Raw genomic sequence first — 288358 nt, forward strand, 5'->3', positions numbered from 1 at the left:
TTTTAAGGCAACAGTCAAATATTTAAAGATCATCTTATATGGATATTTCAGCCACTGTCATTGGGAGGAAAAGCCGCCCTTGCCACCTGCAGTCAGGGTACCAATGTATCACGCGGTGTCATTGGCTAATTGATCTCTTTTAAAAGTAAATGTTTCCCATATTTACTTCCCTGTCTGCTTACTGAAGAAAGTATAGTTCACAAATTTAAGTTGTGATTTAAATAGACAGCAAGCACATTCGCCAGCCTGGAGCCAGGGGCTGTGGAGTCAAGGTGTTCAGAGAAGCTAAGAGCAGGAACGGTTGATTCTTTTTTTGTTGTTGTTAAGTTTATAATAGTTTACATTAATGTGAAATTTCGGTTGTACATTCTTTCTTGACCATCACCATATAATTGCTCCCTTCACCCCCTGTGCCCACCCTCCACCCCCTTCCCCTGGTAACCACTGAACTGTTTTCTTTGTCCATGTGTTTGTTCATATTCCACATGACTGAAGTCATCTGGTGATTGTCTTTCTCAGTCTGGCTGATTTCACTTAGCATAATTCCCTCCAGGTCCTTCCATGTTGTCACAAACGGGACGAATTTGTCTTTTTCTCTGGCTAAGTAGTATTCCATTTTGTATGTATACCACATCTTCTTTATCCAATCATCAGTTGATGGGCACTTGGGTTGCTTCCATGTCTTGGCTATTGTGAATATTGCTGCAGTGAACGTAGGGGTGCATATGTTACTTTGGATTGTTGATTTCAAACTGTTTGGGTAGATACCCAGTAGTGGGATAGCTGGGTCATATGGTAGTTCTATTTTTAGTTTTTTGAGGAACCTCCATACTGTTTTCCACAGTGGATGAGGGTCCCTTTTTCTCCACACCCTCTCCAACATTTGCTATTTTTAATCTTAGTGATTATAGCCATTTTAACAGGCATAAGGTGGTATCTTAGTGTAGTTTTGATGTGCATTTTCCTGATACTAGTGATGTTGAGCATCTTTTCATGTGTTTATTGGCCATCTGTGTATCTTCTTTGGAAAAATGTCTGTTCATGTCCTCTGCCCATTTTTTGATCGGGTTGTTTTTTTGTTATTCAGTTGTGTGAGTTCCTCGTATATTATTGAGATGAACCCCTTGTCAGATGTATGATTTGCAAATATTTTCTCCCAATCGGTGGATTATCTCTTTGTTTTGATCCTAGTTTCTTTTGCCTTGCAGAAGATCTTTAGTCTGATGAAGTCCCACTTGTTTATTTTTTCTATTGTTTCCCTTGTCTGAGAAGACATGGTGTCCAAAAAGATCCTTTTTAGTTCAACGTCAAAGAGTGTACTGCCTATATTATCTTCCAGGAGTTTTATGGTTTCAGGACTTATCTTCAAGTCTTTGATCCATTTTGAGTTTATTTTAGTGTATGGCATGATACAACGGTCTACTTTCATTCTTTTGCGTGTGGCTGTCCAGTTCTCCCAACACCATTTAATGAAGAGCCTATCTTTGCTCCATTGTATGTTCTTGGCAGCTTTGTTGAAGATTAGCTGTCTATAAACATGCAGTTTTATTTCTGGGCTTTCAGTTCTGTCCATTGATCTGTGTGCCTGTTTTTGTACCAGTACCGTGCTGTTTTGATCACAATGGCTTTGTAGTATATTTTGAAGTCAGGGATTGTGACGCCTCCAGCTTTGTTCTTTTTTCTCAGGATTGCTTTTGCAATTCGGGGTCTTTGGTTGCCCCATATGAGTTTCAGGATCCTTTGTTCTATTTCCATGAAGAATCTCATTGGGATTCTGATTGGGATTGCATTGAATCTGTAGATTGCTTTGGGTCTTATGGAAATTTTAACTATGTTTATTCTTCCAATCCATGTGCATGGAACCTCTTTCCATCTCTTTATGTCCTTATCTATTTCTTTCAGTAATGTCTTATAGTTTTCATTGTATAAGTCCTTCACCTCCTTGGTTAAATTTATTCCTAGTACTTTATTCTTTTAGTTGCGATTGTAAATGGAATTGTATTCTCGAGTTCTCTTTCTGTAAGCTCGTTATTAGAATATAGAAATGCAACTGATTTTTGTAAGTTGATTTTGTACACCACAACTTTACTGTAGTTGTTAATTATTTCTAATAGTTTTCTGATGGATTCCTTAGGGTTTTCTATATATGAGATCATGTCGTCTGCAAACAGTGAGAGTTTCACTTCTTCCCTCCTTGTATTTGGATTCCTTTTATTCCTTTCTCTTGCCTATTGCTCTGGCCAAAACCTCCAGCACTATGTTGAATAAGAGTGGTGATAGTGGGAATCCTTGTCTTCTTCCTGTTCTCAGAGGGATGGCATTAAGTTTTTACCCATTGAGTATGATGTTGGCAGTGGGTTTGTCATATATGGCCTTTATTATGTTGAGGTACTTTCCTTCTATCCCCATTTTGTTAAGAGATTTTTTTTATCATAAATGGCTGTTGGATCTTGTTAAATGCTTTCTCTGCATCTATTGAGATGATCATGTGGTTTTTATTCCTCCATTTGTTGATGTGGTATATCACGTTGATTGATTTGCAGATGTTGAACCCTCCCTGTGTCCCTGATATAAATCCCACTTGACCATGACGTATGATTCTTTTGATGTCTTGCTGTATTTGGGTTGCCAAAATTTTGTTGGGGATTTTTGCATCTATGTTCATGAGTGATATTGGCCTTAGTTTTCCTTTTTTTGTGCTGTCCTTGTCAGGCTTTGGTATCAGAGTGATGTTGGTCTATTAAATATATTAGGAAGTGTTCCATCTTCTCTAATTTTGTGGAATAGCTTGAGACAGATAGGTATTAAATCCTCTCTGAAATTTCGGTAGAATTCCCCAGGGAAACCATCTGGTCCTGGGGTTTTATTCTATGGGATGCTTTTGATTGCTGTTTCAGTCTCTTTCCTTATGATTGGTCTGTTCAGATTGTCTGTTTCTTCTTGATTCAGCTTTGGGAGGTTATAAGTGTCTAAGAATTTATCCATTTCCTCTAGATTATCCATTTTGTTGGCAGATAGTTTTTCATAGTATTCTCTCATAATCGTTGTATTTCTGTGATATGCGTTGTTATTTCTCCTTTTTCATTTCGAATTTTGTCTGTCTGAACTTTCTCTCGTTTTTGATTTTGTATCCCACGACTTGACAGTATTCCTCTATTGTTTATAAAAGTTCTTTAGTGGACTCTTTAGGGTTTTCTAGATATAAAATCATGTCAGCTGCAAAAAGTGACAGTTTTACTTCTTCTTTTCCAATGTGGATCCCTTTTATTTCTTTTTCTTGCCTGATTGCTCTGGCTAGGACTTCCAATACTATGTTAAATAAGAGTAGTGACAGTGGGCATCTTTGTCTGGTTCCTGTTCTTAGATGGACAGCTTTCAGTTTTTCTCCATTGAGAATGATATTTGCTGTGGGTTTGTCATATATGGTCTTTCTTATGTTGAGGTATTTTCCTTCTATACCCAATTTATTTAGAGTTTTTATCATAAATGGATGCTGTATCTTGTCAAATGCTTTCTCTGCATCTATTGAGATGATCAGCTGATTTTTATTCTTCATTTTGTTAATGTGGTGTATCATGTTGATAGATTTGCGGATGTTGAACCATCCCTGCATCCCCGGAATGAAACCCACTTGATCATGATGTATGATCTTTTTAATGTATTGTTGTGTTCGATTTGCTAGTATTTTGTTGAGGATTTTTGCATCGATGTTCATCAGTGATATTGGCCTGTAATTTTCTTTTTTTGTGTTGTCCTTGTCTGGTTTTGGTATCAGGATAATGTTTGCTTCGTAGAAGGAGTTAGGAAGCCTCCCCTCGTCTTCAATTTTTTGGAAGAGCTTGAGAAGGATAGGTATTAAGTCTTCTTTGAACGTTTGGTAGAATTCACCAGGGAAGCCATCTGGTCCTGGACTTTTATTTTTTGGGAGGTTTTTAATTGCTGTTTCAGTCTCCTTACTGGTGATCGGTCTATTCAAATTTTCTACATCTTCTTGGTCCAGTTTTGGAAGGTTGTATGTTTTTAAGAATTTATCCATTTCTTCTAGATTATCCAATTTGTTGGCGTATAGCTTTTCATAGTATTCTCTTATTATCTTTTGTATTTCTGAGGTGTCCATTGTAATCTCTCCTCTTTCATTTCTGATTTTATTTGAGCCTTCTCTCTTTTTTTCTTGGCGAGTCTAGCTAAGGGTTTGTCAATTTTGTTTATCTGTTCGAAGAACCAGCTCTTGGTTTCATTAATTTTTTCTATTTTCTTTTTAGTCTCTATTTTGTTTATTTCTGCTCTGATTTTTATTATTTCCTTCCTTCTGCTGATTTTGGGCTTTGTTTGTTGTTCTTTTTCCAGTACCTTTAGGTGCACTTTTAGATCGCCTATTTGGGATTTTTCTTCTTTGTTGAGGTAGGCCTGAACTGCTATAAACTTCCCTCGTAGAACTGCTTTTGCTGTATCCCACAGATTTTGGCATGTCGTGTTTTCATTTTCATTTGTCTCCAGGAATTTTTTAATTTCTTCTTTGATTTCTTCATTGACCCAATCATTGTTCAGTAGCATTTTGTTCAATCTCCACATTTTTGTGGCTTTTCTGGTTTTCTTTCTGTAGTTGATTTCCAGTTTCATACCTTTGTGGTCAGAAAAGATGCACGGTATTATTTCAATCTTCTTAAATTTATTGAGACTTGTTTTGTGGCCTAATATGTGATCAGTCCTGGAGAATGTTCCATAGGCATTTGAAAAGAAAGTGTATTCTGTGGTTTTTGGATGGAATGTTCTGTATATATCTACTAAGTCCATCTGGTCTAATGCGTCCTTTAAGGCGAGTGTTTCCTTATTGATCTTCTGTTTGGATGATCTACCCATTGGTGTAAGTGGAGTGTTAAAGTCCCCTACTATTATTGTGTTACTGTCTATTTCTCCTCTTACGTCTGTTAATAATTGCTTTATATATTTAGGTGCTCCTGTGTTGGGTGCATAGATATTTACAAGTGTTATATTTTCTTCTTGGATTGTTCCCTTCATCATTATGTAGTGCCCGTCTTTGTCTCTTATTACAGTTTTTGATTTAAAGTCTATTTTGTCTGATATAAGTATTGCTATCCCCGCTTTCTTTTCTTTGCTATTTGCGTGGAATATCTTTTTCCATCCTTTCACTTTCAGTTTGTGAGTGTCTGTAGGTCTGAAATGTGTCTTTTGTATGCAGCATATACATGGATCTTGTTTTTTTATCCAGTTGGCCACCCTATGGCATTTGATTGGAGCATTTAATCCATTGGCATTTAAAGTAGCTATTGATAAATATGTATTTATTGCCATTTTGTCACTTTTTCTTTTTTTGGGGTGTTTTAGTAGTTCTTCTCAGTTCCTTTCTTTTTCTCTTGCTCTCTTCCCTTGTGGTTTGATGGCTATCTTTAGTAATATGTTTGACTTCTTTTGTCTTACTTTTTTTCCTGCTTGTTATAGTTTCTGGTTTGTGGTTACCATGAGGATCCTATTTAATATACTAAGCATATAACAGTCTGTATTGAGTAGATAGACTCTTTAGCTTGACCTCTTTCTAAAAGCTCTACTTTTTCACTCCCCTCCTCCCACATTATATGTTTTTCACATCATATATAGTCTTTGTTTAGTGCGTGTGTATCCATTACCCTCTTATCATTGAAATAGGTGATTTTAGTACCTTTGTCTTTTAACCTTCATATTACCCTCACAGGTAGTTGATCTGCTGCCTTTACTATACTTTTACCTTACAAGTGATTTTATTGCCTGTTTTTTCTTGTTGTTGTTTGGGTTTTTTTTGATAATTTTTTTTCTTTTATCTCTATTCGTGGTCATTACTTTCCCACTTAAATAAGTCCCTTCAGCATTTCTTGTAGAACTGGTTTCTTCATGATAAACTCCTTTAATTTTTGCTTGTCTGGGAAGCTCTTTATCTCTCCTTCCATTCTGAATGACAGCCTTGATGGATAGAGTATTCTTGGTTGTAGGTTTTTTCCTTTTAGCACTTCAAATATGTCGTGCCATTCTCTTCTCGCCTGTAGGGTCTCGGCTGAGAAGTCTGCTGACAGCCTGATGGGCTTCCCTTTATATGTCACTTGTGGCCTTTCTCTTGCTGCTTTTAGGATTCTCTCTTCGTCTTTAATTTTAGACATTTTGTTTATAATATGTCTTGGCGAGGGCCTCTTTGGGCGTCTCTTGTTTGGAGCTCTCTGTGCTTCCTGAACTTGGATGTCTGTTTCTTTCCTCAGGTTAGGAAAATTTTCCTCTATTATTTTGACAAATACATTTTCTGCCCCTTTGTCGCTCTCTTCTCCTTCTGGGACCCCTATAATCCGAATGTTAGCACACTTGATATTGTCCCAGAGTTCCCTTACACTGTTCTCATTCTGTCTAATTCTTTTTTCTCTTTTCTGTTCTGCTTGGGTGATTTCCTCTAATCTTTCATCTAGCTCGCTGATCCGTTCTTCTGCTTCCTCTACTCTGCTGTTGAGTCCCTCTAGTGAATTTCTCATTTCAGGTATTGTATTCTTCATTTCTGATTGGTTCTTTTTTATATCTTCCAATTCTTTGCTGATGTGCTCACTGTGTTCATCCATTCTTCTCCACATATCTGTGAGCATCCTCATTATATTTTGTTTGAATTCTTTGTCGAGGAGGTCGCTAGCTTCTGTTTCACTTAGTTCTTTTTCTGGTGTTTTGTAGTGTTCCCTTGCTTGGAAAGTATTCCTTTGCCTCCTCATTATGCCTCTTTCTCTGTGCTATTTTCTTTGTACTAGGTGAGTCGGCTATGTCTCCTGATCTTGGAGAAGTGGCCTTATGTATGAGATGCCTTATGAGGCCCAGCAGTGTGCTTCCCTCTCATCACCAGACCGTAAGAACCAGGAGTGACCCCTTTGTGGGCTACTTGTGTTCTTCTGCTGTGGCAGGGTTGCTCCCACTGCAGGTACCCGGGAAGTCTGATCTTTCCTTCCCTGGCCAGCTGTTTGTAAATCCGGTTTCAGGGGGCCTCAGCACTGTTGGCTACAAAGTCTATCAGCACACTCTTATTGCAAGTGTCCTCTTAATTGGGTTGGTACCCAGTGTAGCTGGTTGCTAGGCTCAGGGGCATACAGTTGTGATAGGCCTGAGGCCAACAAGGCTGATGTCAGTTCTCTTAGGAGTGCAGCTGAGTGGGGCTAGCCCTTGGCATGGAGGCACTCAGTTGTTTCAGGCTTTGGAAGGTGGGGCTGATCCTTTTTATGGCTATTTGTGAAGCACAAGTCTTCTGCTGCTGATAAGCCTCACCCGCCCTCTGGACCACATACACTGTCAGCACAGTCCTGGTCTGTGCACACTTCTCAACCCCCTGAAGCATACCCCACCACCACACTGCAGAGGCCCCCACCTCTGCCCCAATTCCCCCCACAGTTCACCTGGTCCTCACACAAGCCCTGCCTCACAGAGGCAGACACCCTTGCCTGCCTGTAGAGGATCAAGGCACTCAGTCAATGCAGGCTGAAAAGTAGCCTGAGGGCTTGCTGTTAGGTGGGGCCAGTCCCTAGGGCGGGTTGCCTGCCCTGGCTGAACTGGATTAAGTCTGTGCTCTAGTGGATGTGGCAGACCCCTGGACTAACAGCCCATTGGACGCACCTCAATGGCCCCCACCGGTGTCCGTATCAGCACGCCTGGACCAGCTCAGAACAACCGCCCCCACCAATGTCTCAGTCTGCAGAGAGGATCCTCCTCTCACCAAGATGCCCCCAGAGCCCACCAGGCGAGTCTCGTTTCACCAAAGGACAGTCAGCCTTCTCTCTGGTGATTTTAGGTTGCTGCAATGAGTGAGTTTGTGCATGGGCCCTTTAAGACCCGGATCTTTTCTGCTTTCGGCCGATAGCTTTTCTGGGGTGTCCTCGCTGCAGTTATTAGCCTGCAATGCCAGACAGTAAGACTCCCGTCTCAGCTGGGCTGAGTCCGAAGGATGGTTAGAGCAGTATTGCCCCCGCTCCGGACCTCACTCCTCCAGGGAGGGCTGCGTACCTTAGGGTGGCTCCCGCCTGGCCAGCTGAGAAGCTCCACTGCTCCCAAAGGTGGCTTTTTCCTCTCCGGCCGGAGTTACTGCCTCTTCTGCTTTCATCAGGACTGTCCCTTGTCGTGGGGGTTCTTTTTATCCAGTTTTCAGTTTTCAATCCAGGGTGATTCTTCCCAAAATTGTTGTAACCTGGTTGTGTTCGTGGGAGGAGGCGAGTTCAACGTGTGCTCACAGCGCCATCTTGATGAGAACTCTCCAATCCTGGAACATTTATAAAGGGTTTCAGAAGTGCTCGCCCATACCCCTGTGAAAAAATTAAATGTCCCAACTGGAGTACAGTATTTGTACAGAATCCTTCTTGTCTTTAGCTGAGTAAGGAGTACGTGCTGCTTTCCAAAGCCACTTGGCTTAGCTCCTTTCTTCCACTCCCCTCTGGTGTACTTCCGTTATTAATTTGTTGTACAGTTGGGTTCGTGTTTATTATTCGTGTTCCTTTGGGGATGTCCTCACATCCTGGTTGATTTGAACTTTTTAAATTTATTTGGGGAAGTGTTAAACATACCTAAGAGTCACAGCTGTATATTAAAGAATATGCTCGAGAAGCGTCGCGCCCCCATCCCTGATGCTCCTTTCCTGCTGCCCTTTCTTTCCATCCTGCTCCATCCACCCCTCTCATCAGCTCATTCCATTAGTGTCTAGTTTTGCCTTTCTGTAGCTCTGCTGGACGGGATGAGCAGACACCTATATATTTTCTTGTATTTCCCTCTTTCTTCCGTGAAGAGTAACATGCTATAAATACCCTTTACACTTAACGTGTTTTCATTCAACAGCATATCCCAGAAATGACTCCAACTCTTTTTTTCACAGTTACACAGCACTCCATTGAGCGAATGCGCCGTGGTTTACCCAACCACTCTCCTACATGTGAGCATTTAAGTTCTGTCTAATACTTTGCAATTGCAATCAACGCTGAAATGAATAACCCTGTGTACATGTATTCACATATGTTAGACATATGTCTTCAAGATAGATTCCTAGCAGTGAAATTGCTGGGTCAAAAAGTATGTAGATTTGTTAGGCATTGCCAAGTTATCCTCAAGAACGGTGGCATTCCCATCAGCAGGGTATAAGAAAGCTCGTTTCTCCATAGTCTTGTCAAAGAATGAATATCTGCTGGTTAATTTTCAGCAATCTAATAGATGAGAAAAGGAATGTAAGTTGAGTGTTGGTTTAATTTGCATTTCTTTAAAAATGGAGCATTTGAACAATTTTTTGTACGTTTAAGGACCATTTTCTGTCTTTTTTGTGAATTGTCTATTCATGTCTTTTTTTCATTTTTTTATCATACTTTGGTCCTTTATCCCTCAATATTTTTTTTGTTTATTTTTTTGGTGAGGAAGAGTGGCCCTGAGATAACATCTATGCCTATCTTCTTCTATTTAATATGTGGGATGTCTACCACAGCATGGCTTGACAAGTGGTGTGTAGGTCCACACCTGGCATCCTAACCCGAGAACCCTGGGCCGCCGAAGTGAAGCAGAGCGCACGAACTTACCCACTATGCCACTGGGCAGGCCCCATGCCTCAATTTTTTAAGACTTCTTTGTGTTCTTAAATGGATTAGTCTTTTGGGGCATATGTTGCTACTTTTTTTTTCCCAGTTGTGGGTTATTTTTTGACCTTTATAAAAAGTGTTTCTTGCCCTGCAAAATGTTTAAATTTTATGTAGTCAAATTTATCAATCTTTACGTTTTGCCTCTAAACTTTAGTACTGTATATATTTTTAAACATCTGCCTGCCCCATACCTGAACGACTTAGGCACTGCTTCAGCGTGAAGGAAAGTAAGAACTTCCCCTGGGATATCTGAACCCGAGAGAGAGCCGGGAAGTGGAAAACGCCAGGCTCTGTAGGCAGGTGGATTCTGACCCTGCCTGGTTCACATCACCTTTTTAGCTGTGAGACTGTTGGCAAAGTAACCTCCCGGAGCCTGGATTTCTCATCTGTAAAATGGGACAGCACAACCCACGTGTGCTGCTATGCGGACTTGAAATGCTTATTCCACTGCTTGGCACTGAGGATACATTATTATTATCATATTCATAATACATCTAATTCTAAGCGATAATTTATGAAAACCTCAAAGATGTTTCTGATGTTTTGTTCTCAATATTATTTCATCAAGATTCCACCACTTCTACAAGAGCGAAGCATCTAAGAGATTTCACCCATTCACCAGTATGTGCATCAAAGTTGCACCCTCTTTGCCTTCTGAAATGCTTTATTTTCTGAAATGCTGTCACGGCTCTCTTCTACAACGAGATCAGAGGAACGTCATGAGGACGAAGGGGTTAACGTCTGTAAGGCACGAGGAGCTGGCAGATAGAAGCATCAAAATGAGTTCCAGAAAGGACTTTAATTAACCCAATTTATTATTACCTTATCTCTCCAAAGCCCTTTCTTGCCCCCAGCCCCAAGTTCAAAGTTTTGTGGTCATTCCTGAAGGACGCACATTCGTAGAGCCAGGAATCTCCACCTGACGCTGGTTCTCGTCAGCCCCACAAAGGTCCTGGAATTCCTGTTGTCAAATGCACTCCTCTCTTAACAGGCAATTCCCTCTCAGTTTTCCTGTGAAACGAAGCAGATGCCCATGGGGAAGTCTCACGTCGCTTTTGTTTTCAATACCTTTCAAAGCAAACACAACCAAGACTATTCCCCTAATCCTTTGGCAGCTGCCTGTAAATTATTTGAACATGATGAAGTTCCCATCTACCAATAAGTTAATTAGGTGGATGTGTGTCCTTACAGAGTGTAGATGTCTCACAGAGCAAAAGAACGTCTAAGGGCCCCGTGGACAGGAATGGGTTCTCTTTTAGTTACCTGTTTATTTTTCTCGCTGCTGCATCCCCCACGGGGTGATTGGGACGTGGTTGTCCTCCGGCCCTTCGCAACTCCTCAGTGCCTCAGGGCACACGCAACTATGGGACAGGGACAGCAGACGGAAGTGACAAATGGAAGTCACCTCCCTGGGACTGTCCCTCTAATGTGGGCACTGCACCAGCCACTTAGAGATAGATTATTTCAGTGGTTCTTAATCAAGGGGATGCACCCCTACGTGCATTTGGAAAACCTGTGCAGCCACTTTTTGTTGTCATAATAATTGAAGAGCACTAGCAACATTTATGGGGCGGGGTGGTATAATAAAAAATAAAGATTTGTTCTTTGTCCGAGTTTCCAGGCACAGAGCACCTGAGACCCCTGGAATCTCCTGAGTGACAGGAGTGTCCTTTGTTCTCAAGAGGTCACTCCTAGGCAGGGAGTCAGGGAGGAAATGGGGGTGTGGAGACCCCAGATAGCTTCAGGAGGCGGGTGGTCTCTAGAAAGACTGGCGACGATTAGACGGTTGGAACTTTCAGCCCCAACCCCACCCCACCCCCACCTCTGGGGAGGGCGGAGGGGCTGGAGATTGAGGTCAGTCACCAATGGCCAATGATTAAATTAACGTAAGGGAACCTCCATCAAAACCACTCAGCGATGGGGTTTGGAGAGCTTCGGCATGGGTGAACACATCTCCAGCCTAGAGGGTGGCATACCCGGAGAGGGCATGGGGACTCTGTGCCTCCCGGACCCCAGACCTTGTCCCATGCATCTCCTCCATTTGGCTGCTCCTAAGTTGCATCCTTTATAAGAAATCTATAGTAGTAAGTATAGCACTTTCCAGAGTTCTGGGAGTCATTCTAGTAAATTATGGAACCGGAGGTGGGGAGATGGTGGCAACTCCCAAATCTGTAGTCCAGTAGGGCAGAAGCGTAGATGGTTCGGGCACTCCATGTGCGACTGTCATCTGAAGAGGGGGCAGTCTCATGGGACTGAGCGCTTAACCTGCGGGATCTGCGCTAACCCTGGATAGTTAGTGTCAGAATGGAACTGAATTGTTGGACACCCCGTTGGTGCTGGAGAATTGGTTGTTGGGTGCTGGAAAAAACAACACAGGTGGGGACAAGATGCATTGAGCTAGACGTCCTGCAATGCATGGGACAGTCCTGCAGAAGGAAGAATTGTCCTGCATGCCACACGACTTTCAGAGAGTTCGCTAGTGAAAGCCTGCTCATCATTAGCTGAGCCTAGGACCTGACTTCATTTTATTGACGACATATGTTCTGTGTAGTTCTTAGATGCACACAACTTTCCAGAAAGGCAGTGGTTATGTACACTGAGGGAAGAGTGCACTTTATTTTGTGCTCTGTGGTACCCGAGTTGCTAACACAACATGCCTGTATGGTCTCCATTTGTACCTGTCACATACATGGGGAAAAATGTAGGCACAAACATCGGACCACTTCATGATGATGTCTGACGTCACTCTGCCATTTGCAGCATTTGTCCTAGGAGGATTGAGACCCACTCTAGTATTTCACCAACTCCTTGAAAGGATTTTGAGAGGATCTCTTATTAGCTCCATCTTATAGATGCAGGAATTGGAGACCAGAGTGGCTAAGTCTCTTGACCAAAGTCGCACAGCCAGGATTCAAATTGTTTCTGTCTGGTTCCGAAGCCCAGGATTTATTGGAAATCAGAGGACAGAGGTCAGAAGGCTAGATTAAGAAAGAAGGATAGAGAAAGCAAAAAAGAGAAAACAAAAAGTATGGAGGAGAAAAAAGATGCAAATCAATTTTCATTTCAATTGTCAAACTCTGTTGAGTAAATATATGTCAGAGGTTCTCATTGATAAATATTGCTTGATGTCTGCTATCCATAATGTATATGAAAAAACGCTGAGAATACAAAAGGAATTCTTTAAGTGTGTGACACAACTCTGTCCCTGGGAAGCTTATAGTTGAGAAGATAGAATGTGTTCATGTGGAATAAGCCAGCAAACGGCACAGTCCAGCGTCTGGCAGGTGCCTAAGAGAGACAGCAGCGTCCACTCCTGTCAGTGAGGGCCTGGCTCTCGGCAGCCTCTCCGTTCTCAGGCCACCCAAGGAACCCGAGGCTGGGGGTGGGTGCTGGGTGAAAAGGTCAAGCAAATATTCCTCGTAAAGAAAGCTGACTCGGATCTCAGCATGATCCTGGCTCACCGTTCCTCCAGTTTTCCCTTCTCATAGCTCACACCTTAGGGCTATGCGGATTTCTACTGGAAGAAAACAGCACAGCCCCAAAAGCGAAGATCAGTGGGGTTGCCCGTAACTGCTTCAAGCTTTGTCCCACGTCCAGAAGCCCCAGCCACGACAGGGTGGATGATGGCCCACCTCCTGATCCTGTCTGACGCTCTGGTTTTCGGCCGTCCCACTCCCCCCTGGGCCCTGGGACCCATCTTATGGGAAGCATTGTGTCCCAGCCGCGTCCTTTCCCTCTGAGGACTCACAGGCAGAGGCAGACTTCTGTGAGGCTCGTGAAACTTAAGACTGAGGCCCTGACTTGCACAGGCCCCTCCTATGACCTCGGGCGGGCCAACAATATGTTCACATGGTTATGAATTTTAGGAACATTAGCAAAAGCAAGATGCTGTAACTGCAGTTGGTCGAGGCTGCCGTGTCTTCCCTTTGGCGCTCCCCTCCCTCCAGGCCCCTGCGGGTCAGGGGCATTGGCCAGGCTGCAGGTATTTCCAGCTCCAGCTCAGGAGAACTCGGGATGGGGACACATTTAGTTTGGGTTTGGTGGGATATATTTCTGTGGTTCACACTCACTTTTGCACGCAGTTAATTACGACAAGCTGTCCTGAGATAAATACTCCTTTCCTGGACCGTGTGGGCTCACTCATCATCGAGCATGTCATGAAGATGCAGGGCAGGGGCTGGGTGGCACTATCAAGTTGTCACACAGTGCCTGGCATAGATGTTTATAGGTATGGAGAGAAGCAAGGTGTGAAATGTTTACAGCCAGCAGTTGGTCTGTGGAAAATTGCTCCAAATCTTAGACCTCAGATATAAAAGAAACTTATGGAGGCTTTCCCCAATTTGACCATAATTCTAAAACTTTATTGATGTTACTCGTCACAACTGGTGTAGCTAAAGAAAACTTTTCTAATCTATCAAAAATAAATGACAAATTTTGATGATAAAGGAAAGATTGAATTTATCTTTCTCCTCTTCCCTCAGAACATATTACAAAATCCTTGTCAAATAAAGAGTTATTCAGAATACTGACCAAAAAAAAAGTGTAAGAAATGAGAAAGTATTAGAGAGATGTGTTGGGCAATCAACTAATAAAGCTATGTTCTTTTTCTGGGTTTTGTGACGTTTGGATCATTGTCAGCTTTTTAAAAATGTGAAATTTGTTGTGATTCATTTTCTTATTCAAAATAAATATTTACTTGTGTACCTACCTCTGTATTAGCAACATTGTATCATTTTCCTCTAAGACGGCCTCTCACTGGAGAATCCAGGTCTCACGGACTCCGACTCCTCTGGCGGCCGGGTCAGCTGTGCTCAAAGTGCTGTTCTGCAGAGATGGTTTGTGTCACACGGTGCACAGGCTGGAGCCGGAATTAATGGTGGCAGTGATGGGAGGGCACATGTCAGGTCAATTTAAGAAAAATATTTTAACATTCAGAGCCTTCCAAAGATGGAGAGGGAAGCTAGGAGGAGCAGTGAGTTGCACGGCACTGGAGCTATTTAAGTAAAACCTGCCTGGCCTCTGTCGTGGGCCCACGCCTGGAGGGCTGGTTGGGCGTCATAGGTCAGATACACGTTGACGCCAGGAGCCTCTGCTTCTCCTGTCTGTGGTGCCCTCAGACCCCTCCTTGGGTCCCCGACGCTGCTCTCACGGAAGAATCTCAGGAGGGGCTGAGCCAGGCCGGAGGAGCGAGGGCAGAAGTGAGGAACACGGCCGGCTGCTAGGAAGAGGGACTGAGGGTTCAGAGGCGAGATTCACGGCGTGGCACGTTTGGGAGCCGAGAGGGAATCTGCAGCAGCACTTTCTAGAAACACCTTCTACCAGCTTCCAAAGACCTCAGCAGTCCTAAGGGAAAGGCCCAGCTTCTCGGGAACCTGGAGGCAGCTGCTTCTCCATTAACCTTTTCAAGGGTCCCTTCCGCACCCCAGCCCAGCACACCACCCGGAACGTCAGCTTGCATTTCCTCTCGCTTAACTGTCTCAAACGTCTTGAACTGCATTTCTCCGCCAGGCTTAATTTTATGGATTGTGGACCACATTTACTGCTCAGCACTTCTCACCAAGCCCCGGACAACGGCAGACCTGCCGAGTCGTTCACCCACATGGTCAGCGCTCGTGTCTGAGACTAGTTATACCAAACCACCGTGGCGGAGCGCCCTTAACCCCCGGCCCGGGAGCATCCGTGAAATCAGCGCTTCGGCTGTTCTCTTCACCCAGCAAAAGCCCGGGGCGAAGGCCCCGTGATGACTCGGCTTAACTGCGCTTGTCTCCCAAAGGGTTTGAATTCCTACCCCAGTCTTATGAGCTGTCTTATCTTGGAAAAGTGCGTTTGAAAGCTGTGGCATGGCTGCTTTTCCCCTCTCCCAGGCGAGTTACAGAACGCCAGAGGAAAGCTGTGCCTTCTTCACGGTCACACACAAGTCATGAGGCTGTCCCCGCTCCATCTTTTTCTCCACTAGCCCAAGTCACTTGGTTAGGAGAAACCCAAAAAGTTGCTGTGGAAGCTACAAAAAGCTTTAAAATCATAGAATCTTAACATTGAAAGGGACTTATAAAGTGTTTTGTTATTTGCACCCACGCCTCAAACGTCTTCTCAAAGAAACGTGGCGAGAAGCTGCCGTGTGTCTGACCCCGGGCTGAAGCTGCCTTCTCTGCTGACCAGGATGAAAGCGCCATCGCTGTGGGAGGAGTGACCCCAGGAGGGTGAAGCCTGTGAGTGTGACTGGTCTCCCAGGGGCCCTCGAGATCATTCCTGAAGGGTTCCCAGTTCAGTGCTGGTGACTCGGTCCTCGTTCCGGGTCCTTTCTCACCTGTCAGCCCCATCGGTGCGGACTGTTGTGTGGCAGGCTGACACGCGGCGGGGGCTCGGGTGAAGAGCGTCAGCAGTTCTGTTGTGGCGGCTGGTGGGAGTGGGGGAAATGCTCAAAAGGCCCCTCCACCGCCCCTCCCACCGCTCCCGTGGAAGGGAAGTTGACAAATTCCCGACATCAAAACCAGCTGTCAGAACAACACAGGGTAATAGCTGTCCTTGTCAAACGCACCGATTAATTCACCTGACTGTCGATGCCTGGATAATTGATAGACTCCGCAATCCGGCTGAGTAATGAGAGTCGAAGCCATCTCCAAGTCCATTTCACCTCCTAACGGGTCTGGTCATGGAAGTGGGGCTGTCAGAGCTGGACAATGTCAATACACCTCTGCAGAAATTAAAGCTTGATCTTTAAAAGTATGTGTGTAGGCGGGCGGCAGGGCGAGGCTCCCGAATCAACTGTCACTGTTGCTGTGTGACCAGTTCCCAAGAAAAGTACAAGAAAATGCTCAAAGAGCATGTCGGAGTAGTGACATGCTACTGGTGCACGCTGAGGTTCACTTGCATGTAGACACCTCACTGCCTGGCGATGCCACAGAAGATGGCGGCAGCCTGGACCTTTCTGCACGGCTTACTCCCTCGGCCAGAAGCAGAAAGTAGAGATCTGGAACAACAGAAGGCTGGCCAAAAGATCTGGGAGGAAATCTTCCTTATTCCCATGACAGGATAATCCAGTGACGACCACACACTGAGAACCCCCTCGTGGCCACGATGATGTAAGGGAAACGCCGTGGAGTTCTAGGTGACAGGCACAATCAGATAGCTCTGGCAGGGGAGCCAGGGAGTTAAAGGTCTGGCAGACTCCCTAGGAAAACAAACGGTCGTTTCTGGGGAGGTCCGCTAAGAACAAGCAGGTCCAGGCGGGCGAGATGCTGGATATTGAGGTCATATATCCGGAACAAGGTTGAACTCTGGTCTGGGCATTCTAACTTCGCTACGTGTTTCTGACACTAATTTATACCATTTGTGGGACTTGTACCATCCTCAGCCCAAAGATGACAGTAATAACAATGATGCAACTTATTGAGCACTCACTGTGTCCAGACACTTTGCTTAGATTTTATATACATTATCTCATTTAATCCTCACAACAGCCTCATGAGGTAGAGCTGAGAAAGCAGCCGTTTTTAATGCTCACAGACTTCTAGCCCAACAGAAAGACACCTGCGATCTCCATCTCAATTTCCCCCGAATCCGCCCTCCCACAGAGGAAGGATTCTGCCTTGCTGGTAGAGGGCTCCCCACTGATCTGATTAATAAGATCTAACTAACAGGGGGGGTGGGGGGGCGAGCGCCTTGTTGATGGTGACGGGGTGGGGTTCCGTTTACAGGAGTGTTGGAGGGGAGAGGCTTGGCGCAGCTGCAGGGAGTAAATTCAGTGGCTGGGAGAGGATGAAGATGCAATCGATATTGCTGTGAACCAGGTATTTCAATCCTCCATGACGTCCTTTGAGTGAGGCCAGCAAAACCCGGAATATCTGTCCACCTATTTTTGGGCTGTTGAAATTAGTGCTTATTACACGTGACATTACTCAGAGTTAGAAGTACGTGATCTCTGAGTTCACGAGGATTAGGATGGAAATATCACCCATCGAAAGACAAGGATACTGGAACTCAGAGAAATTACAGAATTCATCCCAAGCTGTCAGTACTTTTGAGAAACTGTGATTTAGCGGCACAGATGGAACTCCTCATCTTTGCAAGCCTACCTACATCGTGTGGAACAGTCCCATGTTCAAGGACTCTCCTTGGCCAATTACAACAACTTCCCTCAAAGCCTCAACTCAGAATTTACTGCTTTTCTCTCAGTAGTATAAAACTTTCAAACGTGGAGTGCTTACTGCGTGACGGGCTATACCAAACACTCGGCATGCCTCTCTCGGCTTGTCGCCCCATAGTCCCCGGAGTCAGGCAGCATAGGCTCCAGCACACAGGAAACTGAGGCTTCAGAAGAGAACTTGAAAACACAAAGGCATAAAGATACCTGCACCCCTATGCTCATTGCAACATTATTCACAATAGCCAAGACTTGGAAGCAACCTAGGTGCCCATCAAGGCACGAATGGATAAAGATGTGGTATTTATACACGATGGACTACTACTCAGCCATAAGAAATGATGGAATCCGGCCATTTGTGACAACATGGATGGACCTTGAGGGTATTACGCTGAGTGAAATAAGTCAGAGGGAGAAAGTCAAATACCGTATGATCTCACTCATATGTAGAAGATAAAAATGACGACAAACACATAGCAACGGCGATTGGATCGGTGGTTACCATGGGGGAAGGCGGGGGCAAAAGGGGTGATTAGGCTCACGTGTGAGGGGATGGACTATAATTAGTTTTCGGGTGGTGAACATGATGTAATCTACACAGAATTCAAAATATATTACGATGTACATCTGAAAGCTATATAATGTTATAATCCAATGTTACTGCAATGAAAAAAAAGAAAACGGAGGCTTCAGAGAGGAAGCAGCAGGGCAAGGCTGCACAGCGACCATCTAGCTGAGTCCGAAGCTGCACCCAGCTGAGCCCAACCACAAACCCCTGCCCGCTCTGTTTCTTCAGGACCCCTCGACGCTCCAGGTGAAAGCAGATTGTTACCACTGGCAGCTGGAGGGTCTTGGGTATTGCTCAGAAACACTCAGGCATCCTTCTCACCTTGGCCTGTCTTCTGTATGTTTGGGCTGCCTGTTGGTTGAAAAGGGCCACACCACGTGAAGAACCTGTGTGCTCAGAGGAGAGAGATGTCAGGCGAGTGAGTGGTGCAGCCGGCAGCCCAGGGTGCGGGGGACGCCCAGGGTTGGCCTCCTAGGAGCAGCCTGATCGATTAGCGGGGATTTGTCCAGGCAGGCGGGCTTCAATTTGGATTTGCCAGGATTAGGAGATTCGTTTTCTTCTGTAGTAGCGTGAGGCTGGGGTGAGTCCAGAGAAATGTTTGCTCCCCTTGACTATGATCTTTAGAATCACGACTGTGTTCCCCAAGCCACCCACCTAAGTAAACACGGGCATAGGTTTGTGTAGTATCTTCCAAGGGAAGGAGTTTCTCTTGAAAAGTAAAACATGTTCCTTCCTTTCTATACTTCATCCTGAGTGAAGATATTTAATGAAAAAAAAAAATTACAAAGAAAAGAAGAAAAGGAAGAAAAAGGAAGGTTGGTCATGTCCTGATTTTTGCCCCAAGGATCATGGTATGAGCTCTCCTAACTGGACCACGGTCCTGTGTCAGTGAAAATAGCATTTGGTGCCCAGGAAAGTCACCCCTCCTCTTCTCCCCCGTCACCCTAATTCGGGAGACTTTCCTTTCCTTTCATTTTTACGTCGGCCAACTGAAGCTGTCATGTTCAGGCCGCAGTGTGCTGTCCTGCGTGGGCATCGCATCCATCAACGGCCGTTTCTGCCTTCTGTGCTGAAGGAATTATCTCTGAGTTCATCGTGGTGAACTTTCCTCTCCACCTCATCACCCAGCAAGAGACAACAGAGACTTTTCACGCGACCATCTCACACGTCTGGTTCTCATGAATGCACACATGCCTATTTATAGAGGCCCGTGAACATCCCATTGACTATTTCTGCCTTAAAAACACTTGAATTACAACAGCCATACAAGTCCCTTATAAAATAAAGTCAAACATTATAGAAGTGTTTTTTAAAAAGAGAAAGCCCTTGAGTAGAATTTCTTTTCAATGCACAATCGAGTCAAATCACACTCTATGTATACATTACTGAGATTTGATCTTTTCACTTTTTTCCCAATCTGAATACATCATAAGATGGGCACTAAACCTGACGGTTTTCTTTATACCTTTATTACTAATAAAATTCTCACATGTTTAGAGCGCATTTAACTTTTATAGCACATTTACCTTTAATTCTTTAATTGCTCCTCAGATGGACCCATGACGTTTTATTAGGAGAGACCCTCAGTCGCTGAGATTCCTGGGGCAAATTCCTTATTTATTTCTCTGTTTATTTGCTTGTGTTCTGGCTTTTTGGGTGGGATTAAGACTTCCTGAGGGCGAGGGGCCTGTCTATTTATGTCATCCAGTTTCTCCCAGTATACAGCAGGTAGTCCATAAATATTTGTGTACAAATAAACAATAACTTATTCCAAATAGTTCTATTTTTTGGGTAATTGACAGTTTGGAGTTTTAAAAATCTAAGCAAATTTATTGCTGAGATGTATAAAAGCGTCCTTGCTTTTTAAAATAAAGAACATTGCCCATAATCTAGCTATTTTCTTGGGGTTGTGAGGTCATCCTTGAGTCATCGCCAATGACTTTGTTGTGTACTTGACCACCATGATTTTAGGGCTCCAGGTATATCAGGCTCTTTGCCTCTGCCCCAACTGACTGAGACATTTATTTAATTCTGTTTGAATCCTCGAGCTGACTTAAAAAAAAAAATCAGTGACAACTGATAGCATCAATTTTATTGCAGCAAGTGTCCAGATTGAATGCGTATTATATGCTAGATTTCATGATTATGAAGAATAAAGATACACTCCTAATGCTCAGAGACCATATCTCCCTGATGTCAGTGCCCAGGAATCCTTCTCATTCTGGATCCGATTCTCGTCTGTATGATATTTACATAGTGAGTTTAGGAATCAAGAACCAAGTGTGTTAACCATGTGCATAAAGTATGAGAAAGCAGGTACAGCAAAAAAGATGTCTCCTGTTTGTACTGTTAGGAAATTTTATATGTGGTTTGGATAATATCTAGCCTGGTGTTTATGGAAGATTTTTAAAAAATTGCTTCTGATTCTCAGCCATGTTTGGGAGACCCAAGTCCTTTTCAGAGGAGGTATTTCTCGAGACCCCTCTGATAGAAATGAAACTGAGACCTGAAAGAATAAAGACCTGGTCTCAGTTTGTATTGCTGTCAGAGGCAGAGCTGGAACCAAGTGTCACCCTTCTTGATTGCTGAGTCTGTGTGCTTCCTACCAGACCACAGACTCACAGGGATTTGTCAGGGACTGACAAGGCACGCAGGTCAGCCTCGGCTCACCTATGCAATGCTTCCAGTATTTTTCCGAAATAGGAGATGAGAGCCACCTACCTTTTTCCCTAGTAAGCTGGTATCTTGTGTGAATCTGTTCATACCAAATCATATAAGAGTAAAGAGGTGAGGCAAAGTTTTGCAATGTGTGTGTAAAGGACGGGGACTTAGGGAAAACAGCAACAGACATGGCAGCCATTTCAAAAGACAGTCAGATACTACTCTCACATCTTCAGTTTTCACAGTTGCCCGGCTCTTGGTTTAGGGGGAGCAAGAGGGCCGAACCGGAGAGAAGGCAACGTCGACACAGCGTCCCCTCGTGAACTTGTCCTCCACGCACGCTTTTCCTGGGCTGTTTATGTCAGCCTCCAGCCTGGGTCTTTTGTGGCTCAGGCCTCCCATTGTCCGGGCTTTCTGGATTTTCGAGACAGGTGGTGGCATCTGTGTTGACTGACGCTGTGCTGGCTCTTCCCGCAGGCGCACTGTTACTGAACACGCAGCGGGAGGACCGCCCCCACACAGAAATCAGATCACGTCCCTCGACTATGTAAAGCCTCCCACCGTCTTCCTATGGCAATTAGAAGGAAATTCTAAATGGAAATTTGCTGAGAGCAGAACTTAAGTGTGCTCACCAGTATAGACAGACAGAAATATGTGAGGTGACGGATGTGTTTATCAACTAGACGGTGGGAAACTTTCGCAGTGTAAACGTGTATCAAATCATCACAACATATGCTTTAAATATCTTACAATTTTATTCATCAATTACACCTCAATAAAGCTGGGAAAAAAAAAGAAAGGACATCCCAACTCTTACCAGGGCCTGAAGGGACCCTGGTGACTTGGCACCCGCCCCCCTCCTCCGCTGTCCTCACGCACAGTGCTCTGTCTGGCCACACAGGCCTTGCTTTCTGCTCTCTCTTCGCTGGTTCTGCGCTTGCTGTGTCCTCTGCCTGAACGCCTCCCTCCCACATCCTTGTCCTCATTACTTAGGTCTTCACGCACATGTTTTCTCACCATCAGGCACCTCTTCTCTTCTGACTGAGGGCTAGATTTTGAGTCGGGCATTCTGCCCACACTCAGGCCAGCAGGATCATTACAGGGGCCGCACTAACAGAGGGGTTTACAGCTCACGCACGATGACAGCAAGGGCAATAATAATACAAACAACAACACTGAGCGAGCACGTGCTGGACGTGGGACGCTCCCCTCCTCTCACGTGTGTTTCTAACCCTCCGCACTTCTGCAGGGTAAGTGATGGAGTCCACGTCTGCAGAGTGGGAGGACAAGGCCACACGCTCACCACGTCTCAAACATATCCGCAGACTCCCGTATTCCTCTCCGCATGCTTATCAGTGCTTATTAATAAACGCCTACTCGGAGCAGATTTTCTGCCAGGGACTGAGGACAAAAGAGGCTCTCAGAGAGGGACAGGAAATGAGGGTGGCCTCAGTGCTGCTGACCACACGGGGCTGGAGAGACAGTCCCCAGGCTCTGCTCCAGCCAGCAAAGGGACTGAACAATGGGACGGGGGCGGGGGTGGGAACGACCCCAAGACAACCAAGGGTTAACTAACTTCCTGTTTGGGGAAAACACCCAGGAGCTTGCTGAGCACTTAGCTTCTTTGGGAATCTGGGGGCACAGTCCTCTCCCCTTTCCTGTGGATAGTGAGCCGCTCAGCTGACCCCATGTGCAACAGAAATTTCCACGGTGCCCCTGCCATTCTCGACAGCCCTCCACGCCACTGCACCTCACCCCGTGGCAGCGACAGTGACGGCCCTAATAGCAAGTAAACACCCAGAACCGGCCCTTTCAGAGTTCAGAGGTGGGGACCAAGGTGGGGAGGGCGGCCCAGTGGGTCCTTGGCAGATGCAGACATGGAAGGGGAGGGCTGTGTGGGAGGAAGGTGGGAGCTGGGGTGTGCCCAGCTGGAAGCCGCCGCAATTTAACACTCGCAGATGGGGACGGAGGGTGATACGATAGCCCCAGCTGTCTGCCGCTGCGCCTCCGAGGCCCCCCTCGGCTGCCTGGGACTCGGGATGCCTTGGGAAGGGCCCCGTGCGGGTGGGGGCGGCCTCGTGAAGCAGCTGGTCTATTAGGAGATAAGCTTTGTGGAGAATCACACAATCGTTCCGAATCCCCTAATCCCAAACTTTATTGCCCTAGATAATAAGCTTTGGTGGCGACGCTCCATTGAAATATGGAATTGTCTGCAGGCTGGAGGCACCTGCTGTGTCACTCAGCTCTCGGCCAGCAACTGCCGCGCACGATTCAGAGGCAGGTGCACCGCGCCGCCTCGGCTCCCGGAGGGAAGGGGGAGCCGAGGGGCCGGCCCTGCTCCCACGGACGCCTCCACATGCTCTGTGCCCTGGGGGCCCAGCTTAGGCCTGAGAATGTTCTCCCTGTGGCCTGTGCAGTAAGCTGTTGTGGGGACTTGGGGAAGAAGGAGCAGGAGGGAGCATTTGTCTGTTGGGGACGTGAGGCTTAGAGAACGGACCAGCTCTGCCTGCCGACCTCGGTGGTCAGCAGCCGATCGGTCTCTCCCTTCTGCCTGCAACTCCTCCTTACAGCTGCCCAGGCCCCCTTGGCACAGGCGGCTTCTTCTTCCGGCAGAGTCCTCCCCTGCTCCTTACCTGCATGTCTGCCTGGGGGCTTCCCGATCCCCTCTTCCAGGACGCCTTCTGTGCCCCCACCAAGCAGATTTGTGTGTCTTTCTAGTTCCTGGTTCATGTCAGGATGGCAGCCCCCACAACATGAATCAATCAAGTCACCAATCCATTGCTGCTACGCCTGGCCCTCCCCCCCCCCCCCACCACTAGACTCGCAAGTCTTTGAGGACACACCTGAGTCATCTTTTTGTCCGCGGTATCTCGGAGATGCTCAAAAGATTTACCAAAAAAACAGAGACTAGAAGCAGCCTGAACGCACATAAAATGGAATCCACGTGGCAGATCGACACAGCCTCACAAGGACTGAGGGCCAAGCACGCTGTTGAGTGAAAACGACGCGAGATGCCAAACTGTCAAGACTGTCGTCTCATGTTAAAAAAACGGACAGCGCCGGTCACGGCTGGAAAGGGTCCTGAGGGGGGAAGGGAGGCTTGGTCCACACTGTAAAGCCCTTTAGAACTGAAATCCTTAGCATGTGTGAACACTACCTTCTGAGAAGGTGGAGACTATGAGAAAGAGCTCTGTCGATGCAGGAATAAACACGGCGCATGCTCAGGTTGGCGCTGCTGTTCTTATTCACGGCCCACACATGATCTGGAACAACGGAGGTGTCCGCCCGGAGGTCTCTGCAGCAGATGAAGGGGGGATGTTTTGGGCTGGAACGGGGAATCCTCAGTCGCCGTCAGTGACAGACGCTGTGGGTGGAAGCTTGGAAGGTGCAGTGTAGGATCAGCCCGGCCCCGGAGTCTTTGGGAAGGCTTGAAGCTGCCTGCTCCAGAAGGCACAACCGGGGGGAAGAAACCAAAGCAGCGTTTAATGAGCCTCTGTGTGAGGAATAAGAAATCTGGCCAGAAAAGTCTTTAAAGAAAAATGTTGGCTTTTCCTCATTGTTCTGATTAGTACAAACAGGTTCAAATCCCCCTTGTTAGCATATTCTTTCTCCCTTCCTCCTCCCTCCCTCCACCACATTATAGACGCCCTTTCTAGAAGCTCTGCCCTCGCGCAGATGAACGTGACCTAAGTTATTGGGCGCCCTCCCTAATGGCGTATCGATTACCTCCCCACTCCCATAAACAACCCCTCGCGCCTCTCCAGGGCACGGGCTGCACTCGATTAAATTAAGAGAGATCTTGGCTTGTAACAGGGCCCCTCCACCAGGCAGTGGCCTTGCAGGAGGCACTCATGGGTTTGGTTTATGGTCCTCTCGGCCTGCAGGAGGCTGACCCCTTCCTCCAACACAGCCTTTTCGCTTCAGAGACTGGATTTGAGGAAGCTTGGTTATGATTGGGTTTATTCCCCAGTACCGGAGACAGAGCAAGACAAGGACAGACGGTGCGGGGTCGACCACAGAACCACTGAGTGACCCCCTCAGGCTGAATGGCTCATCCTCGCCCTTGACAACGGCATCCTAAGTCTATTCTCTGGGGTGAATGTGGCAATGAGAGTGCTCTGCGGCCCCTGCTAAGTGCTCCACCAACTTTTGCTTCTATGTTTTCACGAAATGAGGGCTGTGGTCATGACTCAACAGGCAGAAATGCGGGCACTCCCTGCTTCCTCTCCTCGGATGGGATGTAGGTTTAACTCAGTCCTCAGTTAGATAAGAATTCCATAACCCTTAACGGCTTTATTCATGTACCCCGTCCAGCATTGTGCCCCCACAGCCCTGTTTCTCTAGAAAACACCCCATCGCCATTCAGGGGCCTCTGCTGACTTGAGTCGCCGTGACCTGCCTCGAGCAGCCGCGGGAAGGCTGAGGCAGAGGTGCCTTTTCAGTGCCTGAGCTGGTCGATGGGAACTCACAGCTAGTGTCCGGTGAACACTGCTTCAGTTAGTCTGTGCTGGGGAACAAACCACCCCAAGATGTGGCTTCAAACGATGACTTATGATTCCATGGATGGGCCCCAACTCCTCTGCCAGTTCTGCTGGGTCCACTCAGGCAGCTGCCTTCAGCGGGAAGGCCGGCTGGGCTCAAAGGTCTAGATGGTGGCCCTTCGAGTGTGGGGTAGTGGGTGCTGGCTGCTGGCTGGGGTGCCCCGCTCTGTCCTACCTGGCCTCTCACCTCCTGGAGGCTGCTCCGCTTCTTGTACGGTGCCTCAGGGCAGCACTCCAAGAGGGTGGAAGTGGACTGGTCAGAGCAAGTCATGGCACCAGTCCAGATGCAAGGGGGTGGAGAAGCAGACTCTGCCCATGGTGGGGAGGGCGCAAAGCTACAGTGCCCCGGGCCCTGGAAGGGAAGGAATCCAACATCACACCATTACAGCACACCCCAGCCACGCCACAGGCGGACTGCAGGTCCCAGAGGCAAGGGAGAGGGACCATCTAGAACCTTCTGAGAAGCTGGGGCACTGGGTGTAAAGGCACGCCTGTGGCTTCGGGCCCCACCCCCTTTCTAAGGCGGCTTTCCTTCAGAGGGCAGCTGAGCAGGAGAGACAACGGCTGAAGAGGCACGTGCCTCCCACGTGGTCGCTGCGTCCTTCTCGGGCACCGCTCGTCCCCTCTGTAGTGCGGCTGCAGGTTAGCCCCTGGCCTCCTGGCCGGGGAATCTGGGGCACTGCTCAGCTTTCTCCGTCAAGGAGGAAAGAAAAGTCACAGGTGGGGAACGAAACAGCAGCGAGAGCAGGCTCTCGAATAGTACACCTGGCTCTGAATCCAGCTGTGCCACACGCTGGCTGCCACATGCGAACTGGAGACACAGACTCTCTGAGCCCCAACTTGCAACTCTGTTAAATGGGGCGATTACCGTGTGTTCTCAAATGTCTCGTCTGTGTGTGTGTGTTGTGTACGGATTCGATGAGATAATGTCATTTTGCTCCAATATCTGGCATTGTTAGGTCTTAAATATTAGTTCTCGTTATTTTCCAAAGACACAGAAGTCAAACTGAAAAGAGTCGTCTGAGATGAATATCGTAATACAGATTTATAGAATCTACTAGCAACGTCAGGAGAATAAAGAAAAACGCAACCTCACAGTTACCCTGACATTTGAAGCCGCATGGTATGCTTCCCCGTGGGCTGGGCAGTCGGGTGACGAGTCCGCCTTTGTGGTCAAACCGACCTGTGTTCTAATCCCGGCTCTGCCAGGTACTGACTGTGGAACCCAGAGCAAGATACGGGCTTTTGAGTTTCCGTTTCCTCATCTGCGAAGTACAGGTGGTAACAGCCCACAGACACGGGCAAGGAGTCAATGTGGGAACGGAGGTCACTCGTGTGAAACACCTGGCGCACAGTAGGTATTAAAACATACTACTCTCTGCCCTCTGCTTCTTGAATTTCTAATTTCCTACTTGGGTTCAAATAACAAATCTATCGATATCCTTTGAGCACTGGGGAGAAGATGAGAACTCACTCGATCTAATAGTTTTCGGTTTGTTTGATTTGGGGCCAGAAGCCACAAAAATAGACCTCCCCCTCCTGAAATGTAAAGGATGTGTTTTGTCCCCCTTGACTGCTCCCATTGTTCTGTCTCTTTAAGGAAAAGACCCTGACCAGGCTGCTCCCCCCATTAATGCTAAAGGCTTCAAGTTCTTCAGCTCTGCTGAACTCTGCATGACCCTGCAGACAATAATTGCTTTAACATAGGGTTAGGCAACAGCCACGAGCTTGTCTGAAAGTAAGCCAGGGCTTAAAATACAACTTAACCTGGGAGATTTAAGCAGGTAAAGAAGATGGCTTCTCTCCGGAATTGCTTCTTGATTAATCACCCCATCTGAGGCCGCTGGAAAAATGACAGTTTTCAAACAGGGCTTTAAACGTCTTCTGCTTGCCTTTTCCTCCCTGGCAGGAAGCCAGTTGCTGCAGCCCCTGGCTCTTAAAGGGGACGGGTTCCCCGGGAGTCTCCTGAGCTGCCCTCGGAAGGGTGGGGGACAGCAACAGGCGCACTGATGGGAGGGAGTTTTCACGCCCCGCACTCAAGGTTTGCCCATCTTCAAGACAAACTCAGGGAGCAGCCACTGAGTCTGGAGACAAGAGGCAGGATCTGGGGAAAAGTGTGCGTTTCCAGCTCTGCTCAGGGCTTCGGGCAAACAGGCTTCAACATGTCCACTAGCTTCTTTCCGGGCAGGCTGTCCAACACCTTGCCATCGACCCGTGGGTCTCAGCATTTTATTGACTTGGCCTCAGTCTGCCGTCTGTCCTTCCTGCTGGCCTCTGTCAACCCTCGGGTTCTTCTCTGAACGCCCGTGCCCTGCGTGTGGGAACTTTCCATTTGTGAGCGACCTGGACACCACCTCCCGTTTACAGTTGCTTCTCCTTCTCAAATCAATGATCAGCAGTCTGGGCTCGAGGCTTGCCTTGCTGCTGCCCTGCTGGGCACCCACAGCATCACCCAGGATACCAGCGGCCAGTCTCCTCCCCTGGGCGTCCCTGCCAATGGACAAGCTGATTTCTGCTCTCCCCACATCCTTGGTCTCTGGTCTTCAGGTCCTAGGCCTAAAGCATGCCTCCAACGGATGGGATTTTTAGACGAGAATTCCATCCTGGCCTTGGGTAAGAGATTTTTCTTACCCAAGAGAGGTTTTTTTCTTGACCTCAGACCAAGCAAGTTCTGTACGAGATGGGTTGGCTTAGCGGTTTTCACATCGTGTTCCTCATCCAAACCCTAGGCTTCTGAAAGGGTTCTCTGGGGATCTTCCATGTGGTCTCAATGAGGGTGGTCCCCTCCGACCAGTCTTGCGTCCTGTAGTGGAGTTCCATCGAAGCTCACGCCTTCTGTCCGCAGCATCCATCCCCAAGATATGTGCTCAGTGTGCTCCTTCCCTTCCTTTGTGTCTGTTTCAGCTGTTCTCCACAACCACCCTACACAAAACGACAACACTACTCCCCCAGTCCCTAGTTGCCCTACCATAGTATTTACTCCACCCGATGCGCTAAGTTATCATTCATGGTGAGCCAAGCTTCCAGAGGTTTTCTCATGCTTAGTACTTCAGCCCCTACACCCAAGCAACGTGGACACACAGGAAGTACTCAATAAACACTGTGCAACAGATGAGCAAATGGTACTTACAGAAAGAGTCCTAGAGTTCCAGGGTGTTATATCTTGTTTATCTTAAGTCAGAATGATTCTTGGTGGAATCGTTTTCTTTTTATTTTATTCTATTTAAAAAATTAACATACAATTTGACTTTTTTTGGCATGTGGTTCTGTGAGTTCTAACACGTGTATGGATTTCTGTAACCACCACCACCACAGTCAGGGCACAAAACAGTCCCGTCATCCCCCAAAAATCTCCCCCATGCTGCCCCTTTGGAGTCACATATTCCCCCAACCCCTAAACCCTGGCAATCACTGGTCACTGTCATGCTGTCTTTTGGAGAATGTCAGACAAATGGAATCAAACTGAATGTGACCATTGAGACTATCTTCTTTCACTCAGCATAATTCCCTGGAGATCCATCCAAGCTTTGTGTGTATTAACGGTTTGTTCCTTTTTATTGCCAAGTAGTATTCCATTGTATGGATGTACCACAGTGAGGTTATCCATTCCCTTGCTGAAGGATATTTGACTTGTTTCCAGTTTTTGGTGATTATGAAAAGAGATGCTATAAACATTTGTGTATGGGTTTTCGTGTAACTGGTTATCACTGGTCTAGGGTAAATCCAAGGACCGGGATTGCTGGGCATATGGTAAACATATGTTTAAGTTCCCAAGAAACAACCTGTTTTCCAGGTGGCTGTACCATTTTGCATTCCTATCAGTAACGCAAAAGAGTTCTAGTTGCTCTGCATCCTTGTCAGCACTTGGTATTGTCGGATTTTTTTTTTTTTGGCTTTTGTTTTGGTTTTTAGCCATTCTAATAGCCATGTGTGGTATCTCATTGTGGTTTTAACTTGCTGCATTTCCCTAGGGGCTAATGATGTTGAACATCTTTTCTCGTGGTTATTAGTATCCATATATCCTCTCTGGTAAAGTCTCTATTCAAATCTTTTACTCATTTTTAATTTGACTGAATTTTAAGACTTTTAAAAAATATATTCTAGCTATAAGACACAATATGACTTAAATATCTTCTCCTAGTTTGTACCTTGTCTTTTCACTTTCCAAATAGTGTCTTTGCCAGAGCCAAAGTTTTTAATTTCAATCAAGTCCAACTTACCAATTTTTTCTTTCATAGGTTGTGCTTTTGGTGTCATATCTAAGAACTCTTTCCCTATTTCCAGGTTATAAATATTTTCATTTGAAAGTTTTATAGATTTATGTTTAACATTTAGATCAATGATCCGTTTTGAATTCACTTTTGTGTAAGGTATGAGGTCTAGGTCAAAGTTTATTTCTGTTTTTGCATTTGAAGTCTAATTGTTCCAACACCACTGGGTGAAAAGACTGGCCCATTTTCACTGAATCACTGCTGGACCTTTTAAAAAAATCAATTGGTCATACTTGTGTGCATCTATTTCTGGACATTCCATTTGAGTCCCCTGAAGTATGTATCTATCTCTTCACCAATACCACCCTCTTGAGTACTGTACCTTTATACTAATTGTTAAAATCAAATAGTGTGAGTCCTCCAGCTTTGTCCTGGAATAATTTTTTAACCGTTGTCATCCTGTGCTATAAAAGGAGAAAGTAAAGAGAAAAAACTTTATTGAGCACCATCTATGTGGTAGGCAGTAGACCATGGGAATTCATAGTATTGTTTTTTTTTTTTTGGTGAGGAAGATAGGCCCTAAGCTAACATCTGTTGCCAATCTTCCTCTTTTTGCTTGAGAAAGAATGTTGCTAACATGTGTGCCAGTCTTCCTCTATTTTGTATGTGGGATGCTGCTACAGCACAGCTGAGGAGTGGTGTAGGTCTGTGCCTGGGATCCAAACCCGCAAACCCTGGGCTGCTGAAGTGTAGCATGCAAACTTAACCCCTATGCAACTGGGCTGGCCCCCAGTATTGTTTAATTTTTAAAACAAATGCATTCCATATGGGTATTATTTTCCCATTTCTGAAGATAAGAGAACGGAACCTCCGAGAATTTTAGTAACAGACCCAAGGCCATACAGTTAATAGGAGGCAGAGTGGGGACTTAACCCCAGGTCAGACTGCCCCTCAAGCTCATGCCCTTTCTACCGCACAATAGTTCACGTCACCTCCTCGGGATTCTGGAGGCACGGAACATGCCTGAGAACATCTTGGATGCTCTGCTGGATTTAACTTTTTAAAAATCATTTATGATGACAAAAGAAAAACCCTCTCTGGTTTCCCAAAAGTTATTTTGTTCCTACAGGTGAGATGCAAACGGTCCTATTTGTACAGTCTGAACAGAAGGTTTCGTTTGGCCTCTTGAACAACAGTGCCAGGTTAATAATCTAAGAGTAGATTGCCACACTGTCTACAGGAAGATAAGTAATCAGGGATTATAAGTCTTTAATTTAATATAACTTATTCCCATTAATTAAATGCCAATTACCTGCATGTCTTTCCTGGGAACTGGCCTTTGCAATCAATCTTTTCAGAAACGTTGTGCACACATGCTCACAGAGGTATTAATATCACTCTCAAGATTTACAGGCACTGGGCTCTCTGGCTTAAACCATCCTCAAACACTCCACGCTGTAACCGCAGATAATCGCCGTAAATTTCCTGATCTTTGCCCTAACTGGTTCTTAAATTTCCATCCCCTAACGGGCTTGAGGAGTTGGTATTTATCATATGGAGACGCTTACTTCTGAGGATCAACACATCCCAGGAAGGCTCTAGGTTTCACATCTACGACCCATCTTCCTGCTTCGGGTTTTTGCTATCGCAACAGATGAGAATCCTTGGGGACAAAGACAGTACTCTGTCCTCTGGCTCCCCTGTGCAGAGCATTCATTCACGGACAACATAACCCTGCGAAGTACCTGGAGCAACCTGACCCCTTGGAAACCTTTTGAACACCCCACCTGCACCGATTTAAGCATCAATGGCAGGGCTCATCCACTGCTGAAAATATTCCCATTCCAGCCCTTAGCAGCTGGCTGTGTGGATCTGCAATTTTTATTAAATTTCTTATCTTCTAGACTGCTTATTCCTTATGCTTGTATATAACTATATGTTTTATGGGTGCTATAAATTTAAATCTTGCAAGTGCCTGGTGGTTTGCTTTGCAGAACTGGTCTGGACTATGTGCCTTCTAATTTTGTATTTCAGCTCAACAAAACAAGGAGACAGAGGAGGAAAACAAATTTATTGAAGGAATCCCCAGGTTTACTTGCAAGCTTGGAGTCACAGCTTCCTACATCTGACCGGTTTCCACTCTTTGTTAACATTTTGACTTGAATGCCCAGAATAGAATGATCTCCATCTCAATCATTAGTTGAATGTTCTTTTTTGTCTGCTTATTTATAAACTTAAAATAGTTATGCATGCACATGCAAAGTAGAACTGAAAGAGTGCAGAAAAGTACAAAAGAGGTAAGTCATAAAACCATCGCTTGCATGTATAAAAGGTCTATATCAATGGTTTGATAATGGGGGCGCACATGTGCCAGGCACCATGCGAAGCTCTCTGCATCCACTTTCTCCCTGACTTCTCTCAACCGTCCAACGGGATCAGAACTGTTATTGCTCTCAATTTAATGATGAGGGAACTGAGGCTCAAAGACATTAAGGAATTGGGTCAAAATCTCACAGCTAGCAAGTGGCAGAAGCCTGTCCTGAACCAAGTCTGTCTGACTCCAAATCCCATATTCCAAACATGACACTAAGAATGTGAGCTATTCACCAGCATTATCATCTCAGATCCACCTTTTCAACCATACACCTTGTGACCTAACTTAACCATGTAACCCCAAGTCAGTCTATTATGGGTCTTTAACGTGGGCAGGACCAAACATCTCACAAGAGATGCTTCATAGCTTAGCTTGACCAATTCATTCTTTGAGTTTGACCAATTCATTTCTCCAATTTGTAGGAAACAAAGAGAAGTGGGCTGGGGATGTCTTAACGGGTCATTATCCTTGCAGGTAAGCATGGTGCTACTGATTCCTATCGGTACACCAGGGGTGATGATTACTGCTGCTTTTTCCCCGTAGTAGCAGAGACAGATTTGCCTCAATTCTCCAACCAATTTCCAGGGTCACACACACAGCATGAGTTATTAGTATGGGGTAGGGTTGAAACTGTCTAGGGCCTTGGACAAGAACAATGAGTAATACTTGTCCTAAACACATTGTTCTGACCTAAACTCGTCCTGTTCTATTCATTCCCAAAGCGCGTAGCTCTATGTCGTACTTGACCTTGGTTACTGCTGATCAGATCAGGAGTGGACACAGGACCTAGGGTACCACATCACTGACTAGGAAGCAGCTGATCATATGATATTCCTGCGCATCAGCTAGAAGATCCACGAATGACTACTCCTGAGGAGCCTGGAATTCTTGGTTCCTTGCCTCCCGAGGTTTGCTGGTTTCTTGCTATTTATTAAGTCTGTATCCTATACCAAACCTGTTTTTTTGGAGAGAACTGGAATGGCTTCCGGTTCCTTGCAACCAAACATCACCTGGATAAGAAAGATGTTTCACACTTTCTTTAATATCAGAAAGAACTCTTTGGAAGTACAAATGGGTGAAGGTCCATGGGCTGAAGAGCATGAAACGGTACGTGTCAGACTCGAAAGAGTTCACTTGCCCACGAAGAACTCAGGGGTGACTTCCTTCTCTTCAGTTGGGCCCAGATTAATTTTGGTTGGTTTTAAACGGTGTTTTTATTTAGGGGGCATGGGACATATGTGATAAACGTGAGGACTATCATATGTCTTATAAAGGGCTAATTGTTTGTGAAAGACGCTCTGCTAGTGACACACACAAGTCTGATGCACAGATGCACACTGGCTACTGGCTCTTCTAGAACAATTTCATTAAACCATCAGCCCTTAAACCAGAACATAATGTGACAAAGCAGAGATTGTCTCCTTTGACCTTGGCAGGATCTGGAAACATTAAAAAAAGATCAAATACTCTTTTTTTAATAAACAACTTTATGACCTCATCAGCCTGCACAGTCAGTTCACGCAAAGGACTTACAAGCCAACCACCTTCTCATTAACACTGCTGTTAATTTTTCATGCTCTATCCAATTTTCTCCATGTCTCAGACTAACCACTTACTCTAATTTATTAGCTTAAGGATTGCTGAATTACAATGGTAAGAAAAAATTTTGTTTCGCCTTTCCTCCAGCATTAGACTCGCATCCCAAGGAACTGGAATTCTTCACTCGAGGAATCAGTTCTTCCCACCCTTTACACTGGTATTTCATCAAATCTCTGGCCTCTGGACCGTCGGCAGGCATTATCCAGAGTAGAACGTAATGTACTGTTTCGCGTCTTTGTAAAAGTCACTTTGCATTTATCTTCAGAATTATTTTATCATTTTACGAACAGTTTAACATATTTACTCATGTGTAAATGGACAAAAGGTGAAGATTCGACAGGCTTCATTTGCAGGGAAGATCTCAACAGAGTCTCGAAAAAAACGATTGAACTTCCAGCTAAAGATTGTAAATAGTGGATACCAAATTATGGCCATTATCTCTAAACTTTAAGACATTGCTTTTAAACTGAATAGACAGAAAACTTCTGAAAAAAATGAATATATATATATTAAACAGGTATCTATATATTAACCAGATTTTTGAGATGTCATATCTATCTACCTATATCTATATCTACATCCATATCTCAACTTGACAAATAGAGTTATGAAACTCAGTAGCGTACTGGAGAAATATTTAAAGACTTTGTAGCTAACGCTTTAACTGTAATTAGAGAGACATTTTTGTGGAGAGAAGCTTTTTGACTGACTGACATAGTTGGAAGAAAAGGGAGATGCCCTAAAACTGTAGGAAAGTTCAAGAGCTGCCCAAAAGCTGTAAGAGTCAAGGCACGGGCCCAGGGGAGCTATATTTCACCCTTCATTATTTGGGTGTCCATTTCAAGATCACTTTGCCGAGTCAATGTTAATATTAGCCAGAGAAGTTCTAACTCCTTCAAGAATCGAGAGTGCTCTCATTAGCCTCTTTTAAGACATATCATCCAAACAACGAAAGTTTAAAAGGCCTAAAACTTTAATTTCTGAGATTTAACATTAGCCAGACCTCTCTGGCTTATAGTCATGTACTCCCAGCTACACAGTCCAAAGGTCAATTACTTTGTATTCATCTCTTTTTCCAAGAAAACATATTTATCATCAAACATTCTTAAATAAACTTATTGATACCTTTTCCTGTTTATACATATCATGGTCAAAAAATAAGTTATGAAATAGAAACCGTGGTTGGCAAAAGTCACTTTGAAGATGGCACCTGTGTGTTACAGGACAGCAGGTGGGGCATATGGAGTAGCATCACTGACGCCACACACTCGCTTGGAGGAAAACAGGCTCATTTGCTCCGATGCAGTTGGGCTGCTGTGTTAAGACTTTGGCTGCAGCCTCTCTTTGGCTCGCTCTGGACTGAATCTCATGCTAAATCAAGCGCCTGATGCGGAGTGGCCACACAATAAACATTGCTTACCTGGTGCATGGCTGTAGGGTACAGCTTTGCACCCCTGACCTCAATCTAACATCCCCCAGGGACGTGTTTCTAGCCACCAAAAACACCTGAAAAGCTATCTGTTGGGTGTGCCATCCCACTTCCAAACCTCGTTCCTAGAATGAGACTCAAACAGAATCTCTATGACTTCAGGTGAGGAGGAGAAACATTTTCTAACAAACTAAAAGAACCATACATAGATTCAACTGAAGAATGACAATTATAATTTTACAAAACCTTCAGATGAAAGAGAACTACAAAAGAGAAAAAAAATGGCCAATATACAGCTCCCTCCAGAATGCCCATAGGTCAGCAATAATTACTTAGGGGGCTATGAAAGGACAATGCCTCTATTGAATTGCTTTTAACTTTGGTCCAAAGTGGTGGTGATGAAGGGGTGCTTTAAACAGCTTTGAGAATGCTGAGCTTTAAAAACAGTAGGTGACGTCCTCAGCATCCCAGCCAAGCTATTCACTGCAAATACCACCCTAACCGCAGCACTCCTGGCATGGCTATGAACGTTCCCATCAATAACTGGGATACTGCTGAATCCACAAGAGTAGCTGGAATAGCCCGCCTATTGTCACTTCACTGGAGATCCGTAATTTACTTCTTGGGAAAAGTCTTCTCTACGAGTGACATCCTCGCGAAACAGTCCCCCATGTGCATTGACTGTGCTGGAAAAACACATCACATAGATTGTGATGAGGGGTCCAGCTCTCCTGCTCCCCCATAAAAGCCAGCAGATAGCAAAGGAAGGAAACAACTGGGCTACTCACTTGCCCCCTTTGTTCAGGGGTGTCTGGCCCTTAGAGAAGATAAATCCATCAATTCACAGTTTAGAGAAAGAAAGTGACGAAAAGATACACACAAGCGACACCTATTGGCCTGGGAAATCAAAAGTTCATTCAGTTTTGGGCCTGACCTCTTGCTTTCTCTTCTTCCTAGTCACCCCCACCCCCAACTCACCTTTGTGTTGAGTCAATAAATTTCTCTGCATAAACTCTAAACTCAAATATATTTTATTGCTCTTCCTGGATGCTGTACCCACAGACCTCACCCTTCTTTGGGAAGATGATCTGTTAAGTACAAATGCCAGAGAAATGCAGTGCCCATCTACCATAGCTTCTGAATCTTCTCACAACAGATTCATAAGACGTAAAGCAACACACTGCTCCCAATGCCACTAGTGGTCTTACGGTGAGCTCCAGATTTTTTATTTTGGGTATTCAGCCCTTTAGAAAACAATGCAAGGAAAGTTCTTATCCTTCTGTACACTTTATTTCAATTCCATTGATACCCAGGAACATAGCCAGTCAAGGAAAAGAGTTAATTTGTTATATTCTGGACTAGTATTGTGGAAGCAGATACACACACACACACACACACACACACTCTCACCAGAAACACTTTAATGCTGAAACAAAGTGTGATGAATATCATTATTTTCCTTATCTCTATAAAATTGATTTCATCAAATTTTCTTGAGTGAAACCCTCCAAGTTGTGTTTTTCAACTTTCCGGGATAAGAACCAAGAAGGTGAACATGGTACTTCAAATCTGGCCACAATCCGTTAATGCTACAGACAGGAGCAAGGTGCTTACACCCCAGGATCTCTGTACTATCTGATGCTTCACACCATTCGTCTCTACTCACCACCATCATCTAATAAGATAAGAACTTCGTGGAGCGGCCCCTTCTGGCGTCTGAGTTAGCATCAGACCTTCCTTAGAGAACTCCATGTTCTACCTTCTCTCAAGGAGCCTTCAACAGACAAGAATTTATCTCAATGTTCCTATTGATCTTCCATTTTTCATCTCCTGATCTATGCAAAACCTCAGAGGGGGCAGGGGCCGGACATCCTCAGCATGGGGAGATGGGGTTCAAGGAAGGAGAGAAATTGAACAAAGGAAGGGAACTGTGCTCATGGCGAGTGTGAGCCCAAGAGCTCATGGGGGAATCTCCATGCTTGTTCAAATGCCCACACACAGCAGTGAAGGCCATAGCCCTGACTTCCACACCCCGTAATCCAAGCCTCATGGTCAGACCCACAGGAATACAAGCTCTTTTATCTGAGGGTTACAGACCACAGTGGAGACCTGGACCAGATCCCCAGGAATCACTGGTCAGGAGCTATGGGTGCAGCCCAGGCCAAAGTCACCCTTCAATACAAGTTCAGAGCAGCACAAAGAAACAGGTCTCAGGGCAGTATTTCTCCAGAGAGCGATTTCAGGTTCCACATAAGAGTAAGTGGTGGCCTTGGATAAATCATTCCTCTCATTTATGTGCTGAGTGGAGAAAACAAGTCAACAACTGATGCATGCAAAAGCATTTGGAGGTGAAGGATGGAGACATTATGGTGCATTTCGTCAATGGCAAGCCATTAGAGAAAACCATTTCACAGAGTAAATTAAGAAAACAAACCGGCTACGTGACCCACTTGGAATTGCCACTGGCCAGACCGGTTTTTCTGCTCCAGCAATGAAGCTGCTTGGGATGGACGTTATCATTAGCCCTTGGAAGGAGGAGGGTAGCTGCCTATGCTTGTCTGAGACTCACACCCCCAGCTCGCACTTCTGCAGCATCGCAGACCCCGATTTTGCTGCTGTCTTGAACTATTCTTTAAATCTCCTATTGCTATTTAGCGTCATGTGTCTATATCTCGTTTTCCTCACCAAGTTGTAAGGCCCTTCCTTTCTGGGCAAGAACTGAGTCTCACAAATGAGGCTTCCTAGGGCAGCGTGGGGCTGAGGGTGTTCAGTAAACATCTGTTGATTTCACCTGTGATTACTCTCGCCCCTGTTCCTCACACACCTGGCCCTTGTCTGCCAAGCACTGATTAATTCATTAAGCAAGCATTTCTTCAGACTTGGAAGCTGAGAAAGCAGAGATGGAAGACCTGGTGGCTGACCCTGGGAGCTCCTGGGCAGACAAGCAACAATCAGACCGTGGTGCAGGCAGAGGCCGGTGTGGTAGCACCATGCGAGGGTGTTCTGGGTACAGGTATGGGGTTCAGGGCAGGCGAACAGGACGTATGACTCCCTCAGAGGATGAAGCAGCCGTCACCTGAGCTTACAGCCGGAGTGTAAGGGCGTGCAGCACAGTCCAGGCAGGGAGCATTTGGGTTCCAAGTCATTTGCTATTTCAGGAGCTTCTACTGAAGAGCTCAACCTAATCTCAAGGTCATCCACTAAGGTCGGGGCAGAAGCGGGCTAGGAAGCCACAGGCCCTCTTCCTTGGTGAGCAGGCTGAGAGCCTGCGGATGCGCCTCGTGCTAACTGTGGCTTCATAAAATTCAGAGCTGACTGACGGGGGCCGGCTCCACCTCCAAGCGCTCAGTCTGCCGTGCTTTCAGTACCTCTGTGGGTCCGCGGGCTAACTGAAACGCTCTTCTCCTCTCCCATTAGTTACCCAGACACAGACGCTGGGGCCTTTCACCTCAAGGCCATTGTCTTGTGATGCATCCCTAATTCAGGAAGGAAATGAGGAGTCCGAGGAACCCACCACAAAGGCCTTGTCAGGCAGTTCGCAGAGACAGGAGCTTAACGAGCTCCATTTAGTACAGTCTGGGCTTGTGGCTCCAACACCCTGACTCGGTCCAGCTCAAGGAATTCACCTCCTCTCGCGAAGGGCTCTGATTAACACAGAAAAATAAGCTCAATGTTGCTTTTTTGTTTTTTGGTTTTTTTGCTTTAAGAAATTATGATTGACAGCCTAATAAAACCTTCCGTATTATAACAGCTCACTGGGCCCAGGCCCCTACTGATGTCCTCACGTCAACTCTGACAAATGCACGGTGAGGGAGGGCTTGTCCCCACTATACACGCGTGGGGTCCGAGGCCGACAGAAGTGACGCAGGAGGTCGGAGGCTCCCAGATGGTAAATGGCGTGGCTGAGACGTGAGAACAAGCGTGTCTGATTCCACGGGCGGTGGCTCTTACGGACACCAGATGTCTCCCAGACCAACACACACACGTGTGTCAAAACGCACGACAAAGAGGTCAAAGTTCAGAGGGAGATAAGGCAGAAGCTGCGCCCTCATCTCTCAGAGGAGGAGGAAGTGGGTGCTCACCAGAGTTGTGGGTGGCCGGTCGCTGAAGGGAAAGAAAGTGAACCCTCAGGGGCACACTAGCAGGGCAGGTTCTGAGGTTTCTTTCCATAATCAGGTTTAACAATAACAAGCCAGATAAGCAGCTCGTTCTATGCTACAAAACCACAGTATGTCTGCCCAAACTGATCTACCCATCTTCGATTATTCCTGAATGTCAAGCTGAAAAAGCAGTTCGTGTTCAAAATTAAGAGTCCAGATGCCAAAGTGAGGCTATCTCTCACTGCTGTGTGACCACAGGCGTGCCACTCACCCTCTCTGAACTTCTCAGGAGCAGCACGGGCTGACTTTACATGGGCAGCAGGGACGACAGAGGCTTCTCAGAGAAGATTCTGAATCACTGTGGTTTTCTCTTCCAGGCAAAGGCAGGACAGGAGCAGCAAGGTGGGAATGACATCTTGAAAAGGCAGCTCTGAACTTCTGGGAGGCCACGCTGGAGAGCGGGCTGCCCACGGCAATCCTGCGGCTTCATCGAGAAGTGGCACTGAGAAGCCACCTCCGGAAGGGGGCCTGGAGCCTTAGGTGAGGCCACCTGTCAAGCCTGCCCAGTCCTGGACCGCCACATCCTCCTGCCCTGCGCCCAGCACGGTTTCCAGATGCCCCAGCTCACAGCCAAATTCTCAAAACAAAGCAGACCTTAATTCACTTCGGTTTAATAATTAAACAGAAAACACCTTAAAACTTTTAGGGAAGTGGGAACAGGGCATGAACAGATACCGGGAAACCAAAATAATGCATGCATGTCGACCCTGCCATAGGAGCAAGCCCTTGCTGGGTGAGGACTGGGGCAGGGGTGTTGCTCTGGGCGCAGCAGGTGCTTCATCTGCAGTCGACAAACCCCAAACCCAGCTCCTGCTTCTCCCGACTTGAGACCTGGGTCACGGGGTTTATTCACTTAAGTGATGGAGATGAAGGCAGGCTTAAGGCTGGCCACCCGTCCAAGTAACAGTGACCTGCCTCTGAAGGAGATTTCAGCAACTCCCAACATCTTTACGAGACCAAAGGGGATTGGGAGGAAATGCAGAGAAAACAATCCACTAGCTGAGCCTGAAGAGACAGTGAGATGGACTGCAAAGACTCCAAGGGGAGAGAGATGCTGAGATCCTCGGGCACCCTTTGAAGCAGCCTGGAAGAGTGCAGACCCTTCCTATTCTGAGGTTAGAAGGGACTTCACAAAATATGACACCCAGCCTGAAAAGTCAGGCCCCTTATCTGCCTCTTGCGAATACCCTCGGGGTTCTTCACATTCTTATGAACAGAGGTTCCTTATGTTTCCAAGCAATGAAAACAAACACACTTTCCTGGAAATAAAGCCACTGGTGCTCTGAGCCCACAGACAGGTCCTGCCTGGAGCGTCTCGGGCAGCAGGGGAATCTCAGTCAACAAACACCGTGCGCCACTGACTGGGCGCGAGGCCGTGATCTCTGCATCACATGACACATCACATAACAACCACGACACCTTCCCCATCATCACGGCCCCATCTCACAGCGACTGTGAGCGCCCAGACAGAGGCACCTGTGCCGGTCGGTGCGACCGGGATGTGGGCAGGCCGCTGGCTCCAGGCTCTGTGCTCTCATCCACCCCTCCATGTGCGGGGCCTCAGGCAGAGGGGAGGGGTCCAACTTGATGCTGTCGTAAGGCCACGCCGCAGGGCCTCCAGCGGGGGGACAGGAGACGCCCCAGGCGGGCATGGTGTCTTATCAGCCCCTGACCATCAGCATTTCTCATCCAGAGGCGGCGCGATGGACAGGGCTGTGGCATCAGACCTGGCTTTGAACCTTCCGTCTTCCTGGGGAAGTTATTTAACTTTGGGAGCCCTGGTCTCTGATCTATCAAGTGGGGCTTACGTGACGTCCCCGAGGGTTTGGTGAGGATGAGAAACAAAACCTGAGACCTGCTAGCAATAGCCAGAGATGGAGGGGAGATGCGCCCCACCTGTGAGCGCTGTCTCAGATGCTTCCCTGCCCCTTGTCCTCCGCTGGGCAAAGCTGCAGGCCTCCAGACAGTCATCGGCCTCCAGGGGCAGTTCCTGCACACGCAACGGAGAACAGGACCTGCGAAGGAAGCTCTGTGCATGAGCCAGCCCACCCTGCGGAGTCTGCAGGCTGCGCCCTCTTGCCTCCGCACGTGGAGCCATGCTGGTAAGCGCTTGGCTTGATTAGTTTGCGTCCAGATGTGCTCTCGAGGGCCGCGCACACCCACCTGTCAGCAGGAGGATCCACCCGTCTCTGGAAAGCCTGCTTTTCCGGAAGTCTGAGTCTAGCTCCTTGCAGAGTAACCAGAGGAAATTTCCAATCAGCCCTCCTCTCCCTAGGAAAGACTCTGGGGCCAACACCCGCTTCTACCACGCAGCAGCCCAGAGGAGGGCTATTAAGCTCTCACCGTACCTCCTCTGGCCTGTCTTAGCTGCTGGGCTCACGGACCACCTCTGGCACGGAAGCTCGAGCATCTGCTCTGTGAGCTCAGACCAAAGTGGCCACTGCAGGCTCAGGGCGGCAGCAGAGACCCTCAATGACTATCAGCAACTATGATGGCCCAAGATGATCACACGTGAGTCTGAGCTGGAATTCTTGCCTAGAATATTCTCTCTACTCTGCTGGTACGAAATCAAGAATTCTTTTTAGGAATTACACCAAAGAATCCACAATGGGTAGGAAGGAAGGGAGACGTGTCAGAATACAGTCCAGTGGGCACTGGGATGCACACCCGGGATACACCGCAGATTCACGACCATGCTGCTTTTCCTCGCCAGCTCTTCCACAGGAAAGAGGACACAGCTTCCCCATCCTACCGCCTGCTGCCGCATTGCAGCGCTGGACATCGTGGGAACAGCAGTGAGGGGAGACAGCAACTGCTCCTGGGGACAACTGAGAGTGTGTGGGTGGTACTCCATCCCCATGGGCCCACCCTTTCACGTCCAAACACGTCCACACGCATGTGCACACCAGCGTCTCCAGCCCCACTGCACGCTTGCTCTGTTCCTGTGGAAACTACAAGGGCCAAAGACAAAGTCTCCCCCTCTGAAATCTACGGCAGGTTAGATGACACTGTGTGGACAGAAGGGAACGTACACCCAGTGCCTCCTCAATCTACCTGCTGGCCCCTGAAGGGTGGGCGATAAAAATTTATTGAAAATTAGAAAAAAAAAAGTCACTTATTCTGATTCTTCTGAAGGGGAGCCTGACATTGCGTAGGAATAAATGCCTCCTCCCCAGGACCGAGCCACCAGCCTCCCACTAGCCACCCCCCAAAGAGCACAGGTTTAAAAATCTTGCAAGTTTATTTGCATATAAAGGCCGCTAGATATAGAATATCACAATAAATTTAAAGAAACGACTGCTTTCCTAAATTTCATTAGCAAGATAACATAAAATAGAATAAAGCTCAACAGCATTTACAACGGGAGAACAGAAATGACTATTAGCGACAATATGTTGTGCTAGCGAAGATTGCATCGACACACAGTGCAAAATGGGGGGGAGGAAGCAAGAAGACAATCCGGGGTATTTAAATATAGAGGACAACTAAGCCTTACTTTCCTTCGCTTCCGCTGAGTCCATTCACGTCTGTACACGCCTGTACTGTACCTAGATTTGACTCAAGCTCTTTAAGACCTTGAGATCTGAGGAAACGTCAGCTCCTTGGGACTTCCGATGCCCCGCTACACAGCGTCCCTTACAGTTGTACTGTCCTTGGCAATATTCAACTCCTAACTTAGTCATAATACACAAAAAATATTTATATATATAAACCCCTATTGAAAAGGAGTCTGCACGCTCATTTTTTTTTCTTACTGCGTAAAATATCTGCTCTTGACAGATTCCATTTCCATATTTTTAAAGCTAAAATAATTTAAAAGAAACAAACAAACAATGAAGCTAACGACAGCGTGGATCTCACTAGTTAAGCATCCTTTCAGCGAGGGCCATTTCCTCCCTTGACACAGCCTTCCTTACAGGGAGTGTGGAGACGGCTCTCCCACGTCTACTTTTGTTGCAAAGATTGCTATGAATCCGGGCCACGTCTGCAAAAAAGAAGCATTACCAAGAAAACAACAACAAAACATCAAAACATAAAATACTTCAAACAACACTCTCTAACAGCTGTGCAAATCTGGGTGGTTTTTAAAACACTGCCTACCTGTTTCTTCTTTTCATTTTCTTCCAGCTTAAAGCGTATTAAAATTAGACTTTTGTCACCTTTTAAAAAGAAAGCTTGGCTGTCCTTTGGCGAACACTAACAATTTACAACGGCATGGCCTTTGAGAAAACAGAAGTCACTTTACAAATTCACAACGCTCCTTTGATTTCAAATGGATGCCCCATTTTAAAAAAAAAAACAAGGAAGAAGCACAACCTCTAGCATCATTTGTGTTCCAGCAATTTACAAAAAGAACTCACAGGATTTGGAAATAAACGAGTAAGAGAACGTAAGTTTATAATTAGAAAAACGGCAGTTTGTAGATCTTCCCTCACATTCCAATGGGGCACGTCGAGCTTCAGGAACCCTGCGGGTTTGGAAGGTCAAATATAATTGGAGGGTTGGTCGGCTGGAAGCTGACTGTACACGTGGAGGCATTGATGTACGTGGTGTACCCGTCGGTCATGATGCCGTAACCTGGGGAGAGACAGAGCCGCACTTACTGTCACGTATACCCATGGCGGTGACTCAGTGCAGGGCCGCCGGGCAAGGAAAACCAAGAAACCCCTGCTGGGGGGGGGGGGGGGGGGCGGATGAAACGACGCAGAGGAGCTTCCCCAGATATACCAGATATAACAGCTTCCAGATGCTGCCTCCCCATTTTATTCTATGTTCTTTAAAGAGAGAACCCTTTCCTTCAAATAAAAGGGATTCTTTTTTCCTTATTTAAATACTAGATTTGTCAGGGAAAGGCTGCGATTTTTTCCTAGTGAGAATACAAAAGAAACTTTTTTCCCTTTTGTTAAAATCTGATTTTCATTTCAGAGCCCTGTGTTAACCATTGAGTTCCAGGCAACAAAAGAGGGGTGACAGAAGACATTCCCCCAGGGCACGCCATCCGAGCCCCACGTGGGCTTCTGACAGGAGGGGCAGACGCCCTGCCCTGGGAGGAGGGAGAGGCCTGTGCAGCCTCCTTAGCTACAGAATGATCACCAAACTGCCTGGATGAGGGTTAACAACCGAGGATCTGATCTGAAGAATTGTGTGCCTTCCATGCTGAGACCATGTCATTCAAGAGCCAAGTCTTCACAGGTCCTGGCGAGGTGGAGAAACATCACCAGAGGACGCTGCCTCCTAAGCTACCTGGACTCTAGACCAAGCAAAAATGCCCCCCATGTGCCACGCAAATCTCTGTGACCTATTGGAAAAAAGCTACGAACGTTTCCCCGGGTCTCTGGGATGTATGTTCCTTTCATAATTTTTAATTTGTTGAAATTTTCAGCATGTTTGCAAATCTGCACAACATCTCTCTGGACATCTTATATTTGCCTTATAGTCTCAGCAATTAAGTCGGTCATTCTACATGGTTATCTTGCTCTTACGGCATAGAGAAATACGTCTGTGAAAAAACAAAATCACCAGGACTTACAGAAACAACTGATGAGGGCCGGGTTTTTTTCCATTTGCTAAAATTTCTCTGAGTAAGCCTGTGGAAAGCTTAATGAGGGTCAATGGAAAAATCTCTTAAGAAAAGAAAAGAGACATTTAAAACGTGCACTGTTTAGTTCTGGGGTCATAAAGTCTTGTTATCTCTCTCCATCAAGAGGCTGGTATTTGCCCTCTCTCTGCCCTCTTCAGCTGTCTGAAGCGAATAAAAGCGAGACAAGTTTATTTGAATTTGATCTCCTCCCTTTTAAGCAAGTTTATTATTTTGGGACTTCAGTGGAATTCCCCAATTGTCTGGCTAGTTTAAAGCTAATTAATGATTGGAAAAAAAAAGGAAGAAATGCAAACTGAGAGGCATGTTGCAGGAACCCACCCTGAGACCTGCCCCAGAAATGCCGTGTGGATGTGAGCTCTGATCCCCAGGGGGCATCATGCCTTAGAGACGAACCCTCCTTGTCAGGGGGTACAGCTCAAGTCAGGGCAGGACGACACCCCTGTTGGGGGCTGCACCCGGCTCCCACCCCCTCAGCGTGCCTGCCCTGGGAGCGAGCTGAGTCTTCTCTGGCCTAGGGGAGATTTCAGTGAGCTTTTCATTCTACACCTGAGTAGGAGGCCAGTGGGGGTGCAGGCTTTGAAAAGCAAATTTTGTTTTTTGCTCCATCAGGCACAGAGGCCCACACCCCTCACCTGCAGATTCACGGGAGTGACTCCAGAGAGGGGGGAAGTCAGCCCACTGTGCCCAGGCCTGTGCTGTGGGCGGAGCAGGTCCTGGTCACCCCCGGTCTGAAGGAGGATGGCCATGAAACCCAGCGCCCCAGGGCTCCTGCGAGGCTCCCGGCCCTGGCACTCGACGCCAGCTTAGCCCGAAAGGCAGTCACAGTGCAGATTAGTCACTTTCCCCCTCAGTGCGGCCAACAGGCCGGTGGCCTCTGAGAAGCCGCAGGTTTCCCAAGGTCGGTAAGGACGGCCCACCGGCAGATGTGCAGGCTCCCGCCAGTTCTCCTCTCGGCCTTTCCCCGCGTGCAAGTTATTTCGCAGATGATGTCCTGTCTGCCTTCTGGGGCCTGAGTGCATCCTGCACAAGGCAGCGTCTACAGGCGGGAGGAGGCCGCAGAAGCTATTCAGTCCACTCTCCAGGCCACCTCTCTTAACGCCCTTAAAGGGACAATCTGCCAGCCCTACCTCAGGGCTGCTCTGTGAGGCGGTTACCAAGACCCCTCCTCAGAGTCTGAGCTTCCAGAGCTGCCCGGGGGCCTGCGGGGCTCCCCCGCAATGTGGGCCCCACCTGGCTCCCGCTCGGCCGCTCAGCAGAGAGCAGCGGCCACACCACGCATGGGATGCTCCTCCCAAGTCACCCTGTGCGGGGGCCGCCGGCAAAGCAGTCGGAGCGCCATGCTCCCTTGTTCCCAGCTCGGCCAAGGCCCCTGGGGGAGACCATAGGCAGGCCCACGCCGCGGGCGCCCCCCTTCTGGTCTTACCTTCGTGGATGCCGCCGAACACGTGGAGCTTGGGCCGGACGCGCCGCTGCACGGTGTTCAAGAGCTCCACGCAGCCCACCCTCTGCAGCTCCTTTGGCACCCAGTCTCGAAAACCTAAGGGCAATGCAATCGATACTCTTAATTCCCCTCTTCAGGTAAGCCTTCACTGAGACTTTCCGGAAGCCGTAACTCACACGAGGTTTATTACGTTATCTGTAATCCCAGCCTCGCCATTAAAGCTCACGATGGCTTTTAAGGGACTTTTCACGTGTCACTTTGTCTTCTTCGGGTTCTTGAAATTTTTTTTTTTGGTTTCCATTTTTTTCTTCCTGTTAATTAACATTTTTTTTTTTTCTTTTTTCTGTAAGGGATTTGATTTATTCAGCCATGGGTTTCAAATCTTCTTCATGGGCCCAATGACATTTATTCCCAGCAGTTTCCTAATATCTCTTTCTCTCTCAACTCAGTCACTTTCTCTTTTTTAATTATATCTTTCTTATAGCAGTTTCCTTGCAAGGTGGTTCAAAGAAGAAGGGTGCGGAGGGGCTGCCCGTAAACCGGCCACAGGATCCCTCGCTCTCCTGAGGTGCATCAGCCCTCACTGGGGTGGTTTGTGAGGACCACAGCAGGGGAACACCAGGTTCCTGCCCCAGGCTGCTCCCTAGCGACGTGCAACAATGTGACCTCGTGGTGGCATCCAGCAAGCCGGGACTAACTGACTACCTTTAAAGTAAAAGCCACTTAGTTCTACGCTTAATGCAGAAAATCCATAAAAACTGACATGAATTATAGCAAAATTCAGCTATCTGGATGATTATGGTCCGAAATGGAATCCCTACGCCTCCCAGGATGGGATGGAAAGAGGCAGGTGAGACGAAAGGCTAAACCGTGGTCAGTGGGAATCCGTCCCATGGCTCCGTCTGATGATTCTGCTATTTAGGAACGAGATCGGGCAGAAAGGGACAGACAAGCTTCTTTCACTCTCTCTGCGAAACTGGAGAAATGAAGATTTAGCATCTCTGTAAAGACATGTTAGCTGGGGTGTGGGGAGTGGCCAGAAAGTCTGGAAGAACAGCAGAGGAAAGAGAGGGCCCTATAAAAAATCCAACCAGTGGCTTTAAAACTCTGTTAATTAGAGGAAAAAATGGTTAATCCACGGGTGACTGGCATATTCTCTCATGAACGTGTTTTCCTGGAAGGGGGAAATATTTCACATACAATCACCTAAGAAAGCATCTCCCTCATACCATCACAGCAAAGTCCCACGTGGGGGAGGCTTCCCTTCCCAGTAGGAGAGACTCCCCACGCCCCCAACCCCCACCCCTCCCCCCAGCACTGTTAGAAGAATCCCAACATCTGCGCAGACTAAGGTCCAGCTGGGCCTTGGGAACACGGTGCCTGCCCTCGCTCTGGAACTCCACGATGTGGTCCTTGCTCTGCCTTGTGCACAGCCATTCTCTGGGCTGCCCCATCTCTCCCATGCAGCCTCCCTATTAAGAGCCCCTGGAATGTCTGATTTCTTTGGAGGCTAGAATTCAGACTTCCTATTACTGCCACTTGCCTCTGTACCAAAATTAATGACTTGACAAGTCTGTGCATCAACTGTTCTGTTCAAAGTTACATCCAAGCAACGCTTGAGTCCTGTCAATGCTTCCGTGCTGGGGACGTCCAGGTCCCACAGTGAGCAGCCTCAGGGGACTCACGCGTGCACCTGTGAGGCTGCGCAGGGAGGACCAAGCTGGCCAGGATGCTGTCTGCAGGGTCCTGCTGATCAGAATGTTCAGCTAGCAATTAATGACTCAGTTAGTCTCTAATGATTATGAAACAGGGAAATTAACTAATTGTGACCTGATAAAGGTTGTTGATAAGTATAGTCTTTTGAAACATGGGATGGGGTGGGATGGAGTTGGGGAAAAAAGCTGGAGATGCTGACTTCGAAGTGTTGGAAAAACCAGGAAGTGCTGATCTTGTGCAAATGTGTACAATTTCCGTGTCTGCAACAGAACTGGTCCCCCTTCTCCTGCTTCCTCCATCACTAAAATGTGCCACCGCAGCTCAGCCCCGGCTCTCCCCTCCGCTGTTTCCATGAGCACACAGAGCACGCCACTCACTGGGGATGGAGAGCAGCCCTGAGTGGCTTGGAGGGAAAATATCTACAAAGACTACATTCATATTAGGGATGCAAGCTAGATTTTGCATTTTTCAGGCTGACAGAGGAGGGAAGTGACAAGGATAACAACCCCAACCCAGGAAAACACCACGACAATCATTTATTTTTGTATTAAGCATCTCCTCTCTCTCCAAACTAAGAGGCTCCAAACTCTTTGCTAGTGCTGTACATTCAAAATTTTGTTAAGAGTAGATTTCGGGTTGTGTGCTTTTTCCTGCATTAAAAAAAAGAGAAAACTCTCCTGCTAAGAGTGAGGCGTCTGAATTTCCTGTGTGCACCTTCGCTGGACAGGAAGGGCTGCGGCACCAGGAATTCCGAGGGGACGGGCGTCCAGGCGCAGTCCTGCTGAAAAACGTTCCGTGGCCAAGCCAGACAGACAGCAAGCCCGCGGACAATCAGGAGATAATCACGTAAGTCAAACAGTCACCATGGGGCAGCCCGGCAGTGCACGGGCCATCTAACCCCGCACGCAGGCCCAGCGCGTCTGTGGGATGAGTGTCTGTGACTTTATGTCCTTACCTAATGCTTTAGCTTAAAAAAAAGAAAAAGGGTTTCTTCACCTTTAATCAGCTCAAACGTTAAACTTTAAAGATCTCCCAGGTCTCACCACTATATAGGCAGGAAAATGAGCTCCTTTGAACAAGAGTTTCCATCGTCTCATTGCCATTCGAAAGCCCCGGGCCTGGGGGGGTCCACGCGTCCCTCCCATTCCCCACCCCCACCCCACGCCCAAGTGAACACCGTTCTTAATATAAATTATCAAGCTCAAAAGACTGGGGCGCTCCACACTCATTTGATTTTCCCTGACTTAACTAAATCAAAAAATTTAATTTCAAGAACACCTGTAAGCCCAGCAGAACTGCTGAGTTTAATTATCATACTGGTTTCTTTAAAGACATTGACTTCTCTTTTTGTATTCGCTTTTTTTTTGGAGGGAAATGATGATGTCCCTGAAGCATTACTCATTATCTCATTAAGCTTCGGAGGAAAGGGTTCTCTGTGACCTAGGACCCCTCTGCTCACTTACCTAGCGGAGGCCCGTGCGTCATGAGGATGTCGACGCCCTCGGGGATGAGGTTCCACTTGTCCAGCAGAGACTGCCCTCTGGGGAGGTTGAAGCCCCATCCATTGAACCACGGGGTCCTTCAGGGGAGACAAGGCACACGGGGTCAGGCCCGCAGAGCCACACGTCCGCTCTGCAATATCTCTCTCGCGCGCGTTCCCCCCCAGTTTGCGATGCTCTCTCTTCCCTTTGTGACAGTTGGCCCTGGCAGCAGGATGCTTTTTTATTGACTGCTTCAAAACCAAAGCGTCTGAAAGCAAGCGTGCAGCCTGCAAACTGTTCAGCTAGAAAGGGGCAGGAGAGCCTGGACGGCGGAGGCCTCCCCAGCAGAGCTCTGTCAAATCCTAACAATGCTTTCTCTTCCCCCAAATCGCAGTGCTTCCTAAGATGCCCAGCCCAGATCCAGGCCATCTCCACCCTTCCTGCAGTGCCTCAGGGCTAAGAAACCCCTCAGCCTCCTTCCTTCCCTCTGTCACCGGGGAACCGCTTGCCCAGGGGGAGTCTCACTCAAGTCCTTGGAGAGAAGGACGAGGGCTCCGCAGGCAGAAACCTCTGCCCTTGGGGATGCTCTGAGACCCTGGACTGAGAAGGCCGCAAAAATCCAGGGGCTCCGAGAGAGGTGGAGGAGCACAGGGAACAGAGAGCAAATGCGGGCTTCTCCTCCCGTCACCAAAGGGACGACCAGGGGATGGCCCTGGTCACTCTGGAGCCTACTCTCCTGACACTGAACCTGAGCATTCCTCTCTCACTGCAGCTTCTACTCCAGGAAGGGGTTCTGAGCTCCGTGCAGCATGTAGAAGGAATGGGGTCTTCGTCCAAGCAACAATTAGAGCGTTTCTAATTGGAGCTGAAAATGTCCCTACTATTTATGATAAGGGGAGAACGATCAATTTTTCTCTGCAAATACCACAGGGTAAGTCATATCAGAACAAAGCAGTTCCCAGAGCCGTCCTACTCCCAAACATCTAGATACAACCATTATTTTTTTGCGACTGACTCTCTTCTGTTCTGTAGAAAAATTCCAATTTGCTGGGCACACAGGTCAAGGACAAGGTGGTCAACTCCCCCTTGAACTGCAGCTGCCCCTCCCCGAGCCCGCTGACCAAGGTCGCTGACGGGCGCAGCTAACGAGCGGGTGTGCTGTCACTTACAGCCCAGCTCTCAAGTCTCTGGCCTCAGGAACAGCGACCCCATGTTCCCTTGGGGGTGGACACGTATGTCGAGGCCAGAGGTGAGAGGATGTCCACTGAAAACCCCATGAAAAATCCACCTTACAGGTGAGAACCTCAGGTCCCACTGAGGTGGCTGAGAGAGAACGTTCCAGAGATAAGAGACAGCGTGGCCCCAGCTAGAAAAAGACACAAATGAAAGTACTGACTGGATCCCAACCACCTTCCAGGTCCCTGAGCCAGCCTCTGGGGCTTCCTTAGCGACACCAACCATCGTCAAAGCGATCAGGCAGTGAGTGCTCAGTCGGCATCGAGGACCATCCTACACTTTATTTGTATCAACACAACAAACACACGAGGTGGGGACTGCTGCCAACCCCATTTTACAGAGGAGGAAACTGAGGCACAGAGAGGTCAAGTAAACACCACCAACAACCTGGATATGACTCGAGCAGTCTGGTTCACACACCCATGCTCCCGACCACCACGCAGCCCCTCTTCTCAGAGACAGGCTTCCTGAGTTGTCTGACCACCTGCTCTGGCTGAGCCTCTCCTGTTCTCTTTCAAGTCTGAGTGTCTCGTTGCCTGAAGCCAAATGAGCTCTGAACAGGGTAACGTATCAGCTGCATGGTTCTGAAATCCAGCAACAAGAGGGTGGGGTGGACCCCAGGGGTTTGGCCGGCCTGGCTCCTCCCCCTTCTGAATTTCCTCTGGAGAGCCTCTCCCTCCCCACTCGGTGCACAGGGCTCTGCAAAGGCGACTCCTCCTGTTCTAGTATCTCCCTGAACAGGGACTGGTCCAGGGATGTGCGTGCGACCCAAGCAATGCTCAGGATTTTGCTGGTGCTCTCCAAAAAGACGTCATGGATCCCTCTCTGGGATCCTGGGTTTGGAGGACTCTGTAAGCGTCGAGTGCCTGGGAGCTGTCCCAGCCACCGTGCAGACAGCCGGTGCCTGGGAACCAAACCAGCACAAAGAAAGCTGAGCAGAGAAATGGAGGGCCCTGATGACCTTGTTGGACACCTGGATCCAGCTCTGCCTGAAGCCAAACGCACTTTTCTTTCCAAGTATATAAGCCAATAAAATCCTTTTCTTTTTATTAGCTTGAGTTAGACCCTGTTTCTGCAACTGAGTCAAAATTATTTAGTGTGAAAATGACCTCTGTATTTATGATAGGCAATAATGTGTCCCCTCCCCCAAAGATGTCCATGTCCTAATCCTGGAACATATATTATCTTATGTGGCAAAGGGGAACCAAGGATGCACAGAGCTCAGGAGGTAAGCAGCTGACCTTAAAACAGGGAGATTATCCTGGATTATCCAGGTGGGCCCAACATAATCACATGGGTCCCCAGGAGGGGAGGGGGGGCAGAAGAGGAGATGGCCGTGATGCCATGTGGGAAGGACTCAATCTGCTGTAGCCGGCTTTGAAAGTGAAGGAAGAGGAGCACGAGCCAAGGAATGCGGGCTGCCTTGAGCAGCTGGAAAAGGGAAGGAGAGAAAGTGAAATCTCTCATGGACCCTCCAGAAAGGAATGCGGCCCTGCCAACACCTGGATCTTAGCCGGGTGAGACCAAGTTGGGCTTCTGACCAACACGTTGTAAGGTAATAAAGATGTGTTGTTTTAAGCCACTAAATTTGTGGTGTTCGGTTACAGCAGCAATAGAAATTAATTCAGCAGCTAAGACGTCTGTGCTGGCTATAATACTCAGGGCCTGTGAGTGGCCTGGGCCTTGCTTGGTACACGGCACCCATGCCATCGACACAGCCCTTCCACGGCCACACAGCTGGCTTCTCAGCAGCCTGTGGGGGGCACCAGGCATGGCAGGCCTGGGAAAACGCCAGGCAGACTCCCGCAGACTCCTTCGTCCCTCCCCCTCATTCCTGCCCACTCCAGGACTCCCTGCCTTCAGGTTCTTAGACATTTTCATTCGAGTCTAAAATAGGGCTTTCCTAGTCTGGGATGCCTGTCCTGCCCCCTCATTTTACAATGACTATTTTTCCAAGACTTGTCTTAAAAGTAAAAAGAAAAAAAAAAAATTGGCTCAGAACCCATGAAAAGTCAGTGAGCTTTCTGGCGTGAGGGAGAGAAAAATAAGCAAAAACATCTGTTTTCCTAGATTTTGAAAACAAGCTTCTGGGCCTATGGTTTCTGTCTGAACATCAAATAAAGGACGGTTTGAGAGTCGGAGCACACCCAGGGAGCCGGGACAATGAGGGGTCTGACTGCACTGCCAGAGTCTGTCCGGGCCGTCGTCTCCCAAGGCCCAGGACATCCCAGGGGCTTCCAGAGTCAAAGCCACAGGACTTAATTCTTTCAGCCTGTCCAGTTCCCCTCACAGAGTTTTCTCTGGGAACCCACAGTCCTATTCCCCCAGGAAATGCTCAGTTTTATAAGTGCTCTGCGAAAGATTAAGACAGGCCCATGGTCTACAGGCACCACAAATTTAATTTGGTTAATGTTAAGCTTGTGACGAAATCCAGAAGTTTGCAAGCTATGGGTAAACTTTAAAAATGTTTGGTTTCTTATTTTGACTCAAACCTGCATGTGTATGAGAGCAAGAGAGAGGTTGAGTTATAGGAAAAGGGACCTTTGTCAAGTCCTTGATAAGCTTTACATAGGGTTCTACACAGACTATAACACTTAATTCCTCAAGACAGTCTTGCGTTAGATACCATCAGCTCTATTTTCAGATAAAAAGCCTGAAGTCAGCGCTATGGACCAGCTTGTTCATGCTCCCAGGACTGGTAAGTGGTGGAACCAAGATCTGAACCCAGATCGGCCGGCTTCAAAGCCTGTGTTCTTCCTCTGCATGACGCTGAACTAAAGCCTCTGGCCCAGTTTTGGTTTTGGCTTTCATACACCTAAGTGGAAACCAGGGCTACAGTCTCTCAGGCTGTGCACTGCACAGCTTCAGAGGGGGCTGCGGCATTGCGTAATCAAGCTGGCCCTTGGTAAAAACGGAGAGTGACCTCGACAATGCTGTTAGGGCTTTTCTGGGATGCTTTCTGCCCCTCTCGATCCTCCAGGTAAATCCTTTTCCATGAGACAGTGGCCAGGCAAGGGGAAAGGCAGCCCACTGATGGGTTCCAGAATCATCCCAGCATGTGTAATAAATGGGGCACAGGGAAGTGGGGAGACCCGTGTGCTAACTCACCCTGGCATCAACTCACTGACTCACATGGACCTTAGATAAGAGAAGGACCCTCAGTGGGGCAGTTTCTTCACCCGATAAACGAATGAGGGGATGGACTCCATCACTGGATTTCCAGATTGCTTTTGGGGTCACAGAAATCTCACGCAGAGGCTCCATGCCCAAAGCAGGAGCACGCAGGGGCGCTCTCACCCGGGGACGGGGAGGAGGGCTCGGAACCAGCTTGCTCGCTCAGCTGCTCCTCCTTTCTGACCCACACTTCTGAGCACAGCTGGCAAAATCTGGCCCTTGATGATGTCTCTGTGATCTGGAAATCCTAGCATTCTGCAATTCCGCACAGACTATCAATGTGCTGAGTAAATGCTGTGAATTGCTCTCGATGAATTACCTAAATGGCCTGTAAGGGACCCGGTCCAGCATGGGAGAGGGAAGTGCACAGAGCAGAGACCAAGCATGTCAGCATCAATGAATAACGCTTTATCCAGTTGAGTTTCAGCCCGAAACACAAAACCCCAGCACTGAGCCCATCAGGGGTTCCCTGGAAAATTTGTGTTCAGCCAACCCCCAGCGCCCACAATGGGTTCTGTTCTGTAGCCGTGGGGGGTGAGGGGAAGAAGGAAGGCAGGATCCAGGGAAACAATGTCTGCTGCCGCCACCAAGGACTTAATAATTAGCTGTGACCAACAAACACCACATGGGAACCAACTTGGCAGAAACTGTTCCGCAAAGCACCCTATCACACACAGTGGGCTGGTTGGGGCCGTGACCCACCCCTCATCAGGGGAGTAGAGACCCAGGAAGGTGGGGGGACTTGAGCCGCCTGGAGCCACAGCTGGGTGGAAGCGGGGCTGCTTTCAAGAGCCTGCCCGTGGTCTCGGGATGACAGGCCCTCGGCCTCTCTGGGCAGAAGGTCCAGGGGCAGGCGCTCTGGGAGCCAACACAGGCAGGATGTGTTCCAGACAGTTGGTGCAAACAGGTTGTCTCCGTGGAAGCAGGCTGAGACGGAATGGCTGCAAAGGTCACCTGTGTTTGCAGCACACGGCACCGGGCACAGGCAGAAGGGAGCTGCCGGCCGTGAATTGAGGGCTGGGCAGGGCAAGGCTGTGCTCCTGCCGACCACAGCGGGGGCTGGGCATGCCCCAGGGAGGCGGGATCTGAAAAGCGAAGTTGGCACTTGTTCTCTTCCGGTGGCTCCTCAGGTCCATGGCCTGGCGCTGGTCAGGGTCCACACTCTCCTGGGACACACGGTCCCGGGCAGGCCGCACGGTGAAGACTCAGGATTCTTATGGATGGTCTTCTGGGCACCTCCTGCGAAGAGGAAGGCTGGGAAGCAAGTGGGCTCCCCCGGGATTCCGCACGGGCGCTGAGAAGGGGCTGGGCGAAGGGCTCAGAGCCGGGGTGGCCACTAGGCCACTCAGAGCAGTGAGACCCTGGGGCTGTGTGTGTAAATGCTGGCCGGTCTTGTTCTGGAGGCAGTCTTGCGCCAGCATGGGTGAGAGAGTCAAACAGACCCATGTTGGTTCCAGCCCCAGGTCTGCTACTCACTCACAAGCTTCTCTGACCCTCAGTTTCCTCATCTCTCAAGCAGAAACAGAGTATCTGCCTGTGTGGATACAGCGCGATCATTGATGTAAAACTTCGGCAGAGTACTGGTACAGTGGTAACGTGTAGCTTTTTCTTTTTTTTGAGGAAGATCAGCCCTGAGCTAACATCTGTGCCCATCTTCCTCTACTTTATATGTGGGATGCCTGCCACAGCATGGCTTGCCAAGCGGTGCCATGTCCGCTCCTGGGATCCAAACCGGCGAACCCCGGGCTGCCAAAGTGGAATGTGCGCACTTAAGCACTGCACCACCACGCAGGCCCCAACGTGTAGCTTTTAAATGATATATCTTAGCATATACACATGTATATATCATAGACGCTCCTGCTCCAGACCCTGGAAAAGTCTCCAGAGAACAGGCAGCATCAAGAGATGGCTAGGTGGAGCCTGACGTCCTCGGCTGATCACTGATCAAACGGCACCTCCCCCACTCACTCCTGAGTGGAAGTTTTTCAGGAAGGACTGTGTGTGCCAACTCCGGGAAGGAGGGACACAGGGCCTCACGGGAGTCAGGGCCACTCAGCAGCCAGCACAGGTGCTTGGACTCAGACAGGCTCTTTACTGGAAGGAGGTCAACGGAGGAGGGTACTTTGGGTCCTGGGAATATTGATAATACAGGGCTCAGAGAGGCTCACGGGAGGGATGGACAAGCTGCTAATCAACGCCATCCCACCCGCGGGTACCTTCATTAAACAAAACTCAGAAACTGGGCCCCTTCCACAGGCGCTGTCTCTTCTCAGTGGTGATGCATCAGAAGGGCACCCTTGCTCCCAGCCGCCAAGGCCCTCACCTCTCCGCCCACGTCACCCTGGGTCCACGAGGAGCTAACTTACCCACGGCTGGGGAAAGCCACCCACCCTTCACAGCGTGTCCCTGTGCCATGAAGCTGCCACGATGCCTGCTTCTCAGCTCCCGATAGCTCGGCCCTCCCCTTACCGCACCAGCTCCCCTGCAGCAGCCTTGTCATCCTCAGCACCCAGACGGAAGGCAGACACCTGCCCGCTCCCCTCCTCACCTCTCCGCCTCTTCTTAGCTCTGGAGTTTGCTGAAGATGCCTTCTGCCCCAGGACCCTCCCCCGGTCAGCCTGGAAGTCACTCCTGCGCACAATTAAAAGACGTCTTGCGTTAGCCCACGGAGGAACATCACAGCTCGGGCAGCGAAGTGACACTCACACCAACTGACCTCATGAGGAGAGGGAGGGACAGTTTAACTTCAGGGCAGCATGTGCCTGGTGCAGCCGTGGGGGAGCCGCCCGGCGAGCCAGCCCCGCTGCCCGGAAGGGCGAGCCGGCTGCTCGGCGCAGCTGCCCAAGCCCGACTCTCACCGTGACTCTGGTCTGGGTCTCCTGTGACGAGGTCCTCGGGGTGAAGAGAGACCCTGTTCCGATGAAGGGCACGTCTGGGTGAATCATGTGGTCTGGGTGCAGTGGACAGGACACGAACCAGTCAGACCGAGGTGGTCACCCGAGGCCAGGAGCTGTGAACGGGGCTGCGTGCGAGGGCAGCAGACCCTGCCGTCTGTACAAACTCACCAACCGTGGCCCTTTTTGCCACTACTTAGGAAGGAGCGTCAGAACGAAGCCTCTCCTACCCATTTTCCTTTCCCCTGATAGAAAGGATGTGGTGGAAGCGGAGTCTGCTTTACGGACTGAGGGAAAAAATCACTACGCCCTGTTTTTGAGCTTTATGTGCCCTGTATTATTACAAATAAGTGTCTGCCTGGCCCTCCCAAGCACACCTGCCTTTAATCTCAACAACTTCACAGCAGGAGGAGGGCGAGCTCCACCCCGTTCCCTTCCCGTGGGGGCTGTGAGGGGGATGATGCCCATCCATCACGCGGGCAGCATGACGGGCGGAGGAAAGACCGTGGCGGGACTTCTGCCTTGTAAGGCAGGTGACGCACCTTTGGGACATGCCCTGGTGCTCCCGAAGCCGCCCTTTGTAAATTTGTGGCCGAGGAAATCAGAGGACTGGGTAGCAGGGAGCCCTGACCAGAGTACGAGGCCTGCACTGACGTGAACCCCAGCAGGGAGAACTCCTCAGGGAGGGGCACCACAGCACCTCGTCCGGGGGGACAGGAACAGGAGGCCCAGTGGGCAGAGAGAAGCAGAAAAGAAAAGCAGCGTCCATCCTTTTGTCCTTGGCGGTATTTTTTATTGTGGTAAACGATCTCGTTGTTAGCGCAGTTGAGTGGGTTCCGACTACTAGCGCCCCGTGCACAGCACAGGAACCCTGCCCGGTCCCTCTGCTCCATCCTCTTGCCTCCCGGAGCTTTATCAGACAACGCTCCGCTGCTATTCATACGGTTTTTGTGGCCGATTTTTCCAAAGTTGGGCCAGGTCCTTCTTCCTAGTCTGTCTTAGTCTGGAAGCTCTGCTGAAACCTGTCCACCATGAGTGGGAAACCATACACAACATGAAATTTACCATTTTAGCCATTTCTAAAGGGTATAATTCAGTGGCATTAAGTACAGTCACAATGTCGTGCAAACATCACCACTTTCCAGCCCCAGAACTTGTTCATCAGCCCAAACAGAAGCTCTGCACCCACTAAACAACAGCTCCCACCCCCCGCCCCCCGTCACCACCATTCTACCGTCTATTTCTATGGCCGTGACTGCTCCAGGCGACTCGCTAAGTGGACTCACGCCGTACGCGTCGTTTTCGGGCTGGCTTATTTCATTTAGCATAATGTATTCAAGGTTCATGCGTACTGTACATGTGTCAGAAATCCATTCCTTTTTATGGCTGAATAATAGTCCATCGTATGGGTGTACAGCACTCATCTTTTCATCAAGGTTTCTGAAAGTCTAGGATGTGCCAAGAACTAAGCCTGGCCACAGGGAGACGTGGATGATAAGTCTGAGCACAGTTACTGGCTTGAGAGCCCCGTGCGGACAGGCTCGGTGTGTACTTCTGGGCATTTACTCATTCAACAGACGACCTGGATGCCTGTTATGAGCCAGGTTCTGGCAAGGCAGGTGCTGGGAAAGCAAGCCTGAACACAGTTTCCAGGGTGAACCCACAGCTCACCATTTCATAGGGAAAACTTAAACTCTGGCCTCTAACTAACCTAATTCTGAGGAACTTGGGGAACATCAGGATGATCTGAGAATTAATCCAGCAATTCCAGGGGAAGCCCGACCCTCAGGCCAGGAGGTGAGCTGGGGTGTTCCTGGCAGGACTTTTAGGGGGAGGTGTCCTTCTATTTCCTCCTGCATGCTCCTTAATAGGGCTCTGCAGCTAAAACCAGGCACGCAAAACACAAAACCACATCCTCCCAGAGATGGAGCCTGCGACGGCCGCGTGCGTCACACGCCTGGCTGGCTCGAGCACAGGACCAACAGAACGGGGTGGGGGTGGGGCAGGAAGGGTGCCAAGTTGTCAGGCAGCCCCACAGAGCACCTGCATGGCCCTCGCCCCCTCCTGCCCTGCAGACATGGCACAGAAACTCAGCACTGGAGAGTGTCTTTCCAACTCGGATTTCCCAAAGGTGCAGGAAAAAGGGGGAAAGTGGGCGCAGAATCAGCTAGATTTTGTTTTGTTACATAGTGAACTCTTAAGAATTGATGTTAGACAGGGATGGACCGACGAAATCTCCACCCCCAAAGAGAGGATAATCCAATATTTTATTATGTTTAGTTTGGAATGCGTCCGTGTGAGTGTCCTATTGCACATTTACATTGCTAATGTTGGTTTCCTTTTATACTATTTCATGTTCTAGGGCATGAGAGGGACAGAACTGGGGGGACGGGGCTGGTCAAAGAGGTGCCACCCGAAAAATTGACCCAAAGTGGACAAGAAAATACCCCGCAGCCATTCGCGAAACATAGCAAGGAAGAGTGGGAGCTCGATGACCTCAGGCTCGTTCACCACTGTGTCCGCAGTGCCTGGCACAGAGCAGACGCTTAAGTATTTGTCAACTGAGTCAAGAATGAGTCTGTAACTTCATGAGAAAATGTGTATTCCCTGATGGTCAGTGGAAGGCAAAGTATTAGTTTGCAGATCAGTATGAATTCAAGCAGGTAAAACATGCTGAGGAAAAAGAGACAGACCAAGACGCTGAGTGGTTATCTCGGGGGGTGGGGGGGAAGAAGATTGGGGATGATTTTTTTCCTTCTTTCTATTTGTCTATTATTTTCTACTTTTTCTATACTGCCTGTATATCATTTGGGAAGAAAAAGTTCTCCAGTGTAAACACCTCCATACAGCCACATGCCAGCTGAGGGCGGATGGAGAGAGGCGGGAATCCGGGATCTGCTGACACTGCTGTGTGCCTGTAGGGCAGCTCCTGCCAGGGGCTGCAGACCCCGGTTCTGCGGCACTTGGGCTCAGGAAGCTGATGGAGCGCTTGCCTTCTCTCTCTCCTCTCCCATCACCATTCGTGCGGATGGAAAGGCGTCTTCAGCAGCAGGAGTCTTTAATCAGTGGAGGAACACGACATTCACTGTGCCTTCCACACGCGTTCGCTGAGGCATCTGCTGTGTGCCGGGCACGAGCGCCGTGGTGGCGGCTCAGCTTCCGTTTCATGGGATAATTTCAGTTTGTGTAGATAATGTTATCTAACTGCGGAGTACTCTCCTTATTACAGATCATTCTCATGTTTATTCGTTCATAATACCCTGAGTAGGGGGCAAGGTACTAATTTTAGAGAAAACGCTGTACAGAAATAGGAATTTTAATAACTTCCCCAAAGTCCCACAGCTGATGGGGCATGGACCCAACTTCCTAGTACACAGGGTTAATACTCAGGTTTGGGTTCAAATTCCCACTGCTCTCCATTTAGCAATGGGACCTTGGGCGAGTCCATCTTCTGATCTCAGTTTTCTCATCTATAAATTGCAGACAACGACACCAACCACCCAGGTTTGCTGTGAGGACCAAAGGGGAGCAGGAGAGCGTCTGCCTTGTATTAAGAAGTTATTAAGAATTAGACGTCACTCTTGTCATCGCCATCATGGATGTTAATATCATTTTAAATATCAACATCACCAACCCATTGGTTTTTGTTCCCTAATTTATCTTCTTTGCATCCCCACAAAGTGCACTTCTCTCCGTTTCTCAGATTTAGAAGGTAGATACAAAGAACAGAGCAGATCTCTCTTGAAGCAATGAGCAATGGCTTAAGATCCAGGTGGACCAGCTTCGGAAACAGGAAGGCCTGACTCGGAGTCAGAAGACCCAACGCCCACTGACATGCTACATAACCTGGGCAAGTAAGCTCTCAGCTCTCCTGCTCCCTTAGCTGTGCAGCCGGGACGGCAACGCCCTTGAAGCTCAAAGGCTGCCAACCAGATGCCCGTCTGAGTGAGTGGAAACCAAAGGGAAGCGCCCTCTGACCAAGTGTCTTCTCATCCCCATGTCACCGGCCTGCTGGTGCTGTTTGAAAAGCTCAGAGGAACTGGAATAAGTGAGGAGTAGGTCAGATCTAAGTTAAAGTGTTGGTCCCCGTTTATCTACCATTTTGGCTCTACACGGCTAGTTTCTGTCCAGACCGATTTACTAAAGAGAGAAAACTGAGACTTCACACTGGCAGTGCACACAATCCAAGGAAGGAGGGAACACTTAAGCTGCCCCTTCCACGCAGAGGCTGGAGCGAGCACAGATCCTGGGGTCTCCCTCACTGTGGGCCAGCCAACCACATGTTAGCGACTGGGATCCAGGGCAAGGCCCACCAGCCCGCCCGCCGTCTGCCTGGGACAACGAGACGGTCACAGGCAAACTGTTCTCTCCTCTCTCTCTGCCCACTAAAAGTGCTCTGGGCTCTGAAGGCTCAACCCACATATTCCCCAAGAAGCCGCCCCCATCCCCTGAGCACGCCATTTAACTGTCACTTGTGGCATTTCCCACACTCTGCACTGTCACTGGATTCTATGTGTTTTTACTTATTTCCCACCTCATCCCAACAAGCATGTGAGTCAAACCTGTGTTATGGGAATGTCTGTTTCCCCCAGCTGACTGTGAGCCACGTCCTATTTATACTGGGGTCCCCAAGATCTAGCACAGTGCCTGATACATAACAGATGTCAAGAAAACATTCTTAACAATGAAAACAGCGGGAGAGTCTAGAGTGAGTGCCCCGGGGAGCGATCCAGGTGGTGCGTGAGCCTAGGGGTTAGAGCGGCCCAGACAGGCCAAGGTGTGGGTTTTTACACAGCAAAGCCACTTAAAACATTGGACTGTGTGCCTCACAGGCCTGTGCTGCCAAATAGGAATCACTGCGTGGTCTGGAGCACCCGACACCTGGCTGCCTGCGCTGAGACGCATCATCAACCTGGAACACACACCGTATTTTGGACACTTCCTACAAAAAAAGAACGTAAAAATATCTTCATTTTTATATTGATTACATGTTTGAATGATAGTGTTTTGGACGTATTGGGTTAAATAAAATATATTATTAAAATGAATTTTAAGTTTTTTCACCTTTTAATGAGGCACACTTAAAATCACAATGCGGTTCACGTTACACTCAGATGGACGACACTGTCGCAGGCAGACAAGTGTTTGGCCCGTATTCAGAAATCCCTCTGTAGGGATTCTGTCCTAATGAAATAATCCACAAGTAAGTAAAAATGCCACCCACAAAGTTGTTCACTCCAGTGTTATTTATAAGAGCAACATATTGGAAACAAGTATCTCCTGAACTCTGCATAAAAATAAGAATGGTTAAGAAAATCACCATTATTGGAATATCCAATCAAATGTGCATCATGCAAGTACTACTTATCAAGACTAGGCAGCAACACACAAAATCCTTAAGACACAACATTGCCTGAAAGAGTCGGCTCACAGCGCACAGAGTCTGAGCGGGGGCATTCTCTCCTCCACTCATTACACTCCTGCTGAAAGACTATACACAGCAGGGTCTGTATTACAGGGAGATCAGAACTGGAAATGAAAAGAGATGGAGAGACAGCCAGCTGTGTGTGCAAATGGAAATCTACGCCAGGTGAGAGGGCCATCTGACGGAGGTCACACCTAAGCTTTTCTGGGATGAGCAATGACTGGGAAAAACGTGACAAAAACCAAGAAAGTTATTCTTTTGGTCAGGGGCCATATGGGCTTTTCCTTGGATTCCCAAGCTTTCTTGGAATTTTACTGTAAAAAGCAGAGTGGAGGCCAGCAGCTGACTCCAGGGCTCACGGCGAGCCTCTGGCACTGAGCAGGTGTGCGCTGTCGGCTCAGAGAGCACTGGGCGTTTTAACAGCCGACTCTGGAGTGAGGCCTGTGTCTGGACCAGCGCTAACAGCTCCTGCTGCACCTCTCAGTCTTGGTGTGCCCATCAGTCAAACGGGGATAATCACAGCAGCCACTCCATCGGGACATTGTGGAGAAAATTAAATGAAATAATCCACGCAAAGTTCTTGGCGGGGTTCTTTGCACTTAATAAGCCTTAAATAAATGTTGACTTTATTATTACGATTGTAAAGATTAGAGGAACAGTATTATATATAATTGATCAGGAAGACACAGCAGAGGGGGGAACCCCCCTGCTCCCAACACCACATTCTAGATGTGCTGGTTCACCTGCTTCTGTTTCTAGATCTATCACAGCCATTGAACTTACTCAACCAAGGTTTCTTCTTCGTTTTTATTGCCTTGAAGAATGATGAAATAATAAACGTGCTGAAATTATAAGTGTTCTGTATAACATGATAGTGAAGGAATTTAACCAGAGAAGTATTTAGGTCTGCTGTCTCTCACTCAGCAGCATAATTCCTATAAAAGCCAGACTCTGCTCTCTTCCACTTCCACTGCCCCCCCCCCCCGCCCCCCCCCACCCCCAGCAGGTTACGCATTTGGTTCCAATCTACTCAGTGAGAATATTAAGCACAATTTATCAATCTCCAGGTGACCTTTCATTAGTCAAAAGCAAAAGCAGGTCAATTGTTTTGTTGTTTCTTAAAGAGCTGCTGATGAATTCAAGAAATTTTGAGAAAGAAACATTTCATTTTTCTGATACTCAGTCCTGTTCTTTCTCTAATAGGAGACTAAGCAAGTTTGCCTGAAAACAGACTCTTTGTTCTATAAATAGAACATTATTCAAGGTTTTTTAGAGGTGTCTGCTAAAAATAAAGAGGCTTACAGTTTACTTCTTTATAGCTTTCAAAACAAAACAAAACGGCCCGAGCTCAACTAAACGTGTTATATTTCTATTTTCAAAGGTATCTTTGTGTGAGCCAGAAATGAAATTCCCCAGAAATTAGATTTTCTCTGTTTAGACAAGGTGTGCCTACGTACTGACACCATCACTGGGTTTTTTTGACACTGGAGTGTTTTATTTTGTTTTTTCAAACACATGCCCCAGAATGAACTGGATTTTCTCCTCCCCTCCTGCAAAGCACTCACACAGCCCCGCTTGGCAAACCGCTGACGCTGAGGAAGGCAACAACCATTTTGATGCAGAAGTGCTGGCTGTTTGCTCACAAATTAACAGCATTACTTTGAAGCTGAATTCACTGGTCCCCGAATTGTGACCTGTCTGTTCCAAACCGTTCCTGATTGGCACCCGTCAAGTATCGTGGCATAGAAACAGTGCCAGGTTCCCAGGGAAGTCCCCGGAGCCAGGCGGATTCATGTGACGACTAACACACGACGACAACGACGGCACCAAAGCGCCACACCGCCCAGAACAACAGGAACTTGGAAACAGGCCTGGTTTTCAGCTCGGGACGCCGGGGACCCATTGCTCTCTGCCTCAGTGGGATGGAGGCCCCCGGCCTCCAGGTCAGTGGTGGTTCTGGGGCCACGGGCGGAGACTGCGAGTTGGACAGGAGTGAAGGAGGGCTCCTGTGTGACTCGGCAGGGCCGTGTTTCCCCTCCCGTGTCCAACCGTCGACCTGCTGAGACCAGATCACAACGGCTCCACAGTCACATGAGTCTGAGAGGCGCTACTCCATCCCCCCCACACTGGGGGGTTGGTGACCACCACCACTGACGTCAAGGCCCTGAGCAGCCCCCAGAAGAGAAGTGTTTCAGCTGATACAGCTGAACAGGCTCCCAACGCGAGGTCCCCAGGCACCTGCCACTTTCCTCTGCAAAACCCGCTGGCCACAGCTCACGCGGGGCGGGCACTGTTCTGAGTACTTTCCACACACGAAATCATTTAACGCCCACACCTCCCTCTGAGGTGGAGGATGAGATGAACCTTGATTTATGGGTGTGGAAACTAAGGCAGAGAGCAATGAGAGGTTTGCAAAGTTACACGGAGACCCGTGTTTACTCATGAACCCTGCAAACCCATCCCTGGAAAGTCCTGCAGGAAGCTGTTCTGCGGTCCAGCAGGAGGCCCAGGCCCGGAGGGCCCTGCCCTGCCTCGCGGTAGTCCCACTCCCGCGTCCCAGCCCGGGTCTGCAGTAGCTGGATCTGGATATTTGCTAGGGTTACAAGTCTCCCTCTCTCGCAGCAGACAAAGACAAGGTCTAAGGCGGGTCTTCACTCAGACACCTGAGGACAGAGCCCTCCGCTCGCAGAGGGCCCAGCTCACACCGTCCCAGTGCACCCATCTCCTCCAGCACTCTAACAGGTTATGGCAAACGCAGCACCTTAAAACAATGTGGATTTATTCTCCTGCAGTTCTGGAAGCCAGAAGTCCGAATCCGTCTCCTGTGATGGGAGTCAAGGTATCGGCAGGGCCGAGCTCTTTCGGAAACTCTAGGGGGAATCCATCTCTTCGCCTTCTCCAGCTTCTGGTGGCCGCCCACATCCCTTGGCTGCTGGCCCTTCATCCCTCTGCGTCTTCTCTCAGCTCGACCTCCTGCCCCTTTCTCCTTAGGACCCTGTGATTACACTGGGCCCACAGGGAAGATCCAGGATAACCTCCCCACCTCAAGGGCCTCAGTATAATCACACCTGCAAAATCAGTTCTGCTGTGGAAGGTGACCCCAGAGGCTCTGATGAGGGGTTGTGACGAGGACATCTCTGGGGGCCATTATTCTGCTGACCACAGCGGTGCTGCGCTGATGGAGGCCTGAAGAGTAAATCGGGGGCCTGAAGTCAGCAGGGATGGGAGGGGGGAGATGGAGATTCCCGGGGGCCCCCAGCTCCACCGCCGGGGAGGGGAAGAGACAAGGTCCTGAGGCTTTTCCCTGCCCCGTCAGCCCCCTTGATCATTGCCAGCTCAGCGACAGGGCCCTGGCCAGGGGAGACGAACGCAGAAGGCAGGGCTGTATTCTCGAACGGGTGTGTGCTCGTCCCCGGGGGCATGTCCTACGCTGGGAACACCCGAATCCACAGATCATCCTGATTTATCACTCCTGAGCAACAATTTTCCTTAAAGATGTTGAGATTTTTTTTAAAACTGAAAGCAGGATTTTCGTAAAATCACATGCCCAGGTATATTTCTCGTTCTGCTTAAAAACAACACTTTCTAAGTCTTCCTGTTGTCAGGGTGTATGGAGATTACAAAATCCACCTGTAACGCTGACAGCAACATGTAAATAAATAAAGCCTGAGAGACGCGAGGTCCAGGCCGGGCCCACAGGCAGTGTTCAGTGAGCGTTAGAATTCGATTGGGTTGTCGTTTCTCCACCACGACCAGAACAATTACAGGGTCACATGCCAGGTGCTTTCCATACACCAGCCCCTGTCAGCCTCCCAACCACCCTGTGAGGTGGAGCCGGTGTTCCTCCGTTTACAGGTGATGGAGCGAGGGCTACAGCGTTCAGCCACTGGATCAGGGTCATGCATCAGACTGTCAAAGTCGGAACCCAGACTGTTGGCCTCCAGAGCCCCAGCTTCAGCATCTCCACTTCTCCTTCGGGGCTGCTGCCTGGGCCTCTGTGGGCCAGCGACACGTCACACCACAGGTTAGTCAGCTGGCAGAACTTCAGGGCGAGTTTCAAGGGGCTCTTGTTGAAAGGCTTTCTGAGCTTCCAATTCTGCAAAGAACACTTTTCTGCTTACTTCCTGGTTGGTGATGGCGTTTCAGAGAGTGAGGGAACCAGAACCTGCGTCCCCCACTTGCCTGCAGCCACCTCCCTCTCTGTCTGACGACACACCGTCTCCTGTGTGGACTGGCCACCGCCTGTAGCCAACCCTTTACCTTCTTCTCAAAGCCTTTTAAGGAACAGAATCAAAAGTGGCACTGTGTGGCTTTTTCAACAATTGGAAATTTCTGGGAGTCAGATTTTTGCTGGTCTCTCCCTAAAACAGAAAACTCTGAACCAGCAGAACAGTGACATCCAATGACAATGACTCTGCATCTGGAAGAAAACCTAATGTTACACACGAACTTTGTGGCGCTTCTGAGGATTCTGGCTCAGTGCGCCACACAGAAAGACAGGACACACGTGCTGAAACCTCATGAGGGTGGAGGCCAGAAGCTCTGCGCATCCCATGAGCTTGGGGGCCCACCCTCCTCTCTTCCCTGGACTGCAGCCTCCCTCGGGTCTGCGAGCTGGGAGTAGCTGGGGTGGATTTCCACCTCCGCCTCCACCAACGACTTGTCAGCCCCCGTGTGCACCCACGCAGGATCCACTGAGAGCGAGAGCAGGGACTGGGGCTCAGGCCGCTGTGTAGAAACCCCACGGTTTCCCCCGACAAGACAGAACAAAGGGCTCAGGAACGCGTGCCCAGCAGCACATGGGACAAAGACACAGTGGTCAGGCACCATGAGGCTGGCTTGTAAGCCTGCTTGGAATGACCACAGTTGTGTCCCCTGCAGTAGGTCCCTGGCCCCTTTATCGGTGTCCCTTCCTCTGCCATCAGCAGGCCTAGGGCTGAGGCTCCACATGTCTGTTGCTACCTGACGCCATCATCCGCTGACTGAAATAATGTGCAAGTCCACTTACGAGTCCCTGAACTCCAGCGTCTGTCTTGCTCTCCAAGCTTGAGCTCCTCGAGGGGTGGTGTTCTTGTTGTGGCTGGATCTCCAATGCCTGCCTGATCAGACACTTGGTAAGTATTTGTGGAATGCAAGGACGATTCTGGGACAGCGCAGTGGTCCTCAGACTTTGCAGGGCAACAGCATCATCCGAGGGCCCCTCCACAATCTGGCAGGTCCAGGGTGGGGCCTGAGAATGTGCATTTTCTAAGCAGGTCCCTGGTGCTGCTGGTGGGGAGGTCCTGGGACCAGAGTTTGAGGAGCCGGACGGTGCTGGCTCCGATTCCAGTTGTCAGCTCACGTCACCTCTCTGGGCACCACTTTCCTTGTCTGTAAAAGTGTAGATCCACGGAAACCTGCCTCACAGATTCCTGTACGTGAAACGCATCCGACAGGGCCTGGGCCGTCCTGAACCATGGGTCTGCTACTATTATTGGGAGATTTTCAGTCTGTCTGTATTAGTTCTTTCAACGACAAAATGAGTCTGTATGATCTGGAAATCCTGCATCTCACCGCGAGAGTTACTCTCACGCTGGGCTCACGTTTTCCTCATTAAGGTCTGTGTGGGTTTCGGCCTCTGCTGAGAAACTGAGAGAGATCTCTCACTTCATAAGTCAATGCACCTTTAGACTTTTAAGGTGAGCACTGTATTTTCCAAATCAGGCAACACCTGGGTTCCAGCGATAAATAAAGATGTCACATCCTGCCTAGAGATGGGCCACGATGGTCATCTCTGGATGGTCAAGGCTGTGATGGATGTCACCTCTCTGTGACTACCCGGGGCCGGCCGTGAGAGGTACAGGGAGCTTCCTCTATTTAAGCTGAAGGAAATTAGCAGTGAACCAAATGAAAACAACCACCAGATGAAGTGGCCTCTATCAGGAAATTAACTTTACTGGATACTGTCATCCGCAGGCCCACCTCAGAGTCGCTGGGCTCCCAGCATCGGGATGCAGGAAACACGAGGGCCAAGGCACGGAGTCGCCGCCCATGACGAGAAGCGATTTTCTGTTTACCGCCTCGTGTCTGCTTTGCTTTGGTCCTCTCCCTGCTCATCAAGCTTTTCTGAGACTCCACCAACCTGATCGCACACCTTCGCAGACGATTACGCTCCTTACTCACCCGAGACAGACACTCAAACGAGGCCTGGGAAATGCAGTCCCATTTTGTCACTTTCTCTTATGTGACATCCGAAAGCTTCTCTTTTCTCCATCAAATTCCAACCCTAGAACGGCGAGTGGCCTGGGAAGGGTCTGCCCTGCTTCCGAGGAAGTCCCTTCATCGCAGGAGAATAAGGAGCTGCCTTGTTACCCGCGCGTGGACACACGATCGGCGGCTCCTCTGCATCAGTGCTCACTTGAACTCTGCACTGAGTCTAGTCTCCAGCTGACCTGGGAGCCACTTCCCTCTTCATTCAGAACAACTCTGAGAGCCTGCACTCAGTTCAGGCCTGGGGCTCAGCCGCCATCTGGACCTGCACCTCAGGACCAAGAGGTCAACAGCAGTGCAAGGGAGGCAGGGAGAGGGAACCTGACCTCGTGGGGGGATCCTCTGACTTGTTCACGAAAGGACCCTCTGGGCCAAGCAGCAGGAATCTTGGGGAAAACAGAGCTGGTGGGCCTGGCCACTCAGTCCACCTGATAAGGAAGAGCACAGACTCTGGAGCCAGACAACTGGGCTCAAATCTTTGTTCCACCACTTACCAGCTAGCCGAACTCTGGCAAACTCCCCCGTGCCTCAGTTTCCCCACCTGTATAATTGGAATAATAGTTTTTCTACTTCAAGGGACTATCATGGAGCTTAGGTAAAGTATGTAAAACACAGAATGGTGCCTGACACACTTGAAGGGAGAGGTGTTTGTTAAATGAATAAAGATACTGGGCCCTGCCGTGGGTCAGAGACAAACAAGAACGGCTGATGCTCAAGAGGTCGAGGTCTGGAAGGAGACAGACTGGAGAAGCAGGCAGTGTGAGTGTGTGTGGAGTGAGCTCTAGCTAGACGATAATTATAGCAGCTTCCACCTACTAAACACCTGGGAGGTACTTTCCACGTTTGTCCTCTATTTGATCCCTGTGAGAGTCTGCAAGGAGGGGACTACACTCAAGTTCCCCCGTGAAGGAGACGACTAGGAAAGGTTAAATTCCTGACCTGAGTCACAGCCAAGCGGCTGAGCTGGGATGTGGAGGCATAGCCGCCCGACTTCCGAGTTCACGTTCCTTTTCCTGACAGGATTAAAGGCGGGGACGCTTCGGAAACCACGTGCTGTGCGTCCAGTACACACAGCTGGGGCCAGAGGGCAGGCGCTGGACGGTTTTGGCCACAGACAACGGCTCCAGCTCCAGCCCCCAGAGCACAAGAGCCTGAACTCAACGATCTGCGCCCCATCTTCTGAGCATCACCCTGCGGTCCCGTCTCCTCACCCAGACTGGAAGCTCCGGGGCACAGGGACAACAGTCCCATCCCCTCGGCTCGTCCTCCTGCAGCCTCGCGCCAGTGTTAGACACAGAGGGGGAGCACACCAAACGGCTGTTAAGGAGCAGGACTCCAGCAAGGGAGAAAGACGCATGCAGAAAATGACAAAACGTGTCTGAGGAAGTCACAGAAGGACACGAGGTTTGTAGAAGAAATGCGGTGGGCCTGAATGAATGAGACGGGATGGAACGCGGTCTGGCTTGAGACGCCGCAGGTCCAGATAAACTCAGGTTAGGCCCTTGTTCTTCCGGATTCAGAAGAGAGAGAACCCTCCAAACCTCTGAAGGTTTGCCAATCGCTAATTATATGGCAATTATTCTATTTTGGGCTTTGCTAATGAGATCTGGGAAGTGCCTTAATTACCCAAAATTATGAAAATAATTTCCAACTTGACTCTAGGGCTAGTCTTACTCCACTTAGGAAGAGACACATAAATGAATGTACACGGGGTTATTTTTTATTAAGAAACAGTCTGGAAGCCTGCGCCGCCACCCCCTATCGACAGCTCCCCAGCACTCTCACGTCTGAGGTTACAGGCTCAACTGCAGTGTCACCTTCATGTTTGATGGACTGTGGGCAGATTTTGGTCATTTCCAGAAAAAGCTGATCTCTTGGACTGTGCTGCCCTAGAAATCCTAGTCATTGCCGAAGGAGGAGAGGTGGGTAGCACTCTGCTCCAGGCGCGGCGGGAGGCGGTGCAGAAGCGCAGGTGGAGGGGCAGAGGAGGATGGAAGCTGAGTACATAACGCGTGCTTTTCCTCCTGAACCGCCCCCTGCAGCCCAAGAAAGAGGGAGGCTCCTCAGGTAACACCCATCCTGCCTGTGTCTGCCCTTGTCACTGATGACCTGTTTTTGCAGTGTCATAGGGAAGGGAGTTTGGGATGGCGGTTACAGCACTATTCTCGGTCCTCCTTATTGACCAGACTGTCCTAAGCAAGCTGCTCAGCATCTCTGTGCCTCGGTTTCCTCGGGTAGAAATCGAGGTGTTACCTGCACTGCCCACGGGGTTAAACAGCGGTGAAACACGTAAAGCCCTCAACAAACCCAAGACCAGGGGTCAGCACACGGTGGCCTGTGGGCCCAGTCGGGCTTGGTGACTGTTTTTGCAAGAAAAACGTCAGGGGGACACGGCCCACCTATTCACTGACATGTGGCCTGTGGCTGCCTCGGTGCTGCAGTGGCAGAAATCTCACAGACGGGAAAGCCTGAGACGTTAAGCCAGTGGCCCTTACAGAAGACGTGTGCCCACCTGTTCCGGACCCCAGACCGCAGGTGGGTGGGGCCGTCACGGCACTCAGAGACCCAAGGGCCCCACCTTGGGACAATCCCCATGAGCAGCAGCAGCTAGGGCGTGGAGCGCCAGGACCAGGCCCCGCCACCCGGCTTGAAGTCCCGTGTTTTTCCCATTCTTCTCCTCTGACACACTCTTTTCACTCAACAGTCAGTGCCGAGCTGGCGCCTTGATTTCTGTGCAAGGTACACCTGCTTGTAAGGCCAGTCAGCTCAGAGTCCCCACAAGGATATATCCACGGATGCTGAGAAATCCCGCCACAGCTGCATTTTCCAAGGGGTGTTCTGTGGGATGGTTACGTGGCACCGTGAGTCACACACTTTGTGAAAAGCTGAGTTAGAGATTTCTCTACTGCGGGACTTCTCAGGGCCTTGAATGTGTCAGCACACATGGCGAATCTCCAAGAGGACAGAGCTGGCAGCACTTGCCGATCGACCCCTCCCTCCCCATCATCCCACGAGCTACCCAGTAGGACCGGTGGTTTTCAGAAATACTTTGAGAAATACTGCTTTTTCGTCTCAGAAATAGTGTTTTCCCGTTTCCAGGGAGGGACTATACCTCCCCAGACCCAGATGACATATTTTTTAATTAATTAAAAGAAATTAAAACCAAGGAAATGCCCTTTTAATTACAACTGAAGCATTTACTGACCAAATAGTTCCCAGGAGTTATTACTAGAAACACATGCACTCCACCACTGCCGGGAGAAGATGTAAGTAGCACTTTGAGCTCCTTCTCATCTTCCCAGACCTTCGTAATGCTGAGCCGACCGTGAGACACCCGAGGTCATCTGTTCCATGTGCAAAATCAGAAATGGAACAAGGGGGAGATGGTATTTTTATACATTCGCCACAATCCCCGTCTATGAGGCCAATCGCTCCAGAAACGTCTCTAAGGTCTGAAATACCACCAACTACAATCTTGTGGTAATGGCTTAACGATGCCTCCAAAAATGCCCGCTCACCCTGGGAGCCTGGCAGCAGATCTCTGATTCCGTGGTCCAGACTCGAATTTCTCCCCCACTTTGTCCTCGAATTCAATCCCAGCTGTGACAGAGGGAACACTTCTGAGGCTGAGCCCACAGGCTGTCCCAGCACCCTGCTGCATCTCCTCGGTCCTGCTCCTCTTGGGCATGTGGGTCCCGACTGGGAGGCCGGACAGGACAAGTGTTGGGCCCCCAATCTCAGAGCCCACCCTCGAGCAGGGCACCCCAGGCTCCCATCCCCACTGACCCCCGGAACCGTCACCATCCCCGAACCGATCCTCTCCTGGAGCCTGAGTCCCACGGGGCAGGTCTGGCTTCCCGGTGGACCCTCGCGCCCAGCCCAGCGCTGGCACCTCCTTGGTGTGAAATAAACAGTGCTCCTTGTTGCTCTCTGGTGCCCTGGAATAACTGGTTCAAAGAGGGCAAGAGGGGAGCGTTTCATCGATGTTCAAGATGCCCGGTCTAAGGAGAAAGGTAAGAGCTGGGCAAAGTTGTGGAAGGAGACGGGAACAATCTGGAGAAGAGCAGAGAAGATCCCTCAAGCACGGCCGTTCGAGAAGGAAATCCTGAGGCTTGGGAAGGAGAAAAAGAGAGCAGAGTGGTCTCCAGACAGAAATACTGAAGGAGTGTTTGAGAGAAGAGAGACGGAGCCCAGCTCATCCAGATCTGTGATGTGGGTCCTCAGTCCAACAGAAGCCGTGTCTGGAGAATTGTCTCTGATAGGAAAAGAGTCTACAAACCCACAGAGAAACACTGCTGACTGCTCACTACGCAAAGACTCATGTCAGGGCCGCAGGATGGGGAAGAGACTCAGCTCGGGATCCCGCCCACTTCACGGGCTGATAAGGGAACCAGATGTGAAAATATTCAGAAAATGTGCTGTCATCCATTCAGACACACAATGAAAGTTACTGAGCACTCACTCTGGGCAGAGTGACCAGGGAAAGTTCTGGAACATCACATGCAAGCTGACATTTCAGCTGACTATCCACTGGGCCTCCTTTTTTTTTTTTTTTTTTTTTTTAGTTATCACTGTGAAGCTTTGATTCTAGTCTTCTTCGGATCCATCACACAAGAAGTTCCTCAGATGCAGTATTAATATCTCTCTCTGCTCACAGAGACACGGACTCCTGAGCCTGATCCTGCTCCCCAGCCACCCTGCCCAGGACCTGGTAGGAAATGACACACTTAAAAAAAAAGTCATAAAGGGGCCGGCCCCGGGGCCGAGCGGTTAAGTTCCCAGGCTCCCCATCAGCGGCCCAGGGTTTCGCCGGTTTGGATCCTGGGCACAGACATGGCACCGCTCATCAGGCCACACTGAGGCGGCATCCCACATGGAAGAAGTAGAAGGACCCGCAACCAGAATATACAACTATCTACTGGAGGGCTTTGGGGAGAAGAAAGAGGAAAAAAAATAAGATTGGTAACAGATGTTAGCTCAGGTGCCAATCTTTAAAAAATAAATAAAAAAGTCATAAAATAGGAACAGCATTTATGATGAGAAGATGGTAAAAATAATAACAGCTACAGCAAGAGCAGCCTCCCCCGTGTCAGACACTAGGCAGAGCGCTTTATACGCTGGGGCTCACATTACTACAGAAGTATCAGCATTGTCTCTGCTGTCAGCTGTGAAGCTGAGACTTAGGCAAGTCAAATAACTTGTCCAAGGTCACCCAAGGTCACCCAGCACAGGCTGCAGTCTGCCTGACTTCAGGGTCAGCGTCCTTTCTCACTGAGCTCCTCTCACTGGTGGGAGGGGAGGTAGGGGGGGAGAGAATGAAAGCACGGTGAGAGAGGGGATGAACAGATCCTTGTTGGTGCATCGAGTGGATTCCGACTCCCGCCACCCTGGGACAGCAGAGTGGAACCCTGCAGGTCCTCCCACGCCATCCTCTCGCCTTAGGGCGCTGCGACAGGGCTCCACTGCCATACTGGTGGCACGGGTTTCAGCATCAAGGCGACACGCACCTGCCACAGGGTGATAACCTACAGACCAGTCACGTGGTGTCCTAACAGGTCAACCAACCCGGGCCATGGATGTGACAGCACCAGATCTTAACCACCAGGGCACCAGGGCGGGCTAAAGGCCATGTGGTCAAGTGGAAAGCACCCAGACTCGGCAGTCAGCCAGATCCAGGTTCAACCTTGGGCCTGCAGAACGAGCCCAGGCAAGGTTTGGGGCGCAGCTGGCGTAAGAGATAGCAGCCAGTTCCTCCAGCACCTTCTGCCTCAAGAGAATGACCAGTAACTAGTGTTCTGGAGTTCTGTCTACCCGACACAGTGTGACCCAGTGGCACTTCTCACCAAAAGCAAGGCTGCCTAAGGAAACCGACCTCCAGTCAGCAGGGAGGAGCTCCCTGAGGCGTCTGGCCGCCCCGCAGAGCTCTCAAGCTGCACTTGGTAAATGCAGGAATGCAGATTGCTAAGGGACACAAGATGTTCTGGAAAAGCACTACTTTCAAAGCAGAATAAATGTCTTTTTGTGTTCTTGCATCTCGTGAGAGTTAAAGCAAAAGCAATTATTTTGAAAGGAAGTGGATTAAAGCTTTTTGTAATGAGTTCGACAACAAGTAAAAAAACAAACGGCTATGCACTGGGAGAGGCACAGAGACCAAACAGGATGGAGTCCTGGGGTTCAGGGAAAAGTCTGCCCTCAAGGCACAGGAAGGTGGAAGAGGGGAACTGGGCGAGGCAGGATTTGCATTCCACCTGCAAGTGAAGTGACGAGAATAAGCCCTGAGCTTGGGGCAGGGCTGTCACTTTCAATTGCTCCCAGCTGCTTCGCTTGTCTCACAAAGTGCTTCAGACACATGGAAGGCACCCGCCTTTCTGACGACGCAGTCCATAACAAGACTAGGATTAACATGGTTTCTGAATTACTCTCAAATACACAGAACGTCTTTTTTTATTTTTAGACGGGACACATTTTTCCAAAATGATCTAACGCCATGATGGCTAATTCCATTTAAAATAAACATGCCAGATAAACTCACCTTGGGCTGAAACAAGAAATAAAATGCACACCTACTGTGATCCCAAATAACGTTACAAGTGAAGAGTTTTAAAAAAGAAGAAATAAATTGACTTACTATTAAAAAAAGACATTTACTGTAATCTTGCTCCATTCTACTTTTCTTTTGGTTTTATATCTGTACTTTCTGGCTGTGCTAGTTTGTTGGGGTTTTCCCCACTTGCTTAATTTATTCTAGTTAAGAAATGTTTAAATCATTCAGTAATGCACCAAAACATTAAAAAAATCTTAGATGCACTCATAACAGCATTCATTTCTTGAACGCCCATGACTCTGGGGTGACATGGGACCAGCCCCTGCACTGCCTTAATTAAATAAATCACAGCATGTCCTCCGACTTTATTTGTCAGGATTTCTGGGAGTCGGTGATCACTCACACGGGGATGGAAGAACAGGACCCACAGCAATTTCTTAACAGCAACTCCATTAATGTTTTTCCTCTTTGGGAATTGTGAAATTAAGTTTGGGGGAGATGAACGGTCCCTTTAAAGCTTCGGTCTTCTCGTTCTCTCTTCTTCCCCGACAATGCCTAGTCTAGGCATGCAGTCAGTGCCTCAACGACCTGTGACGGGGGGAAAAGTGCGGAGAGCAGAAACCAGGTTGCCTCCTACACGGTCCAGTGGGAGGACCGGGCAGAGGAGCGAGGGCTCTGCTGGAAGGAGACTCAACCCGCCCGACCACAGGGAGGACTCAAGGCTCAAAGGGCTCATGTGATTTGTTAGAAGACCCTGGATTTATATGTAAGGGAGCGGAATTTGCTACCTCAAGGTGTGCCTCTTCGGCATGAGGATGACTTGGGGCTGGTTACTTTTAAGAACTGCATACACAGGAGAAGCTCTGAAAAGTAGAAGTTACTCTTCATAAAAGACATTTCCATTTGTCAGGGAAATCTCCATCTGTAAAGGTGTCTCCCTCTCTGCACCAGGAAGAAGAGGGATGACCTTATTTCTAGAAACTCATCAGTGCAGGAGGCAAGGACTTAGATCTGCAGAATAACCTTATTCTTGTTTACTGTGCTTTTCTGGTAATCTCCCATAACTGACTCCCCCACCCCCAACACCCTCCTTTGTCTTTAGCTGAAGATGGTATTTAAGGTGGCGACCTCAGCCATTCTGGTGAGTTTCTGTTTTCCTCGGTTTCTCCCATGTATACGTGTTATAAAGCTTTGTTTGATTTTCTCCTGTTATTCCGTCTCATGTTGATTTAATTCTTAGCCCAGCCAGAAGGACCCAGAGGGCAGAGGAACTGTCTTCCTCTCCTAGAAATACATGGACTTAGATTCCACACTCTCTGACTCCTGGACCAAAGATCTTTCCATTCCAGTACTGGACTGGCACTCAAGGGACCTGAGTTCCAGTCCAATCTGTCACTAGTTAATGTAACCTTTTTAAATTGTGGTAAAATATACATAACATACAATTTACCCTTTTTAAGCATACAGTTGGGTGGCATTAAGTACACTGACACTCTTGTGCAACCATTACCACCTTCCATCTCCAGAACTTCTTCCTCTTCTTTTTCATCTTCCCAATGGAAGCTCTGTCCCCATTAGACACTACTCCCCATCACCCCTCCCCCAGCCCCTGCAACCACCATTCTACTTTCCTTCTCTATGAATTTGACTACTGTCGGTTCTTTGTATAAACAGAATCATACAATCTCTGTCCTTTTGTGTCTGGCTTATTTCACTTAGCATAATGTTTTCCAAGTTCGTCTATGCTGTAGCATGTGTCAGAATGTCCTTCCTTTCTAAGGCTGGATAACATTCCACTGTGTGGACATAGAGTTTGTTTATCCATTCCTCTGTTGATGGACACGGCTGCTTGCACCTTGTGGCTCTCGTGAATAATGCTGCTATGAATACGGTGTACGGATATCTGCCTGAGTTAGTGTACCCTTTAATCATGCAGTTTCTCCCTTCCCAGCATCACTGTTATCATCTCTAAAATGATAACAGTGGGCGTGTAACTTCTTGAGGATCCCATTTTCCACTGGTGCCATCATTACTCCATGGACTGTCCAGTACTTCAGTAAGCTGCTAACCCAGCCCACATTGAGACTGATACAAAACGAAGAGCTTTGCAGTCAAGGTCAAAGGTTGCGAGTTCCTTCCTGGCCCTGAGCATTCCAGCTGTGTACAGACAACAGCATGAGCTCAAGGAGACCGGCAAGTTCCCTCTCCGCCTCTCTCCTCCTGGAGTTTCACCTGGTGGGAATTCACCCCGTGAATCAGAAAACCATGGACTGAGCACAGAGCAAGCACTGGGCTCTGTGCTCGGTACTCACTGGCTTGATCTCAGCATCGCTAAGACTATTTCTCTTTGGAAGATCAGTGATGGAATGGCACATTTCTAAAAGGGCTGGCCGTTACACGGTGTGCTTTAAAAGAGTAAACTAACTTACTGCAAAGGAAAAAAAGCCAGTGTAAGCAGAAGAGACACGGATCTTCCAGCTCCTGGCACCTCTGTCCCTGTTTGCTGGCCTGCTGCAGCCCCCACACTGCCAGGCTGTTCCCTTCTTCCTTGTAGGCAGCATCTCAAATATCTACGGAGCCTGCTCGGCCAAGCAATTAGAGAGCCCTGTATACTCCAATCTGGCTAATGGCTTCCTGAGCCAGCCCTCCCAAAGCCACGCTGGAAGCAAGAGGCAGCCCTCGCCCCATGCCCCACTGCAATGGAAAGCAAGCAGCCCCAGCCATTTGCCAAGAGTGCGGGAGCCCCCGGACGCCGAGTTCCAATCCAAAATGGCTTTTTTTATGTCCAAGTTACTGATTTCCCTGTAAATAGCGACTGATAATGGAAATGCAGACATTTAACTTAGTGCTGTTTGCAATGCTTTTGCACAAGTGTTCTGAGGGCAGAACAGCCACAAAGTTAACAGATCATGCTTTCTGATAACATTAAAAGAGCATTAGATTTGCCCTGGATGGACTGGGCTGCACCAGCTACAGGTCATTCCGGGCAGCTGGGCCATGGTTTGTCAGGTGGGATCTCCCTGCCTGGGAGCACCTGGCATCAAGTCCTTTCTGAATATGACAGAGCCCAGAAGCCGTCCCCCTGGGCTGCCACGCGCCATGGAATTTCATACAAGTTCGGAACTTCTGACAGTCTGATTTGATAAAAATCCCAGGCCCACGGTAGCCCATTATGTGGGCAAACTATTCATTTTATATTCACCTTCTTGTCGTGTTAGTGCAGAGGTCATCTAAAGAGGACGCCTAATTAATCAAACTGTCAGAGGCAATGAGGAGGAGCATGTTAATAGGACTTTTATTTCACCCAGGAAGGCGGCGGCCTGACAGCGACCAGAAAATATGGCCTTGGTGTTGCTGTTTATTAGCGATGCTGAGATCAGTGGTAATAGGAGCCAAGCAGTGTGTGGTTGATAAAGTGTGGGGTGTCAAGAAGCAGCGGCAACTCGAAATTAGACTGACAAGAGCCAGCCCTCGGCGGATATTGATCGCTGATGAATAGGAAGCCAGGAGCACATCAAAGAGGGTGGCATGGCCCAGAGGGGTGTGTGTAGCTAGGCGGGGCAAGCGAGGGAGGAGGCAGGCTTCGTTTCTGTCCTGTGCTGAGAGCTGAAACGGTTTGCTTCAAAATGAGTCTCTGCTTCATGCAACCAGTCTTTCTGCAAAGGCTCCTCTGCCCGGTCCCCAGACTAGGTGCTGGGACACAAAGATGTTCGAAAGGCCACCCCTACCAGCGAGGGCTGCGCTTACCATTCTGGGGAGCAGACTCCCTCAAGAATGAGAAGAAGGCAATCAAAAGAGAAAGTTCACACTTATGCCAAAGACAGGAAATTAACAGAAGATTTCAGGGGGTCACAGAATTGAAGCCCAGTGGGGAACACTTTCAGAGGGGACCCTGGCTAACAGTGCCTCATCTGGCGGTCGCCATCGGCTCCTGAGGGGTGTTTTTTCAGAGGTGAATGAGCATCATTTTGCAGGAGAATGAGACAAATTGCACAGGCACCGTTTTCATAACAGGATTTCCACACAGGACCCGAGGATGTCATCACGTCACTCACACTGAACCCCGTATTATGCTTGAAGCAGCGACCTCCCCGAGGAGGGTACCATGATGTTCAGAGGATGCAGCCAGCAAAGCGGTCACCGGCACCTGGAGGGAGTGGGGCGCCCAGACCTGAGGGCGCAGCAGGAGCAGAGACGAGCCTCACAGATCCAGCCCGAGGCCAGGTGCCCAAGGTGGCAGAGCCTCCTTCTCTACCTCCAGGCTGAGGCCCCACTCCTGGCTGTTCCATGGACGCCACCGAAGATGACCACGTGCACTAAAGTTTCACAGCTTCGTCACACGGAGTCTTACCACAGCCTGTCCGGGGCTACGGCCGTGTGTCCACGCTGATTCACGAGGAAATGGACTGAGCCACTTGAGACGACTTTCGTCCAGCAGGACGACATGCACAGCTGACTCTGTGTTCAAAGGCACTCCCTGACAGCCCAGAGCAGCACCTCCCTGCTTTTCTAACCCACCTCTCTGTTGCCTTCACAGCAGTTATTCTAAATTGTACCTGGATTTATTTGTTTCGCTTACATTTCTTCAGTCTCCCTACTAGATTTTAAGGTTACACAGCAGGAGCTGTGTCTGCTTCATGCCTAACATCCATCTATTGCCCAGGACAGAGCCTGGCACATAGGGTGCTCAATAAACGTTTGTGGAATGAATGAATGAGTGAATGTCCCTAAGTACAGCTGAAAATGAAATTAATCAGAATACCATGAATCGTAAAGTTCTGCCGTGTTTGAATATGATTTCATTACTTCATGCTAACATATTAATTAAGCATCTATTACTGCCAGGCCTCATCAGACCTGGGGATTCAGTTAACAAAAGAGCCCTGACCTGCCCTCACAGGGTCCTGCGGTCTCACTCCTTGTCTAGATCAGAATAAATAACGAATATAATGACTGAAACAACATTAGTGATCACAGGCGTGTTAAACTGTTCCCATATTTCATGCTGCACAAAGTAATCTGCACGTATTACTTCTTGATGCTCCAACTATCTTCTAACTTAAATGCCGCCACTGGTCCCATTTTACAGATGAGGGTCTGAGCTGGGGGAGGTGAGGTGACCTGCCGATGCCAGCAGGGGGCAGCTGGGGGAGCGGGGACGTCACCAAAGCCAGGTCTGACTGCGAAGCCTGGACTCGTGGGGTCAGCAGGAAGGTCACACCAGGTGTTCCTAAAACGCCCAAAACACAGACACAGAAAACTAACAGCTACATATGTGAGCTTCCTTAGACCCTATTCTGCACCCAGGCCTTGCAGCCAACAGTTTAACAGCACGTGTCGCAGTGGGGTTTCTCAATCTGCAAAGAATTTCCACATAAAATGGCACATTTCACCCTCAGAGAAACTGCCAGAGGGAAGGGCGGGTGTCAGCCCCCTTTTTGAGAGGCGACAGGCTCAGAGAAGGCCTGGCTCAGGGCCACACGGCTGGCAGGCAGCAGAGATGAGTCCTGACCCTGGTCTTGCAGGCCCCCTGGCTTCCCAGATCATTTTAATTTCTGCACGTAAAGGATCCATCACTGTCCCAGCGGATCCCTGGTAAACGACGTGTGGGCGGCACAGCAGGCCCAGCAAACAGGGGCGCTGCAGCCCGGCCTGGCTTCTCCGTCCCAGCCTCGCCTCTAAGGAGCTGTGGGGTCTGAGCCCTCCCCTTTCCCTTCCCCGGATGCTCCTCCTCCCGGAAAGATGAGGAGGGGACCTCGTCTGCACAGCTATGCGCGACTTTCCAGCTCTGAACCGCAGAGAGCAGCTGCATCTCACCCCATGTCCTCCTCCTTTTTGGCTTCCTTTCTTCACCTTTTGGCTGCTGTGCTGACATTCGGGAACGAGATGTGACAAAGCTCGGCCCCTCATGACGAAGGACCTTGCTGTCAGGTCCCAGAAACACAGCTCCGGCTGCTGACTGACCACGTGTGGCATGGAGTGGGGTCGGGGCACTCGAGTGGCCTCTGCCAGCGGGCAGCGCTCCTGCGACGGACGATGGATGGAGATGCCCAAGGCCCGGTGTCCTCGGATTTGTCATTTAAACCGGCCCATTCAGGGGCTTTGCTGCTGAGGCATCTTTACGGCAGGGCCACAGATTCGGTCTACATAGAATCTTATCAGGAACCACCCCCTCCCCCAATCACACAGTGGGAGATGCTATTTTAACGTTAAAAGAAGCCTGTTTCCATAAAGGTCCACTTCACTTTCACCATTTTCCTGTGCGTTCCAACAAAGTTAGAGGAACTTTCAGAAAAATACAAGCTTTAGGCACAGGCCTCATTATGGCAGAGTTTAAAGGGGCGGGGGTGGGGTATTTTCTGCATCTCCCTGACCGACAGGCTGCAGGGCGATCACGGGGGACGCGGAGGCAGCCCGTGCCCCGGGCCTCACTCTCCACGTGACCGGACGCAGTCATGGCCAAGACACTGAACCCTGATTTCTTAAACTGAGAATCACACCAACTTAGCCCGCCTCAGGACGTGCGGAGGAGGGAGCGTGGCCGCGGTCCCTGGTTCCCGCCTCTCCTCATCTGCCCTCTGCCCCTTTAACGCTGCCTACAGCCACGGCTGACTGGGCACCAGAGAATAAGAGCAGAAATCTGATCACTTCACTTCTCTGTTTAAACATCTGCGTGGCTTTCCACTGCCTAAGAATGGCCTCCGTTTCTGAGCTGCTACAGGTCCCCGCCTGCACTGCGCCTCTGCGCCCTGTAACCTCTGCCTCAGTCTCCCGATCCATCCTGAACTTCCTGTTCTACAGGCCTTCCCGCTCTAGCACTGCCACGAGGCCGCGGCCAGGTCATCCTTCAAGACCTGGACCTGCCCTGGGCCGTGCTCCCGAAGGAAGAGCTCCCGCCCCTCCAGCCCTCCACGCCACCTTCACGCCCGCGCTGCCCACAGTACCGAAACCAAGGGGCGTCTGCGTCCTCCCCTCACCACGTCGGTATTTCTCCCACGGTCGCTGCATCAGAATCACCTGCGGTGCTGTAGAGAAAGGAAGACTCTCGGGTCCCCTCCAACTCACCGATGGCCCGTCTGGAGGTGGGGGCGTTTGCCCCTGGGAGTCCCCAGGCTGGGGAGGCCCTGACGCGTGGGAATCGCGCCGGCTCCTCTGATCTCTCCGGGGCCTCCTTAGCACAGAGCCAGGCACAGAGCAGCACCACCAGACCCTCGGACGAACACACAGCCTACGCCCTCAGGACACAGGCGAGTGGAGCGCTTGCCCCGAGGGTGACTGGAAGACAGTGCCCCCAAGATGTCTGCAGAAACACATTTTGTCTACAGTGGGGCGACACGGCCGGCTGAGGGGAGTAAAGAGCCGGGAGAGCCTGCTTTGTTTCTTTGCCCACTTTATTCTACATGGCTCTGTACAAAGGACGGTGGGACCTACGACAGGCATGGGGTGTGGGGAGGAAGGGCCTTGGGGGGTAGAAGATGGAGACGTGGCAGGAGAGGCCGTCCTGGCTGAGGATGCCCAGCAGTGCGGCACCTGATCCAAACAGGGGTCCAGGGAAAGTCGGAGGTGCTCCCTGAAGGAGGCGCAGTCCCTGAAGGAGCTGTGGGCACTGAAGGGAAACGCTGCCCTTTCAACTTTTTTTCTACTCAGACCTTTAAATAAATATAAAAGGCGAAACCACCAGCAGCTAAAATCAAGCCTCTGGGGACCACCAAACTAGAAGCAATGGATTCCCCAGGACCATTCCACTGATAAGGGAATCTGGGGCTTGAGCCGGGAGGGGTGAGCTGCTACGGCAAGCTGCAGCCCCACATCCTCAGGCCCCCAGGAGCTGAAGGGCCAGCGCACCTGCGGGGGGGACGCGCTGCCCCGTGCTGTCCGCCGGCCTGAGGCATCCTTGAAGGTTAGTCTTCCTCAGTACCATCTCTTTGAATTGGGGCTTTGCAGGGGCCTCAGCAAAATGAAGATGGAGATCACTTTATTTTATTTCTGAGACAATCAAATTTCTCCCCAATAGGGCAATTTCAAGACTGGCTATTTCTGTAAATAGAGCAGCGCAGCCCCCAGAGCAACACGGCACCCCACACACCCACTCCTGCTGGCGGATGGTGCCATTCTCACTGCATCGGTCTCCTTAGACATTAAGAAAATAACCGATTTTCCCTTCCCATGGGGAAAATTGAGTGCACCAAAATTTCTGGTCATTTTCTACAGTTTGTGCTGTGATTTCAAAATGGCAGATTTCATTGGGCACTGATAAGAAAGACCAAGCAAAGACGGCTTCTGCTCCTCTGAGCTTCCCCACGCGGCTGCATGGGGCACCTGCCCTCCCGCTGGGTCTGACTCGCTTACTCCCTTGACAGGCCGGCCAGGGATCTCACACGTGGTCCTTCTGGGGCCGGCTCTGCCCTCCCTGAGAGGGACTAGGACAGCACTGGAATCGCACCTGCACGCTGTGGGGTCAACAAGGAAACTTCTGGTGCTCTCCTGCTGCTTTATACACAAGACAAGCCAGGGAGTGTCTGCTTTCCCAGAGGTCACCTCCATGCTCTCTCGGTGCCACACACCTTGGCTTCACGCATTCTTTTGAGCAAGAAATAACTTCTTCAAAAAATTCCTTTAAAAGGGAAGGGGGGCTTCTTTTTATCTTGGCAAGGAGACTGTTGTTGCTTGAAAACAAAAGGGACCTGCACCTTCATCTTGATGACATTGCTATAGGAACCTTATTTACAGTATGACAAAGGCCCGTTCCATTCTTAGAGCCTCATTAAATCTAAGCCTCATTTAACTAGTAGGACATTTTTACAATGGGTTTACTGGCGTACCGTGATAAATGGCTGTCTAACATCCTCCAACAATGGCCGGGCTGCAGCCATAACCATGATGTGTATAAACACAGCCCCGGTTTAACAATGCGCAGTGCTGAATGGCAGGAAGTGAGGGAAACATTCTCCCTGAGCATTTTTGTGTGTGTGGGGAAAAAAAGGAAAAACTCACCAGAGGGGAAATTTATAAACATTTTTTTACAAGTTTAATGTTTCTGCTGAGGACAGTAAAGTTGACCTTTGAAACTCATGACCTAGTTAAAGAAAAAAAGTTTTCCTGAAACTTGATAATTTGATCCCTGAAAGATCAAAAGGGTTGGCAAGAGGATGAAAATGACCCTGTTCTCCCTCCCTTTTTAAAAACCCTGTATCTGAAAAATAAAATAAAGAGAGTGTCTTGTAAGTCTACGCAGGGCACCCTTCTACAAGCTGACGTCTTGCTTCCCCGAGAACACGGGTCAGGGTGTCGGGCAAACCACGGCAGGGCCAGGCTGGATTCTGAAGCCTTGTGTTTTTAACCAGAGGGTCTACAAGTCTGCATTTTTCTCTGTGACGGACCATCTCAGCATCATTGATCCTGTTCAGGATGGCTGGGGCCTCTTCCAGGCACCTGTGGGTGCCAAACGGGGAGAAGCACAAGGCTTCTGGAACGAGGGAGAAACTTCAACGGACTCAGCACACGAGATCCGACCCGGATTTTCACCAGCCTCTGGCTTCACTTCACTCCGAATGCTGTTGCGTAACTGGACAGAGCAAAGCCGCTGGTATTTACTCTGGAGACGACAGCCTGACACTCTGTCTAAACGAGCTTTCCCAGTTGTCCCAGGCAGTTTTTAGCTTGTTTCCATGCTGGCAGTCAGCAGTGTCACTACGTACGTATTGCTGCAACAACAGGTGAGCAAAAGCTGGGCTGGCGCCCAGTGCACACGGGCCTGGAACCCACCCAGTGCCCTCGGCCTGGTCTCGGGGTGCAGGCCCAGCTGTCTCCCCCTGAGCAGCACCGCCACTGGGGCCCAAAAGCCCCGCCACAACCCTCTCAGAAGGCTAATGAGGAGGGGCTGTGGACAGCCAGCACTGGAAAGACAGCACACTCTCTGCCTCCCTCTCTCCACGCTTTAAGAATAAAAGGCTGCCTTCTGGAGCGAGTTTGGGAATAGCTCAATTTTTATTATTAGAATACACATTTAAAATAAAAAACCGCTTTTCCATAAAACTAGTTTTCACAGTGTTAAAAAAATTAAAAAGCTAAGGATATATCCTTAGGTTACCCCAGTCTTGCTTTTCCTTCTTCTTTTTAATACCAAAAGGCAGGTTGACTAGCCCACGCCTTCTTCCCCACATGGGATGGGAGGCCATCAGAAGGTGGGCTGTGCTTCATCAATGCTGTCAGTCAATCAATTAAGCATCGCCTTCCCCCAGGAAGCCCTCCCCGCACATCAGCCTGGCTCCACGCTATGAGATACAGGAGCTCCCCGCTCACAAAGGTAAAGATGCCCCAGCTGGACAGTCCTGCTGAGATAAGAAGGGCCTATGGGCATATCCAGAACTCAGTAACCTGTCCGCCATTCTGCTCTTCGGGAGACTGACATACTGATGCTCCACCCAAGGGGCTCTGTGACTCAGTTTCCCCACTCTGACAACACACTGGCCTGGGTGACGTTTCATCACATCCTGAATTCAAAGCCCGTGTGTCTTACTTTTGAGGGGAGCATAATTTGTAAGAATTTAAAACCCTGCCAAGACACGACTTTAGTGGTTCTCTAGAAACACCCTTTCTCTAGAGAAAGCCTGAACTGGTCTGAATAACAGGGGAAAACTTTAGTGTTGCTGGTCATTCCCCACAATGAGGGGCAAATGCAGACTCTGGGGAAAATTCTCCTGGGGAAGGGACAACTAAGGAAAACACCGGATTCCCTCCGAATCCCTGAGGAGCTGTCTGACATGTGACCGAGGCTCTGATGGCCGTGGGGTCAACCTGAGGCGGCCCAGGAGAATGGGAATGGTCCTCAGCTGAGAGGAACAAAGGCACAGCAGAGCCAGAGGAAGGGATGCTAACCAGCAGCCAACCAGCAAATCAGTGCCGATCAACCCTGCCATGTGGGGTAGCAGGGTCCCGGCCACACGCCACGTGGGCAGTCAAGCTGAGGGTGGAGGGAGTCGCTCACTCTCAGTCTCTCTCTGGTGTGTGTGAATGCACATGCATGTGGGTGCGTGTGTGTGCAGGAAAGGACTGTTGCTGAGGTGCTGGATGGCTGGAGACACTTGAAGGAATGCTGCCACCTGGAGAGCCTATAATCCTAAAACTCAAATAGAGGAATGAGAAGAAATGGCCTAGCCTCCGCTTTTTTTTTCTTGCCCACTTTTTCTCATAGGCACAGTGCATTTATTTGGGGTCTTTCCAATCTCTGAAACACTGCCATAACGATTCATGTCTAAGACTCTGGACCCAGAGCTTCGGTTCTTAAGGCTCCAGGTGAGAACCAGCCACTCGTGCAGCCGCACAGCTAGTCACATGAACACAAGTGTTCAGACTGACACGGACGCAGCGACAGGAACTAACGCACGTGGGGAGAAGCATCGGCACCCTGTAAAACCTAATGCCTCACTGAGAGGAGTAAGCTGTGGAGAGAAAACTCAGGTCCTGGGGGGGGTCAATCTCCTTCCTAGTCTTTGATAAATTTTGTTCTGTGTCCTGCCACTCACATGGTTCCGTCTGTCTGTGAAAGAGGCTCACCAGCGTTTGTGGGCTCGAGCGCAGCGTCCTGACAGCACCTCCAGCACTGCACCCGGCCGTGCTCTGGAGGGACGCGGGGACAAGGAAACAGGGCAGTTTTCCAGCCCGGTCTGGGATGGGGTTCTCATAGGCCCACAACCCGAATGACGACATGGACCCACAAAAGGAAGCTCCGAGGAGTTGCTCATTCATATGTGAGTCTGGCATTGGGACCTTCTAATCTGTCTGAGTCCTTTCTATTCCAGTTGCTGAAAGCTGACAGCCTCCTCAAGTCACGTGAGAATGACTTCCAATTGTTGACAAGTGCCCCAAGTTTGTCAAGTTTTAGACTCCAGTAACACCAAAAAGTAAATAAAGGTACGTGAAAGGAAGGTGGCACAGACCCAGCACCCACCAAACTCCAGGAACCTTTACAGACGTGATCGCATTCACTCCGCAAACCAGCTGTTTCACAACCTTCACGTTGATGAGGCTGAGAGAGGTAACATCACTTGCTCAGGGTCCCACAGTTAGCAAACACTGAACCAGCGTTGAGGTCAAACACAGCCGTGCATCCAAATCCATGCTCCTTCCAATACACCAGAGGATTGCGATCAAGTGACGTGCTGCATAATGACGTTGTGGTCAGCGAGGAACCAAACACACAACGTGGTCACAGAAGATTATAATGGAGCTGAAAAATTCCTGTCACCTAGTGCATCTGGAAGAAGACACTCAAGAGGTTCGTCCATGACTTCACAGGATTTGCGGAGGATGAGAACGTTGCAAAAATCAACGAGTCTGTGGTTGAGACAGCAAACAACTCTACCCTGGGTGTGGGTGAGGAGGACACTGAGGGGCTCCCAGAGGTGGTTCCCAAGGAACTGACTCATGAGGAGTTGTTGCAACTGGAACAAGAACGCAAAGCTGAAGAAGAGGCAAGAGAAACGGAAACTGCAGGAGAAGAAGATGAACCCCCAAGGAATTCACAGTGGGGGGTTGAGCAGAAGCTTTTCAGACCTCAACAAGCTCCTTAAAAAGCTTGAAAACGTGCATCCCAACACCAAAAGGTTTTCATTAACAGAGAGGAGTGTTCATGGTCCATTATCTGCTTATAAGCAAATCTATAATGAAAAAAGAAACAAACCAAGCAAACCACCATGGACATATTTCTGAAGAGTGACACCTCCTCCAGAAGAGCCTCGGGCAGGTCCTTCGGGAGGTGTTCCAGAAGAAGGCATTGTTTTCCTAGGAGATGACAGCTCCTTGCGTGTTATTGCCCATGAAGACCTTCCAGTAGGACGAAATGTGGAGGGGAAGACAGTGATATTGATGATCCTGAGCCTGTGTAGGCCTAGGCTGATGTGTGTGTTTGTGTCTTAGTTTTTAACAAAAAAGTTTGAAAAGTAAAACATTTTAAAAATAGAAAAAAGCTTACAGAATAAGGACATAAAGAAAATATTTTCGAACAGCTGATAATGTGTGTTTTAAGCTGTTACTACAAAAAGAGTCAAAAAGTTAAAAAAATTCAAAAGTTTATAAAGTAAGAAAGTTACGGTAAGCCGAGGTTAATTTATTATTGAAGAAAGAAACATCTGTTTGTATAAATTTCGCGTATCCTAAGCGTGCAGTCTTTAAAAGTCCGCCGCAGTGCACAGTGACGTCCCAGGCCTTCACGGTCACTCACCACTCGCTCACTGACTCACCCAGGGCAACTTCCGTCCTGCAGCCTCCATCATGGTAAGTGCCCTCTGCAGGCGCACCATTTCTTATCTTTTATACCGTATTATACCGTACCTCTTCTATGTTTGGCTATGTTTAGATACACAGATACCATGTGTTACAGTTGCCTACAGTGGTCAGCACATTACCATGCCGTGCAGGTTTGCAGCCCAGGAGCAACAGGCTCTCCCACCCAGCCCGATGCGCCGTAGGCTGCACCAGCTAGGTTTATGATGTTCGCACGACGACGACAACGCCTAACGATGCATTTCTCAGAACGTGTCCCCTCGCCATGCAACACAAGGCTTGATATGCCCTCCTGGTAATCGAGAGTCAGTGACAAGAGTCAACCGGGGTTTACCTGTGGACTGCCATTCATATTTGGGTCTCAATTCATTTTTGAGTCTTCCTAGGATCTATGTTCTCAGAGTGAAGATATGGTTTGATGACACAAATGAACTAATCTGCATTAAATTCCTAATTTCCAACTGTCCAGGGCAACCTCCGATCCTGCAGCCCCTCATGCATGTGGGGTATCCCTGGAACACAAGAAGCGGGGCCCTCCCCGGGACCCGCAGCTCAGGGTACAGTGGGAGGAGCCCTAACGTGAGGGCTGTGGCCGGGCTCTCGTTCTGGCTCTGCCAAAGCCGCTCCTCCCGCCTGCTTCTCAATCTGTTTTCTCCAGGGCTAATGCGAGAGGAAGACTGAACCATCTCAAAGGGCCTCTCCAGCTCCACCCACAAGAAAATGTTTTGACGTTGGGAGAGAAAAAGTTAAAATATAAAGTAAGGAACCAGGAAACATTGGAGATGGAAAGAAACTCAGAGATCAATTATTACAACACTTTCATTTGATACACAAAGAAAGTGAGGGCCAAAGGGACAAGGTGACACCCAAAATTGCACGAGGAGGAGGTGAACCATGTATGTAACTGGGGTCCCTGAGTTTCCTGCCAACCCTCCTCTACACCACAGAGCAGAATGAGCTTGAAATTAAACTCATAATTAAGGGGGAAATAATAAAAATCAGTAAAAATCACACTTATCCATATCCCCACCAGCCCAGATCCTGAATTAACTGGCTTTTTATTTATTCAGCCCTCCTTTCGCAAGAAAAAGGCAGAAGGATGTCTCCTCAGGAATCAATTTACAAGGAGCAATTCTAGGAATAAGTACACAGCCAACTCTGACACCTATAACTTCAAAGCCAGCTGCTCTCAGATTTTAGTGGGCAAGGAAATCACCCTGGGCGCTAAACTACACACTTCCTGTGCCACCGCTGAGGCTCCGATTCACATCCAGGCAGGCCCAGCACGGATTAACAAGGCCTGAGGTCAGAGACCTGTGTTCTGGAGCCACGCGTTCTAAAGCTGGACGAGTGGGGCTAGTAAGATTTTGCTAATTATAGTCCCCTTGAGACACTAGGAGACACGCCCGCCCCCCCTTAAAATTCCAAGGGCAATTTTGAACAGTAATTAAAATAAGAATTTTTGTTTAATTATCAGAAACTTAAACTTACCCCCAAACCTCATCTACCAAAGATGCCCGTTTATCAGTGTTGTGCCACCTACTTACTGTGCACAATGAAAGTACACTCGTACATAAACCCCATTTCCTACAGCAGACTTTCATAGGCCCATGGAACATACCTGGTGTGAAACAAAGCCACTATGACAACTCTGATTGTAGGATAAGAAAACCCACAGACATCCCAGCAGAGAAAGTGAATGCTAAACTCTAGCTCTTGAAAGGCTGCATCTCTTGATGTTCCTCTGCAGGGGGATGTTCAAGCCTTCCTAAGAAAGAAGTTGTCCCAGCACCTTCGACTCACATTATAAACGAGGAGGGGCCTTGACCAGATCACGGAATATTCAGGATGGCAGTTTCAGATCCACGACGGTTCACATGGCAGTGCGTTCTTGGGGTCGTGTTATTCCAGGATGCACGGGGGTTAAGAGTCGTATGAGGTCGGGAGTCAGGTTCTGCCACCCCGCCTCGTCACCAAATCTGCCATCCGTGCGGTCAGCCTGGATTCACACAGACCAGCAGCAAACAGTTTTCTCTTTGGAAATCCCGAGCAGAACACGTGTATTGTGACAACAAATTTGCCCAAGGCTGGCAACTGTCTTCAGACAGCCAAACTGACACTGTCTTTTTCCAGAAATGAAAGGACGTGGTGTGAACTCTGGAGCAACAGCAGCAAGGAATCCTTCCTCAAGAGTCGCCTGGCGTCTGTCCCATGTTATAGTCACATGGACACCTGCACGGGAGCAGCAAGTCCACAGAGCGCTGTGTACTTGGCACAAGCAAGGCCAGGTGGCCCTAAAAGAAAGCAGCGACTGACAGCCGAGAGACTCATGTCCTGCTTACGGCACCTTCTGTCTAATCCCAGAGGGTCCCGCGTGCTCTGTGGAAGCTGGCTTTTCTTCTCTGCATTTGTTACGTCACAGCTTTGGCTATTTCTTCTTCTCTTTTTTTATACATTTCTGCTTCCCTGGGCCACCACAGAAATGTGGAACCCCTCCCCAAAAATGGAGGAAAGCCTTTCCCGACGAGAACAGGAGACCACCAGTCCCATATTTTGGGGGCAGGGTGGGGTGGGAATGGTGTCTGCTAAAAAGAACCTGAGAGATTGCCAGCAGAAATGTAAACTGACACAGGTGCCGTGGAATGGTGTGGTAATTCCTCAAAAACTAAACACAGAATTACCGTATAGTGCAGCAATGCCACCTCTAGCTACACACCCCAGAGAAGTGAAAGCAGGGACTCAAGGAGATATCTGTACACGCACGTTCACAGCAGCATTACTCACAGCAGTTGACAGGTGGGAGCAACCCGAGTGTCCACGGACGGATGAATGGATAAACAAAATATGCATATCTAGATGACGGAATGATATTCAGCCTTAAAAGGAAAGAAAATTCTGACACACACCAGAACGTGGATGAACCTTGAGGATACTGTCATGTGACATAAGCCAGTCATAAAAGGACACATAGTGCATGATTCCACTTACGTGAGGTCCCTAGAGCGGTCAGATTCATAGAGACAGAAGGTAGAATGGGGGTCGCCAGGGGCTGGTGGGAGGGGGAAAGTGGGAGCTGTTATTTTGTGGATATGAGGAGAAAGTTCTGGAGATAGTGGTGCTGATGGTTATACAACAACACAAATGGAGTTAATGCCACTGAATTGTACACTTAAAAATGGTTAAAATGGTAAATTTTATGTTATGTATATTTTACCACAATAAAAAAAAATCTGATGGGAAAATGATGATGTTGCCCTAGAGATGCCACTGACGGGGACCCGGTTAGCATTTCATCTGTGCTGCAGCAAAGGTGAGAGCCAGCGAGTCTGTCCCTGCAGGAGTGGACATGATGCTTGACCTTCTGGAACTCACACCAACATCCGGATCATGAAAGAAGCCCCAAAGACTGGCAGGGTTGCTACAGGATAAAGAGATGGATACACGTGGCCCTAAAGGATGAAGTCCAGCCCCATGAGGCCAGCAGATGATGAAAAGGACCTTAGAGAAGAGAAAATGTTCCCTGGAAGCTGACGACAATGGCTAAATCTTCTTTATGAAGAGTAAAGGTTCTTTTGGCCTTTCTGTTTTCAAGCGAAAATCATCTTGACAATTTAATCTCTAGAATTTTTTCCCATGTCTTATTTCAGATTCTGAAGGTAAGCACCATATATTTCCCATCACAAATGGAAAGCTCGCTATGCTTCGGGAGATCATCCCGTGTAAACATTCAGGCAGAGAGGCTGCACACTCGCTGTCTTACAAAAATTCATCCGACCCACTCATCAGTTGTAACTCAACAAGTCTGTACGTCTCATCCAGTCCTGTGGGCGCTGAGGGAGACCGGGGACACACCGCAGTTTCCAGCACAGCCATCAGCACGAAAGGACCCGGCACGCTTTGTGCTGGCGCTGGGCATGATTTGAGAACATAACTGGAAGCTCACCTTCAACACCTGCTCCTCGTTACCCACTGCTTTCCGGGTAAAGAGGTCCTCCTTACTAGGGAGCAATCCAAGATATAAACATCCCTCTACCTCAACAAGAAACCGAAAACAGCAAAAAGCAGAACGTAAACAAAAACTCGACCAGCAGTGACCCCCAGCGTGAACTCGTCATGTGATTCTGTGACCCGTCTGCAAAGAGGAAGGTCACCCACAGCCTGCAGACTCCACTTGGGCATCAAGGAAGAACACGACCTCAATATATGCTCCACACAGAGATTGCTGCATAAACAAGGCAAGTAATTTAAAATAATGGAAAGACACCAAGAGTCTTTTAAAAAGTATGTTCAGAAATAGTCTTAAAAAAGAGACAGGAAATTAGCTTCTTTTAAGTATTATTTTAAACAATGACTTCCTTCATTTAGGGAAAAAAAAAAAAAAACCCACCCTGTTTCTATTTCTGGCCCTCAATCTATTTTCCTGGACTGGCTCTCCAAGAGAAGTTTACTGAGGTCCAAGGGCCTGCAGACGAGAAGTCCATCATGCCAGTTCCCATCCACTCTAATTTCCACACAACTGATTAAATAAAAAGCCACTGTAGGATGCTTAATTGATGGAAACTGAAATAAATAGATGTATTTATTACCCACATGGCGAAAAGTATGGAAAAGGGCACAGTCCCTATCATCTGGTATTTATTTGATGGATGGAAAGTTTAATAAGAAATCCAAAAAGGCACATATGAAGAGATTTTAAATTTGGAAAGAAAAGGGTTGTACAGAAGGGGAGCCGGTTGGGGAAAAGAGTTTTAACTGTTGGAGGGAAGAAAGAAGGACTTCCCTAAGGAAACTGTGGCTTACAAAAATAAGGAAATATAGTAGCTAAGACTAGTTTAGTGACTTTGGAACTGAATCTGTCAATTTTTACCCTAATAGAAGAGGTAAAAAATCCCTAACACCTTTTCTTGGTACATACTTATGTCACTCAGAAGGGTTTCTCTGCCATCTATTCAGGCCAATTCTGAGTTTTCTTTCCTTTTTTTTGCATGAGGAAGATTGGCCCTGAGCTAACATCTGTTGCAGTCTTCCTCTTTTTGCTTGAGGAATATTGTCACTGAGCTAACATCTGTGCCAATCTTCCTCTATTTTGTGTGTAGGACACTGCCACAGCATGGCTGATGAGCAGGATGTAGGTTCACGCCCGGGATCTGAATCTGTGAACCCCAGGCCACTGAAACAGAGTGAATGAACTTAACCACTATGCAACCAGGCCAGTCCCCAGGCCAATTCTGAAATATCAGTTACAAGATCATACCGAGAACTAGTGAAGAAAATAAACACCAAATAATTGTGATCACGTAAAGGAAACGAGCTTCAAGGGGGAGCTATCTGCTCCCTGCCCTCAGTGAACAGCCCAGAGTGGACATTTGTCAGTCACTCTCCCAGGCTCATTCCTCCTTTTCTTCCCCCACAGCCTGACTTCTGTCTGGCGTCCATGGTGAGCTGACCGCACTACAGGCCTGGTGAGGCGAGCTGGCAGCCCAGGCCAAGGCCATGAGTGCATTCCACCCCTTCAGCTCTGGCAACTGGACACAGGACCCAAGTCAGCCAGCAGGATCCACTTCAGGATGTTACTGCATCTGCCTTGCCCTACATACAGGCTCTTCCTCCACTGAGCCCCCCAAAGACACTGGCAGCCTCTTGGAAACATGAGACAGTAGGCCTGAGAGTGGAGCCAACCCACAAGAAATGGAAAGGGAGAAACAGTGTCCCGATGCCATGTTTGAGGCCGCTTTAAAAGCCATGTCTACCTTTGAGTTTTTCAAATACGTGAGCCAATACATTCCAGTTGTTCAAGCCAGTTTGGATAGTCTTCTGTCGGTTGCAACATAACATTCCTCACTGATCCAATGTTATGCCTAGACTGTTACAAAAATATCTTTTTTTGCTCTTTTTTTTGGTGAGGAAGATTCACCCTGAGCTGACAATCTCCATGTGTTTTTCTTTTTGCTTGAGGAAGACCAGCCCTGAGCTAACATCTGTGCCAATCCTCCCCTATTTTGTACGTGGGACGCTGCCACAGCATGGCTGACGGACGAGTGGAGCAGGTCCACGCTTGGGATCCGAACCTGCCAACCCAGGCCACCGATTCGGCGGACAGCACAGAGTTTTAGCCATTCAGCCATGAGGCTGTCCCCCTACAAAATATTTTTAACACAGTAAAACACCATTCATTTGAACCCCATACCAGTGAATTTTAGACAAGGTAGGTCAGGGAAGGGCTACACTGAAACTTGGCCACCCAGTGTCAACAGAAACAAGATTCAGAGGACATGCAACCTGTTGGACCATAAGCAGTATACAGTGAGCATTCAAAGAACTTGATGCATTATATTGATACATACTTAAGATATCTTAACAAGCATGCAAACAATTTATACAAATGAGTGAAATGATATACACACTAGCCTCTTTGATTTGATCTTTTATCAGAGCCAGAGCAGACCAGCCTTTTGGAACTCAGGGACTAGGAAAATTTCAAGGAATGTTTCAAATGCTCACAAGTAGTTACTTTTTATTCTACCATGAAAGGATGTATAAACACAAACACACACACCACACTTGGCTACCATCTACGACACTCGTTAAAAAAAATTTAAAGCCAAAAATTTAAGATTAACATAATTTCAGAATAAAGGACAGTTCTTCCCAAGAAAAGATGTTGGTAACATACAATGAAACCACAACACACACCCCCAGACCCACCCTCCCCCACACACAGTCTTTCTTTCTCACGTCGTCATGACAACAAGGTCAAAATTTACCTCCAGTTTCTTGATCTGCTTCACTGTAATAAACCACTTTGAAATTTAGGCTTCTCGCTAATTCAGACTGGCTATTTCTCAATCACCTGGACAAACAATTAGCATATCATATGTCTGTTTTGTGCCACTGGGCAGAAACCTGCTAATTCGAGGCTATTTTGCCTATAAGAAGAGTGTCTGATCAAGCTCAGAGAAAAATCTAGAAATAGTCAAAGCTGTGGTTTGTTGCTCATCTTCAATCAATTCAATTTATGGTTTATAATTGTATAAGATTTTAATTTTCTAATTTACTTTATGTCTTAGTTTCTACTGTGCGGGTGCAAGGATTTAGATGAGGAACCGTGTGGAACTTGTGGGGTTGGGAATCCAGTGCTAACAGGGGGGACGCTTGACTGCCCCAGGTGCTCTGGTCCGGTCCAGCTCAGCTAAGAGCTCAGCTTTCTACAAAGCAGCCTGAGTCTGAACTCCTGTTTCCACCACTCACCAGCCGTACGATGTTAGGCACATCACCTGTGGGCCCCGGTCCGGGGTGTGTCAAGGAGGGTGAGTAAGACTTCCTCCCAAGGTGGTGAAGATGAAGTAAAGTTCTCAGTCAAGCAGGGAGAGTGACACTGCGCAAATCAGAAGGTTCTTGGTGGCTCAGGGGGAAGTGCCTTTAGAGTCGGTGCAGGTATGGTAACAGGTGAAGCGGGAGCGTTGAAGCGACTGGAAACACGGATGGGTCTGGCACAGGGGAGCACGTACGACCTGTGAGCTCATCTGTTTATTACTTACTTGTTTAAACAACATACTGTACATGGAAAACCACACATTTGGGGTCCAAATGTGGCCCTAATTCCTCGTTTAGGGCCTTTGGCAGAAGGTTCTGGGGAATGGGGCACCCTTGAAGCTGCACCCAAGCTGGCGGTCATGTTAACACCTTCCCCAAAGCAGCCGCTGGCTGACGCGCCACTATTTCATTCCCGTCGCACAGCACTCATCGCTGCCGGGCAGTCTGCTTTTACATCATTTTTATTTCTGCTCTGCCCATTTCCTGCCAGAATGGAAACTCCATGAGAGCACAGACTTTGTTCCCAGGCCTGGCAGAAGAAGGGGTTCCATAAATGCTTGCTGAGTGACTGAATGGAATGTGTTAGGATTTGCTCCTCAGGATTTCTGCAGGGAATCTCTCCTTTCGAACCAGGAATTTTAGATTCTGAAATGTAACAGATTTCTCTCCCCCTGGAATGCGGACTCATCTAGGGGAGCAATGTGTGACAGCCAGGTGATTCAACAGAGGGATTAATATCAACGTGGAGAATTCCTTTCAAAGGCGTCGAAGAGGAGCTTGGATTTCACAAGTGCAGGACGCCAGCGCCCATCACGGGGCGGAAGTGAAAGAGGGAGTGGGTGCCTTGCTGGAGGCCAGGACCACTCGGAGGTCTGGGACCATATCGGCCTGCCGAGCAGAAGCTGGGCCCACCAAGGAAAGGGGAGCTGGCCGCGTCCCCGAGATGCAGAGAGGAGCGGGCAGGGTGGGAACGGGTAAAGCCAGCCCGAGTTCTGAAGCATTAACACTGGAGGGGCAATTCTGTGGGGATGGAACCAGAGGCCCGGGCTGGGGGCTCTCTGCTACCCTCGCCACTTTCAGTGCTTCAGGAATTCAACTGACACAGTGCTTTTTGGCCCCAAATACCTATTGAACGTTTGGATAAAACACATTTAAAAGAGATCATTAAAGCCTACACACCCGTGACATTCTGATTTTTACTCCTGAGCTGCTGGATTTGTTAAGAATGGGAAACCACGTCTAACACTATCCCTATTTGAACACACTTCTGTGCCTCTGACTCAAAAGCATGCAATATTCTAACAATACTTTAAACATCCACACACATTTCAAAGGTTTACTTTCACACGCAGGACAGAACAGTTAACAGGAATATTAATCTCTGTTTTCCTCTGCTTTTTCCAAGAAGGTCTCCGTGTTCCTTTGCCTCAGGGGTGTTTGGATATCATGGTTTAAGCAGAAGTTGCCAGAAACACCCCTGACCCCGCCCTTCCTGGCTTTTGTTTTCACTGAGGGCAAGAAGCTAGGTCAAGGCTCTCGGGAGGGGAGGGCTGAGTGCCCTGGGGACGGGCTGGGGGAGGCTAGATAAACAGAGGGACTTCCTCTAAGTGAAGCAGGGCTGTCTGGGTGGTGAGGACTCAGCTGGAATTGCTGGCACGGGGCAGGGTGGGGGGTGACGGGTCCTCGGCTGGACAGCTGGGTGATGCCCCTCAGGAGGCTGGTCGTGCCCTCGCTCCAGCTTGGGCAGAGACCCCAGCCTATGTCAGAGAAAACAGAGCCTGTTTCAAGAGACCGTGCACTGGACCAAAGGCCAGACGGCCCTTCCGAACAGGCTGGATCTCTCGAGGGCCCCAGGTCGGGAGCCTCGGTCATGAGGGAGATGTAATTTCTTCTGTGCTGAGGAATAAGGGCCCTGATGTAGGTTATTTCAACTCCAAAAGCAAACAAACAAACGAGATGACGTGAAATTTCTTGCATCTGTGGATCATCGTGGAAGGACATGCACACCTGCTAGACATGTTTCTGTGTTTAAGACTCAAGCTGCTGGTGCAGAGTTAGGGCTCATGCCTCGGGCTTTCATCAGCAGATGCAGCTGTGGAACTGCTGAGGGAGGTTGTTGGTTCTGTGCAGAATCCTCACCCCAGAGACAGACTCACTGACAGCATGACAGACCCACTGTAGGACGGCATGATGTCCCTTAGAGATCGCTTGGGGTGGACCAATCCCACATTCTACAGAACGGGCAACAGAGCTCCTCAGAGGCCCCAGAGTCAAATAAAAGAAGCCAGAAGTTACCCAGGTGGTGCCCAGCTTCAGCCCTAGTGCACTAGGGCCACGATTCACTGGCCACAATTCATTGGCCACATCTGCCTACCACCTGTACTAATATTTACCAAATATTTCTCTACATACAGACTCATTTTATTACTTAAATAAATTAATCCTCACCCTGAACAACAATATCCATGAAATCACGGTGCTGCAGATATACTCACACACACACACTTTTCAGCATGCATGCAGTAAATACAGAACGACGACAGACGCCGTGCTCCTCTGTGCACTGCCTGGGAGGATGGCACACTTCATTAAGTGGTATAACTTAGCCCAGTTTGGGAAAGTGCACCACACACATTTCTGTAAGAACCACGGTGGTTCTGACGGCATTGTCTCTTACCTTGATCCCAGCGTCCAGACTTTGATAACCTCTGATGGTGATGGTCTGAATATAAAATGGTACTGGGAGAGGGTGAGGGGTAGAGGGAAGAATGGAGGGGTGGAGGAGGAGGAAGAGATGAAACAATAATGGGAGAAGCAGAAAGAAGAAAGCAGAGGGAAGGAGGAGAAAGAAGAGATGCCTGGACAGGTGATCCAAACTATCCGCTATCAGCCATGACCAGCACAGGCAGCTCTGACGTGCGTACGGGTGTGAGTGACAGGATCGTGCAGGAAGTGTGTTTGTCACAACCACGCTTACTCGTGAAGGGGCAGTACCGTCCTGAACACCCACAGCGCTGGTCCCAAGCATGAACCTGAAGACAGGACGCATTTGTGCGCCAATCCTGCGGGTTCCTCAGTGCCCCTGGAGGTCCCCCGCTAAGGAGCCTCAGGCTGCACAGCCAGCCCCCTCTGCACCTTCCGCATGCACCTTCCTTATCCATCAGCTCAGGAAGAAATTTCTGCACAACTCTTCCTCTGGTCACTGACATCCCTGGGAACCAAATCTATTAAGATATTTTTGATCCTTACTCATGCTATTTTGAATGTCTGGTGCACAGGAAGGAACCGATAAAAATAGAATTACAATGCCCTTACCGCCAAAGCAGCTGAGGGGCTGATGAAGATTGATGTCTGAATAAATACACAACAGCAGGCCCTACATTTTAATAGCCTCTGACGGGAGCAGAAAAGGAGCGCATTTTCATGGAGTGTGTGCACATTTCTCCTCCCTCACCATGGACTTTTTTCTTAACGTATGGCCCCTCTTTTCTTAAAATTATTAAAAGTCACAGAGAATTATTGATAATATATAAAATAATGGCTAATATCCATTGAGCACTCACTGGATGGCAGGCACGGTTCTAGGAAGTTTCCATGAACTACCTCATCCGATCCCCACCACAAAGGACAACCTCACCGGGATGCATAGATACTGTTACCCTTTTACAGATGAGGAAACTCTGAAGCAGAGATGTTGCAAGAGCACAGCAGGGGGATCCCAGCCTAGCCCTGTTTCTCCAGGTAAGTGTATCAGCCGGGGAGTCAGTTACAATCTCCTCATCCCAGCCTCTGCTGTAGTCAGGTGCCTAGGATGCAGGTTGCTATGAGGACTAAGCGGGAGGTATGTGAAGTCCCTCAGAGAGGGCCAGCCACAGACTAAGCCCTCACACACAATGCATCTTTATCACCATCTTCATCATCATCATCACTATCACCATCAATCCTCCTTCTGTCGCCTCCACTGATTAGGAGGAAAATTCTCTCCCTTTCCCTCTTTCCCTCTCTGTACCTGTGAATCTGACGATATAAAACAAGTAAATTTCATGGAAGGCACATGGCGCAATCCCCACAAACTCTCCAAGGAAAGGAGTAAGGGCTGGCTGTCCCTGTGTCCTGGAAGATACCCAGTGGACTCCATAGGGATCGCCTTCAGCCCGACCAGAACACACTCAGCTCATGGTCTGCAGTCCCTTCGACTCAGAGAGCCTGGCTTGTGAGTGGTTATGGTTGGTGCACGGTGACTGAACTCTAGCTGTCCGTTACAATCATTCTTCCACTTTTAGTTTAGCATGTTCTTTTACGTAGTTTTATTATTTAATTTCATTTAACATTTTACTTTTCAGGTATAAATAGGATGGTCCATCAGGAAGTGGACAGCTGGGTGGACAGTTCATGACTCAAATACTAGACGGTTTGACAATGTCACTTATGCTCTGCCTGACTGGTCCAGCACGGGCCCTCGAGCACACAGGCCCCACGAGCAGCAGCAGACACTGCTGAAAAGCAGACTGACCACATCTTCACATCGCTGATGGGGTGGTTTAACGCATCTGTGCCCTGAGCTACTTGCATCTGTACTCCTAAGGGCCCCCACTCCTGCTGAGGACCTGGTGGCTTATTTCTACTTAAAGACTCATCTGCTACCCTTTAGCCCAACCCTTGTGCCCAATGTCGGCTTCAGTGGCTGCTTCTCTCCTTGCTGCTTCTCCCCTCATCTGCCTCAGGACATCCTCTATGAGTTTCCAGCCTCTAAGACTCTGCAAGAACATGGCTCCAAGGATAACGAAAGAAGGAAGCTCGTGGGATGTGCTCTGTGGGAAGGGTGCCCGACTATCTCCCAGGCACAGAGTCAAACATCTCTCATTTGGAGGACTCCTTGGAAGGAGCTCCTTGGAAAAGACTCCGTTACTGTTAAGGGCCCATTGTCAGGTTACTGGAACTATTTAATACTAGTCAGCAAGCTAGAAATCAACTCTTGACTCCCCCGTTACCCTGAGCCCATCAGTACTAAATCTTTCAATTCCCTCTTCTCAACATATCTTGAGTCTTTCTCCCCTCTTCATCTCCCCTGACAGTGTTTTAAGAAAGGCTCTCAACATCTTGTAACTGGACAATTACCACAACATTTCTGATTACAGTTTCTGGTCGCATATCCTTCCCCGCTCCCCCAATCCCTTCATTTTGGTCTACACTGCGGCTGGAGTTCTTTCCAAGAGATAAATATAGCCAAATAATCCTCCTGCTTCAAACCTTTCCATGGCTCACCAAAACCAGAGGATAAAGTCCCAGCTCTAACCTGGCACCTCGGGTCCTTACGGCCGCCTCATCCTTCCCCACCCTGCATTCCAGGGCAGCGGAACCACCTGCAGATCCTAAATCCCTGATTGCTTCCATCCCTTGTACTTGTGGCTCTTTCGGCCTGAGATGTCCTCCTCCAGATTCTCCTGGGCCTTCCCGAAGCTTTCCTTATCCACCCAAGCGGACTGCGGAGCTCGCCATGTCTGTCTCAAAGTAATCTTACAAAATTAGCCGTAGCACTTGCGACAAGCTGTTGAATGACCTGCTTGTCCTCTCTTTAGTAAGAGACCTGGGAGGTCCTGTAGCGTCAGTATGTCTTTCATTCACCCTGACGTTCCCAGCACCCCACTAGTTGGAGACAGCCTTTTCATATTTTGCATACAGCTTTTTGGCTCCGCCACTAAACTGGGATCTTGACTTTTTTCGTTAAGCATTAAAAGAATAGTTTTTTTTCCAACTGAGGACGGCACCTCATTAGCAGGTCATGAAAGGAATTTAGTGACCAGCATTTAGAAAATGAAATACACGATGAAATACTATTTCACATTTGTCTGGATGGTTATCATGAAAAAAACAAGTGTTGGCAAGAATGTGGAGAAACTGGAATTCTTGGACTTGTCGGTGGGAACGTAAAATGGTGAAGCCGCTGTGGAAAATGGTAAGGCAATTCCTCAAAAAACTGAACAAAGCATAATCCTGCAGTTCCAATTCTGGCTGCATCCTGAGAAGATGTGAAAGCAGGGACTTCAACAGACATCTGTACACCCGTGCTCACAGCAGCATTACTCACAGCAGCCCAAAGCTGGAAGCAACCCACACGTCGTGTGACGGATGAACAGAACAGATAAAACAAATGTGGTATATATCCACAAAGGAATATTACTCAGCCTTAAAAAGGAAGGAATTCTGACACACGCTACAATACTGAACCTTGAAGATATTATACTGAGATAAGCTGGTCACAAAAGGACAAATATTGTACGTATTGTACGATTCCATTTATAGGAGGTACCAGAAACAGTAAAGTTCATAGAGACATAAGTAGGATGGTGGAAGCCAGAGCCGAGAAAAGCGGAAATGGGAGTTAATGTCTAATGGACACCAAGTTTCAACTGAGAAAGACGTTCTGGAGATGGACAGAAGTGATGATTGCACAAAAATCTGAATGTACTCAACGCCACTCAACTGTACATTTAAAAATGGTTAAAATGGGGGGCTGGCCCCGTGGCCGAGTGGTTAAGTTCGCGCGCTCTGCTGCAGGCGGCCCAGTGTTTCATCGGTTCGAATCCTGGGCGCGGACATGGCACTGCTCGTCAGACCACGCTGAGGCAGCGTCCCACATGCCACAACTAGAGGAACCCACAACGAAGAATACACAACTATGTACCGGGGGGCTTTGGGGAGAAAAAGGAAAAAATAAAATCTTTAAAAAAAAAAAAAAATGGTTAAAATGGTAAACCGTATGTTACGTAGATTTTAGCACAATTTTAAAAAATGAGTAGAGTAAAAATTTAAATAGAGTAAAAAATATCAAAGTGCTTCTTACATACAAAGGATAAGAACACTCTATGAAATTTTTATTTCAATTATAAGTTTGTGTATACCTATTTTTGGTGTAAAACAGATTTCTTACTGTGAGTTATGGTCAAAAAAATTTAAAAACCACTGTTCCAAAAATTTATTTTTAATAGCTATATAATATCCTACCATAATTTTCTATCAATAAATGTATATACTGCAAATTTTACACTAGTTTTCGGACATTCAAATCATTTTCTTTTTTCTTTCATTCTTTCTTTTTTTTTTTGCCAGTTCCCTGTAATGATTATTCTAAAATAAAACTCTTTGGATGTATCTCTGTTTCACCTCTTGTTATGTGACTATTTTTTTAGCTTGTGGCTGTTAGTGATTTTTTTTGGTGAAGAAGATTGGCCCTCAGCTAACATCTGTTGCCAACCCTCCTCTCTTTCCTTCAGGAAGACTGTCGCCAAGCTAACATCTGTGCCAGTCTTCCTCCACCTAGTATGTGGGATGCGGCCACAGCATGGCTTGATGAGCTGTGTGTAGGTCCGTGCCCGGGATCTGAACCCATGAACCCCAGGCCACTGAAGCAGAGCACACAAACTTAACCACTATGCCACTGGGCCTGCCCCAGGGTAACAGTTTTTTGTACAGCACAGTCCAACTCTCCAACAGTTTCAGCTTGGCCTTCGTATCTGATTTGCATTTCTAACCATGACCCTACAGCTCCCTCCTGCCACAGCTCTCACAGGACTGCTGGAACTCCCTCCATCTGCTTCATGCACCAGGCCACCATCGACGCTCCCAACAGAAAACTTCAATGCAAGGGCGATGGGCAAATTCTTTCCCCTGCAGACCCTGCCACTGTCACAGCGATGCACAGCTTCTGAGATGCTCCCAACCAGCCTGACACCCATGCCCATGGGTCATCCTGCCCCCTTGGGTGAGGGTAGGGGGCTGGCCCATGACTTGTTTCTAACGACAAGAACATGGCAAAAGTGACAGGATGTCACTTCTGAGATGAGGATACCAACGAGCCTGGCTTCCATCCTGCGGGCTCTCTTTTCTTCTCTCACTTGCTCACTCTGGTTCCAACCAGTTGCCATGTTGTGAGTTGCCCTGTGGAGAGGCCCACATGGCAAGGAACGGAGGAAGGCCACTGGCTGACAGGCAACAAGAAACTGTGAGAAGTTGAGGCTCTCGGTCCAACCACCTGCAAGGAACTGAACCTACCGACAACCACCTGCGTGACCGTGGAGGCGGCTTCCACCCAAGCAGACGCCACAGCTCTGGACGACACCCGGACCCTGCAGTCACATCCGAACCCTCAGCCAGAGGATGCAGCTAAGCTGTGCCCCCCGATCCCCCACCCACAGAAACTGTAAGATAACGAAGGTTTCTTGGTTTAGCAGCTGCATGTCGTGGTGATTCTCTACACAGCCACGATGTCAGAATCTCCGCCCGCCGGGCCTAATGAAAACAAAGGTATTTACCACCCCAGAATTTTCAAACCTTCGTCACCACCGCCCAGTGCTGAGTGTTTCTAGCTTCCAGGGCCAGAGGCAAAGATAGTGGGATGAACAAACAACCGTGGTTGTTGAAAAGAGAGGCTGGAAGATGAGTGGCACCAGAAGCTTAAAACATTTTACCACTGGCAAGAGTCCTCTTCTTACCCACATCCCGCGTCTTAAGCATCTGTGGTCGGAGGAGGGGACAACTATTCCTGTCGTCTGTGGACCGTCAATCCACCTTCTTCTGGAAACAGCACCGCAATCTTCCTTTGAAAACTCACCTCTCGGCCACTGTTGACTCAAGTGGCCCGGGTGGGGCCCACGAGCCCTGCCTGCCCCAGGAAGGAGCGGACGACCAGGCCCAGCCAATGCGAGCACTTCACTTGCCTTCCCACACTGACGGGTTCTGGGCAGGACGTGTAAATCACGCTGAGGTAATCACTCTCCCAACGGGATGTAAAGCTGAAACTGCCGGCAGCCACCACGAGGGGTGAGTCTGTCTACAGACGAAGCAACACCTAGAGACCAGCCAAGAAAGAGAGACCGACTCTGCCGATAACGTACGGGTGTGCTGATCAAGCCACAGGCGACTCCACTATCCCCTAAGTTACAGGAGCCAATAATTCCCATTTTCGCCTGAGTCATTTTGAATGGATTTAACTAGGACCCCCATCCTGCTTTGCTGCTCCAATATTAAAAAAAAAAAAAAAAAAGGCGACGTAACTTGACAAAGAATGTTGCTGATACAAATTGAAATTTTTCCCGATTGCTAAAAGCAATAATAGCCTTGAACTGTGGGTAATGGTAAGCTTGCTTCTAGAAAGGTCACTCTCTTATATCTAAGAGGATAGATACGAAATCTAGAATTTGGGTTGCTTTGTTTAGGAAGACGAAGTCCTTTCCATCTGTTTTTTCTCACCTATGAAAAAAACGACGGACACAAATATACCTCATTAACTCCTCCTTCTTCCCTCCTTTCCCCTCATTTGATTAAACACACCGATAAATGTGGAATAAAATAAGAAAGCCCCAGAAGACTACATTCAGCCTAACATCCTTTTAAAAGTCGAATTTATTGGGATAAAATTTACGTACACTAAGCTGTGTCCAATTCAAGCGTGCAACGGGAGGGAACTCCTCAGATGTGCACACACCCGTAATAGGAAACACGGCCGCAATCAGGACACAAGCATTTCCACCCCAAGTACTCCTCATTCTCTTCCAGTCAGCCCGCCCCTCTGCCCAGTCCAAGCAACACTGGTCTTCTTTCTGTCAACTTAGACGAGGCTGTGTTTTCTGGGATTTCATACAAATGGAATCATATTTCATGTGCTCGTTCACGTCTGGCTCCCTTCACTCCATACAGTGACTGAGATTCCTCCATGGCGCTGCACGTATCAATAGTTTATTCCCTTTTTTGTTGCTGAGTAGTATTCCAATGTACAGATGCATCATGCTGGTATATCCACTCATCTGTTGATGGATATCTGGGTTGTCTCCTGGTTTCAGTCACTGGGCAAAAAGCTGCTATGAACATCCGTGTACAAATCTTTGTGTGGACATATATTTTCACTTATTTGGGGTAAATATCTAGGAGCAGAATGGCCAGGTCGTGTGGTAAGTGTGGGTTAACTTGTTAAGAAACAGCTAAAAAGTTCTCCCAAAGGGTTGTACCATCTGATATTCACACCCGCAGTATGTAAGAACTCCATCTGTCCCTCCATGCTTGTAGCTCCTGCTATCGTTAGTTTTTCAAGTTCTAGTCCTTCTAAAGGGTGGGTAATGGCATCTCACTGTGGCTTTAGTTTGCACGCAGGACGTGATTAACTATGTAGAACATCTTTCTGTATGCTTAACGGCCATTCGTTTATATCCCTTTATGAACAGTCAATTCAAACTTCCAACCATTTTTTATTGTGTTTGTCTTCTTCTTATTGATTGTAAGTCCTTTGGATATTCTGGACATTTACATAACGGTCAGATGCAGATATCAAGAATTTGTTCTCCCGGATTGCAGACAGCCTTTTTATTTTTGTAACGGTGTCTTCTGATGAGGAAAAGTTTTTAATTTAGATAAAGTCCAATTTGTCATTGTTTTCCTGCTATGGTTCACACTTTTTGTGTATCCTATCTAAGAAATCTTTGCCTATGCCAAGATGACAAAGATTTTTCTCCTAAGTTTTCTTCTAGAAGTTCTATAGAATTAGTTTTATATTTCCGTGTAAGATCCATTTTGTATTTATTTTTGTAGGTGGTGTGAGGTGTGGATCAAGGTTTTCCATACTAACATTTATTTGTCCAAGACCCATTTATGGAAGATACTGTCTCCCCTTTAAAATGCCGTGGCCCTGCGTCAGAATTCATTGACCGCCTATGTGTGGGTCGGCTTCTGGATGTGGCCTTCTCTTCCATTGATCTACACGTCTACCTTTCACCACCACCACACTGTTTTGATGACCAAAAGCTTTATAGGAAATCAGGAAGCCAGAAAAAGTCTGTCCACCAACTTTTATTTTCTAAGTTGCTTTTAGCTACTCTAGATCTTTTTCATTTTCAAATAACTCTTACAATCAGCTTGTTTATTTCCAAACACCAAAAGTGTACTGAGATTCTGACTCAGTCCACAGACTAAGTTGAATCTACACATCAATTTGGGGAGAACTGAACAGTCTACAAACATGTATGTCTTCCTTTGTTTAAATCACCTTTAGTTTCTTTCAGCAATATTGTTAAATTTTCAGTGAAGAGATACTCCATATTTTTTGTTATATTTACCCTTAGGATTTTATATTTTTGGTGCTACTGTAATTAACATTCAAAAACTTCATTTTCAATTTTATGCTGCTTGTATGCAAATACACAGTTGATTTCTGTACATTAGCCCTGTACCCGGTAACCTTGCTAAATTAAATTCTCTTCTTAATTCTAGATTCTTAGAGGATTCCTTACAATTTTGCTGTTTTGTAGATTCCCTAGAATTTTCTAAATTAATAACCATGTCACACACAAAGAGAGACTATTTTATTTTTTTCCTTGACAATCTTCATTTCCAATATTTCTTTTTGTGTGTGTTTTATTATGCTGTTTAAGGCCTCCAAAAAATTGTGAATAGAAGTGTGAGCCCAGGAATCCTGACGTTGCTCTGATCTTGGTGTGAAAGCATTCGATCGTGACCATTAACTAGGATGCCAACCGTAGGCTATGGCCCTGTGTCAGACTGATGGGGCTCCCATCTGCTCCTAGCTGCTGAGAGTTTGTATTATGAATGAGTGTTGAATTCATTCAAATGCTCTTTCTGTGTCTACTGAAAGAGTCACACAGTTTTCCTCCTTTATTCTGTTATTAGGGTGAATTACATTGATTTTTTTTTTATGTTAAACCCATCTTGAATTCTTGGGATAAATCCAAATTGGCTATAATATAGTGACCTTTCTAATTGTTGTTGGGTTTGATTTGCTAAATTTTGTCATATGTTTTTGTGCCTGTTCATGAGGCATATTTTCATGTAATTTTTTTTTTTTTTGGTAACGTCTTTGTTAGATTTTGGCACTAATGTTATGCTGGCCATAACACGAGTTGGGAAGTATTCCTTCTTCTAACTTCAGAATGAGTTTGTGCAAGAGTTTGATATTTCTTCTTTGAATGTTAGATAAAATTCATAAGTAAAGCCATCTGGGCCTGGAGTTTACTTGTTGAGAAGGTTTTGGAAAATGAATTCAATTTCATTGTTGTATATAGGACTATTCAAATTTTATGTTTTATCTTGTGTCCTTTTTAGTAAATTGTATTTATTTTAACTTGTCCATTTCATTTACGTTTATTGGTGTAAAGTTGCTCATCATATTCTCTTATTATGTTTATGTTTCTATAAGATCTGTAGTGATAGCTCCTAGTTCACTCTTTATATTGGTGATTTATATCTTCTCTCTTCTCGATCATTAGGGAGAGGTTTATGAATTTTGCTGATCTTTCCAAAGAATGAGTTTTAGCTTTGTTACCTTGTTTTCTAGCCCACTGATTTCTGCTCTTAACTTTGGGAACTCCTTCATTCTACTCAGGCTGGAGTTGTTTCTGCTGTCTTTTCCTAGGCTCCTGAGATGGAGCCTGCAGTAACTGGCTGGAGGTCTTTATTCTTTTCTAATATAAACATTAAAGCTAGAAATTCCCTCGGCCCCATGCTTTATCTGTATTCTAAAAGTTGCAACACGTTGTATTTTCATTACTATTCAATTGGAAATCATTTCTAAATTTGGGGAGCTCTTCTTTGACTCATGTGAAACTTGTTGCTTAATTTCCAAATATTTAGAGTTTTCAAATACATCTTCTTGCTAACTTCTAACTAAATTCCATTGTGTTGAGGGAATATACTCTGTAATTTCAATCCTTTTAGATTAACTGAAATTTGGGGTTTGGTCCGGCATACGGTCCACCTTGGTGCAAGTACCATGTGCACTTGAAAAGAATGTACCTCCCGTCACTGTTGGGTGAAGTGCTTGCTCCAGAATAACAACTGGGTCTAGGTAGGTAGCAATGCTGTTCAGAGCCTCTGTGCTTTACTGATTTTTTTTGCTCTAGTTTTACAATTAATTAAGGAGAGAGATGTGTTAATATCTATTATGATCATGGAATTGTCTATTTTTTCCCTTTAACACTATTAATATTTGCTTCACATATTTCCAAGGTCCAAAGCTAAGCACATACACATTTGTGACTGTTACTAATGAACTGATCCTTTTACCATTAGGAATGTCCTTCTTTATTTATGGTAATTCTGTTCTTAAAGTCTATTTTATCTGATATTAATAGAGTGTTCCAGCCTTCCTGTGCCTCCCATTTGCCTGCTACATCCTTCCCATCCATTTACATCAACTTATTTGTTTATATTTAAAGTGAGTCCTTCTATTTAAAGTGTGTCTTTCTATTTAAAAGGTATTTTGTAAACAGCACACAGCTGTTTTCTCATCTGGTCAGATAAGCTCTGCCTTTTAAGTTCATTTAATGTAATTATTCACATGAGTAGATGCAGGTCACCTCTTATTTGTTTTCTGACTGTCCTCTTTGATTTTTGTTCCTTTGTTCACCCTTCCTGGCTTCTTTGATATTATTTAACATTGTTTTTAGAATTCCATCTGATAGGTGGCTTTTAAGCTACACCTCTGTATATTATGTGTTCCGGGGTTGTTCTGGGATTCCATTCTACAGCCCACTCAGAGTCAACATGCACCTCTTCACATAAAATGTAGACGTCTTGCAGCCGTGGCTCTCCTCACCTTGTTGTGACATAGGTGTCACATGCGTTACATCTACAAATGTTATAAGCACAAGATATCTAACGTTTGCTTTAAACAGCCACGGTGTTTTTGAAAAAAATCAGTGGGGAAAGATACGTTTTTACGCTCACTGAGATATGAGCCATTTCTGATGCTCTTCATTCCTTCTTGAAGATGCACGTTCCCCTCCAGTATCACTTCCCTTCAGCCTAAGAACCTCCTTTAGCGTTTCTCGTGTTGTGGGTTTGGTGGCAATAAATTTTCTTTGATTTCCTTTACCTGAAGATGTTGCTATTTTGCTTTTATTCTTGAAGGATGTTTTCCTTGGCTGTAGAATTCTGGGTTCACGTTTTTTTTCTTTCAGCTTTTTAAAGAAGTTCTTCTCATGTTTTCTGACCTTCATGGTTTCTCATGAGAAACCTGATGCCTTTTAAATCCTTGTTCTTCTATATGTAATATGTTGTTTTTCATCTCAGCCTTAACTGTTTTCTTATTTTCTTCAGTTTTCAGCAATCTGACTATGATATTTCTAGGCACAGCATGCTTGATATTTTTCCTGTTTGGGGAAATCTTCCTAATCCGTAAGTTTACGTCTTTCACCAAATTTGAGGACTTTGGAGCATTATTCTTCAGATAACATTTTGTCTCTCTTCTCTGGAGTCCTCTCCTACAGGTCTCAAATTACGTGCATATTAGATCTTTGATACTGTCCTATAGATGCCTGAGGCTGTTAACTTTTTCCATAATTTTTCATGCCTTTCCTTAGGCTGTACAATTTCTATTAATCTACCATCAGGTCCACTCACTCTTTTCTCTGTCAGTCCATCTGCTATTAAGCCCACGTAATGAACGATGCATTTAGGCATTACATTTTTTCAGTTCCAAAATTTCCATCTGGTTCATTATTTTTTATTTCACTTCTGAGGTTTCCTAACTTTTCATTCATTTTCCTTTCAGAATCATTATAACAGTTGTTTTCAAATCCTTGTCGGATCCTTCTGATAGCAGAGTCATCTCAAGGCGGGCCTCTGTGACTGCGTCTCCCTAGACAACAGGTCACCTTACGCTGGCTCTTCACACGTCAAGCAATAGCAGAGATTTTGAATGTTATATGGTGGAGACTCTGGATTCCGTTAGATTTCTCAGAAGAGTGTTTGTGATTTCTTGGAGCAGGTGATTAACTTGGTTAGACTCCAACTCTGAACTGTCACGCTTGTGGTCGGCAGTAGCTCAGACCCCAGTGCAGGCTGCCTACAGTCTGCCTACGACGCCCGGCTCCAGAATCGGCCAGAGACTCAGGCAGAGGTTAGACGCAAAATTTGCTGTTCCTCTTAATTGACTATTTTTTCCAGGATTTTCCCCTCACTCTCTGTGGTTCTAATGACTCTGAACTCCTCCACGTGGCTCCTCCTGCCAGGAGAACTCCGGCTCTCTGCTGGAGTTTCAGCCACGCCCCTATGCCATAACTTGACCCACCTGTGGCTGCCCTCAGGGCAAAACCACAGAAATGGAAAATTCACGCTATGCCAGTCGCTTTGGCCAAGTTTCAACTCCTCTCCAAAAACCTATCTGTTTGTGTTTATTCTCCAAAGCCCTTAGGTAGTTATTTTTGCTTTTGCAGAGTTTACAGCTATTTGTGGGAGTTTCAATCTGTTAGGAGCTTATTTCTCCATAACGAAAGCAGAAACCCATAATATCTTTCCTATAAAGTTTAAAACCAATAACCATATATTGTTTAGATGTGTGTGAGTGTGTATGTGTGTGAAGACAAATCTAAGTAAGCAAAAGAATGATAAAGACAAAATTCAAATTAACGTTTCTCCAGAAAAGGATGGCAGAGCGATAAGAGAGGGGACATCACAGAGACAAATACAGATTATTGTCAGTGTTCTAGTTCTCTGGCTGTGGAGTGGGTTAATGGATGTTCACTACATTATTCATAAGTGGACAAATAACATGATAATAAGAAGGGCTATGCACAGACCAGTGATGACAGTGTGTCATGAACCAAGGACTCTGAGTAATTTAATTCTGTCCATCAAAAAACAAATGTTCACAGAGTCCTCATCTTGTCCGTAGACTCCTGAGAAGTCTCAATCCCGACAAGACTCTGAGAAGCTCTCGTCACAGGGTCTATGAAATGACTGTGGGTTTATGAGATTCATTTATAGGTAAAATTTATGGACCATTCAAATTTAGGCACCTCTTAGACACACGGTTAATAATGAGAAAACCCCCTAAATAATGTCGTTTTGAATGAGAAGGATAAAAAACAAAATCACACATGTGTGTATTGTTTCTCAGTTGACAATACGCACAGGCTGTTTGACGGAGACAGGAAAAGTTCCTGAGAGTTTAGAAGCAAGGACTAAGGAGAAAAGAGACTGAACTGAGAAGCTGCAGTACTCTTGAAGGAGGAGGAAACCTCAGCTCGAATGCCTAGAAGCATTTCCACACGGCGAGGACCGTGGGACGTTTTCCCAGAGGGGACTGGACAAGAAGCCTCTCTGGTCTTGGTATCCTTAAACGAGGCTGAATGGAACTCCAGGGAACATGCTTGAGGGATGGACATGACACTGGCCCAAGGGGTGGAAAAAGTGACGCAGTCAGAGAGCTCTTTCCCATCTCTAATTTTATGAGTCTCTGAAAAAAGGAAGGAGAACTCAAACCTCTTCAAAATAAGATCACTGGAGGCCTGGCTTGGAAGATCGGACCAATGAAAAAGAAGTTCAGAAAGATTTACTTTCCTGGCTGATAATCACACACCGAGGCAGAAGACAGGGCCACCTGACCACTGCTTCAGAGCAAAGATGGGGAACGTTACAACCAACGCAGAGTAATTCCCCTGGGAACTGAGAACAGGAAGGGGAGAAGCTACAAACAACATCACTGGAAAAAAAAGGCTTTCCTTCCCCACAGCCAAAAGCTTGACAAATCAAGCCAGCGTTTTCGTTCTCAGGACATTTAACAGAGCACGAGCAAGCTCCCTTCCACCTGCCCACCGTCTGGCTGACTCCCAAAGACGAACCCCCAGAGCGAAAAATACCGTTAGATTCTTTTTTTCTTATTTGACGCTGTCAATAATAAATTGTGTGTATCTTCCTTTCCCACGTCAAGGAAAAAAACCCTTTTCGTTGCTTTCACTGAACCAGACAGAAAAACACATTTTAAAAGCTATGCCTTACAAAAGGACATTTAAAAAAAAAAAAAAAGGACAGAGAAATTTGCTAATTGCTCTAAAATTCCAATCTCCAATCAAGGGAACACGCCTATGGGTGTGAGGAAAGAGGGCCTCTCTGGGGACGGTAATCCTAATAATGCAGCCTGCTAGAGAGGCACCCAAGTTTCTGTCAGCATCAGATTCTGATAAGATACGCACTAAAGGAGTCAGGTCTGGACCCTTCCAACCGGGAGGGTGTTGGTGTAATATTGGTATTTAGCTGTGATCCAGGGGCCAGCAAAGGTCGGGCTGGACAAAGCAGAGCCTAATGAAGCTGCCAGTGTCTGGGGTGAAAGAGCCACAAAGCCTTTCAAATTAGCAGCTGAATCCTGACACTCATTAGCGGTTATCTACGCGGGGGCTGCAACCTTCGCCCCATCCAGGAAAACAGCCTAGCTGCTCACGCACACACAAAGGGAAGGAAGGATATGCAGAAAGAAAGAGCTAGAACCATTAAATGTCTTCCCTTTCACACTGTGACATTTTTCTTTCTTTATACATTAATGACAGGACTGCAGTGTGCTTACCTTCCAATTTAGTACTAAAATAATTACCACCCAACTAAAGTGAGACTTCATTTTTTTTTTAATCAAGGAAGGTCTAGTCAGAAATTGCTTCTGTTAAGTTCTGCGCGAGACATAATATACTCTTGTTAACAAAACCAATAAATCAAGCTGAAGCACTTAGTAAAGTATCTTACAACACTAAATTTATCACTGACGACAAATTTAATTTGGGACTCTGACAGTTTGCTCCTTGCACAGTCTTCAACAGATTTTTTTTGCGGGGAGGGTGAGGTTTTCACAAGTAATGAACGCTGAAATTTACTAGAGAATTTTAGAGATGCAAAGGACAACTTCCGATAGAAAACTGTTTTTCCCACCGTGTCGCTGTCACTGGGAAAAGTTACGTGTTAAAATTCTTTTCCAGCCATTCTCTCCTTGGCACATTAGAGTTAGCAGAATTTTTGAAACGGTGATAATGAGCATTTTCCGAAGCAATTTATAATCATCAGTCAGTTAACCCACGCTCTGTCTCCACAGTTAGGTCAGGGCTGGTCCCCGGAAAACAAAGATAAGAAAATTGAGATTCAGAGTCTTCCCAACCTCACAGGTGGAATAATTTTAATCTCGGGCAGGTGAAACGTAAGGAAATTCACAAAATTGTGTTGTCTTCTTAGAATTACTCAATACTGTAGCTAAAAGGATGACATTGCCACTTTAAGTATCAAAAGAGAATCACATTTCAAACACACGGGAAATTATTGTTAACAGGCAGCCTGTGCTCGACACCACACTCCCAGACCCTGTCATGCGAACACTGCCTTCTCTTCTGTTCTGGTCCCTACACTACGCAGTTTACTGTGCAACTCATCCAGGCGACACGAGTGATATTTTCTATAAACTTTTCCTCCTCCCTAAACATAGCTCTACAAGCTGACATTAGCATTTCCTTGTTGTCTTTTCAAACGGCATTTTCTTTCTAGACAATGCAGTCAGCATATAAAAACCGAATTCCACCCTCCTCCCCCCACCGTCCCGGTTCAGGCAAAGGAGCAGCCCTCGGCAGCCTGGCGAGGAGAGGAGACGGCGTTGAGCGATGCACAAAGGCAACCACGTCGACCTGTTCTGCAGACTGATTAGCAGAAACGAGCTGCGAGGGCTAATCACAAATCGAGCCCTGTTTTGCAGATTAACAGAACAAAGACCCAGGAGAGGAGGGGAGGGTACCACACTGGAATACGAATAAGCGAAGATAGACGCCAGGCTTCCCGAAGGCCAGACCCACAGCCCCGGCCCAGGAAGCCACATCGGGGTAAGTCACGATACAGCACCAGAGGCTGGGGCACCCTCAGTGAGCCCAGAGCCCAAACAAGCTTCGAGGTCCCACCTTCTTAGGAGATGCTGATTTCAAGGAGGAAACGAAATTTTCAGCCGAACGACACAGGGCTCCAGGGCTCACTCTCAGGGAACCTCCATCTTGGCAGGGCAAACCTCAGCACTTGTAGATGAGGACAGACACCCCCCTGCCATATTCTGCAGTGGCCTGTCACACGGGGGCCCTGCGAAGTGTGTGCACATGTGCAGGTCCACAAATACACAAGGACCTCACACACAACGACAGCCAGAAGCTAGAAAGAGAGGGCCGATGTCCACTCACCCATTCCCATTTTACAACTAGAGAATGGGGCCTTTCTCCTCCACCATAAAAATAAGGTTTACCCACTGTAAGAACAGAGCAAACCCCAGGAAACTAGAGTGAGAAAGAAAGAGCATTCCTAAGTGAAAATTGCTGCCATACGTGGCGTGTTACCTCTCAGTTTTCATTTTCTCTGTGCACTTATATACTTTTTTTATTATGTTATGATCTCTCTGTACTTTTTTGGTGGGGATATGGCTTTTGAAATGCTTGCTGCAAAATATAAGAAGAAAAACATACCATTGCTGTCTGACGACCAATGCTGCTTTTGAATGCCTAAAACCAGGTGAAGGCGTGAATTTTCACTGGAATCGTAAAATCCGCATCTACGTGAGCACCTGGGTGGCTGAGGAGAGTCCACACAGCCTGGCAAACAGACTCTCTAGGAACTGAGAAGTCTACCTTTTGCACGACTTCTATACTTGATTTTCTGCAGTAACTATTTTCCTTTTTTTTTTTTTGTACTCTTACTTGTAGAAACCCAGGAAAACAAAGCTCCTCGTCTCATTCAGAAGAAGAGAATTTGATTCAAAAGACAAAGAGAATGGATCTTCTCTGGCATATCTGTACTCTGCCTTAGCAATAATCCATTTATTCTGTTTATTGCAACAATCAACAAGTAAAAACAAACTTATAACGGAAATCACAAATAGCACAGTTACAAAATCTCACAGAGACATCAGGGCACAGTTAAGACGGAGGTTCACAGGCCAGCCAAACTTCAACATTTCCCTGGAAGTGACCTTTCTTCTCGGCAGCTGTCAGAGTGGAGTTCAAGCTCCACAGAACCTAAGTGCTATGGCAACAACCTTAAAAACCGATACCTCTTGGTCTGTGACTTCCCTTTACTAGCAATCCTGAAGGGCACACTCCGCCTGTCTGAATGCAGGAAGGCGCTCAGTACCTGATAAGGCCCTGGCCCCTCCGTGTGCGTCTGGAGCTGCAGCCGCCAGCACAGGAACGGCCCCTGGGGAGGGCTGTTCACAAGCTCGGAGTCAGGGCCAGCACTGCGCACACGTTTAGGATTCTCCCAGTTCCCACTCATCCTGCTGGTCCTACAGCTAAGTACTTCTCCTTACAGGATTAGAGCTGCTTAAGGGAGACGCTGAATTTGGATAAAAGAAGGAACTAATCTTTGCCATTTCATCTGAAAAAGCAGGAAGCACTAAAGAATATTTAGTAACAGAGACAGAAGCCTAAAATCCTCATCCTCAAACGCTTGCAACGTATTTTTATTTAAATAATATGACCCACAAACTGAGTTTCTTAAATTTCTTTTCCACAACTTTTTTTCTTAAGTCCTAACACCAAAGGAGAAGAAAACGGACGGGGAGGCGGCTAATGATTCCCAACAGCATCCATCCGGCGAGTTTTGCCATCAGCAATTTCTCATTAGGATTTACAGCAGCATCTTGTATTTTGTTCTGGGGAGATCAAAGCAAGAAGGTTTTTTCTGTTGGTTCCTGATTCACAATAAAAGTAGAGGCCCAAGGATGCCTAGTCATTTGAGGGTTGGACTTCTAAATCATTAAAACAATAAAAACCATGTTTTTCTAGCTTCTGTCTTCGATAATCGTCTCTCTAGAAACACAGCACTCCAATTCACTTTCCATTGCTCTCGAGCCTCGTGCGGCACGGAGAGTCAGGACCGCTCACGGGATTCAGTGGGAAAATTGACAGGTCCCATAATTCCAATACATATGGCAGCTCGAAAGGTCGTGAGAAAAACGGGAATCCCCACGTATGGAGCCAGGCAGCATCAGAGGCGCTCAGTTTTATGTGCAGTCATTTTGTACATAATATGTAAAAGAAGGGCATAGCCAATTTTAGGAAAGAGTGGAAAATCAGCGTGTCGACTGTGACCTTTCTGTTCTTTTACAAACACAGCGCTGGTTTTACTTGGTCCCCGATGTTGATTTGCTGAAGGTTCATATGAAACGTTAGCCCGACTTTTTATTGAATGAGATCCATCCCAAACCCACCAGGCCCGACATGAGGCTAGCAAGCGTCCAAATTACCCAGGAATACCACCGGCACCTTCAGACGCTGCCTTGGGGAATTTCACCCTGGGAAGAGTCTTAGTCGGGCCCGTCCTTCCCCCTTCCTCTAACGCCCTTTAGTAGATGAGGTGCTTCTCTTTGTTGCCTTTTCCTTTTTTGCTGCAAACTTCATACCTGAACAGTATTAGTCATAGCGACTGTATTTGTGCTTTCACGAAGCCGATCTCTGCTAATACTTGAGGAAACCGTCCTTCTATATCCTCTCTTGCATTAATGCAGACTTGCTCCCATCTTTTCTGTCCTTCGCAGAACGCAGACACACTCTGCCAAGCCAGAGGATTTCAGATTTCCCACCAGCTTCCCGTCTGAGCAGCCCTCGCGAACATTCCACACCCAGCTTACAGTCCCCATCCAAGGGACCTTCCTTCTCCTGGGTGAAAACACTACCAAGCGTTACCCACACATTTAAAATGATACTCCACGTTAAAGTGACCTTAACGTCTCCGTTTAACAGACATCTATTCACTCCTCCACATCTCTGGACCACATGCAGCCTGCAGATGGGCTCCCTTCCTAAGCGGTTTCCATGCATCCAGATCATAAGCACCTTGCCGTGCAAAGACACTGTACGATATTTGCTTTGGAAAATTCCCTCTCTCTCACACACACACAGGCACACAGATGTGCACAGACACACACGCACACAGGGTTGACCATTTCCCTAGGCCAAGTTTTCTCTTCACCTCATTTCAGCCCCTTTTAGCTTCTCTTCCACTCTGGTATATACACCATAGTCAAAAAAAAAAAAAAAACCCAAAAAATAACAGCCATTACAAAGCCACGCAATTGTTACCTTTTGGGGAAGACAATAACATTTACTGAGCATTTACTAAGTGCCAGGACCTTAACGTACCTGATGATCACATTTTGATCCCATGAAACATGTGGAGGTCTCCCCCACTCTCCAAAAGTTCGCTTTACACAGCCTGGCTTTCACGCAAGACCCACGTGAGCACCCGGTTTCACTAACTGGAGGATTTTCACTCGTGTGGAAAGCACCTCAGTGTCTAGCTGCCACAGCTCTGAACTGCGTCTGTGCTTTCTCTCAGCTTATTCTGCCAGGTTAATTTTTTGAGCCTGGGAAAGCTCAAAACTTTCTCCCGTATACGTGAATGGCAGTTGCCTCTTTACACCATTTCAGCTACAGAAGGTTTCACAGGAATGCCCTACTTGTGGATATGGGGGCAACCTGTACTGAGCAGTGAAAAACAGAAAGGCTTTGCGTTGACCTCCAGGTCCTCTAGTCAGGAAAAGAGTGTCCTCGCACCCAAGTTATTTAACTTCTCCAACCTTCAATTTTACCATCTCCCAAATGAGGGTAATATTACTTTCTTTATAGGGTTGTCGTGAGGCTTAAGAACACATTACACGATGCACCTGTATTAGGGCGACACTCAACAAATAGCAGCTATTACCATTTGAAACCCATTTGACAGATGAAATGCGTCTCAGAGAGATGAAATCACCGTTAACGAGGTAAATGAGTTCTAAGTGATACGAGCTGAGGCTCAAGCTCGCTGGGGATGGCTGTTTCCGAAGGCCCGAGCCTGGGGCCGCTACACCCCACAGTCGTCAGCGGGCAGGCTGGGGGGCAGCTGCGTGCGCCGCGTCCAGCCTGGGAGTCACAGCCTTCAGGGCATCTTCCTGCTGGGGGTCCTGCCATGCGTCTGTCAACCTGAGCAACTGATGGCTTAGGGAAAGGAATCGGCGCTCAGTCAGTCTCAACAAGGCCTTCACTGTCGCAGGAACGTCCCCGAGCTCACGGGGGCTCAGCCTGTCCCCAACAAGCCTCCCATGGGCTCAGAGGCGAATTCTGGAGAGGGCGAGGGCGGTGAGGAAAGGACAATAAAGAGCCTAAAAGTACAGTGGGAGCTTCTTTGACAACTCTCTCCACCTTCGAGTCAGGGGTGAACCACCACCCCCACCCCTCACTCTACTAACCACCACCTCTGTGTCGAGTGTTGGGAGGGACGGGGACAGGTCCACGATGCACTCGGACACAGTTCAGGGCTGCGTTTGGGTCCGTTTGGCTTTGCCGTCTTGAGTCCTGCTGCAGACTCGTGGCTACACCTGACCTTGAGTAGAGACATTTTCTTTCCTTTTACGACCCGGGGTCGGTGGGGGGTCTCATCTGCGCAGACCTTCAGTTCGTCAGCCACGGACACATCTCCGCCACCACCACCCTTGTTCATTCATTCAGCAGATACGGACTGAGCCCCCACCAGATGCCAGGCTCTGGGCTCGCCCAGGGTCTGCACAGAGAACAAGGACAACAGCGTCCCCGCCCTCACGGAGCTGACACACACTTAGGATCTCCTTCCACCCACCAGCAGCAACGTCAGGTTGAAAGGAAGGAGTGTCAGTGTAACGTGAGACAAGGAGAGAACACCCGGCCTGGAGCGGCCTGGCAGCTGGGTCTCGATGTGAAGGCTGGGAGCTTCTCTGGAGCACGTGGGCCTGCGCCAGGCCTGACGTCAGAGGGGCGCACCGCCAGCACTTCCTCCCTGGTGCTCATGCCCTGGGCTGCTGTCTCCCAGCTGCTGCTCGGTGCGTCGGAGGGAAGAGCCACATGCAAGGGACACCTGCCCCCTGACATGTGAACAAAGGAAGGGGACATCATCTCCAGGGAGCAGAACAGGAGCTGATCCCTGGTTATGACACCCCGAGGGGTAGATTGTTCCTTTTTAAAACCCTAGGCTCTGGAGCACACCTGCCAAAGATCCTGGATCATTGTTTGTTCTGTCCACTAGACATTCCTGCTTTTCCCCTACAGGCACCTTCGCACAGAGGCCAACAGCCCCGGGGGTGCTGGCCTGGATTTCTGCCTCTTTTGCAACCAGATGGAAACAGCCAAGTCTTCAAGTGGCCACTTCCTGAGTTGCCTCAGGTCAAGGAGTAGAGGGACACCGGAGGTCACCAGGATATCCTGTTTTAGTGTAAAGAAGTCGGCAAAGGAACTCTGGATTGTAGGCCTGGTTCTCCTCCAGACCAGCTCTGTGACTCTGGGCAAGTCACCTTCTCTGCCAGAAATTCCATCTTGGCCTCCTCCGTCTACCGGGGGCCAACGGAGCAGCACCTGATACCCAAGCCCTTGCAAACCTGGCTATTACTAATTCTTATTGATACATGCTCTGCCTATTCTAATTGCTTAGAATTGTTTCTTTAATTTAAGTTTTAACTATTTTAGTTTAACTTAAATTTTATTTAGAGTTGCTGTGAAGCCCAAATGAGATAAGGGAAGTGACAGCTCTCTGAGGGGGACACAGCATCCAAATGGGATTCTCACTGTTGTCTGCTAGCCGAGTGTGTCCCTCAGAACGTGGAGGAGAATTTAAACTATGCCCACGGCTGACGGGAAGGCTCAGGGACACCTCGACATGCCCGTCCACGTCCTTCTGCACAACCCGCCCCGGCACACCAGAGAGAGGCGCCCGGACAGGCGTGGGGACGGAGCTGGAGGAGGTCCAGCCGCGTGAGCTCTGCGGACGCTGCTGTGGAAGCGGGGTTTGCTGATGCGGCTATCGATGGCAGGGGGAAAGCAAAGCCATCGGTTTTGCTTTCTCCTTTTTCAAATAAACAGGGCAGTTGTTAAACCAGAAGTGAATCTGATCCCGTGCGGCTTTAAGGGCAGTCAGCTGCATTCTGAAACAGGCAAAAACGTAAACACAGCCCGAAACTCGAGAGCCGAGGAGCAGCCGCCCGTCTCAGAACCGGGGAGCCGAGGCGGGCCCCGCGCCAAGAAAAATGAAACGCCAGCCCGGCCTTCAAACAGAACCAGGGAAAAGCAGGGCGCATGTTTGCTTAACACACACACAACACCTTTTCCTGCGCCAGTACCTTCCTGATCCCCGAAAATGTGGTGCAGAACCAGGACTGTCGGTGCAGCCTCGTTCTGCAGCGTGAAAGGGCTTCCCTGCTGAACGCGGAGATGCTTCCTTCCTTCTTTCTTTTTTTTCTCCCAAGTTAATTACCAAGTATGACTGTGAAAATAAAATAAAGGAACCCATTCTGCCCACCCCCAAATCTGAGTTCTGTTGCATGAGCTGCCAATTGGTTTTCTCATCCTCTCTTCCATATCTGCTGGTAATTCATTCGCTATTTCAAGAACTTAAGACTGTCAGCAAAATGCAGGATGCATTACAAAACTTCTAATTGGAAACAAAAACATCTGAAGCTTCCCTCACGGCATAAACTCGAAGCACCATCGCACTGAGAACAAGGAGGCGTGAGCAACCTTGTAGCGACGTGCGTGCAAACACAATTATAAATGCTGCGGGAGACCAGAATCAACACTTAGCTCCCACTTTGAAAAGCGCTGAGAAAATTACATCTAAACGAATGAATGAACTCAACGTGTTTATGATGGAAATGAGGGGAAGGAAGGAGGGAAAACATACCCTGCTCACGCTTCCCTTGAAAACGCAGCTCCACGGGCTTCCTCTTGCTGTTTCTGCCATCTTAGCATCGCGCTGCCCAGGCCCGAGCTAACGCTGCTGCTGAAGTTGAGGCCGCTCCTGCACAGCTACTAAATCTGCCGAAATTACACCTGGATCTGCTCTAACGTGCAGACGTGCGCTCTCTGTTCCTGGCCCCTTAGTCAGCGTGGAGATCGAATTCCTGGACATCAGAAAGCCCCATTCACATTCACTGAAAGCCGTGGAAGCCCAGCTCTGCGTGTCTATCCCAGAGGGAAGGATGCAGGCCTCGGCTGAACCACACGACTGCTCTGCTCAGGCCGAGTAAGGTGGACTTCTGACCTCGTACAGCTGAGCCCTTCCTTACTACCTGCATGTTTTTCGACACAGCACCTTAGTATCAAAAGAGCAACTGGTATCAGAAAAGAGAATGGGCCAGTAGACTTTAAATGCCAAGGCCCACGAGTGAGTTTACCGAAACCCACTCGCACTGAAGTGCTGGCTACAGACGCAGTAACCAAAAATGCAAAGACGATTTCAAACCCCCAGCCACGCCTCCACCCGCCAGACAAGCAGTCAGCACAGCGGCTAAGATCTGACAGAGCAGAGTTCTGTCTCTCTCTAAAGGCACTCAGACTTTGGAAACGACATTGTAGAGCCAAGAGTGATCACAAGAGGAAATGAGGCAGCATCTCGGTGGCAGACAATCCAAGCAAGGGATGTCAAAAATGCACGAGCTTTCCTGTTGTGACAGCGAAGTCCCGGGCAGACCCAGCTGCCTGACAACACAAGACTCTCTTCTCCTGTCCCCAAAGAGGGAGAAAAACAGAAGGAGTTAAGACAAAGTTGTGACTGAACTGTGACTCCGAAGATGACAACATGTCATGCCTGATTCCTTTCTTCAAGATTCTTGGAAGAATGAGATGGTGAAGGAATGTATACAGAAGCCACAGAATCTGCCATGGGCCTCCTGGGGGGGGGGCCCCCAGGACGTCGTCAGTTCCTGTCCCCTTCCAAGGGAGCACCTTTCTCCCAGGACAAGGCACCCCACTTTCAACTCTCTCAGTGGAGACCGCTGAGTTTTCTGAGACCCATCACCCCACACCCCAGTCCCCTTCCTTGCAATCTTGTGTACCCCGATTCGCACTCCGGCTGCAAACACGCTAGTGCGCAGGAGGACTGGAAGTTATTCTCCACACACAAATTCCTGCTAAGCTGTAAATTAGGAGACACGGCTGGAATGCTCCCCGGTCTTTAGGAAGCCTTCAGCTGTGCTACGAGTTTTAAATGCGTGCTGAATATAGACTAATATTCCTCTTTGAGAGCGAAACCAAGTCACAGTCTGCCTTTTTTAAGGACCTGAGTTAGAGTTCTCTTCCTGGTCGGACAGCAATTACTTTTGAGAAACCTACGACAGGACGGAAATCCTTAGCATCAAGGTTCTCATTCTGATTTCTGGTTTTAAATTAAAACCAGTAGCAATCTCAGCAAATCAGAACTTAATATTTCCTCCAGAAAAGTCATTGGAAGAGCATGGAAATCACGTTAAATCAGTTCACATTATTTGGGGCTGGAGTATCTCATGGGTTCCCAGGCAGGTTCACCTGTGGGTGAAACGCAGGGAGGGAGAAACCTGACTCCTAAAGAGAGGAAAGTGGGAATTCTGGAAGAAATCTCCCAAACTTTGCTTGTAAGTCAAATTCTCAATAGGGAAAGAGGTTAAAAATTGTACGAGATACCAAAATAATCAAGCATGCCAGCAAACAGGTGTACTCTGAAGATTCTGACTGTGACCATTTAAGTGGGTGGCCTACGAGAGAGGCGAGGGCAGGCCTCACGGCCTATGTTTAGGAACAGGGACACTAAGTGACTTGCCCAATGTCCCACAGTCAGCGGAGGCTGAACGCAGGCTGGAACCACCGCATCGACCCTCCTGCCCGTGCACAGTCTTCTCGTGAGGGTGGACACAAGTGTAAAGTGGATTGAACCCCAGCCCCACCACATCCGTAAGAGCGGACACTGTCAAGTGCTGGCTCCGCGTACCACAGATGCTCTGACTCATTTGTCCCCATCACGAGCACGAGAGGGAAGAAACGTCACTGTCTCCCCCTCTAGAGACGAGAAGACAGCGGGGCGGAGGGAGATGTCGAGAAACCCGCCCGAGGCTCCAGGGCTGAGCAAGCGGTGAAGCTGGCAGAACTTGCCCTCCCAGCCAGAAATGCGCACGTGGGCACTCCTGAGTCTGCTCTGGTTATCAGCAGTCTGGGAATATTAATTTTCACAACATATCTTCCCAGTGCGATCCCAACTACTGATGCCTCCAAAATATATCACGAAACTGGAAGTTCCTCGTCATCAACTTCTATCTTCTTGGTCAAAAGACAACCACCACCAAGGCCTAGGGATGAGCCAAAAATCCCTTTCAAGACCTCCCTCATTGCAGAGAGGGGCTGGCGGGAAAGAGTTCAAATTTTGCGGAAGTCCCAACAAATTATGCATAAAGACAACTTCAGGATAACATTTCAGAAGACTAATGCTGCCTATTTTTCTTAACATAAAATACTAAATATTAAAATAGGAAATTTTTGAATGGTATCAATTCAGCTCAGACATAAAGTTTGTACCACCACCAAAAACAGGTTAGTCCCGTCCCATCACATATTTGAATTACTACGTCTTTTTATTTCTTGAGATGCTGCAAGATCTGCCTCAGGACCCAAAATCGCCCCCTCACGCATCACGGCCGTCTTCTGGTTTAGCTAAACCCTGTCCTAAGCAGAGCTGACCCTGAGCAGAGAAGGGAAGAGGCTGGTTGCTGTCAGCATCTCAGCAAGCATCCGACCATCTCTGACCGTCCTGCCCGTTCAGGAAGGGCCCGAAATGTGCTGTGCCCTTCAAGGATTTTTCAAAAATCATCTTAAGTTACTGACAAAGTGACCTTGACTCCACGTGGAGCTTCTCTGCCCATCAGAGTCATCCTCAACTAGCGCACCGTCATTACGAAGTGAGCTGTGACGCTGGAAGAGCTCTCCCTCCCATCCTTTACAGAAAAGCTGACACAGTCTCCCCTCTCATCCGCGGTTTCAGTTACGCGTGGTCAACCGTGGTCTGCAAACAACGCTCGTCACAAGGCCTGGGTCCTTCACTCACTCCACCCCATCGTGTCGTACAATGAGAGGACAGTACAGGAGGGGGGCAGTACGGGAAGATCGAGAGGGAGAGAGTCACAGAACTTCTATACGGCATATTGTTATAATTTTTGTTTTATTATTAGAGACGTTGTTAACCTCTTACTGCCTAGTTTATAAATTAGACTTCATCAGAGGTACGTATGTGTAGGAGAAACGCAGTCTCTGTAGGGTTCCGTGCTATCCGTGGTTCCAGGCGTGCACGGGGAGTCGTGGAACATGCCCCCCGTGGTTAAGGGGGGATGACTGTATCGACATCCTACATTACCCCGGGATCAGTTCTCAGACTCCTGTTTGACAGGACTGATTTCTGCTGTTTAATCCCCTGCCCTTACCACCATCTCACATATAAAACAATGAGTTGAGGAACATTAATAAAGTGGATTAACCACTGCAGACTGTAGCCACCACCACCCGTCAACCCCACCAGGTCCCCTGCACTCGACTCCAATTAGGACGCCGCCACTTAGCCTCTGTGTGACTCCCAAGCAGTGACTTAACCTTTCTGTGCCTTAGTTTTCTCATCTGCCAAGTGGGAATCATAAGAGTGCCCATCTCTTAAAGGTATTTTGAAGAAAATGAGATAGACAGAAAGGACTTAGAACAGTGCCTGGCATATATTAAGCACTCAAGAGTTCATAATTGTTGCCAGGTTGATTTTAAACAGAAATATACTTCCTGGACAACTCATCAGTCCTTCTGGATACTAACCAGTGAAGATGAAAAAAAGTTACAGAAAATATCTCAACTTTCTATTCTACAGAGGACAAGCCACACTGCTGGGTGGGCTGGCCAGGCTGCACTCCCTGTCTGTCCTCTGCCAGCAATTCCTGGGGCAGGTCTGGGACCCTTTCCCAGGGTGGGTGAGCAAAGGCTGGCTCTGCTCTATATACACAGAGCTCTCGAAAAGTCAATCAATCAACCCATCCAAGACTCCTCTGCTATTGATCTTCTCGTCTAACACTCCCACGCTAAAGATGGGAAAACTGGCCTGGGGGCTAAGGGACTCGTCATGTTCACAGAAACCCTGAGCGGCAGAGCCAGGGCCAAAGACAGGAGTCCCGGTCCTCAGCAAACCGCCAGCCCTCTCCTCAGTCCACTGCAAACGTCACTAGTTGAACCCTCCACATTTACTAGCCCTCTAAAGTAGGGATTACTTTCGTCATCTTAGGCAGAAACCGAAGCTCATCCTCTTCAAAACCAGAAAACCAACAACTGGTAGAGCCAAGAGCAAAAAGCTGCCTGTCTGGCCCCAAAGAATAGGCACCTGCCTCAACTCTCCCAGAACTCAGCGCGGAGAATCCTCCTGAGCTCTCGCCCGCTGACTTCCACACGGTCTGCGCCTCAGGCTCGTCTGAATGAATGAAAGTTACCATTACAAACACGCAGCGCTGGCCTCCACCCCAGAAGCAGAGCCACAGTCTCAGGGAGTATGGCTTCAAACTCTGTGTCCCCTCAGGACTGGTCAAGCAGTTCTGATGCGTAACAATATTTGAGGAACCCTAATCGAAGCAAGATACGTCATGACTGCTGCCGTGGAAATGGGAGGGAACCGAGTGACCAGGGCCAATGCGATGTTCAGAGCAGCCGAGTCTGCATGAGGGTAACGTGGTGACCTGCCCCAAATCCTTCTGTGTCCCAGGCACGCTTGCAGCCGTGTCACATGAACAGCCTCCCCGCCATAGCCCTGCTCCCGCTGAGCTCCCCTCAAGAAATCAGCATCTCAACGAACACAGCACACCCCCGTGCTTTTCAGCCGGGCCAGATGTGGGTTATGTTGGAAATACAGCAACCAGGCTCCTCCCACCCTTCTCCTTTCACTGCAAACCCCCCAGTCTGCTCAGCCTTCTTAGTGCTGAGCTAGAAAGAGGAGGGAAGCGGTGGGACGAGCACTTACCACGGAGCACCGTATATCCTGAACCCCTTCACCGTCACCTCCGAGTCTTGTAGGTAAATACTGTTTGTCAGGAGGGACTGCACGTTGTCAAAGTCCTCTGGTTTCAACTTGGATACGGAGGGGAACCGGTAGTAGTCCTGTTTCACGAGGTCCGCCATGAATTCCTTATCAAACGTCAGTTCATGATTCCCAGCAATCACTATTTTATATTCATACGGCAGGTTTCCTGAAATAGGAAAAAAGAGCACCAATTAGCATGCTCATTTCCCATCATGAACTCCCCCCTCGGATCCCGTGTGATGAGCAGACAGAGCACCAAACGGGACAGCAAGTGCATCCCTCTGTATTTCCATGGGAACCAAAATGTACGACTACTCCTTTATGCTCACAAAAATGACGATAAACAGGACATAGGAAGCTGCTAAGAAGCTAAAAAGCTACTCATACATTAAGTTTTCTTTATCCATTTCCCTCATCAGACTCACTGTGATGAATCCATACTTTATAATTATCCAGCAAAAAGCACTTTAATCATAATGCCCAAAAAAGATCGGGACTTGGTGTGGTCCAAAAAAATAAGCCCACCAACTATTCTTAACAACTCAGATAACGGAGACATTTTTAGTAAATCCTTCGTACAAAAGAAGTAGCAGAGCCAACGTTCCACAATTTACATGCAGTAAATGAAAGGAGTGACATGGTACAATTTCACACCGCAAGTTCAAGTTTACCTTTTGGCTTGCGAATAAAAAGCACATTAATAATGGCCCTCTGATTAGAAGGCTAGCTTTCCTCCCGTTGGGATGCGAGAAGAAACTGTAAAGCTTAACCCCCTTTTAATATTTATGGTATGGAAATGTGAGTTCTCCGTGTGTGCTTTTTATGCAAAAGTTTCCCGATCAAAATGAGATAATTCTGGAAAGAAGAATGAAAGCGATAAAGGAAAACCCAAACACCAGACTTCTGCATAGATTTATAATGTTTGAATAAAGTACAGGTCATACATATTAATAACTCACCGTGATGCTGGAGGAACCCAAATCCAAAGGGAGACAGTGCAGGGCAGCTGTCCCCATCCTGAAATTAATGCCCTTTCTCTTGTTTGTCATTACCCATCCCTCAAGCCTCACCACTGGGCTGCTGCTCATTTCATTTCATTTTATTTTGAGGGGGAAAAGGGTGGGATGATGGTGCCTATAATTCCAGCTCCCTGAGACTCCTGGGTCCAATGCAAAATTAATGTTTCCTGCTATTCCAGGAAGAATGAAAGTTACCATTAGCAGGAAATCAGAGACACTTGTAAAAATTGGTCCTTACCAGCAAGCCAGAGTCAATGATTTAATTAATGAAGCTGAGTGGGGAAGAGAATTATATCTAACTTGGCGGGGGTGGCAAATTTGGTCATAGGTCCACCTGGATTTCAGCAATGCAAGCTGCAGAGATTACACTGTGAGCCCACAACCCCAGAAGCACCCTGAAACATATCTGCTGATACTGAAGCAATATTTTTTTTTTTAAGATTTTATTTTTCCTTTTTCTCCCAAAGCACCCAGCACATAGTTGCATACTTTTAGTTGTGGGTCCTTCTAGCTGTGGCATGTGGGACGCTGCCTCAGTGTGGCCTGATGAGCGGTGCCATGTCTGTACCCAGGATTCGAACCGGTGAAACCCTGGGCCTCCCAAGCAGAGAGCGCGAACTTAACCACTCAGCCACGGGGCCAGCCCCTGAAGTGATTTTTAAGATCACCAGAATATGCTTTGTAATGCCACTGATTTTTCTTTAGCTTTCAATCTTTAGGTTTCTAACAGTAATGAAACTGCATATTTAGCACGAGGGTTAATGGGGAGGCTTAGGAGAGAGATGAAAGCAGTCAGAAAAGAACACTTGGGGAAGATAAAACCAAAAACACTGTGGGCAAGCATCAATGGCCATCCTTGGCTACTGGCCCACAATGCTGCGTGACAAGCCTCTGGCCTCGGTTATTCACAAGGCTGGGGAAAGAGCTCACAGCAAACAGAAGGCCTCTCTCGAATGCATGTTTATGTGAGTTTATAATCTGCTCCAGCATAAAGCAATAAGGAGTATGATGTATGTTACAAGCTACTTGGATAGAATGATGATATTTAAGGAGTGATGAGATTTCCTGCACTTACAACACAGATGACAGATGTAATAGGCTGAAAATTCCCAGCACTGCAGACGCTGGAAATCTGCAAGACACCCCACAACTCTGACATCACGGCCCTGTGGCCCCCGTGGCCTGACGCCACACCCCCAGAATCTGCTGTGCCCCCAGGGGTGGAATGTTTTCCCAGACGGCAGGGTGACCCACAGCAGGTCCCACCCACATGGAGCTCAGAGCACGCTGCCTGCACAAGCCACGCGGTAGCTGCTGGGCTCCCCATCATTCATGATGACGCACCCCGGCTCCTGCGTGAGGACTCGGCACCCCGCTTTTTCCATTTAGAGCTTTGGTTTGGGGTGGCCTGGGTGAGATTGGGAAATAGGGGAAAGGAGGCACATTTCCCCTTCAGATCGCTCTTTAAAAAAAAAAGGTACAACTGCTTCCAGGTCAATCCTCCTCAGGAAGACAGGCCTTTCGGTGGCTTGTCAATCAAATTTTGGAGACACAGCACAAAGCAGCAGCCACAGAAATGCGATGATATTTGCACTTTGCCACCCAGCGCCTCTCCTTCCAGGGCTCCGAGAGGCATCTCCAACTTCCATCCTCCGTTCCCATGTCCCGAGACTGTCGGGCATGTTTTCTTTTCTGCTGAACTGACCTTTCATGTATAATCTGCACACCTTTATGCTTTATATGAACAGTGCGAGCAGGGCAGCTGACACATCTCCTGTTCCTTGCCAGTGTTTTAGTTGTTTTCCAGACTAGATTAATTTGGAAGGCTCTGCAGTCAAGCTCCAAACTTCTTGGTATTCCAATAGCATCACTTTAAAATTGTCAGACAAAGAGGTGCCTGCCTTTATCCATTTTATTCAGGATCAGGCCACCAAAGCTGACCTGTTTGAGTAAAAAACTAAGGCCATGCAGAGTTATTCCAACATGGAAAAATTCTTGCTTTGAATGACCTGAAGAACTCTACCAAGTAACCAGCTCCATCTTTCCCAACACATGGTGTATGCTCCACTGGTGACAGACAAGATTACTGTAGGTGGCATGGAGATGAACTTTTAACAAAATGTCAAACAAGTTTTGTATGTTTTAAAAGTGCATATTTGGGGGCCGGCTCCATGGCCGAGTGGTTGAGTTCGTGAGCTCCGCTGCGGCGGCCCAGGGTTCGGATCCTGGGCGCGGACATGGCACCGCTCGTCAGGCCACGTTGAAGCGGCGTCCCACATCCCACAACTGGAAGGACTTGCAACTAAGATATACAACTATGTATGGGGGGCGGAGATAAAGCAGAAAAAAAAAAGATTGGCAACAGTTGTTAGCTCAGGTGCCAATCTTTAAAAAAAAATGCATATTTGGAAAAATAAAATATAACAGTACAAGGAATGATATATGGCTTCATTCTTCTATCTTTCATTTGTTTTCCTATTTTTATATATAAAATAAGAGATGGTTAAAAAGAACTATTGAGCTAATAATACCACAGATAATCCACAGATACGGCAAAGTGACGAGTGTAGCAAGTGAATGAATGAAATGTGGGAAACGAGCCCACCAGTTCAGGTTAGAGCCAGAGACCACAGCGAGACCATGGGCCCTTGGAGGCAGCAGCTGAGTCTTATTCTAATCCGTGTTTTCTAGTGCATTTGCATCACCTGGTCATATCACAAACACAGATGCTCCCTTGATAAGTGAAGGATAAGGAAAGTCAGCTGGGTGCTGCTGGTCCTCCACAGTTCTAATCACCCCACGCTCTTGCCACTGCCCTAAGAAGCTATCACAAAACTTTTCCAGGTCCCTCTCTGGCTCCCAGGCTCCTTTTCACACCCCACTTGGCAGACAGCATGTCCTCGAACCTGAAGGTGGGCTCCCTTCACCCCTTCCCTTCACTGTCCTATCACTCCATCTGTTTGCATCTTCTCTTCTTTCTATAATCGGCCTCTTTATCCCATTCTTCCCACTCTCGCTGGCACTGTCCTTTGCCAGATAGCGCTCTGATATTTTCGGCCTCTCTCTCTCTCTCCAGCGAATCCTCCTCCTTAGTGAGTTTGTTACAATCCCAAACATCCCAACCCTGCTGCTTCTTTGAGATGCTTCTCATTTCACACCTGACCTTCTGGAAAGAGGATTCCAGAACATCCTAGCTAGTAGGCCCAAGTCAGCCCACAGATGTACGAGAGTCAGCCCTCAACTGTATTTTATTAAAAAAAAAAATTGAACTAATATTTAGAGATCAGGAGACATCACACAGGAATTCTGAATTTCTAGCTTCTTTTGGAAAATCAGAGGACCAGGCAACACTAGCCTCCAGCCTGCCACAGACCTCCCCACGCCCTGCTGCTTCTCACACCTGGCTCCCTCAGCGTGCCTGTGCTGCCTGACGGGCCACTCTGTTATTAGAATTCGCAACTTCAAGACAAATGGTTACTCAGAATTTACCTGGTGCAGTCTGGCTTCTGCTTGTGTTCTCTTCCGAAAACTTCCCTGGAATGTTGATAGCCTCCTAAGAGCCAAAGCTTTTCTGAATTCTCATCCCCGCTGACCACGTGCAGTGACATCCTGGTCCCTGGGCACGTCTGGTCCCCTGCTCACTGATGCTGCGCTCTCTGCTCTCCGCCCCCCGTCTGATGGTTCCTCCCGTCTCCCTCCGCCGCAGCTCCTTCTCACTCTCAGCCGACTCCGTCACACTCTGCCTCTGCACCTTCTAGGCACACGAGTTACTGTCTTCTTACTGTGCATCTCACATTTCTGTTCTTCAGGATTCAGTCTTTAAGCTACTGCAATTTAAACCGTGGACGCGGCGTGGGGTTGAGAGTGCGGACTCCGTGGCTTTGCCGCGTGTCAGCTGCGACCTGGGACAGAGTCCTCACGTCTCTAAAGTACGCTGGCAAATGGGGACGATTCCGGCACCTGTCTCAGAGGCCGTGGCCGAGCCATGGTGAGATGGAGCTGCTGCGGGCCAGGCAGCGGGTGGAGGAAATGAGGAAGCGTTCTCACCCGTCTAGTCCTGCTTTTTGCGTGTGACTTTTCCCCCGGACTGTGAGGCCCCTGGAGGCAGAGACCCAGGCTTGTGGTTTCTTGTTTCACCCCAAGTGCCCAGGTTGGTACCTTCCAAATGGCAGGCACACAGCCAGGATTTACCGAACCCGAGGACGAACAGACGACCCTCACAAGATGCACCAGGAGCGTCTTCAGGGGAATTCCAGGAACGGAGCAGCTGTCTTGGGCTTTGAGGAGCTTTAACCAGGGTCACGTGTCCCTCCAAGGAAGCCACCCCCCCCCGGAAGTGTCCCGTTCTCTGGCCCCCATCTGGTCCAGAAATATAGTCTACACAAACTGGTTTTAAACTGCAGTTTCCTCAAATACAAGAGGGGGAAAATACTACCACCACCCCCACGGTCTGGTGGGCACTAAACGAGACGGCTTGTGTAAAGAAGCCCCATGATCTAACCCTCATGCTCACCCCACAGCACTAGCTGTGTTCTGATAATCATTAAAGTGATTACCCTTGGCAGTCATCATCCAAGAAAATATTAATTTATCCACAAACTGGATCACTCCCTGGTCACAACGGCACAGTGGCACAATGGCACAATGGCACTACTCTCAAAGGAAAGCATGTGAAGATGGAAAAGAAACTTCGGTTTTCCAAAGGCAGAAACCAGCGTGGTCCAAGGTGCCTTTCAAGTTCACAAAAGCGTCAATACGGCGCCTGGATGTAGAGCAACGGTGGGCGGGCCCTCGAGCCTTCAGCCTGACACACCGCAACCCAGCGCGTCTGCTGAGGGGATTCCAACCCCGCAAATGTGTGAACCGAACACGTCACTTCTTTCCTCCACCCATTGTCCAGTGACCCATCTCTTCTAATATTTACTCAACACGAAATAATGTGCCAGGACCAGCCTCTCATTCACGAATGCGCAGTGTAACCTGTGATGGACAACGTCCAGATTCCACCTCTCTCAGGAGTGACTGCTCACTTGGAATATCCCCAATATCTTGGTAGAATCAGATGGGGCACTCTTCTATGAGAGTGTAGAGAGGAACAGAGTATCTAGAAAAGTGCAAGATCTTCAGCCATGCCCATGTCTGATAAACCCGTAACAACTCTGAAGCAGACGCAGTGGGGTGTGTCAAGGTCAGCCTCCCTTCCTTACCAAACTCTGGACATTTAATGTGTCACTTAAAGAGGCGCCCATGCATCAGAGCACAGGAACCCAGCAGGATCCTGAGAGATGGCAGCCTGATCTGGGATTTGTAAGCCGTGCTCTGGAGCCTCCCCGGGGCTGGAGCAGGGCACAGAGGCCAGAGGAAGGGCCAAGGGGCAGGACCTGCTCCCACCTTCACACCCAGCACTGCTGGCCGTTATTTTACAAATTGGGGAAAAATTTCGTTTAAAGGAAGTTACCTTTGGCTTAAAAATATTAAAAAGAAACCACTGGTCTATCTAATCGCATTTTGCTGATGAATAAACTGGGTGCCGGTGAGCGGCTGCCACCTGCCAGACAAAGTCACAGCCCACGCTGGTGGCACGAGCGGGACAAGAACAGCTCTTCTGCCTCTCGGATGAGAGGTGAGCCAGCATCTCTAACAGCCTCACAAAGTCTGGCTCCAGACCCACCTCTGCCCTGAGTGCTCCTCACCCCTCTCTCCATCTACGCTGATCTTCTCTCTAGTCGAGGTGGCCCTTTGTGTTTGTGTCACGAAACAGAACTCCCTGTTTCGACGCTTTTTGGGCTACATCATGGACGTCTCCTCCAGGGGACACGAAGCAGGGTCAGCCTCACTCTGTGACAACACACATCCTGGCTCAGTGAAGGCATTCCCCAAATGCTACTGCAGCGGTGGGTGCAATTTCTTCGCCACCAGCTCCCAGAAGAACGTGGGAGCCTACCCAAGGAATGGAAGGTCACAGACTTGGGGAGAAGAAGGAAAAAATCTCCTCCACCCAACTTTCTGCAGAATCTCAGAATTTAAAGACATGTTGTCGATACTACGAGAACCAAGAAGAGACTTTGACAGGAGAACACAAGTTGAAGGTAACAAACCCAAACGCCTACAGGGACCAGAGAGGTAAAACAAAGATGTGAGCTGGAGTAGGCAGGAGTGATGAAGAGCAGGCGTGACACAGGTGCACCACCACCGAAAACACACCGAGAGGCTGTGCCCTGGACAAACAGCATTCCTTGCCAGCTTGCTCCCCCAGCAATAAAAGTTAATGTCCCTCTAAATTAAGTATCAGACAACCTTCTATTTCTGCTACAAATCATGGTAGAATGTATTCGTATTCCTCTGGAAAACTCAAGTTCAGATCAAATCAAAATCCAAGGTCAATTCCAGAATAGTCACTTTTCTGGAAATCTGCCTGCCACCTGCTGGAAGATGGCTTCTGCCCCATTCTCTTCACTCCCCACCAATGGGGCAACCAAAACGCCATGGGGTTGGGGCTAATGTCAAATGCCGCCTTCCCCACGCCCCGTCTTTACCAAGGATGTGATAGGCAAGGCTACTTGACTGCTATCTCCTATTTGTTTCTGCCAAAACCAAGGGAAAAAACCTAGAGAGCAGCAGTAGTCCTTTGTGAAGGAGAGCACCCAAAAGCAAACACGGCTTTCTGGGTTTCCTGGGTAAGAGAAAACCTAGTTACATAACGGTGACAGATCTTAAGATCTCCCACCCCTATGCTCATTTCCCTCCATCCTCCTAAATTATAGACTTTGAAAATATATGAGGAAACCTAGAGTGTTTATGGCATCACACTCATATAAAATAAAGCTCACTGTGGATCAAGAAGGAAACAACACAGAAGGAGAACCTGCTATGGCTCCCAGGTGCCCAGAAATCAAACACACGCACACCTCCAGGCTTGCTCTCCCTTGCCAACATAAGAGAAAAAACTAGCTTTCTGAGATTGAAAGGAACAAAATAGATATACAGTCAGACCTGTTATCATGGGACTGTTTCTAAGCAAAAGAGATCTGTTCAATTCCACCCCATTTCTGAAACCCTCGGCCTGCGTGGGCAGTGCCAGGGGCCGGTTTGGAAACACTGCTCCCCGATGCCAGTGTGATAAAGGGACCTGGTTATACCCCCAAGGTGGATAAAAGAAGGCGATTTTTTTCTGCTTAAAATTATTATGATATTTTTAATATCATGACTCCAGCAGAGAGGGAAAACGTTCGAACTCTGGAAGTCTCTCTTATTCCACTGAGGACTGAATAAGAATAACTTGGGCTTGAAAATTGGCCAAGCAGAAAATTCTGCAGGAGGATGAAAGGAAAAAAAATCCTACCAATGGCGGCAAGAGTAGAAGAACTATGAGCCTTTGGGACGGACTAAGGAGCCGTGTCATCTAAAGTCCTTCCCTGAGGATTACCGGGGGCTAATGGCAGAGAAAAGCTGCATCCAGCTTGAGGCAGGGAGAGGGCGTCGGCCTGAGCGGCAGGCTCACCTCCCCTGCTGCACAGCCAGCACTACAGAGATGCCTGGCACTTGGTGGTGCCCACCGCCCACCCTTTAAATGGAGGGAACAGACCTCCGGTGAGCCCTCTGGGCACTATGGTTCACACTCACTTGCTTTGGCTGCAAAGCCACCAAAACATTCAACGGGGCAAGCTCGGTCTCTGACCTCAGTCTGTCCCCCGTCAGGCTCCATTAATTTCCACAAGTCCTGACAGCTCTAACGTTAATACTCACACTGGCTGACGGTACTCACAGCAGGTTCAGACTGCTGCCTTCTCCTCTGAAACTCATGCATTAGGGTTTCTTCCATGCTTGCAATGGGAAACCAAGTCTAAGAAATATTAAACACAGAAAACTATATTACAATAAAGTCAGGGCTGAGCCAGAAACCCAGGAGAAGGTAAGGAACGCTGAGGGAAACCCGGTGGTCCACCACAGAAGTGAGGCGAGCCTCACAAGCCACAGCTGAAACGCCCCCTGCTCTTCTTCAGCCTCCTCCGTAAAAAGAATCCCAAGGCACCAGGAGCTGTTATAAGCCTTAATCCACACAAAGGAGACAAAAGTCTATCCCCCACTCAGGAAAGCAGACCCCCTCTGGACCTGAGCAGCCACCAGTATGTGACACTGATGGCAGGTGACATAAAGGGACATGTAGCTTAGAAGGGAGCATGCCGATGGCACCGTAATTATCAGGGACCTGAAAACAGCTCAGGGATGGGGTTGCAGCTCCACGTGGTTATACACATTCCTGTCTCAACCACAACCTTATTCCAACCTAACTCTTTGTGACTTACACACACGCACACACACATATGCTCACACACTCATTCACACTCACACATTTTAAAAGGCAACCACAACGTGGTAAAAAAGAATGACAATATCCTCTTTGCTTCCCAACTGAGTATCTCTCCACTGCCACCCAGACCCACACGCACGTTCCACAGGTGAAGCCGTGGTGGTAACTGGCCACCGAAGCGCGGCTCCAGTCTTACTGGGGCGTTGCCATCTGGCTGGACAACTGGAACCACAGGCAGCCTCTTCCCTATTTATTTCGTCCAACCTCTTCCTTGCAAATGAGGGCCTCGGCTCGCCAAGAAAGATTTATACCCCATAAAACAAATTCGATCTGAGCAACAGGACTGTCTCCTCAAGATCCTTCGATCTACTTCCTCGAGCTTCAGAAAACTGGATCCAAATCAGGCCTCCACCGAGAGCCACAAGAATCGGCAAAGACGCTGCCAGGCCTCATCTCGACCAGCTGCGCGCATGTTTCCATCATTGGACGCGCTGGGGTGCGGGGTGTACGGCCTGACGGAGATCACAGGCTTTGCAGTAAGACGATTTGGGACCAAGTTTCCAGTTCTGTCACTTATTACCTGTGAAACTCAAACTCAAAGTTAACTGCATGTTACTCATCAGAAAAATGAGGGTAGCTGGACAACCACACTGCAGGGTGGATGTGCAGACGGGGTGAGATCAATAAAGGACCTCGTACAGACCCGGCACAGAAGGCTGATGAGGATCATCATCATTTTTATCCTGCCCTCTGTCTTGCACTGTACTCATTCAGGACACGGGGCTCACCGCCTACTTCCTACCACCTCAAAAGAGTATCCAGTAAATACTTCTAATAAACTAGTTCTGCTGACTGACAAAGTCTATGTGAGCTGAAGAATAATATGTTACTGTTTTTTCCCCACGAAGCCTTTAAAAAGCAACTGAGAAAAAGGTGTTCCTTCCAGCAATAATTATAGAACAAGTGGCAATTATTCTACTGAATAATTAGAGGAACAACTGCAAATCCTATGTGTTTGCATTTTACACCATTAAGTACGGTGAAAATCAAATTAAATAAAAGCAACACAGGCATAAAGGCCAGATTCTGTAAAAGAAATAATTTTAGAGGCTTTTTAGATTCCCTCCCCACCTTAACCCCATAATTAGTAATAAAAAACCTTTTTGTAATCACTACTATTATTTTTGCAAGCTGAAATAATGTCTGAGCAGACGAATGCAGGATTTCAGCATGTGGTGATTCCAAGGGGCTGGTCCACAGAAGCCAGAACAGAGGGTTGACAGTGGAAATAAAATCTCTGCCTTAACAGTGCCACTGGGGCTGGATGAAAATGGTTGTCTAGAACTTGATTAAAACTAAATTGAAAAAGAACATATTTGGCTAATATTACATTAGACTAAAATATAGAAATGAACCCTAATACTCTCGAAATCTAATAAGAAAAAGCCATCTCAATTTCCAAACTTTCAAAGCATCTTCTTTAAATGCATCACAGATCAATTTACATGGTACTTTTGCCAATAAGCAAAACCAAATCACAGGTTCCAATTGGCTTATATTGGAAAGTGTGAGAGCAAATGCTGGAAAATGCAATTACTGCAAACAAACTCCATTTTCTCCCCTCTGAAGGGAATTTCAGAGAATATTTTATTGCCATCAAATAATATTTCTGAAGGCATCAATACACAATTCTATTTTCTTCTCAGAGGCCCCACTCACTGTATAATCTAATCCACTCTACAGAATATCTTGAAATTTAGAGAAGAGCCTACGACACGGGTTATTACCTTGCACACACATCCTGCGTCAATTCTAGTAATTTGCACTCCGGACTGGAAGCCACACAGAGCAAAGTTTAGGATCCAATAAAATTGACTTTTCCCATTTTATAACTCAAAATTCTAATGAAGCATTTCAAGGATAAAATTTTAAAAGACCTCTCTCGGGGAAGGTTATTTTGATCCGTAGTGACAGCAACGAGACAAAGGGAATGGAGACCACCTTCATTTCCTCTTCCATTTTTGCTTCTCCTTCAGCCCTCAACTGGCAAAATTTTCTATTACTAAGAACCCCAGATAGTCAGAAGCTACAGAGGAGACTTCCTGGGGTGTGAAATCACGAGGTCCCCTCCTGATACGGCTCGGGTTTCAGTGAAACCCCAGTTCTACCAGTCCCGGACCCCTTTCCTTAGGAACAGCTTTGTCATCGCCTAATGCCACAGCCTCCGCTCTGGGGTGAAGTGGTACAAGGTATGCAGGATAATTCCTCAGGAAGAAAGGATTTCTGGAAAGTCCATCATGGCCACGGGGGCCCGAGATTCCAGGAAGTGGAGATGGACTTTCTCCATTTCTACTCCTTACCCATATGTTATTGTCTGAATGCTCGTGTCCCCTCCAAGTTCATATGTTGAAATCCTAGTCCCCTCTGGGATGGTACTTGGAGGCAGGGCCTTTGGGAGGTGATTAGGTCGTGAGGGTGGAGCCCCCACGGATGGGATTAGTGTCCTTTAAATGAGACCCCACAGAGCTCCCCAGCCCCTTCCACCACGTGAGGACACAGTGAGAAGACACCATCTACGAAGCAGGAAGAGGGTCCCCACCAGGACGGCGCCATGCTGGCTTCTTGATCTTGGGCTTCCCAGCCTCTCGAGCTGGGAGCAGCACATTTCTGTTGTGTACAAGACGCTCGGCCTGTGGTACTTTGTTACATCAACCTGAACGGACCAGGACATCACAGTTTTCTGGATTCTGGAGCCCTAGCGTCCAGCATCTTACAGCCACAGTTCAAGAGACAGACTTTCACTGTGTCTTCCTAAATCCGGGTTTTCTCTAAGCATTATTCTTAAAGCATAAGGTGTCCTTTAAAGCTCTCCATTAAATAATTCAGTTAAATATTTTAAGGAATCTGGGTCATCAGGCCACAGTCGGAGAGCACAGCTGTCTGCCGAACACTCTTCCCAGCAAACAGGGAAACGATAAAAAGAGTGGAGGTGGTCTTGTCTGTGAGGGTCCCCGTGCCTGAACATCTGAAGTCAGGGGAATACACGTGGCGTTAGCCTTAAATTGTCCGCTAAAATCCAGGTCCAGTTCTCTCCCTCCTCATACACATCCCTGCCGTCTGACAAGCGTGGATTTCCTCTACCTGTGGGTTCGCTGCTTTTAGGGGCTGAATCGCATCCTCCTAAAATCCACGTGTTGAAGTCCTCACCCCAGTACCTCAAGAACATGACCATATCTGGAGACAGGGCCTTTAGGGAGGTAAGTTAAAATGAGGCCATAAGGATGGGTCCTAAACCAGCCTAAATGGTGTCCTCCTAAGAAGAAAAACTATGGACTCACAGAGACACCAGGAGGAAAGACCATGTGACGACACAGGGAGAAGGCGGCCATCGGAAAGCCAAGGAGAGAGGCCTCAGGAGAAACCAAACCTGCTGACACCCTGACCTTGGCCTTTCAGCTTCCAGAGCTGTGAGAAAATGAATTCCATTGTTCCAGCCCCCCAGTCGTGGTATTTTGTCGTGTTAGCCCAAGATGTCTAGCACAGCTTCCTACAAGGCAGACGGTGCTTAGTCATCCTTCACACTAAAGCTGAGGCAAAATGAGGAGAATTCAGACCTGACGGTGTTTACTCCCTGCAGACACTCACATGCGCCCCCACTTTCAGATCCTCCTGGATCCCTCTTAGTGCCTACGGACCACAGAGCAGACCCCGGGTGGTGTGCACAGCTCTGCGGCCTGGCCGGGGGCAGCCACTCCTCCACTCGAACTTGGCTCCCAGCTCACCAAGTGCCCGCCGTTCACAGAGGAGTGTGTCTGCAGGGCCTTCTCCCACCGATTGTGGACCTCAGCAAGCTCACACTAGATTCTGCTCACGTTCGCAGGCTTCAGGAATTACTTATCAAGTGAATGAATGAGTGAATGGAGAAATCATTTTACCCTGGCTAAGACTCATGCGGAGATGAGGACTTAGTACTCCCATTCTGGCTTCCAGATGGCCTTCGAGTGTTACAGATCCTATTTTTATTTTATCCTTGGAGATCGCCAATTATACACATCACAAGGTATACTATGTATTTGTAATTGAGAAACTAAATCTGATTTAAAAACTCTGTTATACCAGGGACCTTTTTGCTGGGGAAGCAGAGGGGGGCAAAGAGATTGGCCAGCAGACAAGAAGGACTCAATTTCGCTGAATGAGTGAAGAAATGAATGGACAACAAATGAATGAATCAGCTATACACATCACACAAATAATGGGACACAATTTCGAGAGAAGGGAATTACTATGGTTGCACCATTAATATTACTCATTTAAAGACTTTCCAGCCTTTGTTCCCAGGGTCCAGTGGCTCAGAGGAGATAATCAATAGAGAAGTGAATGGAATAGCCATTCGTTATCTGCATCTCTTCTTCGCTGTGTCCCTTCACCTGAAAGTTTTCACGCCTAGGCTGCTCAGGCAAATCACTCTGTTTTGACAGCTGGCTCCACAGAGGCCACTCTGCACAAATGCGCCTGTGGCCCAGCCGACAGGACATTCGCATGCATCTTCTCAGGCCCCAAGGCACCGGGTCAAAGGAAAGAACGCACGCTAGCACATGTGCAGGCCCAGCTTCTTCCTGTGCGTCCAGCAGAAGACCCAGACGCAGCTGGTGCTGCTGACCGCTCCTCCTCTGATCCCAGGCTCGCTGAAGTTCCAGCCTGGGAGAGTTCTCAGAGACTGGGATCACTCCTTCCGTGGAACAGCAAGCTGAGACGCGGCAGGGCTAAATGGCTGCTCTGGGGTCCCCCAGGAGCCGGCTGTGAGGCTGTGAGGTGGACGCCTGCTTTTGCAGACCAGTCCCTGGCCCTCTCCAACAGTCTGTCACACAATCAGAGTCAGTTTTCCAGTTGGAGGTAGTTTACGTGATTTGCTTTACAGACCAGGAAATTTAGGTTTGCAGAAACGGAGGGGCTTTCCCAAGACTGTGCCTACGAGCATTAATCCTGACTCCCAAAATCAATCTGTCACTACCTTCAGGAGCTATCCAGCAACACCCGGGGCACATGGCCACCGTCTTCTCACCTCACAGACCCTCAAGACCGCTCCAAGTGCACTGGCGGGATAGTCTTCCCTCTTCTTTTTCAAACCTTTACCATTTTCATTTAACACCATTTTCTTTCACGTGACCCTTGGAAGGCATCTGTTTAGCCACCTTAGCTGTGAGCTTAAGTCAGAGAGTAACTTAAGATGATAGAAACACACTCTGGATCTCTCCGCTGTCCTTTCAAACTTTTCTTCTGCCTCTGACACTGTTACTGAGGCGCCTTTGAGGAAACCCAATGGTAAAGCTCCTCTATGGGGCCAACATCCCAATTTTCACTTATTTTTTTCCATCAGTAGCAAAGGGACCACATTCGCTCCTCTCAGCCAACATGGCACCCCTTTTTCATAGCAAACGCCAAGGTGGCTTCTCAAGGGTCCAAGCAAGAGATTTTCTAGACCGGTATCTTCTTAGAATACATCTTGACCACATGGTATTTCATTTCTGCACATCTCTGAAATACCAGCGTTCATTTTTTGCTAGGATTATTCTCCTCAGAGTAGGAGGTAAGGCCAGGATCACTGATTCCTTTTTTTCTTTTTAATCTATTTTTTATTGAGTTAATGATAGGTTACAATCTTGTGAAATTTCAGTTGTACATTATTGTCTGTCAGTTGTGTTGTAGGTGCACCCCTTCACCATTTGTGCCCACCCCCCACAACCCCTTTCCCCTGGTAGACACTAATCTGTTCTCTTTGTATACATTTTTAAATTCCTCAACTGAGTGGAGTCATACAGAGATTGTCCTTCTCTATCTGGCTCATTTCACTTAACATAATTCCCTCAGGGTCCATCCATGTTGTTGCAAATGGGACAATTTTGTTCTGTTTTACGGCTGAGTAGTATTCCATTGTATATACATACCATATCTTCTTTATCCATTCATCTGTTGATGGGCACTTAGGTTGCTTCCATGTCTTGGCTATTGTAAATAATGCTGCAGTGAACATTGGGGTGCATGGGACTTTTGGAATTGCTGACTTCAAGCTCTTTGGATAAATACCCAGCAGTGAGATAGCTGGATCGTATGGTAGTTCTATTTTTAATTTTTTGAAGAATCTCCATGCTGTTTTCCATAGTGGCTGCACCAGTTTGCATTCCCACCAGCGGTGTATGAGGGCTCCTTTTTCTCCACAACCTCTCCAACATTTGTTACTATTTGTTTTAGTTATTTTTGTCATTCTAATGGGTATAAGGTGATATCTTAGTGTAGTTTTGATTTGCATTTCCCTGATGATCAGTGATAATGAGGTTCTTTTCATGTGCCTATTGGCCATCCGTATATCTTCTTTGGAGAAATGTCTGTTCATGTCTCCTGCCCATTTTTTGATCGGGTTGTTTGATTTTTTGTTGTTGAGTTGTGTGAGTTCTTTATCTATTATGGATATTAAACCTTTGTCTGCTATATGACTTGCAAATATTTTTTCCCAGTTAGTGGGTTATTTTTTTGTTTCAATCCTGTTTTCCCTTGCCTTGAAGAAGCTCTTTAGTCTGATGAAGTCCCATTTGTTTATTCTTTCTATTGTTTCCCTTCTCTGAGAAGACACGGTGTCCCAAAAGATCCTTTTGATACTGACGTCAAAGAGTGTACTGCCTATATTTTCTTCTAGAAGCGTTATGGTTTCAGGTCTTACCCTTAAGGTCTTTGATCCATTTTATTTTGGTGAATGGTGAAAAAGAATGGTCAATTTTCATTCTTTTACACGTGGCTTTCCAGTTTGCCCAGCACCATTTGTTGAAAAGACTTTCTTTTCTCCATTGTAAGCCCTCAGCTCCTCTCTCGAAGATGAGCTGTCCATAGCAGAATTACTGATTCTTAAACGCTGAAAATGGAGGTCAAACTTTTATGAAAAAGGCTTCTTTTATTTATTTATTTTTAAAATAAATTCCTTTGGAATGTTCTGGCCAGAAACTGGAGATGAGACACACTCGAAGGAAAAGAAGGTATTTCTGCAGGGTCTAACAATTTTCCATGACTGAGAACTCCAACCACCTCTACCCAAACCTGCCCAGAGCTTGCTCAGCTGACTCCCTGCAGGAGGGTCCGGCGGGGGCTCAGTGCTCTGGGTTACACGGTTCTAACCTTACCACCCTCACGCGGCATTTCACTTTCCACGCCACACTCTCAGATGCACCCTCTTTGTGGTTTCCTGTCCCTTCTGGCTCATTTCAAAGCTCTTGCAAAGTTGGGTCACAACCTAACTTTCTAATCCAGCAGCCTCGGGGAAAAGAAATCCTATTAGATCCTCATTAAATCTCATTAGATTCCTGACCCTCTCAAAAGTCAGGGTGAGATCTGCTAACAAAATAGGGTCTCAGAATGCCCGTGGAATGGTCACAGTCTTCCTACAACATCTAACAGCTACCCCTGGGGTCCCAGGGTGATGGGCAGTATGTTTGGTGCTGGCTGGGAATACAATGGTGCACAAAACCCTTATGGAGCTATACTCAGCTGGGAGCAACAGACAAGAAAGAAGTAGGTACCTGCCGACATAGCTCAGAGTATGGTGAGTGCTGGGAAGGGAGTCAGCAGGTGCTATGGAAGAGAGCAGCAGAGGAAATCCACTGAGACATGGCAATCGAGGAAGGTGTCTTTGAGGGGGAATCAGTTAACACTGTCAGTCTCCCCAGCCCTTTATCAATAATCAGTTAAGATACACGAGAAACAGACGTCCCTGATGGTGTGTAACATAACGCAAGGAGGCAGTAAGCAAATCCGTGTGTGTACGTGCACACACGCAGACCCACATGCACCCCAGAGATGCTGAGAACGGCACAGCCAGCGCACAGCTCCTTTAAAGTCTCAGTTCTCATGAGAACACTCAGATACTGTCATCTTCTATTGCTGATTAGCTGAAAATTAACTAGAGAATGTTTTTCCAAAACCTACCCTTGTGATTGAACATCTTTCTAAAATGTGCTTATTCACCTTGCTGCCTCAGCCAGACTAACACACTAAGGGTCTCACGGTGAAGCAGCCGTGCAGGAGGCAAAAATGCGGAGATGGGGCTGCAAGCATGCACGCCCTGAGAGCTGCTGCTCTCTGGAGCAGGTCAACAGAGCTGAGGTAGCTGCTTATTTTCTTAATTTCTTAAAAATCTTCCTTATTATAGGGAACTGGGGACTGGGCCGTTGGGTTTGCCCTAGCACAATGGTGTCACTGAGGGGATGTCAAACAGGCGGTGACAGAAGTGCTGTGAGGGGACCCTGGGGACCCAGGGGAGAGGATGACCTCAGGACGGGCTCTGCTCCTGGCTCCAGGGTTCCCTCCATGGTCACTCCACTCGGCACTACTGATTTCCACGTTCCGTTCACAGAACCTCAGACATTCAGGGGCCTTCACAGGGCTTCCCTCAGCTCTCCAAAGATGGCACGGATGACAACTTACAGGAAGTCATGCTACCCTGCTTCTCGGCCCAGAAGCAGATGGTTGGTTTGTGTGGCGGGGCAAGCAGAGTGAAGGGAAACTTGTTCAAAGAAAATCTCATGGAGAGGCTTTTATTAAAGAAAAAGACTGAACGTGTGTCTGCTGTGGTTGAAGAGAGGTTGGGTGGGGGCGAGGGGGGAGCTCTGCCCCTTGGTGCCCCTTTCCTCACCCCTCAGGGCCCTTGCATCACAGTGGAAAATCACCGCCCTAGAGGTTAGCGGGTACAAAGCCCTGAATTATTATACGGCCTGAGACAGTGCCCCGGGTCAGTGGTTCTCGCACCTGTCTGATCTTCTGAATTACAAAGGGAGTTAAAAAACAGTCATATTCGAGCTCCATCCTGGGAGATTCTAGGTCTGAGTATGTCGTGTGTTAAGGGAAAAAATTCTCTTTTGCACTTCCACTATTTCTTTGCATCTTCTAGCAATTAGGCAAGATCTCAGTGGCCAACATCATGTTAGCAAGAAGGGGCAGTGTGGCCTCTTGCCCACGTCCATTCTATCCAGGGGTAGGGGGGTCCTCAGTCCACCACTGTTCAGGCAAATTCATCTATGAAGGGAGTTAGGCTCAAAACCACTAGAATTGCACACGGTGTCCTTTATTTTCACTCGTTCTTGTTCTGTTCTTGTTCTTGGCAGCCCTGCCCACTGTGCCTGTCTCTTTTGGAGGGTTTAGGAGGAGATCCTCGCTGCCCTTCATCAGGGGGTCAGGTTCTCACTAAGTATCTTTCCATCTCTTGATGACCCACTGACGGAGACAACTAATTAATCTGGATTGTGAGTAGGATACCTCCTATGCTCTTGCAGAATCTCGACATGCCAACTCTAGATGGAAGAGAGAAAGACGACGAAGCCACTCTGAAGAGACAGCCTACAAACAGAATACAGAATCATGGGGTCAGCCTCGCATGGTTTTGGAATCTGACCGCATGACAGAAATCTGTAAGCTTCTCTCTTGACATCATCTCTGCTGGAAAGGGACATAAGCGAGTAGCGGATCCTGTCTAACATATGGGGCCCGGTGGTTGCTCCATGGGAAGGGTAAGAGACGAAACAGAAGAAAGAAAGAAAAGGGAAAAAGGATCAAAGGAAGAGAGACGAGCGAAAAGTTACAAGATGAAAACAGGAAGCAGGCGATGAGCACAGTATCTGGAAGTGCCACCCACGGCCATCTCAGTCCCTGGCCAAGCCACGGCACAGCGGCCATCTCCTGAGCTGCACAGGTCACGCCAAATGAACTCCACTGGGGGAAACAGCAGGCTGCTCTCTCTAAGGTGCCACCAAAGATGCCTCGTCCCCAGACTCACACAGCAGACACCGTTGAGGGCCCACTCGAATCCTCACCCCAGCTGCCAAGACAGCAGAGCCCCCAGGTAATTCCTTATGCATCCCCCTGGGAAGCTGTGTGCTCAAGAAAGGTAGGCCGACTCTCAGAGCCAGGTGACAGGGTCGTGATGAGTAATTCTATTTCCCCTGCCAGTGACAAAGAGGTGCATGTCACCCAGTCCTGGACAATGGGACACGAGCGGCAGTCTGCTGAGCAGCTTCTGGGAAACAGTCGCCACGTACACAAAGGGACAATACAACCAGGGAATGGCCCCCTTTTCCGCTGAACACTATTGTGCCTTCACGCTATGCCTGGAACTTCAACGTCACACTCCAACCCTGGTGGCAAGGCTAATGACATGTGAGAGTAGAAGGGGCAGCGACAGAACCAGGGCCCCGAAGGACAGACCCTGAGAAAGCCTTGACCCCCAGCTTTCCTGTTACAGGAAATAATAAACCCCTTGTCATCTAAGCCACTTTGTCTTCTGCAGCCAACCTGCTAGCCGATTTGCTTCGCTCTGTTCATACGTCCACACGCTCCATCAGTAATGCTTCTCCAAACAAGGCAGTGTGTCCACCCTGTGCTCCTCCTCACCCAGCCAGTTGGAGCTCCTGATCCCTGATTGCTGCCTCTGACAAGGAGACTCAGAGACCCTGCAAACAGAATCAAACCATGATGACAACTACGAGGCTCAGAACCAACACGCGTACCCCTGAGCCTCTGCTGGGCTCCGTCCTGCAAAACTTGACCTGCTCACCGACTTCGTCTTCACAACAACCACACGAAGTAAGAACGGCTGTCGCCTTTTACAGACGAGCAACCGAAACACGCAGAGCTCACAACGGAGAAGGGCCTGCTGTGAAGGGTGATGCAAGCCTGCAGAGTCCACCCCTGAACTGGACAGTCAATACCGTCACAAGCAAGCATGGTGGCAGGGCACCGGCAGGAGAGCCACAGAAGAGCTCGTCCAAGCCCCGGTGTGAGGATCCCCAGCAGGGAATCTGACTCAACAGGCCTGAGCCCGACTCCAGGAATCTGAATTGGTAACCACCTGCCCAGGGCCTTCGGACAAGCAGTCAGTTCTAGGAAAGACACAGGAAGCTGAAAGTAGAGAAAACCGAGTTGTCCATGACTCGGGGGACGTGACAGGGTAAACTGAGTCGATCTATTAACGCCTCTTCAGGAAGCTACGCAAAGAGCTTCAAAAGGTAAAAGGGTGGTAAGACAGCCCTAATTCTTTATAGACCAGGGTCATAAATCAAAGTTAATTCGCTTCCTAAACCTTACCGGACACAAACGGCGGTGTGTGTTTTCTCGTCTTCTTGATTGCCTGATTCACATAATGGACCCAACTTGCCTCCCAGATACACCAAGAGCCTCCGGGGACAGACATGGAATGGCCCTCAACCTGAAGGGAACAGAAATCCCACAGAGCCCAGGCCACAGCGTTTCAGGAACTTTCTGGAGCACACACCTGACAGTCTGGACTGCCCATAAGGAGTTAAAATCCAGCAGGCCTACATGTCCACTGTGGCAGTCTGCTGTCTACCACGGTCAGAGAGCACCAACGTGACCGACGACGAGTGACATGGAAGCAGGAACTGCAAACGCAGGGAATGTGTGTGACCACCTCCCCATCCAGCAACATGGCAGACCCTGCTGACCAACAAGTGTGGACGCAGCGTGAAGATCCTTCTCAACAAAGCACTTCATGGGGAAGCTCCCCAAGAACAGGGATAAAGATTAGGATCTCTCACTACGAGAGGACAAAAAAAAAAGGGAAAACAGTTTGTGCTCACGTCCCAGACATTGTTCTGGTGCATCTAATCTCATTATTATTATTTCTACAGCTCCTTGTTTCTTGTTCATCAAGAGCACTTGGATAAATGCTTCCTGAATTTGATTTGGTTTCTTTCTACTACTCTGGCCAGAGGATTCAGCATTTCCCTAACATGAATATTAATCTCAGCAGAGCCCATAAAGGACTGGAACCAAAACAGTTAATTAGCAAGTCACCAACATGGGAGCAAGAAGCAGGGGGCACGGCCGAGGAGCTGCCCATCTTTCTTGTAATAAAGAAAATAAAGACAGCAATTCTAAGAACATTTATTAACCCCCCAGTATGGGTAATTGCCATCAGATGTGGGTCTGTCAGTCTTGCATTAACACAAGCTACTGCCTCTTGGTTTTCAACGGCACGGTAATGCCCGGGACGCTGCAGAGAAGTGCTAACGCTGGAGTTTTGAGAACCAAGCCCTGAGTCTGGCAAAGGCTTGTAAAGAATTTCACCCTCAATGGTTGCTTGCCCAGAAGAAATTCATTTTATGTTAAAAAAAAAAAAAAAGGAGAAAGAAAGAAAATAAGGAGGCATTCAATTGAGCAAGCATTTTCTTAACTCATTTTCAGATAATCTCTCGCATTCGCCAACAATTCCTCCACTGGGTGGGAGCTCAGACAGAGACCTTGTGCGATCTGGCTGCATGCTCCACTCGATATGGGTGCACCAACTAAAATAATAGAACAGCGATAAAACAAAAAAGAAAGGCTTTATAACAGTCAGGACACGCCGACCAATTTTAAATTGAATTACACAGCCTGCTAATCTTTATGATGGGATAAAATTTATTTCAACATTATGCATTACACTAAAATTTGTGCACTTCCCCCCCTCAATTCCTGAGCTGAGATCCCCCCAACACCGCCTCCCCCCAGATAAAGCTCCTCTTAGACCCCCAAAGCATTGTCCCTGCTGATGGGGAAGCAGGGCACAGCTTGTGCAGGATGCCCTCACTGTTGTTGGCTGGTGTGCATCTGTATTTTACACCAGGGATACACAAACCCCCGGCATATTTTCCTCACCCCACCAGCACACGTTTTTAAAAAGGAGAGATTCCAACGTACACATATGGCAAAAGAGATTTTTAATACCGACAATATTGAGCAGCTTTGTTCAATTTTACAAACAGCTGTGTGGAACACGCACCCCGCCTGTGTGACAAGGCAGACACGCTTCAGAAACCACACCATCCGGGTCGAGAAGAGTCGAGACCCCGCAGAGCCCGCGCCGCCCGTCTGGGTGTGGGAGGGGGTTCCCACGTTTGCCTCCTGAGCCCACGTCTGCAACAGTCTAGGAGACAGGAGCCCCCCGAGAACACGCTCCTTCCAGGCACCTTACGGAATCTCACCCTGTGATGCATTTCGGCTTATTCATAATGAAAATGAAAGACACACCCGCAGACACTGATTGTGAACTAATTCCTGTTTCCTATCTGAGCAATATCTATGATTGTTTTTTGACATTTGCCAGGCAGGCAGAGGGACCATGCACCAGAATAAAACCTTCCGTCTGAGAACCACTGAAGGAGCTACAGACTATCTACCCAAAACCACATCGTTTCTGTTTTAGATCTTTCTAGAAACCCTAGACGCTCGAACTGACACTCTCCGGTCCCTCTGAGATGAACACTGACTGCTGTCCACAGTGCACTGACTGTCACAGTGACTCCTGGTGACACCATGCACGTCTGCCCCCAGGTACGGTGTCCCAGGGCCACTGGCCTTTATGCCCAAACTTGTTTATGCCAGTTGTTCCTTTCACCAGAATTATCTAACGTAAGTATACACTACTTAAAATGACTAAATATGAGCGTTGAAAGACTGCATATTTTGCTGTTTCATAAGGAGTAAATGACACCACTTGAAAAAGTCAACGAAAGAGAATCCTAAAAATCTAGAAGAACTCTGCACTCAGACTGTTTCAAGCATCTTTACGTGTTTACTCGCCAATAAATAAACTAAAACGAAAACATGAAAACGATAGATTTTAGATGAAGATGATAAACTACACGTGCATTTACCCAAGAAAGGCCGTGCTAATCTGTAATCACTGTGTCCACGTTCCCAGAGGGGCTTGGCCGCTCTCTCAGGTGACTGGCCAACATCTGCGTGCTTCCAGTGAAACACAAATACGCGGCTACAGCTGACGGGTGCTGGCGACTCTGGTTACCTGGACACGCTCGGGTCCCTGTTGAGCTGGACCACAGGGAGCGGGAGCTGCGTGCGCAGGCACACACGGAAGCGGAGGACACGGCTCTCCCCACCCAACCCTCACGGGCCTTTTCAAAGAATGAAACATCCAGAAGCAAAAGCTACATCTGACCACAAAAGGCACCCCCAGATTTGACAGGAGAATCCCAAGTTTCCTCACTTTCTCTGCGCTGAATACACAAGTTTAAAGGTTCATCTGTCAATTCAACTATGAGCCGTTTTTAGGCTTTGCGGTTACAGTGCTTTCTGAATCCACGCTTTCAATGAAGAAACGAGTCACAGAAAATGACGAATATGAAAATATCAGTTTGGTTTGCTAAATCCTCAAGAAACACACAAATCACAGCTACTGATCCAGCGTTGCGGCTGGTGGCACCAGTCCTGTCACCCCCACTCAGACTAGTCCTAGATGCTCCTGTTGGTTGTCAATGCGAAACCCAGGTGACACAGGGAGATGATGCATAGGGGTCGGGTCTGCTGCCGGCACTGAATGGCAGACGGCTGTGTAAAGCGAAATAACTGAGAGGCAGCCAGTGAAGAGCCACCGACCTCATTCTCAACACTCACAGAGAAGCAGAGGCTCGGAGTGTGTGCTGAACGGCCAGACGTCCTCGCAGGCAGGTGGAGTCCCCTCAAAATAAGAAGAGAGCGTGCCCCCAACCTCGTCTCAACGAAAGGGGAAGACGACGGAGCAGAGGGTAAGCGAGACGCACACAGACGGCGGCGAGGAGAGAGACGACAGCCGAACTGTGCAACTCTACCCCGAGATCAGAAGAAAAAATGTGCTACTCTTTCCTGCTCCCGAAATTTCAACGAAATTTAAGAAACATGGTGGAAAAAAGTCTCTCTCAGTTCCCTAATGCACACATAACGCAATACCATCTGCATTTGGCAGACCATGCTACAGTTAGCTGCTTAATTCTTCATTTTGGATGCACCAAATAGGGCTTTAAAACAAACTCCAGATGCGAAAAAAGCCAGGAAACACAGGAAGTGTAATCAAAAATAAAAGTCACTTTTTCCCACAATGTAGTTCTTTTCTGGAACATCATAAAAATCTCCTCCAGTTTTCAAAATTAGATTTGATTAAGAACCTTATTATTTTACAATTACACGTGTTTTGTGGACTATGATAAATGCTAAAATCAATGCCCTAAACATTCCATTTCAAAATACTGTACATACAAGTGGCATATTCCACAAAATCAAAAAGTCACAAGGTGACAAAGAGAAGTAAATCCTAGCATAAGAACGTTAACGAAAGATACATAGGAAAAAAATGAAAAAAGCAAACAAAAAGAATGTTCATTTGGGGGAGAAATCAAAACAGAAGACTAACTGAAGTTTGCTGTATATGGTTGCAAAGGTTGTTGACTGCACAAGAGCAGCAGCCAAAGGGATGAGTGAGAGTTGAGTGCCTTTCAACAAGCATGTACCCACCGGCTCCAGGGGAAACCTCTTTACACTCTCTATAAAAGCAACTTACAGACAGGCAGGAGCCCTGATGAGGAATAACATCCAGTCCCGCCTCAGAGACACTGCAGGTTCGGGTCCAGATCACCGCCGGTAAAGCGAGTCACACGAATTTATGGGTTTCGCAGTGCGTATAAAAGTCATGTTTACACTATACTGTAGTCTATTAAGTGTGAAATACCATTATATCTAAAGAAACAACGTATATACTTTCATTAGAAAATACTTTATTGCTAGTAATGCTGACCATCATCTGAGCCTTCAGCGAGTGGTCATAATCTTTTCGCAGGTGGAGGGTCTTGTAAAAAACGCAACATCTTCGAAGTGCAACAAAACGAGTATGTCTGTATTGGAGAAACTGAAAAGGTTTTAAAGGAAAATGCAAAACCTCTCCCATTTCCTTCCCCAAGTAATAAAACAGAAAAATGACAAGAAGCAGCAGCATAAATAAAACCAAGTGGAGGGACCAGACTGAGTTTCTAAATGAACCCCGCTTCTGGGCTCAATTATGGAGGCCTCCTAAGTGCCTGTCTTTGCAGGAGCCCTTCCATCCACAGCTCCGGAAAGTGCCAGCCAGTCTCCGTGAGGACGGACTCGGCCGGGCCAGGAACTCGCGGAGAGTCTGAGTGGGCCAGTGCCCAGAGCTGCCGGCAGGGCAGCCAGGCTCTCTGACCTCGCTACTAGGCACGTGCTGGCCAGCAGCCTAGCAGCCTTCCATCAAACAAACCTAGTTTAGGTGACATTCATTAATAATTTCCCTAATTTTTAAAACTAATTAAAATACCAAGCAGTACCTCTTGTAGCAAAACAATGGTTAATTCTCCAAGGCAAATATATTTTTTGGTCTTTGTCAGTACCATGAAAAAACTAGAAAGGAAAGAAACATACCCTCACTCAAGCCCCCATCGCCACAAGTCTCTAGGACCCTGAGTCCCAGCCTTGCTGTCTGCCACGGAGCACGCAGGGCACAGAGCACACACACAGCCTGTGGGGACATGCGCCATGGAGCACGCAGGGCACAGAGCACACACTGCCTGTGGGGACATGCGCCATGGAGCACGCAGGGCACAGAGCACACACACTGCCTGTGGAGACGTGCGCCATGGAGCACGCAGGGCACAGAGCACACACGCTGCCTGTGGGGACGTGCGCCATGGAGCACGCAGGGCACAGAGCACACACACTGCCTGTGGGGACATGCGCCATGGAGCACGCAGGGCACAGAGCACACACACTGCCTGTGGGGACGTGCGCCACGGAGCACGCAGGGCGCAGAGCACACACACTGCCTGTGGGGACGTGTGCCATGGAGCACGCAGGGCGCAGAGCACACACACTGCCTGTGGGGACGTGTGACTTGGGCCATGGTCAGGCAGCGTCCCAGCTTCAGATCAGGAATCACCCCTTTGTGTGCTGGCTCGAAGGATTGAAGGAGCTAATAAACGTGTTCGCAAAGCACCATGGAGTACCTTGTCACTTGACACACAGCTCTTCTCTTAATTATAACTTAGAAATGTAGGTATAAATACCCTAACTTTACAGGATTGCGTTTCCATTACAAGCCCTCACTCCTTAAGGGTAAGAAAAGGAGAAACAGTATTTTAATTTAGCTTGATTTGGTGTGATTTTAAAACTGACTGCAACCCATGATTCTGGATTGGATTCTAGAATAGAAAAAAAACTGCACTAAAGGACATTATTAGGTCAATTCTCAAAATCTGAAAAAAGTCTGTAGATTAAATAATAGAACTGTATAATTTACATGTGATTTTGAAGATTGTAGTGGGTTAATGTAAACGAATATCCATGTTATTAGGAAAGAGACATTGAAATATTCATGGTAAAGGGGCATGATGGCCGTGGCTTACTCTCAAATGCTTCAGAAAAAAATATAGACAGATGGACAGACAGATAAAGAGGAGGGGAGAGAGAGAATGATAAAGCAAAACATTCAGGACTGAGGAATCTGCACACAGGGTATATGGGGATACACAGTATTCTTGCAACTTTTCTGAAATCTGAAATTAGACTCAAAATAAGGAGTATAGAAATGTTAATGAGAAATGGTTAGCAGCTGGGGCCGCCCTCGGGCACAGGAGTTGCTCCCCATACGCCCACAGCCCCCCTCTGCCCGCCTCGGCCCCTGAGCCGCCCGGCAGCCCGGCGAGCGCTGCCCAGCTGTGGGAACGGCCGTCCTGGGGGCGAGGACAGCGCTGTAATCATGTCCTCTTCTCTCTCACCCTCCTCACGACCCCAGTGAGCATGTGCAGGGGGAGCTAACGCTCTGCCCGCATCTGTGGTGAGCACTGCATTACTTGCATCATAATATTTTCACTTGGTCCCCCTGCACATAATGCCACGCTGACAGCAAGGTCAGTTAAGTTACTATAAGGGATTTTCAATGAAAACAATTATAAATTCAAAATAACTGTGTTTAAAGCATGTAACAGTCACTCGGGTCAAGTGATTACAGCAGTTACAAGCCCCCTGGGACGTGTTCACACCAAACAAAGTGAATAAATTACCTCGCGGGTGCCCGTAATCACTGAGTGACCACAGGGGTCAGGCAGAGCAGACCCTGAAGACGTTCACACAAAACCAATAATGAAAATTTATCAGTCCAGGGGGGAGGGGAACGTGCAGAATTAGCAAGTCCCGCAGCAGACCGGAAGCAGGACTGACTCTCCACGAGCTTGAAGGGCCAGGAAAATGACACTCACAAACCCAGGGGACAGCCAGAAAAAGGCTGCAGGGAACAGTATACAGGCGGGTGACGGGGACGGGGAGCGAACACGGCAGTGTCTTTGCGGTCCAGCAGGTTCGCAGCCAAGCCCAGGGCCACTCTGATACAAGGAAACCTGTGGGGGGGTCTGGAAACGCCTTGGGAGGTCGCAGGTGTGAGAGGACGGGGGAGGTGATGTCCACAATAAAATGCTCGTGTCTAACATTACATGGTACCTGACATCTCCTGAGGCTCTGCCTCAAACCTCACTCTGGCGACCTGTGACTAGGAGTCCCTGTTGCAGAGAGGAGGGGCCGAGGGCCAGGGAAGCCACACATTTTGTTCATGGAAGTGCAAGCAGGAGGGGAAGGAAACCCAACATTTATTCAAGTCCCTATTTGCTGGACACTCCGCTGGCAGCACGCTCTCAGGAGACTCATAATTGAAAGGGGAGACAGAAGCCCTGCAAGTAACCCGTGCTAAGGGTCTGGACACAGGACGCATGGAGGAAGGGGTGCCAATCAACTAAAAGGCAGGGCCCCTTCCTCCACAGGGGTAACCTTTGAATGGGGCCTTCAAGGATGAATGAAAGTGCACAGAAGAAAGAGAACAAGATTGGCAGGCAGGCAGTGACCCCATCAGGAGCAAATACCACTTATTCAGGAAAAACTGATTCAGTGCTTAGTACCCAACAGCACTGTGCTTGTGCCTTCATCGTGAGAGGGAGCAGGAGAGACACCCCGGATCTCCTGGAGCCTGCTTCCATTCTCTACCCATTCGCTCACCCCTGTTCTCCTGGAGCCTGCTTCCATGCTCCATACACTCACCCCTGTTTTCCTGGAGCCTGCCTCCATCCATCTACCCATTCACTCACCCCTGTTCTCCTGGAGCCTGCCTCCATCCATCTACACACTCACTCACCCCTGTTCTCCTGGAGCCTGCTTCCATCCATCTACCCATTCACTCACCCCTGTTCTCCTGGAGCCTGCTTCCATCCATCTACCCATTCACTCACCCCTGTTCTCCTGGAGCCTGCCTCCATCCATCTACCCATTCACTCACCCCTGTTCTCCTGGAGCCTGCTTCCATCCATCTACCCATTCACTCACCCCTGTTCTCCTGGAGCCTGCTTCCATCCATCTACCCATTCACTCACCCCTGTTCTGGCAGAGCCTACTTCCATTCATGTATCCACTCGCTGGGTGTACATGTTTTGAGCAGTTCCTGTGCATCAGGCAATGTTGCAGGCAGAGGGGATACATGGTAAGCAGGACCAGTCCACACCCCCATGGAGCTTGCTTTCAGTAGACGGAACTGACAATAAATAAGAAGATACACAAGTAGGAAAAATAAGATCTCACCAAGGAGGTGGCGGTTAAGGAGAGACCAACAGACCAAGGAAATGGATAAGTACAAAGGTTCAAGGTGGGACAACCTTGGAGCAGAATGTTCTGTAGTCGGAGGAGAAGGAACAAGGGGGAAAACGGTAAGACGTGAGCCCAAAGAGCTAAGGATGGGAGTATGGTGGGGATGAAGCTGGACAGACAGGCTGGACCAGCTCATGAGGAGCCCTGATGCCACAGCAGAGTATTCCATCAGTAAATGGTTCCTAAAAAGTATTCCACACAATCAGTCCAACAGGATGCTCCGTGGACACAGAGCCCTCGCCTCCTTCCTGCGTCTGTGAAAATGGCGACTGCGTGAGGCTGCCCTGAAGGTGGCGAGCATCGAGGAGTCAGTTCTCGTGAAGGGCCAGGCAGCAGGAAGTGACAGGCTCAGGAAGTGACAACTTTTACTAAAGGATTCCAGGAAAGGCAACAGCTGGCTGGGTGATGGCAGTTTCTTTAGGTGCAACAGAGGCCTAAAGACAGCCTGGAAGTAAAACTGATGGATCACAGTCATAGTCAGACAAGGAGGTTTAGGTGCTGGGGTTCAAGGTCATGTGGAGCAGAAGGGGAGCTTGGGAGAACGAGCAGTATGTGGGAGTGATATTAATTCAGCCTGAGGTACATTGGTTTTATCTACCATCTATGGCGAAATGCCTAGTCTACAGGTACTGTCAAGTACCCAGAGAGACAGAGATTAAGATAAAATCAGTACTCCATTCTACAAACAAAACCTCAAAGAATGAGAATAATCTCCCAGGTTTTGCTATGAAGAATTAGCACAGGGTGAGAAATGGCATCCCCCTCAGGCAGAAGATACAGCCCTCCCTCCCGGCCCTGCACTAGCAAATCTGTGCAAAATTGGGCCCGACCTTCCAACTCTCTGAGCTCTAGTTGCCTAATTTATAAAACGGGAGAAATGACAGAGTTGTGCCCCGCCTAACAACGTTCCAGTTAAAGACGTGCCACGTATATGACAGAGGTCCCATAAGATTAGTTCCATGTGGCCCAGGTGTGCACCACGCTGTGCCTCGCAGGTTGTGGAAGTACACACACTCTACGATGTTTGCACAATGACAAAACCCCCTAATGACCATCTTTCAGAATGTTTTCCGTCGTTAAGCGACGCGGGGCTGTACCGACACTCGGAGGCTGGATGCTAGACGCAGTTATATGCTCTCTCATTCCTTCTGCACTCCCAGTGTCCACCACAAAGCAGGACCTGGCCCTTAGAAGACACTGAGATCACGTGCAAATAATCTCATGAGGATGAAGTCCCTAGGTGCTCTGGGATACAAAGATCCTGCTCCAGGATTTAGGATTATATAGTTTGGGAGCGACGATTTTTCCTCTTGGGCCAGATAGTTTGGAAAAGTTGGGAACTCTTCTGTTTCCAAAGAACTCCTTTATTATTTTATTTATCCACTTGTAATAGTGATACAATTTTCGCAGAATAAAATGCAAAAAGATCCACCCTTTTCAGGAAAGGGTTGGCCTGGCTTTTCCTGTCCAGCTGAAGTCCAGGGTCTTGCCCATGTCTATTTTGCCTCAGGAGATGGGGATATCCAGCAAACAAGAAAGCAAGAAGCTTTAGAATTGGAGGATGGAAGAGTGAAGACAATGTCCAGTGACTTTAGCTCCTGTCCCAGCTCTTGTGCTGGCTCACAATATGACCCCCGTCTGTCCTTCCACTTCCTGGACCTCCATCCATCCATCAGCAAGACAGGCATAATGCTGTCTGCCCACATCAACTTCCTGGACCATTATAAGCACTAATGATCTAATATCCTCAAAGGTACTGTGAGTCCTTTGGAGGAAAGATGTCATATAAATTAGAGGCATTATAATTAATGTAATTTAAGAAAATGGCTGGCCATCACAAAGAGTATTAGGTTCAGAGGGATCACCAACGACCTAGTCACCATGTCCTCAGGTCACTAGTGATTCTTTCTAATGGAACAAAAGCCAATCTTACTTACATGAGCATATTCAACTATTCTGTATTTGGGTTTATTTTTTTTTCCAAGTACTTTACTTAATTCTATATCAAAATTGAACTATACTCTAAAGTTAATGTTGTGCTCATTGGGAAAATGTATTTATATGGGAATTAGACTGTGAAATAATTCTCTTTAGGATAAAAGATTCTTCAGTGTAAAGAAGGACAAGTAGGGGCCGGCCCCATGGGGGAGTGGTTAAGTTCACGCGCTCCACTTCAGCAGCCCAGGGTTTCACTGATTCGGATCCTGGGAACAGACATGGAACCGCTCATCAGACCATGCTGAGGTGGCATCCCGCACAGCACAACCAGAGGCACTCACCGCTAAAATATATAGCTATAAACTGGGGGGCTCTGGGGAGAAGAAGAAGGAAAAAAAAGAAGACTGGCAACAGATGTTAGCTCAGGTGCCAATCTTTAAAGAAAAAAAAAAAAGGACGAGAAAATAATAAGCATGAACCAAGTGTTCCTGGGATTAAGCAAATACTCGTCCTATACCATTACAGACAAGAGAAGATGTTTGTATCCACATGACAGAATATATAGGCAACTCATAGACACTTTTTGAAATTCTAGGATCTCATACTAAGAAAAAAAACCCTAAGTAAATTGCCTGAAAGAGAAGCTATTAAATAAATTATAACTCTAGGATGGTAACTGGGAAAATCAAATTACGAACCCCAAACTGAAAAGTACAGCGTGTCAGATACTGTTTTTGTGAGCAAGCTAAAGACAAAGACGGTCCTTTGATGTGACACCCTAGTAACAGGAACTAGAGCATCTAGGCTCGAAGGAACTCTGGCACAGTCCCTCTGGGAGTCACAGGAAAGCCCTCTCGTCTGCCCTTCTTAAAGGCTCCCAACCTTGGCCCCTCTCTTAGATACGACTGCTAAGTGGTCGTAAAGTTAGGTCACCATGAGCATCCCCAGGAGGAACCCCTGCTCATATTATTTCTGTAACTTTTCTCTGGGAACCACAGGGCACCCCACAGGAGAGTAGCTGCCACTATGTCACATCACTATTTTTTATCCAAAATGGTATATCTCCACTTGCCCACTTCACAAACTCCAGTTCCTAATAATTTTGCACTGTTCCAAAAAATCAGAAGCCTTAACCCTGTAAGCCGTGCCTGGAAAGCAGTCTGTGGGTGAGGGTTTAAAACAATAAACTGAAATCTGGCTAAAGCCTGGGGTGCCGAAGTTCGTACAGCAGCTAGTCAGCAAGGATGGTTTCCAGCAAGAGAGGTGGTGACACTGGAGGGGAGAGTGAGTGGGCCACACAAAAGATTGGGGACAGGGGAGATGACAAGAGGCTGAAGAGGGGGACCTGAGGGGGTGGGCCAGCCCCCTCAGGTGTGTGCTTCGGAGGCTTATTATAATCCAAGGCGATGTCTAGGGCATTGAGTCCGGGATGCCTGGAAAGGGGACAGCGCCAGGCGACTGACGGCAGGGCCATGGTGCTCACACTTCCCTCTGCCGGCAGGGCCATGGTGCTCACACTTCCCTCTGCTCCACAGGCAGAGTGGGCCATGGGCCATGGGGTCACTGTGGCACAAAAGACTGCAAGGCCACATTCCCTAAAGTTGTACCCTCCCAGGGAGTAAGAGAAACTCACTAAGGTAGGAAGGACGAGTCCTGGCCGCTGGGATAACGCAACAGCACCAGGGAGCACTGACTGCCCATCCACCACCTGTGCACACTGGGTACCAGATCTTATCTGGCCTCACAACAGTCTTTGTAGGTTACATGTGCTGAGCGTTAATAATTCTCCTTTTACAGCGGAATAAAGTACAGATCCCAGAATTAACAATGTTGAAACAAGGACTTAAACATAAAATCCAGTACTCATGCTCTTGACCTTATACCACACTGTTTTATTCATGCACATGCACAGGTGCATTTACACACACACAACAGGATGCATACCAGCTGCTAACAGTCATTATCTGTGAATTGTAGGATATACTGGTGATCTTAATTATTTTTTCTGTACCATTCTTTACATTTTTTCCACAAAGAGCATGTAAGCTTTCACAATTAGAAAAAGAGTTTCTAGTCGTTTTTAAGAAGTCCTTACAGGGCTTCTGAAGATTTTCTGCCACTGAGGACACTGAAAACTATGTAACACAAAGTCTCAAATATTACTGAGACTATTAGGGAGAAATTACAATCTTTATGGGGTAAATTTGACAATACATAATAAAACGTTTCTTTAAAAAGCAGATATCATTTGGAGCAACAATTCTACTTCTAGGAAGACACCCTGGGAACAGATCTAAAAATGTTTGCAAAGCGAGAGCAAGAGGGATGTTCATCACCCCAGCGCAGATAATAGTAAAAGCACGAAAACACCTTAGGTGTCCAGTAAAAGAGGTCTGGGAGTTAAACCAGATGTACCTTACAGCAGAACACTGTGCTGACACAGGGCGCGGCGTGTCAGGTTCTTTAAAATTACAGAATAGGCACAGCTCTATTAATTTTTAAAAATTGGTATTAAAAATCCCTTAAGGGGTGAAGATCGCTATTGAGGATACTCAAAATAGAAGCAGAAAGGAGAAAAGTTTCCTAAATGCTATTTATACACCAAACAGTAATTACTCTGGAAATAGGAATATAGAGGAATGTATATTTTCTACTTTGTCCATGTCAAACACTTGAATTTTTCTAATGTACGTGTACCTTATTTATATTGAAAATATTCTTTTCAGGGAAAAAGTGTTTTAGCCATATTTATTGATGTAGAAAGTTGTTCACAGTATACTGTTAAGTCAAAAGCAGACTATAAAATGGTCTTAAGATCTGAATTTTGGTAAAATGCGTGTGAGCGTACATACGCATCAACAGACGACACTCTATAAAGATTCACACTAAAAAGCTGACGGTGGTTACCTCTGGCCGTGGGTAGTTTTGTTTTCTTCTGTCACTTAGCTCTCCTTTCTAAGTTCTCAGGAATGAACATGCATTGCACCTATTATAAGAATAAAATAAACAGCTCAGGCTGTGAATGCTTTCCCTAAAGACCAGCTCCAAAACTTTGGGCCACTAGCAAGATCGATGGGAAGAACTTGGCCTCCTGATGCGATGATTCTGAAAGGGGCAGAAGGGATTTGCAGTGTACGACCTGGAGTGTTGTTACCGTCACACTCCGTTACGGCCACGCCTCACACGACGCTCCTCCACACAGGAAGAACTCTTTTCCCGAGATGTCCTTGGAAGCATTTTCATTCTTTCTTTTAGGCTTGGAGAAACTGAAGCTCAGGGCTATTCAACAACTGAGACCACAGAAAAGCCACAGTGAAAAGGGTGCTATGTTAAAAGGGACTTAGACTGATGGGATCGTTAGAAATAAACCCTCAGCTGAAAGATCAGGCACCCAAGATTTAATATGAATTATAACGTAGGAAACAAAACAACCACCACCACAATAAACCCCATTTAAGTTTTTTTGCACAGTACATAGGAATTACAAACAAGAGCCAACTGGATACAACAAACACTGAGGAGAAAAGCAATGGAAGGCGGATAGGAGATTTTAGATACAGTCCTACATGATCTTAAAGTTGGGGCCAAAAGTGTAGCCAGAAAAAAGCCCCGTACCTCTGTATCCACGCACTCATTCACGATTTGACAGCGCACTGTGCACACTGACTCCGGCCAGGCCGGGCCACACTCAGGACCGGGTGCACGCAGGCGCCTGCGAGGCGCACGTGCTGTCAGTGACAAGTGAACGATCACGCCACAACCAGCCTCTCTGACAGAGTCAGTCACGGAGGACGAGCGAGCTCTCCTGGACGAGGGGGCATTCCAAGAAGTGGGAGCAGGGTTTGCGAAGGAGAAGAGAGGGCACGGGCATTTGGGGAATGGGAAGAAACGTGCTGTGGAAAGAAGGTGGACGTGTGATCAAATGAGAGGGTTTCCTCCTGCTCGTCCGTGCAGCCCCCGTGCCCACATGCAGTATTCAAGAAGAATGCTTCGAGAAATACGCCAAGATGAGAGAGCAGGATGAGAAGGAGCGAACAGAACACACTACCAGGAGGCAGAGGTCACAAGAACACAGGGGTAAAGTGAGGGAGACCACACTGGGCCCAGGGCCTGCCACGACATACCGCAGGCACATCAGTGGGGCCAGGAAGCACCCATGCTCAGAATTCACTAAAAAAGCAATAAAAATAATCACATTTTAACTGGCAAGTACTCTATAGTGGGTAAGTTTATTTTTAAGCCAAGTCTGATTGGGATGCATTTTCGCCAAGATAAAAACGAAAATATTGTCACCGTTCAGGGGTTAGGAACCCAGCTCAGTTCCCCAACGCCCATTCGATATATACTTGTAGCATATCGGAGCCAACAAATTAACAGGGCCATGGGATTTAACTACCACTCCAAAAAGTACTTCTTTGGGGAAGATTTTTCTGTGCCTCTTGCCCACAACCCTGCAGTCCCTGGCCATAAGAGGCCGTGGGTCTCTCTGGCCCCAGGCTGGTTCCTTTGAAGACCGTGGAGAGATGAAAAAAACAAGAATTCCGGGGGCTCCCCCAGAGTGGCAGAGATGGAGATTTAAAGGTTCATTCCCCAACCCAAGGCAGACATTTCGGAGCCACTGGGGGCCCTAGAACAGCGGCTGGAATAGACTGGCTATTAGCAATTCAAGGGCTCTAGGTGGGAGAGACCTGCCCGCGGAAGACCAGACGTTCAGCCTCTTCAGGGCTGAACTGAGTGCAGAAACGCCCGTGTCACAGCGTAACTTACACGGCCCCTCGCAGCTTCTGGGACTGGCTCTGTTTTCAGCGTTCTTTGCGGATACGTCCTTTGGTAATTCATCGCCATTGGGGTGGCCCACACCAAATGGTAAGATGGCTTCCCCACCTCAGGACGCCCTCCCGTGGGCCAACTCACAGGTGGAGGCAGTGCTGCAAAACAGCTTTAGCAGGAGGCGAACCACCCTCAGACCTGAGCGCACGAACGAGTGTCGGCGTGTGTCAGGGACGCTGTTACTCAAAGAACCACCGTCTTACCTGGAATGTGGCCCCCGCCTGGCAGGGATCTCAGGCCCCAGACTGAGACTAGAGAAAGACAGGAGAACACACTTGGGAAGTGGAGTCTGATGGACCCAAGTTCAAATCCCGGGGTCAGCTCCCAGTTGTGTGATCTTGGTGAGTTATCGTCTCTGAGGCTCCATCTCCTCAGAAGCAAAAGAGAAGGTAGTACCTCCTTCACCAGGTACTGAGGACCGCAGGAAACGATCCAGGCAATGGGGGTGGGGAAGGGGTGCAATGTCTACATGCTACTACCCAAAGATGATACACGTCACTTCAACCCCCTCCCCATCCAAGGTCCAGCCCAACACGGCTGTCATCTGAGCGGCCCTGGGCAAGTCATTCGGTCTCCCCAGGCTTAGTTTCCCCTTCTATCAAGGCAGGAGGTGGCACTCCACGGCCCCTTAGAGCCCCATTCTGTCAGCCAGTATAACTGCTAAGGGGCGGCTTGCCTTCAGCCTCACTCTCACACCTGCTCCCTCTCACGCGCTGTCTCCCTTTAAACTCACAGCGCAGCCCCTCCCCGTTCTCCCTGTTGGATTCTGAGATGCCGGCTCATCCTCTCCTCCACTATTTGTGGAAAGCAGCCTACATGCCAGGGCTGTGTTTACAAGGGTACAAGCTTTATCACGGAGTAATCCTCACAACCACTGTGGGGGCTTTACTATTATCACGCCCGTTTTACAAATGAGGAAATCAAGGCTCAGGAGGTTAAGCAACTCAGCAAAGATAGGACACTGAAGCTGCCCTTCCAGCTGCTGGTAATCATTACAGGCTGCACCACCAGGCCGGGCTCTGACCGTGTCTAGTTGGAGCTCTCTCTTCTTACGACCTGGGGCTGTGCTGCCTCATCTCATAAATGACTTTGTATTAATAACTTGATGTGTCACACCTGCCAGAGGGCACATGCACGCATTAACCAGGACCCATCACCTCTGAACCAACAGGTAACTCACGGTGGGATTTGCAGGCCCTGCGGCCGGTGGGTGAGGGTGAGATTGAGGACGGGCAGGGCTTACACACCTCTTTCAAATAACAGCACGTGGTCAAACAGCTACTCGACCTCCACAGGAAGCTGCCAGAAGCCACTGCATTTGAGTTCAGGCCTAAAACCTGCGTGCTTCCCAGCTGCCATCAGCCCACTCAGAACACCACAGAACGGTTAGGACAAGGGCTCACACTGTGGGCAGGACAGCCCAGGTGAACCAGTCCAGTGAGCTCGGGTGGATTACTCAGGACAGCCCAGGTTAACTAGTCCAGTGAACCCGGGTGGATTACTCAGGACAGCCCAGGTTAACTAGTCCAGTGAGCTCGGGTGGATTACTCAGGACAGCCCAGGTTAACTAGTCCAGTGAACCCGGGTGGATTATTTAAGACAACCCAGGTACTAGTTCAGTGAACCCAGGTGGACTACTTAAGACAAGCCAGGTTTATTAGTCCAGTGAATTCAGGTGGACTTCTTGGCCTCTTTGAGCTTCTCCTCTGCTAAATGACCTTGGGTAAGTTAACCCAACCAGCTTCAGGTCCCTCACCTGGCAAAGGGGATAACACAAGCACCCTCAGAGGGCCGGCACAGGGCTGGGAGTGCCTGGCGTGTAGCAGAAACAGACGAGCCCACTGGGAGGGCAGAGGAGCTTGGGGGATGGTCAGGTGATTTCCCATCATCAGCACAGCCTGGACCAGAGGAGAAAGATGGAACTGAAGCAGAGGTTCACCAGACTCGAAGGGCCTGCCAACCCGTGGGGACCCATGCCAGTGAGAGCTGGACACCCTATTATGGAAAAGCCCTGGACTGATCTGACCCCAGACTCCACTCTGCCCGGCCAGCTGGCAGCTGCTGCTGGAAGCACCTCTGTCAGGTGAGAGGCCTGGACTGTGTCACGGGGTCCAGTGTGGCCACCCACCTGTCACCCTCAGGGCGCCAGGAGGTTGCCGGGGTAACGGAGCTATTCTGGGCACTCCTGAGGGATCCTGACTCCTCTGTCCACGTCCCGCAGGCTCCCTTCAGCCTCTCATTCTGCATGCCTGCTGAGACCTCGTCCTCCTGCCTCACGAGAGCAGGGGGAAATGGGAAGAGAAATGGGAACTGACCGTGCAACTGGACCCGAGCATTTTATTTCCTTATCATTTATTTCCTTAGTTACGGCACATTTCCATTCATGGAGGCCCTTCCCTTATAAAGGCTCTCAGTGTTTACTTCCAATCCGCTAAATAATTCCTCTGACCTCTTCTTGTCTTTACCCTTTAAATATCTGTTGATGGTTCATTCACCACATTCCCCATTCAGTTATTAATGGCCCACAAAAACATACGAGCAGTAATCATTTACTGATTAATCTCACAACAGCCCAGAAAGGCAGGTAGGATTAATCCTCGGTTCTGCAGAGGGAAGCCAAGGGGAAAAGAGAGGTTAACTCAGCCGGCCAAGGTCAGTGGCTAAACAAGATTACAACCAGGACCCATCCTGGCTTGTGTCTGTGTAAACGCCTGCCACAGGGTTATTCCCTTTCCTTGCAAATCAAGATTGTCAGCGCAGCTGGAGGACTTCTGTGTTGAGATTCAGCCATCACAGAAGAGTTTCAAACTGTCAAAATTCAACCCAAAATAATTTGGCCTGCTAATAGTTCATAAAGAAAAGCTGCTAAAATGAAGAGATAATAGTACTTGAAGGTAAATTTACAGACGCCAAAGAGAAGTGAAAAGATCTGGATTACAGACCCGGCTCTACCACAAGGAGACTCTGAGAAAGGCACTTAGTTTCTCTGCTTCTCTGAGTCATCTGTAAAAATGAGATGACGCTGAACAAGATTTCAGAAATTTAAGACATCTTGCTGTTTGAAATGAGATACTGAATACCTTCTAAAACAGCCCCAATACAAAGCTGCAGGGTCCAGCGCTGCAAAATCAGCATACGCACGTGCCGTCCCGGCCACACGGCCACGGTCCCCTCGGAAAGCGAGATGCCAACGCCCAACAAGAACCAGAAAGCTTTCCATCTCCTTTGACTCAGCACTTTAACTCACAGTATTTTACCCTAAGAAACAAGTCAACGGAAGCAAAAAGACACATACAAAGGAAAACGCACATTTCAGGGCTAACGATCAGAGGAAAAACTGTTATCCATTTAAACGTTCATTTTTAGAAGGATGTCTTATTAAATACAAGCATAGAACAGTATGAATGTCATGTTGTTATTAAAAAGGATAAATATGAAAATTAGGCAAAATCATTTAAAATCTTACCAACGCTATTAAACAAAAATAGCCAAAAGTAAAAGAGCAGATACGGACTCTCACGTCAACTATGTAAAATAGATGGGCAAGGTCACAGGAAAACACAAAACCGTTATGCTATTAGTTAGGCTTATTGTTTATTTTTTTTATATATTTTAACTGTTTTCAGTGAATACTGTTTTTCCATTAACACATACATCTTATCATTTAATCAATTATGTAAAAATTTCTCAACTTGGTTTGATGCAACTCAATTTTAGTTTGCTGGAAAATGAATTTTAAAGTTTCTGCCTAAACCTCCTGAGAATTTTTGTTGGCTGACATACTATTCATGACATTCCTCTTCCGGAGTGATCTCTGCTCTTCACTATGCAATTCTTCAGTGTCTAGAGACTCTGAAATCTCGGAACCTTGCACTTCTTTCCCTCACCTACGAGGACTCTTAAAGATCTGTCACCTCGTCTAGTTAGGAATAACCCCATCATTGCCTTGTCATGCTAATATCTGGCAACTGCCTGACCCAGGAGCCAACATTTTTCCCATAACTGGACCTGTGTGTCCATCTACAGTGACCATAAAGCTGTCACTACCCTTTTCTCAGTATGGAGGGTGGTTTCATATTCCAAGTTCTGGGGGCTTCACAGCACGACATCTTATCTTTCCAGAGGCCTTAGGCCCCCCCACCCCAGGTTCACTGAGGAAAGCGGCTCCCGCAGCATCGTGCTGGGCCATCCCTTCACACAAGGACTCTTACGTCCTCCTTCATTTCTTAGAAATGTTCTCTTACTGGTAGGTCATTTGTACATTTTGCTCATAATATCTGGGAAAGACTGCAGAGCCAATGAATTAAAAATATGATTCTAGGTCTCATGTGTGCCAATGAATGCCCTCATTAAAGCAGAATGAGTGAGATGAGACCGGTTTCAAAGCTTTCCATCCCTTTGCCCCAGAGCCGCCGAGGCCAGGCACTAAAAGGATGCACAGTAAAATTAAATATCTAAAAATTCATCTTTAATTAACAGAATTGGATTAAAGCTGGACACACCACACATCACAGGAGAAGTGGCTGAGCTGGCTTCCAAGCGCTCTAATTCAATTAGGACGCAGTGAGTGACACCCGGACAGGAAGGTTAATTGGGGGCGCCAGAACGCAATCATTCCTTACCTAACCAGTCATTAAACTTCTTAACCTCTGAGGGCAGTCCCAGCTCGGTGAAATCGCCTGTGTGGAGAAGGATGTCCCCATAAGGCATCTGGATACCATCTGTTCTGGAGTGTGTGTCTGAGATGCAGACAAACCGCGTGTGGCCCGCTGGTTTTGGAGTGTCATATGGGATGGGGTCGACCCTAAAGTAGACATAACAGATCCCATAACAGTGAAATACGTTAGAACCCTCATAATTGTCATCGCACATACATATCGATATTTATCCGTGAACGCACCCAGACAAACTGACGCAAAGCCAGAGGGGCCCACTGTAACAAGGGACATTTCTGGGTGCACAGGAGGCAGCCCCGCCCATCTACAACCCCACTGGGCCAATTCAACAAGTCTTACTTACCTGGCAGGAAAATTAAAAGCAAAGAATATCTTAGATGTAGAGTCGGAAATAACCCAGGAAACTGATAGAGTGATTAATGGCGAAGTTGAGGGATACTGAGCCCCAACTGGGGAAGCAAAATTATACTATTTTCTCTCTCATCATGCTCCAATTGATCCCACTACTCATTAGGAAACAGATAACTAATTTATTCCTTCTTAAACATGCATAACTTAAGCAATGAGCTAATTTACGGAGAACATTCTGCACATGCTCTGCCACTGAGAGGTAGAGAGACAGACAGAGCATTTCTATTTAATTTCTTTCCACAATCATTCAACACTCATATCTTCTTGTTTTTGCTAAGAGATTCACAGATCCAGCTGTGGGGGGGAAGGTGACGCCAAAATAACAGGACTTCAACAAAAACATCAGATGTTAAAAGAACTTGTTCCAGCTCCTTCCTCACCACAGTGAGTTGCCCGCAGTCCCAGTGACACCTCAGGTTGCTTGGGGTGTTCGAATGCTCTGGGCAGAGGCTACTCAGCACACTGAGCCTGCTAATGGGATGTGCGGATCCACACGTGCATTAATATATGTGTAGTTTCAGAGACCTAAGCACTGTGAAATTACACTAGGGCATAAGAATCAAAATGATCAACCCGAAGCAAAGAAAATGAAACAGAACATTCTCATTTAATTGAGTGTAACAAAGTGTGCTAAATAAACTTGGTAAAGAAATGCAAATCTGACTCTCCCAGCATACAGCTTTAATTATTTAGGAGGTTTGCAGCCGAGTTAAGGATGCTTTCACCATATTAACTCTACACTGACAGCTTCCTTTAATTTCTCTGTAGGAATGGACACTTATTTTGGATTCTCGGTGAAAAGCAGCAGCTATAAATGCAAAGAGAGGGTCACAGAGACACAAACATGGAATGCAGAGAGCAAAGCACCACACAAGGCGGCTCCCCACCACAGCCCTCGAGGGGCCACGAGCGCAGACACTCCGACTCCGCGTGCTGCCTCCTCCGGCTTTGTTCAATTTCTCTTTCTTTTTTACACCTTCTTAAAAAAAACAATGTGTTTTAACAATGGCAATTTCAGTGAGGGAAATAAGACATGGTATACAGCTTGGATAGTCTTACATTTCTTTAATGGTTACTCTTCATTTCATCTTTGTCAGAGAAGGAAGAAGGAAAGCAACAAGAGAGGAGAGTAGAAAAAGAGAGAAAGGAGGTCGAGGGAGGGAGGGCCTGCACACTGGTGGGTCTAATTGGAAACCCAAAAAGAAAGTTTAACTTCTGCAAAAAATTAATGGATTTTTCCTGTAAAGGTTAGAAATACCGCTGTTACCATGGAGAAAATTCACTAATCCACTGAGCTCTCCTGAGTAACCTGGAAACCCTCCTGGTTATATCCAATGATGATTTTTTTTTAAATATATATTGTTGCACATGTATTCAAGCAGTTCTATAGTATAAAGTCCAAGATGTGGAGTTTGGGGGCAAAGGATATGGACACATTTTTAAATGCACAAGGGGGTACAATTTACTTTTTTAAAATTATTTATTTATCTTTTTGCAGGGGAAGATTTGCCCTAAGCTAACATGTGTTGCCAATCTTCCTCCTTCTTTTTTTCATTTTCCCTTCCCCTTGCCCCCACAAAGCCCCAGTCCATAGTTGTGGACAGCAGTAAGTCCCCCTGGTTCTCCTATGTGAGCTACCACAGCACGGCTACTGACCGACGAGGGGCGTGGTTCCACGCCTGGGAACCAAACCCAGGCCGCCAAAGGGGAGCGCGCCCAACTTTAACAGCTAGGCCATCAGGGCTGGCTCCCAATGTTGATTTTTTTTTAATATAAAAATGTTTGGTGTCCTCCTTTCCATTCCTGAGACTATTACACTCGGCCTCAGTGGTTCTAACCTTGTCAATGTCTTCTGTCTTCTAAAAGTGGTTATCCCAGAAGAGGAAGGCCTGTTCCCTGCTGCGGCAGACTGTGGGAACGACGGGTTATGTTCTGTCCCTACACCTAAAGTCAAGACGCTCACCAGAACAGGACCATGCACAGTTATACGGAATCCACCAACATGTGGATCAGCCACTGGACTTTAAATTCTTGAACAAATTCAGTCATGTATATCTATATATCTCTATCTTCCAGTTCTCATGTCAATGGTAATGTACAGACACAGGCCCCGTTTCTTCCTCTCTTTAACTCAGATAAGCTACGGGCACAAGCACTGCATCAAAATCCTTTACGAGTCCATCGAACGTATCAGAGGAACATCATGGTCATTTTTGTTTTTTTACTAAATTTACTAAAGAGAAAGTAGCAGAGATATGAACCTCTCTCTGTGAATAGGCCCCTATTCCACTAACCTACTCAGCCTAGAGAAGGGACCATCACATGGTACAGAATCTGCTCCCCGTCTTAGCTGGAGACTGGGCAATAACTTCTAAGACTATTGGAACACCAGTCAATTTCTGAATGGTTTCGACTCTTTTCTCACCCCCCCTCCTCCTCCAGAGAAACGGTTAAATCTCCAACAGAAGAAACAGTGAAATAAAGGCCAAGGAATAGGAAAACAGGGGGGACGGGAAAGAGGGAGAAGAAGCGTCTTCTCAGCTCCGAGCTGAAATGAAGTGACGAGTCAGAAGCACACAGGAAGGCTGGCAGAGAGGGCTCGCCCAGCAGCACTGCCGTGATGCCGTCAGAGAGCATCAGCGAGCAGCCCTGGGGAGAGATTCAGAGGATGGCTCAAGGTTGAGGAGCAGGGCGGGCGAGGCATGAAGACACAAATGCAGAATTTATACACATCCCTGGACCCCGAGACACTGACGGCCTTTGTACCCACAGGACCAAGTACAAGAAGATGGGACAGTGCAGCACAGGAGGGCCAGCTGCAGGACACCAGGATGAATGTCACCCGGGGTCATGGGAAGGAAGACAGTTCCACCCAGGGACACTGAGAGCTGAAAACAAGACGCCTCGTAGAGGAGGCAAGTGCTGTGGATACAGCCAAAGTCGAGACAACCCTGGGAACACTGCTGTTTCCAAACTGGGCATCTGGAGAGCACCTGAACAGTCAAGACAGCAGACATTTCACCATGGAGCCTGCTTAGGGGAGACCCGCCTGCTGCAGGGAGGTCCACCTGCTCACGCAGTGCGAGGACCCTCACGCACATCTTCCCTCTTACGCGACCACCTCACCGCTCACGCTGCCGACTTCTCAAATGACCTGACGTTCCCTGAGGTGCCATGTCAACTATCCCAGCAAGAGAGTATGGAACCAAGGCATCGACCCCCCAGAGCAGGGTTCCCACATCAGAGTGGGATCTGCACGTCCATTTGAGTGCACCGGGGGAAAGGAGAGGACATGAAGACGAGAAGAAACACAGAACCATCAAGTCCCAGAGTGGGACAGAACCTCTGGGGCCCTGGGGTCAAAGCTTTACAGGATGCTTGACTCCCTCTTGCCCTCCCTCCCTACCTGACAAACTTCTTTCCAGGCTTTCCAGGGAGGGGGAGCCCCTGAGCCCCCTCCCCTCCCTCAGAGGAGCCCATCCTGGTTTCTGATCCAGAGCCTGAACCCCTGAGAGAGCAGAGCAGGGTCCAAACAGACTCAGCCTGCAGCCTGAAGACGGAGTAACAACTCTGGCTGAGTCATCCGCTTCTGGCAAGTTATTTCATTCTTTCGGGCTTCATCTTTTTCTCATCTGTAGAATGGGAATGATAACACCTAACTCAGCTGTGTTCCCACAAGGACCTACATCGTCAAGTCCTGGTCTGGTACAGAGCACCCGCTCAGAGAGCAGAGGCGCAGAATGCATAAGGGTGACGCATGTTGGCTACCCAGCCAGACCGTCCGGCTCTGGATTCCACTCCACATCCATTAACAAGGTGGCACCGAGCACCATACAAGACTGTGAGAACTAAAGAGGTCACGACGCAACACCCAGCACATTAGGCACGTGATCCACAGTCAGTAAACACACTTATTTCCTTCCTGCGGCTTCCTTCTTAACCCTAGACTGCACTCGGAAAGAACGGAGAAGAAGAACTCAGTCCCTTCTCCGTCCGACAGTTCTTCAAATGTTTGAGGACGTGCATTACAATCCCCCCAAATCTTCTCCACTCTGGGTGAGTAGCCACAGTTTCTTCAACTCTTCCTCGTGCAACAGGATTTCAACACCCTCGGAATCCTGGAGGCAGAACTCGTCCTCCTTGGTACAATCCAATTGGTCAGAATGCCCCCATCTGTGGTGTCGGAATTCACGGGCCGTGTGAAATCACGGACCCATGAGCTGTTCATCAAAGACAAACGCCAGCACAGGCGACGGAGCCGACGGTGACGGTGCTGGATGCGATGGTGGACTCTCCCAGAGGCCCCAGCCCTCATCTCAAACCGTTTTCTAGTTAAGTCTCCACGGTTTGTGCCCAGCCTCCCACCTCGTTCTCGAAGCTTGGCTGTCAAATGTTTACCCAGTTCACCGCATGTTCAAACACACTGCTCCCGTTTATTCAGTCCTGACACATCAGAGTTTTATACTCATAAAAAAAATAATATGAGAGTATTATTGCTTTCATTATGGATTCCTCTTCCCGGCATATCTGTTATCGTTCCAATAATGAATCCATACAGTGTGGTGAGCGCCATTGATAGATCTTCAGAAAAGCTGTTATCATGTAGTTTGTTATGACATGGATTTCTTCTTCAGGCCATGTGTGCAGTGAAAGCTTTGTGTACACAATTAGCCTAGAATTCAGTGTCAGAACAGAACACAACCCTTATAAAGCATTTTACCAGGATTTCAATGTATCTACCATCCCCCATTCCACCTGAAAATCCTGATGTTGTGCTGATGCAATCCGCTGACTTAAGCCCTAAAAAGTTTTCCAACGTGACATTAGAGCTTTCATTTTCACCCAGAAAAGTGAGCTGGCAGGAAAGCTAAAATTATGTTTGTGATGTTACACCATGCATCCTAGACACACTGTTTGATTAAGATATGCGAAACCCACTAGCAAAACAAAGAATAAACACACACCAGGCTTCAGTTAGTAAATCACAGAATCCTTAGATTGGTGGGGACCTTAGAGACTATGTCACTCTGTGCTTCACTTCTCTGAACGTCGCCTTCGTGGCTTTCTTCTTATCCATGTGTACTATTAATTTTGTTAAGTATCTTACAGTTTTTAAACAATTTTTTTTAGTTTGCCCTAAACAATGTCATCTATGAAGTCATGGATTGGATACACTTGTTGTATTTTTCAACTGCACATTAAAATAAATATAGAACTATGAAAATTTTGTTTAAGATTTGCCCACTCTAAAGAATTAGAACTCAAGTTTTTTAGCTTTCAGTTCACTCCTCTTTCCACCCACTCAATTTTGGAAGCTACAGATATTCCTGAATATTTGTAGAATAAAAATGATAAAAAAAGGATGAAATGCTGGAAAATCAATCACCTAAACTCTTATAGCCATTAATAGCTAGAGAGACTGCTCAAAATTACTGGAATTCACGATCAAAAACATCCGAGTTTTAGTGCTCTGATCATTGACCCCTCAGCTCTCACGTATGTTATCCAGTCGAATGGAGTCTCTTAAAACCTCAAAAAACTACATATTGCAGTTCATTGCAGGGGGGCAAGCAATACAAGTTTGACGTTTAGAATATTGGTGAAGATAAAAAGTGCTCCTCATTCTCAGGGACGTCAGGTCACACGACTGTGGGTGTCTCCAAATACAGGCGTCTTCAGAGGGATGAGGTCAGTTGACAGGAAAGCCTCGTCACAGAGAGCACTGGTCGTGGAGTCCAGGGCCTTCCTGACGCTCACCACGTTGGTCATCAACAAGCTATGTGACCCTGGACAAGCCACATCCCCACCTGTGGCCTCCGTCCCTCAGTGTGAAAAGAGGGTGGGACCAAGGGCCCCCAGAGGATCAACACGGTTTCCACCCACGATTAACCTGTGTGAGACTTAAGTAGCTTAAAATACGCTCTTCCTCTTGGTGATTTTACCTTCTGCTTCCCAGACAGTGCAAAGATCAACGCAGTGCAGATCCACCCAAATGTGATCAGAACTAGCAAGACTTTACACATAAAGAGAAGGGAAGCTGCAAGTTAGAACTACGGAGAGAGCTTCCGGGTAGAAAAGAGAAGCAGGCATAAGAGACAACAGAGAACCTGCACTGCAGGGACCACAACCAAACACAAACTAGAGGACATGTGGTTTAACCAGTTGTTTCAAGGGCTGTTCTCACTGTTCTGAAGTGTGAGCTGGTGAAACCCAGTCAGCCGTCACACCCCAGAACAGGAACGGCACTGAGACACAGACGTCAGCATCGCGGAACCAGATGGACAGACATCTTCACCTTTGTACCACGAGCACTGCCCTGCTTCATCCACTGGACCGCTGCATCCACGCCGTCCTCTCGCCAGCACATTACAGCTGACAGAGGCCCCCACGAGCATCGTGTCAGTGTGTCCCCGTACAAAAGTACAGTGCTGACGTCAAAGAACGTCAAGCGGTCACAACTTAGTTCCCAAGCACGCGCACCATGGAACTCGTGGTCCTCCCGCTGGTCTGGTTGGAGGTGTCCCGGGGCCCAGCAGGCTCTGACTGCATGAGCCGCTGAAGCCTCTCAGATGGCATGTCATCAGGTCCTAAATCTCCCACTGGAGATGGACTGTCATTAATCATCATTAAGTGTCTCCCACTCTTTGAACCTAACAACCAAGTTAATCAGCTGACATTTCTGGGTTCCGGCCTTGCATTTGAGAAAAGCAGGCTCATGACACTGTACTGGTGCCTAGTGTTCCATACAGGCAGTCAGGCAGTCAGTCAACAACTATTTCTTAAGCACCTACCTTTGTGCCAGGTACCATGGTAGGTTCTGGGAGGACCAAGAAGCCACAAGGTGGTTCCTTCAGGGATTCTGCAGCTGACCTGTCAATTCATTACTCAACAAACGCTTACTGGCATGCCTGGTTTTCGCTCGGTCATTTAGTCATTTCACAAGCATTTATTAAGCACCTTCTCTGGACCACAGATTGTGCCAGGTGCTGGGGAGACGGCTAGAACCAAGCCCGAGGGCCCCTGTGATATGTAAACAGGTGATTTATGAAACAACATTAAGGTGTTATATTCCAGGATGTGCGAGGTGCTGTGGGGTGAAGCAGAAAACGCGTGGCTCTGCCTGAGGCTGGGAGGAAGGATGGGGACATCAGAGTGGGCACAGAACACAAGGGGGCATGTTGGTGTCAAACGCCTGGGACAAGGGATCTCAGGCTCAGAGAGAAGAGGCTCGAGAGTGGCCTGAACTGGACCCTGAACTGGGATTAAACAAGCACAGGACTCGAGCAATCAAGCAGAAAGGAAGGGCTGTCCTGGAACAGGAGGAGCGCGCGGGAGCACTGGGCGTCTTTAGGGACCTGTGTGTGGCAGCCAGCAGTGGAGGTTTGAAAGGCTGCCGGGACTGGGGGCCGGACCACAGAGAGCAGGCCGTGGGGCCTGAGCACACCTGGAGGCCACGGAAAACCCCCGCCTTCCTCACCCCTGAAAGGGCACAAATAAAGCTGGTCAGGTGGCTTGGTGCAGGGTGGGAGCAGGTGCGTGGAGGCGCTAAAGAAAGGAGGCCAGCTCGCAAACATCTAGCCTAGGAGGGTAAAGCCAAGCCTGGTCAGGATGAAACCAGGTAGAAAAGGGAGGACAGAACCTGTGACGATGACGTTACAGACACGGGCAGCAGAAGCGGACGGTGCACAGGGAGGGGAGGAGCAGTCAGAACGGAGGACGACACCCTCCCCCAGCCCGTCTCCTGTAGCCCATCCCAACCCCCTTTTATCACCCAACTGGGGCTACAGACTGAAGGTGTGTATCCCCCCCAAGATTCATATGTTGAAGCCTGACCCCCAATGAGAAGGTGTTAGGAGGTGGGCCTTCAGGGGTGATGAGGTCATGAGGGTGAAGCCCCATGAGTGGGATTAGTGGCCTTATAAAAGGAGACAGGAGAAAGATGAGGTGTCTAAGCCATGTGGGGACAGAGCATGAAACAGCTGGCTACAGGCCAGGAAGGGGCCGCCCCAGGGGCCAAACAGGCTGGCACCCTGATCATGCACGGCCTGGCCTGCAGAACTGTGAGAAGTAAATGTCTGTGGCTGAAGCCCCGAGGCTACGGCATTTGTTACAGCAGCCCAAGCTGACTGAGACATCTGGATCCTGGGGTAGAATATTTTTGCAGAAAAGAACAGTCTCGACAGGGAGCAACAATGTTGGTTTAGAAGCCAGGCCTGCCAGACACCTTCCACACGGGCTGTTTTCGTTCAACCCTCACCGTAGGGAGGCCATCTCACTCCCATTTTACAAACGATGGAGTGGAGACCCTAAAAGACCAACCACTTGGCAAGGGCGCAGGGCTGGTGGGTGGCTCTGCCCCCAGCTGACTGCCGGGCGTCTGCTGTCTGCCATCCTCCAGCCACACACCTCCTCTTCCACACATGGCACACCCAGACGCAGCAGCTGATTCTGCCCTAAAACGGGGCACGCAGCTTTTTAAATCAATAAACACAATTACAACTTCAAGAGCAAGTGTGGGTCATTTGCAAACACAGTTCCACCTGAAAACACCTCTTCGTCTGGCTCAGTCCAGGAGAAAGAGCCCTAAGGACATCAAAATCACAAGCATTTAATTTCTGAAGAGTTGGGGGGGTATTCACCAGGAGTGTTGGGTCTACATGACTACACAAAATTTTTTTTTTATGAAAACTCTGCCAAAGGAGAAGGAATTCCCCTGTCCCTCTCTACCTTTCAACTCATCAAAGCCAAGCTTTCCAAGGATGGATGTCTCACCAGCGGTTGCTGACGGCTTCAGTGTTTGGTTAACTGTGCTCATCAGAAGCGTAGGTAACTTGATATTTGCATGGCTAATGGGCCTTCCTTAAAGTGTGTGGCCATTTCAGTTGGGTTTTAATGGTCTGTAACATTTTTTCCAATTCTGGATTGAGTTGACTGACTGACTTTTAAAAAATCAGTCACCCCTAAGGCAAAAAAGACCATTTTTAGCTACATATGGGACATCAAGTAAGTGCATTTCAAGACAAATGCTTGTTTGTAAGGCCACTTAACGTGAGGCCAACATTTAACAACCTTTCAAAATTAGTCCAATACAATAATTTTCAGACTTAACGTATGTTACTCTGGAGGCCTGTTCCATGATGAGAGAGAACTGTTTTGCCCTCCATCTTTATCCCCTGCTGAAAGAGCTAACCATAAAAACTACGTAGCTCCACCCAGCAGAAGAACCCATGGAGACCACTTTCTTCTCTCTCTGGGAGTGAGCACCCACCACCTTAGCAGAGTATTTCATAGTATACCTTTCTCCCTGACTATCACAGGCTTGGTGTCCCCAAGGTCCAGTCGCCCACGCTCACCCAGCTAGTATGTGTCTGAAAGAGATTCAAATCTAGGTCTGACAGCAATGCCAGTGGTCGGCGCGTTGTGACCGTCACAAGGGGACACACCCTATCCCACACCACAGCTGCTGATCGGCCCTGGCCAACCCTGCCCAGGTTCCCCGGCGAGCGACACTGGCGAGGCCTACCCGAGGTGTGCCGAGAAGTCAGCCCTCCACCCCAAACCTGTGAATGGGCCATTGTAATCATCCGGTCCAGGGGTCAGCAAACTACAGTCAATAGGCCAAACCCGGCCCAATGCATGTTTTCAGAAAGTTTTAAGGGACACAACCACATGCGATTGTTCAGTTATGTCTACGGCTGCTTTCCAGCCACAACAGCAGTTTCATAGCTGTGACAGATGCCATGTGGCCTACAGAGCCTAGAATATTTACTATCTGGACCTTTATAAGAAAACGTTTGTCCATCCCTGATTTTGTCACTCAACAAACACTTATTAAGAAACGACGATATGTTAGACACTTGATTATTAATAATAATACCTGATATTCAGCAGTATCGATTCTGTGCAGGGGCTCTTCCTGCACTGTTACATTTAATCCTCTCAAGATCTCTGCATGGTGCGTGCATGTGTGTGTGTGTGCGTGCACGCAATTTTTCGTATTCTCTAAATTTTACTGAAGGTCACACAGTAAGCTTGGATCTTAGGGTTTGGAGCCTGTGTATACCATGAGCTTCTGCCCTTGGTAATGCAATGCTGTTTCTCAGAAGTGTAGGAAAAAACTGAAGACCTTGGAATGAGCATCCTTTTAATGAACGCTGAAGTCGCTGGGCAGTATCTGATGCCACAGGGACACAGGCCTTAGTCTCTGGGCTACTTTATAACTTTGTGACTTGTAGATGAGTGACAGCATTGCGAAGAACTCTTATCTACAGATGAAAATAAATTCTGTGCAGCGGAGGTTCAACCAACTCCCCTCCAGTTTTGCATCCATTTGTAAATTCACTTCAACATTCTTTTATTCCATAAAAATTCCTGGTCCTCCTATGAACCCATTATAACAAATTTCTTGGTTCCCTTCTTTAGCAAGGGGTTAAATAAAATTGTTGACAAGTGTTCACGAATCTGTATGAGAGTCAAGATTTTTAAGAATTGTTCTTTTACAAGGGGTCACCAAGATGTCATTTTCACCATCTTGAACCGCACAGTTTTGCCTGAGACGGCACAGATACCAAACTGTAACCCACGTGACCATAAATTATACACACCTAGAGGGGTGTGGGAGGAAGGAGAAAGAGAGGGAACAGGGTGGCTACGAGGCCACTTCAGGGGTCATTTATGTCATTCAGAGCATCAGCAAGAGCTGGGTTTGGATCTCTGGGACCCTGGACAGACGGCTCCTTTCTCCAAGCCTCAGTTACCTCACCTGTGAACTGGGGATGGTAACATCAGTTGCCTGCAGTGGATACAAAGATTAAGTAACTATCACTTATAAGGGCCTGGTGCGTGTTAAGTGCTCTGTAACCGTCAGCCATCACTATGGAGATTCTTCTGCGGACATACTGGTGAGAGGCATTAGCTCTGTCTGGGGGTGGGGAGGTCTTCTCAAGATGGGTATGTTTCATCTACGCCTTGAAGGGGTAGCGGGAGTTCACCAAGCAGAGAGCAAGGGGAATGTTTCAACATAAAAGGAACAGCATTAAAAAAAAATACACAGTATGAAGGTGAGAGGGTGAGTCAGAGCCAGTTTCACAGGTCACTCCCTGGTGGACACTGCGTCTGTAAGGTGACCTGAATTTTCCCAAAGTCACTAAAGCTCGTGGTTCTGCCTCATAGCTGCGTGAGGACTACTAACACCAGGCAGGAATGTGCCATGCAGACTCCAACGCTCATGAAATCCAGACCCCAGGTCTTCATGACGAGTCATGACTCCTCACTCGGTTCAGGTACCATCAGGAACAAGGGGTTCTTTTAGTTCAAACGTCATGAAAACAAGAAAAAGTATTCACCAAGAATGACTGAGCCCCAGGTACAGACCACACTGTGTACGGGCCAAACTCTGCACAACACACTTCCAAGTTCACTTACATTCAGTGCACACACAGCCTCTCCTACACACCCACGAAAATAACACACAAATCCAATTATAGCCTGCTTCTCAGCCCGGCCAGATCCAATTTCTCTCAGTGCCTGGTTATATGTCATTCCTACATTCTTTTATTAGTCTCATGATGGTTCACATATAAAATTACCCTGTTCTATTTCAAACCAGTGACTTTCCTGCAGACTTTGGATAAGGGGAATAAACTTCAGATGATTCTCAGGTCGGTGGTGGCAACACTTGCTCCAAGTTGACTAGAATGTCTGCGTCCACCGCCTTTGCGTCCTTCCACCCTCCTCCCCTCCTGCACTCGGCCTGTGAGTGCGCCCCCGAGAGGGCCCTCAACCTGCCCAGCATTCTGTCCCGCCCATGGGTCACCAAGCCTTGGCCCAAGCCTTGGCCTGTCGGCTGTCCCCTTCTGCTGTAGCAGCGATGGGGAGGATGGAAAGGAGGTGGGACCACTGCAGTTTTTTGGCAGGAGGCTAACGTCCTTAAAAAGCCTTCTCCTCTTAAAAAAGGCAGAACAAAGCCCGTACAGGTGCTCCCCGAGCTGCACTGTCACAGTACCCGCATGCCACTCTGAGGCTGTGCTGGTGACGGCTTCAAGCTCGCTTCCTCCCCAGGACGCGACACGTGACCGCCCGTCCACACAGGCTGCAGTGAGTGTCCGCAGCTAAAGGGCCCTGCAGTAACCTTTCTCCTCCACATGGGGAAGTTTGCCTTGAAAACTCTCTCCTCGCTGCCCGTTTTTAAATCATCTTTTAGGGAGGGGGCCGAGGGGTGTGCTAGGTTCCAGCCCGTCCCCTCCTCGCTCCCCACCACCTGCTCTTTAAAACCACCACCAAAAACTGCTGGACCCCACAAGCCCTCAGCCCCGCCTTCAGAGCAGCGCCAAGGCCAGGCCGCACCCACCGTGGTCTCACGGGGTCCCCAGAGGGAGTGCGCCGCTGGCCGGCTCTGAGCAGCCAGCCAGACTCCTCCTGGAGGCCGGGTACAGTGGCCTGAGAAAGTCTCTGGACAGGTGTGTGGCCCCAACCACAAAGAAGCTTCTGACTCCAAAGACAGGACGGTATCATTCCCAGCGTGCCGTAGCGCGTCACCAGACGGGGCATGCGTGTGAACCACGAGCCCATTTCACTAAGCACAGCGGGACTCGGACATAATTCCTCTGTCTGTCCTGACTCCCAAGCGCCTGCCCCAAGGCCCGGGGCCAGCAGCCTTCCCATTCTGGTCCTGCAGAGGGACATGGGAACAGCCAGGGACGTCCGCGTGAGTTTGCAAACGCTGGTGGCAATTTAGGCCACAGATCAACTTCATCAGCACGTAGCCTGGGGGGCGTGGACAGGCTCACACACGTCCACACTGCATGCTCCACGCTTGCGGGGCTGAAGAGACAGGCTCCGTTGTCCCTCTTGGCACTCCGAGTGGGAGGGGAGGCCCCTGATGACCAAGGGCGCAGCCCTCGCCCACGAAGAGGAGCAATGAGCCCTCCTTTCCTGACGAGAGGCCACGAATCAGGTGAGCCAGTGCTGGTTAACTGGGTTAACGCTCTCGTCCACAGGAGACTGAGTATGACGCACTCCACTTGCTCCCCGCGAGCTGGACTCCTGTGGGAAAGTTCCAGATACGGCCCAACTCAAGCTGAGTCCACTCCTCCGCCCTCTGACCTGCTGCCCCCTTCGTCTTCCACTTGTACTGGGTACAGCCCCTGTGCACCTCCCCAAAAGCTGCTTCCTGTCGAATCTGACGCACCCTCACCTTACAGGTAAAAAGCACAGCGTCATCACTGCCCCTGGGGTCTCGGATCCAGCTGGGCTGAGGGACCTGCTCGCGGCCAACATTAGCAACAGAGCAGCGGCCAGCCTCCACGCTTCCAAACCCCAGCGACAGAAGGAAGGGCCCCCCAACGAGTGCTGTTTCCCACGCACGGGCACTGGGCCAAGCACCTTATGAACTTTACCTCATCCATCTTTGCGAGAACCTGTGAGATGAGTGTTACCAATCCCATTTCACAGATGAGAAATACTGGGCTTATGAGGTTAAATAATTTCCCCAAGGTCAGAGACGCCACAGACGGTGACACCCCATTTCCAAGGGGAGTCCGTCTGACTCCTGCTCATTCGCTATGACACTCCTCTCAGTTCAGGACTTTTTCCTACACAAATCCCAGAAATACAAGTTTTCGCCAGATCTGAGGATTTCAAATATTAGGTGTTACTTTTAAACACCTGATAAACTTTTGAAATTCTAGTCTTGTCCACTTTGATACAGTCCAAAAGAAAACCCTCAAAGAAGTATACAGTGCTATCTTTCGTCACGTGTTTTCCAAATGTCAGCTGCTTCCATCTCTTAGTTCATTTAAAAGAAAAACAGGGGCCGGCGCGATGGCACAGCAGTTAAGTTCACACGTTCCGCTTCGGCAGCCTGGCGTTTGCCAGTTTGGATCCCAGGTGCAGACATGGCACCACTTGGCAAAGGCCGTGCTGTGGTAGGCGTCCCACATATAAAGTAGGATAAGGTGAGCATGGATGTTAGCTCAGGGTCAATCTTCCTCAGAAAAAGAGAAGGATTGGCAGCAGATGTTACCTCAGGGCTAATCTTGCTCAAAAAAAAGGAAAAGAAAAACAGATGGTTCAATATAAATGCTTGCACAAAACTTACTAGGATCCCCTGAAAACTCTATGAACACAATAAGTTCTTGAGACAAACAGCGTGGATTCAAACCCCAAACACACAAACTGACAAGCTCCAGAACGTGGGCAAGTTACTGAGCCTCAAGTTCAGTTTTCTCACGTCAACTTTCGGGTGAAAACACTTACCCCCTGGCGACGGTGTGAGGAGGTAATGAGGATCACTGAGCACAGCGTGGGCCCAACAACTGTCATAATTATTACTGTTTTGTCGTCATTTCTGCCTCTGCGACATCTCTCAGGACTGCCCTAATTTCACTAGGTTGACACGGCCTGAATACTCTGCCTAAAGAAGTTCCCACACTCTCTTAGGGATGGATGACAGAGCCCCCGGCACCCCAGCCAGGCAAGAACACACCGTGCATAACTTGCAATTCAACTACCCCTCCTAAAATTATTATCCACCTGGTTCTATCAAAACTGCCAAGTTCTCTAGGTCATCTCAGTACGCGTGTCAAATGCGTGTTATTTTACACAAAGTAATGTGTTAATTCAAGTAAGAGTCACCTGAGAAACCAGGATCACAAAGGGCACGTCAATTTCCCCGATCCACAAAGGTGAGCGTCCCCAAACTATGAGAAATTATTATTTTACTGTGAAAAAAAGCTTTTTTCATCCTAATTATAAAATATGTGCTTACTAAAGATACGGATAATTAACTTTAGTAAAATTAAGAATATGTGCATAAAAAGCAAAGAAAGATGAGCCCATATCCATCTACCCAGAGTTAACTACTAGCCACGTTTTGGTACCTTCCCATTTCGTCTTTTCACTACACATTTTAAAACATAATTGGGATCATTCTGCATTCAAAATGTTATATTCTGGGATTCTTCTGCTCCACTTAAACCATTATAATGTCAGCATTTTCAATGCTGCTGCAGACTCTCTGTAAACGTTTTCACTGGCTGCAGGATATTTCCTGGGTTAGTTTTGTCATAATTTTCTTAACTGTTTCCCATTGCTGAACTCCCCCAGAAGGCTTTTAAGCTGTCAAGCCCAGACAAGATTTCCAGACACACAGCCCTGACAGCGGGGCTGCCCGTGGTCGTGAAGAGGCCATTTTGGGGACGAGCTACATAACTTCTCACCACAAGTGGGTCCTGCTCTTCAAATGCCAGCAGACCAGCAGCTCAGTGATGTGTGAGCCCCAAATGCCAGCGGTTCTGGGCAACAATTACGGCCCCTCCTCTAAGATAAACACAGTACTGTTCTCCCCGGTCCTGGCCGCCCCCCGAGAGCACGGCAACAGCTCCCGCTCGGCGGGCAGGCGCCCATGCAAACACGGCACAGCACGGCTTCTCTCCTCCTATTTGCCATCACGGTTTATTTCCCAAGTCACTGTTCCATCACCACTCAACACCATTTGCCACCAACTGCCCCATAAAACCTACTTTTTAAAGTAATGTATCATGTTCACTATATTTGCTTTCAGAAAAAAAAGAGAGATCTTAAAAGTTGTCATCACAAGAAAAAAAGATTTGTAACTACGTGTGGTGATGGATGTTAACCAAACTTACTACAGTGATCGTTTCACTGTATGTCAAATCACTAGGGTTTTATACATATAAAACTAATACAATATTATACGTCACATATCTCAATTTAATAAATGAATAAATAAGTAAAATATTTCCCAAGAGAAAAAGAAAGGGGCTGGGACAGACAGGTGGGCAGGGGTTATGTAGAAAGAACAAGGTAGATGTTGCCTACAGTCACAGAAAGCAACACTGAAGCCAGACAGTGTGATGCCAGTGCTCACTCGCCACCTTGACGCTCATGCAGGACCAGCATCTTAACATCCCAAATCCAGCGCCACACCCTTCGAGTCAGGAAGGGCAGTGTGGTCTCAGAAACAACCTGCATCCCCACAGTGAAAACCAGACACACCAGGCTGTCGGCTTTCAGCAGTTAAAGCAAAGAGAAGACGCATTTGTGAATTTCTGGGCACAGTAGCTGGAATTCTGAATGTCTTCACTGTTCCTGTTAAAAAAAAGATTGAGAAACAGGAAAGAAATCACTTCAGGCTGAAATTCAGGATGGCCTAGTGGAAAAGCACGGGCTTTGTCACGAGGAGAGCTGGGCCTGAACTCATTCAACCTCAGGAAGGAGGGAGGGACAGCCACTCTAGCCAGTGGCTCTCGGAGTGTTAAACATGACGTGTGTCCGCAACTCCAAGCACAGCGTGTCTTAGGCTGCAAGGATTTCAGTACTTTTATCAACAAGAGAAGCCCACACTGCAAGAAGGACGCTGTCAGTAGTCTGACAATTTATGAGTGTCAGTAACCATAAACACAAGGTCAAGGACCCAGAGATTAAGAAACTGAGGACTTCTTCTTTTTAACCTTATGAAGCAAACTAAGAACCAGGGAGCAAAAGCACCCCGTTCCTCGCCTCCCCGGCTGGTCTCGGGGCCGCTCGCCCAGCACAGGGTCCTCCGGGCGCCTCGTGAATGTCCCAACAGCCCCAGCACAGGCTCCCTGCCCCATGTTCTCCCCGGATCTGAGGCAGCTCCGTGCCCCCTGCTCAGCTCAGCCCCAGGCCGGGCTGCTGACCGCAGACGGCACCTGGGAAACCCCGTCTCTGCCTTGAGCAGCTCAGGGACCAGGCGAGCCGACGCCTCCCTCTGCTCCGCCTGTCACTGCAGTTCTAGGAAACGGGCTTCCGCCTCCTTCGCGTCACCAGCCTCTGCAGCCTACCATGGTTCCAGGGGCTGCAATCAATCCACTCTTCCCTGTTCCTCTAAGACTAGGCTCCTACTTAACATTTCTGCCCCCAAACTCGAGAATATCCACTAGAGGCCTGCCACCTGCTGCCACATCTCTGTGGGTCAGAAGATCCCCCACATTCACCTGTGCTTAGGCCTGACACCACGCGCTGGCCCCCCCGACATCAGTCCACTGTACACGGCTCCACACAGCCCGGCAGCTCACACGAACCCCGAATGCACCTCATCTCCTGGACTCCACAGCACTGCTGGGCTGGACACCGCCCCTCCCCCACTTCCTAGCCGCCACCGTGCATGACAGCAGAACCATCACCACCCACTGGACTCGCCCCAGAAGACAAACTTCTCATTCGACTGTACATGATTTTTCGATGCTGGACTTGCCTTCTTCCTCCCTGCAGGAATGGCCTGAGTCCAGGCCCTCTGAATTGGTCCTTCAGCCATCACTCACGTCCCTTGAGAGCCCCGTCACTCCAACAGCACCCCAATATCATTACTCTCTTGCTTTCGTGATGTCAAAAGATACACAGACTCACAAATTTGGGGCACCAGAAAGCGGTTTTGGGGACCTACTTTGCATCGTACAGATAAGAAGATGAGGCTCAGGTATTGAGAGACTTGTCCGACACCCGAATGTGAGTCGTGGCAATTCTGAAACTACAGGTCCGACACCTAGATCGCTCAGGCCGCTGACGTCTTCTTAGGAATCTGTCCATGAACTGGTGAAGGCAACATCCTTGACGCGTTTCTCCGGAATCTCAAATTCTTCACTCCAGTTTTGGGTGTTGAGCTGATGCTTAAGGGTCTTGAGTGCTCCCTCTGGCATTCCACAACGCGTGCGTGCGGTATTTCCATTTGTAACTCTCTCCTGTGCGATCATCCAAGCCCAGGGGCCTTGGAGAGGAAAGTCCAGGAACTAATACAAGGAATTCCGAGCAACTCTGGCCCAAAGGTTTAGAATGCTGGAAATGCGAGGACTCTTGGAGACTGACCATCTGCTCTAACCAGTTTTAGCTCCATTTTACAGATGAGGGAACTGAGGCCTACGCCATTTGATTCTCAACCCAAAACGCTTTTCTCCATGGATCTACCAGCCTCCTAATAACGAATTCCTCCACGTTTGTGTTTCTATCTGAGCGAAAAAGTCATCCTGGGTCGTGCTCCTCGGCAGAGCCTCAATCAGTGGAACTATTCCAAAAACATGTGAGGATCTGGACTGTATTTACTTCGTCTTCTTCATGACTTCAGTGCCACATGGTTTTATCGCGAGCATTGTTTTGGAAAAGAAAACAGTCAAAATCCAAACCTTTCATCCATGGGTCTGTCACTGCCTCCTTGACAGACAAGTACGATCCACAGACTCAGGGAGACTTACGTTTCACTGACCAACCGAGAAACGGGTCACCCTGGGCAGCCTCTTTTAGCCTTGGTTTACTCATCTGCAAAATGGGACTCACAGGACCTGCCTCCAAGGGTTACGGTGGGAATTAAATACAACAGTGTCCCAAGGCAGCTAGCACACAGCTGGGAACCCAGTGAGCACTCAATGGACGGCAGCCACTATTTTATTATTATTATTATTATCATCATCATCATTATTACAAAATCTCCTTGGTCTAACTTAGGCTGTATGCCCTGCAGTCCAGAAGATCTAAGACGCCCTGAAGGAGAGAGAAGGGGTTCCCCAAAGAACCATTTAACCAAGGGAAGACAATAAAACAAGGAAAAAGCCATTGGAATGGAAAAATAATCAAAACAATAAGGGTTAGTTTCATACTGTGGGCCGTGACAAATTTTATATCAAGGCTGGTAGAGATCATCAGTGGGCATGACACTGAGGCATTTTCCCCCATAACAAATTCACGAGATCACCACGTCAGTTTGTTAGACAGTCTCAGACTCGGGCAGTTTGCTTGTCTGGAACGAGCAGGAATTCAATAAATATTTGAATTAGTGAATGAATAAAAGAATGACACTGCCAAATAAGCAAATACACATCAAAACTCTGAGATGGCTGTATGTGCCATTCTATTCATAAGGCTAAGTAAGTTTTAGGAAATTTCTATCTCAACTAGAGGTATCAATCCAAATTTTTTGTTGCAGACAATGTATCATTGTGTATAATCAAAACAGAAGAATTCAAATATGTTTTTGGAAATTTATGTATATTTTCACTTATTCATGACTCCTGATAGCCCACAAGCAGCTATAACGTCAAGACAAATTATTAGCTTTCATAATAAGTATAAACAGAGCCTTAATTCATGTTCGTTTGGAAACATTCTTCCCTAGTTTTTGTGGGATTTAACACACATACATAGCCAGATAATCTATTGTGATTGTTAGTTTCCTTTAAAAAAAAAAAAAAAAGAACGCCTCCTTGTTAAGTAACCAATCAGTAAACATCTCTAATCAGCTACATTGGTCACCTAACAGCAGAATGTGCGACTCTCTCCGTCTCTGAGTCGACAGACCATATTTCCCATTTATATAGGATCATTTGGATCGACTGTGCAGCATCAGTCCAAGACCTCTGTGGACAAGCAGGAAGTCGCTGTAGCACAATGTGGATGAGGACTCTTTGTGGCAATGACCACGAGGGGTCCCACCAGAGAAGACACTCAGCCTCAGCCTGGTGAGTCCACAGAGCCTGTGGTCAGAGTGAGAACATCGAAGGTGAGAACTCACCACTGGGCTTCTTGCTGGGGCATGCTGAACAGGCCCAGAAGGGCCCCGCCAGGAAGGTACCAGGGAGTACCAGTGAAGTCGACTCCCGCCGCTGGAAAATACAGAAGACTCTCTCCTATGCACCCCTGAACTGGCTCCAAAGACAAGCCCTAAAGAGAGGGCTCCAGGACTGCTCTCAGCCGTGTGAGGACTGCAGGAACAGGAGGCAACACCAAACAGAACACACGCACGCGCCCGTGGATGTACGTGTTTTATTATTATTCTATGTATTCTGGTGAATTTATTATAAAGAAACGAAACACCTGGGTCAGCAGTTTATAGTCAGACTTCAAGCCCCATGGTCCTTCTCAGGCTGAACCTTTGGGGTCGTCCCTTTCCTCTCTTTTTCCCCAAAGCTGGAGCTCAGCTATTCCCAGGCAACAGCTGCCTGGCTTACAGGTACTTCATAAACTGCTCTCCCTTCTTTCCCTTTCTCTCCTTTCCTTCCTTCTTCCCTCCCTCCTTCTTTGTTTCCTTTTTTCTTCTTCTTTTTTTCCCAAGCTGGGAACACACCAAAACTTGAAGAGAAAAAATTGAAAGCATAAAAATGCTTTACAGTCACAACCAATTCATTTCAAATAGTCAGCAAACCTGGTCCTCCTCATTTGGACAATTACAGCCAAGAGAAGGATCTAGTTTCAAAGTGCAGCTGCTCATTTGAAGTGGGATAGGCATGGTTAATTTTTTCAATGAGAAAATGGTGATGAATGGAATAGAAAATAAAGATATCTTTAAAGCTAGACTGGAAAAAAAATCATTTTAACTCAAGAAGGTCATCAACTTGGAAATATTATCCAGAGAATTTTCAAGTCACAGAGAGGAGGTTTCAGGAAATCTTAAGTGACTACAAATGAAAAGTATGCCTTGGAGACCAGCTTAAATAAAACGTCACAGTAGTCACATACGCAGCTCCAAACCCTGCAGCATCCAGCTGCAGAAGAATCCTAGGGAGGCCACCGGGATCCCAACGCACGCAATTATCTTCTTTGTAAACCTCATGGCCAGAGCAGAAAGGTCTCTACGATTTTTACTAATAAAAGTTTATTGCAGATTGCATAATATTTAAATCCTTGTGACTTTGGCAGACCAAAACAAATGATCTTTAAAACTACTCGTCACACAAGGATGTTCGCTTTGTGAAAATTCACTGAGTCGAATACAGTTAATTTGTACACTTCTCTGTATGTTAGGCTTCAATTAAAAGTTTGCTAATTAAAAAAGGTTGCATTCAATCGTCTCCCATATGAAATGCTTTTTCCAGATACACTTTTTAAAATAATATGAGAACACAAAACCGCACGTCTCCTTCAGGGTCTTACTGAAGACACTTCTCAGTTATCTTAGAAAGGCAGTCCTTCTTCTCAGTATCCTTTAGTCTCCTCTTTTGATAGAAAGAAATCTACTCTCCTATATTTTAATTCCCATTCCCCACATTTAATTCTTCCCATTTCTCTGCTGATACCTGTCCAAACAGCCAGAGATCGCCACTCGGCGTCAAGCCCTTCACCCCGCAGGGGCGTCTCTGGAAGTGGCCTTCCTTCAGAAAGGTCTTCACGCCTAACACGGGCTCAGTCAGCACCGCCCGCTGCCCCGTGAAGTTATCAATAACACAGTAAACAGGTTTTGTGGGCAACCACATTCTGTCACAGGTCACCTCAGAACTCAGACCTTCCCTTCACGTCCACCTAAAAAATTCGTGAATTAACAAAACTTCAGTGGAGGGAGGAGGTAATGATTTGTGAAATAGGGTATTTCTCATTTGTGGCTGAACTTACTGACTTTTGAAGTCAGTGATTATCATGGTTGCGTTAAATTATTTATTTTCAAGGAAATAAGCGAGGGAACCTCAAAATGACTTTCGTGTCATCTGCCTTAAGGATACCTTTTAAAGAGCCAATTAAGATAGGTATTTTATACTGGTCACTAAAAAAACGGTGGCAACTGAAGTTTCTGTTTCACGTAAACCATTTTCTGCAGCCGACTGCCTGAAAAGCTCTCCACTTCCAACCAGCAGTGCCTGGCACTTCCTCGTGGTGAGCAGAAGTTGTCACAACCGGCGGAAAGTGATTAGCAATCACTGGCTGCGAGACACGAGATAGTCTTAAAACTCCCATTTACCCCCCACTGAACCAATATCTTAGCTCATTCTAGAGAATGTGCATGAGAATCTCTCCAGCAACTAACATAAGTGAAAATACGCACCCTGGCTCGGCAGAATGCAACAAATTTGGTCACAAAGGAAAATGAAAGCAAGCACCCTAATACTAACTCAAGACACTTTAGTTGGAGAGAAACAGCCTGCATCTCATAACATTTTATGATACCAAATGAGATGCAGGCAATGTAATTTCACTTATGTGATTCACTTACAAGCAATGCAAATGCAATCTTGCTGATTACATTTAAAACAAAAGCCTGAATCTGCTTATTTATAGAGCAGACCCACAGTCATGCAAAAATCATGCTACCCCCAACAGGCGTGGAACAAAAAGAAAACAATCTGGCTGAAGACCTTTTCATCTCCACAGAAAGAAAAATGATGTTAGCATGAACCCTGGGTTGACCCAATATGCTTAATAATGTGGCTTTTTGGTGCTCTCAATAGAAAACAAGGTCAACCATGTGAAGAACCGTAAGCTGAGGTGTTCAACCACATGCAAACCATGCCCAATGCTTTATTTGTTTTTTAGATAGTCAAAAGAAGTGTTCAGCAAGCACCTGCATCTGTGTTTCATTTTAAAGCTTCATTTATCTGTGGGTGTGTGTGCAAGTGTGTACACACACGTGTTCGTAGAGAGACAATAGAGATGCATAATTTCTTCAGTGAAATGTAGACTGCCACAACCAATATATTCAGGATCTGGACTCCTCACGATGCATATTTTATGAACTTCGCTGCCTAGTGTGTTGGGGTCTTGAGCATTCCAGGACTACTAATTTTAATCATCACCAAAACTAGAGCTTTTATGAGGTAATTTTCCTATCATGAAGTTCAACAGTTAGAACTCAATGTGAAAGCTGCTGCCAGATGCCATCTCTGAACTTCCCAGGAAAGCAAGGAGTTGCAAAAATTCTCCTACTTTCTCTCACGCTCAGTCCTTCAACTCTAACAGGTACTTCTGGCTCACCACCAGCAACCAAACCAGGGCCCAGCTGCCAGCCACAGCACCAACATCCAAGGCATTTGGCTACAGTCTTACTGACAGCTAGGTCTGCAGCACCCTGAGCAAAGAGGATCACTGCCAGAGACAGCCCGGGCCCAGCTGCAGCTTTAACATAAAGAAGTTTAATGTGATACCTCACACCTGCCACAGAGCATTTTCCAAGAGGGAAATGCATGTGACTGGAAAGGCTCCTTGTGGAGTGACTTGTGGCCACAGGGTTTCTCAATCTTAATGAAGAAGACACACTCCAGTGGTCTACCAAGTGATGCCAACACCAATTACGGATAACAGAGCAATTTTCTGTGCGATAACACCGCTTCTCCTCACAGAGACCTCATCCCCAAACAGCAACTTCTGAGAACTTCTCAGAAACGGAGGTGCCTTTGAAGTCACCCTTGATATTCAGCCAGAGTCAGGTCTCGAAACTACCCTCAAATTGGACTTTGTACAACATGCTGTGTCGAAAGCAGCCAACCTTCCACCTTCATGTCTCCAAATGGAAAAGACCTCGAAGCACATGGGTTTGCTCGTTTCCACACGGCGCAAGCAGTGGGCCAGAAACCACCGGACTTGTTTGCAATGTGAGCCATTATGGAAGCCTACGGCACAGACTTGCACACGGCTCGACTCCACACCCCAGCAAAAATGCAACTGCTGTCCAAGTGTGCACAGTCTCTGAGCGGGAAACGGCGGAGGTTTCTGGAGCCCTGGGGTCCCGAAGATGCTGCCAGGCTCGAGAGGAAGCAGGGGGCACATTAGTGATAAGAACGGGAGGAAATCTCATGAAATGAAAGCCAAGAGTGACCCTCCAGGGCAGCAACAGCTGCTCCTGTGTCATTTACAACACTTTCCATCGCAGGCTGCCTCCTACAAGGAGACACCTTCTTTCATGCCTGGGACCAGAATCAGACCTGAAGACACCCTGGCCATGCGGGGGCATGTCTACCGGGGGAAATTAGGATATAAACTTGGAAAGCAACTTAACGGAATTAAGTCAGATACCCGAAAGAGGCTCATTTCTACATGTTCTTGAAGAAATTCTCCCTCGCTTCTCCTACCTGGTTAGAATTTATTATCTGCTCCAAACTGCAAGTTCCTTAAGCACTTTCTACTCACCAAGGATCATAAAGAGGCACAGCGTACTGCAAACCAGCAGCCTTGTGTGACCTTGATCAGGTCGCTCAACCTCTCTGGGCCGCCAATCGGCCAAAGGTAAACTCCTCTACACGTGTTTACCCCACAGTGAACACAGCACACAACAAGCATGCAAAAATGCACTTGATAGTCTACTAATAATAATGCACACAGTTGTTTTATCAAATATTCTTTAGTTCAGGTGCATTTGATTGTCTCCCTAAATAGGCCAGACACCCCTAGCAGACAAGGGCAGGTGGTTTACAGGGCTAAGCTATCCTGACCCAAGAAGACATTCAAGCATTCGTGTCTTCAGCAGCAGCTCTCTCTGTCGTAGACTGTGCTATGCTCTGGGACAAAATGGGAGGTGAACCAGCCACAGTCCCTGCCCCGGCCACTGCCACCACAGACTGACTGACTCACTGGCTGAAACACGCTCAATGACACCCAGCTCCCCTCAAAGCCCCGCTCTGCGTGCCCATCTCCTCCCAGTACTGCATGTGATGCCGAGATGCCCACCAAGCCAAACAACGCCTTCCCTTGTTGGAATATGTCAGTGGTTCTCACGTCCAGGGAGTAAAGTTTTAGAGGACGGGAGAATCGGGAAGGAGGCCTGAGCCACTTAATGCCGACCCATGAGAGCTGCCAGGGGACCCTCCTTCAGACACGGATGCGTGAGCGCCAGGAGGGGCAGCCACGTGTCCAGCTGACTGTAAGGGGGAGCCTGGAGCACACACGCAAGGTGGCGGTACCCGGCGCTTGGGGAAGCACACTCAGGGCAGGGACGGCTCTCAAAGGGGATGCGAAGGTTTTAAGTTCAGAGAGAATTTACCGTGAGGACAAAACGACAGGAGAAATACACACCGCTGAAGCTGTGCGGAGTCACGGAGCCCACGGGCACTGCAGAGGCCCAGGACCAGGCAGCGTCAGCCCCGCCCCCAGGGCTTCCAGTCCAGGAAGGGACGCTCTGAGACCCAGGGCCTTTCCCTTATATTTGCAAATGTGAATTCAGCGTGGAGGTACGGGGCGCTAGCACTGGAGTGTTTGTGGATTTAAGTCACGTGACACCGTGGACGGCGGCTGCTTTTTCTTTCCGCCGTATGCTTCTTGTTCTGGGACTAGACTCTGAGACACAAACGGGAAAAGGAGATGTACAGACACTGTCCACTGCTCTGGCGAGAGGAAAGCTACCTGTCTTGCTGGTTCTTAACCTTTCCCCAAGATCTCATGGTTATTTGCCCCAGTGAGGTGAACCCAAAAGACACACATCTACAAAGTCTTCCATATTTTTAATGGTTTCTCCCAATCGACCCCGAGGTCACTGTTCCCTGACACTGCCTCCCCTCAGGCCTCATGTGTAATGTCCACTCGGTCCCCGGGTGTGCCGGCCTCGTCACCCCAGCTGCGCTGGAAGGTCTTCCACTCTGATGACAATGACAATAACACCAATGTGAGCAAACGCTCCGACAGGACTCACCGAGTCCCGGGCAATGTTCTAGGTACTATGCACAAACCAACCCATTTAACCCTCACCCCAGACCTAGGAGGCAGGGACTAATTTTTTCCCACATTTACAGATGAGAACACAGTGGGGTTAAGTAACTTGCCCAAAGTCACACAGCTAGTGAGAGCCAGACCAAGACTTGACCTTGGCAATGTGGTTCTAGAGTCTGTTTCTTCAACACCACACTGGATTGCTTCTCTATCTCTGTCTCGCACAGTGAAGCTCAGGAATGCATTCCAGACCCTTAGGCATTTACTCCATAACCATCTATTAAAGCCTTGTATGTTAAACCGGACTGCATTTTCTTACTCTCCTGAGTGCTCACATTTATTTTTAAAATCTAACCGAGAGACCAAAGACTGGAAACAAAGGCACCCAATTCTACGCTCAGACAACACATTTGTGGCCCTAATCTGACTCCATATGAGAGCAAACAAGACACATTAATCTGAGTAGACTGGTTGTTCATATAAACAATTCAGACCCTATCACGCCTCTTGGAACTGGCTCCGATTCATCAAAAATGTAGCAGCAGGTTATATATGGCACCGTCCATTAACTGTAACACAACGATAAATTTCCAAAATGTAGGACTCAGCACCAAAAATATATATATGGGTGGAGAAACGCCGCATATCCTGCGGAACTCCACGCAGCGCGTGTCTCCTCCAAGCAGCCTGGATCATGCATAATGCAACAGCGCAACTGTGAACAGCAGGCACGCACCAGATAATTTACACTTGTTTTTATGGACACGAGGTACTGATCTTTGAAGCTGTCCCTAATGAGATTCCGCTTGGCCCTAACAGCATCCTGAGAGAGTGTTCCGGTTTTCTACTTGGCATCCGGTGCATATTTATAATGCAGAATACAAGCTCATTTAAATTGCACATGTGGATTTTGGTGTCTTCCCTATTTTAAAGAAAGATTATCATACTCTAAGGAGCACTGACGCCTCAGTACCAAACCATGATACACTAAACAATGTCACAGCCAGTCACCACAGGCACTTATCAAAGGACACGTCCATCCAAGGGCTTGCACCTGCCGGGCAAGAAGGTCCCCAATTCAGGCCAGCGCCCAAGGCCAGGAACTCCAATAAGGTCCTCCGCCAAAGAGCATCCCCAGAAAGCCTGATTACAGCTCACCTTCCATAGCAGACACAGCCTCGGGGACAGTTGGGGGAAACCCGAGGTCAGTCATCTAACTTAAAAACTTCCTGCCACAAAGGGCTGGCAATGCAAACCTCTCTTTCTTATTATCTGCCCTCTTGTAAGTTCTGCTCCCTATAAAATTCTTTCTTAAGCTTGGCACTTTATACATGGTTTTTATTTTATTTTATTTTATTATTTTAATTTTTTATTTTGAGGAAGATTAGCCCTGAGCTAACTACTGCCAATCCTCCTCTTTTTGCTGAGGAAGACTGGCCCTGAGCTACCATCCGTGCCCATCTTCCTCTAATTTATATATGGGATGCGTACCACAGCATGGCTTTTGCCAAGCGGTGCTATGTCCACACCCGGGATCCGAACCGGTCAACCCCGGGCTGCCAAGAAGCGGAACGTGCACCACCAGACTGGCCCCTATACAGGGTTTTTAAATCATCTTGTTTTCAAGAGATTTATAGTTTGGCCACCCATAATTAGAACCCCATTATGTACATACTTTGAATTTCATTTATCTTATTTTAAATGAAATTTTTAAAATTTTCGATTGCTATATAACACCAATGTTGCTATAACGTGTTATCTGCACTTAACCCAAATCACAGAGATTTCTGTCAGAATAGTTATTCTACAAGAACTTGAAGAGTTTACTATTTCAAAAAAATTAAGTTGTTATAAAACATCAAGTACAGAATAAAATTGGTCTGCCCAATGAAAAATGCAAGATTTCCGTGATGACAGATGACCTGCTGTCATGGTCTTCGTTTCAGGTAAACGCCACATATGATGGGCAGCTGTCAGTCACACTCCTGGGAATCGGGCTGAAATATACCCCAATCAATTTCACGCTTCTAACCAATAATTGTTGACTCCAAAAGGGACCAAACACGAGCACTTTATAAGGAGCTAAAACAATATACTTTCGAATGCCTCAGTTTTTGTTAGAGAAGAATATAGGAAACCCAAATCTTGAGGGTCAAGTTGAAAGTGAAACTTTGATGCTTTTCCTGGGTTAGAAATGAGAGTTTAGCAGGACAGATTATAGCATTAACGTAGGAGTATCAGAAACTCTCACTCTGAGCTTCATCCAGCTCCATCCTGAGAAAAACACGGGAGACACGTAAGTTACCTTTTAAAGCTGAATGCACCATCAAGTCTAACCACACTCTCAGATGGAACGATGGTTCCAGGGGCACAAACTCCTCAGGGCAGCACAGCGTGAGAAAATGTTAAACCCTTGCAAACTCAACCTTCATCCACTCGTTCATTCATTCATTCATTCATTCATTCTGCAGGGATCCGGAGAGTGCCTGGAACGGGGCTAGCACTGTGACAGTGGCTGCAGACAGAGGCGGGCAAAAAAATTAAAAAACCCATAAAGGTAACAGTTGCTGCCTTCAGAGAGCTTACAACGTAGTGGAAGACGATCATTTCACAAACAATCAGAAAATATTGGTAAGCAGGACCGAGAGACAGCACTGCTCGTAGGTGCTGTGAGTACCTATGCGGGTTCACCTGATCCACAGAGGGGTGGGGGCGCCCTCAGAGAAGTGGCAGGGGCAGGAGTGTTTACGGAGGAGGGCCGGAGCATCCTTCGGAGCCTCCAAGTTTCGGGCAGCAGGCCAGTCCGCCGCCATCCCCACACCTCCCAGGAACCCTCCGCTTGCCAAAATTAAAAATGAAGACTCCAGGAGGCGTGCCTGGAGAGCGGGATTCACAGTGCATCCTCCCTTCTGTGTCAGCGCCGAATGCAGGCAGGACGGAAGAGCTGGGAAACGCACGCGCACAGCAGCAAAGGTGGCCTTGCGGTGCCAAGTGTGGGGCTGGCACCGGTGTGCGGGCTCCACCCGCCGTGGAAACCTCCTGCCTGCTGCTCCTCTCAAAGGAAAGCATTTTCCCATCCATAGTGCGGCTTACCCAGGGGCCAGTCTCAGGCGCAGGCCTTGAATTTTGAGCTTAACTCAATTGGTTTGGGGCAAGAGTCTCCCGTTTCAGATGCGCAGCCAGGTAATCTGATCCCACCAGAGTTTTAATGGCTGTAAAAACCCCCAGCGTTAGATACTCCTCCCAGCCTCCCCAGAGCAGTCTGAGGGTGCTCTCCCAACGACACCCTCCTCCCCGGCTCCTCCTCTCACACCCACACTGCCTCGAAGTCTGAGCCTCAATCAACCTCACTCCTCAACCCTGAGGTCAGACTGCAACCCGTGTCCTAAAGCAGGGCACCAGCACCTGCAGAGACGGAACCGAGGGACAGGGGGAGAGAACGGGCAGAAGGTGCTGTGTTTCAGGGACAGCACTCCCGTCCTGACCCCTCCTGGGCCTGGGAAGAGCACTTTCTGGTTCTGCAGAAACCAGAGGCCCAGGACAGGCGTCCGCGGCTCCAGGAAGGCCCCTCCCTGGGGGAGCTGAAAGGGTGTTTATGGAGCCTGTGCCCCGGCTCTCTGCAGGTTAACGGAGACCCAAGCCCCCTCCCAGGGTGGGACTCCCTTGGGAGACAGCACAACCCTAAGGACTTTGAAAGCAGGAGGAAACAAAGAAAAACTCTCAACAAGTGTAAAACAGACAGCAAATTTAATGGCAACAGAAAAAGTTATGGTGATGACGGGCCACGTGCCAATGTTAAAACTCTGCAGATGCTCAGGTATTAATGTCAGTGATGCCGTCCTGATAACCAATATTAACACTAATAACAGCCACCACGCACTGAGCACTGAGCACCGAGCACCGAGCACCACCTCACACAACCTCCACCAGCACCCACTGCAGCATGTGCAACAGTCCCGGGGTATGGGTGGGACACAAGGAGTGGAGGATGTAAGTGAACGCATGCAGGGGACATGAAGGTGGACAGACAGACTGGACTCTGGATACACCTTTTTGGGGGGAACTTTTGAAAGATTTTACTGTTTGTATTTTTAAATGTGCTAGATTTCCGCTTAGCAACAACCACTCGACTCCAGAACTCTCCTCTCAAAATGCACGCATTCCTTCTTCCTCTCTCATGTCCGTCTGCAGACCCCTTTACTATTAGGGCATTAAGTCCAGCAGTGGCTCCCGCAGCCCCTGGGACAGCAGCTCGCAGAACAGCGCTGTTTGTTTATAAGGTGACACGACCTTCCCTGTGGAGCGTGGGGGCAGGACTGAAACCCACTAATGGCCAGAAGGCTCATTTTAATGCTGCACTCGACAAAATAAACACCTCATAAAGGCAGGTAAGCAGAAGCCACTTTTCACCCCGGACTGCTCTGTCTTAATAACCTGTGAAGGGAGGAACCGGCCGAGGGGACCACGCTCTGCTCACACCGAACACAATTACAGCACAAGGAGACTGCGATAAAAGCAACAGCCTCATGTAAAGTTCAATTATTTTTTTCCTCGAAAGGGGGTCCCTCTCACCAATACAGACCATCGCTGAGTTGCAAACGTTCCTTCACTGCAAATTCTGGCCGCAGGAGCGAGATCTAACCCAGCCCCTGAAAAAACCAGGGCATCTGATTTTCCCAAAACCCATTCCCAAAAGAGCAGGGTTTTTTTTTTTTTTTTTCCTCTTTTGTCCACAGAAAATGAAGCTCCACTCACATGTTGGAGGAAATATTTCAAAACAGTCCCTTTTTTCTCAAAGTGCAGAATTTATGGCAACAGATAATTAACAACAAATGACAAACAATCTGAGCAGTAAAGGTCCAGTTTGGTTGCCAAGATGATGGTGTCACATTCCAAGATAAACAGTGGAGCGTGCGGCCGCGAGAACGCGGTGGAGGGGCCGCGACACAGAGACGCAGAGATGCAGGGCAGATGAGCCTCCGCCAAGAGGGGCCCGGGTGGGGCGGACGGCCTCCGGGGTGGTGGGCTCCCTCGGCCTTCTCCAGGGTGTCGGGTCAGGCACGCTCCTCGTGCTGAATGGGAGACCGGCTTTGCATCCCACACCGCAGCCTCCGACGCTTCCCTGGACCACGTCGTGAGGAACCGAGAACTAACGTCCTTCAGGAGTTACACCTCCTCCCTGGTCTGCGTGTCCTTCCCAAAGACGCGCCCCCATTCTTCTTCCTCTGAGTTTCTTCAGTCAAAGTCAGCTTCAATGCTGCCAGCTGTGCCCAAACCATGAGGGTTAAGAACTAGTTAACCTGTAAAAGAACGTGAGCACAACAACCGTGTAGCGAGTCTCTCAGGCACTAAGAGAGGGCGAACCTCGGGAAAGCAAAATTTCAGATGCCCTTACGTTTCTCAAAAGCCAGTTCATAGCTCACTATTTGTCAGATGGATTTTTTTTTCAAATAATGAAACACAAACCCAAAGTTCTGAATTACCTAAGAAGGCCGAACAAATTGTTCCTTCTCAGAGACCAAACGGGGCCACGCACCACCAACGGCCACCCCGAGCCTTTCGGATGCTGCATTCGCGGGGCTGCGGGGCCGGTGCGCAAACCAGACGGCAGAGGTGCAGTGGGTCTCACCTCCTTGTCGACTGATGTTCCAGGATCCCGAGTTCCCCTGACCTTGGAGTCAAGCCCAAGACCGGGGACATCGTAACTGCAAGCAAGACTTATGATCCAGCAACATGTCTGCAGCCTGTCTCTCCTCCACACGGACCCCCACTTCTCCTCTTCTCCATGAAACACGCATCTCCACGTCACACTCACTGCCTACCCAGGCAGCACCGGGAGGTCCAAGGCGGCAAGTTTTTAAAAAACGGAATATATCAAACATGAGGTGAAACCGAGTGCAGTGGGCATGATGTTTGTGGTTTCAAGAAAACATCTAATCCAGTCTGATGGGCTTCTGAGCTTACCTCTGAAGTCTGAAGGCAAAGCAAAGTGAAACAAAAGGGAGAGGAATTTTCCAAAACTAGGGACTAAAATAGAGCTGGTGAAACGTCTGTGTCACAGCGAAAGGCAAAATCTTTGAGGAAGTCGGGGAAACGTGCTGGGGTCCCGTCGCTGGGAGAGACTTCGTTTTTCTCTTGATTTCAGTTTTGAGTCTTTGTGCTAAAAGCGTTTTAAACTAAGTGCGCAATATGTAAACGGTTTGAAACTTGGTCTGTGGCCCAAATACCTAAGACCAAACACCACGAGGAAGCCGCTTTCCTTAGCCAATCAGTGTAACAGCCAAAATAGCCCACTGCAAGGTAGGAAAAGATATTTTCCAAGCCAGGAATTACCGAGTCTTTGAGCTGAAGGATTCAGGGACCGTCTGCACAAAGAAATAACTGGGGCCAAGTCCATGCTGTGGTGCGGGGCCTGCCATCTCTGAAAGAAGCCACAACCCACAGGGCCACTGCACGAAACGGCTTCATCCTCACCAGGAATTTCAAAGCTCAGGATCACCGAGCACCGAAAAGTTACCTGTTTGCTTTATTGAATGGGCTAGTTCTTCTCTTTCTTTCAACTAGCGTCAAGAGCTTTACTACTTAATATAAAACTGCACGAAAATTTAAACCAACTACAGGGGCCTATATCCTGGATTTGTGGTAAAGAAGAAAAAATGAAAAGCCTGCAAAATAAATTTTCTTATTTGCATACATTTTACCCTTCTACAGGGACAGAAATGGAAGGAAAAAAATCTTCAAAGCAAAACAGAACAAAAATATGCAGACGCAAATACTGCACGGGCCAATAAATCCAGCAGAATTTCCTTTCTGCAGAGTTCGTGTTTCTACACAGACAAAGCCTCCGAGTGTACTTTTTACAGTAAAAAAAAAAGGCCGACTAACACGGTGGTCTGTGAAAATGAGGCAGTCTGTCGTCCTGATATTGAAATCGTAGCCTAATCACGTAATCACGCAGGGCTGGCGGCCGGAGCACCCAGTCCGCCATGAGAGCCTGAAAGGGAAGAAGGCCGGGAGGAGAGAGCCGAGGACGCTGGGAGGAAGGGAGGCAAGCTGGCGAGGCTCTCCCAGGCTCCCGGAGCGCTCCCTCCTGCTCGGGAGCAGTTCAGAACCACCTAGGGTTTGCTGCAGAAGACGGGGTGGATTCAGTGCATTGGCTTTGTTTTTATATCTTAAAATCTACATCTTCATAAGCTCTAAAATCTCAGAATTAAAATTAAATACGTCTCAAGTACAGACTCCCTCTTACACTACTTCCTGTTTAGCTCGCTTGCCATTTTGCATATTTTTATCAAACCACCTCCATGAAAGAAGTTTTTTTAAAAACAAAAAACACAAAAACCCCTGTATTTAGAGCAGGAGATACATTTAATCTGTAAAGGCAGGTGAAGGGCAGTCTCTTAGTTTCAGGATATGGCTATCCATTGACGGCGGCCACACTTTCCCTCGGCATCTTTATCTCTACAAATGTAGGTAAGTTTTTCAGAATTTGAAATCCAGGTACAAAATAGTAGTCAGGATCTGCTTTATCTGTTCAAAATTCTTTACCCTCCAGAGAGTCAAGTAACCGAAAAACAAACAAACAAACAAGACTACCAGGTTAGGTGCACACAGCTAGAGCTCTAAGAGAACACATCATATGGACAAAAAAAAGCCCATCTAATTTTAGGTTGCCTTCCTAATGCTTGAACGCAAACAAAGAAATCTACAGAATAGCAAAGAAGTCGAACTGTCACGGACCACGAGATCGGTGCCCTCAGGGAGTGGATAGGAAAAAGAACTTATTTTAAAAAAGAAATGAGAGAGGAAAAGAAAAATACCCTGTGTTTCTATGTGAGTGCAAACTAAAAGGGCCATTCAGCATCTCCACGACAAATTTCAGATTGAAAACATTAACAAAAATTATGGCCATGCTAATGTGCAAGCCAGTGATAAATTTGTAATGAGAATGAGAAAGTGGCTTACCAAGAGAAAAATGTTTAGAATGTTTTTTCAAACAGCTAATGCAGCCCGGCTCTGTAGCAAAGGACGAATTCTACCTTGTCAGTACAGCGCCATTTTACAGAGCCCCGGACATCCATCCATCTGTTGACAGGACTCTTCCTCTGTGGGAGGGTTAAGGGGCCCTGCTCCTCTCCCTCCACCAGATCCCCAGGTGTCACTGTCATGTCCTTTCCCTCCAGAATATCAATAAGGAGGACGGATTTGGGTTCTTAATTTCAAATAGACTAAAGATGAGAAGCAGGAGAAATCCTAGACCGCCAGAGCGGGAAGGAGTGATGCCAAAGGCCGTCAAGTGCCACAGCTGGTGAGGAACCGGAAATTCAGACAGGCCCAGCTTGCTAAGGACCACAGACTTGATTAGAGGCCGAGACAGGACTAGAACCAGGTTCTCGGAAACACTGACAGGTTAGTACAGCGAGTACTCACTGACTGGTCCTGGACACTCTGCTGGCTTCCAACATGAATCTGAAAACACTTCTTTAAAGATTTCCCTACAGGGACAGGACTAAGGAGCGGGCAGCACCCTGGCTCTGTGCTTATCTTCCCCCACACAGGGGCAAGTCGAATTACACCAAACCAGGGAAGAGCTTTCCGTCTATTCCTTGATTATAACATAAAACAGAAGAAGGTGCCACCGAAGGAAGCCAGGCCCAAAGAAAGTGGAAGATTTCCATCAGAGTGAGCCTTTAACGCAAACCTTGCAGGCAAAGCAGCAGGACTTGTGGGCAAACCACATTTTTACTATTCTTTAAAAAATGTTTTTATCATAAAAGGATTACAAAATTGCTAGAAAACTAAAGTTACATGAAAGTATAAAATTGAAAGGTCTTTATCCAGCACTCTCTCCCCCCAATTCATTCCCAAATGTATTCACCAAATAATCACAAGTAATGTTGGTATTTCTCTCTCCATACAATTTTATATATTTTTTTAACCAAATGACACTGTTCTATAACACTTTTCTGTAACTTTATTTTTGCACCTAAGGAAAACTAATACAGGTCCAAAATAAACATTTACTTCCTGTCTCATGAGAATGAACTTCAGATCAAACAAACAAAATCCTCTAAGAATTTGGCACGGAATGATTCACCCAGATACCCTAAAAGCGTCGGCCATGTCTGATTAGCGAGGCCCAAGCAAACACTGCCAGCGGCTACACGGCACAACAAGCAAGAACGCAAGTCGGACTTGTCAGGCTTTACACAACCAAGCAGTTCAGAAAGCAAGGAGTTAACACTCATCTCACGCTCACCAGCTAGTGGCAGAGACCGTAAACATTCCCACAGCACCTATTTATCAAGAGCTATCTTTCGGGCACCCTATGTCATATACATTATCTTCTTTCACACTCATGACCATCTTAAAGGGTCATTAAGCCCACTGTACAGATGGGAACACTGAGGCCCATCCATCTTTGCCCAATCAAGCCAGTCACTGGAGAGATCAGCATTTGCGCAGAGACCTCTGATTACAGACCGTGTCCTCAGCTACCATGAGAATGCTGTCCTCATCCCCCAGCCCAAGCTGCGCCCTTTGCAGTCAGTCCTGGTGAGTTATGGTTAACACGTGATGCTTCTGTTTTAACCACAGCCAGAGGTGGGGAGCCTAGGACACTGATGGGGCAAGAAGGGCCTGAGACCGGCCCAAGTGGAGGACAGCCACTGTGATCCCGCAGTGAATAACCCGGCAACATTCAGCTCTGAGGACTCCTCCCACCTGGGTCTGTCCCTCCCATGGAGTCACTGGAGGTGGGTGAGACGCTCCTCGGCTGTTTATGGCCTTGACCAGCACTACGAAGTCAGCACACCTGCCAGCCCTGACGGCCAAAATCCACCCAGAAAAGCACGCTGGTAACGACTCCTTGAGGAAGACAGGACAAAACTGACCAGTGATGATTTTCTTATTTATTCATTTCCTTATACGCCATTGATTTTCAACATGGATTGAGACAGCTTAGAATAAAAAACGGACAATCAATAAGACAGTCACTAATGATAACAGCTAACACTTACTGGGTACAGACTATGATAGCTAACGCTTATGGGGTATAGACTATGATAACTAACACATTGAGTACAGACTACGATAACAGCAAACGCTTATTGAGTATAGACTACGATAACAGCTAACATTTATTGGGTATAGACTACAATAACAGCTAACGCCTGAGTACAGACTATGATAACAGCAAACGCTGACTGAGTCTAGACTCTGTACCAAGCACTCCTCTACAAACTTCACAGGTAATACTGTGTTAACCTTCACAATCACCTTTCAGGATAGGCACTACTTCTATAATCCACATTTTACAAATGGAAAAAGAAACACAGAGAAGTCAGTACATTTCTCCATGGTTGGTTACACAGCTAGTAAGTGGTGCAACCAGGTTTTAAATCCAACGATCAGATTCCACTGGAGATGCTGACCACTACGCTACGCCGCCACCCAAAACCAAGCATAAAAGAGCAGAGCTAAGGAAGGTGCCAGCGGTGCTGACAACCCAAGACACAGACAAGTAAGGTGCCTACAACTGAAAATAAAACCGGATCTGAGCTTCCCAGCCACCAACCTTAAAGCAAGAGGTGAGGAATTCACCTGAGTGGGGTGACCGGCCATGTGGGTTAGCGCAGGACTGAGGCTCTCCCAGAACATGGGGCTTTCAGTGCAAAAACTGAGATGGTCGAACACCCTAAGAGAGACGCTTATAATATTTTATTAGGCTTCAGATAATTGAAAACACACAAAGTCTTTATGGTGTTATCAGACCTTATTGGCTCCTTCAGCACCTCCTCCCATCATCATTAAAATTACTAAACAACGTTCTCAACACTCTGCTTGGGAAAGATGAAGGGGTTGGAGAAAAATGAAGCCTGCTGATTGCTGGTTTCCAGCCATCCCGCATCAGTATGGGTAAGAGGGGCTCACCACTCCCGGTCAATCCTGCCCTGATAACTCCAGCTGAGCCTTCGTTCTTTCCCAAGGTCATACAGGATTGCTTTCTTTAAAAGAAATCTTCCCTACATCACAGGCAGACATGCAGCCAGTGGTTCTAGAAAGCTCCGTGGCAGCCTCCTTGGAACTCCCAGGTGAAACCAAACCAAGACAAGGTTGCAAACCTCTTAAAGCCAAGCGAAACACCAGCCCTGAAATCAATGTCGTGCTTCGTGCAGATGTGGACTAGGTCTCACGTGTCTGCGTTCCCCCCACAGCAACACCTGGCAAATAAACGTTGTCTTGATTGTGACCTTAATCTTAGTACCTTCAGAGCTAAAACAAAGCCAGAACTCTCATTTGGTGCAAATGTTTACAGTTGGGCAGACTGAGGCCTGGAGAAGGCAGGGAGCTTGCCCAAGGTGGGTCTCGAAGCCGAGATGAGACCGGCTGAATTTAATGGGATGTGAGCTGTTCCTTAACTCGGGTGAGAAAACCCCACTAGGCTGTAAGAAAGCAAACAGTGTCTGTCATGTGAGGGACCAGGACTGTGTCTTCGGGCCAGGTGACCCGTCACGGGCCTCCACAGACCTCAGTCCTAAGTGGAAAAGGAAAGCAGATGTTTCAAGCATCCCATGCAAAATAAATGAGCAGCTATTCAAGTGGAAAAGACAAAATATCTTTAGGGAGAGGAGCAAAGCTCTGCCACGACATGCTGAAAATCTCAGAAAAACTGAAGAAATTTCAGACTAAATATTTTATGGGTATTTTCCAGTCAATTTAACTTTCTATTTAGACTAAGGGCAATCTTTTTTTTTAAACACAACACGATCATGTCTAACCAAGACACTTGAACGCCTAGCGCAGGCCGGTCACTGCACCAGGGCAGGAAGCACAGAAAAGAAACCCAGGAAAAGGCAGGCCAGCATCCTGACGACGCGTACGCACCCTCAGACAAACGCCCCAGACGTCGGGACAGGACAGAAAAATTCCAGCAGAAACCTCCAACTCTCAACCACAATTTCCCATCTCAGGGCACAATCAAACCAATGGCTCAATCAATCAATCAATATTTCGGAGCGCCTGTTACCTGCTCAACCTCTGCCTTAAGAACCAAGTGATGGGGGCCGGCCCAGTGGTACAGCGGTTAAGTTTGTGCACTCCGCTTTGGAGGCCCAGGGGTTCCCAGGTTCAGATCCTGGGAGCAGACCTGCATATCTCTCATCAAGCCATGCTGTGGCAGCATCCTACATACAAAATAGAGGAAGAGTGGCACAGATGTTAGCTCAGGGACAATCTTCTTCAAGCAAAAAAAAAAAAAGAGGAGGATTGGCAACAGATGATAGCTCAAGACCAAACTTCCTCCAGAGAGAGAGAGAGAATAATGGAGGTGGTGTGGTTTGAAGTGAACGCCAAGTGGCAGGGAATCGTGTTGGGGGGTGGGCACAGTCAGTGTGGACGAGGGGACAGAAGGGGTTTCACAGACCTAGAGGGGCCTGGCTCTGAGGCCTCTGATGGGCACCAAAGTGAGCGTCTCAGCAGTGAGAAACAATGAGCGCACCAAGGCGGGAAAGCTCAGGTGTGCACAGGTGATGGGGAGCCAAGGGTTCCAGCGGGAGGCCCTCAGTGGGTGAAGGAGGTGAACAGACCAGCTGGACCCGGACCGCGGGAGCACCCTCCACCCCAGGGGGGGACGTCTGGCAAGGGGGCTGCGCAGCTGTCCAGGCTGCCACTGCAAACCCCATTTTTCAAGCCTCTTTGTCAAAAAAGGTATAATCTGATCCTTTGAATTTTTCGTGGCTAGACTGAGGCAGATCAGTTCGAGGTGACACAATTTTAAAACGTCTCTGCGTACTCTCAGGTCACCAGTGGAATCTCACAGCCACAGACACGTGAAGACTGAGCTGCGATTCCCTATCAGTGGTTTTCCTGGGAATCTGGGGCAAAATAAACTTTCTCGTGCCTGAAAGGAAACAGAATCCACAAAGTTCTTTGCGATTCTTTACCACAAAACACCACACCAGCAAAACAGAGAGAAAGGCACCCTAAGTCCAGCCTGCACAAATTCTACAACTATTTCAAGAAAAAGAGATTATGACAAGCAGAAGGACAAAGGGAATATTTGAAATGAACACAGAGTTATTGTCCAGAAAAGTCCTTTTAACAAAGAAAAATCTTATTCACCTTAAAAACTTTTCCTTAAAATCGAGTTAGCAATCCTTCGTAACTGTGAATATATTGTGATTTAGAGAAAGTCTAAAAATTCTTAGAAATAGTTTAACACTGTTTGCAAAGATTTCTTTCCCTTTTTCCTTTCGTTTTGCTTGCTTGTTTGTTTTTGCAGAAATTCCACCACAGGTAGCTGAGTGGCTGTGCAGAACATACTTCCAAAGTAACATCCTGCTATTTACGCTAATACCCAGGCAGTCAAGAGAAGGATCTTTCCGTCTAGTTAGTGTTTCCAAATTTGGGGGGGGTTATGTGTGTGCTGGGGGAGGTGGTCCTTCTATTTCTTTAATTGCCCAAATAAAACAATTACTTAAAAAAAGAGCTTGTGACTCAGACATGCCCCGAGTTCGATGGGCCCAGGGACGGCAGCGACAGTCAACAGAGTCCTGCCTCCTCTCTCCCCTGACCATACAATGGTTTTCAAAGAGGTTTAATCCTACTAGGAAACTCGGGTGTTAGACCCTGGAGGCGTGGAATGGAGAATGAGCACCAGGCCTCGAATAAACGGCGGACACGGAGACCTCGTGCCCCTCTGCGCAAAGCTCAGCAGAAAAAAGCTGGTGCGCACCCGCAGAACCCCTGCCTCTGGGCGTCTCCCACACTTTGTTCCTTAAACAGTTTAAAGAGCAACACAGCTTCCACAGTATTAGGGAGTGAGAGAAAAGTACAGCTCCTGGAACCAACTGTTCCCCTGCCCCTTAACCCTTTGTTCCCTACATTGTTTGTGTCCTGCAGCATGCAGCCCACGTTCCACGAGCAACAGGCAAGACAATGGACTTAGCAGTGGCTAGACAATTAGTCCCAATTAGGCCTATTTCCAAGCTGAATGTAAAGGCGTAGTGGGGTGAGGTGTAGGGGGAAAAGTACAGACATTTTAAAGAAATATTTCATCCTGGAGTCAAGCAATACAATGGAAAAGCAAACTGAACTAGAGGTCAGGAGACTGCCAAAATTCACTGTGTGACATTAGGCAAATACTTAACCTCTCTGTTGTTATCCACAAAATGTGGGAATCCTACCACGGCCCCTCAGAAGCTCTGAAGATCTAACGTCAAACTGTGGTTGAAAGAACTCTGCAAATTTGCAATGTTCCGCAGATGTGGGGACTTCTCTGAGCTGCATGTGGAAGAACATACACCCATCTGTTTTGAGAATCATGTACCTTTCACTCTCCCTGACAGAACTCATTACTGGCTCCTTATCTTACTTCTATTTTCTTGATCGTTAATCTTTTAAGTTCACGAGCGATACTTACATATGTACATGTGGCGGCTGGAACCTGCTCTGGTTGATGTTGTAATGCGTGAACGCCTGGGTGGGGTTGGAGCTGTACTCGTCCACCGTGATGGTAACTTTGCCTTGAGAAGGGATCCCATGTGCCATCCTTCCTCTCTGTAGGCCTGAGCGACTCACAACTCTCCGGAGCAAAGGAGGGAAGCGGGCATGGTGCGTCTCAGCCAACCTCCGCCCCCAAGGATCTACTCGTCAATACTGCTGTGCGTTTCTGAAAAAAAAATCATCAAATGAGAACAAAGAACAAGAGGGTGCTCTCAGAGAAGTCAAATGTGACACTTGGACATGAAATGGGTTCAGGAAAAAACTTAATATGTGCTGTCGCCTCGTGGATAGAACCTCTCCCAACTCTCACCCTGAGTGGCCTTCCGAGGGGACACACGATACCATGTGACCCTGCTGGCCGCTAGCAAGTCAATTCAATGGCGTGCAAACTAAGACTTCCTCTTTAATTATAATTATGGCACTTAACATGAATTACGGAAGGGGCATAGCCACAGTTGCCATGGTGTCTAACTATAAATGGCTTGTGCTCCAAGTGCAGAGTCTTCCAAACCTTCTCTGCTAATTGGAATGTTTGGTGTGTACAAAGTTGGTGTCATATAATAATCTGAAATCTCAAGGCTTATTAACACAGCCATGGAATACAATGACAAATGTAAATTTAAAATGCTGTGCTCCTAAGAGACACCGTGTGCAACTACAAGACACATATAACGTATACACGCATTACATGTAATTTTTTCTTTCACAAGCAGCTCCCAAAATACACAGGTCCTCAATGCCTGGCGTACAAACACATTCCACTCCAACCGAGAGAACTTTATGGAAAAGCAAATCCTTCTTGCTAAATGGGACATGATTTCTTTAAACACTCCAGTCACTGGGGGAAAATCAAACACCCCCAGGCTTGGACTACCTCTTTGGATGCACGCATCGCCGCCCCTCTCTGAGCCTGAGGGAGCGGTGAAGGAGGCAATATGTCCACCACCCCCATCCTCCTTGGTGTGGCATAATGCTCAGTAGTTGGCTTCATACTTTTTAAAATTTTCCATTAGTTTTGATTCTTTTTATAAATGTCAATACATTTTTTGCTGCCCTGGGTTCAGAAATGAGGGTGTATAATTTCATAGCAGGTGTGGAGAGACTGAGGAAGGCAAATCCTGGCATCGAAACTGTTGCAACTGATCAGAGCCTGGAGAGAGGCCGGGAACACTCCCCCGGTAACCCTGGGGGTCACCCTCGCTCTCCCTTCAGGGCTCCACACACAGAATACTTCGCCCTGTGCACCATTAGGCTCCAGGAATCTTAGCTGCTATCTCAAATAAAAATATTTAGAATAATAAGATTAGATTTAAATTTGGCATGAAACACCTTAAATATCAAGCAAAGGCAGATGGCCTGCCATAGGCCATTTATTTTATTATTTTACAACCTGGGGCTTGTGTACTCCTCCATATGCTAGCTGGGCTAAGAAATTCCACAGTGTTCTACGCAAATCATTGCTTCTTCATAGCTTCCTAGGAGCAAAGCAAGCCAGGTAACACCCACCTGCCTGTGTTCCACTGCACAAGGGCACTGCCGGGACATGAGTCCCTGGGCTCCGGCGTTTTACACAAAGTGTCACTCTGGGTTCTCTTTCTTCTTCCTGACTTCGTGGGAGGTATGAGTCCCTTAAGCACTAGTTGACAGACAACCAGGCCAGTAGGATTAACTAAATTAAAATCTTTCCCAGCGCCTCTGATGTAAGATATCTATAAGAACCGCTTACAAATCATAATGTAGCAGTTTTCATACCAAGTTTGCAGCTGTTTCCTTAATTTCCCCCACAATTATATTTTACTGTTATTTTGCATAACAGTAAAACACAACACCTGCTTCAAATTGCAGTCCTGTTCTAAGTACTGTAATTCTCTTTTGAGACACAAAGTACCGAGACACGAGTGAAGCGCAAAACTGCATAATTGCGCCAGGCTGAAAAGTAAATACAAATGAAAACATCTTCCTGTTATAGAAATGACTGTCATTAAAAAGAATGTTAGCCATCAAAGCACAGAGGGAAAAAATACACATGTTCAGACTTTGAGAACTTAGTGTTTGCATAAATTAGAGAGGGGTGCAAAAATTACACGGCAATTCTTATGTTCCTGCCATCACTGTCTATTGTGTGAAAGGCAGAACATTAACAAGCAAAGGAAAAAAAATTCATGTCTAGACCACTGTGACCTCTCAGGAACAATCTCTGCACCCGGTGCCAGGAAGAGTTTAAATGTTTCTGGAGCCAGCTCACTAATTAAACTAAGCAAAACGGCCTAGAAATGAAATACACGTACCTACTACGTAAATCTCTTTGCAGCGACTTAAAGCGGTTGTTTTAGACCCTCCCATGTGAAGCCAGAAGGAGACGGACGGGCATCCTAAAAGGCCCACTTCATCCCTCAGTCAAGGCAGGACTGCCTCTTCTATCCAGTGGACGTGAGTGCCTCTTCGCACCTTCGCCCCAGCAAGACAAACAGAACATCTTTTCCTCAGCAAGCCCAGGCCCCTAGAAGTCTGAAGGGCTAAGTGGGTGGCTGGCACCTCATTGGAATTCATCCTTGCCATGTTCTCTTTCAAATGTTTTATCGAAACAGTGCACCTGCAGCGTCTATCTTCTTTAATCTGCAGTCCTTTGAAGAAAATGTCAGACTGAGGCAGAGAGCTTCAAAACTTTCACAGGATCCTTCACAGACAACTCAAGAAAAGGCTTATTTTTTTAAAATGCTGTGTTCACTCCCACTCACATCACAAAATGAACATAACCTAAGAATGTTAAACACCAACACAAGGAAAGATTTGGGGGGGGGGGTAAACTCTCAGAGACAGCGGCAATGCTCCCCTCCCCTATCCCAAGGAATCTGGAAAAAGCTTGAAACAAGACGGAATGGTCCACTGCCTAAAACCATGAAGAAGCTGCCTCACCTGCTCACATCTTTAGGCTGTAAAACCTTCCAAACGACCAGATTCTGGAGCAGGGCATCCTCGCCACAGTTACACTACTTTCTAAATAGAAATATTTAAAGAGACCAACATCCTTTTTTAAAATTTTCCTTTTATACTTCAACACATTTGCTCCGCAAAACAAAGGAACCCAGTAGTAAATGCCAGGAATCCTAAAGAAAAACCTAAAAGGGACTGACATTGCCAGACATTCATGCTGGTGCTAGTTTGATTTTCTCTTAAAAAAAAAAACAACCATGTGAGCACATTTTGCATTTCCTAGACAGCAACCACATCTCCTGTCCCTTAAGCTGTGTGACTTGCACTGTTCTTTTTCAGGAATCTAGTTGGAAAACCTTTTAAAGTCGGCTGGCAACGAAAGGATGAAAAGCTGAGGAATTAAATAACTGTCTCCACCTCCGACACACCACAAGTCCAATTGACCAAAAGTTTCAAAGCAACAGCTCACGACCTCTCTACCCGAGCACCGCACGGCACAGCCCAGCAGCCAGGAGCCGAGCTCTCCTCCTCCAACAAGGATGCTCGCCGCCTGCGCTCGCCCCGAGACGCCGCCCGCCCGCCGGGCCGGACTCGGGAGCTCGCCTGCTCCGACGCCGCCGAATTTCGCGCTCTGCTCCCTCCGCCGCGCAGATCCGGCGCTTTCTCAACCCACGCCCCTCCTCCGTCATGCCCACCTCCGGTCACTCATCCCTGCATCCCGGAGGGATGCCCACACCTCCCGGCGGCCGCTCCGCCCGGGTTTTGGAGGGACGCACGAGGGCACGTGCGTGTGCCCGGAGCGCCGCCGCACTTACACCTGCACTCGTCTCCAGCACTGCGGACACCCGGCCGGCGCATCCTCGCCCAGGGCTGGGGCAGGACTCCTCTCCCGCGCCGCTGGCACCGCGTGGAGTCTATATACGGTGGGGCGGGGGGCGCGGAGCCCTCTACTTGGGATTGGTTTGTTTGTTTTAAATCTAGGGTGGGCACTTGTGGGGGGGCAGCATCAGCAAGTACACAGACACACATTCACACACATACACCCTCCCGCGCCCTGACCCCGGCTCCGCTCCCCTCCTTCCCCCAGCAGCAGCTCGCCTGACCCGCTCAGCCCCCGCGGTCACCGCCGTCGTCGCCGCTGCTGGCGCTGCTGTCCGTCTTTCTCTCCCTCTGCCCGGCCCCCGCCTGCTCGATGACCACCGGCGGCCGGCGCTCTGACAGCGCCCTCCGCGCCGGAGCATCCTTGCCCCACGCCCCGACGTCGGCCCCGGGCGCTGGGTCCCCGAACCCCGGAGAGGAGCCCCGCCGCCTGCCCGCTGTCCCCGAGCCGCCGGCTGCGTCCCTGGAGCGGCGGCAGGGGTGGAGGCCGCGGATCCCCCCTCCTTGGATAGCTCTCCTTTCACTTAAAGTTTTGTTTGTTTTTTCCCACCCTGACCTGTGTGTGTGTTTGCAGCATCTCAAATCAATTACACATTTTCCATGACCCGCATTTGCACTTCATCTGGCGTGTGCGGAGGGAGGGGGAAGGTAAATGTGCTACAAATCCACCCCACGGGGGCATCCTTAATTTCTTTCCTTGCTGGTGGATCCTAGCCTCCTCCCCAAGCTCCAGAAAAATGCCCCCTTCACCTCCTAGGCCGCAAAACCCCGGAATTCCACGGCCCTCCGAAGGTCTCCGTGTTACGTGTAAATAGCGAAGAAACTCCCGCCTCTCCCGAGGAGCCATCGGCCGCACGGCTACTTTTTCCGCCGTGCCCGCCCGCGGGTGGCCGGCTCGGGGCAGGCTGCGCGCGTGGGCCGCGGGGACGGGCGCAGGGCCGGCGGCGGGCACGGCCGGAGCACAAAGCTGACGGCGCCTCCCCGGCCCGCACCGCGCTCGGCCGACACAATGCACCGGGCCTAGGCCGGCGGCCGGGGCGCGGAGCCCGGACCCGCGGCGGCAGCTCGCCGCGCCCGCGTCCCCACCCCCGGCCCCGCCGCCCGCTCGGCCGCTGCCCCCGCGACACCCGGCGGAGGAGGGGGCGGGAGGTGGGACCCGCGAGGTCGGGGCCGAGGGCGGGGAAGGGGGAAGGGCAGAGGGGCGCGATGGGGAGCCGGGAGACGGCTCCGAAAGAGGAATCGCCCTCGCCCGGGGCGGAAAACGAGCCCCGCTCGGGTCCCGAACTGCCCGGGGAGCGCCCGCCCGCGCCAACGCCGGGGCCGGGGCAGCCGCGGTCCGCAGCCCCGCGCCCGCACGCGCCTCGGCCGGGCACCTCTCCGGCTGCGCTTTGTGTGCGCCTCTCTCCCCTCCTCCGCGCGCGGCACCGGGCGCCCGGCCGCTCCCCCTCCCCCGCCCCGCGCCTCCCTTCCCGGGCGGATTACCTTTCCGGGCTGCGCTCCGGTCCGGGGATGCCTTCAGCGCCCGGCGAGCAGGCGATCCATCGCCGAGCGGCCCGAGCCGGCGGCAGGGGCGCGGGGGCGGAGGGGGCGCGGGCGGGCCAGAACCTTCGACCCTGGAGGTCCCGCGGCGGGCCGGGGCGGGGGGCCGGGGGCGCGGCGCGAGAGGGAGGCGGGGGAGAAAGGACGGGAGAGCCTCGATCTGGGCAGAGAGCGAGCGAGGGGGCGAGGAGAGGGAGCGAGGGCGCGGCGAGCCGGAGGGAGCGCGAGCGGTGCAGTGACAGGGACTGCCACTGGGGTCAAAGGAGCACAGCTCCAGGAAGCGGGGCGGCCGAGGCGCCGCTCCGTGCGCGCTCCCCGGCGGGACCCCGCGCCCCCGCGCGCCCCTGCTGCAGCCCAGGCCGCAGGAACCCCCGCCGGCGCCCCGAGGCCGCGGGGTTGCGAAAGGAGGCGGGAGCTGAGGGCGAGGCCGGCAGCCTGCTGGTGCTCCCGGGTCAAGCAGGAGGCAGGAAGCTGAGCTGCAAGTTCATCACCATGAGTGCGATCAGCGTAAAAATGATAGGGGGCCGGGGAGGTGGGGGCTACGGCGTCCCAGGAAAATAAAGGGAGTTTTCCCTCCAAATGGGCGTCTTCTGCGAAGAGAACACCCAGGCCCCCCACCCTCCGACCTGCCAGGCGCTGTCTGGAGTCCTGGCACGGCTCCAGGGCGCAGAGCTCGCCGCGGGGGCAAAGGGAGCGGCTCCGGCACTGGGCTCAGACCAAGGAAGGCGACCCTGGGTCCCCTCCCATCTTCGAGCTGAGGCTTCCTTGGGGGAGAGCTGTGCTCCCTTTCCTGAAGCCTTTCAACGTGCCAGAGACACACACACATACACACACCCCTTTCTCTCTGCAACGTTGTGCCTGAGAAAGAAAAGGCCAACCTAGCTGATAATTCTTTTCACCTCCATGAATTAAGGCAGGTTCAGGATAGAGAGGTGAGGAGTCGGTGAAGACTAAATTGTTTTCATTTTTGTCTTTGGGGCACCTTTTCCCCCAAAGATAAGCACTTCAAAACCGTTTTAAAAATCAAAGTTGGTCCCCTTTTCTCTGCTACTTTGGATAATGGAAGAAAAGGTTTTCAGAATTGTATGCAAACCACAGAAGGAAAGGAAGAGCGCAGAAACGCTAGAACACAGAAGACAAGGGAGAGAAGGCTTTTAGAACAGTTGCTTGGTGCGGCTGCCTGTGAAGGATGAGGTGGCCCTGTGATGTTATGCCATTGTCAGGACTGAAGGATTTGGATGACGACCAGATCTAATTCCTTTCCAGGAGTCAGACTCAAAGATCTAGTCATTCTCCAAAGGGAAATCCAGTGGATGTGTGAGAGGGAGAAGTGTGCTAAGTATACTGTGTGGCAACTGAGTAGACATCCCGGCTCAAATTATAACCCCTAAAAATAAAAACGAGCCGTTTCAACCTGGTTTGTGGCCTCTGTGCTGAGACGAATTGGTTTCCAGGGTCTGAGAGGAAGGGAGAGAGGCTGGTAGGAGTCCCTATAAAAAAAGATCAAAGGGAATTCACTTGAAAATATTTCCCTTTTAAAATGGGCTTTCCTGCACTTGAATTTTAAGTAACCTATCTCTTATGCCTGGGCTGACATGAAGGGTGAAATGGTCTTGCTAATGTATTTATTTTGTTGTGAGGCATGCCCAGAGTGCCGCTACTTGTCACATGTGCTGGGATCAAGAGGACAGGAACTCCTGGCCCAGCACAGATCACAGCAAGCGGCACTGACATTAAAGATGATAAAGATGGGGTGGGGGCAGCTTTTCATTTTGTTTTTGTTTTCCAGCCCAGCAGCGAATACTGATGAGAGTCATGGTTTTGAAGACGTGTGGTTTTGTTTCCCTTATTCTGGGTTAGCAGTACACTCCTCTTATCTAAATGGTTTGAATTTTTAGACTGATATGGGCTGATTTAATCAGTCCACAAGAAAAAAAAGTCAGCATGAGCCAAATTATTTCTGTGATTTTCTTCCTTTAAAAAAAAATAACTGGTAGTGAATCAAAACACCCAAACTAGTTTGTCCATGATCTTGAATCTAAATATTTGCACACAGACAATAAATAATAATGTGCTCCACTTTAGTGACATATTTTGCAGGATGTTTAATGCTATAAAAAAATCAAGTGAACGATCCTTTACAAAGTTGGTGAAAATTTGCATATCATCTTACTGAGTGAGGAAAAATTGAGGCAAGAAACCCTAAAATTGTAGCTTATAGTGTAGGAAAAAGTCAATCTCTACTGTATCCGTACTAACCAATTATTCACTGAGAGTAGTGACCAAGTATGTTAGGGTTATGAGTTTTTATTTCCATTAAGCTACCGAAATAAGGAAGCTGGAGAAATGTAGTAAATTTAAGTAATGAATCAAGAACAAAAGGAACCCACTTTTCAAATAATTGCTTGGATTTGAACACATTGCATTTTATTAAATGCTATTCACCACCAGTGTAGCTACCTACACTAAAAGCTTGTTTAAAAAGCACTGGATGTGAACCATGTCTGTCCCCTGACATCAGCTTTGAAACTTCCAGCCTCATTATACCAAATTTTAAATGCTGTCGGCTGGGTTTATGGTGTTTTTCTTTTTTTTTTTTTTAAGATAAGTGAGCCTATGAGCTCCATTTTTTGTTGTTTTTGTTAGGTTCGATTTTTATTGTTTATAATGGCGAACAAAAGAAGAATAAAAATCAAATGCCAAGTTTATGGTTGTCTCTATGCAAATATTACAATTTTTTTCCTTTAATGGACTATAAATCTGGACCCTTTCTCCGGCAGTTTCATCAGGAAACTGGCAGATACGTTCCTGATAGCCTGCTGCAATGTCCTCTGAAACCTCTTTCAGAATGCGTCTCGGGGGACGTGAGGGAGGCGTGGGGGAGGACTGTGGGTGGAGGCTCCCAACGTGAAAACTCCTTCCCTGGAAAGCTCAACACTTTACTTAGAGCGGCTTCCATTCTCCCTCGGAGAACAGGATTTCCAATACTTCAGAGATGCTTGGGTGTAACTCAAAACTGGTCCAGTCCTGTGGTTCTTCTTTAGAAAAATGTTCGTTGAAGCTGTTGCATTTCACTGAAAATTCCATTGAAACTATAGACACTAATCTAGCTAGAAACCAGCAGCTACTCTTTTACCCCTTTTAAAAAAAATTGTCTGCATTTTTATCATTTTCCAGCAAAAGCTAAGATATGTATTATCAGAAATCAGAATCTGTTAATAGGACTACTATTATGATGCCATTAGAGAAAAATCTGGCAACAAATGCCTTTATTCTAAATCTTACAGTTTTTACATTTGTTTTGACCTATTTCAGATGTTTTCATTGTAACCCCCTCAAGTTTAAGAACTGTGCCCTGTATTCCTTTGTGCTCTTCATTCTTATGCACCATGCACATAATAGAAACTTGGAAATATTTGTTAAACGGGTCAATAGATAAGAAAGTGAGTAAGAGAATGCATGAATGAAGGAGGCAGCTACACAATGAAGGAAAATGCTCCCAGATCTGCAGGATGGGAAGTGATGTCAGGAGGCCAGGGTCAGGATGAGAGGGAAGGACTGCCCGTGGGGTTCAAATAGCACGTTTAAAGGGGTTTGCTAATGTCTTTAGAAACATGAAGAAACATAAGACTGTTTCAGAAATTGATTTTATCATAGAGAAACTGAAGATTGTTATGTATCATATCTGCTTAAAGGCAGTCTTCTTTTTAAACACAGTAGGATGCCAAAAAAAAAAAAAAGAATCCAGACTAAAATTTGTACCTTAAAATTTACAGACTTAATGTACCAGGATCTGGTCTCAAAAGAAACTTAAGGGTTAAGCTAATTCTCTGATAGATCTTCTTCGAAGTCCTCAAAATATGCATATAAATTTCTTTTTGTCCTTTGTATTTAAAATTTCCTTTTGGTTAACCAATAAAATTGTTTATGGCTAAGCAAGATTCAGGAAACACTAGAACTGATGCAATTTTTTTTTTCTTGAGGAAGATTAGCCCTGAGCTAAGATCTGTGCAAGCCTTATTCTATTTTTTTTGTATGTGGGTCACCACCACAGCGTTGCTGGTGAGTGGAATAGGTCCCCGCCCAGGATCTGAACCTGCCAACCCAGCCGCTGAAGCAGAGCACACAGGACTTTAACCACTCAGCCACAGGGCCAGGCCCAAAAACAGATGAAATTTTATTTCATAAAATAAATTTTGCATGCATTATCTTAGAAAGGCAAAATTTGATCCAGCTTGGCCGGCAGCTTCAATAATAAACATGGAGGTAAGTGGAAATCTCAAAATTTTGCAAAACACTCGCTAATTCTTACCACACTTACTAGCCACTATCTAGCATGTATGAACAAGTCAGAAAAGCATTAGTTATGCTATGATGATTTTGATCATTTTAAAAATCTGAACAAGCTCCTGATCACGTGTTAGCGCATTTTCCATCCTAGCAGACTCACGTGATCTCTGCTGCAGATTAGTGTTCTCTGAGTCTATCAGGACGGCATGGGCCCAGTTCTGAAATGGTGGTAGAATTAAGTGGTACTTGAGATAGGCTGGTCATGGCGGAAGAGGGTTCTCGCTGAAGCGAAAGTCCCAGCCACCTCTTGTGAGAGATGGGCAGTGTGGGAAACCCATGATAACCTGATTAGAGAAATGTGTGTGGGGGTTTTCAAGTTTAATAATTCAATCTGCCAAGTTAGTATAAGATATATCAATATTTTGAGTAAGAAATATATAATGTAATTTTCCTTCTCCGCAAAAATAAATGAACAAATATATTTTTTAAAAATTGAGTTTGAGAGAACAGCAGAGTCTAAAACCCATTTCTCTCTGTATTATTATTAATGTATGGTTCGATTAGTCAACAAATATTTTTTAAGCTCTGCCTTGTGCCAGGCAGAGTACTTAAACCACGGTGATAGACCAATGATGCAAAAAGCAGAGCTTTCTCCCACATTATGAATTATGTAATCTCATGGACCCGGAGAGAGACTGATTTTAGGAAGTCACACAAATAAATACAAATTATACCTGTGCAAAGGAGAGGCATCTGGTGAAAAGAAAACATAAACCAGGGAGACTTCTCCTCTGAGGTTGAGTGAAGACGTCCCTGGTGGAGGAAAGGACTACAAGGATGTCACAGGAGGGAGAGGAGCAGTGTGGCTGGCACTGAGGGAGGAATTTTGGGGTGCCAGCAAGAGGGTTCAAGATCCAGATCTGTATGCAGAGGCCAAAACTGAAGGGCCACCGTAAGACATGGAGGGTCACAGCTGAGGCCCTGTTCAAGATGTCTGGCAGCGTCCTGAGGGCGCCTGGAAGCTGTCTGAGGATCCTAAGCAGAAAGGTTAACAGGATCAGATTTGTGTGTGGAAAGGTCACTCTTCCCCCAGCGTGGAGAAAGGGTTTTCGGGGCTGGAGTGACCACAGGGAGGCCATGTGGGGCGACCGCAGTCACGGGGCTGGAGCTGATGATCACCTTCAGCAGGACAGTTTGGAGGAGATGAGACATGGAGAAACATGAATGGACTGGAGAGATTTGAATGATTTTTACTAATAAAAACAAAGATTACCAGAATCTTGAAATACTGGCTGCAGGTATGATAGTACCTGGCGCGAGGGCCTGGGAGCTGCCCGAACCTAAGACTCCCCGTATGCAAGCCCTCCTTCCACCCACGGGCACCTCCCCGGGGCTCCAGGCCACCCTGTGCACACCTTTCAGAACCCATCTTGTCGTGAAGAACGGCAGCCCTAAGTGTAAAGCTGGCAGAATATGTCACTAATCTCACTTTTTTCAAACCTGCAGATCCTGAAACTTTATCCTCTTGTTCGATGTCCCACACCTCTTTTTGGCCCACATATGGGCTTGTTCTTATTTCGTATGAAATACAAATGCGGGAGACATATGTATTTCTGTTCTCCCTTGAAGTTTTTAGATGCTACATCAATTCCATGTCTGTCCTCATCCGAACTGGTTCACTTATATTTAATATTCCAAATAATAATAAGGAATTCATCACAAGTGGTTGTTTCTTAAGTGAAATCTTGAAAGAAACAGATATGCTCTCAGAGGAAATACAAAGACACCAACTATAAGTAGTGCTATTGTTCTTTCGGTGCAGGATTATTCCGTGTGGACCCAATCAGCCCTCACAAACCCATTGCAAGGAAGATATTCTACTTGCTGGGCTCCTTATTGGCACAGGCTAAGTCACTCTGGCCCCACTTAGCAACTCAGACTGCCAAGAAAAGATGTGACGGAAATATATACAAACATTTTGGGACTTCTATAATGGTAACTGTGTTTTCTAACTTTACCCCTTTTTGGCATTTCTACATTTTGAAAGTTCCATCGGTTTCTTCTATTCTCATAATTCCCCATAGTGACCGTCTATAAACAAAATAAAATCTACACACAAGAGAACAGTTGAATAGCCAAGATCCAGGGCACGTGTTTTTGTGAGATGCTAAAATAAAAGGAAGGTTTACTGGAGGGTAGTTAAAAAGAACGACAGTGCTATATTGAAATCCTCATTTCATGGTTAGTACAGAAGGAACTTTAAAAAGATTGGTTTTTTCCTTTTCAATTTTTTTCCTTTCTCATCTCATTGTTTTGTGGAAAATGAAAAATGCAGACAAGCAGAAAGAAAAAATTAAAAATTAGCCATAACTTCATCATTCAGAAATATCTACTGTTAACATTTTGTTATATAGTTTTTCAGTCAAAAGTATTTTACAATAATGGAATAAAATTGGGAATGTGGTCCAGTGAATAATGTAGTTGCGAGAGCAAAGCAGGGTTGGAATCCATCTTTCCCTCTTGCCACCTGCGTGGCCTTTGGTAAGGTGCTTAAACTCTCCATGTCTTGGTTTCCTCATTTGTGAAAAGGAGATATTAAAAGTGTCTACTTCAGGGGCCAGCCCGGTGGTGCAGGGGTTAAGTGTGAATGTTCCACTTTGGTGGCCAGGGATTCGCCGGTTTGGATGCCGGGTGTGGACCTACACACTGCTCATCAAGCCATGCTGTGGCAGGCGTCCCACATGTAAAGTAGAGGAAGATGGACACGGATGTTAGCTCAGGGCCAGTCTTCCTCAGCAAAAACAGGATTGGCAGCAGATGTTAGCTCAGGGCTAATCTTCCTCAAAAAAAAAAAAAGTGCCTACTTCATAGAGTGGCTATAAGGATTAAATAAGTTAATATTTTTCAAAGATTAGAATAATGACTGATACATATCGAGCAATTATTATACAATTTTATAATCTACTTTTGAGTCTTTTTAATACAAAATTAATACACAGTCATTGTAAATAAATTAAATACAGAAGTACATTAAAAAGAAAAAGTTCCCCTTTCTCACTCCTATCCCATCACCTATATAACCTATTCTTTCAACGGGGTAGACGACTGTGAACACCTTTCCTCGTCACCAGACGTCTTTCCACGGGTCTACAGACCAGAACTTTCTTTGAAAGAAGTACGATGCATGTTATAAGTTCAGAATACCCAGCAGCCTATATTCCCTTTCAAGATACTCACACGTGTTGTAGTCGCAGAAATTACTTTAAAAGACGGTCCCTTAAGGAGTCAGTAGTCCTAAAACATATTGAGAAAATCCTTCCGATACTTATATTTATGGGAATAATTGAACTGATCTTTGAAAGACCAAAAGATTTGCATTTGGTTTATTATCAGTTCATTAATTCCCTTTTTTCTGAGGCAGGAGCAATATTCTAAAAACCAAATTAAGGACTTTATGTTTTGCTAGCTGCAGTCAGCTTTTGGTTATTTATGCTGTTTAAATTCATAAGCAAAACAAGTCAGGTGATAGCTTGTTGAGAAGCGATGACTAATTGATATTTGAACTTTCCCACCACTTGTCGATATAATGCTTATTTGCATACCTCAGAGTGGTCCAGAATATCCAGTGGGCCCTAATCTGTAGCGCTCACTTGACAACAGAAGGTTTGAGATGTGATGGCAAGAACACGGGAAAGCTGTGGAGTTTAAGGGAGGGAGGATTTAAGAGTTCTTTGGGACGTGGCAGTTCTCTGGCAAATTGTATGGCTGCTGCTTTTCCACCAGCTGAGATACGAAGTGTGCAGAGGTGTGTATGGCTGGGGTTAATCTTGTCATAAGATTTCCACATCAAAATTAAATAGTCTGTGGTAATCCTCAATCTTCACTACACACACAGTCTAATCGAGTTAGACAGACAGTAGTGGGTTTGAGCGTCAAGGGGTTGGCCTGGTGGATTCTAAGGTTTTCCTTTCAGAAAAGGCTGTACCAAGAGAAAGCTGTGTTCTGCAGCAGCTATTATCCTGTATCTAAATTTGCTGCTGGCAACCCGGCCCCGCACGTTGTTGAGGCATATGGAAATTGATGATGAGAGTGTCTAGCGTAACTAGAAATATAATTTGATGAAAACTGAAGCAGTGAACTGTGAGAAACTGTTAAACCAGAGTCATCAAACAGTGCTTCAAAAATAATGAAACAGAACTACTAGCCTTTTATGAGTAATATGGGGTAAAAATGAGAAAAGCACATGGTATGTACAAAAAGTTTAAATATATGAGGTAATGCCCTTTTAATTACTATTATTGCAAAGACCACTCCAGAAGTCTACACCCAGACTCCGTTCCATTTATCTCTAAGTAGACGATGACATCACGTCTCCTCCGAATCATTCAGACTCGGGATGGAGCTGGCTTGTTCACTAGGGAATGCCGCGTCCGGGGTTGGCACGGTGCTTACAGCCTCGCTCCACATTATCCCCACGCTGAAAGGCACACGTGGTGGTGGCCAAATGACTAAAAACGTTCCCTGTGGACTTTAAGCACTCAGAAAATCATGAAGAACAAAGATAGAAGTGCACCGTAAGGTACGGTCACGAAACATCGCAGAAGGGACAAACCTAAAGCGTGGAAACCCTCCAGTCCTCCGAAGGCTGGCAGCTCACGGAGTCATTAGAAGTCATCCCACACGGGCTGAGTCGGAGGAAAAGTCAGAGGTTGCTTTGTTATTGACTCTGAGTGGAATGAAGACCTGCGCAGACGCTACACACAGGCAATGGAGGTCTGCCTTTTTCTTGCTCGGTGTATGGCACTAACACACGTAAATGCCTTATGTTCAGAAAAGTCTGTGATTCTGCTTGTATTAATCCGTGTCTCAGGCTGGCGGACTGCCTAGGCACAGTCAAAGAGGGGGGCAAGCCGGCCTTCTCAAACAGGCTAGAAAACTTGTACCAAAAGATCACAGGGCGACAGAGACAGCTGGAAAAGTTGGAGCCGCGGCTCTGATTTTTGTGCCAGTGTTCCACCTAATGCAAAGGGAATGCAGAGGATAGATTGAGAGTTCTGTATGTTGTTTAGTTCCGCGGCTCTGTACTTATACGGAGGGAAAATGTCACATTTTAAAAGTAATAATCATACTATAACATAAAAAACTTGCTGCCTCCCAAAGTTAATGCATCTGAATCCAGCAACTAGTTGATAATAAATAAGACAAATACACATAAGAATAACAGGTGAAGCGATGGCTCCAAAATTAGTCAGTAGGAAGGTGTTTCACTAACGTCCCTTAAGCATCATTTCTTTGGAAAAATAGTCCTAACAGGTGTTTTCACACACATAGAATTTTTTGTAAGCTGGCTTAAAATGCTTGGGCCACAGGGGTTTCAAATCAAAGGTTTTAGGACATTTGTGCTTCTAAAAGGAACATGTATGATTTTTCTTGGGTTTTAGTAGTGGTTTTATTCATGACAGAGAATGGAAAGCAAGGTGTTTGGTGTAATTCTGTGTAACATCTCTCTGGACCGATCTTTTCATCCAGGGTGCTATTCAGTGTCACATTCTTCAAATGAAGTGTGTCATCCACCAGTGAAACACCGTGTGTAAGAGGACGACCACTGCAACTTCTACAGAGACGTGTTGAGAGCCTCTGGGCTCCTTGCTGACTCAAGCTGTTTTCAGACTCCGTGGCCTTTGACAGGCATGAAGAAAAGCAGGACCAAACAGTTCTCCTGACACAGCTGGTGGTGACAAAGGACAGCCCACAGAGACGTCTGTCACAGAGAGGAGTGGCCTCTGGAAGAGAACCGAGAGAGGAAAAGGGGTGGAAATGGAATGCACGTGAGAGAGATTGAGAGGAGACGAAAATGTAATATTTCAACACTAAAAGGTAAAAACGAGACCCTGAAAACATCAGTGGCTGGAATCACAGGCATATTTTCCTTTTATCTCCAACAACTTCGTTAATATAACAGTTTGAAAGTATATGTGGTCAATCACACAATTACATTAAAAAAATCTTCCAGAACCTTTTGGCGTCTTAGGGAAATTGACTAATAAATTCCAGAACAAGGGATGGAATTTTCCTAGAAAGGACAAACTTAATCTCTGACTTCATTGTTTATTTTCACACTTTCGTCTTTAGTAAGGCAGCATCACATTCTACATATTAATTATATCTTTTGCTATTTTTCCAACCCGATTTTTTTGACATTCCTGTGCTCATATGTTAAAATTCTGTTCTTTTTAGGATGATGTTTTGATAATTGAGTGATAATGTTTATTGGAACATACATTTTTATTTAAAATGTGTACACATGGCCCAAAGCTCTCTAAAAAAGGATTAAATTACTTTAAATACGTAGATACATGAGCTCATGCACCCCTAATATGTAAATTCTTCAAATAAGCCTGGTTAAGATAAAATCATAAGCTAATATGTAGCTAGGCTTCCACCCTGCCGTTCTCTCACCACTTTTTTTTTTTCCTGAATTTCCAAATAAACAGCAGGCCTTAGGGCTCTTTGAACTCACTAGAGTGGTTAGCGCCAGCAGTCGCTGGTTCATGTAGCTTATCTTTTCCTGGTATTTCTATGTGATTTAATAGGTCCAGCCTGGCCGAGGGAATGAAAACTTCTGGGTCTGTTTCTGGAAGCACTGCATTCCCCATTGCCATCTGTGATAAACCAAATAACCTTTCTCTGCCTCAGCTCTTTTCTCCTGATCAGGCCTGTTTTGCAGCCGTGGCGTGAGGCTTGATAAAATCGTTGGAGTGGCACACCGCTGGAGCAGAGCCTTCTTGCGAGCCACGCAGGTGTGTCTAGTCATTAATTCATGAATAAGTACCAACCTCTTGATGGTGATATTAATTGAATATCCAACATTAAAGTGGCATTGAATTGCCAAGGGATTAAGCAAACAGATTCTCACCCTACTGGATTGGGATTCTTTAGTTATGAGTAATAGACTCTGACCCCGGCTAAGATCAGCGACGGGGAGTTTATCCAAAAGTAACAGGGTTACATCAATTGGAAGGTGCGGGTGGTGGAGTAAATTTTCCCAAAAGGATTGCACCAATCTACATTCTATCCTGGTGTCCTTACAGCGTGATGTCGACTACACTCTGCTGAGAGGTGGGAGGGTCTATGTTCTTTCCCCTTGGATGTGGGTGGCCTTTTACAGCACTTTCTTCAAGAGTGCAGCAGAAGTGACACCACGTGACTTTGAAGCTGGGCCCTAATAGAGATAGGGCTTCTGCGTGGATCTTCCTTGAGGCGTGGATCTTTGGATCCCTGAGCTGCCATGTAAGCAGTCTGGCCACCCTAAACCCACCTTGCTGGAGAGACCATATAAAGACTTTGAGAGAGGTCTCCAGCCCCTCCAGCCTTCCCTGACCAGGGGCCATGTGCAAGCACGACTTGAAGCCCTTGCTGTCAGACCCCGCCAGACAGAGTGAGCAGAAGAGAAACAGGCAGTGGCTGTGGAGGCCTGCCCAGACTGCAGAGTCTTGAGCAAAGTAGACGATGTTATCACTGTTGTTTTAAATAACTGAGTTGGGGGTGGATCCTTCACAGTCATGGTAACTGGAACTCTTGGGTAGGAAACAGGAATGGAGGAGAGAAGAGGCTGAGAGCTGGGAATCAGGAACTAGGGAAATAGCTTGCAACGTTAGGAGGGTGGTTGTGGCACTGCCACCAAGATGGCTCACCTCCAAACGTCTCTCTGATCCTGCATCACTTGCTTAAGAGTCAAAGTCCTGGAGAGCACATCCTCCCACCAAGATAGCCCAGACCCCAAGTCCGGCCCCCGCCCGTATCTGAGCGATAAGAAAGATTGGGCAGAAAGGGCGTCCGGCAGCTGCTGTGACTCCCCAGGAGGAAGGCACACACCTGGGTTTGCCACCCCACCAAGACTGTCACTTGGGAGAAGAAATTGGAGTGTTTTTGAGAAGGGCAAATGGATGAGAGAGTCAAAAAACAGTGGGACCACTCAGACCACACTTCATTCCACTTAAACAATTTTCTATATTTATAGAATCCTTGAATACAAATTAATTACAAGTAAAATGTGTGTCTTGTCTGCTAATGGTGTTACTGAGTGAAGTTATTAAAAGAGTCTTCAAGATAAAGGATTTGCTGGGGGTTGGAAGACACTAGGCTCCTCCCTCCTTCCCTCTCTCCCTCCTTTCTTTCTTTCTTTAATGATCTTTAATAATTTAGTACTCACAAACCAGTCTATGAAACATTCCAAACTTACGAGAAGAGCCTGCAGATTATAAAAATACTCAGAGTTGCCTTAAAGGTTTTTTGGAATAAGATGGAAGAATAAAAAAATACTAAAAAATTTTCCAGGGCCATTGTTTCTCAAACTATAGTCCTTTTTTGGTTGTATTTAATCTGCATCTGATGTGGTTGTTCAACACACACACAGACACCACACACACACACACGCGTGCGTGCGCACGAGCACACAATTGCCGCCTTCATTTTCAATCAAATGAGCTGCTCAATTTCTTGAAAATAATAAGACTCACTGATTGTTCAACTGGACCAGAGGTTTATTTGACTGAATTGAAAGGCCATTGATCCAGTGGCCCCATGGATAAAAATGTAAAGGATAATTTTCTCTTACTGTCATGGTTCATTCAAGTTTTAGTTTGTTTTAGTTATTTAACAGGAGACATTGTTCCCTTTTAAAAGATAGTTCACGCAGGGGAAAAAATGATTCTTCGTCATTGAGATTTCTCTATGGTTTTAAAAGGAAAAATAAAGACATTCTTCAAAATAGGATGCCTTCTTTTCTGCAGAAAAAACATCTGTAGAAGACTCGCACTCTTCACGAGACTTTAAATCAGATTCCCTATGTTTAGACACAATATATGCTGAAATGATGCATCATCGCTGAGATGGTTTCTTTCATTTCCTAGTGGCTACTAGCTGCACTTCAGTCTTTTTTTCAATTGTGGTAAAATATACATAACACAAAATTTACTGTTTTAATCACTTCTAAGGATACATGTCAGTGGCATTAAGCACATTCACATTGTTGGGCAACCATCGCCAGCATCCTTCTCCAGAACTTCTTCATCTTCCCAAACTGAAACTTCCTAGCTGTTAGACTTCCCCTCGAACCTCCTTCTGCTTTCCTGTCTCTGTGAATCTGACTACTCTAGGTGCCTCAGGTAAAAGAAATTACACAATATTTGTCCTTTTGTGACTAGCTTATTTCACTTAGCGTAAGGTCTTCAAGGTTATCCATGTTGTAACATGTCAGAATTTCTTTCCTTTTTAAAGCTGAATAGTATCCCATTGTATGGATACAGTGCATTTCGTTTATTCATTCGTCTGTCAATGGACCCCTGGGTTGGTTCCACCTTTTGGCTGTTGTGAATAATACTGCTGTGAACGTGGGTGTACAGATATCTATTTGAGTTTCTGTTTTCAATAACTTTGAGTACATAGACAGAAGTGAAATTGCTGAGTCAAGTGTCTCCAGACATTGTCAAATGTCCCTTCGGGGACAAAATCACCTTCAGTTGAGAACCACTTGCCTAAAGGAACAAATTTCTTTGAACAATGGTATTTTCACAGAAGTTTGAAAGGGACGTCAGAACCCATCCTGGGAGTGAATCATGTCTCCTCATCCCTGAGATCTGCATTACTCCACCATTAGTGCTTGGGAACGCAGTCACCCGGAAGGCCACCTCAAACTTGCTGCATCAGTTCTTTCCTTCATCTCTTTTAGTCCACTGGCTCCTTCCCATCGTGCTGCAAACATGTTCATGTCTTTATATCCTCTATCTTCCACCTTCTAGTCACTAGCAAACGTCTTACTAGAGTAGTCTACAAAACTTCAACTCCCATTTATTCTTTAGTCAATTAACATCAGAAACTGCTTTCAATACAGTCACCTAATTGCTAGAATCAGTCACGTGCTTTCTCTTCTCTTTCTTCTGGACATAGTCATTGCAATATCCAGTTGAGCCTGACCCAACTCTCCAGTGTGTCATTTAAGTTTTCCTTGCACCTACTATGCATCACTGTGTAATAATGGATTTCACTGGCCTTCGTCTCTGGTTCCTGGAAGGTTACCTCTAACCCCTTGGAATTTCCCCAGTGATGGGTGTATTTTTATTATTCATGGTGCACCCCTCAGACCGCACTTGAAAGTTTGTGCTAACGAGGAGACGCATGGTGGGCTCCTAGATACTGTATGCTAACAAGATGAGTCAGGATTGGGGCTGAGCAGGCCAGAACCAACCATGTGATTAGACTTTGGGGCTTTGAGCCATGTGATATAAATCTGACCTCCAAGGAAGGGGATGGGCCTGGAAATTGAGTCACATGGGCACTGGTTCAACCAATCCTGACTCCATAATGAAACCCTGAGAAAAACTCTGGACACTGAAGTTGAGATGAGCTTCCTCAGTTGGCAAATACTCTATATGTTGGCACACATTGGTATGCTTAGAGGGTAATGTGCATCCTCAGGACAAGAAGCTTCACATGTAGGACGTTCTCAGACATCATCCTACGTGCCTCTCCTTTTGGCTGGTTCTGGTTTGCATCCTTTTGCTATAATAAAACTACATCATTAAGTATATTGCCTTCCTCAGTTCTGTGAGTTATTCTAATGAATTATCAATCCTGAGGGGGTAGTGGGAAATTTAGAATTTGTAGCCAGCTGGTCAGAGCGAGGCCTGGGGACTCCTGAACTTGTGGCTGGTGTCTGAAGTGAGGGCAGTCTTTGTTGAACAAAATGTTGATTCCTAGCTTTATGGAACTTAGAGTAGGGATAGAGAGAGACCAAAATATAATCAGAAAATCTAACATAGAAATTCCTCTGGGTACAAATGAGCTAAATTTCCAAAGACTATTCATGCGTCTATTTGTTCCTAAGTCCAAAGGATGCCCTACAAGTGATAAACATACGCACATCAATTAATGTTAGGTTTCACTTTGTTTCCCTCATAATCTTATGCCACTAATTAGTAGTTTTCATCATTCTCACTGCTTGTACATTCATTGGACATAATGAGATTAATAATGCTCATAAAACACCTCAAAATTAAGCACAATCATAGCCAGCACTAGAGAACTAAGAAAATGGAACAAGACGATTAAGATTAAAACTACTGTACATGACCACTTGTGTCTCCAGCCCTTGGTGAATAGAGTTGACTGGGCTTTGTTTTGAGGCAAAGCTTTGTTTGCACGAATGTCTGTGAATTTCATAAGTTGGGCTTCACAGAGAGAGGACATACATACATACATACATACACATTTATGGATAAATAAGTGGCTCTTTTAGATGGAAGTTTAGGAAAATTTTCTCAATGACCTGAAAGTTGAGTAAAAATTAATCGGGCAGAGTGAGGAGACTACCACTGAAGGAAGAAGGTTTTTTTTTTAACTTCAAGTGTACGTCGCTATACTTTAGTTTCTGCATAAACTGCATCGTGTTCACCAACAGTCCAGTTTTTATCTATCACCAGACACATGCACTACTTCATCCTTTTCGCCCTCCCCCACCCCTTTCCCCTCCGGTAACCACTAATCTGTTGAAGGAAGAAGTTTTAACAGGTACAGAGATCTTGAGGTAGGAAAGAGCTTGGCACTATGTAGGGATTGTCTGGAGTGAGGAGGCAATGAGGTGAAGGAGTCAGCTTCTGCAAGTCAGCAGCAAGGCTCAGGTATCAGAGACGGTGTTGGTGATGATATGTCTGCTAGATAAGATGGCAATACTGGAAAAGATGCCAAGCCAGCCACCTCCCCTGGGATGTGAACCTCCTGGGGAATTTTGATGTGTGTATGCTTGTGTGCTTGTGTGTATGAGTGACTTAGAGCTATAATAATTTGGGGTTAATGATGGGGAGACATCTGGCACAAGTTAAATCAGGAGCTGAGTGAATACTTTCCATGAATTATTTTGTTACTATTAACAGCAACATTGTGAGATAAGTATTATTGCCATTGATCCATTTTAAATAAGAGAAAAGAGTAAGGTTGAATGATCAGACTGGGTTGGAACTCAAGCAGTGTGGCTCCAGGGCCCTCTCAGCTCACTTGGATCTAAAACCATGCCCGCGTGGGATGTGCCACAGCTGGAGGTGTGTTCTCTGCTCCACCGCATGGGGGCCCAGTTGTGAAAATGCAAACGCTGTGAGTGGGTTTCCACATGTCCAGCCTCCCCTTGGCAGTGGCTGTGAACTGGTCCCACACCAGCCCAGAGCCAGGCATCCAGCCTTGGGACTAGTAGGGTAGTGATGACATACGAGACCTCTGGGGATTAGAAACACATTTGGGAAAGGAGTTTCTTTAGAAAACTGGACTTTGTGATGTCAAGTGAGGGGGATTTGGCTTATGATGGGATATTGGGATATTAACGTAAAGGGGACTAAATGCCAACTCGTGTCTGTAAAGTCTGGAATATTCTGGTTCTATGAAGTTATCCAGCTCATCATTGCTCTTAATTCCCGTAATGGTAGTGATACGGCAGCTCCCATCCTGGCCCTTCTGTGTGCGAGACGAAGCCGCTCCTCTAAACTGATCCCACTTCTTCTCAGTTTGTATTAATCCAGCATCAAAGCTGTGCAAATTGAGCCTCGCCAAACATACTCCACTGTATTTCCCAAAATTCTCCAAAGTCTTCCTATAACGCTCGTCGTGCTGATGGTCTCATCGCTCCCAAGACTCCTTGTGCCTTCCCGCTTTCATGCTCATTTGGCCAAAATAGTCTTCCCCATTTTATTCCACTTTTAAGCCCATTTCTACAGCCTTCCAAGAACCTGTTCCCTGAAAGTTTCGGCCTTTCTGGATCCCCCTTGTCCGTGCGACGGTTTGTGCACGTGGTTGTCTTTGTCCTTTCTCTCAGGCTCCTTTCTTTCCCCCTACATGTTCGCTACAGAGTTCCTGAAGGGCGCAACACAAGGTCCCGGTGGGAAGAGAAGACTTTAGGTGGTTCTACGGACGTGGGGATGAACAGCGTTGTGAGAAATGGATTCCCTTTTTGATTCTTTTTCAATAATTGGAATTGGGACAAGTAAAACTATCTATTTTGTACTAGTCTATATTTAACTCCTGAACAACACACAAACCTTCTTGTATAGAAAGGGAAACCTCTTAGTATCTGAACAGACCCTAAGAAAGTATTTTACTTTCACTGTATTTATTGTTTATAAATATAAGGCAAGTAATAGAGGTATGCCATTTACTATAGTAATATAAATTCTTAAATAAATACGTTTGAATAAAAAAGTGAGTCCATTTTAAAAACTGAGAAAATACTAGTACAGTCTGGATGTAGATATGTTAAAAATCACCAAGCGATACACGATGCCTGAGGTTTGGGAAATTCTGGTTTCACAACCATCAGCACCATGTCACCCTAGGACATGTAATTCACTAAGGCTTGTAATGATATTCTTAAGAAGAAATCATGGCCAATGGCGAGAACATGGAGGTGGATGTTGGGACATCTGGGTCTGGCTTTGGCAGTGGGGGCTTACAAGGACGAGTTCAGGAGTCACGTCGCCCCACTCAAGTCCTGGTTCCACCGTGTGTCGGCTGTATTCACCTAGCGGATTGCTCAGCTTCAAGGCGGCACTGTCTGAACTGATAGAACTTTCTGCAATGAGGTGCCACGCTCTGTAACTTGAGATGAACATTACAGCAGCCGCTAAGGAGCCCTGGAAATCCGGCCTGTGCAACCGAGGGGCTAGATTTTAAATTTTATTTAAGTTAATTTTATTTAAATAGCAACGTGTGGCTAGTGGCTATTTATTGGACAGTGCAGCTCCAAGACTCAGTTTTCTCATCTAACACATAAACAGAATGATCATATTTGCCTCAGGGGATAGTTTGAGAATTAAATGAAACAATGCACTTAAGTATTTACCTTAGTACTTGGCACAGAAGAAGAACTGAATACTATTAGCAGTGAATTTAACTCGCTTTGTAGATGACTTGTCTCATGTCTCTGTAACTCAGCTCTTGTCTCTGTATTTTAAGGTAGTGGTGTCGAAGATCATCTGAGCACCAACAGACTGCGTTCAGGTTGGCCACAGACGTGAGTGTGGGACGCACAGCAAAGGCTCAGTGGCCAGGAGCAAAAGTGGGCTCTTTAGGGTGCATTTTCGTTTTTGTCTTATTTGACCTCAGTTTCAAATTTCTTGGAGTTGTGAAAGTTTAAATGTCTAAGACAATAAAAGACAACGCAGGGTGACCAAAAGAAAGTTTGAGTAAATTAAAAATATTACTTTATGCCCCAAGCGTTCGAAGCAAGTGTGAAGGTTGGTTGAATTGATTCTGTCACCTGTTAGGGTTTCTGATATTCTGGTCTGACTGCACGGAGTGGCTCCCTCCATCGAGAACAACGAGAGTTGAATCCATGTAATTCTCAGAATTCTTTTCCAAAGCTGTCGCCATGGATGACGATTTGGTGTGTGTTTAGAGGGTTCTGCTGTGAAGGCTAGAGGAGAAATCAGTAAGATGCAGCTACAGCTTTTACAGTCCACATGTGTCGGCAATCAGCCAGAATCAGGACCAAAGTGCTTTCCTGGGATGAGCACACTCACTCCTCTTCCCCAGTCCTCCACGCCCCGTTCTTGTACCCATTTCACTGACGCATAAACCAGGGCACAGAGGGCAAACCACTCATCTGAGGTCACCGCAGTGCGGCTACCACTCGGACCCAGGCCTGTGACCCCGGTGTCCAGGCAGTCGGCTGCCGCGTGCGCTCCCTGCCTGGTCCTGCCTGAGGCTGAGCCCTGGCGGTGTTGTGCGTGTGCCCGGACCCTGGGGTTTCTCCAGCGGCTCCCTCCTCGTAACGAGAGTCTGGCTGCCTTCCTCTCATCGCTTTTCCTCCTCGGGCCTCTCCTTCTCCAAGGTGACTTTTCATGCTGCTCAACTCCTATTCCTTTTCTCCTCTGCTTGCTTTTCCTATTGGGATGCATACGTAATATTAGGAAACGTGGATTTTCTGCCAAAAAAGGAAAAAACCTCTTTATTGACTGGAGCAGTGAACGTTCAAAGCACCTGGAAAAGAAACAGCTCTGTGAATTCAATAAGGAACGAGGCCCAAATCTCAGCTCCTTCCTCATTTTGCCAGTGTGGTTTTGAAGAGGTAATAGAAAGAGCAGCCCTGTTGTACTGAAGCGCCAATATTTTATTTTATGTAAAGAGAGTTTGGTTAAAAAAAAAAATCTATGTAACTTTCCTCTTCTAGAAAAACTGCAGTTCTCAGGACTACAATATTTAAGTACATTAATGAGAAATATCCAAGGGGAACACTGATCACTTGAGGGGAAAAATACATTTTCTGTGTCAAGGAAAAGATATTCCTGTGTTGTAAGTGGGCCAAATTATGAGAATTATTCAGCCTTTTTTTTAACAGCACTTACCAGAGCCGTTAGGATAATCGATGCTCTCTTGCATCATTGGTGCGCTGAGGGTTTGGCAGTCAAGTATGATACATGCTAAATTGAAAATACCCACTTGTTCAAAAGAAAGAGTAAGAGGATTCTGAGTGGTTTCTCACCTGTCAGAGGTTATCGGAAGCTGTAATTCAGGAAAAAAATGAAACTAAAAGACGTAGGTTGCCCAGTAGATTAATATGACTTGGTGATCTTTCGGCCTCCTCAATGGGTTTCCATCTGACAGGCAAAGAAGTTGCACACTTTGCCGATGACAATCGCAGGAATTCACTGTAAAGGCATTCAAAAGGTTTTTAGAATTTGTACAGAATACGCAAAATTTGTACAGAATATGTACAGAATATGCAAAAACCCCTGTTTATCTTAATCAATGGTTTCTTTTCTTCCATTGCTGCCAGCCTCGACATCATGGTACGAAATAATAGTGAGTTGGAAGCATATGCCGAACTCTATCATTTGTAAGTTTATATGAGAATTTGTATTTATTCTAGCAATGGCTCTGGGCTTGTGCTCTGAGCGTCTATAAACTGCAAGTCTCCACGTTTCTGTAACCTATGAGCTTTCATCAGGGAGGAAATAGTGTAAAAATGCAATATGAATCATATTTTTATCTGACGTCAACATTACAGGATATGTGTTGATTTTAATAGGGTGAACCAGATGAAATTATCAATATTTGACTGTTTTTGATCTACAAAATGTTAATTTTATATGGTTCAACCTAACCTAATATTTTAAGATATAAATAAACCCCAAGGCAAAAATGTTATTTGTGGATTCTAACAATAACCGGGGTTGCCCGGGAATTTGTTCCAGTTTACAGAAGCTATGGTGATTGGAACATTTTTACTTCATGATTATATTCTGAAGTGATGGCCTGAAAAATAAATAGAATAACGTGTCGTCTGACATTCTTAAATATCATAACAGATTTGTGCAACACCACAGACACTTTCGCAATTATCGCAGACCCAAACAAATAAATCACAAATAGGTAACACAAAACATCTAGTGATTGGGCTGAGGGCTTTCTGTGTCAACCTGAATAGCAATTAAATGGCAAAGAGACGCACAGGCAGCTTTTTCCTAAGAAACTATGGCCACACAGAGGGTCCCTTGCCCATATGGTAATAACGAGGAAAATTAAAACCAGGAGAAAAAGGCCACTGCACATTAGGAGACAGTTAAGACTTTGGTCCCTTGATCTAGACCCCAGGGACTCACTTTATCATTCAACCCACAGAAAGACCTCTCCGAGAGTGGCTCACTAAAATTCTCTCGACTAAATATCGAAGGTCAGCTAGTTCCCAGAAAGAACAGTTAGAAAACTTGCAAATTATTTTCCCCCATTTTTTATTTTGAAATATTTCAAACCTGCAAAAAAGTTGCCAAACAGCACAAAAGTTATCCACACACTCACCTAGACTTGCCAGTTGTTCGACTGTTACTATTCTGTTCTCTCTCCCTCAATTGTTCTGTCTATTCTGACAGCCATAAACAAGCAGAGAGAGATTTTACGGATATTTTCAAGGTTTTTTGAATGCTCTCCATGTCAGGGTGCTTCTCTCCCTGTCTCCCAGCTTAGCCAACGTTCAAGTTGATAGACAGCTTCTGTCTTGGGAAAGTACCAAGTTACCTCAGGAATTCCCTCCTAATCCCGCCACTCCAGCCCAGAGTTCTAAAGTTCATGCCTTCCAGAAAGAGGAAGCAGGAAGGGTAACTATATCACTCACCCACAGGGCATGTAGGTGACAGCTCGGGGTGCACTTGGTCCCCTCAGTAACAAGACCAAGCTCCAACAAACCACTCATGGGGGGAGGGATTACACTGCCTTCCTCCCTTTAAAGCGAGGTCCGTCTTTCACAGCAAAATCCTGGGCATCTACGTGCTCTTCTCACCTGATCTTGCGCTTCCTCCGGGGTAACCCGCTAATTGCTGGCCCTGCCTCCAGTCTCTCCCTCCACACTCTCGCTCATCCTGCACACAGCTCCCACTTTCACTGCCTGGAAATCCGACCTGGATTGCGTTATTCCCCTGACCAGAAATTGTCAGTGCTGTCCTGTGTCCAGCAGCATGGATTTCGAATTCCTTGGTCTAAGACTGACGTTTAGCTGGTATGACCTGGTATGGCTGTATGAGCTGTTAAAATATTAAAATACTTCCATCCTGGCTGGTAAAGAGAAATACTCCACTTACTGACGCTGTAAATCACCCAACAATCCAGCCCGGTGGCAGCTCCGGCAGAGAGGGACGGGGCTTGGGAACGGAGCCGCACGGAGGTGGGCGGTCGATGGTGATTGCTGAGGGGACTCAGATAGTGCAGGTGGTGCCAGGGGTGGTGGGCTGTGCAGCTCCAGTCAGCTCCAAAGCAATATATCGTCCTTGTTTTAGGTCTTGCCTTCAGACCACATGTCCAGTCCACTAAAAATAAAGAAATAGCTAGAAAATCTGCGTGTGTCTCACCATCGGCACCACTACAACCTAGTCCAGCCCTTCACATGGGCACAGCCCACTCCTCTGACCAGCCAGGGTGGGCTTCATGCCTACATCAAACCAACCCAGGCACTACTTAAAACTCCCAGGGCCTTCCTTGCACATAGGAGACGAACACCCAACTTCCCGACCGTGGCCTACCAGGCCATGTGGGTCCAGCTGCTCTCTGAGCCCACCTCCCTCCACCCTTTCCTCGCCCCACTCACACTGGCCCAATTTCCGCCCCTCAGTTGTGCCAAGCTTGCAGCATCTCAGGACCTGTAGCATTTGCTCTCCCTCTCACTTGGAACAAACTTCATAAACTTTGCTGCCTTCTCCTAAGTCACGTCTCCACTCAAAGTCGTTCCTCGAAGGGGTCTTCCTCACCTTGTCTTCACAACTCTTATCTCCCCTACTCCGTTACCCCACGTTCTTTATTATATCGCAGAACACTGGAAATCATCTTATGTATCTCTTTGTTTACACATTTATTTTCTGTCTCCCCCTCCTGGTCTCTAAGTTTCTAGAAGCCAGAGCCCTCTGTCTTGTCATTGCTTTATGCACATAGAATGGTGTCTGGCCTGATACACGTGTGTTGGCCGACTGTCTGATTGACAAAAGCCCTGAAGACAGCGTCTGGCATATAGTTAGGACTCAATAAATGTTAGCTATTTTATCATCACAGTATTCTATTAAGTCATATTGTCTGTTGACGCCTCCGCTCTTCTGGCCTCGACTCTCCCGCTTTTGTATCCCAGCACCGGCAACGTGCTTGGCACTAAACTGATTTTGTTAAATCTGATTTTTTATTACAATAAATAATCGCTTGTTCTAGAGCTCAAACAGAGACTTCTTGGAGTTGCTTTACCCTTTTCTTTCTCTTGTTGACTTTAGGAAAAGAAAGAATCAGATTTTTTTCAAAGATTGGTTATAAATTTCTCAAGTTATGCATATTTCCTGTAAAATAAATGTCATAAGCTGGCAGCTGGGGCCATTCAACATAGCACGTGGATGTGATTGGTTTTGCTCAGCAGTGGACTAAAGTTTTTTTGGTGTACCTTTAAAAATAAAAAGAGTTCACATTTCCACTTGGGAGAAAATTACATTTTCAGTTTCTCTTAAAAAAATAGATCTGACAGGATTGAAACAAAAAAACAACCCACTAATTGGGAAAAAATATTTGCAAGTCATATATCCAACAAAGGGTTAATCTCCATAATATAGATAGAACTCACACGACTCAACCACAAAAAATCAAACAACCCGATCAAAAGATGGGCTGGAGACACGAACAGACATTTCTCCAAAGAAGATATACGGCTGGCCAATAGGCACATGAAAAGATATTCATCACCACTGATCATCAGGGAAATGCAAATCAAAACTACACTAAGAGATCACCTTACACCCATTAGAATGGCAAAAATAACCAAAATAAAAAGTAGCAAATATTGGAGACGCTGTGGAGAAAAATGATCCCTCATACACTGCTGGTGGGAATGCAAAGTGGTGCATCCACTATGGAAAACAGTATGGAGATTTCTCAAAAAATTAAAAATAGAAATACCATATGACCCAGCCATCCCAGTACTGGGTATCTATCCAAAGAGCTTGAAGTCAGCAATTCCAAAAGTCCCATGCACCCCTATGTTCATCGCAGCATTATTTACAATAGTCAAAACATGGAAGCAACCTAAGTGCCCATCAACAGATGAATGGATAAAGAAGGTAAGGTATATATATACAATGGAATACTGCTCAGCCATAAAAAAGAACAAAATCGTCCCATTTGCAACAACATGGATGGACCTTGAGGGAATTATGTTAAGTGAAACAAGCCAGTTAGAGAAGGATGATCTCTGTATGACTCCACTCATATGAGGAATTTAAAAATGTGGACAAAGAGAACAGATTAGTGGCTACCAGGGGAAAGGGGGGGTGGGCACAAAGGGTGAAGTGGTGCACCTACAACACGACTGACAGACAATAATGTACAACTGAAATTTCACAAGATTGTAAACTATCATAAACTCAATAAAAATTAAGTTAAAAAAATGGATCTGATATGGTGACCTCAAGTTCATGCAACAATTGACTAGAGCTGAGTTCCGTTGCTCCCTTCAACCTGAGTGTGGGCCTGGGGTTGTTCCCGTCCCCACCTGTGCTTTTTCGTTCATTTGTCACTTGCCTGGATCCCTGGGAGAAGTTGAGTTTGTGATTCCTATTGTAAAGAAAGTTTTCACAGAGGAAAAAAAAATTGTTTTATACCTTCCTGGATGGGATTAGAATTTCCCCAGCTCATCTGGTCCTGGGCCCTGGCTTCATTATGAACTAGGAGTTAGAGAAGGAGATTTGAGAGAGGAAGCTAACTTAGATACAAGGTGGGGGGGAGCAGGTAGGAAAGGGGTAGATTCAGATTTTATGGGACAAGACTTTTATACAACCTTTCGGATCTTCTATTTTAAAAAAGAATATACAATTATAAAATTTTTTAAATTGCTAGGATCTTCCCTAGCATTAGGGCGTTAGGAGTGGCTAGAGCAAGGGTGGGGCCCTGAGGTTTAAGATTCATTAGCTCCATTGTCAATCCGCCTCTGACTGGGGTGAGGAAGAAGACGGAGAGCTCTATAAGCAGCTATCTAGACACTGAACCTCTGTGCTTACTACAATATCAACCATGGGACCGAAGACCCGGTCAATAAGTTGGCAGAGGCCGAAGCATGGGCTTTGCGCCAAAGCTGATTTTTATTTTTTTCCTTTATTATCCACTTTATTCTGGAGGTAATCCTCTTCTTGAATCAGGATTCTTGGGTCCCCTGCAGCCTGAGTTTCCCAGGCTCCCATGGCAGCTGGCTTAGGCCAATGGGAGCCACTGGCTGGAGATGGGAGGGTGGGCAAAGGGGAGAAGCCAGGGAGTTCCTCCCCCTCCCTCTGCCTGGGTGGCACCTACAGAAGCAGCTGTGTGTCCTCGGCGGTTCTGGCTCCCACTGGATGAACGCTTCATGGACCCAGCCTTCAGCCCTGGGCTCTGATTGTGAGCCCCTCCCTTTGTCCCTCCAGCCTAGGGGTGGTGGACAGTCCTGGTTGTTGCTAATCTGTGGATCACCTCACTGGCTCCCTGGGCTTGTCTGGCTCCTCTGTCAGCCGTGTAATCAATTCCCTGAATTAAAATCCCCTTGTTTTAAATACTCAGAGTGGATTCCCTTTTTCTATTGGAGTTTGACTGATATTGGGACATTTTTGTCTAGTTTTATTACTACGTTGTACTCATGCTAAATTATATGATCTTACTATTCTCATTATAAATAGATTTTTATTTTATTTTATTTTTTTAAAATTTTTATTTTTTTCGGATGTACATCATATTTCGAATTCTGGATACATTACATCATGTTCACCACCCGAACACTAATTATAGCGCATCCCCTCACATGTGACCCTAATCACCCCTTTTGCCCTCCCCCTCCCCCCTTCCCCAATGGTAACCACCAGTCCAATCTCCAATGCTATGCGTGTTTTTTTTTTGTCGTTTTTATCTTCTCCTTATGAGTGAGATCATACGGTATTTGACTTTCTCCCTCTGACTTATTTCATTCAGCATAATACCCTCAAGGGCCATACATGTTGTCACAAATGGTTGGGTTTCGTTATTTCTTATGGGTGAGTAGTATTCTATCTTGTATAAATACCACATCTTCTTTATCCATTCGTCCCTTGATGGGCACCTAGGTTGCTTCCACGTCTTGGCTATTGTGTATAATGTCACAATGAACATAGGGGTGCAAGTATCTTTATGCCTTTGTGTATAAACAGATTTTTAATATAAAATGTTCAGTTTTGCCACCATATTCTTTACATCATGAAGTTGGTTTGTTGGCTCGTTTGTTTGATTATTTGAAAATACCTTTTAATTGTCCAGCCTATGACAAACTTTGGTTGTGTAAAAGGGTGATTTTTCTTGTGCATGTGTTATTCATAGAGTAAATCTTATGAATGTGATATTGAAATACCAAAATAGGTCCCAAACATTGCTCTTATAAAGCATGTTAAACGCAGTACGGATCTAAGATAAACATGTATTAGATGCTGATAGAAATTATCCTTGATTGTATAAAATATTTTTTATTATGGAAAATTTTCAGACATGTACAAAGTAAATAGAATTGTGTAATGATCCCTCCAGTTACCATCATGCAGCTTCAACAATTATCACATTCTCACATTTTTGTATCATTTATACCTCCATCCAATCCCCACTCCTCCACTGAAATATTATACTTTTTACGGTTTTTTTATGGTAAAATTTTCATACATTAAAATGCACAAATTTTAGTCGTGCAGTTTTGACCAATGGATGCCCTTGGATAACCACATCTCTATCATAAAAGAGAATATTTCAGTCTCCCAAGAAAGTTCTCTTTTCTATCTTCCCAGTAAATGCCTGCTCCTGAAGTAACCACTTTCCTGGTATTTTTTAACCTTGTATTAGTCTTGCCTATTCTAAGATACATGCAAGCATAAAAATATACAACACGTAAGTGGAATCGTAAGCACGTCCATGTTCATGTCTGGCTTCGTTTGTTCAGCACGACTGTGAGCTCGTTTTTGTTGTGTGCTTAGCATTCACTGTTTTTGTTTTGCATTGTATGAATATACCATCATTTCTCATAAATCACAATTTATAGATTTGAGTTGTTTTCCATTTTTGTCTTGTAGGGGAGGAAGACATTTCCTCTTCCCAAATGGAGGTTCGTCTGGCCGGAGAATGAATTAAATTCACATGAGACAGAATAGCAAGAGAAAATTAAACAAAGCTTTACGAGGAACCATGGCCCGGGGCCTTTCTTCCCGAAGGAAGAAAGGGCACCGAAGAAGTGGGGTGCACATAGTGGTTATATACGCCCAAACAGGCTGTTTCACGTGTGATAGAAATGTCCCTCCCACAATAGTCACGAGGCCGTTCTGTCAGCACAGAACTCGATGGAAACGACAGATAGGTCTGCTGTCCCAGTGAACGCTGCGGGGTGGCAGGTGTGTTGCCTCGGGCTTGTGGGGGGGGGGGGAGGTCACAGATGAGCGCAATCGGTTCCCAGCCTAAGGAAAGATACTTAATCCTTAAGAAATGCCAAAGTTGGGAGGGGGAGGGAAGTCAGCTACAGGAGGTTACCAGACAGGCACAATAAAATGCAGATTTTAAGTCCTTGCCTTTGGTATTGATTAAGAGTTTCTAGAGAGAAGGTCATCTCCTTTCTTCTTCCTGGTACAGAGAGGGAGGCACCTTTTACAGATAGAGATTTACCTTACAAATGTAAACGTGTCCTAATGAAGGGCAAGTTCCATTCCTCAGAGGCTCCTTCCCTGTCCCAGTTTATCAAAAGCAATCAGCCTCCAATAATCCTGATGCCAAAGAGACAGATCTTGGGGTGGCCAATTCCAGGTCCCCACAGTCTATTGTGATTAAAGCTTTTATAAATACTCTTATATATGTCTTTTGTGGCCACATATGTTCATTTCTTTTGGATAAATAGCTAGGAGTGGAATTACTGGGTCAAGGACAGGTGCATGTTTAACTTTATAATAAACTGCCAAAACTTTTTGCAAGGTGAATGGGCCATTTTACGTCCCCACTATCAATGTATGAGAGCTCCAGTTGCATTACAACCTTGCAAATATTTGGTATTGTCATTCTTTTTCATTTTAGCCATTCTAGTGGGTATGAAGTGGCATCTCATTGTGATTTTAATTTGCATATCCCTGAGGACTAATGGGATTGAATACCTTTTTCATATGCTCTACTTTTTGAAGTGTCTGTTAAGTCTTTTGTCCAATTTTTAAATTAAGTTTTCCACCTTTTTATTATTGAGTTGCTGTAGGTGTTCTGTATATATTCAGAACGTGTGTTCCATGAATGCATTGTCCAAGTCTGTGGCTTGCCTATTCATTTTCAACAGTGATTTTTGAACAGTGGCAATTTTTAATTTTGATGTGGTTTAATTTATCCATACCTTCTTTTACATATATTGTTTTCTGTAGCCTGCCTAATGAATCTTTGCCTACCCCCAAGGTACAAAGATAGTCTCTTACATTTTCTTCTAAATGCTTAATAGTTGTACTTTTATATTTATGTCTATAACCCAGCTCAAATGAATTTTTGTGTATGGTGTGAGACTGTGGCTGTGGCTTATCTTTTTCATACAGATATCGATTATTGCAGAACAGTTAACAGAAAGACTTTCCTATCTCCATTGAATTGCTTTGGAGCCTTTGTTGAAAATTAACTGACTGTAGAAGTGTGGGCCCGTTGCTGGGCTCTCTTCCATTGATCTATTGGTCCGTCCTTCTGCCACTGTGCCAAGACTGTCCAGCCTTTACTACCGAAGTTTTGAGTCTTGAAGTCAGGTACTGTGGGTCCTCCAGCTACATTCTTCTTTTCCAAAATTGTTTTGGTTATTGTAAATCTTTTCTTTTCCAAATAAGTTTTAGGACCAGCTTGTAAATTTCTATAAAAATGCCAGCTAGAATTATGACAAGGATTATATTGACTCTATAAATGACTTTAGGGAGAATCAGCATCTTAACACTATTGATGCTAGAAATCCATGAACATGGTATATCTCTCCACTTATTTAGGGCTCCTTTAATTTCTTAGTTTTACTGTAGAGGTTTTTATATCTTTATTAAATTGATCCTTAAATAATGTATGTATTTTATGTTGTATTTTAAAATTTCCTTTTTAAATATTTGTTGTTATAATATAGAAATTCATCTGTTTTTAAAAAATTGACCACATACCTGACACCTTGCTAAACTCACTTATTAGTTTTAGTAAGATTTTTTTGGTTGATTCATTTTTATGTAAATAATCACGTCATCTGCCAAATAGAGGCAGTTTTATTCCTCCTTTTCTATACCTATTCCTACAACCTCCAGTATTATGTTGAGTAAAGAGTGAAGGCAGAACTTTTCCCATTTTTTCCCCCAGTCTTGGGCGAAAGCATTCAGTATGGTGTTGGCTGCAGATTTTTCATAGATGTCCTGTATCCGATTGAGGAAGTTCCTTCTATTCTTTATTTTGCTGAGAGTTCTTATCACAAATGGGTGAGGAATTCTGTCAAATATTTTTCTGCATCTATTGAAATGATGAGAAGCCTTTTTAAAATTTATTTGGTTCATATGTTGTATTATATTGATTAATTTTCAAACATTAAGTCCATCTTTCATTCCTAGGATAATCTCCACTTCACTTTATTCATTACCATTTTATGTATTTCTGTGTTTGATTTCCTAATATTTTGTTAAGGATTTTTTTCATGTATTTTTGTGAGATATTGGCCTACAATTTTTATTATCTTTCCTTCTTTTCCTTTTTTATAGTGTTCTTTTAAAATTTGAACATCAGGATTACAATTACTCCATAAAATAAATTGAGAAATGTTCCTTCTTTCTCTATTTTCCAAAAGAGTTTGTATAAAATTGGCATTATTTCTTCATTAAATATTTGATAAAATTTATCATTGAAACTATTTGAACCTGAAAGTTTTTGTTTTGTTTTGTTTTTTGTTTTTTTTGTGGGGATATTTCGATAACAGATTTATTTTCTTAATAGAAATAGGACTGTTAAAATATTCTGTGTTATCCTGTGTTCATTTCTAAATTGTATTTTTCAAATAATTGTTCCACTTTATCTAAATTATCTAATGCATTGGCATAATATTGTTTCTATTATCCTCCTTTTTTTGTGTATGTGAAGAAGATTGGCCCTCAGCTAACATCTGTATCAATCTTCCTCTATTTCGTATGTGGGATATTGCCACAGCATGGCTTGATGAGCAGTGTGTAGGTCTGTGCCCAGGATCTGAACTTATGAACCCCGGGCCCCCGAAACAGAGTATGTGAACTTAACCACTATGCCACCAGACTGGCCCCTCTAATTTCCTTTTGATGGCTGCAGGATCTATAGTGAAATTTTTTCTTTTATTACTGATAGTGGTATTTTGTATTTATTCTCTTTTTTCATAATCAGTCTTTCTAGAGTTAAATTTTTTATTAACATTTTCAAAGAACTAAATTTCTAACTTTATTAATTTTATCTATTTGTTTTCAATTTCACTGATTTCTGTACTTTATCATTTCCTTTCTTATACTTCATTTGGACTAAATTTGCTTTTCTTTTTTTTAACCTCTTAATATTGAAAACAGATTAATGATTTAAGCATGCCTTTTTTTCCTAACACAGGCTTTTAAAACTATACACTTTCCTGTAAGCATTGTTTTAGTTGCATCTCACAAATTTTGATATGTTTAATATCACTATAATTTAAGTAGAAGTATTTTCAAATGTCCCTTTGATTTCCTTGATCCATGGATTATTCAGAAGTGAGCTAATTTCCAAATATTTGGAGATCTCCATATATCTTGTTATTAATTACATTAAGTTTAGAGAATCATATTCTGTAAATCTCAATCATTTGAAATTTATTGAAACTTGCTTTATGGCCAGTATATGTTCTATCTTGGTAACATTCCACACGCACTTGAAAATTGTGTGTACTGTACAATTTTGGGGTGTAGTGTTCCGTAAGAGTCAGTCAGGTGAAGGTGGTTTATATTGGCATTGAGATCCTCTGCATTCTTATAAATATATATTATTTAATCTAATTGTGCTATGAGCTATTGACAGAGGGGTGTGAATACCTCAACTATGATCATCAGGTTAGATTTGAAGCTATATTAGGAGGAGCATAAACATTTGTAGTTGCATCTTCCTACAGCATTGACACTTTCATCAGTTACGGGGTGTCCTCTTTATGTCAAGTAACACTCCCTGTCATCAGTTATTTTGTCTGGACTTAATCCTTCAGTCTTGCTGTCTTATGCTTATTGTTTGTATGGTATTTTTTCCTTTGACTTTCAACCTATTAGTATAATTGTAGTTAAAGTTCTTTAAACATCTTTATTTGCTAATTGCGAAATCTAGGTAATCTTGGGGTGGATTTCTATTAACTGCTTCTTTCTTGACTATGAATCACATTTTCCAATTCTTTTCATGTCTAGTGACTTTTGATTGGATACTTGGCAATGTAAATGATATGTAAGAGATTATGGATTCTGTTACATTACTCTAAAGAGTGGCTTTTATTCCAGTAGTAGTTGAGACGGCTGGACTCAAAGCCAAAATTATGCTACCCTTGTGGTTGGCAGCAACTGGAATCTCTGCTCATTTCTTTAAGCTTCTACTAAGTCTCCCCCCTCATTGTTTTTAACGTTTTTTAAATAGAAGGGGATAAAAAAAAAAGTGCTTAGAAAACTTTCTGTATTAAATTTCCCTCCTTCAGTGTTTTAGTTGATGAACTGAGAGACCACAACATATGCAATGACGAATTCAATGCTGAAGCGTAACTTCATTCATATTTTTACTTAGTAAGTATTGAATCCACTATGTGCCAGGTACTCTGCAAAGTTCTAGGGAGAGAAGAGTGAATAAGATTTCCACGGACCTCACAGTCTAGAGAGAGGGACAACCGTTTTACACATAAGTACAATGTAACATGACAAGTGTTATAATGGAGAGACCTTAGAGCTCTTGTGGGAGCACACTGGACAGCCGTCCAAGCCAGCCTGGCAGTATTTAAGTAGGAAGTTTGTTATAAGAAAGTATACCCTAAGCAAATGCATAGAGGTATTTAAGACACGAAAGGAGTGAATGAAAAATGATCAATTCACTTCGAGAGTTTCTGTAAGGTGTTTAATTTCATTTCATCTCAGCCAGAATTTGTGAAACGCTTATTGTGTGTCTTGCATTGTTACAAACACAGAGGAATTAAATAAATTCTCATGAAGCAGCTCATAACATACCCAAAAAGGAGGAAAAATGGGCATTCTTTGAGGGTCCACACTCTGTTAGACCTTTTTTCACAAGAACTGTCTTCATTAATTCTCACCAGGACTCTTTGAAATATTTTTTTCCAATTTTCAGGTGAGAAAACTGAATCCCAGAAAAATAAAATAACCCATATAAAGTCATATAGATACTAAGTAGAAGAATCAAGACTGAAAACCAAATCTATCTACTCCAAAATCCATGTTATGTCTGTCAATTTTGTAAGAAGATATTAAGAAAAATTCTTACTTAGTTTATTTTCTATTTCACTTTTTAGGAAATAAAAATCAATATATCACATTATAAAGTTGAAAAAGTCAAATAATTATATGACACTTCCAATAAATAAAAATCTTTAAGAAAAAGAGTCCTCAACCACAGAGGAGCATTTAAAATGGAGAATTACATTCCAAAGCACAATTTGTATGGGTACTTATCTAATATTATTATAGTATTATGATTGAAAAAGGACAAATCATACTGAGTGTATATAAAACACTACATAAATCTGAGTTTAAGCCACCTGTCACGCGCCTTTAACTGTATTCTCAGAGTTTGTGTCAAGATTTTACTAGTCGATAATGTTCTATAATGAAGTTAAAAACAACAAAAGAACAGAAAACAGAGGTTCTAGGTCAGATAACATGACAAGATATGGGGCTAGCATTATTTCAAAGAATTCCTGAAGACACATCTCAAATTCTGGGAAATCATCACAAGCAAACTAGTATCATTCATCCTTGCTTCAAGACAGAACGCCTCAGAGAGCGTAGGTTGACTTGAAAGGCTGAAATCCCACTACCGGGCTCACTAGACGAGGTATGCAAGATGCCACAGGTGTCACTGTAGCTGCCAGCTGAGTTCTGCGACGTGAAAAGTAAGTCTGGATTGTATAACACACTCAAGACACCAGAAAATCTTTCCCTGTTGTGTCTCAAAAGGAAAGATGATGTTTCAGATCCTAAGAATAACCTAGTTATGTTCTTGGGTAAAAACAAAACAAACATGTTCCAATAAGGGGATAGCAAGAAATATAATGAAACATAGAGGGAAAGCAAAAGACGACCAAACAGTCAGAAGTGCAGCGGCCACTACTTTGAGCACGGCTAGAGTTCTAGCACACCTAACAGTACCGACACTTCCTAACAAAAGCATGTGCTTCAGAAATTTGTTTCTAGGACAAATTTGTGTAATCAGAAATAGCTTTCCTAATTTCATAAAGTTATGAGTGGTATTTGAGTTCTAAGTTTAAGCCAGAGAAACCCATTTAGTAGTTAGCAACTTGATAACATAATCTTACTGTACAATGTATTCACTGTTGATAACATTCTTTTCAAGAAAACATATCCTATTTTCCTTAGAAATCTAGAAATACATTTTCCTTAATTGAGAAAGTGGCTTTAACATCTTCTAGGGTTAGGGAGAGATGCAGGACAGGTCTCAAATTAGGAGAACAGAGGGAAGTAGAGACAGCGGACGTTGCAGAGGTAAGACTCCGGTAGGGGCAGTAGACGTTGCAACCATGGGTGTGAATAAATGTATTGAGTGGTTTCCAGAAAGCTTTTTACAGGCAGATAACTCAGCTGAGAGGGACACTCTCTTCACTCTTCTGCTTCGTTTTTCCTGCCCAGAGTGCAGACATGATGGCTGGAGCTGCAAGGGCCTCATTGCAGTCCTGAGCTGACTTTAAGCATAGAAGTCATGCACTAAAGATGAAGAGGAAGAAAGATAGAGTGACCCTGGGAAATGACGAAAGTGGGAGCTACTTTACAAGCCTGAGTCTGCCTGACTTCGCACTTCATTTACATGAGATAAAGCGAACATGAATCTTACTGAAGTTGCTCATATTTTGGGTCTTTGTTCCCACTAACTAAATATGATCTGTAAGTGATACAAGGGACACAGTGAAAGCTTACTGAGAAACTTCTCTTTGCCAGATACTGTTCCAAGGATGATAAATGGAAGATGTTGCCCTTACTTTCGAAGTTCTTGGTCTGTAGCAAGGGAACAGATGACTGTGATGATGTGTGCCTCAAGTGTTGGGAGAGCACTCAGGAGGGACCCTCAACCTCATGTGGGGGCATTCTTTAATTAAAAATAAACTCCTTTTTTTTGGTCGTGATGCTGATTTAGCTAAAGAATTTCAGTATATTTCAGCTGCATAATACTGGTAGGGTTAGATTCTTACCTCGCATCCATCCTTCTCCAGTTTTCCTCATCCAGTGAATGACACCCCTCCCCCAGTGCAGACATTCATTTGGCTTTTGGTGATGTGTCTGGCTGTGAAGTATTTTCATTTATCCTCTTAGAATCAGAGAGGCTCTTTGAATCGGTGGGTTGATATCTTTCACCAGATTTGAAAAATTCTTAGCCATTTTCTCTTCAAATATTGCTTCTGCTTATTACCTTTTTCCTGTTATCTGACTGCAGGTAAATGGGTATTAACCTTCCCCGTCCTGTCTACTCAGTCACTTAGGCTCTTCTGCACTTTCTGTCCTTTCGTCTTCCCCTGCCTCATGGATGTTTTCTTCTGGTTCAGTAATTGTTCCTTCGGCTTCGTCAATCATCTACTGAATTCTTAATTTTGGTGATGTAGTTTTCAGTTATCAAATTTCTGTTTGGTTTCTTCTCCAGTCTGTTTTGTCACCTTTTGAGTTTCTGATTCCCTACTTCAGACGGTTGAGACTAAATTCTACCTCTTCGAATACGTTTGGTTTACAGTCTGTGAGTGGAAATTCCAGGATGGAGAGCGTTGGCTGTTCTATTCCCACTGGCTTTTACGTCTGCCGGTCTTGTATTCTCATGTATCTAATCAGATCTGATTTGAAACAGCGTTTGCGGAATAATTTGTGGAGGACATTATCTGTCTCTAGAGAGGATTTTCCTTTGTCTTAGACAGGCTCAGGTGCATTAGCTATTGAAGATCATCCCAACCCGGTTTCCACGCCTGAAGTTTTTCTGGGTCCCCCAGATGACTGGAAACTGGCACCACCTGTGCGAGGGCTGATTTGTTCCCAGCTCACCTAACTCTCATGATGCAGCCCTTTGGGGTCCCAGGCCGAGGGGACCTGGGCCTGAGCAATGGCTCAGCAGAGTTCCCACTCTTGCCAAACTTTGGACTCTGACTTTTATTCTCTAAGCCTCTTGAGGTAGTAAAAGAACCATCAAATCTCTGGACCTTCTCTCCTCGTTTGGCAAATATAGCACAAAAGTAACCTCAAATATGGGACTCATGTCTCTGGATTTCCATCCTCTTTTGATCTTAGTCTATTGATTTCTTACTTAATTGTTAGTTGTTTGATTATCTTTAAAAGATTTTAAAAAACATGCATTCCACCTTTACTAATAGTCTTCAGTAATGATTCGAATGATCTAATCTGCCATTACCAAAAGTAGAAGGCTAGTTCCATTAGTTTCTCTCTAAATATCTGGAATCCATCCAATTCTCTCCATTTCACCACCAACGTCCTAGAGTAAACACCATCATTTTTTACCTGAGCACTGACATAGTGACTTAATTTCCACATATCCTTAGTTGCCTATTAGGTTGAATCCAAGGTTTGTCAACCTCAGCACAATGGACATTTTAGGCGGGATAATTCTTTGCTGTGGCTTGGGAAGTGGGGTAGGGAGGAGCTGTCCTGTGCATCACAGAGAGTTTAGCAGCATCCCTGGCCTCCGCCCACTAGATGCCAGCAGCACCCTCCCCAGTTGTGACAACCAAAAATGCCTGTAGACATTGCCAAGTGTCCCCTGGGGACAAAATCATCCTGGATTGAGAACCACTGCTCTGATCCATCTATTACACAGAGACAAGGCAAACTTAAAAAGTACACAAGTTGTAGCCTCCATCACTGAATGTCCTTTAACGATTCTAAGGAAACTATTCAGACTCCTTGGAAAACCTTTAAAAAGGCCTTCCGTGCAAGGGTTTCTGTTTGTATTCCTAACCACACCTCAGGCCAATTTTCTGCTCAGACTTTATGCTGCAGCTGCATTGATCTTTTTCGGCCGAGAGGGCCTTTGCAGACGGTTAGCTCCCTTCGCCTGGAATGCTTGTGCTCTCGTCTCTCATCCTGTACATCTCAGCTTGACTGCCATGTCCTCAGATAGGCATTTTGTTGAGTGAATGAATGAACGAATAAAGCAATTTTAATTCTAGGTTTGATACTATCTCAAACGAGACACCTTATTCAAGATCTTCTTAACAAAACGAGACAAGCCCAGGCAAACCCAGACCTAAACCTACCACCCACTCTTGCCCTCTCTATCAAGGCAACTTAGGATTTTCTCCCTGTTTGCTGAGTCCCAGGAAGCAAAGGTCCAGAAATCGCCACTGGTCAGTCCTCGGCACCTTTTCTGCTCATCCTTTTTCCCTGATACCATCCCTCACACAGTTTCGTGACCCTATGTTTTATGACCAGACTAACGGTTTCTGAGGGAATTAAAAACAAGCCAAGCTCCTTTTTCTGTCTTGTCCTTCCTCAACCTTTCCTCCACGTTCCTACAAACTGAAATGTTAAAGCACACACTGAAATTACGCAGATCATGTTTTTCAAAGGGAATTATATCAAATGTGTTTTACTTTTTTTTTTTAATAAAAATACTAATTCAACTTCAAATTTCTTTCTTTCGTGTTTAGGTCTGGAAGGACGTTAAGTGACAGGATTTCTATTTGGCCAACTATCTCAAGTTTCAGCATAATCATGCCTCTGCCTCAAGGTAGAGGTTGGTTTAATTCTTCAAGTCTCAGTTGAAAGCATCCTGGAGAACACGATCCAAATTGCCAGACACTGACATTAGCTAACTTCCCGATGCGGGATAAACAGTCTGCAGACGCTGAATGGGGAAGGTAGGGAATAACGCTCATTCACGATATTTTTCCACTATTCCTGCTGCAACTGAGATGATAAGAGATAGAATGTTAACTCTAATAAAAGAGAGTTTGAATTGACAAGACTTGTGGTAGAAAATATTCTGAAACAGTATACTGTCTCTTCATATGTACAGTTTATCATCATTATTTATATCAGACTATGAGAAACAGATGTACGATGTCTGTAGTTTTCTCTAGGGAGAAATAAGTAATACTAATGAAATACAGATTATGCTTAAACAGATAATCAAGAAATTAAAATTTATGATACTGAACAACTCTTGGCATGGAAACGATCTACTTGACGCTTCTGAGGACAACGTGCACCTGAGAAGAAATAGCAGATACTCTGAAAAGAGAAAAAGAGCCCTTGAACTGTACACTCCTGAAATATTAAGATGCGGCCTTAGGAACATCCTGGAGTACAGATGACTCTAATCCTCATTTTCTCAGCGTGAATAATACACACAGCATGAATCAGGAAGTAACTAGAGGGACGTTTGGGAAATTCTGATCCACTTATGAAAGAGTAAGTCAGATTCTGCAAAGGAGAGGGCGCATGACAAACAAACATTTTATCTATTTTTTTCAGGATAAGAAACAAAAATAAAAACTGACAGAAGAATGGAGCCTGCTGTAATGGGTGAGATACAGGAGCTCCAGCTTCAAATACTTGCTCTGGCTCTGTGACCTTGGATGAGTTATTTACCTTTCTCCTCCTAAAGTAATAAAGTTTATTTTTTAGTGCAATTTTAGGTTCACAACAAAATTGAGCAGAAAGCACTCAGTTCCCATATACTCGCTCTTACCACTGTCAACATCCAGCGCCAGACTGGTGCGTTTGTTACAATGAGGAACTTTCACACCTCATCACCCGACATCTTTACGTTGAAGTTGACTTCTGATGTTGTGCATTCCATGGGTTTTGATGTAATGACGCGCATCCATCACTGTAGTATAGTATAGACTAATTGCACTGCTCTAAAAATCCTCTGTGCTCTGCCTGTCCATCCCTCCTTCCTAACTCCTGACAACAGTGAATCTTTCCTTGTCTCCCTAGTTTTGCCTTTTCCAGAAAGTTACACAGTTGGAATCATGTGGTATATAGCCTATTCAGATTGGCTTCCCTCGCTTAGTAATATATATTTGAGTTCCTCCCATGTCTTTTCATAGTGTGATAGTTCATTTTTTTTCAGTGCTGAATAACGTTCCGTTGTCTGGAATGTTATTTATCTGTTTACCTTCTGAAGGACATCCTGGTTGCTTCCAAGTTTTGACAAATAGGCACAAAGCTGTTAAAAACATGTATGTGCAATTTTTGTATGGATGTACGTTTTCAACTCCTTTGGATAAATACCAAGGAGCATGATTACTGGATTGAGTGTTTATTAACAATTGTTTCAGTTTCTTTAATAGATATAGGATAATTCAGATTGTCCGTTTCTTCTTGTACGAGCTTCTGCAGATTGTGCCTTTCAAGGAATTGGTCCATTTCATCTAGGTTATCAAATTTGTGGGCATAGGGTTATTCATAATATGCCTTTTTTATCCTTTTAATGTCCATGGGTTCTGTATTAACATTTCCTCTTCCATTTCTGATATTAGTAATTTTCATCCTCTCTTCTTCTTTCTCAGTTAGCCTGCCTAGACGCTTACCCATTTCATTGATTGTTTCAAAGAACCAGCATTTGGTTTCATTGTTTTCCTCTATTGATTTCCATTTTTCAACTGATTTGTGCTTTATTTTTTATCATTTCTTTTTTTCTGCTTATTTTGGATTTAATTTGCTTTTCTTTTTCTAGTTTCCTATGATGAAGACTTAGATTATTGCTTTTAGATCTTTCTGCCTTTCTAATATGGATATTTACTACTATAAATTTCCCTTTAAGGCCCGCATCCCACTTTACTTTGATAAGTTGCATTTTTCATTTTCATTTAGTTAAAAATATTTTTAAATATCTCTTGAGATTTCTTCTTTGACCCATGCGTTATTACAAGTGTATTGTTTAATCTCCAAATATTTTGGAATTCTCCAGCTATCTTTCTGTTACTGATTTCTAGTTTAATTCTATTGCTGTCTAAGAGCAGACGTTGTATGATTTCTCTTCCTTTAAGTTTGTTAAGATGTATTTTATGGCCCAGAATGTGGTCTATCTTGGTGAATGTTCCATGGAGCTTGAGAAGAATCTGTATTCTGCTGTTGTGGGAAGAAGTGGTCTGGGGATGTCAATATGTCCAGGTGATTGATGATGCTGTTGAGTTTAGCTGTGTCCTTACGGATTCTCTGCTGTTGGATGGGTCCATTCCTGATAGAGGATGTTGCAGTTTCCAACTGTAATTGTGCATTCACCTATTCTCTTTGCAGTTTTATCAATTTTTGCCTCGTGTATTTCGGTGCTGTGTTGTTAGGCACATACACGTTAAGAATTGTTATGTGTTCTTAGAGTATTGATCTCTTTATCAATATGTAATGCCCCTCTTTGTCCTCGATAACTTTCCTAACTCTGAAGTCTTCTGTCTGAAATTAATCTAGCTACTCCTGCTTTCTTTTGATTAGTGCTAGCTTGGTGTATCTTTCTCTATCCTTTTACTGTTAATATATGTGTGTCTTCATATTTAAAGGGAATTTTTTTAGACAACATGTAGTTGGGTGTTGTTTTCTGATCTCCCTTCACAATCTTTTAATTGGTGTATTTAGACAATTGCCATTTAAGGTGATTATTGACAGAGGTGTATTAATATCTACCATATTTGCTGCTCATTTTTTATTTGTTGCCATTGTTCCTTATTCATATTTTTGTCTTCCTCTGCTTTTTCTTCCTTTTATGGTTTTAAGCGAACATTTTATATGATTGCATTTTCTTTCCTTTCTTGGCATACCTATTGTATCTCTTCTTTAACTTTTTTAGTGGTTGCACTCGGGTTTGCAGTGTACTGTACAACTAAACAAGTCCACTTTCGAAGGACAGTATATTGCTTCACTGGCAGTGTAAGTACTTTATAATAACAAAAAGTTCCTAATTCCTCCTTCCTGCTCCTTGTAGCGTTGCTGACATTCATTTCACTTATACGAAAGCATACAAAAGCATACAAAATCAAATATGTCGTTGCTATTGTTATTTTGAACAAATGGTTATCTGATGGACGAACTAAGAATAAGAAAAATAGAAGTTTCTTTTACCTTCGCTTATTCATTCTCCAGCGTTCTTCCTTTATTTGTGTAGATTCGAGTTTCTTACCTATATCATTTTCATTTTCTCTGAAGAACTTCTTTTAACATTTCTTTCATGGCAGGTCTACTGGCAACAAATTCCCTCAATTTTCATTTGTTTGAAAAAGGCTTTATTTCTCCTTTATTTTTGAAGGATAATTTTGCAGGGTACAGAATTCTAGGTTGATATTTTTCACTCTCAATGTTTTAAATATTCCACTCACTCTCTCTTCCCGCTTTCATGGTTTCTGAGGAGAAGTCCGATGTGATTGTTTTCTTTGCTCCGTTATAGGTTAGGTGCTTTCTTCCTCCGGTTTGTTTCAAAATTTTTTCTTTGTCTTTGATTTTTGAAGTTTTAATGTGACATGCCTAGCTGTAGTTTTTTTTTTAGCATTTATCCTGTTTGGTGTTCTCTGAGCTTCCTAGGTCTTTGGTTCAGTGTCTGACATTAATTTGGGGAAATTCTCAGTTATTGTTGCTTCAAATATTTCTTCTGTTCTTTCCTCGCTTTCTTTTCCTCCTGGGATTCCAGTTCCAAATATTGTTACACCTTTTGTAGATGTCCCACAGTTCTTGGACATTATGTTCTTTTTCTTTCAATCTTTTTTCTCTTTATTTTTCAGTTTTAGTAGTTCTAATGTCATATTCTCAAACTCAGAGATTCCTCAGCTATGTCCATGCTACTGATGAGCCCATCAAAGGCGTTCTTCATTTCTGCTGCAGTGATTTGACCTCCAACACTTGATTCTTTCTTAGAATTTCCATCTCTTTGTTTATATAATCCATCTGTTCTTGCATATAGTCTACTTTCTCCATTAAAGCCCTTAGGATATTAATCATAGTTTTAAAGAAATTCCTGGCCTGATAACTCCAATACTCTTGTGTCTTCTTTTTTTTTTTTTTTTGCTGAGGAAGATTAGCCCTGAGATAACATCTATGCCAATCTTCCTCTACTTTATATGTGAGTAGCTGCCACAGCATGGCTTGGTGAGTGGTGTAGGTCCACGCCTGGGATTCCAACCCACCAAAGTGGAGCACGCTGAACTTAACCACTATGCCATGGGCTGGCCCCATCCCTGCCATTTTTGACTCTAGTTTTAATGCTTGTTCAGTCTCCTTAAACTGTGATTTTTTTTTTCGCTTTTGCCTTTTAGTAAGCCTTGTAAATTTTGGTTGCAAGGCAGGCATGATGTACTGGGTAGCAGGAAGTGTAGTCACCGGGCCCTCAGTGGGGTAGTGGTGAGGCGTGGGGAGGGACCCTTCCATGGCCCTGTGGTGGGGTCTCAGTGCTTTGCTGAGCCTGTGGGCCAGGACCCTGACCCTCACCAGGGCTCCCCAGTCTCCTGCCTCAGGCAGGGCGGGACAGTTGGAGCGGGCCAGAACTGCGTGTCTCCCTCCCGCTGTGTGGAGGGCTGGAAGGGGCTGGAGGTGGGTATTCCCCTCGTCTCCCAGGCATCTGACACACCCCAGCAGTTCGCGTTCTGGTGAAATAGTTTCTTCTGAGGGCAGACCTGTTCTGAAGAAAAGAGTCCTGGGGCATATCTCAGAACAGTCCCGTTCTCCCTTCCCTGATATTCACGTGAAGACCTGCCAGGGCCCCTGGGAGTGAAGCTCAAGGAAGCGTGGGGCCTCCTGTGACTGGGTCCCCCTCAGGCTCGTCCACACCGAGCCTCCAGCAGGCTGCACTGCTGTTCAGGTTTCCCCACACTGAGCACGGTTCCCGTGTGTGTTTCTGCTTGTCGGTTTCCACTCTGCTAAGTCATGATTCTCTGTATCTGCCTGTCTGTCTCTCCAATTCTGGGGCAGTGGTTTGCCCTGTGACCCTACTTCTCTGACAGATCTAAGGAGATCTGTTGATTTTTCTATTTGCTTGCTGTCTTTATTTGGTGTTAGGATGAAGGTTTTTACCTTCCGTGCCAGATCAGAAGCCAGAAATCAAGTCACTCACTTTCCAGAGGTTCAGTTTCATCGAATGTAGATGAGTGAGTCTGCACCCACAACGGTAATCAACTTTTTGTTAAGTAAAAGAACCATTCAGAAAAAAATCATGTTAAAAGACATATTTGTTTTTCATTCAAAATGAAAATTATTTTGTTGCATCTCGTGAAAAATGTAAACATTCATAATTTAAACTGAATATTCTAAACAGCAGCACTTTTCTAATCCTTCCTCCTGAATATAGATCTTAGAGCCTATGGAAAAGCTGGGCAAGACTCATCCTCTGAGACCCATAGTTGCTCATCAAAGGACTATACTCATTTTAGGTCTTAAATTACATAAATGCTAAAATCCTATGTGGTCCTGCCACCCATTATAAGATATTTAAAGTTCCAGGAGACAAAATGTTGGTGCTATTTCAGGGAATGGAAAAATTATATAGTTAATTCTATAGTAAGTTTCAAAGAGAGATCCCTAGGAAACACAGAGAACTGATGTAGTAGTTCACTTTTTTTTTAACCCTTTCATCAGTTTCTGAAAAATATGAACTTGCCCATCAGCAAAAAAAAGAAACTGAAGTGAGACATGAATATGGGACAGCTCCAAAGATCTGTGGAAACCGCAGAGCCCCTTGGTCGCTCATCAGAAAGCTGAGACTATTTCAGACCTTCCCCGGAGCCTCCTGTGAGTTTGAGGGAGTGGATTGGGGCATGAATGGCTGCTGGGCTTTTAAAAGAGGGACCTCATAGGGTTGAGATTCAGTCTGTGTCGAGTGGAGCAAAGGGACAAGGAAGAAAATAATGATCTCGCTAGGGAAGAAGAACTGAAAGGATTTCCTGAAGATCGGGGTCAGGAGAATGAAATAGATAGGAGAGTTTTTGGACTTATATCGGCATCAGCTGCTGAAAAGTTTGCATTTCACATATTGCTTAAATGGACCCAAGTTTGCAGAGGTGAAAGGTTGTCCTGCTAACCTAACGCATCTCCTAGCTTCGGAAGACAAGGGAATAATACACCTAATTATCATGTAGGAGAAAACAGGTGGAGATGATGTGGACACCACATTCAAGTGATGGGGTTGCTGGATCCTCGACCGAGCAGAAATCCTTTATTCTCCCCCAGCACATGGAGTGTCCGTTCCCTTCTCAAAGGAACTGCCTGGCTTTCTTCCCACTATTTTCCTAGTTATTTGGGAAGAGAAACAAACTATCCCCATAGATTGCACTATGTTCTCCACGATTTCAACTCCTCAAGGAAAACCTTCTGTTGGCAAACCCAGATAGAATCAGGGTTCCTCTTCTATCTCCCCAAATGCTTGTGCTCATCTGGGCCATAGCGCTTATCACTCTGTATGGCAGTGGGTCTGAACTTTTGGGTTTTGAGCATAGAATTTTAGCAGAATGTTTGAAGGCATTAACTCATATCTATTAATATAAATTTGTGCTCACAGGGTGGCACTTCAGCCTCGTGTTGCTATTTGAGAGGGATGTTTAACTTGCTGATTTATACACTCAAGGAGCAAACTCCTGAAGTTTTTCAGTAAATGCACAGCTTCTCCATAGCAGCAGCTCAGTATCGCGTCCCTTACTCCTCGCCGTCTTCATCCTGCAGCACACCACATTGCAGGGGCTCTTCAGTTCCTCATCTGATGTCATTTCGTAGATCCTCCCCCGTAATGAAGTCTCTTCCTAGCGGTGGAGAGCTAGCGCTGTATCAAGACAGCCTACCTATTGTGGTTAAATGAGCAAGTGATTTGAACTGAGCGTAAGATACTATACATAATAAGTCTATATACTACAAATGGAGGAATTTAAGGGATTTTGAAAATACATACCATGCTCTAAAATTTGGGTATATAGTTTTTTAAATCCCATAATTCTTTGACCTAAACCACCACTAATTTTCAGAACCTTCATGGAAAGATTTTGCAAACATGGTTGCTCCTTCTGCTTTCATCCTGCTCTCTTCTTTTTCTTTTGCTTGGCACAAACATCCCTTGGCTTGTCGCTAAAATTTCAGTACAACTCAAAAGTTACATAAATGGAGGTGAGAAACTTCAAAACATTAAACCCCTTTTTTTCAAAAGCTGAGGAATGTATTTTAAGGGGTCTGCCCAGGAGAGTTCATTATTGCAAAGCCAGTTGTGGCATCTAAATAATTAACCTATAACCAACATATGTGTGAAATTACTGCCTCGAGCTCGCCTTGGTGACTGTTTGCCATGAAATTAGTAGGATAAATAATTTACGCCAAAATGCAGGCCTGAGATAACACCATTAAAACTGATAGGACTTGTTCATTAATTGTAAGAAAGGAGGTGAGACACAGTTCCCCCTGTGCAAGCTCTCCCGTGGCGTAAACGGTGTGTTAGCTCTGTCGTCGCAGAGGAATAGACGAAGGCCCCGGAATTGCTCAGCTGATGCAATATCTAATTGAGTCAGGTGTGGTAAAGCATTATGCTAGATAGACGTGGAAGGAAGGGCGAAAGTCTGTGTAAGCCTTTGAAGTGATTAGAAACGAGCAAATGAGAACATAAAATTTCTTGGGGAGAAAAAATAGAACTATTTATTTTTGTTTTCAGTTCATGGCAACGATTCTTGAAATTTTGTTGGTCTAAAATCATCAGGTGTACTATCCCCAAGGAAAATCTAATTCAGTGGGTATAGGGTGGGGCCAAGAACATTCCTTTTAGCCAAGCACTGCAGGTGATTCTGACGCAAGTGTTTGGGGCGCCAAGTTGTAAGAAGCACAGGTCTGTGCAGCTGGATGGTTTGCCCACCTCGTCAGCGAGGTCCCTGTGTTGTGTGCTTGGACCGCTCCAGCACTTAGCTCGGTGCCTTTCCTCAAGAAATATCACTTCTCCAAAGGGTACTTTGAGCCTGTCTCTGTGCATAGAGGGGCCAATAGCCAGATGGAGCTTTGACTTTCGGGTAATGGGAGCGGTTTCGACACCTCACCTCTTAGCACATCCTCCTAGCACATTCTCTCAAAGGGGCTCCTTTGCAACAATTTTAAGATAATATATTCACATGCTGGTGGGGACTATGATAAAAAGATGTCAAAGAAAGTACTTGAAACCAGGAGTTAGATCTTCGATACACAGTGGAAACATCAGTGCTCACACAAGTGAGTGTCTTAGTCCATTCGGGCTGCTAAAACAAGACACCACAGACTGGGTGATTTACGAACAAGAGACATTTGTCTCTTACAGTTCTGGAGGCTGGAGGTCCGGGATCCTGGCACCAGCATGGTTTCGTTCTGGTGAGGGCCTTCTTCCTGGTTCCTAATGGGTGCCTTCCTGATGTGTCTTCACATGGGAGAACGGGGGATAAACTCACTTCTCCAGTTTCTCCTTTATTTTCACACTCACCGCACTACTGACACCAGATATGTGGGATTTTCCCCGCAACAAGCAATCCTCTGCGACACCAGCTGGGTGTCCTACAATTCAATTAAGTTCTGACGCTAATTGGAGCTAGAGCAGACTCCATAGGTTAAGGCCCACAAACTGCCCTCCACTTCAGATGCCGATTGTAAATAGTAGGTCCCCAGGTCACACACAACTTCTATGTGACTTGGCTACAAATCAGACATTCTCATGACCCCCTCCTTAGATTGGATTATCTGCTAGAGCAGCTCACAGAACTCAGGGACATGCTGGTCCCTCACTTATGTTTACCAGTTTATTATGTAAGAAAGGATGTGATAAAGGATACGGAGGAACAGCCAGAAGAAGACATACATAGGGCAAGGTCCGGGAGGGCCCCAGTGCAGGAGGTCTGTCCCCACGGAATTGGGGTGAGCCACCCTCCTGAGACACGGATGTGCTCCCTAACCTGAAAGTTCCCCAGACCCTGTGCTTGTGAGGTTTTTATGGAGGCTTCATCACCTAGGTGCGATCAACCATTGCTTCAATTTCCAGCCCCTCTCCCCTTCCGGGAGGGTAGGGGTAGGCGGAAAATTCCAAGCTTCTAATCATGGCTTGTTCTTTCTGGTGACCAGCCTCCGTCCTGAAGCCCACCACAAGTCACCCCGTTAGCACAAAGGATGCTCCTGTCACCCAGGAGATTGCAAGGCCTTTAGGAGCTGTGTGCCGGGGAAAGGGTCAAAGACCAAATATGAGAACAAAACATGCTCCTTATTTTCTGAGCACTCAGGAAATTACGAGGGTTTTAGAGTTCTGTGCTGGGAACTGGGGGCAGAGACCAATACTAATATTTTCTCTGACCTCAAAAGGGGCTCCCCAGCTCTCTGGGGCCTGTTTTACGAAAGCACTGATCCCATTCACGGGGCGCCACCCTTGTGACCCAGGTCCCTCCCGAAGACCCCACCTCCTAATATCATCACGTGAGACATCAGGATTTCAACCTGTGAACTGGGTGACAGAAACATTCAGCCCATAGCAATGCGACAGACAGCAAAGAGTTGTGTTGCCTTCTGTTTGCTTCCCCAGAAGCCCACAGGGCTGACTTCACTTCCCAGCCTGGACCTTCCCTGAGGGAGTTCTCCGTTGTTGCAACCAGGGGTACCCCGGCCTGGTGGAGAATACAGCGTCCAAGGCAGTTTCGGTCTGAGGTATTACATAAAAGAGCTAAGTGAGCTTGTAATGTGGGTTGCTCACCTAGTCTGAGCTGGTGGGGGAACCTGGGCTAGGAATTGCTGTTTAGGTTGAGAATTGAAAGGTCAGTGGAATTTAGCTAAAGCCACGAGCGTGAGAGGGAGGACGGGTGAGGGAGATGTTCATGGAAAGCAACCCGAATGTTGTTGAATGGGGTGCCTTGGAAGAAAGCCTAATTAGTAACAAAAGCTGAAAAACCAGTAAGGCTGGATCCCCAGAGAGTGATGGGAGATGGGCTGAGAAGATAAGCAGGGTTAGACCAAGGAGACTTTGCAAGTCACTGGAGATCTGAACAGAGTGACAAGGAACTTAATGAATATTGTGATTGCATATCACAGCAATCTCAAGGTTGAGAAATAGTCTCAAAGTTCATACAGGTCCTTGAACTTTGGAGTGGCAGACCTTACTTACATGCTAACAGAGCTCCAGCTTGTTTGAGGCCAGCGACCTCCCCAGGCCCAGGGCGGGAATCAAAATAGGTCTAATGCAATCATGTCCATTTTCTTCCCGTCTGCTGGCCACTTGTCATCCAGCCTCCCTTGTGCCGAGGAATGGCCTCTGCACGGGCCTTGTCTGGTGAATGGGAGATGATGGGAAGTGTGCTGAGGCTGGTGCGGTTTCCTACAGCTGCTGTAACAAATTCCTACCAGCCAAGCGCCTTAACACGCAAACGTGTTCCCTTAAAGGTCTGGGGGCCTGAAGTCCAAAGGCAGCCTCACTGGGCTAAGGCCAAGGCTGAGGTCGCGGCAGGGCTGTTCATTCCAGCAGCTCTAGGTGAGAATCCCTCCCCTGCCTTCTCCAGCTTCTGCAGGCCAGCTGCATTCTCGGCTGGCAATTCCTTTCTCACATCTCTCCAACTGCCTGCTGGTCGTATGTCACCAACTTCTCTTCTGTGTCAAATCTCCCTCTGCTGCCCTCTCTAAGGAAACTTGTGATCACATTTAGGGCCCACTCGGGTAATCCAGAATAATCTCCCATCTCAAGATCCTTACCCTAATCACATCTGCAGAGTCTGTTTGCCGTACAAGTTACCATTCACAGGGTCCAGGGACTAAGACGTGGATACGGTGGCATCATTCAGCCTACCACAAGTCCTCTGGGTATGTCTTTACTTCCCCATAATTGAAGAGCCTTCTTTTTTCAGTATCCTTCTTCCTTGCTGGGAATTTTTAGGAGCCATTTTTTTTTTGTAGCCACGGTTTTTTGTTTATTTGTTTTTGGTGAGGAAGATTGTCGCTGAGCTAACATCCATGCCAATCTTCCTCTATTTGTGTGTGGGATGCTGCCACACATGGCTTGATGAACTGTGTACAGGTCCATGCCAGGGATCTGAACCTGCGAACCCCGGGCCGCCGAAGCAGAGCACAACCGGGCCAGCCCCAGGCATGGTTTTTATTTAAAAAATGTTTAAGAATATATTTTTTTCCAGCTTTATTGAGGTATGTTGGACAAAAGAAAATTGTATATATTTAGGTTATACAGTGTGATGTTGTTTTTTTAAGGTGTACAATGTGATGATTTAACATAAATACACATTGTGAAATGATTACCACCATCAAGTTAATTAACACCTCCTTCATCTCACAGTCACGTTTTACTGAGTGTGTGTGTGTGTATGTGTGCTGAGAACACTTAAGACCTACTCTCTTAGCAAATTAAGTATACACTTCAGTTGTATTAACTATAGTCAACAGCACTTAACCATCTTATAACTGGAAATGTGCATCCTTTGAGCAACCTCTCTCCAGGTCCTCCATTCCCTAGCCACTGGCAACTGCCATTCAACTCTATGGTTCTTTGTGGCTTTTTTGGAGTCTACGTGTCAGAGAGCTCATACAGGACGTTTCTCTCTGTTGGCTTATTTCACTCAGCATAATGTCCTCCAGATTCATCCTTGTCGAGGCTTTGATGCTTGGAGCTGCTGCAGCCATTTTATAACCAGCAAATGACATCAAAGGATGAAAATCCCACACACTAGGACAGAAAGAGCCTGGGTTCTTGATAGCAGCGTTGAGCTGCTGCACAGAACTTTGAACAATATGCCTCAAAATTTCTGTTTTGGTAAGATAGTTAGCTGTCTTTTCTGTTTACTCCGCAGTGAGCTGGTGATGTACCCACTGCTCTATTTGACAAATGAAGTTCGGTGCCATTTGCAGCCAGGAAAATGTCATAGTCGAGACTTCAATATCAATATAGAAACGGAGACCTCAGGGATGGAAGAGAGCGAAGGGAACTTTGAGTTCAGCCTCTTTACGTTAAGGATTACTAATTTGAGGTGCAGAGAGGGGACAGATTTCTGCAAAGTTAACAACCAAAACTAGTTCACGGCTGGGATTCAATAACATTCCTTGCTCCTGGTTCAATAACATTTTCCCAGCCCATGAAGCCTTGGAAAAATTGAAATGACAGCTCTGAGGAGAAAAAAGAAAAAATGCAAAGAACAAACATGTTACACTTTCCCTGGGACTCAGCCTATAACCAGGTTTCAAGTTCTTCTAACATAGTATAATTTAATGAGGAGAGCTCTTGACATTAAGAGGCAAAATTTATATTTAAAAGGCTAGGATCGTGACTCATGAAAGCACTTTAAGGATGTTGGCAGCGAATGCCAAGAGTAACTGATGGTTGTTATTATACGAGAACAAAGACGTTGATTCTCTGGAATTAAAGGTGTTTCAGCGTCACGGCTGCTCGTGGGGCGGAGCAGACACCTGGATTTCTTTTCTCCTCAGGACAGCTTTCTCCAAATAAAACACGGTGTGTCTCATCCCGCATAATGGAGGGCGCCCGTCACTCCTCAAACACCATCATGTGGTTGGTGGCCGGTGGATAATGGAGCACTGAGTGTCAAGGTGACTGGCTTTCAATGCACACAAAACTAAAAATTATAGACCTGTCATTCCAGAGGCAGGCCACAATTAGCTGTCTATGCAACTTGAAATTTCCATTTTGCCAGCCGAGTAATCAGTTGACTAGAGTTTCTCATTTTGGATGCATTTCTAAGCCTTTTGTGCGCTGGTTTTTAAAAATGTGGATTCTAAAGTAAATAAACAGTACATTAGTCAGATGTATTCTTCTTAGAGACGCTCCTTACCGAACATACAGGCAAACCCCAATACTTTTATGATAGTAACAACAACAATGTGACAAAACAATTTAAGCCTTGGGTATTTTGTTTAGAGAGAGTAAAAATTCAAGCTCCAAAATAAGAATCATGCCTCAATATCTGGGAGACCAGAGTTCAGAAAGAGAAACTGAGGTTTTGGCAGTCAGGTAAATTGATAAGATCACTGAGCAAGGAGTAAAATCAGTCTTAGAAGTCAAAACTTGGGGATTTTAGTTTTGGAAACACTCACTGACTGAAAACCACCCGCTGGCCTGTTTTCTACGTAGATTTGGGTTCTACTTCAATGTCTGAGTTCTGTGTTTTCTGCATCCTAGTCTTTCAGAGATAGAGAAAATGAGCTAACATAGGGTCGACTGGAAAACTGCATGGCTATTTCCCGTCAGTAGCTCTAAGGGAGCAAACTCCAGGACTGACAGCCTCCGATCAGGTTCTAGACTGTTCAGTTGAACCTGGATCTCTCTATCCCCTTGTCCCTGGCCCAGTCCACACACTGTCTCCTTCACTTGGTTGATCCCTGTCAAAATTTAAATTGCCAAGCCACCAGCACACACATGAAGTTGACAATTAATACAAATTAAAGAAAAGATCAGAAGTCTTTGGGTGAAATTCTCTCTACAAGTCTTGGAAATCTCATGATTTTCTTTACCTTTCCATCATAGTTTTGATTATTGGGAATGTTAGGCAAGGTTACACGGAATAAAAGAGATTTGCCCTGCACAGTAAAAGAGCTGGATTTGTATTGTATTGAAATAGGTCCTAACTAGACTGTTGATGGTGAAATATTGACTATTCTATTGTTTTGAATGACTGAGTGTCGTACTTTCCTGGGAATTGATTTCTGAGCCCCAGTCAAGGAGTGATTGAATTTGCAATTAGAGTCACTCTGTTGTGTAACTCAGATTATGCAAAGATTATTCTGAAATAGTAGCTGAGATATACCCAGGATTTGGTGCATGGCTTCTCTTTAATTTCTCACTTTTTGCGTGTATATTCAGTGTTTAAAAGACCCAAAGACTTGTTTTCATCTCTCTAGAAAAAAAAAAAAAAGGAACATAATCTAGGATTACAGGAGGCCTGACTATTTGTTTTATAAGAATCTAAACCTAGCAATTGGTTAATATTCTATCTCCCATTTAGAAAAATAGTAAGCTTTGTCATTGATTCCTAATGATTAGCACAAAAAGGGAAAGACTTTTCAAAACCAAGATAGAATCTCTTTAATTCCAAAAGTGTCCATTTAAGAAATACAAGCTGTGAAGATAAGAAAAGGCTGTTTTCTCTCAAGAAAAGCATTTTCAAATGAACAGAACAAGCAAATGTGGGCTTAATTAGGCAGAGTCACATGGGCATTAATTATTCACCTTTCCAGGGCGAGGATGGCATTGCTGCTAAAGAAATGAACTAAGGCAGGCCGTTGGCTTCTTTCCTTTCTGTTGCTGCTGCTCTGATCTGAACTGGCTGAAGATGTGGCAGCAAGAGGACAGAAGAAAATTTGCCCTTTCCTTAGCAGCTGGGGGTAGATCGTCTTTGGAAAGCGTAGTATCCTCCATCAAAAGAAAGTTTAGTGCCTATCTGCTCGGAGATATAATAAACCTTCATATGTTTAGAATATACACACACTCATCTGTTATACTCTCTTTATACTTTAAAAACAGCTAAATAAAGTTTGTCCTAATTTTCAGAGTTCCATATATTCTGAACTTGGGGACAGTGGCTAAAGTGGCCCATGATTCTAACTGATGACAGTCACATGGGGACCATGTCTGTTTCCTTTTGTACAGTCTCTTTTCGAAGCACTTGCTAAGCATCTGCTTCCGTAGCCAGGCAGGAGGACACGATGCATATGGCGTCTACCGATGAAATGTACTTCAAACCAGCGCAGTGAAAGATCAGCACTTACTCAAGTACCAACACGTGTTAGTTCCAAGGGGCAAAAAATGGAGTGAGAAAGAATCCAGGATGAGATTTACAAAATTCGGGTTCTAGTCCTGCTACTGATGGTGACTACTTGTTGTCTGCCTCTCACTGTTGGTCAAAATCTTTGTCAGGGTGTGTGCGTGTGTGTGTGTGTGTGTGTGTCAGGTGGTGGTCAGAGTGTGTGACCGCCGGAGGGAGCAGAGGCAGAGAGAAACTCATCAACTCTGAACAGTGTTTCCCAGAAGCAGGGTGACTCTGTTATCATGTCTGCATTCTAATTACACGAGTATTCTACACACTCTTAATTCTTTAGGTGACCTCACGTTAACTGCCTTTTATAGCTGAGGAAACCAATCCCTATGAAGACAAAGTGACTTGGCCCAAATTGGACAGCTTGTCAATAGAAAGCTGGAACCAGACTCAAGCCTCTGATTTCCTGTGTAAGATACGTTTGCCTAAATGAGTTTGAACCATAGGCCTCTGAAAATAACCACTTTCCAAACCAGCACCTCATCCCTGTAGCTTGCTTCAAATAGCTCTTTTAAAAGTTGAAATAACGATATCATTTTAACGAGCTCATTATAAATTTCGATCCAGTATAGAAAATATGATTTACTTACATGTAAATTAAACTAGCTTTTAAATTCCATGACCACAAAGAGAAAGAATTGCAGATATTTAGAATAGGATTCCATTCTTTATTTAAAAACACATCTTTTTGAGGGAGAGACATGCAAAGCACAAGAGTAAAAACACTGACTCAAATTGTGCGATAGCCTTTTAGGTATAATTTCTTGGTGAAGCTGGAAAATGCTCAAAGAAACATGCATTTGTAGACACATGGCAGAAATTTGCCTTAAACTTGAATCAGTTGATATTATTTTTTGAAGTAATATTCCTTTGGTAAAGTCTGGAGTCATGTAACAAAGTGTCCCTTTCTTTTGAGAGGAGTTAAATTAGACCACAGTTTTCTTAAAAGATTTATGAAAAATATGGTGAATGACAATTGGTATACATTCTATTTCTACTAAATATAATAGACATTTAGTCTTTAAGAAAAATTCCAATACACCTCTGTAAATATATTTTTTCACATTAGTTGCTACATCTGTAAAAAGGTAGGTGAGTCAGAAACAAAATCACACTATGGGGAAGATTATTTATAGACAAACGCAATGAATAAAATAAACTCCAAATTAGAGCAGCCCGAATAATGAGTTCCACCTCTCTTCCCAGTCTCAGATTTTTACTATTTTGTAACTGACTTTCTGCATATTACAACTCACTGAGGCCATGGCGTTTTTCTGGGGAAAAGCACCTTTTTGCAAAGAAATAGACATTAACCAAATTTTACAGTTTCATTAAACTATTTTCTGCAGATCACCAGAATTATGCCATTACTACAAATTGTCTAGAAAATTATATGTGCATAAAGATTGGCCACTTAATGAATGTATTATTCTTTAAGATTACAGGTGGCCTTCTATTCCACACTGAAGTGCTCATAAATAATACGGTGACTACTGGCATCTTAGACACCAGCACTCTCAGTCCTGCAGTTAAAAGAAAAACCGCCAAAAAGTCATGCAGCCGCAGCTTACCCCTCCCCAACCCCCATTCTCTGGCTAAGTTTTGTGGGGCTTTCTCTTTTCCTGAGAAATATGCTGTCACATCCTGTGCGCGTAACTGTCGCTGGATCTGAAGGGCACTTGAATTGCACTCCAAGGTATTACCCCCCGGATGAGCGCGGACGCCGCCCGCCACCGCGCTCCAGCCTGCGCCAGGCCCGGGCCTGCACCGCGCGCGCCCACAGCCTCCGCAGCGACGCCGGGCCCCCGCGGCCCCGCTGTCCCCCCGCGCCGCGCCCTCGCCCTCCTCGCTCCCCCCGCTCCCCCCCACGCCCGCAGACGGCGCTGACGTCAGCGGCCAGGCCGATTCCACCAATCAGCGCCGACTCCGCAAGGTCATCGCCGAGAGCCGGCTCGCGATTGGCTGCGCGGCGCGCCGCCCGCGGCTGGGCTGGTGGCGGGGTCCGCGGGACTGGATGGGGGCTCGGGAGGGCATGGGGGCCCGGGAGGGCATGGGAGCCCGGGAGGGCATGGGGGCCTTCGGCTGGGGATCCCGGGTGGGGATGGGGGCCTTCGGCTGGGGATCCCGGGTGGGGATGGGGGCCGTCGGCCGGTGTCCCGGGAGAGATGGGGGCTCGGGAGGGGATGGGGGCCGTCGGCTGGGGATCCCTGGAGGGAATGGGGGCCCGGAAGGGGATGGGGGCCGTCGGCTGGGGTCCCGGGAGGGAATATGGTTCCGGGAGGGGATGGGGGCCGTCGGCCGGGGTCCCGGGAGGGGATGGGGGCCGTCGGCTGGGGTCCCGGGAGGGAATGTGGTTCCGGGAGGGGATGGGGGCCGTCGGCTGGGGTCCCGGGAGAGATGGGGGCTCGGGAGGGCATGGGGGCCGTCGGCCGGGGTCCCGGGAGAGATGGGGGCTCGGGAGGGGATGGGGGCCGTCGCCTGGGGTCCCGGGAGGGAATGGGAGCCCGGGAGGGGATGGGGGCCGTCGGCCGGGGTTCCCGGGAGGGATGGGGGCCGTCGGCTGGGGGCCCGGGAGGGAATGGGGGCCGTTGGCCGGGGGTCTCGGGAAGGATGGGGTCTCGGGAGGGGATGGGGCTCGTCGGCTGGGAATCCCGGGAGGGGATGGGGTCCCAGGAGGGATGGGGACAGTAGGCCAGGGGTCTCGGGAAGGATGGGGGCCTGGGAGGGATGGGATCCGTCGGCCGGGGGCCCGGGAGGGAGGGGATCCTGGGAGGGATGGGTTCTCGGGAGGGGATGGGGCTCTTCGGCTGGGGATCCCGGGAGGGGATGGGGTCCTGGGAGGTAATAGGGGCCGTCGGCTGGGGGTCCCAGGAAGGCCCGGGAGGGATGGGGTCCCTTCGCCGGGGACCCGGGAGGGAGGGGGTCCTGGGAGGGCTGGGGTCCCGGGAGGGAGGGAGGCCCATATGGGGCGCTCCCCGTGGCTGCGGCCGGCTCTGTGCATGGGGCCCAGCGCTCGTCGATGGCGCGGCCTCGGCGGCGGCCCAGCAGCACAGCTCGGAGGTCCCTCCTCGTCCTCGAGGATGACGGGGCGCCACGCACTGCAGCCCGCGGCCAGGACGGAGCCTCCATCACGGGGATCGGCCCGGGGCGGGCGGGAACCAGCGCCCCGAGCGCGGACGCCCCGCCGGCACGGCCGCCCGACCATGGGGATCCTCCGGGGTCCAGGGCCGCCGCGCGCCCTCGGGGACCCGGCGTCTGAAGACACGCTCCGCTCCGCGGCTCAGTCCAGCCTCCCCACCCGCCGTAAAAGTCTAGAGTTACATTTTTAAACAGCGGCCTGGAAGTAACAGAAAGAAGGGAGGGGTGTCTTTGTGGCTGGGAAGGGACAGCGAGGACAAGCCCGTAGGCGCGCGGTTGCCCATGTGTACGGAGGAGTCTTGAGTGTTGTTCTCTGGGTGATTTCTCTTCAGCTGTTAGTAAATCAGCTTTGCCATGTGGTTTTTGCCCAAGAACCCAGCACTGAAAACCGCTCTCCAGATTCCGAACAGTATCAGTTGTTCTCAGTAGTGTTAATCTGTTTAGCAAGAAGCATCTTTGCTCCATTAGGAAGGGACGTCGTGAAGTTTCATATCCTCCCACTACTGGCTCTAACAGAGTCTGTGAAATATTGCACTCGGTAAATGTCAGCCTTCCCAGATGGGTAGCCTTGATTCCAACCTTTGTGCTTTGTGAGCCTGGGTATTATTTTCTCAAGAATAAGATGTTCAAAACACCATTAAAACAATTTCTGTGTTGTTGCTCATGAAACAGTTGAACCACCAGGGTTTCTCCCAAGGGAACAGTTAACTTTCCTCTAATCTTGGCTGTTTTCTTTGTTTCTAAAACACCATATCCCTTAATATGCCTGATTTTATTTGTTTTGTTGAAACATAAACAGATGCTTTAAGCAAAACATCATTTAAAAACAGTAGTCCCTGCTACTAGTCCATTAATCAGGATGAGGTATCAGGCTGGGAAAGAAATGGGTAGGAAAAGATGTTTGTAAAGATGAAACAGCTTTGGACACTGGTCACCTGGATTTTAAAAAGTCTCAAATCCATATCTGCACACACGACTGTGAAAATGATGTTTAACTCATCCCATATTGCATTTTTGGAACGTCAAAGGTTTCATCAACTTCCCTAATAAAGATAAAATAGAGATGCATATAGAAGCACACTGCTCACAAATCTGGCAGCATGTTTTTAGATCATCAGAACTAAGGTCCGCTGCTCTAACAGAACTCTTTCATCAGTGACACCTCTCTTTCGTTTTTGAGCTAGAGTGTTTATTTTTATTTGACCAATTATTGTATATTATTGTACAGTTAGATTCTTTGGTTTGGTTTTGTACTGAAGTAGCTGTTTTAATGATGACACCTCTTCTGAAAGAAATCTTTATCTGTGATTAAAAGAAACTTTTTGTAAGTAAAATAAAAGGAAAAAAATTTGAAATGTTTTCCCTTAATAATTAAGATCAGTGCCCCTAAAAGAGAAAAAGAATGAAAAAAGAAAGACTAGATCACATGTGCCTAGATTACCGGAGTTCTCCGTCCTCAAGGAATCCGCTCTTCCTTGCCCCAGATGCATCCTGCAAGCTCCTCACTGGGTTGTGAGCTACTTGGGGGCAGGATGGTGTCCTGCTCCATCTGGTATACCCAGGAAACCAATAAATCGAAGCCTGCATCACTCCACAGACCTCGGTAGGACACCCATATGGGCCTCTGTGACACAAGACCACTCCCAAATTGAGATCCTGGAAATCATTGTAACTATATAGTAACATAGTTTAATCAGAGACAGGGGTTGACTAAAATGTCCTACTGGGGAGTGGACCCTGATCTGACAGCTGTTACCTGTGCCAAAGTGTTTAATTTGAGCTCTAAATAAAGATTGGAGCTTCTTTATGCTAGTACTTAATTCTGTTACTGTTCAAGCACCAACCATCAGAACTACCTTAACGAAAAATAAAGTCTAAAACATCTAGATTAATATCTATAATTAGAATTATAAAAGTGGGCTGTCTGCATGATGTGTCTCAAAGATTTGTAAACAGAACTCTCCAGGGGACTTTATGTTGTGTTCAACATTAAAATGTATCTCAAAATTTACAATGTTTAGGCACAACATAGAAGCGAATTCACATTTATCTCCTTACGTTCAGTTGCTTTGGTCAGCATTCTTGGAAAGAGAGGCTTTGCCTTTTAATTGGTCTCTTCCAGATTTCTGGTGAGATTCCTACTACCGCTGACTGAGAAGTACAGCCCAAACAAAGCCCGTTGGGGTCCATTTTCAGGATGGCGCATATGGGAACAATAATTTATGAACAGTAATAGGAGCTGGGTATGCAATTCCAGGCCCAACACCAGAATAAGTGTACCCCACTGATTACTGAGTGCACTGAAAATACTTGAGTAAGTAAGAGCCGTCTGCAATTCTCCTTGTTTGTAAGTTGAAGTTCCTCAAAAGCAATTGAAGAAAAAAAGAATGACATGAAAATCACTATTAAGCGATATGTGCTAAGAACTGTCTATTTTTTAAAAGGGGGCTTGGCAGTGAAAAATTAGCTGCGCCTTGCCACATAGGGAATGAAAAAATTAACTTCCACTGTTGTGTGATGTTGCTGTGAATTTGCTGTGTTGCAAGCTGCATGTTCACCCCTCAAGGGATCTGAAAACTTATCAGATTTTATTAATTTATTGGCTCTGCGCTGAGGTGTATTGTAAACCAATTGTAAGTACTTCATTTTGGTATTTATTCACTGCTTGCTAAAAGAAGCAGCCTTTCCTACAAACCCTGAGGGTTTCCATAAGCAGTTGTATTGTGGTTTTCCTCAACCCGAGTATATGAAGTCTAGATACACTTAAATATTTGATGTTTATTAATAGGTGTTGCCTTCATTCCTGATTTGCAAAATTGGGGGCCTGTTCTTTCAGCAGCAGCATCAAAGTGGGGTTGGAGGGGGTGACTGAAGAAGTTTCCTCTTTTCCTATTTGTAGTAGATGCCAATTTCCCCCCTTCTTCTGGAGACAATAAGCTGGAAACGTAGGTGGTTGAGTAGAAATGCTAATTGTAGAATGAAAGTGGCATTGGCTGGCAGGGTCCAAGAATGGTGGGAGGAGCGGGGAGCCACAGTTTGGCCCCTGGAGATCTGAAGGCCAGGCAAGGGGAATGAAGAAGAGAAGGACTTTTAAAGGAGGAATGTGCTGGGAGGGAGGGGCGGGAGGGGTGGAAGGGCGGGGATAAAAAGCAAACCTCGTTGGTAAGTGGAGGGGTGAGGGGACCCGACTGGGAGTCACAGGGCTTGGTTCCAGGTGGGGCTCTGTGCTAATTAGCCCCCAGGAATGTTGGCCCTGATCAGTCCTGCTCAGCATCTGCTCCATTTCCTCCCCTCTCCCCAGGGTGCCAGATAAAATACAGGACCCTCAGTTAAACCTGAATGTCAGACAAATCATGAATAATGTTTCATAAAAACATGTCCCAAGCATTGCATGGGACATACTTATACTACAAAATTGTCAACGTTTATGTGCAATTCAAATTTTATTGGACATCTTGTATCTTCTTTGATAAATATGGCGACTCTACCACTCGTCCAGGCCTGGTGCAGGCAGACGTAGAGCTCCTCCAAACGCGGGGCCAATGTCAGCATCATATGAAGGTCGCCCTTGATCAAACTTCTGCTAAGAACTTTGAGGTTAGTTTATTTCTTGCCTCTCACCCCTGTCATTCTTAGATACCACTGCAAATATTTTCTCTTTGATGGTCTAATATCTAAACTCCTATGTCCATCCACTGTCCCCAATTAGTCATTCCCGTCCTTTCCTTTCCCAGCTCCTTGCCCGCATCCCCAGGAGTCCACAGTCCGTCACTCACAAAGTCCTCTTAATCTAAAGGTTTGAGGCTCCTCCTCCCCACTCTTCCCTGAGGTCTGACTTCCTCTGTCTGGAGTAGAGGCCACACGCTGTGAGATGCTCCAAGAACTATGGAGCAGGCAAGTGGGAGATATTCTCACTGTCACTTCCAAAGCCCGTGGGAAATCCTTGTTATTGAGAGCCTGTCTGTGCGTCCTCCTCCCCTTCACTGGCGACTTCTCATCTCCTCTTCACTCTCCACAGTGAGAAAGCCTTTGTCACCTGTCTCACTTCCTTCCATATATACGTGTATATATATATATAATTTCCATCATTATCCATGGGAATGTCAACATCCCCATACAAGGTCTACAGACGTCCTTGCTTACTTGCTGTGGCCCATCACAAATGGCCACCAAGTTTTTGCAGCTTCTGTCTTCAAGAGGTGGAGGCCATTTCCCCCTCTTTAAATTTGGGCTGGGCTTGTGCCTTTTTTGTCCATTCAAATGGGGCAGAAAGGACATCAAGCTACTTCTGAGCCAGGAGCTTAAGAAGACTTGCAGCTTTCTCCCTGTCTCTGTCTCTATCTCTGTCTCTGTCTCTGTCTCTCTCCCAGAACACTTCTCCCTTGTGAGCAGGCTGAGTGCAGCTGATGGGCGATGGGAACCACATGGAGCAGAAACAAGTGGCCCAACTGAGATCCAACTAGCAGGGAAGCGAGAGAGACCTTTCTAGACCATCCAGCCCCAGCAGAGCCAGCTGCAGAGGTCAGCTGTTTCCACCTCGACCAGAAGAGCCGCCCCTGCCATCCAGCCAACTCACAGAACATGAGCTAAATAATAAGCATTTGTGGTTTTCAGCCTCTAAGTTGTGGGCATCACCTTTTTCTTTTTATATATGAATTCTATCACTATCCTTGAGAATTTCAGCGTCCATATAGAGATTTTACTGACATCTTCCCTCGTATGATTTGGCTTCTTCATGTTTGAAGTTCCTCTTCATCTTAAAAAAGTACAGCTAGCATTAGTGGTTAGGATTTGGAGAAAAAGGCAGAAGAGGATCAAGGAGAGTGAGACCAGGTCTCCAGGTTCTGATCTAACGAGGTGAAGTCCTTTCTGGATTGACAGCAGGTCTGATGGCGGGAAGGACAACCTTCTGTTAGAGGAGAATGGAGTCCAGGCAATTTAATCAAATTTTTCTGTCTTAAAAATATCTTCTCCCAAATCTGCCCTGGGCCGTACTTCCTCAAATAAATACCTGAGTGCAAAAGTTGGACAATTTCAGCCAAGGTTTAGTCCAAATGGGTTGTAATTAAAGATTTCTATAATTATGGGGTCTCAAAGAATCTAACAATTGTGTGAAAAGAGTGCGTTTTTTTTTCTTGTTAAATAATTGATACCTTGAAGTCTGAAGAGATGAGATAACAACAAATACATTTCAATGGCTTCCAAGGATTAGAAGGGAGAGATGAGTCCCAGTGTTGGTAGGTGTGAAAAGTAAGGAGTAGCGTGAGGATGATGGAAAAGTGGAGATAAATTCTGCGAGCAATGAACCTGATGAAGAGGAGGCGGTGCTGGCGAGGAAGATGCTGAAGGAGAACCGGTGCTGCTGGGCACTTTGTTCATCTTGTGAAACGGCAAATTCAACTCTCTGGGCCTCCTTTTTCTCCATTGTAAAGTTAGTGGGTTGGAGTAAAGCTGGGACAGCAAATTTTTGACATGCTGACCACCACTTTCCCTTTCCCTGGCCAGCCAGACTCTGATAATCAATTACATCCCATTGTCCTGGTCAGAGTGGATGTGGCTTCTGAACCTCTTTCAGTCGAGCAATCCAGGCAACTCAACGAATGCGTGAGAGGCGACATATGCGATGAAAACCTATTCCTTTACCCTGGACTAGATGATCTCAAACAACTTTTTCAGTATTAAAGTTCTTTCATGCTTGATGTGGAAAAGTCTTCATGCTTCCTTCCGTCTCTGCTTTAGGAGATGATACAGACTGTGGCATATCTTAACCTGAGCGCTTCCCTCAAACTACCTCAAGTTCCAGAAAAAAAGTTGATACAGACGTTTGTTCTCTTTAATCTATTCTCTTAAATTCTGAACATAGAAAACCAAAAAAGACATTTAAATTTAATTTTATCAAGATGAAGGGGAAAAGTGATTTTTGATGTTCCTAACCACCACAGTGTCAGATATACAGATTTCAAGGAACCCACATTCAATTTTGTGAGCTTTTTTCCTCTCCCATATATGTCATATAGTAAATCTGTTTTGAAGATACAATGACAGTTTTTTGTTGCTGTTGTTTCGTTGGATTTTTCTTAAAGCAGAATCCGAATCTAGCTTTAAAAACAAAAGTCTTCTCAAAACGCAAAACCAACCTTTCTCTCAAAGATCATCTGCATTCCTCCTCTTTGTTCTGACAGAAAGTGGCGCTTCCCAAATTACCCATCGTCTTGGAAAATTGTAGAGCAGGGGTGACACCCAGTTTTTAAAAAAAGCTTATTAACATATCTTGAATAACCTCACCCTCTGCCTATGACACAGTTTGCATAAATGTAGGATAAGTTGAGTTTTGAATTTTATTCCACCAAATAATCTTGAATAAAGCCAATCTTGAGTATATATTGAATATATAGTTGAATTCTATGAAAAAGACTGCTTTCCCAAACTCATACTTTTTTTGGTCATTTTGCACCTTTAAAAATATGTTTTGTTTTCTCCACAAGTATAATCAGTACTCAGTGTGGAAAACACAGAAACACGACGGGAAACAATTACTCATATGTCTCCCACCCGAAAGTCACCATGGTTATCCTCCTTTCATATCCCTCAGCCTGCCATCCCTCCCTCCTTCCTGCCTCTCTCCCTCCCAACCCCCTGTCCCTCCCTCCCTTCTTTCCTCCCTTCCCCCTTCCTTCCTCCTTCCTTCCTTCTCTCCTTCCTTCCTTCTCTCCTTCCTTCCCTCCAGCATCATGAAGCATCTATTGTTTTCTGTTTTCACAGTTTTACCTTTAACAATATACTATAAAAATGCTTCCACATCAATGTACATTCTTTCTCAATGATTTTTTCTTGAGGTAAATCTCACATCCAGTGAAATGCTCTGTACTGTTTGATGATTTTACAAATGGTACAACCGTGTACCCATCACAGTCTGGATATAGAACTATTCCATTTTCCCGTCAGTTCCCAACACTAGCTCTAAGATAACTAACATTTAGTTTTGCCTGTCCTTGAACATATGGAAATAGAATCACACGGTATGTGGACTTTTGGATTTAGCTTATTTTGCTCAACATAATGCTTTTGAGATTTGTTCATGTTCCTGCACTCAGTAGTTCAATCTTTTTTTGTCACTGAGTAGAATTTCACTGTAGAAATTTACCCGATTTAGTTAGGTCATCCGTTCTCCTGTTGATGAACATTTGATTTATTTCAAGTTTTTGGCTATTTTGAGTAAAGCTGCTAGAAACATTCGTGGCCAAGTGTGTTTTGGAGATATACTTCATTTTCAGCAGTTGTATAGTGTACTATTGAGTGTCTATACTATGTATGCTTTAACTCCACCCCTAATGCTGGTCAGTAAGCTATTTCCTGTTTTCACTATCATAAAGGATGCTATGGTATATGGGGCTGGCCCGGTGATGTATTGGTTAAGTTCATGCGCTCTCCTTCGGTGGCCCGGGGTTTGCCAGTTTGGATCCCAGATGTGGACCTACACACCACTCATCAAGCCATGCTGTGGTAGGCGTCCCACATATAAAGTAGAGGAAGATGGTCATGGATGTTAGCTCAGGGCCAATCTTCCTCAAGAAGAAAAAAGAATACTATACTATAAATTTTTTTGTGTGTTTTTGCTCTCTTTTTTGTTATGGTAAGATATACATAATATAAAATTTATCACTTATCCATTTTTAAGGGTACACTTCTGTGGCATTAAGTACGTTTTCACTGTTGTGCAGCCATCAGCATGATCCATCTCTGTGAATTTTTCTTCATCTCAAACTGAAACCACACCCTTTAAACAGTAACTCCCAGTTCATGCCCCACCCCCCCACCCAGACCCTCATAACCACTATTCTACTTTCTATGAATTGGACTATTCTAGAGATCTCGTATACATGGGCTCATACAATATTTTTTCTTTTGATCTGTCTTATTTCACTTAGCATACATAATATTTTCAAGGTTCATCCATGTTATATCATGTATCAGAATTTAATTCTTTTTCAAAGCTGAATAGTGGTCCACTATACACACAAACACACACACACACACACACACACCACATTTTGTTTATCCCTTCATCCTCTGATGGACATTTGGGTTGTTCCCCTTTTTGGCTGTGGTGAATAATGCTGCTCTGAATACTGCTGTACAAATATCTGCTCAGGCCTCTGCTTTCAATTACTTTGGGTGTCCACTGGGAAGTGGAGTTGTTGGATCATATGGTAATTCTATGTTTAGCTTTTTGAGGAAGTTCTATACTATTTTCAATAGTGGTTAGCTCACTTTACTTTTCCACTCCGGAAAATGCACGAGGGTTCTGATTTCCCAACACTTCTGCCAATTCTTATTATTTTCTAATTTTTTATTTTTCAATAATAGCCATCCTGATGGGTGTGAAGGAGCATCTCATTGTGATTTTGACTTCGTGCGTTTTTGTACATAACTTTGTGAGTATCCTTGATCATGTGTTTGGGTGAAGTTTCTAAAAGCGTGATTCCTGTATACAAGGTAATGTCCTTTCTGGAGTCCCCTAATCTGCAGAGCCGCATGTCATTCTAGAAAGGTTATTCTAACTTATTCTATCAGCGATGATATGAATCCTTTTTAGTTTGGTTTTTTATTTCCTTTAAGAAAGTCTAAATTGTTCTAAATCGTTCACTTGATGGTTTCCAAATCTGAGTATTTTGCCATCGTTGGGCAGTTGCTCAGTTATTCGGAAATATGTTCACATTTTGCATATTGGTGATCATATTGACGTTAATGGCCGCTGATTGACTGTTATCCATCAGTGACTTGAACTGGCATCAGCTAACTGTTATTCATCCGTATTTTGTAGACTGTGAGTTGCTTCTCCTAGTCTCCATGGAATGCTTTGTCTTCTTAAAGGACCTTGGTCAGTAGTAGTAACAATAATTATTCCTCGTCTTTGCCTAGAACTTTAGCTACTTAAGCTCTTTCGCACGTCATCTTCCTAGAGCATCATAGCAGCCCTTCCAGGCAGGTGGTAGGAAACACAGTCTTATTCACATTGTTGTAGGTGAGGAAACGGATGCCGAGAAGTTCGCTGTGAGGCTGGTGAGCTGGTGAGTGGCACAGGCAGGACAGACACTGAGTTTCCCAGTTCCTATTCAGAGCTCTTTCTCCAACGCTGCAAAACCTTCCATAAATATAGAAAAACAGTCTTCTTAAAAAACACCATATGTGTAACATTTAATGTAAAAAAGTGAACTCAAATAGAATTTGCCACCTTGTCAGGCTCAATACTTATAATTTTGATACGATGCCAGGGTCTAATGAGGATAGGCATGTAATTTCATTATTGCATTGAAAATAGACATTTCAAAGCAGTCACAGTGGACAAATTAACTCATCATGGACAGATGATAGCTATTTTCAATTACTTCTTGAGTTCTTTTCTCAATAATATTGTACAGTTGCAACTGTCTGTTGCTTGGTGTCCTGTAAGACATTTGAGCTCTAGAACAGAAAAAAAAATCTTTATGATGCTTTCTTAGTCATAAAAAAACATATTAATATGAAAGTTGTTGTGCCTTTAAAATTAAAGTAGGAAGTGAAAAAAATAGAATCCAAATTTTTAAATTAATACTCTCACGATATGAGCTAAAGGCAAGAGTTTTCCGCACTCTGAGTCTTGCTCCTTTCTGAGGAATGACATCCCTGTGCAGGGGTCTGCTGACTCGGTTTTGGCTTTAGACTCAGAAACTCTGCAGAGGTAAAGAGATTCCTAGCTCACGGCTGTCAAACATAGGAAACTATGCCTCAAAAAGAAGTCTTTATGGAATTCCAGTATACGGAATAGAGAAACACGGAACAGCTATGGTTAAAGGAGGGACAAGGAGGCTGAATCCCTACGTGCAACAAGACAATCACATTCGTTCACCCTTCTTGAACATCTGCTATGCTTGATGATGGGGACCCTGGGTGGCAAAAAGAAACAAGGTCCCTGCCTTCATGAAGCTCACCGTCTAGTAGAAGAGACAGATACCAATTAGATGTGCCATCGAGTGTGGAAGCACAGTTCTGACTGTAAGACACAGAAGATGTACATGGAGCTGACAAATTACAACGGGCGACATGGTCTAGTCAAGGATGTCAGCGATGCCTCTAAGGGAGTGACGCTTGGGCTTGGATCTGAACGATGAGTAGATATTTACTAAGAAAAGAGGAGAATAAAGAGTACGCCAGGAAGAGGGAAAAGTATGTGCAAAGGTCTGTGCCCAGAGGTGAGTAAGAGGAACTGAAAATAAAAATGTGGTCCTAGATCAGGGACGAGAGAGGGATGTACAGAATGAGATGAGGCTAGAGGGGCATGGAGAGGCCAAACCTTGTAGGGAATGGCTGGCTGTGTTCAGGAATTGTGTGGTGGCCATAAGAACAAAGGGATGTCACCGAGTGTAAGTGGCGTGGCTCCATCTGTATTTTGAGATGATCACTCTGTCGTGGTGTGTAGCGCACTTTGGGAAGGGGTCCACAGGGAACGTCAGCAGACAAGTCAGTAGACCTGCCGTGATCCAGGCAGAGGAGGACATGAGGAACGGCAGAGAAATGCGGGAGCAGCTGTGCAGGACGTTAAATTTGCAGGACTGACAGGACACTGTGGGGAGGTGGGAGGGGAGGAAGATGCTGAGAGCAGGTTTCTGGCTGGAGTGATAGCTAATGCCACTGATGGGGGGCGTTCATTCCTTTAGAGCAGAGGTCAGCAAACTATGGCCCAGGGGGCCAAATCCTGCCTGCTGCCTATTTTGAAAGTTCCCTGGAACACAGCCACGCTCATTGTGTATGTATCATGTATGGCTGCTTTTGTGCTATAAATGCAGAGTTGAGTAGTGGTGACCAAGACTGGCACGCAAAGCCTAAAATGTTTATTCTCTGGGCTTTTACAGAAAATGTTTCCTGATCCTGGCTTTGGATCGGGAATACTGGATAAAAATGTGGGATTGGGAGGAAGATAATGGGTTTGATTTGGCACATGTGTTTGAAGTGCTTTGACAAAGCCAAGAGATGAAGTAAGAAGTTACACACGGGCCCAGAGGGGGTCCAAACGGCGATCAACCATATGAAGAAGGTGGTCATGGAAGTCATGACCGGGGATGAGGTCAGTGGGGGGAAGGTTAGAATGACAAAAGGAAGATGCCTAGGACAGAGCCTGGAGAAGCTCCCTCATTTTAAGGGCCAGGCAGAGTAGTGGTTAGAGAGTGTGTGCCGCCAAGAACGTGGCATCGCAGAAGCGGGTATGTTAGCCTCCTGAGGCTGCTGCAACAACGTTCCACAACTGAGGGGCCTAAAACACCAGAATTTTCTCTCTCACAGGTCGGGAGGCCAGAAGTCTGAAATCGAGTGTCGGCAGGGTTGGTTGCTTCCTGGGGGCTCAGAGAGACAGCCTGTTCATGCCTGTTGCTTCGCTTGTGGTGTGGCCGGCAATCGTTGGTGGTCCTTGGTTTGCAGACCCACCAGTCCTGACTCTACCTCTATTGTCACGTGGAATTCTCCCCACATGCCTCTGTCTCTTTTTATAGGGACACCAGTCATTCTGGATTAAGGACCCATCCCACTCCATTATACCCTCACCTTAACTAATTACATCTGCAATGACCCTATTCCCAAACAAGGTCACGTGCCAAGGTTGGGGTGTATGTGAATTTTAGGGGGACACTCTCCAACCCAGTATACCAGGGGAAAAGATGAGTCCAAAAGCAGGCGGGGTCAACAGCATAGGATGATGCCGAGAGGTCTAGAGGCGGTTTCAAACTTGTCCCACTTTATGGGAAGTGGAGACCCACAGACAGAATTCGAGTAGATTATGCCTAAACCTGAATGTGCACGTTCCCTTCGTATTTCCAGTCATCCTGGAGTTTTGTTGATGGCTGCACTGGAGAGTCTGTCTTATCTTTGAGAGGTGGCCCAGTCGGTGTCCCTCGTGTGGTGCAGGGGTCCTGGCTCTGGAGCGATGGAGAGCGCAGATGTCACTTTTGGAATTTCTCTTTTTGATCTCCACAACTACATGATTCCTCTTGGAGATCTTTCCTTAAGTAATATCCAAGCTCTCTCCTATTTAGAGTGCGCAAGGCTAATGGGATCACTAGCTGAGGTGAAATGGTTGCAGATGGTAATGTGAAGACTAATTTATTTTCAGAGGCTTTTAGGAATTCATGTGCTTTTAATATCGCTTACTATAACCACAAATCCCTCATTTTCATTCTTTAAAGGGAGAGGATATTGCCCGTTATTAACAACAGAGGAAGATAGAGTCGGCAGCTAATTGACTCAGCAAAGCTGACACAATTGTGGTGGGGTTATGAAAACTGAAGAGTTTTACTATGCTCCTAGGACTTTTGTCTCATTTTTATATCGACTTTTTTGACCTCTTTGAGCGCCATTTTCACCTGTTCATCTCTCTTCCTCAGGCAGGCTTCCATCTGGCAGCCCACAGTGAGGTTGGTTTTCTATGATCCTTTTTTTCATCAAAAAGCTGATGCTGCCTTCTGCCCCCACCAATGGGATGGCACTTCTTGGAGAGGACAAAGCTGAGCGGGAGTACTTCCTGTCCGTCATTCTGCTCTGGGGTCCTATTCTCTGCTGCTTCTTAGGCCAAGGGGTGGGGATGACATGTCGGCTGTCACTAGTCTGGTGGGGAGAAGGAGGGAAAATAGGGGTTGGATAGGAATGGAAAGTCATATATATTTTTTTGATCTTGACGTGGAAGAAATGTAAAGTCTTCCCTAGCCACAAATCATTAATTTCGGGAGGGAAAATGTTGGTCCTTCCCTGGCCCTTTGCGCCAGCTGGACTTGGTTATACCACAGACCCATCATCCGTGAAGGCCCGAGGCCCCGAGATGCTGCTCAGCAAGGCCGGAGCTCTCGTTTGCTGTGAGCTGCTCCTCCTCCCACCACCGTCTCCACCGAGGGTGGACTCTGGTCCTGCCACCCGGATTTAGTCTCTGCCTCTGGTGAGTGGCAGGTTTATTGTCAGTCCTTCCAGGTCTTGAAGTTTGGGTTTTTCCGAGGGTTCTCACAAAACGGTGCACTTCTGGCTCTCAGGAGCCTCGTTTCATCCTCGGCTCTGCTCTGCTTCGCACTCCACCCATCCCAGCTGGGAAGGCCCAGATCTCTGGCCCCCAGGACCACAGCCTGGTTCCGAGATCCAGAAGGACGTCTTCATGGTTCAGGAAGCAGCACATGATTATTGTTATTATTATATTTTTAAAGATTGGCACATGAACTAACATGTGTTGTCAATCTTTTTTTTTTCTTCCTTCTTCTCCCCAAAGCCCCGCAGTACATAGTTGTGTATTTTCAGTTGTGGGTCCTTCTAGCTGTGGCATGTGGGATGCCGCCTCAGCATGGCTTGATGAGCGGTGCTAGGTCCACGTCCAGGATCCTAATACGTGAAACCCTGGGCCGCCGAAGTGGAGCGAGCGAACTTAACCACTCAGCCACGGGGCCAAACCCCATCCATGATTATTAATAATGAGAAAAAGGGGGTTTTGAAGTCAGGCCCACCAGAGATTGAATGTCAGGCTCTGACCACTTTTATTTTTACTTTCTGAAAAAAATTCCAGTAAGTACATTCTGAAGACAACACATGTTTATATCTAAAATATAACTGTAAAAACACGGACTGAAGCGTATGTACACAGTGCTTGATCCTTATTGCTCTGAAGTGAGTCTGGGAACCAGGGAGTCCTAGAGAGGGAACAAAGGAGGTTTTAGGGTTATCAGTAAATGGCTTAGGTCTTTTATATTTAAAAAACTCTGAGGCTACTATGACAAAGTTTAGGATTTTAAAATTTCTTGTGGTGGGTTATATTATTCTACCTATTTTTTTACATTAAGCATCTTTTTATAAGTTTATTTGCAATTTTTATTTCATCTCATCTATTCATAATTGTTCCTGTTTCTCCATTGGGTTATCTTTTCCATATTCCTTTGAAGTGATATATATATTCTGCTATCCATTCTTGGTGAGTTATGTGCATTGTGAGTATCTTCTCCCTGTCTGTGGTTTATCATTTCTTTTTGTTTTTGGCATTTTTGACAGACAGTAAGTGACAGAAGTTGACATCAAACTTTTCCTTTATGCCTTGATCTTTTTGGTGTATTGCCTGAAAAAGTCCTTCTTTACCTCAAATTCATAAAGTTAGTTAGTTTCATATATTTTCTTCTAATAGACATAGTTTTATTTTCTTTCGTAGGTCTCTAATCAATATGGAATTAATTTTTTTGACATTGGTAATTCACAGATTTAGTTTAATTTTTTTCTATATGGAAGTCCAATTGTCCAAAACTATTTAATGTTTGGTTACTGGAATGATGTGGATTTTTTCTATCCAGAAAACTTGCTGTATTATCATACATTTTAATAATTGTAGATTTTATTCAATTTTCTATGTAAACAAATCCATATTATTGCAAATAATCACTATTTTGTATATTCTTTTCTAAGTCTTATACATCCTATTTCTTTTTTTTGCCTTATTGTAGTGTCAGAGTCTCCAGTGCAAAGTTGAATAGCAGTGAAGATAGTGGGTGTCCTTATCTCACTCTTGACATCAATGAGGATGCTTTCAACCTTTACTGTTAAGTAGGAAGTTTGCTATAGGCTTTTATTAGCTATTCCTTCATCAGTTTAAGAAAGTTCCCTTTTATTTCTGGTTGGCCACAAATACGTTTTTTAAATCGCAAATCAAACGGGACATTTAGTTACTGCTCTCTTGTGTAACAGTTACCGTGTGAATGGTTCAAACTGGGGTTGAACACTGTCCCTCAAGGTCATCTAGGGGCCCAGGCAACTGCTCTGCCTGTCCTTAGGCCATTGTTCTCATTGTGGGAACAGAGAAGAAAGGGGAGGGGGTGCCCAAGATCTTAAGACCCAGGCCCCATAGTGCCATACATAGATACCACACTCATCACATCAGGGAGAAATTAGTCACAGGGCTACACAAAACCGCAAGGGAAGCCAGAAGTTGTGGCAGGCAGGAGTCTCTGCCCAGAGATTGAGATGATGTGTTTTAAAATCTCTATTTCTAGTTATCTTATTAACATTGTTTTTTGTGCAATTTTTTTCCTGATCAATTATTGAAGTTTTTTTTCTATTTTATTAGTTTTTTTTCCTTTAAGAAACTCAAAATGACATTAGTGGAAAAAAACTGGCAAAATCCAATAAAGTCTGGATTTTATGTAATCGTAATGCACCAATGTGGTGCCTGCTACCCAGGATGATACAGAGGGTATGAAGACACAGTAGAAGTAGTCAACATTTGTGAGTGTTACTATGCGCCAGCCTTCCTTCTAAATCATCTTAATCCTCAAAATAGCACCAGGAGGTGGTCACTGCCAGTACTCATCCTGTTTTATAGACGAGGAAGCTGAGCTGCGGAAAAGTCAAGGCATCGGTTCAAGATCACATGTTCGGTAAGTGGTGGAGCCATGACTGCAGCCCAGGCGTTTGGACTGCCACACCAGCACTCGCAACCGTCGTGCTCCAAATGATCTGGCGCTGTAGTTACGCAACGACTTTGTAGCCAGTTTCAAAAGGTGACTGTATCAGGCAGAATTCCAGCAGGAAATGGATGACGTACTCAGAACTGGCTACTGAGGAATGTTTAATCAAGGACTGATATACAGTTTCAGGAGACCCACCAAGAAAGGTGCAATCCTCTCGGGCTGGTAACAGTGGGGAATTCCCACCACCCTACACCTAACACGGGCGAGGGGAGGGCATGGCTACTAGAATCTGGAGACTGGATACAGCTCAAACTGAGGGCTTCAGGTAAAATCTGCGGCATCTGGTTGAGGAATGCAGCCAACCTGCCCTGACCGCAGAGTGATGGACAGAGCCAGAAGAAACACTTCCCTCTCATCTGCCTCCCATCCACCCATCCCCTGCTGCTCTCTCCTGTTGGCTAAACCCAGTGGAACACAGCTGACACGGTCCGTAAAGCTTCACCTCCCAGGGTCTAGAGTGGGATGGCGAGTATCTTGGAGAGGTAACAGGAAATATCCAGCAGTGAGTTCCTCTCTTGAGGAAATATTTTTGCTCCTGGAATCGTTTTGCACAAAACTGAAATCCAAAGTAAAATTAGTGTATTCAATAAGGTGTTGAAAAGATTTCTTTTTCCTTTTCTTTCTTGTTATTGATTTTCGAAAGGAGCTGAGCTTTTGTCAATGCCCCCGCATATTGTTTTCCTAGTTAAATCTCTGTGACAAAAATGTTCATATGTCTTTGCATATGTAGCTATAACTCAGTGGATAGAAGCCACATTTTGTTACCAGTTATCAGCTCAGGAGTGGAGGGAGATTCACCTTTAGGCTCTTGTGTACGGTCATCGTGGTACGCAAACGAATGCTATAGGCTAGACTGACTTAAAGCTGTTCACCTCTCCAATGCTAGAGATCGGGTTCCTCCAACCACAGAAGGCTTAACAGACATCTGGAAGTTAATGAATCCTTTAGATTTCCTGGTTTAACTTCCTGCTCATTGAAGGAATGCTCTCTATAAGAAATCCTGAAAGATCATTTTCCAATCTATGAATCCATAAACCAAAGAAAGAGAACTTCCTTGGTCCCGTGACATTACCAATCTGTCATTCTCACCTTTTCCAGAATGGACTTTTCCCTCTTCCATTATTATTTCAGCAGTACCCTACTTTATGCCAACCACACAGCTATCTTCAATTCTTGAAAATATTGCTTCAAGTTATCGAATTTTGTAAATGAACTGAAGCAATGCAGAATGGAACAGGGAATGAAAGCTCGGCTCACCTGTCTAAGCATTTCCTGGGGAAAGAGGAAAAAACTTTAGGTGCCGTGCTTGGTTCAAGCTGGCATATTCACCTGGATGGGCCATGCACATGAGTATGTATCAAGTATTGTGCATCTCACGTTTCATTTGATCCATACAACAAGGTAGGTACTAACATTATACCCATTTTACTGATATGGAAACCAATTCATTTCCTGTGAATAGAGAGATAGAACCAAAATTCTGTCCTAGTTCTGTCATCTTTCAATCAGTGTTTCTCAAGAGAGTGGGAGGAGAGAGGAGGACAAATGTTCCCAGAGGGGGTGCTTGGAAATGCATGTGGGCGTTTCCTTGTTCTTTTGGATTGTCACGATGGTTGGGGCGTGCCATTGGTGGCCATAGGCGCCAATACGACAGTGCCCAGTTAAGAAACATTGACCTGTCCCACCCTGAAGTAAGTGTTTATGTTTTAGAAGTGACAAATAGAATATCCACAAATTTATTATTTTATGGATTTTGATTATGTACATATGTCTTTTGCTTTTTAAAAAAAATGTGGTGGGGGAAGAAGTTAGATTTTTATAAAGGAATCTTATGGATCTGGATGAAGGATGTGGAAGCCGGAAGAAAGTTGTCATCCTCCAAAACAGGCAGAGGGCCGCGTGGCTACAAGGCCTGGGGAATCCTGGAAGCCCCGTTTGCATCATGGTTAGAGTCGGCGTGAGGAGGTAAAGCTGGGTTGTACGGATTGCCCGAGTTTACTAGTGTTTCGGGCAGTGCTTTTTAAGCAGCTGAACTGCTGCTTGAAAGACGTTTCTGGGAAGCCCCAGTGTAAAGCGCGGCTCCTTTCTGACTGTGGCTCAGTTGCAGCCCAGCCACGGGCTCAGATGCTCTCCCGTTCACGGCAGGCCTGCGAACTGCCCGGGGGGAGGAGCGAACATCGTGAACTTGCTAACAGTCTTTCTTTTGCTCTGATTTGAGAAATGCAGACAAGGAGAAGCATCTTCTGGGATGATTTGGTCTCTGGATTAACCATCCCATTTCCAGGCCCTGACTCATTTATTCCCTTCTCCACGCACCAGGAGTTCTCTACCACACTGGCTTTTAATTCGTGCTCAGTGGTTACACAGCATTTTCATGGAGGGAGAGAGGTGGAATCAGGGTGGAAGGGGGTGAGAGTTGAGTGTGGGCTCCAGGAAGTCTCACTCCAGAGCACATGCTCCTAGCGGCTGCAGTGTAGACCAGGTTCAACCCCAGCTCTAGCCCTTATTAGCTTCGTCACCTTGAGCAGGTGACTTAGCCTCGTGTAAAATAGGGGGAAATAATAGCACTCATGGAGTTGCTGTGAAAGGTAAATGGAACGATGGGATTAAAAGTAGCTGGTCCATAGCAAGCAGCCAATAAACGCCAACTGCTGTTACTATCGTCATCTGGCCCCATCCTGTCTCCCAGCCTCTACTCTGCCGTGACACATCCATGCCGTGTTCTCCGGGTCCATCAGACTAACCAGTCAGCATTTCCAAACCACCTTCCTGCTGGGCTCACAGGCCTCACTGCTTCTGTGAGTCACCACCCTTCGACTCTGCGGGGCACAATCGCACTCTCCTTCCAGGTCCAGCTAAAATGTCCACCTACTCACTCACCAGGACGAAGTGCACCCTCTCTTGGCTTCCGGCAGACACAGCCAAGAACCAGTCCCTAGCTCCTCTTTGCTAACACAGCCAGGACTTTGTTTCAGGCAGCACTATGCCAAACCCCAGGAGAGGTGACAGTAGCTCGAAGCCCATCTCAATGTTGTTCCCCGCTTTCCCGAATCTCGGTGTATCTGGGAGCAGTCATGGGACGCATTTCTGACCAATGGGACATGAGCGCAAGTCTGCTGGGGGGCCTCTGGACAAGAGATGATGGTGGCTTACACTGTGGTGATGTCGGTGGAGATGGGGAAAGGTGAGTGGACCAGGCCCACCAGTAGAGCCGGCAGGACTCGTCAGGGGACTGTACAGTGCTGGGTCTCCCTTGTGTTTTGTGCAGAGTTACCAGTGGGCTCTGGTATCAAAATGTCTTTCTTGGAATCCTGGTACCCCCACTTAACCAGCCGTGTGGATTGGGTAGGTTATTAGGTTTCCGTACTTCCATTTCTGCCTGTGTCGATAACTCACAGGGATGAATAAATGAGCTAGTGCGTGTGAAATGCTTAGCACAGTACTTGGCTCATAGGCAGCATTTGAATAAATTTTACCTATTGTTATTATTGTTATAACTATGCAACCTATAGCGTTTTGTCCAAAGACGTGTCCTTAAGCCGCTTGGCTTGAAGTGGGTGGTGAAAAGAAGCTGTGGGGCAGTAATGCTGGAGGTTTAGCTCAGGAGCGTGTCTGCCAGAGGGAGAGCTCCTGATCTGGCTCTGGACGGAGCGGCTGGCACCGTGTGCTCCCCTGTTGGTGAGAATTCAGTGCAGGACATCAAAGCTGTGCGGGAAGAAGACTAATACTTTTTTCATCCTTGGTAATTCCCCCGAAGATCCTCCTCTTTATTCTAGCACATTATTCATCTGTAATATAAAGGAGATAATGTGGAAATTAAAGTGCTAATTTCAGCTGTGGTGGGACTCGGGCCACAGTGTGGGGATTAAGACACAAAAGAACAGGAAAAACCTTCCAGCCAGGTTGCTCTGAGCCTGTGGATTTTCACGAACAATTTGCCCAGCGTTGAACGGAAAATGCCCCGTTTATTGGTAAATTTCTGAACGCTGTAGGTTTAGGGGCCTGAGGGTAATTCACGGTTCTGTACACGGGTTACAAGTGTTTCTTAACTGAAGGACTGTGAGAAGTTTTGAAGGCAAGGTGCACAGGCTGCCCTGTTGTCAGATTTGTGTTCACTCCTGGTGGAAGCTGCTGTTTATTGAGCGTCAACCAGGTACCAGGCACTGATTCTGACACACTCTGTCTCATTTAGTTCTCACTACTGTGGTGACCCTATAACATAGGGATTGTCATCTCCGGTTCAGAGAAGATAAAACTGAGGCTCAAAGAGGTGAAGTAACCGGCTTGGGGTTCCCCTTAACAGAAAGTGGGAGAGGTGGGGTTTGAACCAGATCCATCGCTAAATCCTGCGCCTCTAACCACTATGACACCCACATCTGCCGAATGTCTTATTGGGCCTTTATCTAAAGATAAATTTCACATGTGCCTTTATGTAAAATATCAACTCACGAAAATAAAAAATACAGCTTTTTATAGAAGTAAAGTCAAACAAATTTACATGTTATAATTCAAGTGGAACAGGAGAGCTCGTTTATAACTCAGTTTTAGAATTGCTATCTTAAGTCTTTCACTGTGTGGTGTAAGCTTAAAAGTGTAAAACTTTCTTTCTTTTTTTCTAAGTTAAAAATGACCTGTCTTGCAGTTTAAAGACAAGTGAACAGGGGAAATAAACCCTGAAATATTAGATTCGTGTATGGCTTGGTTTTGTCTTCGAATTACTGTTCTAATCACTTCTGGCCATGAACCTTTTCAATTTGACATTTTGTTTATTCCAGAAAGAAATAATATAGAGCCAAGTCATAATGTCAGGAGAGTGTATAGACATCCTCCGCACGCCATCGCATTCCGAGGGAAAGTGCGAGGGTATTGCCTTTCACAGATTAACTCCTTCGGTTTATAGCAGAAAAATGCCCTGGAGCTCCACCGTTCAGATGGTAAGTCTAGCCACACGTGGCTGGTGAACACTTGAATACAGCCAGTCTGACCTGACACAGGATTGTAAGTGTGAAATGCACACCACATTTTGAAGATTTAGTATGACAGAAAAAAAAAGGATACAAAATACCTCAACAATCATTTTTATTGATTATGTGCTGAAATAGTAATACTTGGAAAACAGTGGGTTAAAAAAATAGATTCTGAAAAATAATTTCTTTTGTTTCTTTTTTCATTTTTTTATGTGGCTACTAAAAACTTTTAGATTGCACGTGTGGCTCACGTTATTTTTCTGCTTGATAGTGCTGTTCTAGAGTCCTATATTTAACATATTTATTTTCAAACCAGTTTTGGAGGTTAATGGGGGAAGAATTCATCCCCTGAGATGCACAAAGAGTGAGTGTGTGTGTAACGTTCCACTTCTGATACAGTATAAAATCGATACCTGATCCTCATCTAATTGCCAAGGGCTCTAAACTCAGGCTTAAGTTCCACAAAGCCAGACGTCTTCTTGGGAACTCGTCTGAGTTATGGAAGGCACTCAGGCCTCGCGGTCATGCAGGCTTCGAGTAGCTGTGTGACCTTGAGTATTACTTCCCCTGTGTGTCCTTTCACGTCCTCCCAGCCCCTCCCCTTGTGCAGCCACTGCTGTCCTGATTACTTCTACACAGCCTTCAACCAGCTGAGCGCAAGTGACGTAGGACAGCGCTGGGCACACTCCACCCATAGCTCTAGCTTCCTGCCTCAGGGCTTACGTGTGGGGCACCC

At 46.7% G+C, this 288358-nt stretch overlaps 1 protein-coding gene across 6 annotated transcripts; it reads right to left on the reverse strand.

The window, feature by feature from the left end:
• Positions 1-42528: 42528 nt before the first annotated feature.
• Positions 42529-212634, reverse strand: MPPED2 (metallophosphoesterase domain containing 2). Of its 6 annotated transcripts, none has more exons than XM_070624608.1 (7): positions 212168-212634; positions 206790-207038; positions 166529-166710; positions 126246-126471; positions 49529-49644; positions 46332-46445; positions 42529-43884 (listed from the first exon to the last, which is right to left on the reverse strand). In XM_070624608.1, exons 2-7 carry the CDS (start codon positions 206915-206917, stop codon positions 43766-43768), a joined length of 885 nt encoding a protein of 294 aa, XP_070480709.1. In that variant the 5' UTR covers positions 206918-207038; positions 212168-212634; the 3' UTR covers positions 42529-43765. The 6 variants fall into 6 exon arrangements, with proteins under 6 accessions (XP_070480709.1, XP_070480710.1, XP_070480711.1 ...); XM_070624609.1 differs by lacking the exon at positions 212168-212634 and adding an exon at positions 211436-211769; XM_070624610.1 differs by lacking the exon at positions 212168-212634 and adding an exon at positions 209161-210934.
• Positions 212635-288358: the final 75724 nt, after the last annotated feature.

This window comes from Equus przewalskii, chromosome 6 (genome assembly GCF_037783145.1).
Source record: "Equus przewalskii isolate Varuska chromosome 6, EquPr2, whole genome shotgun sequence".
Classification (NCBI taxonomy): Eukaryota; Metazoa; Chordata; class Mammalia; order Perissodactyla; family Equidae; genus Equus; species Equus przewalskii.

Coding starts and splice junctions, on each gene's coding strand:
- MPPED2 (XM_070624608.1), bottom strand. CDS start 206,917: ATGGCACATGGGATCCCTTCTCAAGGCAAAGTTACCATCACGGTGGAC. Junction 49,645..126,245: donor AGGATATACGGTGCTCCGTG/GTAAGTGCTCGT, acceptor TCTCCCCTGAAG/GACCCCGTGGTTCAATGGAT. Junction 46,446..49,528: donor GACGCACGGGCCTCCGCTAG/GTAAGTGAGCAG, acceptor CATTGCCCTTAG/GTTTTCGAGACTGGGTGCCA.